Raw genomic sequence first — 288,358 nt, 5'->3', positions numbered from 1 at the left:
CTATTGATAGGGATGGGACCACCACGCTCTATGTGATATGATGGGAGCCTCTCTCTTTTCTGGTGGTAAGGATGGGTCTGGTTTCCTGAGTAATAAGTCCAGAGCAGGGAAGAGACCCATCGGCTAGGTGTACCTGGAGGCTTTGATCTTTAGTCAACAGAGGGATACATAAACTTGCAGCTAGTGAAGCATCCAAGAAGCAACTATATGCTCCGGAATCAACTATGGCCGGCAGGCGAGTTTCCTTTTCCGGTAGCTGTAGGGAGACAAAGAGGGTAACATAAGTCTGTGAAAAAACGAAGACTTTATAGTTTATGGTAGATTGAGGGTAGGACTTACTAGGTCTCACAGGGCAGGAATGGAGGAAGTGTCCTGAACTCCCACAGTAAAGGCACAGGTTGGCCTGACGCCTACGTAGTCTTTCCTCTGGGGTAAGAGGAGCACGAACCAGTCCTAATTGCATAGGCTCGACCTCAGGAGTGGTGGAGACTGGAGAAGCCGAGTAGGATGGATGGATGGGAGTCAGCTTAGGAAGCATCCAGCTGGGACGAGGAACCTGGAAGCGCTCTGAACACCACTCCCGCATGTGCCGATCCAATTTGGTAGTTACTTGGATCAAGTCCTCCAGAGAATCGGGGGTCTCTATCCTGGCCAGCTCATCTTTCAGAGCTTCAGACAGCCCCTGACGAAACTGATACTTGGGGGCAGGTTCATTCCAGTCGGTATCAGCCGACCATTTCCGGAACTCAACAGTATAGTCCTCTACTGGCCTTCGCCCTTGGCACAAGTTGTGTAACGTTGCTTCAGCCATGGCCGTGCGTTGGGGGTCATCATATAATTGTGCCATACTTTCAAAAAAGGTATCCACTGAATTCAGCATGGGGCTCCTCTGTTCCATTAGGCTATGAGCCCTAGCCTGGGGTTCATCGGCCAGGAGAGAGATGATGAAGCCGACTTTTACTACTTCGGAAGAAAAAGTCCTGGGTTGCAGAGCTAAATACAGGGAACAGGCATTTTTAAAGGCTCTGAATTTTTTGCGATCCCCAGAGAATCGCTCTGGTGTGGGAACCCTGGGCTCCAGGGAAGTCATAATCACTGTAAGATTGGATGATATCTGAGGGGAGGAAGCCCCACTGGGAAGTACAGGGGCTGCCGCTGCTGATGGAGGTGCCCCGGAGAGTTGTTGAAGGCGACTGTCAATTTGGGTGTAGCCCTCTCGCAACTTTTGGACTGCATCGGTGAGTGCCGAGACTTGCTGACACAGGATCTCCAGCGGGGAACGCGCTCTGTCGCCCTTTGACATGGCTGGTTCGTACTGTCAGGGAAGTACTTACCGAGGCCGAGATGCCGAGAGCGGTTCACCCTTGCAACTAAGCACAGTCCGCCCCCTGGAGGTGGTACAGGGAGTGAATGGCACAAAGAGGCACAGGCTACCCAATGGACCGTAGGAGACTTGCGTGAAGGTCCTTGTAGAGAAGAGCCGCTGTGCAGAGACTGGTAAGAAGGAGTACTAGCTGGGACAAGTAACAGAAAGTCCAGAACCAGGCTGAGGGTCAAACACCAGGATCAGTAATTAAGCTGCAGGCTGTAGGATGGTGTCTGGAAGACACAGGCAAGTCCAGGTACAGGCAGGCGGTCAAGGCAAGGAGACAGGAGACAATCCGAGTAATAGGCAGAGGGTCAAACACAAGAGAAAGGAGGAAATCCGTTTAAACAAGCCAAGGTCGCCCTCTGACATGGCTGGTTCGTACTGTCAGGGAAGTACTTACCGAGGCCGAGATGCCGAGAGCGGTTCACCCTTGCAACTAAGCACAGTCCGCCCCCTGGAGGTGGTACAGGGAGTGAATGGCACAAAGAGGCACAGGCTACCCAATGGACCGTAGGAGACTTGCGTGAAGGTCCTTGTAGAGAAGAGCCACTGTGCAGAGACTGGTAAGAAGGAGTACTAGCTGGGACAAGTAACAGAAAGTCCAGAACCAGGCTGAGGGTCAAACACCAGGATCAGTAATTAAGCTGCAGGCTGTAGGATGGTGTCTGGAAGACACAGGCAAGTCCAGGTACAGGCAGGCGGTCAAGGCAAGGAGACAGGAGACAATCCGAGTAATAGGCAGACTGTCAAACACAAGAGAAAGGAGGAAATCCGTTTAAACAAGCCAAGGTCAGGTCCAGGAGAAGAGCAGAGAAGTCTGGTAGCAATCCTGGTCACAACGGGTAATCAGGCACAGGTACAGGAGACAGGATCAAGTTTTAAACAGGAAGCTGAGACGAACCAGCAATTTGTCTGATCATTTGAGCGCCTTTTATAGGCCGGCCAAAGGGTCACGTTGGGTGTGCGCTAGTGCGCATGTGTGTGCGCCGTAGCGGCGGACCGTGAATGCCCGTGCACCGGAACGCTGTTCCGCCGCGCATGCACGCAAGGACACGGCTGGAGTGGTAGGAAGGAATATTCCTCTGACAGTATGGGATCGAGAGCGTTTCTTTTTGGATTGCTTTTCCCATCCAGAGGAGAGAGGGAGGCCTGGGGTTGCTGATCTGAGGGGCCGTTCTGGAACCTGGCGTTGTGGAAGTTCAAAAGTTCCCAAGAAGTTAGCCAGGTCCCCGAGTGTACGAAAGATATCCGACTTGCCATTATGGGATGCGGAGAGATGGAAAGGGAACCCCCACCTGTGTTTGATCTGCTTAGCTTGCAAAGCATCGGTTACCGGTTTCAGGGCTTTCCACATAAGCAGGGTCTGCCTTTATAGATTTGTCAGAAGCATGACAGGGGTGTCATTGAACAAAATAGATTTCTGGGAGCGAGCTGCCTGCATAATGTCAGATTTCACATTGAAAAAATGTATGCGGCAAATTACATCTCTAGGGTAAGCCGGGTTGGGGTTGCGGGGTCCCAGGGATCTGTGGATCCTGTCTATTTCAAGTGATGTCTCTTTAGGCTTGTTCAGCAACTGATTAAACATTGTGGTGGCCGCCATTGCTAAATCTTTATTTTTCACTGATTCCACTGATATTGTTGCGACGGCTTCTGTTCTCTTAGTCGTCCAGACCATAAAACAGTTGTTGGATTTGGTAGGTGTGCTCCTGCAAAATGTGCTCATGCTCAGAGATTCTGGTGGCTGATTCCTCTACAGTGGACTTAATATCTTCTATGCGGTGACCTATATCTTTACGGAGGTCACTGATCTCCCTCCTGTATGATCTCTCCAGCCTGCTGATGTCGGATTCAATGTCCTTCTTTGTGGGGAGGGCCTTAATATAGGCCTCCATGTCCCAGCTTCCCCCCTGGCTGTGATGAGGAGGAGAGGGGCTTCTAGAGTGTGAGGGACTCCTTGGCCGATGGGCTTCTGATTCTGGGGACTGGGGTGAGTGAGGGGGATGTGCGGCCTGTACCTTGGAGGCAGTGTGTGCTGCCGTCAAGCGGGTCGCCGCCATCTTGGAGGCCGGCGTGACCTTGTTGTCCGGTCCCCTCATGGGGAAACAGCTGCCGATTTCCCCAGATTTCTGGGTCCCCCAGGTGCAGGGGGTGTTACTGCAGCCTCTCCTGCTCATATGGTAGGCCGATGGGTCGGTGCTGTGTGTCGATCGTAGGACGGGAGCGGGAGCCGAGCTATCAGGCTTCCTTCCTCTCCATGCGCCAAGCCACGCCCGCCGTATGGTCCTTTTAATTAATATTCAATAAATTGTATTTTTATCAAAAACATCAAGCTCCTTGCCTGGCGTGTACAGTCCGATATCCATTTTGCTTCATTCTTCTCTTATAAATATACATTACAGATGATGGCCATAAATGTCCCAACATTGTCTATGTGAATAGAAAATGAGATGGAGTAAGATGCTTGTTATTGGGGGCACTCTGCAGGGGGGAGAAGCCAGGACCACCAACTGAGGACCCAAAAAGAAGAGGATCAGGGTTGCTCTGTGCAAAACCATTGTATAACATGTATGTTATTTTTTTTATTTTTTTTATATATATATATTTTTTATGAATACCATTAGAATATTTCAGATTTGCAATTTCAACTGTCTGATAGGATTGGTTCCAGCACTGCTATGGATTCTAGAGACTCTGGCGGGTCAGTCTTTTCCAGGAGCAGTGAAGCAGCCGTTGCAAAAAACGGTCCCCCCCTTTTTTGAGCTATTACAAATGTCCAAAAAAACCTAAGAAAATACAGACGTGGATGTAGAAGGACATTGCTCATGGAACAATATACCCAGTACACAAAAAGGTACCAAAGAAAAAATGAATTCTAATGTTGTGCATTATAATGCGGTTAACTTGTCGTGTACTAGTCCATCTGATTTTGAATTGCAGGTATTATCACGTGGTTTGTCTTTCTCACCTACCTGTCATTTTGACCTTTTTTTCACACTCCTTGATGTAAACATATTTACTATAAATGTATTGCTTAGAAAATATTTGAATAAAGATGTTTCTGTGGAGTGTGTGCATAAGGAGGAAAATAAATTACAGATTGGTAGTGAATCAGAATGTATGGGAAGACCAGGTGTTACTCAGTTTGAAGATTTGTATGCTAGACTCACTTTGGAACAGCTTTATGTCGAGTCTTTTAAAGGAGGAATATAGTATTTCAAATAGTGCATTAGTCAGTGGAGATAAGTATTTTTATCTGGTACAAGCATGAAGTGCTGCAGGTGAATCCTTTCAGGAGGTAGTGGAAAAAGAGTTGGTAGTGGAAAAGGACCATAATCTAGTGAGAAGAGAAGCTAATAAGGGTGGAGAGGTGGTGGTGCTCGATTCTATATAATACAGAGATGAAGCTCAGAAATTGAGTGATACTGCTACCTACCGTCCATTTAAATTCAATACCACTGCTCCCTTCAAGAAACTGTTGAATGATTTAATTGGCGAGGGTAGTCCTATGAGATTATTGAATCCCAAGACTATGGAGTACCTGACCAAGAGAGACCTGATCACACCTATATTCCATCATCTTCCCAAAATTCATTAATCCGGCAATTTCGTTCAGGGATGCTCGATTGTTGCTTGGATTGGGTCTTTCATAGAATCTCTAGGAGAATAGGTGGATCTTCACCTTCAACCCCTAGTTTAGAAGTAACCAGGATATATCAGAGATACAGGGGCAGTTCTAGCTCAGATAGATGGTGTGAAGTAGAATAATTAATGTTTCTGGCTGACATTTGATGTAACAGCCTTATATTCCTCCACACCACACCATTTTGCTTTAGAGGCGGTTATCATGTGTCCCACTATAGCTCCTATACAGAGGAACTCCAAGTCTTTTTGATTAAATGTATACAAATTCTCCTGACTCACAATTTTTTTTCGAGGAGCATCTAGGAGGCGAGTTTTTGGCCATCCTTAGCAAACCTCTACATCGGATGGTGGGAGGAAAATTTTATTTTCTCCCAGAACATCCCTTTCTCTCCCAGCTTTATTGGTATGGCAGATCCATAGATGATCTGCTGATTATCTGGGTTGATGAGCCTGGCGGTAACAGTATAGGAAAATTTAAACATTATGTGAATTGTAATGGGGCTTAACCTGAATTTTTCCCTGACATCTGACAATAGAAGGGTAAACTTTCTGGACGTCACCATAGAGGGTGATGAAAACACAGGTTTAATCTACACCAGGATGTATAGAAAAAGCTGTGCTGGCAATTCCATTTTATTGGCCAGTAGCTGTTATCCAGGACACACTATAAAATCGATTCCAGTGGGGGAATTTGTTCAGGAGAGGAAGAATTGCTCCACAGACACCATTTTCCATAAGAGATGTGAAATCATCAAATACAGGCTCAGAGAAAGGGGATATCTGGACTGGAGCATTGATCGAGGCTACAGATTAGTGGTAGCCAGGTCTAGAAATTATCCCCTTGTTTGTAAAAACAGGGACTCTCAAAAAGTCCCTGCTTTGCAGGAACACAAAAATCCATCCCTTCCTCCCTGTCAGAATGGAGATCTGCCTATATAAACAAGGTGTGTGTTTTACCAACAAGCCTGCACCTGCAGATGAACTTCTGCTGTGATTAATCACAGCAGAAGCAGCCCCGCGGCAGCGCCAGCGCCCCCTGCAGGCTGAAGTGCAGAATCACATATGTATGCATGATCCAGTCCATCCCACCGAGTCCTTACGTGCACCCACTTTTATTTTAACACTCTTACAACTTAAAGTGGTATTTAAGGCTTAGTTTTTTAAAAGAAAACATAACAAACATGTTATACTTAGCTGCTCTGTGTAATGGTTTTGCACAGGCTCTCATGCAGGCTCTCATGCACATCGCTGGATCGTGATGGGTCTCAGGTAAGTCTAACAACTTGTCTCCAGATCTGTCCACAGTGAGCACTGAGCAGTCCTGCAGGCAGCCCCCCACATCTGTATGCACTCAGCCCCCTCCACACCTGTATGCACTCAGCCCCCCAACACCTGTTTGCACTCAGTCCTTCCCCTCACACCTGTATGCACTCAGCCCTTCACACACCTGTGCACACACAGCCCCCCCACAAACATGTGCGCACACAGCCCCCTCCCCATATACCTGTATGCACTCAGCCCTCCACACACACACCTGTACGCACTCAGCCCCCCCCCACACCTGTATGCACCAAGCCCCCCCCCACAAACATGCCTGTATGCACTTAGCCCCTCCTACTAAATCCAAGAGGTATATCCTGATCTCAAAAGAAAGACACCTTTCCTGACAGACTCCATGGCAGCCTACGTGTGGGTTAACCCCACCTCCTCTCCAATACTATAGGACCCCATTCCCATAAATTTGAGCTCACAGCCAGAGACTGCGTTCCTTTTTTGTCCTCCTCTATGGACCTACAGCATTGCACTTACGTTTCTCATTACGTCCATTTGTCAGGGCTGAGCCCAGCCCTTGTTTCTCTGAGCTGGCCGCTCAGCTGTCAGCTAATTGCCAGCTCCTTGCTCTCCACAGTGACTCAGCTGTTGATGATCTGCTCGTCAGTCCTGGCTACTTAAAGTCGTCCAGCTCACTTCATCTCTGCCTTCGCCTTTGGTCACATCTCAGAGACTTTCTCCTGCGTTCCTGTTGAAGACTTGCTCGGCTGACGTCCCTTCTGGATCCTGATCCTGCTTGTGGTACTACTACATTGATCTCTGGCTCTCTGACATTGACAATGGCTGACTACCCGGTCTGGTTACTGAACTCTGGCTATGTATTGACTACACTTACTCTGTTTACCTTTTTATTATTATTAAACAAGTGTGATTAACTGTACTTCTGTCTTGGTCTGATTCATGGTTTCTGACACCATTACCGGATTGTTGAGACCAAATGGGCCGGTGTCAGGCATACGGTTCAAGCAGTGTCAAAGAGAAGTAGCCCAGGGCTGAGTGGCTTCAGGTGTGTATGTGTCCCAGTGGTGGGGGACAGCCTGCGTATGCCCAGAAGAGACGTCTGCATAGTGTCAGCTGGCAAGGTCTGGAGCCCTCAGGAATTCTCTCCATGGCAGCAGTTTATGTTTTTATATTGTCTGTCTTCATCTTTTCTTCCTTTTCCCCCCTTTTCCTGACTTTGGTGTGCACATGGCGCCTCCTGGAACGCTTCTGCGTTTCAGGACGCCGTCCCTCTCCTCCCTCTCTTCCTGGTTGCGGCCATGACGAGCTTCTGCGCATGCGCGAATCCACGGGTGAAACAGAGGCTTTGTTCACGCAGGCACCTGATGGCGGGTCGCCACGGGGCACAGCAGTGATGACACTACAGCGGTTAGATTTAAACCCTGCCAGCCCCTGTCACCTCAGGATTACCCACGGGCAGTGTGCGGTAGTTTCCCCAGGCACCAGACACCCAGGATCAGGTAAGCACCAGCCCAGGTTCATTGTGCAAGAGAGGAGGGGGAGAGAGGGAGCTCTTAAAGGAGAAGTTCTCTTTTTATTTGTGTGCTGCCACTTTCCTTCCACTTTTCCAGGACGTGTGGTGTTCCTACGAGTTGCAGGATCTTCGCTCATTCGTCCTCCAGGGTGCCATGGACAGGTCACCGCCTCAGTGTGGGCCAGCCCTCACGCTCTAGGTACATGGGGGTGAGAGGAAGGGGGCCAGGTCCACTGATGGATGGACACGTGTCCTAATGACATACCCCTTTTTCCCTACCCTTCTCTTTATGTAGCCCTTCCAGGTCAGATCGCCAGTTCGTGGTACAGGATGACAGAGACCTTGCCAGGCCGCAACGTCAGCCTTCTTCATCTAGGTCCAGACGTGAATTTATTGGAGGCTTCGACTTCGCCCTCTTCTCACCACTAATTAAAGTGGTCAAAGAGGCCCTCAGGTGGGAAGATTCTTCCACTCCCCGGTTAAGCAAAGGAAATTCTTTAAGCAATTTCCCACCCCTTTCAGAGTTGAAAGATATCATTGATGAGGAATGGAGCAGAGTAGACCCACCGTCATGACAGCCGCTCTGATTGCAGAGCCTGCTGGGGATGTGGGACACAAGTCCCGGAGGGCAAATCCTTATGCGACCTATGCTATGCCCAGGCGGTCGAGGAAAAAGAAACTGAAAACCAAAATGTGGAGCCTCTAGTTTAGCATGTGATGCAGCAATCCCTGAAGGAGTGGGGTATGACCCGCACGTGGAGCCAATCCACCACACTGTCAGGCTCCCTGTCTGACAAGGCCCAAGAGGATCTAGGCCTATTTCAGGCTTATGACGCATCTACCTGGTCTTCAGACAGCGAAGTAGAAGGAAATGAATTTATTGGAGGCTTCACCTTCGCCCTAGTCTCACCACTAATTAAAGCGGTCAAAGAGGCCCTCAAGTGGGAAGATTCTTCCACTCCCCCGGCTAAGCAAAGGAAATTCTTTAAAGTGGATGTAAACCTGAATTTGTTTTTTTTTTTTTTATCATACTGTAGAGTATAAGATTTCCTATCATTTGAGCCCAGTCTTGCCACACAGAGTTAATCCATCTCTGAGCAATCCTCTTTTATTGTTCAGTGAGATAAATCTTGACAAACTGAGAAAAACTTTGTCAAGTACTCCCCCTTGCTGTGAGGGACAGGTGATTTACATCTCGTGCACTAGCCTAAGAGACATGCAGTATTTTTTAATTCCCTCCCACTCCTTTCTTCAGCAGCTCTGCAAGTATTGGCTGTATCACACCTCAGCATGATTTGGCATGCTGGAGTCATGTGGTTACTTTCCTGTCTTTTCTCTGGATGTTAGAGATCATAGCAGAAGTTCAGTGTTAGAAATACACAGGAGAAAATGCATATTGACAAGGGGAGTGTAGAGGTGGGCGGGGAGTCTACTGACATCACGACTCCACCCACCGAGCTCCAGACAACAGACCCACCCACAGAATATGCAGTTTTTCAGCTCTCATAACAGACAGGTAAAGATACATGCAGGAGGCATGTATATCCTTATAGATAACCCCTATGGCAGTAGTTTAGAAAGGATGACATTGGGTTTACATCCACTTTAAGCACCTGGGCAAGGAGCACTCCAATTTTCTGCTCCTTTCAGAGTTGAAAGATATTATTGATGAGGAATGGAGAAGAGTAGACAAGAAGACCTCTCTGTCAAGTAAAACCTCCAGATTATACCCCTTCAAGGCAGAGGAAGTGAAACATCTGGAAAATGCTCCCTTGGTAGATGCAGCACTGATGCGACTGGTGAAGCACATCACCCTTCCTCTTGAGGACGCTGTATCCTTCAAGGATGGGCTCGAGAGGAGAATAGATCAGGACCTTAAGAGGATATACAGGCTAGCCGGTATGGCTTGCAAACCCGCCTTGGCCCTCGTGGCCATGTCCAAGGCTATGGAAGCTTTAACAGAAAATGTGTATTCCTTGCTCAAGGGCGTTTCAGAAGAACTGGCCAGGGGATCGGCCATCCAAGAACTGAAGCTGGAAGTGGCCTTCCTGGGGGAAGCTTCTATCAACCTGAATCGCCTTCTGGCCTGGGCTATGCTGTCCTCGGTCATGTCCAAGCGGGTTTTATGGTTACGCCCTTGGCTCGCTGATCCAGCGTCTAAACAAGCCTGGTGTAGGATACCCTTTGAAGGGCCCTCGTTGTTTGGCAACAGGCTGGATAGCACTGGCGACTGGCTAGTCTCAATCGACCTAAAGGATGCCTATTTCCATGTGCCTGTAGTAGAAGACCTTCGCAAATACCTCCGGTTCATGGTCAGGCAAAAATATCTACAGTTCACCTGCCTTCCTTTCGGTCTGACAACCTCATCTTGAGTTTTCTCAAAAGTTCTCCTGGCTGTGGCGGCCCTCATCAGAACAAAAGTGATAAGGTTGTACCACTATCTCGATGACCTCCTGTTACTGTCACAAGACAAGGAGCAGTTGCGTATCCACAGAACTCAGGTTATCACCATGCTGGTCGAGTTTGGTTGGCTCCTAAACTTAGAGAAAAGCCATCTGGATCCAGCACAGCGCCTGGTATACCTAGGGGCCCAGTTCGACACTGTGGAAAGTACCATCTCTCTGCCAGTGCAGAAGATCCCAATCATTTGAGAAAGAGTGTCATGGGCTCTAACCTCCTCACGCCTGAGGGCATCACAGTGTCTAAAAATTATTGGCACGATGGTCTCTGCGATCCCTTTCCAGATAGGGTTTCTCCAGCAATGGAACTCAGGAGACAGCAACCAATCCATTTACATAACAACAGTAATAAGGAACAGCCTCTTCTGGTGGTTTAAATGCATGAATATGCTCACGTGCCACTCCGTCTCATGAGTCATGAGTCATGGTCACGACTGATGCCAGCAGTGCCGGTTGGGGAGCCCTCTGCAGGTCAGGGCTTGCACAAGGCAAGTGGGATGCTCGTCTCCACAATCCAGGCTCGAATGTCCTGGAACTGTGGGCAACCTGGTGTGCCCATCAAGCCTTCAGTCATTTTCTGAAAGGGGAATTAGTGTCATTAAGAATGGACAACACCACAGCAGTCTCCTATGTGAAGAGACAAGGGGGCACTCGAAGCTCCTGCTTGCTCCAAGAAGTCAAACCCATCATGTCATGGGCCCAGAAAAACCTGGCCAATATCTCGGCATTCTTCGTGCCCAGAGCCCAGAACATCGAGGTGGACTTCCTGTCTCGCGTACAGTTAGACAACAATAGTCCCTTCATGTGGAGACGTTCGAGTGGATCCTGTCCTTGGGAGTCGATCCCGAAGTAGACCTATTTGCTTCCCCCTGCAACTTCAAGATCAGGAAGTATTACACTATGGGCCATTGCAGCCAGGCCTTCAGAGTAGATGCTCTGACAGATCAGTGGAGCTTCACCAGGGCATATGCCCTCCCCCCGTTCCCGGTACTCCTCAGGTTTCTGCAGAGGCTCCAAACAGAAGCAGTCAAAATGGTGGTGATAGCTCCTTACTGGCCAAACAGGCCATGGTTTCCCCCTTTTGACCCAGCTCAGCTTTCGGGACCCGGTTCCTCTTCCCCTCGGGCTGAACCTTCTTTCTCAAAGGGCAGTTCTGCACCCTTGCCCGGTGCTGTTGAGACTGATGGTCTGGTTCTTGAGAAGAAGAGGCTAGAAACCCTCGGATGCGCGTCCGGAGTAATTTCTACCATCATGAGCTTGAGAAAGGCAAGCACTAATAAGGTCTATGGGAGAATTTGGGATAAGTTTGTTGAATTCTCATCCTCTAAGGGAAGATTGTTCAGAGATCTGGGTATCCAAGAAATTCTTACAATCTGATCTAGATCTGTCTCTGTACATCAGCTCCCTCAGGGTCCAAGTCTCAGCCCTATCGGCCTTCTCCGGAACATCATGGACCGTTCACCTTTTAATCTGACAGTTCTTACGAGGGGCGGAAGAACTGGCCGAGGGCCAGTGAGTCTTGTTCTCGACTCACTGCCTGGGCTCTGTACCACAGGAATAATTCCAGTCTCTATCAAAGACCTTTCTGCAAAAGTCGCTTTCCTCATGGCCATCACTTCGGCTATGAGGGTCTCTGAGATCGGGAACCATTCTTGACTTTCTTCCCAGACCAGGTGGTCCTCATCCCTATGCTCGGCTCAAACCCGAAAGTTAAGTCAGTGTTCCATGAGAACCAAGAAATTGTCCTACATACTACATTCAAGGCCCCAGGGTCCATGGAGGCGCCCCCACTGGATGTAGGGGAAATACTGAAGGAATACCTATACGTTAGTTCCTCCTATAGACGCTCAGACTACCTGTTTATCCTACACTCCAGGAATAACAAGGGGAAGCGAGCTTCAACCAGAACGATCGCGACCTGGATCATCCAATCCATCCAGCAGGCTTATAGGGCTAAGGGCTTGGCTCCTCCAGAAGAGGTGACAGCACATTCCACCAGGGGTATGGCGGTTTCTTGGGCAGCAGCCCAACATGTGGCTCCAGATGTCATCTGTAAAGCGGCCTTGTGGGCCTCCATTAATACTTTCATGTCTCATTATTGCATAGAAAGTGCTTCTTTATCATCTGTAAACTTTGGTTTAAGTATCCTGTCGGTTGGTAAAAAGTTTATTTTTGATCAGCATACCCGTCCGTGTGGTTTGGTTATTTCCCATACATAAGCTGCCATGGAGTCTGTCAGGAAAACTGAAACTTTCCTATCAAATACTTACCGTAATTTTCCTTTCCTGATAGACTCAATGGCAGACGGAGTTCCCACCCATCGGTCAAGAGTTGGCTAGTTACGGAAAGCAGTCTCTGGCTGTGAGCGCAAATTTATGGGAATGGGGTCCTATAGCATTGGGGGGAGGCGGGGTTAACCCACACGTAAGCTGCCGTGGAGTCCATTAGGAAAGGAGAATTACGGTAAGTATTTGATAGGGAAAATGACGGAAAATGTCCTCTTAATGAAGAAATCAGAGAGCTTGTTTTGGAAGAGTGTAAACGTGCGGATAAGAGACCATTTACACATAATCCCTTTTAAAACTTTATCTGCTATTGGGTTCAGGTGCCCAGGTTTTTGATGCCCCTCCAGTGATAAATGCTTCCATCATACGTCTAGTCAGAGATGCTGCATTGTCATTGAAAGATGTGGTGTCTTTCAGGGACATCCTAGATCGTGGATCATTGTTATTCTTAGGAAAACGTATCAAATAAAAGGAGCCAAAACAGGACAGTATATAATCAGAAGTCTTTTTGACTTCTTGCTACCCAGGTCTTTCCAGTAGGTGCGAGAATAAGGCAGTTCAGTCAGATCTGGGTCAGGCAGTGTTCGGATCAGTGGGTATTTTCGAACCATCTTGAAAGGTCACTTTTGGAAGTTCACAAAAGAAGCCTTTTCTGCAATATCAGTTGGGTTTGTCCCAAAATAGACCTTTCTACCTCCAATCAGTGCCAAACTCCTTGTATTTTACACCAAATATACATGTCAGGAACAAGGCGAGAATTTATGCCCTGACCCAGGTAAAGAATTTTCAATTGGGGAATGTGTATCCCTCCGCTCCCTTCATTCTGAGATTGCCTGGTGGGGGAGACAATCAGCCTTGGCTGTCATTTCATATTTGCCTTGATAACTTTGGTTCACACTTCTAACGCATCTGACAACTTATGATGCACTGTCCCTGCCTCTGCCAACATCCCCAAGACTGCTGTCCCAGGGGGATTTTTTTCTTCCCCATCCAGACACTCTGAATATGAAAGCATGAAGATTGAGTGGAGAAGGCTGGGGGACTTAGGTTGTTCTTCTCAAGTTGTTGGCGACATACCATGAAACAGAGGCAACAGAGACGTGTTCACTAGAACACATCACTCACAATGCTACCCTCTTGGTAGTTATTACATAAGCTTGGAGTGTTTTGGAAATCCAAACCTTGGGATGTTCAAACCCCTATATCAGGGGTCTCCAAACTTTCTGAACAAAGGGCCAGTTTACTGTCCTTCAGACTTTGAGGTGCCTGGACTGTGGCCAGTGTGAGTAGAAAATGCCCTGGTGTCAATGGGAGTAAAGAATTACCCATCTTTGGTGTCAGTGGAGGGAATATCGCCCCATTGTTGGTATCAGGGGAAGGAATGGTGCCCCATCATTGGTGTCAGTGGGAGTAGTAGTGCCGCGTTGTTAGTATTAGGGCAACAAATAGTGCCCCATCATTGGTGTCAGTGGGAAGTAGTGTGTCAGTGGGAAGAATAGTGCCCAATTGTTGGGGTCAGTGGTAGGAATAGTACCCTATTGTTGGTATCATTAACAATAATTATGTCCTATTGCTGGTGTAGAAGGAATAGTGCCTGATATCAGTGGGAGGAATAATGTCCCAAGGGCCTGATATAGGTAAGCAAAGGGCCACATCTGCCCCCCCAGGCCACACTTTAGAGACCACTGCCCTATATTGTGTTTTTTTCCTGATAGAATTGTTTTGCAGCCAATCCATCAGTTCCTCCCTAGGGTGCATCAGTGTTCCAGTGTAGTAAAGACTGGATATTGGCAAATCAAGAGCAGTACCAGGTGCCAGGCCAGAGGTCATACACGGTGGATTAGTCAGGCAGCAGAACTGAAACAAGCCCGGGTCATACACAGTAAGCAGGGAGTAGCAGAGTCAGTGAGCCAAGCCAGGGTCAACACAGTGGAGCAAGCAGGAGCAAAGTCAGAAGTACTGTACAAGCCAGGGGTCAAACCAGGAGTTTAGGAGGCAGCTCAAGGTAAGCCCGGTTGTTAACTGGAGGTCCAAGGATCAGGAGACACAGAAGCACAGGGAACACAGGGAAGCTGACAATAATCCAGCAATCTCGAGGTCTCAGCAGCAGGTTTATATAGGTCAGTGGGGGCCAGCATCTGCCGCACCATGTGCGGGTTCATGCCGTTGCGCATCTAGGTGCGCCGGTTGGTTGCGCATCTGCGTGCACCGGTTAGCTCTGCGTGCACTATTGCGCACGGAAGTCCGCCAGATGCGGCCATGATGAGTGCTGGTAGCATTGCCAGTTCTTCTGCCATTTCCCTGAAAGTGCCCCCCCCCATGGGGCAACCTCCGGATGCCCAAACGAGCCCATTTTTCGGGGTGTCTGTGTAGAAATTTTGAAAAAGCCTGGGGGCATGTACATTGCTTGCCGGCTCCCATGAATTTTTCTCTGTAGAATACCCCCTCCATTTAATAAGCAATTGAATCTGCCTACCTCTTTTCCGGCAGTCCAGGATGGCTTCCACTTCAAATTCCGTTTTGTTTCCCAGTGAGACTGAAGGAGATGGCAACTTTTCTCTCCTAGGGAATGGGCTGAGTATAGCTGGTTTAAGCAAGGAGACGTGGAACACCGGGTGAATTTTATAAGAATTCGGCAGGGCAAGTTCAAACACCACAGTATTAACCTCCCTCTTAATTTCAAATGGACCAATAAACGTTGGCCCCAGTTTCTGGGAAGGACAAGAAAGCTTGAGATTAGTAGATGAGAGCCATACCTTATCTCCAACTTTAAAGATAGGATCATCTCTTCTCCCCTTGTCATATTGCTTCCTAAAGTCCTCTTAAACCTTTTGCATGGCTTCATGGAGACTTTAGTAGTTCATTGGAACAAAGCTTATCCTGTATTGGACTGTCAGTACTGAGGTTTCAGGGATGGTATTGGGCAGAAACAAGGGGTGAAATCCATAATTAGCTCAAAAGGGTGACTGGTTGGTTGCAGCATACACAGAGTTATTACAGTATATGCAAGTTAAGCACACAGAGGTAAAGAGATCTAGTCATCTTGGGAGAAAGAACAGAGGCATCATAGATATTGTTCTAGAGTTTGGTTCATTCTTTCAGTTTAAACCATTACTCTGTGAGTGATAGGCAGAGGATAGGCACACTTCTCCAAAATCTAGACCTAAACTGTACCCCTCTATCGGAAACAATGTTGTCAGGTAGACCATGCAGTCTGACTATTTCTTTAATGAAGATATTTGCTGTGTCCACAGCTAAGGGCCTGCCTTTCATGGGCAGGAAGTGTGCCATTTTGGACAAGTGGCCCACTACCACCAAGATGGTCCTGAACCCTTCTGAGGGGGGCAGGTCCACTATAAAGTCCCTAGATATCTTTTTCTATGGTTGTTCCGGGACTGGTAATGACCTTAACAGATCTCAAGATTTAGTGTTGGACCCTTTGTTACGCTGGCAGATAGTACAGGAATTCACATACCTCCTACAGTCCAGTTTCAAGGTGGGCCACCACAGGGATGGTTGGATGAGTTCAGTTGTCTTCCGAACCCCAAAATGGCCAGCAAGTTGGTGGTCGGGGAATGTTTTCAGGGCCTGCAGTCTGGCTTGTTGTGGGATGAAAATCTTGCCTTGATGCCACAGGAACCCCTCTTGGTTTCTTAAGGAAGATGCTTCCGGTTCTGTGCACTGGATGGAGGCTTGTCCGATTGACGCCCTTAGATCAGGTTGAATTAGCAGAAAGATTTGGGTTGACAGAATTGTGCCAGGTGTCGATTCCTCTGGAGTATCAGGAAACATCTGGGACAGGGCATTGGCCTTCCCATTGTTGGACCCTGGGCAGTAGGTAATATGGAAGTTGAACCTGGAAAAGAACAACGCTCATCGAGCCTGTCAAGGTCTTAAACGTTTGGCAGTTCTAAGGTACTCCAGATTCTTGTGATCCATAAAAAACATTATAGGGCGTGCGGCAACTTCCAGAAGATACCTCCAGTCCTCCAGGGCTGTCTTTATGGCCAATAGCTCCCAGTCTCCAACATCGTAGTTCCTTTCCGGTTGGCGCATTTTTTGTGAGGAAAAGGCTACTTGGTGAAGCAATGCCTTGGGTCACTGGCACTGTGGCCCCTGTGGCCACCTCTCAGGCTTCAACCTCCAAGATGTAGGGCAAAGCAGGATCAGGATGCTAAAGAACTGGAGCTGAAATTAACAAAGACTTTAGTTTGTCAAAGGCTGCCTGGGCCTCAGGAGACCATTGGAATCAGGTATGCTGGCGGGTTACTTGAGTGATGGGTGAGATGATGGCAGAAAATGTTTTTATGAACCTTCTGTAAAAGTTTGCAAAGCCCACAAACCTTTGGACACCCTTTTTATCAGACGAAGCCAGTCACTCCAGGATAGCCTTCACTTTTTGTGGACCCATGGCGATTCCATCTGTAGAGATAAATCCCAAAAACTGAATCGACATCTTTTCAAATTTACATTTCTTGGCTTTAACGTACAGTTCATGCTTCCTCAAGGTAGAAAATACTTTCTTTACATGCGTTCTGTGGAGCTCCAGAGTAGCCGAGAAAATTAGAACGTCATCAAAGTAGACAATGACAAAGTTGTTCAGATATTCCTGAAAGATGTCGTTCACAAAGTGCTGGAACGTGGCTGGAGCATTACAAAGTCCGAATGGCATTACCAAATATTCAAAGTGTTCGAACCATGTTTTGAATGCAGTCTTCCACTCGTCTCCTCCACGAATGCAGACAAGATTGTAGGCACTTCGCAGGTCTAATTTAATGAGGATTCCGGCAGTGCAAAATCTTTGAAAGAGTTCTGTGATAAGAGGGAGTGGGTAGCAGTTCTGAATGGTGATTTTATTAAGCTCCCTGTAGTACACACAAGGTCTTAGCAGGGCCGGTGCTACCACTTGGCAAACTAGGCAGCCGCCTAGGGCGCACTGCTGCCTAGGGCACCCGGCCACTGGTATTCCGACTATCTTACCTCTGCAGCAAGCAACTAAGTCTCAGCATCAGCAGGCAGCCGCTGCTCCGTTCGCACATAGTGTCAGAGGGGCAGCGGCGGTGGAGGACTGTGTCTGTGTCCCGACTCCCGAATGAATGAAAGCAAGCAAACATTCATTGATGGGCACTGGTAGCCACTGGTAGCCGGGGGGGGGCAAAATGAGGTTTCCTAGGTTTGCTAGGGTTTTAAAAATCCTTGCACCAGCCCTGGGTCATAGTGTCTTATCTTTCTCCTCCACAAAGAATATGCCAGCACTAGCAGGAGAGGAGGATGATCGGATGAAACCCTTCTCTAAATTCTCGTCAATGTATTGCTGTAATGTTTCAAACTCCATTTCAGAGAGGGGGAATATGGCCAAAGGGATGCTCAGAACCAGGAAGCAGCTCAATTGTATAGTCATATGGCTGGTGAGAAGGAAGGACATCGGTCTTTCCCTTGTCAAAGACTTCCAGAAACACCTGGTAAGCTGGTGGTACATTCTAGTTGGTGCTGGATACTGGTTGGACAGCCAAGCAACTAGCAGAGTCTCTGGATACGGGAATAATGCAATGCTGCTGGCAGTAAGAATACTTAAAAAGGACTTTTTTTCAAATACTAGTTGATTCGTGGATTATGCGCCTGCAGCCATGGAATTCCTAAAATGACTGGGAACATGGGTGAGCACAGAACGTCAAAGTGTATAAACTCCTGATGGCCAGAGTCAGTCAAGGTGAGGAGAGGTGCAGTCTTTTGTGTGACATGCCCAGAACTGGGCATGGAGCCATCAGCTAGGTGTACTGTCAGTAGCTCCTTTTTTTGATAGAGGGGTATGCCAAGTTTCTTTGCCAGGGTCAAGTCCAGGAAACAGCTGCAAGATCCGGAATCAATTATTGCCAGAAGCCGGACTTCCTTTTCCGCCACCTGCAACGAGACAGAGAGAATAAGGTGAGATGGGGAATATCCCGAGACTTAGAAGTATACTGGAATACATGAAGATGGCTTACTGGGTCTTATGGGGCAGTTACCTACTAAATGTTCAGTTCCCCCACAGTAAAGGCAAAGATTAGCCTGTCAACAATGGAGTCTTTCCTCTGGAGTTAGAGCACGGTGGACCAAGCCAATCTGCATGGGTTCAACTTCAGACGTTGGTGCGATGGGAGGCGTAGCTTCTGGAGAAGAGGAGACTTTAGGCAACATCCAGGTGGTTCTGAAGGACTGGGATCTTTCAGACTGTCGCTCTCATAGACGTCTATCAAGTTGAATGGCTAAGTGAATGAGACTCACTGTCAGGTCACCTTGGACTAGGTGACAGATGCACACCGTAGGGATCAGGAGTGGACCGCAAGGTAGTGGACCCTACGTCTGACTGCTGCGGATGGGAGTCAGGGTGGTAAGGAAGGCAGGGCCGCTGGAACACCAACACGGATCCCACCGGGGTTAGAGCGTAAGATTCCCTGGGGCGCGGAGTCTAAGAGCCAGCAGGTGTTCACCAGAGCTTCTAGTGGTGAGGATGGACTGGGCTGCAACTGGCTCCAGGTCGCGACCCCCAGGGTCCCCCAGCTCACACCCACAGTAGGAAACAGGAGGATAGGGATAGTAAGGGAATAAGCCAAGGTCAGGGGCCACAAGCAGACAAGGACAACAGAGTTCACACCAAGGTTCAGGGTCACAGGCAAACAGGGATCGTCGGGGACACGCCAAAGGTCAGGGTCACGAGCAGACAGGAATAGTCGAGAACAGGCCAAAGTCGGTAACTGGAATCAGACGCGGGAAACACACAAGTACACACAAACGCTAACACACAATGGTTGATCAGCACTGCTGGTTTGCAGTGCACAGGTTAATATAGGGTTCCCTGATAGGGCCTAGGGTGGGGCCATGCTTAGAGGAGATGTTATAAAACCAGTCAGGTGAGAGTCAGCTGGTCTTTAGAGATGAACACATGGAGACAGGTAAGCTGACAGACAAAACTCTATTGCATAACCATGACACTCTCCAGTGTAGCGGGAGTCTCTACTCTGGAAAACTCATCCTTAAGGGATTCAGACAGTCCTAGATGGTACTGGTATCTTAAGGTTGCTTCATTCTATCCTGTGTCAGCGGACCATTTGCAGAAATCCACTGTGTAGTCTTCCATTGGACGCTGTCCCTGCTGTAACATATGCAAGGCAGCTTCAGCGGTGGCCACACGCTGCGGGTCTTCATACAATTTTGCCATGGCTTCAAAGAATGAGTCCACAGAATTGATGATAGGACTCTTCTGTTCCAACAGGCTGTGGGCCCAAACCTGGGGCTCTTCCGATAGTAATGAGATAATGAACCCCACCTTTACAGTTTCTATAGAGAAAGTCCTTGGTTGTAGGGCCTGGTACAGCAGACAGGTGTTCTTAAAGGGTCTGAACTTTTCCTGATTTGGCACCCATGGCTCTGGAGGAGGAACTAGCACAGTATGTGTAGAGGTGGTGCACTCTTGGGCTGAAGCCAAGCTGGCAGAAAATGGCCTGGGGTCCGTGGGAGCAGGTGTCACCGTCAGATTCTGCAGACGACCCACCAGCTGTAAGTAGCTTTCTTGTAGTCTTTGTACAGCTTGAGTCAGGGCTGTGACCTGCTGGCACAGAGCCTTTAGTGCGGAAGCACCTCCGTCAGCCTCTGACATGATGGCTGGATTATACTGTCACGTATCGATTGGAGGCCGGGGTCCTGAGAGGGCTCCCCTTGTGGGTAAGTGCAGAGCACCCCTGGAGGTAGTACAGAGAGTGCAGTGCCCAAAGAAGCACGGTTGCCAGATGCTGTAGTCTGAAGAGCTGAACACCAGAAGATAGCTGTAACAGGCAGGATGTGCTGTAGGGCAGGTGTGCTGATGTACTTGGTAGAAGGGCAAACCAAGAGCAGTACCGGGAGCCAGGCCAGAGATGCATCAGTTTGTACAACAAAGTCCTTAGAAGTCCGGTAAATACAACACTGGCTGGCTACATAAGGCTTTTTTTTAAAGACTGTAATGCTGCTTCAGCCTCCGGGGTCCATTTAACCACGACAGACTCTTTCCCTTTTGTCAGGTTGGTTAGGGGCACAGCCTGAGAAGCAAGATGGGGAATGAATTGTCGATAATAGCCAGTGATTCAGTCCTAGAAAGGTCCGTACCTGCTTCTTGCTGTTGGGACGTGGCCAACTCTGTATGGCCTCAACTTTGTTGACTTGGGGTTTTATCACTCCCCTCCCAACAGTGTACCCAAGAGATCTGGTTTCTTCCTGTCCAATGGTACACTTCTTTGGATTGGCCGTAAACTCAGCTTTCCGCATAGAGTCTAAGACTGCTTGCACTTTTGACAGATGTGAGGCCCAATCTGTACTATGGACAATCACATCGTTCAGGTAAGCTGCAGCATACTTCTGATGGGGCCTCAGAATCTTGTCCATTTCCCGCTGGAATGTTGCCAGCGCATTTTGTAACCCTCTCAATGGCGGAAACCGAAGGAAGCACAATTTCAGCCACGAAAACCTGCTGTTCCAAATGCTTCCACAAAATCTCCTGCCCTGTTGGTGGGCCCTCTGCCTGTAGTGCCTGTTTTGGTGGAAGGAATTTATACAAGAGCCATTCTAGTGCCTGTTTTGGTGGAAGGAATTTATACAAGAGTCATTCTCGATTCAGGTGCTCAGGTTACTTTGCTAACCAGAGACTTTTACAAGCAGTATTTGTCATATATGTCCCTCCAAAAGTTGAAAGATATAGATATCCAGGGTATTCAAGCTGAGGATTATTACCCTTGTGATGGATATCTGTGGGTCAAGTTATTGTGTGATCCATTGAGGGTTGGAAAGCCTCACAATTTTGTGACACTGGCCATTGTGTGTCCTTGGCTGCCAGGATCTACAGGAAGTTAATTGATGGTAGGGACCAACATGGATCTGGTGAAGCGGCTGTTAACCCCATTGTTCCCAGATGTGCTCCCTTACCTTTAGTGTCTGCAGGAGGACCAGAAGTGTCTCCCTCTTCCACAGTGAATGAAGAAGGATACACAGCAGAAACAAAAGGAACTGATCTGCAGGAGGCAGAAACAGTCAAACAGGAAGAAGAGTCTAGTGAGCCTACTGTGCCTGAGCCAGTGAGAGATTGAAAACTGAGAGATAATCATCCTCTCAACAGACTGATCTATGATGTGTTGAGTGACAGCACCAAAGAAGTTATCCTCACTCCTCAAGGAACTCTTGCAAAGTCTGACCTTCTCATCACCGATTTGGTGAAGGGCAACCCTAACTATCCTCCTGGCACATCTGGCTGGGCAAAAACAAAAGGAAAACACCGCGCTGTGAAGGGATATTAGTGAATGATACTTGTGCAAAGACAAATTAAAAATAATGAAACCATAGAACAATCAATGATCAAAAACAATATACAAAAGCAGCTGCTAAAAGTAAGATACACGTTACTTATATAAATGGTTGTAAAGGAGCAGCGCTGTGACAAACCATGTAATACGGAGGCATACAATAAATATTCTCAAAAGTTCATTATTTGTATAATAAACAAAGTGTAAATAGGTATAGAAAGTCCCATTCAAAGGATCCTAGACAGCAGATACGTGGGTAGGTAGATGGCAGTTAATTCTTAGTCCTTCACCGCACCACTGTGATAATAATACAAATGCGCGCTTACCAAACAGCAAGCTTAGGAAGCTTGTGACCTTAACCCGGTCGGGGCCTTTCCAGGAGGGACCATCAAAGGAGAAACAGACCACCTTCGCTTGGGATAAGCACGCTGTTCAGCAGTTATCACTAATAGGAGAAATACCCCTGGCTAGGGATAAGCCTCAGGAGAAGTATGGCAAGAAAAGAAGGAGGGCAACATAGCGTGATCCTGCTTTCAATGTTTAATAAAATCAAATGGAAATACACTTACATTTGGATGATAAAAACAAGCACATAAGCCGGCCGGCTAGAAACGATCGCCCGTCCTACAGACGGTAATGCAGCACGTCAGCACGTCAGCACGCCCGACGTACGTTTCGTCACACTCTGACGTCGTCTGGGGCACGGGCGACGCACTGACGTGTCGCATTAATATAGTAAACAACATACCAAGCCTCGTACCGAGGACGGGACCGGAAATCACCTTGCGTTCCACTAGTTCCGGGCGGATACCAGAGAAACGCCATCTTGAGTATGGGATTAAACTTAACATACTGTGCACACTATTGATAACGAACCACCATACAATGCCGGGCATAAATTAGCACCGTACATAGGCTGGTCACACACTTGCCAAGAATTCTAAAGTTAGTAAAGGTTAGTATAAATAAAATAAAATAAAATAAAAATAAAATAAAATAAGGAGGGGATTAAAATTAGAGATTAATTAAAACTAACATTGAAGGGCATCCTTTGACGGTAAAGCCCTAGAAGGAAAAGGAGATGATAAATGTCCCCTTTCTTTATATGCATAATAAGCTGCATAGGATGGTTCATAGAGGCAAAAAGCAAATGATTAGGTATATGGAGGTATTCTCAAAGCCTTTCATGGCTGAATAAAATTATAAGGGGCACATAAACGGGAAACAACATACCATATTGACCATTAATGGGGTGGTAGGTCCTAGGGGAAAGAAAGGTGATTTATTCCCAAGTGTAAGAACCACTAAAAACACCATAACATAAACCACAAAGCACATACCAAACCAGGACAAATACATTAGACAATTAACTAGTCCCAACCTAGGATATCAAATCAACACAGGGGAAATACCCCATACGTGAACATAAACTACAATAGTACAATGGGGCATATACCCCCTCGGGGTGGTATAAATCTGGTATTAACCGTATAATACATATAAGGGATAATCCTTATGGGTAGGCCAGGACTCTAGGTGGATAATGATATCTCAAACTGGAAATCAAAGGATGGAATTAATCTCATGAATTATCTATGAAAGCGTTAGTGTCAGTATCAATATTACGCCCGTATGGGGCATAGCACTTGATTTTATGTATCCAGAGCATCTCAAGCTTCGAGATGCTCCTAACCAAAGAGCTACCCCTCCAATGGGGCCGATATCTATCAATTCCTAGAAAAAGTGTTTTGGAGGGATCTTTATTATGAGCAGTAAGATAATGCTTTGAGACAGAATGCTTAGGAAAGCCATTCAAGATGTTAGTGATATGTTCGTTTAGACGAACGGAGAGGGGTCGCCTGGTCCTGCCCACATACTGCAGACCGCAAGGGCACTGCAGCAAGTAGACGACCCCCTCCGTTGTGCAGGTAATGAAGGGCCTAATGTCATGTTCCTCATGGGTGCTGTGGGAGGTGAACTTCTGAGTTCGCCTAGATGTCGCGGAATTGAGCTTACAAACACGACACCTACCACATTTGTAGTACCCTTTCAAATTATCAAAAAGGCCCTGGATGCCTCCGATAGGGGGGGGGTCAAGGACATTAGGGGCTAATTTATTCCTAAGTGACGATGCTCCCTTAAAAATCACTTGTGGTTTGTCTGGAATAACCGTTCGCAAGATCGGATCATTCCCCAATAGGTGCCAATGTTTGTTAAGTAGGCTTTTGATATTGCTGTGCTGTATTGAGTAGGTGGTAATGAAGGGGAGAGTGACAGAATTCTCTCTGGGGGGTGCCCCTTGATTAAGTAGCTGTTCTCTATCCATACCCTTAACAACGTCCATGGTCTGAGTAAGGAACTCCCTATTATACCCTTTTTCCACAAACCGGTGCATCAAGACTTCGGCCTGTTGCATGAACTGAGAGTTGTCAGTACAGTTACGTTTAAGTCGTAAGAATTGACTCTTGGGAACAGACCGAAGCCATGATCTGTGGTGACAGCTATTCAGAGGGATATACGAGTTGCGGTCTGTTTTCTTAAAATAGGTGGAAGTTACAAACCGATCCCCTTGTATATCGATATTAAGGTCCAAAAAATGAATATTGGACTGGCTGGCTTCAAAATTCAGTACAATGCCCCTATTATTGGAATTAAGTTCCTCCATAAAGAGGTCAAGGTCACTGCGATCGCCATCCCACAGGAGGATGGGCCATTCCAATAAAAGGTGGCTTATGGGCAGGAAAACCTTCCTTCCTATGTTAATTGGTGGAAGGTTCCTCTGTCGGGTTCTTGTGAAAATGTAAATTGTTGTTTTCTTGTGTACATTAACTTGTTTCCTTCAGCATGTATTTGAAAGCATGTACCAGGTCAAGGACTGTTACTTTACTTTGGGGGACCAAAGGTTCTTTGGTGGGGGGAGGGTGTAGCAGGTGCCCTGCATATCCTGCGACCTGGCCAAGTGCGCCGAGGTTCCTCTGTGGGGGAGAAAAGTGCCTGTCAGCATCTTAGGGGGATTTTTCCCCCCTCCCTTTTTTCTCTTCACTGACATACACAAACAAACAGAGCTGCTCACTCTGCACCCTCCCCTGTGTCCCTATTGCCAGGAGGAGGAGAGCCTATGTCAGGAGCAATTACAGGAGCAAATCAGAAGAACTTTAACAGCAGATACCATCAAGTAAGTATAGGCATAAACTACCATATCTGGCCCCAGTTAACAACAGCAAGACCCCTAACACTATCCATCTTTCCAACTAGGCCTGCTTTAAGTGGTCTGCAGATATGGTTCAACCTTGATGTCCTTTCCTTGCTGTGTGCATACATATATCACAGGCACTTCCTGACCTTGCCTCTCTACAGCTTTTAGATATACATGTAAGTCCGCACCTTTTCCAGAGATATAGATACATTTATACCTATTTATATACATATATTTTCTGTTCTCTTTTTAATACAATGCACATATGCGCAACCCTCTATTCCTGGAATAACTACCACAGTGCATTATGACACATGACTATCTTTACATTCCTTTGCCGGGTCTACTGTATGCCCCCTGCAGGCATAATTTACGGCGCGGTCTGCCTGCTCCCCTGTGGGGATCTCCTTGGGTGGCTGTGTTCCCCCTCTCCCTCTCTTCCCTCCCGTCTTGGGCACTGACGCCCCAGGTATGTCCGCAGTTCCGTTTAGTGGTGTGGAGCTTAGGGTTGCATGAATGTCCAGCCACAGTTGCAATGTGTTATTGTTTTTACTATGCAGTGTTTGGTCAAATTAATATTTCTAACATGTGTTTTTATGTTCACCACACAGAATTTTTTATATATATCCACCCTATGAGCTCCTGTTCCCTGAAGAAGCCAATGTTTTGGCGAAACATGTAGGAAAATGAGCCCCCCCTCCTTCAACGGCCACTTGCCATCTGGCCCACTTGACCATTCTTAGGGTCACTTACAGTACATGTATCCACAAAATTTGTATAATTACTGTATGAATTGTTTATAATGTACATTGTATTTATGATAGACTATTAATAAAATTTGTAATTTTAGTATTTTTTGTTTTATCTTTTCTTCTCTAATCTTCCTGACCCTAGCACCGCTATAATCCCTTGTCCACACACCCATTTAACGTTTGATTATTTAGGGGATGAGGTGCTGTATCCTCTGGTACCATCTAGCCATCTTTACTTTTTTTGAGCAATACAAGCTTTAATGCTTATGTCCTTTTGGCTAGTCTTGGTCCCTGATATGTTGATTTGAATATCCCCATATATATTATATATACTTGTCCAATACAACTATATATCCTTCTATCTTCGTTTATTCCCAACAAATCCACTATCCTTCCTTAGTTATATGCCATCTTGACAAATTATATCTCTTCTTATCTTCATCTTACTGTGACTGTGATAATCATTGGAACACATATTAATCCGTGTATATCTTTTGTGTTATCATAGGACTGGTTTCTTTCTCTTTTCAGGACCCCGGGTGGAGCCATGGCGGATTTCTGTGGAGAAGCCTGGGAGGGTCTCATGACCCGCATCCAGGCATCCCAAAATGCTTCTACCATAACCGATGCTGAGCTGGATAGGGCATTTATCAGACTACAACGTCTCTTGGAAAAAAAAGTCAGAATTTACTGGCATAAAACCTACTTTGAAAAATATGCGGAACACAAAATAATACCTTGGGGATTAAGAATACAACTTTTCCCCAATATCAAAAAAATCAACGACACATTAAAAACCTCTTGGGAAAGCAATCTTATATCATGCTCTCTCAACATGCTCTCCATGTTGTGCCACGAATATACCACCGAGTTGGCACAACTTGATGTTGCAATCAATCGATGGTACACAGATCATGCTCTTGGTCTTTCCTCCCCCAGGTATAGCAAGCGGGATAAAACCCTGCGCGCACACCTGGAGGAATATACACTTACGACTATTAATGACAAAGAAAGCAAATTCTTAAGAGACTTAGCAGCCCATGAAAATGGATATGCCTACAATTGGGACAATGCCAAGGAAACCAAAGCTAGAAACAAACCCTTTTCCACTAATATACCTACTTCGAATAACCATGCCTCTAACAATTTATCTGCTTCTTTTTCATCCAGTACCTCCACTGTTTACCAAGATTTGACACAGGAACAATTAGCAAAAAGAAGAAAAGGCGATCTTTCGGCCATATCCTCGGAGTCACTCCACCGCACACTAGGACCCACTCCTCTACCACATCCACCTACAGGTCATTCAAAGACCGCTCACGTATCCACTCCCTTCACTAAAGCACAACCCAAGTCGTCAGCGATTCCCAAATCATCCTCTACCAAGACACCTGCAGGCATAATGGCACCACCGCACCCTCAAACGCACATCACCTCCCGAAGGGTAAGTGAACCCACTATCACCTCCATGTTTCCAGCCAGCTCTGCTACAGCAGACCCTAAACTTGCACCTATTTTTTTAGGGCAGGGCCAGGAGTCTCTCCCAAGCCCATCCCCCGATTTACACCCACAAATGCCAATGATCCAGCAAGACCAACCACCCCTGATGTAATCAATCTATCTTCTATTCCACTCAATGCGGATCAGATCTATGTACTCCAATTAGGCCTCACATTTTGTCCCTCTAACGACTTTGACAAATTCGCCTTTATTAAAGACGTGCATCTTTTTGCACGTAAACTTCTTTTCAAAGTGATCTATGACAAATCTCAATCTAATACTGCACTTGTTCAGAATGTGCATGTAAATCCTTCCCAACAGGTTCCCACCCTAGCGGAAATACAAGCCCTCGAAGAATTAATGTCACTTTGGGAGGAGGGGTGCACTGATGGTGACGACTCTCTTGATCCTACCAATCTTGAGGCCGCCGCCCTTGGTGCTCCCCCCTTCCCCCCTCCTGTTTCTTTCAAACCCAAATCTGTGAATTTTCCAAATCTTTCTACAAATCCCAATATATGGGCCTTTGTACAACAGGTCACTAACACCATCGAAGGCTTAAATTTCAACTCCGCATATCCCTCCAACCTAACTTTGGCTCAGATTAGGGCCATCAAATCCCTACAAAACCATCCTGAACTCACCATTAAGCCAGCCGACAAGGGTGGCAATGTGGTGGTGATGGATGTGTCCTTCTATGAACAAATGTGCCTGGATATTTTAAACAATCGCGAGTGGTATAGACCAATTTCTAAAACACTCATTGCTAACTATATATCCGAATACCAACAGCTGATATTTGCAGCTTATCAAAAAGGCATTATAGACTCCAACACATGGAAATTTCTTTATGTTAAAGAACCCACTACCCCTACCTTCTATTCCCTCCCGAAATTGCACAAATCTCTCGACCATCCACCTGGTCGCCCAATTGTGTCTGGTCGTCAATGCCTCACAGAATCTGCCAGTGCTCTGGTAGATAAATATCTGGCACCCCATGTTGTAGCTTTGCCTTCATATATAAAGGACACTATCCATCTCCTTCGTATATTAGATGGCCAATCCCTGCCCAGTGGCACATGGTTGGTAGCCCTAGATGTGGAAAGCTTATACAACGTAATCCCCCACAATAGAGGTATCTCAGTTATCAGCAAACTCATTCGTGCCAGAGGCCCCCAATATGATGAATACCGGGACTTTGTCCTCAAATTATTGAGGTTCATACTCACACGCAATTATTTCATGTTCGGCTCCTCCCACTTCCTCCAGGTGCAGGGTGTGGCTATGGGGACTAAGTGTGTCCCTGCCTATGCCAACCTGTACCTGGGGGGGTGGGAGAGGGAACTTTTTGACTCGATTCACTTCAACCCCTACCTGTCCAGGATTATATCCTGGTACAGGTATATCGATGATATACTTCTGTTTTGGGCCGGTACTAAGGAAGAACTTTCCTCATTTGTACAAAGCCTTACTGACAACACATACAATCTAAGATTTACCATGGAGTGCAGCCAGTCTCAGATCCATTTCTTGGACCTCCAGATTGGTGTACAACCCAATGGCCAAGTCTATACTACTCTATATCGCAAACCCTCTTCGGGCAATACAATCCTACATGCCCAGAGTGCCCATCCTGAGCCCCTCCTTCGAAGTATACCATATAGTCAATATGTCAGGATTAAATGTAACTGTACCCGCGATGAAGATTTCTTCAGGGCGGCACACGACCTCTATAATAGACTCTTAGATAGAGGCTACAGCCACTCTCTCTTAAAGAAAGCATTCCATAAGGCAAAAAAACTCAACCGTAAAGACCTGGTTTTCTCCGACAAACCATTGGATTCTAAACAACCCACACGACTCATCACCCAATTCTCCAATCAGCATACCCAAATCAAAGACGTCCTCAAACAATTTTGGCCCTTACTCACATCTGATCCTACCATTGCCAAATATATTAACACTTATCCTGATATTACCTATCGACGCTCTCCCTCTCTCCGTGATCGTCTGATTCATAGTCATCATTCTACTGACACTGCACATAGGCCCACTGCCACCGGTACCTATCAATGTGGCAAATGTGACATATGTACATTCGTTGCCAACTCTCAGGTTGTTAATCTACCCGATGGAAACACACACACCATCAGACACTATGTCACCTGCGCCACTGTTGGGGTTGTATACCTGGCCCAATGCCAATGCGGCGCATTCTATGTTGGCAAAACCAAGCGCCCCTTTCAGACCCGTATCCGGGACCATATCAAACCACTATACAAGAACACCACCACTACGGCCATTAATAGGCATATCGCTGCCCAACATAACTCCGATCCCCATGTTATTTTGTTTTCCGCACTTGAACATATCCCCTCACATGTAAGAGGCGGTAGTACTGATAATTCACTATTACGACTCGAAACCAAATGGATTCATATATTAAATGCTACCATCTTCCCAGGACTCAATGAATATATTAGTTTTAAGCCCTTCCTTTAAGTTTTTCTTTTCCATGCCCCTTCCCCAGACAACGTCGTTTGTGGTTTTTCCTCTCTACCCTATCCTCTTCCATCCCTTCCCCCCCCCCCCCCCCTTCTATTCCCTTCTTAGTTTCTCATTCTCCTGTATTCCCTGTCTTTCTTTCCCTTTGCTGCCATGGCTCCACCCTGTATTTCATCCATATAATGTTTTTTTGACATGGACTAATACCTTGCCTTCTACATTGATTACAAATGCCTTTTTCCTTTTCTGAGACAAGCTGGCAAATTGACTCAATATATCTTATATCCCTGTATATTCTATAAGTGTATATTGCCTGTATTTATTTGCGACTTAAAACTCTTTTTTGTCATTATTGAACAATATTTTTCGACACAACAGTTGCAATACATATACTGTGTGTTTCCTTTCTTATATATTCTTTTCTATATATTGTTTTTGCATTGTATTTTCAATTTTTGGTTGCAGGTTTTACTGTCGTACTGGGACCCAGTGGTTCTCTATGCACACTGCACACATTGTGGCTGGATGTCGTGTGCTGACACACAGTAATTCCCACCTTCCCCAGTGGCCCCTGTGGATCGTTGGGCAACCTTTGGGATATCCTCTCATCCTGTGTCTCGGCGCACTACACTTCGTGCCCCTTTGTTCCCCGCCACTGGACTGCGGTTGTCCCTGGTGCCTTGGCTAGCCCCACGACTGGGGGGATTATCTGTGGCGTGGGTGGTGGGCGGCGGCTCCGCGGGCTCTCCCGGTTTGGGGGTGACATGGCTAGCGCTGTCTTTGCCTGTACGGACGCCAAGGCGCAGACAACTGTCTGCCCCTGGGTGCCCACGTCTGTTCTCAGACCCTCTGGTCCTTTATTCCATCGGCAGATTGGGTGAGATGACACCTTGGTACTTCCCATTCCAGGGGTGTTCGCCTCTCCAATCGCCACACGGTCCGTGAGATCTGAGCATGTGCGCGCGTTGCATGATGGAACTCGTAGTTCCTAGGCACCGTGCAGTGCACAGCCGTGGCTACCCCTCGTTTAGCGTCCGCACACCTGATCATCATCTGATCAGGTGTGGGGGGTATATGAGTAACCGGCCAGTCCCTCAGTTCCCATGGACGAGGGACGTGCCTGCATTCGCTCTGCACACAGCTACAAGGTAAACTTCTGCCTTTCAAAACACCCTGACTTCATGTTGTTTACATGAATTATTTATTATTCCTTTACATACTTTTTAGAACTTACTTTGGACCGGCCTCTTACTCTGGTGGTTAACATTGATTTTCTCAAGCAACACGGTGTGCTTCATGATGAATTAGGTAATAGATTCCTTTTCACTAGCCTCACCTGTGCCCAAGTACATTTTAAAGCTTCCATTTCCCTACCTTTCTGATCCTCCTTTTTTCCTTTATATTTCATATAGGATCCACTGTTATTTTTATCCCTTTTTCATCCCAGCACCGGTACTATATACCTGTGAATGTACCGCTATGAGAATCTTTTCTTACAGCAGATACCATCAAGTAAGTATAGGCATAAACTACCATATCTGGCCCCAGTTAACAACAGCAAGACCCCTAACACTATCCATCTTTCCAACTAGGCCTGCTTTAAGTGGTCTGCAGATATGGTTCAACCTTGATGTCCTTTCCTTGCTGTGTGCATACATATATCACAGGCACTTCCTGACCTTGCCTCTCTACAGCTTTTAGATATACATGTAAGTCCGCACCTTTTCCAGAGATATAGATACATTTATACCTATTTATATACATATATTTTCTGTTCTCTTTTTAATACAATGTACATATGCGCAACCCTCTATTCCTGGAATAACTACCACAGTGCATTATGACACATGACTATCTTTACATTCCTTTGCCAGGTCTACTGTATGCCCCCTGCAGGCATAATTTACGGCGCGGTCTGCCTGCTCCCCTGTGGGGATCTCCTTGGGTGGCTGTGTTCCCCCTCTCCCTCTCTTCCCTCCCGTCTTGGGCACTGACGCCCCAGGTATGTCCGCAGTTCCGTTTAGTGGTGTGGAGCTTAGGGTTGCATGAATGTCCAGCCACAGTTGCAATGTGTTACTGTTTTTACTATGCAGTGTTTGGTCAAATTAATATTTCTAACATGTGTTTTTATGTTCACCACACAGAATTTTTTATATATATCCACCCTATGAGCTCCTGTTCCCTGAAGAAGCCAATGTTTTGGCGAAACATGTAGGAAAATGAGCCCCCCCTCCTTCAACGGCCACTTGCCATCTGGCCCACTTGACCATTCTTAGGGTCACTTACAGTACATGTATCCACAAAATTTGTATAATTACTGTATGAATTGTTTATAATGTACATTGTATTTATGATAGACTATTAATAAAATTTGTAATTTTAGTATTTTTTGTTTTATCTTTTCTTCTCTAATCTTCCTGACCCTAGCACCGCTATAATCCCTTGTCCACACACCCATTTAACGTTTGATTATTTAGGGGATGAGGTGCTGTATCCTCTGGTACCATCTAGCCATCTTTACTTTTTTTGAGCAGTTGCAAAGGATTCTGGGATATGTAGTCCCTATCTAAAATGGCCACATAGCTTTCAATGGAGACAGAACTACAAGAGCCAGCCTGCTCTGGGGGAAAAGGAACTAGAGACTCCATCTTGCTGAACTGAAGAGATTTGGAGACAGCACGAGGCAAGGGAAGAGACTGGACTTAGGGGAGGGAGGTGCTGCCTCCCAGGTCAGTCCACTGCATTGTTTCAGGCATCCACAGCCGGTCGGGGACATCCAGTCTGTGAGAGGCGGATCCCAGGTGCATATCCAGATGCATCTGCATCAACGGTGTGAAGCGTTCCAGTGTGAGGTGACCTGTCGGGTCACTAGAAGAGCCTGCCTGTTCCAGGACGTTCGTTCGTTCAGCTCTATCTGCACACAGATAGAGTTGAATCGACAATGTATACAGACATCATTGCTGTTAGTCACCTTGCTAACACTTGTAGTGCCACAGGAAGCCAGGCCATCCAGATACAGAGGCACTGTATACAGACACCATTGCATTGCCCTTATTCACCTTCCTAAGGAAGATCATGAATAATTTGTTTGGTAATCCATGCCAGTTGTATTGATTTGCTCTGCCATTCAGGAGTTTAAGTGCACCAATGAAAGTGCTAACTGAAGATACAAGGCGTCCTCCTTCTTTAAGACCCCTTTCACACTGATGCAGTTTTCAGGCGTTTTAGCGCTTAAAATAGCCTCTAAAAAGTGCCTGAAAACTGCCTCCCATTCTGTGCAGTGTGTGTTTTCACACTGGGGCGGTGCACTTGCGAGACATTAGGAAAAGTCCTGCAGGCAGCATCTTTGGGGCGGGTTGGGAGTGCTGTATTTAGTGCTCCGAAAACGCCCCTGCCCATTGCACTGAATGGGCAGCGCTTACAAAGTGCCTTAAAAGAGCTTTGAAAGCGCCCCAAAATGGAACTTTTTACCTTTTTTAAAGGTAAAAACTGCCCTGCCCGAAAAGCGCTGCTAAAACACCTCTAAAGCGGCGCAAAAAGATTGGCGATTTAGCGCTAACGGCACAGTGCTGCAGTGTGAAAGGGGTCTAAGGGAATGAAGTTACTGGTGCCTTGCGGGCACACACGCATGTTCAGGGCTCTGTATATGAAGTGGATGTGTGGGATTGTTTTCCTTGAGGGTTAATTCACTGAACGTTAATCTGGGTACAGTGTTTGTAGTTGGACCTGTAGTGTCAGAGAACAGAAGTCTGACATTAAGTCGGACATTCTTCTGCTATCCTCCTGCCTGGACTCATAGAGCCAAATTTGAGTAGAGGTAACCAATCCGATGTAAAGTGTCATGTTGTGATTTATTTGCCATTTAAGTGTGCCTCTGCTCTTGGGGACATTCTCAGGTTTGGAATCCCCTGAAAGCTGCCTGAATATAGTATTGAGCTATATTGCTCTTAATCTCAGTTATTGCTCTCTAGTTGATTACTTGAATATACAGTATATATGTTGCTGTCTGTTACTTTTTCACAGAAATATTGCAGTAAAAACAATTTCTGTGTTTTATCATAACGTGTGTGTTTCTCATTGGTCATTGCACTTACACTATTGCCAGGTGTGCCAAGAGGGGCAGAGACTGTTATTGGGGTTGAGAGGCAGAGTAACAAACATACTTAAGCAGCTTCTATGGGGGTAGCGCTACACAGGGATTAAACAAATCTCCCTACATAAGTTTTAAATGCATATCTGCTGTCTTCAGCTTTATATAGTTCAGATCACGTTAGGAGATTTTCTCTTCCTGGTTAGCACTGCAGTGAAGCCTGGGCATGCAGCCAAGACAGCTGATTGGAGGAAAGGCACACACCCCCTCTCCACATAGGTAGAGACTTTCAGAGCTGTTCGTTGAATAGTTCAGCTTCCTGCTAATCTATTTATAGCACCCTCCCCAACACAAAACTTTGGCTGCTTTTAACTCAGTTGACGGAGAACTTGTCAGAAATTGTTATCATGCTGATAACAGAAGAACGGTTCAGGAGACAGCAACAAGACATAGAGCTTTGAAGAGAGAGAACAAAACACTACAGATATATGTGTCCAGCTCAAATTTCACAAATCGGGTTTACATCCACTTTAAGGTAATTTGCATATTTACATGTTATTGGCCAATTTTAAGTCACATGCCTGATAACGTTTTTTTTTTTTTTTTTAAATGAAGGTTGTTAAATTTATCATTTTAAATACAACAATAGCTGTCAGTCAGTGGCAAAAGGCAGAAGAGGAAGGATCTCTCACCTACCCTCCCACGTCACAGCTTTAATTATGAGGCATTTTCTCCTTTCCCGCAAAAGGGGGCTGTAAACATTATGTTGGATGTTTTTTGGATAACTCAAGCTTTTATGGCTGAGTTATGGTCATATGTATATTTTATGGTAACTTTCTTGGGTAGGTAAAATATAGTATTGGTGTCAGTTAAAATAAATGAAAGTTTTCATGTTATATATTCAAATGTTAATATTGCCTAAAATAAAGGGCCTTGGCTATTACATTCAAAAATGGTTTTGGTGTATATTCATATTTTTAATCACTTGCTGACCGCCCACAGTGTATATACGTCATTATTTGACGTTCAATACCGGGGTCATAGCAGCAGCTAGCTGCCACAACCCTAGTATCATTTTTTTTTGTGGGCAATTTGGCATCTGATAAAAGTGATCCCGGAGGCAGAATTCGCCACAGGATTACTTTTAGAGGCAGAGGGAGAGGTGCTTTCTGGCCGTTTCCACATTTACCGGAACCGTCTGTAATCCTGGAAATGATCCGATCCAATTGCTAGATGGGCAGGAAGTCATGTGAGGGCAAGATGGCCCCCACTCAGCTCTATGCCCTTGGAGGACTGAAGTGACCTCTGGCGTCACTTCTGGTCCTCGGGCAGATGGACAGGATTTTTTTTTTTCTTAAAGTCAAATTGTCGTTATTTATTTATTTATTTATTTTTGCTTTTAAAGGTAAATGAAAGATCTGAGGTCTTTTTGACCCCAGATCTCTCAATAAAGAGGACCTGTCGTGCTTATTTCTATTACAAGAGATGTTTAAATTCCTTGTAATAGGAATAAAAGTGATCAAAAATAAAAAAATAAAATTAAAGGGACAGTGTAAAAATGAAATAAGACATTTTTTTTTAAAGGGCCCCCCTCTCTCCGTGCTCACGTGCAAAAGCGAACGCATATGTAAGTCGTGCTCGCATATGTCAACGGTTTTCAAACCACACATGTGAGGTATCACCTTGATCGTTAGGGCAAGGCTAATTCTAGTCCTAGACCTCCTCTGTAACTCTAAACAGGTAACCTGTAAAAATTTTCAAAGCGTCGCCCATGGAGATTTTTAAGTACCGTAGTTTGTCGCCATTCCACTAGTGTGTGCAATTTAAAAGCGTGACATGTTAGGTATCCATTTCCTTGGCGTAACATCATCTTTTACATTATACAAAAAAATTGGGCTAACTTTAGCGTTTTTTAGTGTATATTTTTCCAAAAAAAATGCGTTTGAAAGACTGCTGTGCAAAAACAGTGTGAGATAAAATATTGCAACGATCACCATTTTATTCTCTAGGGCAGGGGTGCCCAACCTTTTGAGGAGCGGGGGGACACTTTAGCAACTTGGTAACCGGTCCCAGGCCACAATGAGCAGAGCGGACACAGGAAGCATGAGGCTGCAGTAGAGAGCAGAGTCGATGCTTCCTGTATCGCTCCTGTCACAGGCGGAGCACATTTGGTATCACTCCGCCTGTCACAGGAGCTGACGCTATACAGGAAGCATCGGCTCTGCTTCCTCAAGTGCCGAGTCAGTTCTTCACACTAAAGGCCCGTACACACGATAAGAAAATTGGAAGTAAAATTTTGTCCGACTAATGATCTGCCGATTTTCGAATCGTTAGTATGGTGCTATCGACAGCTGATTCTGATTTTTCTTCCGACAAAAGCTGGATGTGCAGACTATAAATTTTTGTTGTACGTGAACTCAACGTCTGATTTTTGTTTAATTAGTACGGTTTTCGTCTGAAAAACATCATAAGAGTAAGACAGATGCTGAGAAACAAAAGAATACATACAAAACAATTAGTCACATTTTGTCACTTCTGAAGTTGAATTCTGTCCTCTCGAGAATTTGGTGAGTAACCTCTTCACTATGAGACTAGCAAAATCTGATCGTGCGTACAAGGCTTTATGGGGGGTCGGAACCCTTGATCTGGGCTTGCCAACCTGTCTTTTCAGAGCAGGAGGTGGCGGGCCACATCAGAGGGTGCTGCGGGCCAGCGGTTGGGCACCCCTGCTCTAGGGTCTCTGCTTAAAAATAAAAATATATAATGTTTGGAGGTTCTAAGTAATTTTCGAGCAAAAAGTAATCATTTAAACTTGTAAACAAAAAGTTCCAGAAAAGGCCTGGTCAGCAAGTAGATAGTTTACATATTTTGTACTGCCTACAGTCCCAAGTCAGTGTTATTTAGTTTCCTGTCATTGGTCATAATGTTATGGCCGTGTGTATGTATACATGTGTATATATTTGGAGTAGTGAATAAATTGTGCTATGTGCTCTTGTATAGCGAATATAGAAATCATTGTATTACTCAACAAAGGATAAAAAAAAAACAGTTATAACAAATATTTTATTTAAAATAAGTATTTTTTAAACTGTGTGTGGGGCTCTAATAAAATGTAATAGTACCAGGCTTCCCATCTACTAGAAGACAATATCAGACATATACAGTGTAATATATTATGAGGACATCCACACTCCATGTTCCCTATCAGCTCCCTGTATTCAGGCCTCCTTCCTGTTTACAGTCCCTCCCTCCCTCCGCACAGCGGCACGTAGGCAAAGCGAGCAGGCGCCATGGCGGCCGCTGAATAAAAACATACGCCATTAGCCTGGAGAGCTGGCGGGCCGAGCACAGCGCCCTCCGAGCGCCATGGCTGCCAGCACTGCCTCTAGTTAGCATGTTCATGGCGCCATGGTTCCGGCCCAGGCGTTTGTTTAATACGGTGTGCGGTGTTTATGAAGCTTTTCCCCTGACACACATCCCGGCCTCCCGGCGAGGACAAGAAGAGTACGGCGCATGTGTGTCAGCGGCTCCCCCCCCCCCCATCAGCTCCACTTCCTCTTAACCCTTGTGTGTGAGGGGAAGGAGGAGGAGGGTGCAAGTGACACGATTATGGAAACAAATAGCAGTGGGGCTGTAATGGCTGATAATCCCCCGGCCACCTTGTTGTAGTATTGTGTGCTGGGAAGTGATTGCTGACACTTGTCTGCTCTTTTCTCTTCCTAGTATGGAGTCATGCTGAGCTCCTCTCAGTGTATCCTGACCTAACAAAAGAACACAACAGAAGGGGCTTCCCTCATATGATAATCCACACGATTCACCCTGATCCCCAGCGTTAAGGGGTCATGTTTTCACACACGATTCACCCTGATCCCCAGTGTAAGGGGTCATGTTTTCACACACGATTCACCCTGATCCCCAGTGCAAGGGGCCATGTTTTCACACACGATTCACCCTGATCCCCAGCGTAAGGGGTCATGTTTTCACACACGATTCACCCTGATCCCCAGTGCAAGGGGCCATGTTTTCACACAGGAGTCACCCTGATCCCCAGCGCAAGGAGCCATGTTTTCACACCAGATTCACCCTGATCCCCAGCATAAGGGGCCATATTTTCACACACGATTCACCCTGATCTCCAGCTCATGGGGGCCATGTTTTCACACAAGATTCACCTTGATCCCCAGCTCATGAGGGCCATGTTTTCACACAGGATTCACCCTGATCTCCAGCCCAAGGGGCTGTTTTCACACAAGATTCACCCTGATCCCCAGTGCAAGGGGCTATGTTTTCACACAAGATTTATCCTGACCCCTAGCTCATGGGGGCCATGTTTTCACACAAGATTCACCCATTCCTCACTAAAAATAATAAATAGGCGCTGCTTCTGATAGGGCAGAGATGAGGTAAAATTAGGGCTCATTTGCACCACATTCATTGATCTACATCAAACAATACAGGTTTAATGTTTAATGTCACGGCAGACAGAAAACTATCCTTTATATGCCCTGTAAACGCCATTAGGGCTCGTTCAGATGCATGAGGAGAGGTAAAAGCAGACGGTTAAGCCCCTCCTCCCAACTGCTCACCTAAACAAGTGCATGCAACCACTGAGAGCTGTACCCATGTGCGGATGGGGATGTTTTGCAGCAAAAATAAAACGTCCTGTTGTGATTGGTGGGCAGTGCCACTGCCAAATGTATGAATGGAGCTATACTGTAACCACAGGCATAAATGCACATATGCCGACCTACGACACGTGGTGTCATGAGTCGGCATTTTCAGGGCTAATAGAGCCAGAGAAAAAGGGGACATATCGCCTCCTCCCCACCTATCAAACGCCCTCTAAAAAAGCTGTCCGCTGCAGAACTCTTTTCAAAGGGCGGCAAGGGCTGCCATACGTAATTATTATAATACAGGATTTATATAGCACCAACAGTTTACGCAGTGCTTTACAATGTAGAGGGGGATCAGTACGATTCTAATATAGTTCAATAAAGAAGGAAAAGGAGGGCCCTGCTCATGGAGCTTACAATCTATAGAGAGGGAGAGGTGGTACAAAAGGTAATAGCTGCAGGGGATGATATGATGGAGGGGACTTGGGTACAGTTCTTAGGTGGAGGTGGGGTGAATAAATTCGTTTTCAGGGATCGCCTAAAGGCAGACAGGGTAGGAGCTGACTGAACATACTAGGGCAAGGAGTTCCAGAGGATGGGAGAGGCTCTGGAGAAGTCCTGGAGGCAAACATGGGAGGGGTAACAAGGGAGCTAGAGAGCAGGAGGTCTTGGGAGGAGTGGAGAGGACAATTTGGTCGATATCTGCAGATGAGGTTTGTGATGTAGCTGGGGGCGATGTTGTGGATGGCCCTGTATGGTGTGGTTAGTATACTGAATTTTATACGGTGGGGTAGGGGAAGCCAGTGAAGGGATTGGCAGAGACAGGCACATTATGAGTAGTAAGAGGCTCTAAAGGTGCAGGTGGTTTGCGGTGCATTATGTAAAAATGCAGACGTGCTCCATTTTTATGTAACACGCCACACTGCAGGGTGTCACACTGGTGAATAGAGTTTTTGTTACAAATAAAAAAAAAGTAAACAGTTGTGTTGTTATAATGCCTATCACTGTCCCTACACAGTGTACACCACACACCCGTATTAGCATGCAGGCTTGTGTGAATGGGCCTACAGAAAGACATTGATAAGATAGAACGAGTCCAGAGACAGGCAACATAAATGGTGAAAGATCTGGCGGAGAAAACATACCAGGAGAGACTGCAGAAACTTCACATGTATAGCCCAGAGGAAGGGACGGAAAGGACAGACATGACTAAATACAGAGAATATGGTTCAGGAGGGCAGGATTCTCAATTTGAGGTTGAGATCAACAATACAATATATACACAGTTGTGCTCATAAGTTTACATACCCTGGCAGAATTAATGATTTCTTGGCCATTTTTCAGAGAATATGAATGATAACACGAAAACATTTCTTTCACTCATGGTTAGTGTTTGGCTAAATGCAATGGTTCTCAAAGCCTGTCCTCGGGACCCACTAACAGGCCAGGTTTGCAAGATAACTGAAGTACATCACAGATGATATCATTTGCTGCTCAGTGATTGCAGTATTCTAGTCTGCATCTCCCCAAGGTAATACTTAAATTCTGGCCTGTTAGTGGGTCCTGAGGACCGGAGTTGAGAACCACTGGGCTAAAGCCATTTAATATCAACCAACTGTGTTTACTTTTTTAAAATCATAATGAAAACAGAAACTACCCAAATGACCCTGATCAAAAGTTTACATACCCTGGTGATTTTGGCCTGATAACATGCACACAAATTGACACAACAGGGTTTGAATGGCTATTAAAGGTAACCATCCTCACCTGTGATCTGTTTGCTTGTAATTAGTGTGTGTGTATAAAAGGTCAATGAGTTTCTCTACTCCCGACAGTCCCTTACATCTTTCATCCAGTGCTGCACTGACGTTTCTGGATTCTGAGTCATGTGGAAAGCAAAAGAATTGTCAAAGGATCTGCGGGAAAAGGTAGTTGAACTGTATAAAACAGGAAAGGGATATAAAAAGATATCCAAGGAATTGAGAATGCCAATCAGCAGTGTTCAAACGCTAATCAAGAAGTGGAAAATGATGGGTTCTGTTTAAACCAAACCATGGTCAGATAGACCAACTAAAATTTCAGCCAGAACTGCCAGGAAAATTGTTGGGGATGCAAAGAATAACCCACAAATAACTTCAGGTGAAATACAGGACTTTCTGAAAACATGTGGTGTGGCTGTTTCAAGATGCACAATAAGGAGGCACTTGGAGAAAGATGAGCTGCATGGTCGAGTCGCCAGAAGAAAGCCATTACTACACAAATGCCACAAAGTGTCCCGCTTACAATATGCCAAACAGCACAGAGACAAGCCTCAAACCTTCTGGCACAAAGTCATTTGGAGTGATGAGACCAACATTAAGCTTTTTGGCCACATCCATAAACACTACATTTGGAGAGGAGTCAATAAGGCCTATGATGAAAGGTACACCATTCCTACTGTGAAACACGGAGGTGGATCGCTGATGTTTTGGGGATGTGTGAGCTACAAAGACATAGGAAACTTGGTCAAAATTGATGGCAAGACAAGATGAATGCAGTATGTTATCAAAAAATACTGGAGGAACATTCGCATTCATCAGCCTGGAAGCTGCGCATGGGACGTACTTGGACATTCCAACATAACAATGATCCAAAACACAAGGCCAAGTCGACCTGTCATTGGCTACAGCAGAATAAAGTGAAGGTTCTGGAGTGGCCACAGTCTCCTGACCTCAATACCATTGAGCCACTCTGGGAAGATCTCAAACGTGCAGTTCATGAAAGACAGCCCAAGAATTTACAGGAACTGGAGGCTTTTTGCCAAGAGGAATGGGCAGCTTTACCATCTGAGAAGATAAAGAGCCTTATTCACAAATACCACAAAAGACTTTAAGCTGTCATTAATGTTAAAGGGGGCAATACAAGGTATTAAGAACTGGGGTATATAAACTTTTGATCAGGGTCATTTGGGTAGTTTCTGTTGTCATTATGATTTAAAAAGAGTAGACACAGTTGGTTGATAATAAATGGCTTCAGCCAAACACTAACCATGAGTGAAAGAAAAGTTTTCGTGTTATCATTCATATTCTCCAAGAAATCATAAATTCTGCCATTCTGCCAGGGTATGTAAACTTATGTGCACAACTGTATATATATATATATATATATATATATATATATATATATATATAGGGGCTGACTCAATGAACCTCTTGGTCTTTATTTCCACCCTCTCTCTTCTATGTTTCTATGCTAAATACAACTTCAGATTTTGGTTAAAATTGGGGGTTTTAAGGGACTTTGAGTGAACCTGTGGCCTGGTAAGGCCAACTGTTCCATCCCTTGGGACTTTACATGAAAATGTGGCCAGGTAGGGTCACATATTTCCATCCCTGTCATCTATCAAGAAAAAAGGGGGGGCAAGAGCAAGGGGGGTGGGACTTTTTTGAAGCATGTGGTGGCAAGAGAATGAAAGGTGGACAATATGGAATCTTGTTATTTAATAGTTTGTATTGGGATCGATTGCCACTGAGTGCAATCAAATAAAACAAGTACAACATGTAACAATGGTACACTGGTAGTCCAAAATGCATAACATCATACAAACAGTATCACATATAGGATTCTTCCAAAGTGCTACCATTGGGCAACACAGTATGGCTAAAATCACATAAATAATATCGCATAAATAGCAAACAAAATTCATTCATAGTGCACCCAAATGTAGTTGAATGAGACAGTAAACCACGGTGGTAATTGCAGGGTCTATGACCTCTGTGGTCCAAGAAGAGGGAAATGCAGTTAAGCTTGGTATGCAGGTAATGTGTGTTGTAATCATGGCATATGGCAGCTCTACGCGTTTCGTGGCTAAAGGGCCACTCATCAGGAGCAAGCACAAGATGTATCTGTGGGTGAGAAGGATTGACCAATTGGTAGGGTGTATGTACAATAAAAGAATAATGGGGTGACAACCCCCTAACCCAGGTTTAGGAACTTACTGAGGTTCGCATGTTGGCTGCGTGATGCCAGGCACCATAGGCCGTCCGAAGGAGTGCTCCCAACAGGGAGCTGCGGTAGACATATCGCCCGAGCTCCCCCAACAGGCGCTGGCCAGAGCAGGCCATGGAACACAAGGCCACCTAGGTGTGAGTGAAGAGGAAAAAATAAACTATGGTGGGACTGTGTACATGGGGCGTGTGGGTGATGGATGATGGACTGACTAAAGTGGGGGAAACCAGGAGAACAGTGAGGGGCGAGGGGGTTAGCATAGAGTGAATAGAAAGTGAGGTGACCTGTCTATAGGACTGTGGCAGTGCAGTGAAAAGTGGGGGAAAAATGGACAGTGACTGTTACCTGTGAAGTAGATCAAGTGAGGAAGAAGCGTGAGGTGGGAATCCTGGTCTGCCGTGGTAGTGAGAAGGAGCCCTGAGTGCCAAAGCCGTCCCGGGAGCCGCCTATAAAGGGGTCGCAGCGATGACGTCACCGACATCACGCCAGCGCAGCGGAAGTGAGAGGGGGAGGAAGGGGGCGGGAAGGAACCGGCAGCCAGTTCCGAACCCTACGCCACCGCTCATCCCTCAATCCGCTCGCGAGCGTAGTAACCGCAGCCAAGGATGCAGCGGCGCCAAGAAGCGCCGGACATCCGACGTGGGGTGCGTGACGTAGACGCGCAGTGGCGGTGCCCCCACCCCAACGAACTTAGAGGGAGGAGGTCCGCCAGGTGCGTCTCAGCTCCCGGATTCGGAGATCAACACGGGCGGCAGGCAGCCCGGCCAACCCACACAGCCCCCAGAGACGGACCAGAGCAAGGCCAAACAGCCCGGGGACTTGTAAAGTAAAATAATAGGTGGAAGGTCAATCAATCACTAATTAATGAAGCAAGCAAAGGGAATAAAAATTGTAAAAATAAAAAAGTATTCTGGTAGTCGGTTATAAAAGAATAGCTATAATTGAAGGGTAAAATTGGATCAAGAGAATTGTCATAGACTAAACAGTTGCAATGAGGGTAGTACATATTATTAAATTAGAGCCAAACCACATGCTTCCATCCCTATGTCTACTATTAAGGTTAAAATTGGGGGTTTTAAGGGACTTTGAGTGAACCTGTGGCCTGGTAAGGCCAACTGTTCCATCCCTTGGGACTTTACATGAAAATGTGGCCAGGTAGGGTCACATATTTCCATCCCTGTCATCTATCAAGAAAAAAGGGGGGGCAAGAGCAAGGGGGGTGGGACTTTATATGAAGCATGTGGTGGCAAGAGAATGAAAGGTGGACAATATGGAATCTTGTTATTTAATAGTTTGTATTGGGATCGATTGCCACTGAGTGCAATCAAATAAAACAAGTACAACATGTAACAATGGTACACTGGTAGTCCAAAATGCATAACATCATACAAACAGTATCACATATAGGATTCTTCCAAAGTGCTACCATTGGGCAACACAGTATGGCTAAAATCACATAAATAATATCGCATAAATAGCAAACAAAATTCATTCATAGTGCACCCAAATGTAGTTGAATGAGACAGTAAACCACGGTGGTAATTGCAGGGTCTATGACCTCTGTGGTCCAAGAAGAGGGAAATGCAGTTAAGCTTGGTATGCAGGTAATGTGTGTTGTAATCATGGCATATGGCAGCTCTACGCGTTTCTCTTGCCACCACATGCTTCATATAAAGTCCCACCCCCCTTGCTCTTGCCCCCCCTTTTTTCTTGATAGAACTTCAGATTTTGGTCACATTTGCTGGTCACTAGAAATATGAAGACATGGACAATTTCTCCACCTGTGGACTAAGTTCTGGTGTTCCAGGAAGACAGGTGTCAGATTTTAATTGGACATACAGAGCATTCATATATTCAGTATGTCCTCATTGAGCAGACTTACTGTTCATTATATATAGAAGATGGTATGCTGTGTACCTATATATGGGGCTCTAAACAATTTGCTGTGGGGTTTGACTTTAATAGGAAGGAATGGAATTATGTTTAAAACATGGAATTTACTAAGACTGGCGCCGACGTGCATGGCAACCAATCCACTTCTAGCTTTCATTTTCATAGCTCAACTGAACAAGCTGATGATAGAAGCTGATTGATTAATATGAACAACTGTTCCAGATTTTGTCTGTTCCAGTTCTTTATCCATTTTCACATAGGGGTTGATTTACTAAAACTGGAGAGTGCAAAATCTGGTGGAGCTGTGCTGCATGGTAGCCAATCAGCCAGTGGCAGCTGATGTTGTTTTTTTTTGGGGGGGGGGGCAAACAATCCACCCGCCATCACCGCTGAGCATAGACATGGCAATAAATCACCGTCTACTTACTACATAGACATAAGCAGCAGATGGTATATATCATTCTACATACATCTTGAGGAGCCTAGGCTACAACTGACATGCTCTGCTTAGTACATAGCACATAAAGTTAGAAAGACGGTACAAAAAGTCAGAGAAATGTTGGTAATAGACACAGCTACTACAATCCCCCTCTACTATAGGCATAGCAGATAATCTCCATCATTCTACACACATCACACTGAGCCTAGGCTACCACTGACACACGCATGTTAGTACATAGCACCAACCAGGGGCGGACTGACAACTCATGGGACCCCCGGACAATAGGAGATTATGGGGCCCCCGGGCAATAGGAGAAGATTATGGGGCCCTCGGGCAATAGATTATGGGGCCACACAGTATACACACACATACAGTATACACACGCAGACACACAATGTACACACACAGTATACACACACAGAATACACATACACACACTGAAAAGGTACTGGAGGGGCGGGGCAGCTATAATCTTGGGATTTTAAAAAAACACAGATTTTTACATACTGTCCCTGGTTTTATGGAGGCTGGCAACCCTGATGGAGCCCTTTAGTGGCATGGGGCCCTCGGGCAGTGCCCGAATGGTCAGTCCGCCCCTGGCACCAACCACCAAGAGCATCTGATAATCATCCGCTTGCTAAAAAGGAGCCGGCGTTCTATGATATAGCGATGATCCATAAGTTTCAGAGCCTCGTTTTGGGCACCTCTCCAGTGACAGCAGAGAAATAACCGGAGGGTGACTTACCGCATAGCACAGCCACTGCTCACAGATCACCGAGTCTACGAACATTGTACAGAGCGCCACCCCCGGTCAGTCGGGTCACTGGCGGCATTCCCCCCGGTCAGTCAGTAGGTCGGGGCCCCACACTTCCCCACATCTTGCGTGTAGTGTGGCGGGGCCAGCTTCTGCTGTGTATCCTAACTCCTCCTCCTGGCAGCAAATAGGATCAGATCTCCTTTTAGCCTTTCGGGTAATGGGTCTAAGGACCCCGCTTCCAGATTGGCTGGGAGGAGGGGAATTAGTGTGACAATAGCGAATGTACTTGTAAGTATATTTGGACTCTAAAGTGACTGTCTCTTGCAAAAAAACTCCTGGAAAAAGAAGACTGAGGGCACACTTTCTTCATTGTAATGTTATATTGCATGTTAATGTGCTTTGTGTTAAGGCAGCCGATAGAGATGAATGGACAGCCAGCACACCCCAACGTTCTGAAAATTGGACATGACTCTTTTCTAACCCAATACACTACCATGTGTTGCCTTGCACTGCAGCGTGCTACAACAGAGGTGCGTCGCCTTAATACTTTGGAGTTCCAGTACAAATAAATGGCATTTGCAATGCATGTAATGTCCAGTGTGCTAGTGTAAATGGGGCCTCAATTCTTACCTCTCCAGAGAGTAGTGAATTTCTAACTGCACTGCAGAATATCCAGGTGTGCTGGAAGACTCTCTTCTGCTGACCACTATGGTTCCATTGTCCAGGCCACACATCATTACAGGCCACACTCATGGCATAGGAGCTGGTGGGAGAAACCACAGGGCACAGCTGAGGGTCAGATGCTGAAGATTCTTTTAAAGAAAGTGAAGTTAGGACTTGCTGGAGACCTAAAGCTGGCTACACGTTATACAATTTTCCTTTAAATTTACCAAAACCATATAATATCCCTTTAAAACCGAACATATTCTTGTGGAAAAAAAAAATATGAACATATATTAATTACACGTGGCTGATTAAGGTGGTAAGTAAACTCACTTGGTGCCTTATTGGCACTAAATTAGCCTCAGAACCTGTGTAATTCATATGTGTCCGGGTTTAAAGGGATGAGGTGGCAACCCTAGGTCAAACCTAAACACTTTCAAATTGTATGCAATCAGATAGGCCCTTGTACTACATAGCTGAAAGTAAATCTAAGACCCCATACACGCTATTAGATTTTCTGCAGATTTTTGTCTTCAGATTTACCAAAACCATAGAATATGAGGTCAAACTTTAAGCCCGGGTTCACACTATAATGCGCTGCGGACCGCACAGGAGCGCTGTGCGTCCCTGTTCACCGTTTCAGGGACGAATCAGGGCCGATTCTATGCCTGAATTCGGCCCTGAAACGCAGCCAAAGACGCACAGCGTTTTTGTGCAGTGCGCACCGCAGCCGCCCCGGAGATATGTGAACCGGCTCCATAGGGAGCCAGTCACATTCTCCTGCTATGCGAAATAGAGGTGCGGAAACGCACCTCTAATTCGCATAGGTGTGAACCCGGGCTAAGAGTTTCAATTTGTATGCAATCATGCAGGCCCTTGCACTACATGTTTTTGGTAATTCTGAAGACAAAAATCTGCAGAAAATCTAATAGTGTGTATGAGGCCTAAAGAAAATGGAACAAATACAATTGTATAATATGTAGCCAGCTTAAGGCTCCATTCACACTTGTATGACTCCAAAGTTGCTCAGACTTTGAAGTGCAACTTTGGATGGGTGTGACTTGTTGTCCATCTGCAAAGTTGGACCTACTGATATATGATAAACATTCAAGTACGACTTTCATGCAACTTTTGAGGATTAACATTGAAGTCTATGGCCCTTAAAGGGGTTGTAAAGATTTTTTTTTAAATAGCAAACATGTAATACTTACCTCCTTTGTGCAAGGGTTTTGCACAGAGCACCCCCGATCCTCCTTCTTTGGGGTCCCTCCGCTGCGTTCCTGGCTCCTTCTTATCAAGTGCCCCCATGGAGAGCCGCTTTTCATGCGGGCGCACTCCCGAGTCCTGCTGCTGCGTCCATTGACACAGACAGCAGGACTCGTCCCCACCCCCGTGTCACTGAATTTGATTGGCAATCTACCCAATGGGGACCCGAGACAGTGGCTGGATCTGGTGTGCTCATCCCCGTTGATGGAACGATCTGGTACAGGTAAGTAAAAGGGGGGCTCTGGGGGGCTGCTGCACTACAAAAGGATTTTCACCTTGATGCATAGATTGCATTAAGGTGAAAAATCTTGAGGGTTTACAACCCCTTTAAGTTGTATGAAAGTGCATGAACTACTTTGAAGTTGCTGCAACCTTAATAAATGGTTATCATTGGAAAACATGGGGTACAACTTGATGTCCAAAGTTACATGACAAGACGCATAAGTTTGAATTGGGCGTTAGTAATGAGTTCTATTTTGAGGGATTTTTTTTTCAAGTGGCATAGTCACCCCCTTGTTTTGTGATCACAAAGGTCTCATTTACACTTGTGTTTGGGAAAGAGATGGAGGGGGGGTTGTAAAAAAAAAAAAAAAAAAAAAAGCAAGTGAAGTGAGGCACGTTTTTACCAGCCCACTGCTTTAAGTCCCTAAGTTGCAAAGGGAGCTGTATGGGGGGTATACATATGCGGAGGCACTTTACATCGCAACATGCCAAAATTGATTCCCTTTGTTGTGTTTGGTGGGCAGTATGGCCTGCTGAATGTAACACGTGTAAGTAAATGGGTGCGTGCTGCAACTGCATGCAAGGTACACGGTTGTGGCACATTGGTGCCAGTTAAAACAGGTGTTGAAGAGGAAACATAACACTCTCTGAAAAGCAATCTACTGCAGATCTTGCTTCAGAAGGCTACAGCAAGTGCAAGTGAGTGCTAACAGGCAAGTATTCAATGCAGGATTCATAAGGGTGTACATACTTATTACAGTGAGAAGAGTGGGGGTTCTTCACAAAAACTTCAAGAAGGCTTTTTTTTATTAGACTTTGTTTTAAATTCTTTAAGAAAAGGAAACAGGACACTTCATTGGTGACTTGCTTCTGTTTTTCCCAGCATTGTATGTAATCACCCAGAGCCCAGCATTGTATGTGATCGCCCAGAGCCCAGCATTGTATGTGATCGCCCAGAGCCCAGCATTGTATGTGATCGCCCAGAGCCCAGCATTGTATGTGATAGCCCAGAGCCCAGCATTGTATGTGATTGCCCAGCATTGTATGTGATTGCCCAGAGCCCAGCATTGTATGTGATCGCCCAGAGCCCAGCATTGTATGTGATCGCCCAGAGCCCAGCATTGTATGTGATCGCCCAGAGCCCAGCATTGTATGTGATCGCCCAGAGCCCAGCATTGTATGTGATCGCCCAGAGCCCAGCATTGTATGTGATCGCCCAGCATTGTATGTGATTGCCCAGAGCCCAGCATTGTATGTGATCGCCCAGCATTGTATGTGATTGCCCAAAGCCCAGCATTGTATGTGATTGCCCAGAGCCCAGCATTGTATGTGATCGCCCAGAGCCCAGCATTGTATGTGATCGCCCAGAGCCCAGCATTGTATGTGATCGCCCAGCATTGTATGTGATCGCTCAGCATTGTATGTGATCGCCCAGAGCCCAGCATTGTATGTGATCGCCCAGAGCCCAGCATTGTATGTGATCGCCCAGAGCCCAGCATTGTATGTGATTGCCCAGAGCCCAGCATTGTATGTGATCGCCCAGAGCCCAGCATTGTATGTGATTGCCCAGAGCCCAGCATTGTATGTGATCGCCCAGAGCCCAGCATTGTATGTGATCGCCCAGAGCCCAGCATTGTATGTGATTGCCCAGAGCCCAGCATTGTATGTGATCGCCCAGAGCCCAGCATTGTATGTGATCGCCCAGAGCCCAGCATTGTATGTGATCGCCCAGAGCCCAGCATTGTATGTGATCGCCCAGAGCCCAGCATTGTATGTGATTGCTCAGCATTGTATGTGATCCCTCAGCATTGTATGTGATCGCCCAGAGCCCAGCATTGTATGTGATTGCCCAGAGCCCAGCTTTGTATGTGATTGCTCAGCATTGTATGTGATTGCCCCACAGCCCAGCATTGTATGTGATCGCCCAGAGCCCAGCATTGTATGTGATCGCCCAGAGCCCAGCATTGTATGTGATCGCCCAGAGCCCAGCATTGTATGTGATCGCCCAGCATTGTATGTGATTGCCCAGAGCCCAGCATTGTATGTGATGGCCCAGCATTATATGTGATTGCCCAGAGCCCAGCATTGTATGTGATCGCCCAGAGCCCAGCATTGTATGTGATCGCTCAGCATTGTATGTGATCGCCCAGAGCCCAGCATTGTATGTGATTGCCCAGAGCCCAGCATTGTATGTGATTGCCCAGAGCCCAGCATTGTATGTGATCGCCCAGAGCCCAGCATTGTATGTGATCGCCCAGAGCCCAGCATTGTATGTGATCGCTCAGCATTGTATGTGATCGCCCAGAGCCCAGCATTGTATGTGATCGCCCAGAGCCCAGCATTGTATGTGATCGCCCAGAGCCCAGCATTGTATGTGATCGCCCAGAGCCCAGCATTGTATGTGATCGCCCAGAGCCCAGCATTGTATGTGATTGCTCAGCATTGTATGTGATCGCTCAGCATTGTATGTGATCGCCCAGAGCCCAGCATTGTATGTGATCGCTCAGTATTGTATGTGATCGCCCAGAGCCCAGCATTGTATGTGATTGCCCAGAGCCCAGCTTTGTATGTGATTGCTCAGCATTGTATGTAATTGCTCAGCATTGTATGTGATTGCCCCACAGCCCAGCATTGTATGTGATCGCCCAGAGCCCAGCATTGTATGTGATCGCCCAGCATTGTATGTGATCGCCCAGAGCCCAGCATTGTATGTGATCGCCCAGAGCCCAGCATTGTATGTGATCGCCCAGCATTGTATGTGATTGCCCAGAGCCCAGCATTGTATGTGATCGCCCAGCATTGTATGTGATTGCCCAGAGCCCAGCATTGTATGTGATCGCCCAGAGCCCAGCATTGTATGTGATTGCTCAGCATTGTATGTGATCGCCCAGAGCCCAGCATTGTATGTGATCGCCCAGAGCCCAGCATTGTATGTGATCGCCCAGAGCCCAGCATTGTATGTGATCGCCCAGAGCCCAGCATTGTATGTGATCGCCCAGAGCCCAGCATTGTATGTGATTGCCCAGAGCCCAGCATTGTATGTGATTGCCCAGAGCTCAGCATTGTATGTGATCGCCCAGAGCCCAGCATTGTATGTGATTGCCCAGAGCCCAGCTTTGTATGTGATTGCTCAGCATTGTATGTAATTGCTCAGCATTGTATGTGATTGCCCCACAGCCCAGCATTGTATGTGATCGCCCAGAGCCCAGCATTGTATGTGATCGCCCAGCATTGTATGTGATCGCCCAGAGCCCAGCATTGTATGTGATCGCCCAGAGCCCAGCGTTGTATGTGATCGCCCAGAGCCCAGCATTGTATGTGATCGCCCAGCATTGTATGTGATTGCCCAGAGCCCAGCATTGTATGTGATCGCCCAGCATTGTATGTGATTGCCCAGAGCCCAGCATTGTATGTGATCGCCCAGAGCCCAGCATTGTATGTGATTGCTCAGCATTGTATGTGATCGCCCAGAGCCCAGCATTGTATGTGATCCCCAGAGCCCAGCATTGTATGTGATCGCCCAGAGCCCAGCATTGTATGTGATTGCCCAGAGCCCAGCATTGTATGTGATTGCCCAGAGCCCAGCATTGTATGTGATTGCCCAGAGCTCAGCATTGTATGTGATCGCCCAGAGCCCAGCATTGTATGTGATTGCCCAGAGCCCAGCATTGCATGTGATTGCTCAGCATTGTATGTGATCGCTCAGCATTGTATGTGATCGCCCAGAGCCCAGCATTGTATGTGATCGCCCAGAGCCCAGCATTGTATGTGATCGCCCAGAGCCCAGCATTGTATGTGATCGCCCAGAGCCCAGCATTGTATGTGATTGCCCAGAGCCCAGCATTGTATGTGATTGCCCAGAGCTCAGCATTGTATGTGATCGCCCAGAGCCCAGCATTGTATGTGATTGCCCAGAGCCCAGCTTTGTATGTGATTGCTCAGCATTGTATGTAATTGCTCAGCATTGTATGTGATTGCCCCACAGCCCAGCATTGTATGTGATCGCCCAGAGCCCAGCATTGTATGTGATCGCCCAGCATTGTATGTGATCGCCCAGAGCCCAGCATTGTATGTGATCGCCCAGAGCCCAGCGTTGTATGTGATCGCCCAGAGCCCAGCATTGTATGTGATCGCCCAGCATTGTATGTGATTGCCCAGAGCCCAGCATTGTATGTGATCGCCCAGCATTGTATGTGATTGCCCAGAGCCCAGCATTGTATGTGATCGCCCAGAGCCCAGCATTGTATGTGATTGCTCAGCATTGTATGTGATCGCCCAGAGCCCAGCATTGTATGTGATCCCCAGAGCCCAGCATTGTATGTGATCGCCCAGAGCCCAGCATTGTATGTGATTGCCCAGAGCCCAGCATTGTATGTGATTGCCCAGAGCCCAGCATTGTATGTGATTGCCCAGAGCTCAGCATTGTATGTGATCGCCCAGAGCCCAGCATTGTATGTGATTGCCCAGAGCCCAGCATTGCATGTGATTGCTCAGCATTGTATGTGATCGCTCAGCATTGTATGTGATCGCCCAGAGCCCAGCATTGTATGTGATTGCCCAGAGCCCAGCTTTGTATGTGATTGCTCAGCATTGTATGTGATTGCCCCACAGCCCAGCATTGTATGTGATTGCTCAGCATTGTATGTGATTGCCCCACAGCCCAGCATTGTATGTGATTGCCCAGCGCCCAGCACTGTATGTGATCACTCAGTCTACAGATGGACACGTGGTACAATCAGCATGGCCAATGTGTGTCCAATGTCTTTTACCAACAATCATGGAGTAGAAGGGCCTAACTCAGCACTGCAGGCCATGTATGGTCAGGCAGGCCCTCCTACTACATGGCTGATGGTAAATCCCATAGAGACTGTTGTAGGATGACCGGCCCGCTTTATACCATTCATATAACATCCATTCATTGCTGAGATCTTGCTCTTTGCACAGATATATTGTAAAATCCTTAAAGTAATCAGCACATTTCATGCAATGGCCAGATTATATACACCGCTGTGAGCAGAGCGCCGCTACACGTTTATTAGAAAAACACGGGAAGGTGAATGTAGACAAGCGATCCCATTAAGGAAAAGTCAGTGCCTGGCAGGGAAGGGGTTACAGGAGGTGTGAGTGTCCGGCCTGGCAGCGCCGGGGTTAATGAAATAACCAAAACAAGGGCTCTGCCCATTAGGTGGCGCTGCGCCCCAGCGAGAGCCGGACACCGCCTTGTGGCCGCCAGGTGGCGCCTGCGCGCCTCATTCGACTTCGAGCTGCCGAGGAGCGAACAACTCAAGCCGACCCCGAGCCGCCGCCGCCAAAGCGTTTGGTATTTGTCATCCGGGGCCCGGAGAAGGATTAGGCCTTGCCGCCGTCGGACTGTTCGCTGTGGGCTCGCCGTGTGTGTGGGGCCGTTGTCGGGATTAGTAGCGGCCGGCGGGACGAGGCCCTCCCCCGGGAGGCGCGCTGTGCTGGAGCTGAGGTAAGTTATAAAATGGCGGACACGTTGGTGGAAGTTTCCTCGGTGCGGCCTTGTTGGGGGGAAGGGATTCCCCGCTCAGTTGTCGGAGGTAGGTCGGAGTCTGGGGCCTGGCTGAGGGAAGCGGGTGACCAGGAGGGAGGAGGAGAGAGGTGGGGGGAGGAGGAGGGAGGACGAGGCCTTTTCTTCTTCCTGTTCTCCCGCTGCCCGCCCGGGTCCCCCCTTTATTGTCTCCCCTCATAGTGTGCTGACCCCGGCCGGGCCTGTGTGCACCGAGCCAACCAAGTCCGCGGTAACCCATAGCAACCAGCAGAGGTCACGTGTGTGTGTGTGGGGTCAGGCTGGATGTGGCCCCTTGTTTTGGCGCCAGTGTGTGTGCGAGTAACCTGGCCTGAACCCCTCGGGCTCTGATTGGTACATGCGGTCACCGACTCCTAAATAAGTCATGGCTGATCGTGTAATCCTCAGAGGTCAGAGATCACACACCCAGCCACATGGGGCCAAAATACACCTATGGATTCCTCCTGGGATCTACCTGACTTTTTACTTTGGGGGGAAATAATTATTTCTGGTGGTCTGTGATCCAGTTGTTGTTGGAGTTAAAAGAGGGGGAGGGGATGTTCCAGGCACCCAAAATAAGCACGGCTACTTCTTCAGATGTCCTGAAAAGGTGGTGGATGGGGTGTCCGCTCTGTAGTGTAGTCAGCAGGCAGATGACAGGCTGAGGAAATAAGGCAAAGCTGAAGTTTTGTAGGTGGTGTGATCCAGGATGTGCTGCTTTTGGGTGGGATTATTATTTCATGTTCCAATCACAGGGCTGCCAGTGTGAGCTAAATGATCATTTCGATTCATGCCAGGTCCTCTCACTTCACACATGTGGGTAAACAGATGTACACGTTTGTCAGCGTGGTACATAGCAGTCAAAGCTCCAGAATGAAAAGTAACATATGCTTCGTAATGTAGGTGCTTGTCAGTGTGTGGAAAACCACAGAGCGTCTGATTTTATTACACCTTTTTTAGAAAAATTTCTATTTCATGTTAGAGACAACGTTTATTCTGCTGACTTGGCACAGAATCATGTATTCCATAAAGTTAGCGCTCCCTGTGTTTAACCTGATCAGTACAGCACCAGATGTTGGTAAACACTCACATTTGTTTTGGTTTGTTGTTTAGTTATGGAATATATTTGAGCTTCTTTTGTATCTGTATAGTGTTTTGACATGTATAGTTGATTGGCTTTTCTACATTCTCAGACGCCCTCTCCTTTGGTGTCATGAGATTCACCCCCCTGGTAACTCCCTCCCTTATATGCCACACCTCTGTTTTTACTGTCTATAGTGGGTTACCTCCCAATCCCACCCTCTTGTTATGAGATTAATCAAAAGCCTAGTAAACTGAGGTTACGCCACTACAAAAACACTTCACTTTTAAATATGCATATTCTCATTTTTGTGTTTTGTTTTATGCAATTTGATTTATTTCCACATCTAATGCAAATTATCACTTGGGCTTGCTGGTGTATTTTTTTGTTTTTGTTTTTTTTGGAATGACCCTGCTCAAAATATTGGTCTTAACACGCAATTGCTATTCAGAATGCAAATAATCCTAAGTGATTGTATTGCTCTCATATTAAGATCTAGTTTAGGAGGAAAGAAAGTTGGTATACCGCCTCACAGCTATGTTGTCTTCCTTGCAAAAGAACAATGTTGTCAGAGGGAGGGGAAGATCAGGTAGCCTAACTGCGTCATAGCATGGTGGGGCCTTCATGGCTCGTATGCTGCCACCCTCCCATTCTGTTGCTTCTCATTTGTTGGTGGTATGAGGTGGGTGTGGTAACAAGTTCTCTCGCTCTCTGAATACAACGCTCTGCTGATTCCAGTTTGTGACTTGCTTTGGTTTGCTGTAGCTTAGCATGTTTGCTTGCTGAGTTAACACATTTAACCTGTTGTACTGCATTCTATACATAGCCAGTAGAACATGACTAAGGGGCATTTTGCAGCTGTACTGTGATTTTATTGATTAATTGTTTGGTAGAGAATCTAAATAACCTAATAAAGAAGAAAAATAGGACATGCAAAATGTTGACTTTGAAAGTGACTCAAGCTTTGTTTTCCAATTCTACTACTGATTTTCTGTGCTCTGTTCGTTTAAACTTGTACACAAACAAATGTCATGCTTATCACTTTACATCAAAAGATATTTTGTTTTGCTAAATGTGTGTTATTTTATGCAACATGTAAAATGTATATGTGGCTAATAATATGCATGAGAATTTGTCTCTCTAGCTGTATTACTCTTAAATGCAAACCATTTTCTTTGCTATGTGTGGTTATTTGAAAATCTACATCCTTTCACCTATTGCAGTGTTGAAGTTGTAGAGGGTTTTATTTTGCTTTTTGCACACACTTGTGCTAAAGATTAGCTAAGTGTAAATAGTTTGGATGATTTTAGCTTGTATCTGCAGGGATTTTGTCATTTTAATTTTAAAATGTATTTTTCAATCATCTACTGGGAGGGGTGTCAATTTATAAATATGTTTACCCAAGAATCACAACTTTCACTCCGGAATAATACATTTTTTCCAATTCAATTTGGACAAATGAGTGAATCTTATTTGAAAACATTTTTATTAATAGAACTTTTAAAGTTGATTTGCCAATTTTTTTGTTAACCTATGATCTTTCAGATGAGGCCAACAAAAACAATTCCAATGCAATGGTTTACTGCCCGTGATCTGTTCTAAACACATGTATATTGTGTGAATAAGTTATGGTCAAATGGTAGGGCACTTTGTAAACTGGTTGCAGCACAGCCCTTTTTTGGTTATTTAATTGCTTTCACACTTGAGTTAAAGTACAAATGATAAAGTGTATGGACCTACTTTCCCTTTAAGCATATCTAACCCAGGAGTTATCCCCACTGCCAATATACAGTAGCTCAGCGGGGAACATTCCTCCATCTGCATCAGTCATCCAGTTCATGGTTTTAATGGGAAAAGGGGGAAAAAAATGAATTCCTGTATGGGCTGCTTTATTGTGCTGTTATCACTCTGCAGGGTGCTCTGTGATCCAGAGGATAGCTGGGAAGGTTGATAATATTATTTGAGTTTTCAGCTCTTAGTAGAGAACCTAGAGAATAAAATGGTGGTTGTTGCAATATTTTATGTCACACTGTATTTGCGCAGCGGTCTTTCAAATGCATTAAAAAAAACAAACTAACCAGTAAAGTTAGCCCATTTTTTTTTTTTTTATAACGTGAAAGATTTTACGTCGTGAAAATTGTGATCTTTTTATTCTAAGCAAAAAAAAAAAAGTGATTCTCATTTTGGCCAGAATCGTGATATATATATTAATCTAGCAAGATGGGGGGGAGGGAATGGCTATAGAGGGATAGAACTATGGTCCCCCCTTCCTTCTTCCCTTTTTTTTTTTTTTTTTATTTTTTTTTTTTTTTTATTTATTTTTTAAAACTCATTGGCATTATTGGTGACACATTTTGTGGTAGACTACAGGAGGTCATAAACAAGTTTTGGTGATTGATTGTAAATCCCACTCATATACTTTCCTTCTCTGTGCAATGGTTTTGCACAATGAAGGCCTGCTCCTCTTCTGGTGTGTCGTTCCCCCAACCCCTCTGCTGAGTCCATAGTTTTAAGTGGTTTTTATTAGTGGCAGAAGTGTAAATTTTTCATTTTCCCTCTGTTTGTGGTTAAAGTGTAAGTTAACTTTTACAGAAAATCTGTAATGCCGCGTACAGACGACCGGTTTTGCCATCGGAATAAACTCCGAAGGTATTCCATTCAAGCGGTCTTGCCTACACACGGTCAACCCAAAGTCCGACCGCCAAGAACGCAGTGACGTACAACACTTACGCCGGGACTAGAAAAAGGAAGTTCAATAGTCAGTAGCCAATAGCTTCTGTCTAGTACTTCCTTCAGAGCATGCGTTGTATTTGGTCAGTCGGAACAGCATACAGACAATCGGTTTTCCCGATTAGGAATTGGTTCCATCGGAAATATTTGAAACATGTTCCCTTTCTAGGTCCGTCAGAATTTTCGAAAAAAAAAACGTCCGATAAGGCTAGGGCTGCAACTAACGATTATTTTCATAATCGATTAGTTGGCCGATTGTTGTTTCGATTAATCGATTATTCGGTTAATAACCTTAAAAAAAAGTGTGGTGTATAATTTAGTTAATGTGTACAGTTTTAAAAAAAAGGTAATTTATTCTTAAATATCTCTATGCAGTGGTAAATATAAAACAACCAACTATATGGTTAGGGAGCAAAATATCGAATCCACTCTGAGCATAACAGACAGAAGACATATACTGTATATACTATTAGAGCAGATATACTGCATATACTATTAGAGTAGAGATATACTGTATCTACTATTAGAGGAGATATACTGTATCTACTATTAGAGGAGAGATATACTGTATCTACTATTAGAGGAGAGATATACTGTATCTACTATTAGAGGAGAGATATACTGTATCTACTATTAGAGGAGAGATATACTGTATCTACTATTAGAGGAGAGATATACTGTATCTACTATTAGAGGAGAGATATACTGTATCTACTATTAGAGGAGAGATATACTGTATCTACTATTAGAGGAGAGATATACTGTATCTACTATTAAAGGGTGAATATGGTAAATATCATCAGACTCAGTGATCAAATTTTTTTATTAAAAACAATGTCTTCCTTCAAAAAAAATGTCATTTTTTTTAAGAACGTTCGTTCTTTCATTCAGCAAATGTACAAAGATTTTTCGTCTGAATATTCTCATCTGAAAATTGATCCGTGTGGCCAGCATAAGGCTCAGTACACACCTATGCAGTTTGCTTTTGATCTGTTTCTGCAGTGCTTTTTTCTGTGCATTTTGATTTTTGTGCACGTGATTTTGCTGCGATTTGCGTTTTTGCATTGTTTTGGCCAATTTGTTGTTGGGCAGATTAAAAAACACATATTGCTGCAAAAACGCATTACATGCTTTTCTGCAGCTTCTCTATTGAAGTATATTGAACCAAAAAATCACCGTTTTGCGTGAACGTGTCCCATAGGAAACCGTGTGAATGAACTGTAGTGCGTTTCTGCAAAAAGCACCAAAAAACACATAGATGTGAACCAGGTCTAAGACATTTAGTAACATAATGGGGTGAAAAAAACTAAAATTAGCCCTTTATAGTACAAAAAAAAGCAGATAATCACTACTGTAAGGGGTTAATTTTTTTAGTGTAGAACTGTGAAAGTAATATTTGCAGTAGCGATTATTTGCTCTTTTTGTACTATAAAGGGCTCATTTTAGTTTTTTTTTCAACCCCATTATGTTACTGGCCGATTAATCGATTATGAAAATAGTAATCGATTAATTTCATAATCGATTAGTTGTCGATTAATCGATTAGTTGTTTCAGCCCTAGATAAGGCCTACACACGATCGGAATAGACGATGAAAAGCTTCTGTCGGACATTCCGCTCGTGTGTACGCGGCTAAAGGTGAACTTACACTGGACCCTGTCCCCATCACACCCAGTCCCGCTAACCTGGAGAGTGTATATCGTTTGTTCTGACACCTTGTATTACTGCTTTACCAGTCAGGGGATTTGACATCCCCGGGGCTTTCTCTCCTCTTCACCGGCAGTGACAGGACAGGCTACGGGGCTTCTGATTGGTCGGCGCCGACCAACTAGAATGCTCCTAAATGTTCCTGACTAGGTAGATTTTGGAGATTAAGCCGAGGGGATTTTTAAGCCCCAGATTGGTGAGGCGGCTGGCTATACGAGGTGTCAGAACGGGTGATCGTCGCGTTTCAGGTCAGTGGGACCGGGGGGGGGGGGTGTCCTGTATAAGTTCACCATACAGATTTTTCTGTAAAGGTGAACTTTCCCTTTAACCACTTCAGCCCTGGAAGATTTGGCTGCTCAATGACCAGGGCACTTTGTACTACAATTTGGCACTGCGCTGCTTTAACTGGTAATTGCGTGGTCATGCAATGCTGTACACAAATGGAATTTATGTCCCCCCCCCCCACAAATAGAGCTTTATTTTGATGGTATTTGATCGCCCCTGCAATCTTCTTCTTTTTTTTTTTTTTTTTTTTTTTTTGTGATTATAAACGGAAAAAGACTGGCAATTTAGAAAAAAATTCTACTTTTTGTTGTTATATGATAAAAAAAAAAAAAAAAAATCCAATAAACTCCAATTTTAGTCAAACATTTAGACCAAAATGTATTCGGCCACATGTCTTTGGTTTAAAAAAAAAAAAAAAAAGTCAAGCGTATATTTATTGGTTTGCGCAAAAAGGAAATTGCTGGGGCATGTTGAGCCCAATGAAATGTCTTGCTTTTTTTATTTTTTTTTTGTCACAAGTGATTGAAAAATGACAAAAAAACTACACAAAGTTCAGGCCTTCAGTCAAGTCCACTACCTATCGCAGTTTCGGGGGCAATGAAATGTCAAGTTAGCACAACCCCCAGAAATGACCCCATTTTGGAAAGAAGACACTTCAGGCTATTTGCTGAGAGGTGTGTTGAGTATTTTGCAGATCTCGCTTTTTGTCACAAAGTTTTGAAAATTGAAAAAAAAAAAAAAAAATTATTATTTTTTTTTTTTTTCTTCATTTTCAAAAACAAATGAGAACTGCAAAATGCTCACCATGTCTCTTAGCAAATACCTTGGGATGTCTACTTTTCCAAAATGGGGTAATTTGGGGGGGGGGGGTGTTTGTGCTATCTGGACATTTCAGGGCCTCCGTAACGGTTATAGGTAGTGAGTAGTAAAATCACAATTTTGCGCCCCCTTTTTTTTTTTTTTTTTTTTTTTTTTTTTTTTTTTTTTTTTTTTTTTTTTTTTTAGAAAGCCCGAAGGCGGTGATTGTTTTTTGGGGTCCTTTACGCGGCTTAAAAAAAAAAAAAAGTTTGTCGTTTTTCCTGAAGCTTGTGACAAAATATAAAATATTCCATGGACTCAACATGCCTCTCAGCAAATGGCTTGGGGTGTCTACTTTCCAAAAAAGGGTGCATTTGGGGGGGGGGGGTTGAACTGTCCTGGCATTCTATGCACAACATTAGAAGCTCGTGTCACACATCACCCACTCTTCTAACCACTTGAAGACAAAGCCCTTTCTGACACTTTTTATTTACATGAAAACATTTTTTCTTTGCTAGAAAATTACTTTGATTCCCCAAACATAATATAAATAAATAAATATATATTTTAAAGCAAAGACCCTACAGATTAAAATGGTGGGTGTTGCAACTTTTTTTTTTTTTTTTGGAAAAACACTATATTGCCCAAATTTTTGATGAAATAAAAGATATTATGCCGGGTACATGGATACCAAACACAACATGCTTTAAAATTGCGCACAAACGTGCAGTGGTGACAAACTGCATACATTTTTAAAAGCCTTTAAACTCCTTTACAGGTTACCACTTTAGATTTACAGAGGAGGTCTGCTAAAATTTCTGCCCTCGATCTGACCTTTGCGGTGATACCTCACATGCATGGTGCAATTGCTGTTTTATGACACCAGACCGACGCTTGCGTTCGCCTTTGTGCGTGGGCACTGAGGGACAGGTGTGCTTTTTTTAAAATATATTTTTAAACTGTTCCTGTTATCATTTTTATTGATATTTCAGGGAATGTAAATATCCCCTCTGATAGCAATAGGTAGTGACAGGTACTCCCTCCTTCTTCTTCCTTTTTTTTTTTTTTTTTTTTTTTTTTTTTTTTAGACCCTAGTTCTCTCCTCTGCCCTCAAAGCATCTGACCACACCAAGATCGGTGTGTTTTCCCAATTTCCCAATGGCGCTGTTTATATCCGGCAAAAATGCTCGTAGCTTCCGGTTTCTTAGGCCATAGAGCTGATCGGAGTCCAGAACGACTCCAATCAGCTCTATGGTCAGCTGGCAGAACCACCTGCTGCATTCTCGGGTTCCCTGTTGGGACAGGAGAGCCTGAGAAAACCATGAAAGACGGTGGGTGGGGGGGCGCGTTCCCTGCCACTGTCTAGAGGCTAATTGTCACTGTCTAGAGGCTAATTAGCCGCTGGGATTGCTTTTACATAAAGGCTGATTGCTGGCTGAAAAGGATACCTAAATCTGCAGGCATCATTCTGGTATAGCCACTCAGTCTCAGAGGCTTCATGCACACTGACTTAAAGAACGCTGCTTCTACAGGATTTTTGTGTTGTGCCTGTAGAAGTAGCTCAGTTTTATCCCATCTCTCCATGCACATTAGGATGTTTAGAGGCATATTTTAAAGTGGTTGTAAAAGCAGGTGTGTGTGTGGTGTGTTTTTTTTTTTTTTTTTTTAATATCATACTGTAGAGTATAAGATTTCCTATCATTTGAGCCCAGTTTTGCCACACAGAGTTAATCCATCTCTGAGCAATCCTCTTTTATTGTTCAGTGAGATAAATCTTGACAAACTGAGAAACTTTTTCAAATACTCCCCCTTGCTGTGAGTGACAGGTGATTTACATATCTCGTGCACTAGCCTAAGAGACATGCAGTATTTAATTCCCTCCCCCACTCCTTTCTTCAGCAGCTCTGCAAGGATTGGCTGTTCCAACCTCAGAATGATTTGGCACGCTGAAGTCATGTGGTTACTTTCCTGTCTTTTCACTGGATGTTAGAGATCATAGCAGAAGTTCAGTGTAAGAAATATACACAGGAGAAAATGCATATTGACAAGGGGAGTGTAGAGGTGGGCGGGCAGTCTACTGACATCATGACTCCACCCACTGAGCTCCAGACAACCGACCCACCCACAGAATATGCAGTTTTTCGGGTCTAATAACAGACAGAGAGGAGACATTTGACAGGTAAAGATACATGCAGGAGGCATGTATATCCTTATAGATAACCCCTATGGCAGGAGTTTAGAAAGGATGACATTGGGTTTACATCCACTTTAATGCATTAAGATAAAAAAAAAAAAAAAAACCTGTGTGTAGCAGCCCCCCCAATACTTACCTGAGCCCAATCTCTATCCAGCAATGTGCACGTATGCTTTGGCCTCCGGGACTCTCCCTCCTGATTGGCTCCTGCTGCTGTTAATCAAAATCAGCCAATCATGAGAGGGGGCATGGCCAAACTGTGTAAATATAGCAGTGTATACCCAGCTTAACTGGCCTCCAGCATTATGTAAACATTCACTTTTCCATATGTCAGATCTGCATTTTTGGAAATTTTGACTGAGAATTAACACATCATATCAGTGCTATGTGGCCTTCATTTAAACAGTGGCTACAGATGAGCATGATTTGCTTTAATAAAGGTCCGTTTGCCTGTTCAAATAAGGTCAACAATTTTTTTTTTTTTTCATAAGGGTATTTTTTTTTTTTCCCTTAGTTTCACATGACAGTCTACCTGTCACCTTCCGTTACCCTGCCCAGCAATGTTGGAAAGTACAATTGTCTGGAGACAGCCACATGAGTACAGCATGAACAAATTAGGCAACAATTAGTTTAAAAAAAAAAAAAAAAAAAAAAATTAAAGCATCAGTTTGGTTCTTTTTACGTGATCACTGTGACTGGCTACAACATGAATATATAAGATGAAATCGCACTTGGCTTGTTCTTGATGGTTGGCTTGTTCTTTTATTCTGTTTACAATAGGGTAACTGCATACATATAGGGGTTGACTTACTAAAACAGGAGAGTACATAAACTGGTGCAGGTGTGCATGGTAGCCAATACGCTTCTTACTTCAGCTTTTTCAATTTTAACCACTTACCGCCCGCCATATAGCAAAATGATGGCAGCAAAGTGGTTTCAATATCCTGACCGGGCGTCCTATGACGTGATCAGGATATTAAGGTGCTGCGCGCCCCCGGGGGCGTGCATCGTGGCGATCGTTGTTGCGGTGTGTCAGTTTGACACACCGCAACTCCGATCTAGGTAAAGAGTCTCTGACGGAGACTCTTTACCATGTGATCAGCCGTGTCCAATCACGGCTGACCACGATGTAAATAGGAAAAGCTGGTGATTAGCTTTTCCTCACTCGCGTCTGACAGACACAAGTAGAGGAGAGCCGATCGGCTGCTCTTCTGACAGGGGGGGTCTGTGCTGATTGTTTATCAGCACAGTCCCCCCTCGGATCCCACCCAGGACCACCAGGGAAGCCGCCCAAGACCACCAGGATGGCCACCACACTGGACCACCAGGTATGCCCCCTAAACCCCCAGGGAAATACCAATCTGTGCCCAGGCAGCTGCCAATCAGTGCCCACTCCAATGCCTACCACTGCCAGTACCACCAGGGATGCCTATCAGTGCCCAGCAGTGCTGGCTATCAGTGCTGCATATCAGTGCCCGCTCATTGGTGCCGCCATATCAGTGCCTGTCAGTGTCGCCTTATCAGTGCCCGTCAGTGAAAGAGAAAACTTACTTATTTACAAATTTTTTTTTTTTAACAGAAACAAAAGCAAACCTTTGATTTTTTTTCAAAATTTTCGGTATTTTTTATTTAACAAAAAATAAAAACTGCAAAGGTGATCAAATGCCACCAAAAGAAAGCTCTATTTGTGGGAACAAAATGATAAAAATTTAGTTTGGGTACAGTGTTGTATGACCACGCAATTGTCATTCAAACTGCGACAGCTGAAAATTGATCTGGGCAGGAAGGTGTATAAGTGCCCTGTATTGAAGTGGTTAAGATTTGACAAAAAAAAACCCTGCAGCTGATGGTCTCTATGCAGAACTGCACCAACTTTTGCACCAGTTTTAGTAAATAAGCCCTATAGCATCCACCTTAACCACACTCCCTAAATGCCTTTCACTCTGATAGTCATGCTCACAAGGATAGAGTAGGTTTATGTATTCTCTCTTTTTAGGAAACCCCATATTGTTTTACTGTTTGTTTAGCTGCTTCCTTGGCTATACCGGCGGCACTGAAAACTGGAAGTGACAAAATCTCGTCACTTTTTTATAGTGTCATTCATCTGTGGGCAGCCGACCTGACCGCTTACAACTGTCCCCAGCTCCCTTGTGGAACGGGAGAGCCCAGGAATGGCAGCAGGAGGGGTGTGGCCAGGAAGCGGTTAGTGTATTTCCACTTTCCCAGTTTAATTGGGTTAACTTCCAATTTACCTTTCTTATATGTCCCATTCACATTGCATTAAAGGCTAACTCCACTTTCATGGGGGAAAAAAAATAGCAAATAAATAATATAGCGTATACAATTGCGACACAAGTCATATAGTAATTGAATGTTGTTAAAAATTACCTTTCCTTTTCAATCTGCAGCGCTGTAATTTTCTGTGAAGTGCAATATGGTTACTTGGAGTTCTGTACACTGAATGTGTACACAAACGCCCCCCAGAAACATAATTTCCTACTTGTGTGATTGGCTCACTGATTTGCCCAGAAGTGTACATTAAGGTACAAGTCAGATATTTGGCATCCCCTGCAACAAAAATGTAGTTTTTGGTAAGCTACTCCCAATAGGAAATAACATCTAAAGGGATGCAGACCCTGTCACTTTCCTCATTAGAGCTCTAATTCTGCAGCAGCTGGCTGATCATTTTGAAACCACTCCAATAAGACTCAGCACATGAGGAACTGTGATTTCTTCAGAATAACAAAAGGCAGAAATCTGCAACAGTTTGTTAAAAACCTTGCAATGTACATAGATCACCCAGAGGGGAGTTAAAGTGTACGTTCACTTTACCAAAAAATCTGTAAGGTGAACTTACACAGGATGCCCTCACCTCTTACAGATTTTTCTGTAAAGGTGAACTTGCCCCTTTTTAAGCTTTAAAAATTGCTGCAAATTATCTCCCCCCCCCCTTTTTTTTTTTTTTTTTTTTTTTTTAATGCTCTTTCCGGGTAACGCCAGCAAGTAAATATGTTCCTTGCTTATGAGGGAACTGGGGAGCCGTGTTTGCCATAATTAACATTGCCTGTAGTATCCTGGCAGATCTCAAATCATCAATTGCAAACTAGATTTGACCACTACAGGGGGTCCCCTAGTTACAAACATCCGACTTACAAATGACTCCTACTTACAAACGGAGGCAGACAACAGGAAGTGAGAGGAAATCTACCCCTAGGAAGGGAAATTCTCTCCTGTAAGAGCTATTTTGGGGAAAAGGTACCTCCACTGATGCTTTATCACCAATGCTTGTTTCCACAACAACCCAAAATTTTCAAAATCCAATTGTCATTGGGACAGAAAGTGAGGTGAAATCTTCTGAACAGGGGCACACACAGCAAAACAAATGTTACAGGGGTGTTAACCCTTCCCTATGCTATCCAAAAAGCTTAAAAATAGTTTTTTTGGCTGGAGCTACACTTAAAAAATGTACCTGTTCCGACTTACAAACAGATTCGACTTAAGAACAAACCTATAGTCCCTAACTTGTTTGTAACCCGGGGACCCCCTGTATCTATCCTAACAAAGAGTTAAAGGTTTGGAAGCTGGGCTTCTTCATTGTATATTAAAGTGTTTTGTTAACCCAAAAAGAAAAAAATCCAGAACCTGTTTCCTTAAAGCAGATTACACAGCACAAGCACTGTGCTGTTTAATCTACCCCCCTCTAAACTGTAAAAAACCTGGCTGATCCTGCCACTTCCTGTATCCCCCCCCCCCCCCCCTTTCTGCGCTGACCACGATAATTAGGGTTACTGAGCCTTGACCACCGTGGTCAGCGTACGTCCCTCCATCATCCGCAGCTGTCCTCTACGCTCTCCCCCCTTCACCCCCTCCTCCCTGCCTTTCAGCTCTGTGTTCTGTGTCTGCCCCCTTATCCTGCTGCTATTAGTACAAATAAAAAAACTTACAATGGTCACTGCCAGTCCCTCTATTATAGACAGGCATACCGCACTGTGTAAGTCTTTTCTAAAACGGGGATTGTAAATACATTTTTAGAGCAATCTGCGACCGCTTTACATCTCCGAGACAGGGCTTCTGCAGGAGGGGCTGAGCGACCACATGACTTCCCCGGCTGACGTCAGAGGGAGATCTTGGCCCCTCCTACAGTAGCCATATATTGAAGCTGTAAATTGGCTGCGAGTCACGTGACTGGCCTTAAGATCACCCTAAAAAGGTATTTACAATCCTCATTTTTAGAAAAGACTTGGTGTGGTATGCCAACCTATAATAGAGGGGCTGGCAGCAATTTTATCATTTTGAGTTGGCAAACACTTCTAAGGGAGCTCATACTGTTCTAATGCATGGTACACTCAGCAATTTCTTTTACACTCAACCCAGCAGACTCCCCAAGGCCTGGTGGGATGCCAATCCACTGCTGTTATTCCAGCGTGCCTGTTAGACAGAAGCTGGTTCTGTTGAACTGGCCGAAATGTCTACCAGTCTTAAAGCTGACTATGAATTTCAGCCCGTACCTGAGGAACTTTAGGAACTGCCCCAAATTTGTTCAGTGGTTGGTCCTGTTGGTTGCCTCCTGTCCAACATCTCGTGATTTTAAAATCAAAGGAGCATGGTGGAAGATGGTTGGCTGAAAAGTAGCTCCATTCAGTCAAATGCTGACACTGTTATGTTATTTTGACAGCTGGTGGAGCAGACTGTCAAAATAAAATGGCCACAGCAAAAGTAATTTTTGTAGCTCTTAGGCAATGCACATAGTTACGGCATGGTGGTGCATGCTTTTCAGGGTTAAAACAGGTGATGATGAGGTGATATTTTGCTTACAAACTCTGTCAACCACCCCTTGAAAAATGATTCATTGCAGATCACTTTTTGGAGTGGCAGTGCAAGGGCTATCACTAGTGTAAACAAGCCCTAAATTAGTGACAGATTACTGTATACCTGTCACATATTATATCTTTTTATACATAGATTTTACTGGCACCTATTATATGTATTTATTTTTTTATTTATTTAAATGGACCAGTCATTGCAACCTACTTATGTGCAAGATGACCAATCATCTCACTGCTTCTTTGTTGTTCAGCTCAGTCAGCCTGGATGTCCCCATTCTAGAACTACCTACCCTAAGGCTGCAATAAGCATTAAGTGCTGGTGGGGTTTACTTAGCCTTTCCCTGTTCAACACCGAATGTCATTACTCTGCCACTCTTCTCTATCCACCCTTTGCTGTCTTGCTGCTCAGCTGGATTTTACTGCCTCCTGTACTTGGCTGTTGCCTAGCAACCCAGGATGTTGACAACAGCTTTCAGCTATCAACACCAGGACAAAGTTATCAATAATGTTCCTGACAGCTTCTACATTTTTTTTGCCAGCTAAAACCATGATGTTGCAGCAGTGACAGGGGAGTTCTCAGCTCCCTTGTGACTGCACATGCAGCCACCCAAAATAGCACTATCAACTTCCAACTTTCCAAAAGCCAATCCATACCATAAGGGAGATGTATAATGCAAATTAAGGACCACATGAGTTGCAAATCAGGCTGCCAGTCAGTTGGCAAACTCTGTTACCTTTTTGTATGTGTACTTGTGACTCTAGTTCTGTGTCAGCAGTTAGGGGCAGGAAACTAAGACATGACCACTGAAGATGAGACAGATTTTTCACTCAAAACAGAATGCCATTGTCAACCTTCACCTGTGTAGCACCAGGTCTGCCTGCAGACGCACCAGCAGCTGAACTTTAGATATGGAGCCAAGGTTATAGGATGCAGTCATTTCCTCCTTGACTTGGATTATTCTTCCAACAGTGGGATCATTTGCTTCTCTTCCTGCTTCAGTCTAATCATCTCCTTAGACATTTATCTGTAGGAGACTTTCTCTGAGTCGCATTCCTGCTCTTGGGTGAGAACCTGCCACACCTATAAAAACCCACCTGATCTGGGATGGATTAGGACTGCACTTGTGAATTCTTTTGTTGGAGAAAGCACCAAACGCATGCATGGATGGGACTGTGAATAGAAAAGTTTTATGTGCATTTGATGCCTAGTTAATTATTTTGGTTTTGTTAGTTTTGAATGATTTGTTTATATTTCTTTTACAAAAGGTTGAGACAGCACTGTGTACAAAGAATTAACATATGTTATGCAGATAACCATACATGGGTTACTGATGAGCAGCAGCAGTTAGAAAATGCACATAGGTTATCGCAAGAACACTTGTGTATACATAAACGTTGAGTTATAACTGTTTTTTAGATAGCACATTCCAAATAACATGCATAGCGCGGGTGTATATTATTACGAACTCATATCTATCTATCTATCTATCAAATTCTGCTCGCATTTTGCAAGTGTATTTTGAGGGCTGGCGAGAAGGGCTGCCTGGGAGCAGGGAGGGGGATGGGGGGCGAGCACAGAGGGGAGAGTTGGATGATCAGAGCAGGGAACACAGCTTTCATTTCAATAGCTGTGTGTTCTCCTGCCGTGCACCGTCACATACAGCCCCTCTTTTTCTGGGACTTTGGTAGACAGATTACCCGTCCAATCCTAGGACGGGTGATGTGTATCAAAGTTCCCCGGACAAGGGGAGGGGCTTATGTGACGACGCATGGCAGGGGAACACAGCTATTGAAATGACCGCTGTGATCCCTGCTCTGATCATCCGGCTGGCGGCTCCCCTCTCTTCCCCTCCACAGGTATGCTGCATGGTGGGCACGGGCTGCATTGGCAGGCACAGATAAAGTTGTTAAGTTTTATGCAGAATTAAGTTATAAAAATATTAAGTGTCATTTCATGAGATAATTTATGAGGGCAGGTTTAGGTGCGGGGCAGGATAGTGATTGGGCGGGGCAACTGGTGGCGAGTAACCCTTGAAGCCTGGCTAGTAGCTCAGGACTTGAAATTTTGAGCCCTAATAGATATATCTATATCTATTAGGGGTGCACCAAATGGAAGTTTTAGTGCCGAAAACCAATCCCGAAAATGACTGTTATTAAAAAAAAAATTATAATTTTATATATAATTGTATTTTTTATTTTTTTTTTTTTTTTTTTTTTTTTTTTTTTTATATCATCAATTTTAAATTAATCAGAATTTATTGTTGGCCATTATTAGCAACTTTAGTGCAAAAAAGGTCAAGAAAAATACAGTCTGCAGTCTCTTATCTCTTGTATCATGTCTGCAGTCTCTTAATTAAACTTAAACACATTGCTAATATTATTTGCAAAATTTCCATTTGGTGCACCTCTAGCAGACATGATACAGGAGATGGTCAGAGACTGCAGACATGATACAAGAAATCAATGCAGCTTGCCTGTGCCCAGCAGCCTCACCACCAGTGCCTTTCATTTGCAGCCTGCCAGTGCCCGTCACATGCAGCCTGCCTATGCCCGGATCAGAGCGGATTTGAATTGCCCGGGCCGCAGTAACAATGTCCCACCATTGGATCAGTGTGCCGTCTATCACAGGGGTCGGGACATTGTTACTGCAGCGCGGGCAATTGAGCTCCGGCGAGGGGAGGAGAAGGAAGTGGAGGACTGGGCGCGCCAGGATGACACTCCCGCAATGGACTGCACCCGGGGCAGACCCCGCCCCCTTTCGGTATCTGCTGTTTTTTTTTTTTATTTCGCCTGAAAGAAAAAACAGTTTTCGGCTGATATTTTTCGGCGGCCGAAATTTCGGTGCACCTCTAGTGTGTGTGTGTGTGTGTGTGTGTGTGTGTGTGTGTGTGTATCTATGTTCTGTTTCCAAAAGTATTTGCTGTCTTTCCAGTTTTCTATTGTTGGCCATTGGGCGTTCAAGGAAACCATTATATAAAGAACCATGTTGTCTGCCCTTGCTGGGCTCTTTATTCCACATTCACACGGATGTCTAAGTTTAGCTGCGTTTCGAAGGCTTTCCTAAAAGCAGCTGGACTCTCACAATAAAGAGTAATCATGTTCACACAATTATTAGCAACGTTTAACTGCGTTTAGGAAAAGGAACTGTGTTCAGCATTGACTATCTGAAGTTAAAGGTGCGTTGCAACCAGCTGCAGTTTGTTTAGCAGCAGAAAATTACACACTTCCCATTTTCTTCCTGAAATGTTGGTATTCCTTTTCATGTTGGTTCTCATACATTCTCATGTTGGTATTCATTCTTTGCAGACGTAATCTAATAATGGGTAATAAGCTGTCAAAGGTGGACACTTGACACTGACAAGCTGTAAAATTTACCAGGACAGAGAAAAATTCCTGAAAACACAGACATAATTAAGCACAGCTATCTGTGGCTTCTTGCAGCTAAACTCCTTTCTGAACCACAACTATCTGCAGGAAATATTTCTACTTTTTCAAGTGCAGATTACTAACATTCAGCTGCTGTCAGATACAAACATCCGTGTAAATCTAGCCTTAAAGTGTTTGTAAAGGCAAATTTTTTTGTTTTTTTTTTTGTTTAAAAAAACATGGTATACTTAGCTGCAATGATTTTGTGCAGTGAATCCCTGATCCTCCTCTTTGATTTCTAGCTGGTGCCCACTACCATCCCATCGCTGTGTGTGTCCCTTGCGTGCTTCAGCCCTGCCCCCCTCTCCCTCCTCACTGGCTGTGATTGAGTGTCTGAGCCAATGAGGAAAGAGAGCCGAGAGAGCCTACTCTTGTCTACATTGCTGGATCGAGGTCTGGTTCAGGTAAGTATGGGGGGAGGGGCTGCACTCAAGTTTACCTTTTTTATGCAGAGAATGCCTTAAGGTAAAAAAAACTTCTGCTTTTAGAACCACTTTAACACCTTAGGGACCGCTATATAGCACATATACTGCTCCAGGGCAGCCCTCCTCTGAAGAATCGTGTGTATATATACACACACACACACACCTCACATTTTTGTAAATATTTTATTCTATCCTTTCATGTGACAACACTGAAGAAATGACACTTTGATACAATGTAAAGTAGTGAGTGTACAGATTGTATAACAGTGTAAATTTGCTGTCCCCTCAAAATAACTCAACATACAGCCAATAATGTCTAAACCGCTGGCAACAAAAGTGATTACACCCCTAAGTGAAAATGTCCAAATTGGGCCCAAAGTGTCAATATTTTGTGTGGCGACCATTATTTTCCAGCAATGACAACCAGGGCTTGACAAACCCCTGGTGCCTAGGCTGCCATCAGCCCACACTCACTGCAACTCCCGATGCCCCAGACATGCAGTGCTATATTTAACATTGACCGCCGTTCCTCCTTCCTTCTCCACACTCAGCGCGGCGCTTGATGCATGCCAGAGCCGCTGAGTGTGTGAAACTGACACGTAACTGAGAGGAGAGAGGATCTGTCAGAATTGAGCTTGATGTCTGGGGTGGGCGGGAACTGGATGGGGTGGGCGGGACCCAGCAGCTATCAAACACCAGCCAATGGGATGGGATCTGGGCGGGTTGCTACGTGTATGTGGCCCTGCCCCTTTTCTTAAGCAGCCCAATCATTAGCTGGTGTTTGACAGCAGCCGGGTCCCGCCCACCCCGGCCGGGTCCCGCCCACCCTGACATGAAGCTAAATTCTGAAATTCGCTCCTCTCTCCTCTGTTACTTGTCGGTTTCACACACAGCTACACTCGGCTCAGTATGAAACCTGCCAGCGTCACCTGCCACCGCCAACCAGCGTCACCTGCCACCGCCAACCAGTTCCAAACCAGTGTCACCTGCCGCCGCCTGCCAGTTCCAAACCAGTGCCGCCGCCTGCCAGTTCCAAACCAGTGCCGCCGCCTGCCAGTTCCAAACCAGTGCCGCCGCCTGCCAACCAGTTCCAAACCAGTGCCACGTGCCAACCAGTTCCAAACCAGTGCCACGTGCCAACCAGTTCCAAACCAGTGCCACGTGCCAACCAGTTCCATCTGTCAGTTCCAAACCAGTGCCACCTGCCAGAGCCAACCAGTGCCAACTGTTGCTAGCCTTACTTTCTGGCCAGCCCATAACCCTGCTGTAACAGCGTTATGTTGGAGGTATTGACAGGGTGCTCCGTTGTGAGTTAGGGGCCGAAAATTACTGGCCTTACCCTGGGAGCTGACAATCCATACCACTCTAAAAAAAACTGGCTCCTAGATTCAAAGCAAATTTGTCAAGCCCTGACCTTAACCCTCTTGGCATGGAGTTCACCAGAGCTTCACATGTTGCCACTGGAGTCCTCTTCCACTCCTTATGACGACATCACAGAGCTGGTGGATTTTAGAAACCTTGCACTTCTCCACCTTCCATTTGAGGATGCCCCACAGGATTTAGGTCTGGAGACATACTTGGCCAGTCCATCACCTTTACCCTCAGCTTCTTTAGCAAAGCATTGGTCGTCTCGGAGGTGTGTTTGGGGTCGTTATCATGTTGGAATACTGCCCTGCGACCCAGTCTCTGAAGGGAGGGGATCATGCTCTGCTTCATTATGTCACAGTAAATGTTGGTATTCATGGTTCACTCAAAGAACTGTAACTCCCCAGTGCTGGCAGCACTCATGCAGCCCCAGACCATGACACTCCCACCACCATGTTTGACTGTAGGCAAGACACACTTGTCTTGGTACTCCTCACCTGGTTGCTGCCACACACGCTTGACACCATCTGAACCAAATAAGTTTATCTTGGTCTCATCAGACCACAGGACATTGTTCCAGTAATCCATGTCCTTAGTCTGCTTGTCTTCAGCAAACTGTTTGCGGGCTTTCTTGTGTATTAACTTTAGAAGAGGCTTCCTTCTGGGATGACAGCCATGCAGACCAATTTGATGCAGTGTGTAGAGTATGGTCTGAGCACTGACAGGCTGAACCCACCCCCCCAACCCCTTCAACCTCGTCGGAGTGTGTTTTTTTTTTTTTTTTTGTAAAAGCAATCCTAATGGCTAACTAGCCACTGGATTGCTGTTACAAGCAGCTGAGGGGATGTTTCCACCACCCCCTCCCGCTGCAATCTTCTGCTTTACCGGAATCTCCCATCCCACTGGGAGTCCCGATCGACCAGCCGGTGCTTCCGCTGGCTGATCGAAGAGCCAAACAAAGACCAAATCCGTTGTGTTTGGCTATGGTAAACTAGAACCGATGAGCTGACAATACTTATGGTTTACCTGGATGTCAATTGCACTATTTTCTAAAATCAAAAGCATTCAAATCAATTGCTTTTAAGGGCAGAGGAGGAATTTGGGCTGTCTAAAGAGTACCTGCCACATGCCTATTGCTGTCAAAAGGAACGTTTAATTTTTTTCCGTCACATTTTTTTGCTGTCGCAAGAAATGTAGTGTAAACAAAAAAAAAAATTGGTGTCCTGCCCCCCCTGTGCTCACGCGCAAATGCGTGCATCAGTCCTGCGCACACACAAAAAACGATCGTCCCACACATTTGAGATATCAGTGAATGTCAGATCATTGGCAGTAATTCTAGCACCAGGCTTCCTGTGTAAATCTAAAGTGGTAACTTGTAAAGGCTTTTAAAGCGTTGCCAATAGATAATACAGTTTACGTTTGTCGCTGTTGCATGATTGTGCACAATTTTTGAGTATGACATGTTTGGTCTCTATTTTACTCGGCGTAATATCTTTTTTATATTTTACCAAAAAATTGGTTTATGTATTTTCAAGCCATGACCCCTCAGCAAAAAAATCCACAAGTGTGGATAAAATCAATATCTATCAAAACACAATGCTAAAAACAATATTAAAAAGCACTATACATAGTCTTGGCTAAATCTAGATAAACTGTCTGCTGGACTTCCACCATACAATTTCTTACTTCCTCATAGAACTCTGGTGTCCTTTTTATGAAACTGAGATCAGCGGCGATCCTGAGTCTCACCGCTGATCTCAGGTCATTATAGAGCTGCACAATTAATTGTTAAAAGATCGTGATCTCGATTCACCCACTCTGACGATCAGTATGCCGATTCTTTCATATAAACATGTGGAGAGACTATGTGCTGACTAAGCTGTCAAAAGAAAGCACCCAGGCATTCTGCCAAGTCTTTAACTTGATATATTTTAACTAAGCTTCCTTCTTAGATCAAAGGGAGAAAACTTCTGTGTAAATAAATAATCCAGGCAGCCTGCCAAGTTTTCAACAAGGTGTAAATGCAGGAAGTTAAACCACTTAAAGTCTAAATCTTTTTCTGACACTTCTTAAAGAGGAAGTCCACCTAAATCCACCAAAAAAAAAAAAAAAAAATTAAAAGCCAGCAGCTACAAATACTGCAGCTCCTGACTTTTTTAATAAATGGCCACTTACCTGTCCCAGGGTCCAGCGTTGTCGGCAGCCGACGCCGATAACCTGCTCGATTCTTGGCGGCTGCCGCCGCCATCCTAGGTGAGGGAATCAGGAAGTGAAGCGTTGCGGCTTTACTTCCCGGTTCCCTACTGCGCATGCGCGAGTCGCGCTGCGCATCGTAACTGGTCCCCGCTATCTCCTGGGACCTGTGTGTTTCCCAGGAGACAGCGCGGGGGGACAGGAAGAGGCATAGACTCCCGTGGGAGTCTATGCCAGAAGTGGATGCAAATACCTGTCTTAGACAGGTATCTGCACCCCCCTCCCCCCAGAAAGGTGCCAAATGTGACACCGGGGGGGGGGAGGGTTCTGAAAAGCGGAAGTTCCATTTTTGTGTGGAACTCCGCTTTAAGTTAAAATCAATATTTTTTGCTAGAAAATTACTTGGAACCCCCAAACATTATATATATTTTAGCAGAGACCCTAGGGAATAAAATGGCAATTGCTGCAATATTTTATGTCACACTGTATTTGCCCAGCGGTCTTTCAAATGCAATTTTTTGGGAAAAAATACACTTCAATGAATAAAAAAGAAACAGTAAAAGTTAGCCAAATTTTTTTTTGTTTTAATGTGAAAGATAATGTTACGCCACGAGAATCATGAGAGAATCGTGATCTATCTTCTAAGGAAAAAAATCGTGATTCTCATTTTAGCCAGAATCGTGCAGCTCTAGGTCATTACCAGTTTATGAAAGTGAGGTAATCAGTGGAGAACATGTTCTCCGCAGATTATCTCAGCATGGTGAGAATCTTAACTGACTATCACAGAAATGGACAGTTTATGAAGGTGCGATCTCGGCATCTCACTGGCAATCTGTGACAGAATTCTCACTTTCTGATTCACCAATTCAGAGGTGGAGAGTCAGAGTGAGAAGCGTGAAGATGGATGAGTATTCTGGAGAAAGCAAGAAGTCTTTTGACTTCTTTCTTTAACTGAACAGTCAGAGCACATCTTCCCCACCATTACACACCCCAAAACCAGCAGGTTAGGAATTTATAGTGTGTGTTTATTTCAATGTGGATAGATGGATAGATAGATATCTATATCTATTATTTTTTAGATGTTCACGTCTCTGGCTGGGTTCCCACTTGTGCGATGCGTGATTCCTGTGTGGGTTTCCACATCGCACCTACATTGACATTTGCGCACTACTGCGGGTGTCAATGTAAAGTTAATGACGCCCCCTGATCATTTCACAGATCGCAGTGCAAACTATGTAATGGTGCAGGAATCGGATCGCATGGGTGTTCACACCCATGCGATCCGATTCCAGTGCGGTCCAAATAAAGGGTCCTGTACCATTTTGGTGCAAATGCAATATGATTTAGGGCCGGTTCCCACTGCTGCGGTGTCTGAGATCGGATGTGATTCGCACCGCACTGCAGTGCAAATCACATCCAATTTTTGTGCGATGTGATTTCAGCCATACAGATAGTATGGCTGAATTTGCATTGCATTCGGACCAAACTCATACAGGACCCTTTTTTTGGTCCGCAGCAGAATCGGATCGCATGGGTGTTCACACTCATGCGATCCGATTCCTGTCAGTTTGCAGATCGCACTGCGATCTGCAAACTGATTTGGGGGTGTCATTAACTTTTAGGCCCGGTTCACACTTGTGCGATGCCAGACATTGCACAGGCATCACATGTAATTTGCAGCACACTACCGTTCACATTACATGCGATGTCTGTGCGGTGCGATATCAGCCGTACAGATAGTATGGCTGATATCGCACTGCATTCGGTGCAAACACGCACAGGACCCTTTTTTCTGTTCGGACCAGAATCGGATCTCATGTGTGTTCACACCTATGCGATCCGATTCATGTCCGAACTGTCAGTTCGCAGTGCGATATGCAAGCTGAACTGGGGGTGTCGTTAACAATGGTTTGACACTCCCCAGCGATTCGCATAAGGCAGTGTGAACTGACATGCGAGTCTGTGCGATGTGGGAACCCGCAGTGGATTTGCAGTGTTCTCGCATCACACCAGTTTATCAATTTTTATGTTTATCAATTATGAAATATATTTTATTTGAATTTATTAATAAATATTTATACTTCTATACTTTATTAAAACATTTTTTTTAATGATTTATAAATGTATTTTGCATTTATATGAATGGTGTATAGCTGCATTACATATGTGGATTACATTCATTTACTATACACCATTCACATTTAAATAGGCACATGTATGATCTTTAAATATTGATAAATGTTTTTTTAATAATTAGGTTAATGTATATTGTGTAGGGGGGATTTAACTTTATTATTTTATTAATATGTTGGGGAATAATGTGTGCTGATTCATGTTACACTTATGTATTTTACGCTTCCTCATACTGTAATCCGCTACATCACGCGAGATTATAGTGAGAGGAGCCGTTCTCAGGAGTACCCGGCGTTTGTAGATCGCTTCTCAACTCTGAGAAGTGATCTACACACTTTCATAAACAGGCACTCAGAGGAGAGCGATCTCCTCTGAGAATGCCTGAGAACTGAAAAGTAGTTTCATAAAAGGACACCTATAACAGGTTGGTCTGACAAGTACGGTCTTTCATAAATCTATGCTCGTTGTCACTTATGATACCTTTCATACTATTGATGTTGGATTGACTGGTCTATAGTTTCCTGGTATAAATCTTGATCTGTTTTTTGTAAATTGGTAGCACATTTACTCAGTTGGTACCATTCCAGCCAGTAAAATGTCTTTAGAAACTAGAAATAGCGGTTTGGCTGTACCTTTTGGGCTAAGTTGCCTTTGGACTTGAGTGTAAGCCTTCTAGATCTGGACCAATGATTTTTTTAAAATAAAATTTTCTTTGTTAATCTGATAACAGCTATGCATTTATAAAGCAGTTGGACAATTCAAATTTCTGTTTATCGTAACCAGGACAATTTTGGAGTTTTGTAGATGGGTTTTCCAGAATTTCCTGCTCCTGGTCTTTTAAGCTAAGTTGACCAATGACAAAGCTGTGGTAAAAACATTTGTTCTGTGTTTTTACTGACTGCCTAAGTAAAAATGTACATGCTGAATGCTCATGTCCAGTCATGTTGCTGCAGGTGAGGTGTTTCACGCTGTGGCATTTTTAACTCTGCATGTAGTGTTTGGCAGACATTCCGTTTGCCAAATGCACCAGTTGAAGTTTAGTGGACCACTACGCAGCAGTGTGCCAACAATTTGGCATGTGACTTCAGTACAGAAGTTCATTATAGATTGTTTTTCAGAGGGCAGGAACGTCCACCACCAATGTGGAAGAGGCCTAAATTTGTTCAGTCCACTACCCAGAAGACTGCACAGAGCTTCAGGTTTGACTACAGGAATACCCAGCAAATATGCTTCATGTTTGAAAAAAAAAAAACACTGTTGAAGAATGTTGTACTTGTACAGAAAAGAATGTACGGAGGTTTACCGTAGAGTTTACCAAAATTTCCAATGTGTACACTGGAGGGTACTAAAAAGATGTAAATTTAACTTTAAGGAGGTTTAATCTGCTTTATAAATTGCCCTCCCTGGTTCCTCATCAAAATACGAGTGACCTCCCCCCCCCTTTAGTGAAAAAAAAAAAACCTTTGGTTTTTGTTACATTGGTTTCTAGACCTGGTGATATCACCCAGTGTTTCTCAGCCTTTCTTCAGTTGTGACACCCTTTAGAAGTATCCAAAAATCTGTAGGCACACAAGTCCTATAAATGTAACTGTAAATGTATGCAACTGCCTTGATGAAATGAAGTTTGTCAGAGGTCCACCTAGAGATGATGAGAGCCTATTGTATCATCAGAATTGCCCCTATTCATGAAAGCTCCCCTATGTATAAGTCTGTCCCCCCCCCGTCAGTGAGATGTGGGCAGTTGCTTGAGAAAATTCCAGTCTGGAGGAGTGGGCGTTTTTAGAAGATTGATTTTGTGTGCACACCACTCTAGGTATTGCCCACATTTTCTGAAAACTGACTTACCAAAGCAAGAAATTCTAGATTCATTCTCGACTTTGTCAGCTGCTGTGGCCTTTTATTTCAGATGCTTCAGCAGAGTCCATTAGAATGACAGCAAGATCTGCAGCCCTAACTAACTCGGCCAGGAGGGCATTGTGGCTAAAGACCTGGCCGGGGGATGCGGCATCCAAAAATAAGCTTTGTGGGTTACCGTTCTTGAGAGATTTACTTTTTGGACCTGGCTTGGATTCAGTCCTAGATAGGACAGCAGATAAAAAGAAGTAATTTGCCGTTAAAAAGAAAAAAACGCCAGTTAAAAAAATTACAAATACTGTAGCTGCTGACTTTTAATTGGACACTTACCTGTCCCAGGGTACAGCGATGCGGGGGATCGCTCCGCTCGCCTCCCCCTCCGTTTGGCGGCGCCGGCATTGCAACTGTGGGCGCCGGGCTGTGGCTTCACAGCCGGGCACCCACTGTGCATGCGCGAGCGGCGCCGTGATTGGCCGCTCAGTCACTTGGGACCTGTAATGGGTCCCAGGTGATTGACAAGAGGGAGGGAGCAGGGCCGAGTCCTTCCTGTGCCGAGGGTGAAGTGATGTCACCAGCCCAGGCACTGAAAGAGGCAGACTACGAGGAACCCCCTAGCATCAGGCATTTAGAGGTGAGTTAAAAAAAAAATAATTCTAAATTTTTTTTTTTTTAAGGAATTTTCATGTATTTTTTGGGTGGAACACCACTTTAAGTTTAAGTAAGAGATTGCAGACATGATACAAGAGATGGTCAGAGGCTGCAGACTGCATTTTTCTTGAACTTTCTTAAAGGTGTCAATAATGGTCAACAATAAATTCATACTAGTTTAAATCGGTGATAGTAAAATGTTGTATACTATAATACAATTCTATATATAAAAAAAAAAATAAATATATATATATTTTTTTTTAAAAACCGTCATTTTCCGTTTCGGTTTTCGGCCTAGTGTATTTATTTTTCATTTTCGATATCTGTTTCGGCACCAAAAAACCCATTCGGTGCACCCCTATTAAGAATGCATATAAATTGATCAACACAGCATCAAACTGGTTGATATTTAAAAACTATGTATGCAAAAAGATTACCACACAAAGCAAAGAATGTTAACATGATCTTTTATTGTAGTTTATCCCATCCAAGGTACATGTTACATATAAATTGCATCTAAATTCTGAGGATATGTTACAAATATCACCAGTCGAGTGTTTACCAGGCCCTCTAATTGTGTAGCACATAAAATATTGTAATTATAGACTGTGGAGGAGCTGAAATCTTGATATGTTTTGCAGATATGCTTCCTCAGAAGAGGGTTTCTATATGGTGCAGAAATAGAAAAGAAAAACCATAACCAAAATGTAACATAACCCCAAATATAAATGCATGACACAAAGCAGGTTGCATATGTGAGACAGTGGTATTTGGCAAGCCAGGGCATCCAATCCAAGTATGCGCAGTACATGCACATATATTTAAAAATGTAAGATTGATATCTCCCAAATGTAGAAGGGCCAATTATCTGTATATAGGGCAGCACAGTGGCTAAGTGGTTAGCAATTCTGCCCAGCAGCACTAGGGTCATTTGGATTCAAATACCAACCACGACACTACCTGCACAAGTTTGCATGCCTGCGTGGGTTTCCTCCGGGTACTCCAGTTTCCTCACACATTTCAAAGACACACCTAGGTTAATTGGCTCCTGTCTAAATGATCCCTGGTATGTATGAATGTGAGTTAGGGACCTTTAGATTGTAGGCTACTTGAGGATGGGGACTGATGTGTACTATATGTAAAGCGCTGAGTAAATTAATGGTGCTATTTAAGTACCTGAAGTAAATATCAAACATTACTGCACACAGTGTAATTAAATGTACCACAATAGATGCTGAAAAAATTCTGCTGCGATGATTTCCTTATAGAATGCAAATGACAGGCGCTGCCAGGGAGCAGTGAGTTAATACTCCAAGACAAAAGAATGCCAGATCCTTGAGAGAAGAAAACCGGAAACAAATGGTGATCTCGTGTATAGCCCAGCCTAGATGCACATCCATCCCATCATGTATGTGCAGCTAATAGGACCTTAAAACTCAATCCATCTGCTATATATTACAACCAAATTCTAAGCTGGATCAAAATGTATATTTATAATATACATTCCCTTGACTATTCCTGACAAATGTGAACACAAAACTGCACCTCATATACACCTATACTTCACAGCCCAAAAGGGAGAGAGTTGCTTTACCAGATCTTCTTCAAGGTTTCCCTATAATGCACAAGCAGGCCCACTATATGTATAATATATCAATCATATGTTCTCCTTCAGTAGAAGCAACTTCCCTGTATATAATGCACATACCTGACACATAAGGCCAAAGCACACTTTAACCACAACATGCATCACTAGGGAGATACCACAAGACAACTGTTGACTAAAGAGCTGTTTAAATATGGAGCCCAAGCCATAGGGATACTGCTCTCCCCCAAAGAAAAGAACGGAGAGGGGAGGACATGGTATGGGGCAAATAATCTGGTGGTGCTGTACACAGTCTGTGTCCGCCCACTAATCTCAAGATGGCGAGAGCTGGGACACTGTGTGTATGTGACCACTCCATCCCACCCAGTGGGGCTAGGCTGTGCATGTCCAATGTGGCAGATAACCAGGGATATTTCCAGAGGGAGTAAGCCACGCCGCAAGCCCCCGGACATCGAAAAAGAATCGGGATACAGGGCCGCATAGCCGCAATTAACCAACCCGCCCCTAGGTCATTTGTGTGCTTGTTTTTTTCTGTTTGTTGTGTTTTTTGTGTGTGTGTGTGTGTGTGTGTGTGTGTGTGTGTGTGTGTGTGTGTGTGTGTTATGCTCCTCTATCGCTTTCGGGCCTCGGCAGGACCTAGAGGCAAATGTGTCGCTTCCCTCCCTTTGGGACTCTTTGTTGTGGGGGGAGGAAACACAGCTGGCGGGAGGAGTATTGAGAATAGCGTAGAATTATCCTTGGGTTTTTTAGGGACCATTTTATTAGTGGATCTAAATAAGAGGGGATTCCTAGGTTTCTTTAAACCCCTTGGTGCTGGCCATACTTAAATATGTGGCCTCTTGGTGCCCTGTCCATAGCGCCAAGGGGCTGCAGATTTGCTTTAATTGCCCCAATACACCTGCGCTGAGAGTGCACAAGCTGCACTTTCCCTGCAGTTTTCGGCGCTTTACCGAAAGCTCCGGATCACTCCTTACGATTGGGAGTTTTCAGACCGATGTGACAGCCAATGACAACGTTCACGTGATCTAAAGCAGCCTCCTGGTGTCGTAAACCTCCTAAAGGGCCAGGAGGCGCTGGCGCCAAGAGGTTAAGCCCTCTGGTAAGACTTTCTCAATACAGTCTTGCTATATCCTCTTTTTAATAGGCAGTTCTGCAATAATTGGTGCCTGTATGACAAAATTCTTTTTGCGTGTACAATTTAGTTTCAAGCGCAAGTCTTGTCCATAAGGTATGTTTCTAATGAGCGATTGTTCAGTGGACGCTTTGTGCATGCAGCAAAGTATTAGCTGCAGTAGGCTTTCTATGTAAATTTGACATTGGAGAACAGTCTGCCTGGACACACATCTAAGAATGTTACTTGTTTTTCATTGCAGTCCATAGTGGACCTCAAATTATATTCATTTTGCTGTAGTGCAGACATTAGTCGAGTTATGTTCCTGTGCAGATGAGAAAAAATGTATCAATGCATCTGCACTACATTAGAATGTAGCACAGGTACCGTGGCAGAACCAAGTCAACCAGGAACATTTGAGGAGGGGGCGGGTTCAGTCGGATCTGAACTGCCTGTATTGTGCCAAAGACAAAGGCAGCCAAGGGGGTGAGATGCTGAGTCACTGCTCCAACAGGATTCAAGGTTCTGGTTAATAAAGGGAGTATGGGATTTGCCACCACCCCCCTCACCCCCCGCCTTCCTGGCGCCCTCCCCCAATTGGCTTTAAAATAAATAAATAAATTGGCATATAACACGCACACATTATTTGCACTCTATGTTTAAGGGGGGAAAAGTGTGTTAAACGCAGAAAATTACGATATATTCCTACTTAAAATATAGGTGAGTAATTCCAGAATAGAAGATATTGATGATGTCAACCCCTTTTCCATGTGGAATGGAGCCATATAAGCCCCTCCAGGTCCACTGTGACTAAATGGGCACCTTTTGATATACTTATCCCTTCAATTGTTTTGTGCACATTTCAAGTGTCCTAAATAAAAGATCAGAGGGCCCTCACATGTGGACGTAGATGATGGCACACTATGTGAATGGCTCTCTCAGTGAGGATACTTATTCCGGACACTGTGGGCGACCTGGGAGATTGATGATGTTTTTGTGGGTTTTAGGTAATGTGTAGAAAGTTGTAATTTGTGGACCTTTTTAACTTTAATGAACTCTAATGTGTCCTTGTTTATAAACCTCGCTCTCAGTTGAGTAATGATTGTATAAAATTCCTCCTGAAAACGGATCGATTGGTTGGTACCATTCAGCAATAGATTAAATAAATAAAAAAAAATAAATTTTGAGACACATCTCCTTATAGCCTGTATTGTTCATGACCACCACATTGCCCCCATTATCTGAAAGTTTCACCACAATTTTAGTATTGTTACACTGTATGTCACACTGTATTTGCGCAGCGGTCTTTCAAATGGAATTTTTTTGGAAAAAAATACTTTAATGAATTAAAAAAAAAAAAAACCCTAACCAGTAAAGTTAGCCCTTTTTTTTATTTTTATATAATGTGAAAGATTTTATGTCGTGAGAATTGTGATCTTTTTATTCTAAGCAAAAAAAATTGTGATTCTCTCTTTTTGGTCAGAATCGTGCAGCTCTATATATTTTAGTTTTTTTTTTTTTTTTTAACCGCATTATTTTACTAAACGTCTTAGGCCTGGTTCACACCTATGTGTTGTTTTTTTTTTTTTTTTGGTGCTTTTTGCAGAAACACACTACAGTTCATTTAACATGGTTTCATCCATGGGTTTTTTTTTTTTTTTTTGGTGCTTTTTGCAGAAACACACTACAGTTCATTTAACATGGTTTCATCCATGGTTTTTTTTTTTTTTTTTTCAGCCACTGCGTATTTGGAAAGGGTCGAGGACTTTTTTCAACGCAAAACTGTGCTTTTTTTTTTTTTTCTTTTTGGTTCAATATACTTAACCCTTCCTATTTTTGAAATTTGGTGTTTACAAGTAAAAATCCGTATCTCCATAGGCGACGCTTTAAAATTTGTTTATAGTTACCAGGTTAGAGTTACAGAGGAGGTGCTAGAATTATTGCTCTCGCTCTGACGATCGCGACGATACCTCACTTGTGTGATTTGTTCACCGTTTACATATGCAGGTGCGACTTTCGTATGCGTTTTCTTTGCTGCTCGAGCTCGTGGGGTCATGGACGCTTTAAAAATAAATTTAAAAATTTTTTTTTCTTATTTATTTTATTTATTTTTAGATTAAACTGTGTTTAAAAAAAAAAAAAAAAAAAATTGATCACTTTTATTGCTGTCATAAGGAATGTAAACATCCCTTGTGACAGTAATAGGTGGTGACAGGTACTCTTTATGGAGGGATCGGGGGTCTAAAAGACTCCTGATCCCTCCTTTGCACTTCAAAGTATTCAGATCGCCGTTTTCGGCAATTCTGAATACTGTATATTTTTTTAAAACCGGCGCCATTGGCAGCCGTGTAAGCGGGAAGTGACATCATGACATCCTTTCCGGCTTCGTTCCAGTCCGTCCCCCCTCCCGGTAAGAGTGGCGGGAGGGGAGACGTCCCCTCACGCTCCTCCGGTCTAACACTTGAACGGCTTTCAGCCGCATCTGTTATACCCGGATAGCCGATCGCTCTAAAAAAACAGTACCGGGATGATGCCTGCAGCTGCGGGCGTCATCCCGGTATAACCCCCGGAAGCCGAGTACGCACATCTGCGTACGCTCGGTGGGAAGGGGTTAATGAAGCTGCAGAAAAGCATGAGTGTTTTTGCAGCAATTTTTTTTTTCTTTTTATCTGCCCAACAACAAATTGGCCAAAAACAAAAAATAATGCAAAAACGCAAATCGCAGCAAAATCACATTTGCAAAAAGCACTACAGAAACAGAACAAAAGCAAACTGCATAGTTGTGATCCGAGTCTTATGCTGGCCACACGGATCAATTTTCAGATGAGAATATTCATACGAAAAATCTTTGTACATTCGCTGAATGAAAGAATGTTGTTTGAAAATTTCACTTGGTTTTGAAAATTCTGTTTTTAAAATTAATGTACTTAATACACTGTCTGAAAATTCCTTTGACCAAGAAGTTTTCTATTTCTAAATTTTCTCATCACTGTGGTTGAAAACAAACGTCAATTTGACCCCACTAACGATTAGAAAATCGAAGGAACGTTCTTAAAATGACTTATTTATTTATTTATTTATTGAAGGAAGATCTTGTTTTTGTACGGCCAGCATATAATATAGTTATATTACAGTTCTGTTTGAAAATCTGCAAAATGGTCTTTAACCTTCTTCTTTTTTTTTTTTTTTTTTTTTCTTTAAATAAAAAAATTTGCTGAGTCTGATGATATTTACCAGATTCAACCTCTAATATTATATACAGTATATCTCTTCTGTCTGTTATCAGAGTGGATTATAGATTTTGCTCCTTAACCATATACCGTATTTATTGGCGTATAACATGCACCCAAAGTTTAAGGAAAAATACTTACATTTTAAATGCCCATCTATGCAGCCTTATCGGTGTCCATCTGCAGCCTTGCCCAAAATTGCAGCATGATCAATAATGGGTTTTAAATTGGTACTCAATTTTTCACTTTGCATCATGAAGTGTTTAGTTGACTAGGCAGATAAATCCAGCTGTTGTGAACAACACGTAAACCTTCCTTCTGCCTGCCGAGGAGGGAACGAGCGCCGCTGAGATAGACAGAGCCGGATGTCCTGTGTACTTGTCTCCTCTCGGCTCGTCTCGCAGTCCCGCCCCTTGGCCCGGCTCCTATGATGAACACAACACCGGTCCAATGGCGGGACGTAAATGCTAGGAGGTGGGACTGGGTGTGACGGTGAGCGAAGCTGAGCCTAGCTGAGTACACAGTACACTCGGCTCTGTCTATTTGGGCGGCGCTCGTTCCCTCCTTCCCCATTCGAGACAGCGGTTCGGCGTATAACACGCACCCATTTTACCCTGATTTTAAGGGGAATAAAGTGCATGTTATACGTCGATAAAAATGGTAGTTGGTTATTTATATTTACTACTGCATAGAGATATTTAAGAATAAACTGCTTTTTTTTTTTTTTAACTTTACACATTAACAAAATTATACACCACACTTTTTTTAAGGTGATCGAAACAATAATCGGCCAACTAATCTATTTATGAAAATAATAGTTAGTTGCAGCCCTAATTGTATTGCAACAATGGGAATTTTTTGCAATTTTTAAATTTTTTTATACATAGGTGAGCAGTGTGGTAGTCACAGACCACTAAGGACTTGGCCTCCACTTTCCACAAAAATGTGCCCCCTAATTATCTTCTCCTGGATTGCTCTCTTCCAATATGAATATTAGATCTTTTAGGCCTCTGAAATCGTTGGGATGTTTGACATCATTTGCCTAGACAAGAAACCAGGAAGTAACCGAAGAAATGAGAAACAAAAAGCAGCAGCATAAGAATTAAAAATAATCAGTTTTGATTGGGACAGTGAAGTTCCACCTTAACTAGGTATTAGTGTATTTTTTTCTCTGTTATGCGTTTGCCTTTGTAAAGATGGGCGAACATGTTGCAGCTGCAGTTTGTAGTTTCATGGTTTATCGATCCTACTATGTACATGTTTTCATTCACCCAGCTTATCCCTGGTCGCTAAAGGGACAGGTAGCTTCTTGTTCCAGGCCAGAATCCATTCCTTACCTTTTTTCTTCTGTGTTGCATCACAAATGTGGGAGTGCTAATGTGATAAATGACTGGAATTGTGCCTTCTCCATTCATTGCTCTGCCTGCTTGGTCTGTTTCAGATACAATTACTCATTAGCTCTCACCTGAAGAGCAGTAGACTGAGAGACCCAATGGTTTTGGGATATGCATTTTTTTTTTTTTTTTTTTTTTTTTCGAAGAAAGTTTTTTCACAGGATTTCAGACATGTCATGTATTAACCACTTGCCGACTGGCTCATGCCGATATACGTCGGCAGAATGGCGCGTACAGGCATATTAACGTACCTGTATGTCACCTTTTAAGACGCAGCATTGTGGGCGCGCCTGCAGCAAGCTCTGTTAGTGTTTTTGCTTAGTCCGCGGGGATACCTGTGATCGTCTCACGGAGAGGAAGAACAGGGAAATGCTGATGTTAACAAGCAGTTCCCCATTCTTCCTAGCGACAGAACACTGATCACCGCTCCCTGTGATCGGCAGCGGTGATCAGTGTCGTGACACACGTAGCCCATCCCCCCCTACAGTTAGAACATATCCCTAGGACACACTTAACCCCTTCAGCACCCCCTTCACTACCAGTCACATTTACACAGTAATCAATGCATTTTTATAGCACTGATCGTTGTATAAATGTGAATGGTCCCAAAAGTGTCCAATGTGTCCGCCATAATGTCGCAGGCACGATATTTTTATAAAAATGCCTATTTTGTAGACGCTATAACTTTTGTGCAAACCAACCAAACGCTTAGTGTGTTTTTTTTTTTTTTTTTACCAAAAATCTGTAGAATACGTATTGGCCTAAACTGAGGGAAAAAAAAAAAAATTATATCTATTTTGGGGATATTTATTATAGCAAAAAGTCAAATATTGTGTTTTCCCCCCCTGTTTATAGCGCAAAAAATAAAAACCGCAGAGGTGATCAAATACCACCAAAAGAAAGCTCTATTTGTAGGGGAAAAAGGACGTCAGCACAATTGTCAGTTAAAGCGGCGCAGTGCTGAATCGCAAAAAGTGCTCTGGTCTTTGGCCAGCCAAATGGTCTGGGGCTGAAGTGGTTAACCTGTGCAGAGCCACGACTCATGCTTAAAGAGGAGGTCCATCCAAAAAAAAAAAAAAAAAAAAAAAAATGTAAAAGTTAACTGCTACAAATACAGTAGCTGCTGACTTTTTTAATATTAGGGCACTTACCTTTCCAGGGAGCCCGCAATGTCAGCACCCCAGGCGCTCTTCGGATCGACTCACGGGTGCTGCCGCGGCCATTCCTGGTAAGGGAACCAGGCAGTGAGGCCTTTCTAATTGGCCCACTTTTGGGTGGTACTCCGCTTTAACCCTTTCATGACTAAGCCTATTTTTGAAAGTTGGTGTTTACAAGTTAAAATCCATATTTTTTGCTAGAAAATTACTTAGAACCCCCAAACATTATATATATATTTTTTTTTTTTGCAGAGAATCTAGAGAATAAAATGGAGATTGTTGCAATATTTTATATCACACGGTATTTGTGCAGCAGTGTTTTAAACGCAAATTTTTGGAAAAGGGACACAGTAAAGTTACCCCAATTTTTTTGTATAATGTGAAAGATGATACGCCGAGTAAATAGATACCAAACATGTCACGCTTTATAATTGCACGCACTCATGGAATGGCGACAAACTATGGTAGCTATAAATTTCCATAGGCGACGCTTTAAATTTTTTTTACGGTTACCAGGTTAGAGTTACAGAGGAGGTCTAGGGCTAGAATTATTGCTCTCGCTCTGACGTTCACGGCGATACCTCACATGTGTGATTTGAACACAGTTTACATATGCGGGCGCGACTTCTTTATGCGTTTTCTTCGCTGCGCGAGCTCGCGGGGACGGGGGCGCTTTAAAAAAAAATTTTTTTTTTTCATTTATTTTATTTATTGTTAGACTTATAAATTGTGTTTTTAAAAAAAAAATGTTTTTTTACTTTTATTGCTGTCACAAGGAATGTAAACATCCCTTGTGACAGTAATAGGTGGTGACAGGTACTCTTTATGGAGGGATCGGGGGTCTAAAAGACCCCCGGTCCCTCCTCTGCACTTCAAAGTATTCAGATCGCCAAAAACGGCGGTTCTGAATACTGTGTATTTTTTTAAATTCGGCGCCATTGGCAGCCGAGTAAACGGGAAGTGACGTCATGACACAGCCGCCGGAGGCAGCCGATTGAACACCGGGCCTCCCGATCGCACGGGAGGCCCGGTAAGAGCGGCGGGAGGGGGGGGATGTCCCCTCCCGCTCCTCCGGTATAACAGCCGAGCGGCTTTTAGCCACATCGGTTGTTATATACGGGTAGCCGATCGCGTGCTCAAAACAACGGTATCGGGATGATGCCTGCAGCTGCGGGCATCATCCCGGTATAACCCCGGAAAGCCGAGTACGCATATCTGCGTACGGTCGGCGGGAAGGGGTTAAATACAAACTGAAATTTGCTGATACCGGAATGTGAAGATATATTCTACTATATAGGCTGTGCATACAGAGCAACAAATCTCCCCCATGAAACTAGAGCATCAATGCACATCTTTATGCAGGATCAAAAACGCAAGGTGCAGGTAAGAAGGTTTTATAACCACCATAAATGCATAAACCCTAACTGCTTGCATCCTTGGCAAGAGCCTTTTCAGACTGATACTGCTTTTATAACTAAAGGCGACCTCTGTTTCCACTCAAGTTGCTAACCTGTACAAAATTTTGTGACTTATTTGTTCTTTAACCACTTGCTTACTAGGCACTTAAACCCCCCACCTATCCAGACCAATTTTCAGCTTTCAGTGCTCTCACACTTTGACAATTTCTCAGTCATGCAACATTGTACCCAAATGATTTTTTTGTCCTTTTTTTCATACAAATAGAGCTTTATTTTGGTGGTATTTGATCACCTCTGGGTTTTTTATTTTTTGCGCTATAAATGAAAAAAGACCGAAAATTTTGAAAAAAAAATGAATTTTTCTTAATTTCTGTGATTAAAATTTTGCAAATTAGTAATTTTTCTTCATAAATTTTGGCCACAATTTATACTGCTACATTTCTTTGGTAAAAATAACCAAAAATTTATGGAAATTATTTGGTCTGTGTGAAAGTTTTAGAGTCTACAAGCTATGGTGCAAATCATAAAAAAATTATCACATCTGATGTACTGGTGGACTCATTCCTGAGACCCTAACAAGCCAGGAAAGTACAAATGCCCCCCAAATAACCACTTTTTGGAAAGTAGACATTTCAATGTATTTAGTTAGAGGCATGGTGAGTTATTTGAAGTTGTATTTTTTTTCCCACAATTCTTTGCAAAATTGAGATTTTTTTTCCCCCCACAAAATTGTCATTGTGATAGCTTATTTCTCTTACATGGCATGTGTATACCACAAATGACACCCCAAAATACATTCTGCTACTCCTGAGTATTACGATACCACATGTGTGTGACTTTTTAACTGCCTGGCCACATACAGAGGCCCAACATGCATGGAGCACCATCAGGTGTTCTAGGAGCATAAATTACACATTACATTTCTCAACCACCTATTACACTTTTGAAGGCCCTGGAGCACCGGGACAATGGAAACATTAGTCTTTTGAATGGTTTATTTTTTTCCAGAAGTTTTTGGAAAATGTGGAAAAAAATGAAAACTAATTTTTTTTTTTTTACACAAAGTTGTCCGTTTATAAGAGATTTCCAACACATAGCATTTAGATAGCAAAAATGACACCCCAAAATACATTCAGCTACTCCTCCTGAGTATTACGATACCACGTGTGTGGGACTTTTTCATTGCCTAGCCATATACAGAGGCCCAACATGCAAGGAACACCGTCAGGTGTTCCAGGGACACATAGCATGCACATACCAAGAATTACACCCCAAAATACATTATGCTGAGCAAAGCGTAAACAAAAGATTACCTGTGGTTGTAGTAGCAGTTGTACACAGGAGGATAGCACTGGTCCAGGCAGCAGGCAGGGACTTGGTCAGCAGCGGCGAACACAATTGTCCAGGCAGCAGGCAGGGTTACTGTCCATATAAAGTCCAGGGTCAGTGCAGGCAGAGATATTGTCCGCAGTGCCAAAAATATTGGTCCTGGTAGACGGCAGGTCCATGTGGTGTGGTCAGTGCGACAGGCAGAGGCATGACGGCAGTAAGTCCTACAGGCAGAAGTAGGGCCTCATTCAGGACAGAATGTGGACAGGGGTAGAGACTTCTCCCACCCAAATTTCTTTGAAGCCTCCGAGTCTCCAGACCCTAATCTAGGATTGAGAAAACAAAAAAAATTGTTTTCTTCATCCAGAAAAACAATTCTGGAGCCCCTCACATATGCGAGACCCCTGTGTTGAATCCCACTAGTCCAGTATGGGGGTACAAGATCAGTCCAAGAGGCAGGCAAATATCATGGTCAAACAGTCCAGGGTCAGTTCCAGATCAGGCAGAGGTATGTACAGAATCGTTAGGCAGAAGCATGGTCAAATAACAAGCCAGGGTCAGTTACAGAGGAGGCAGTGGCATAAGGGGTGTGAGGGTAAATTGCAGGAACGGAGGCTTACGTTTACCATACTTCACTAATAATTTAGTGAAGTATGGTAATGGCGAAAACATTCACCTACGCAGAGGCCTGGTTCAGAAGGACATTGTGCACAATAAAAAGATGTGTCTCTTCTGAATCCTGCTCTGGTACACACCTTACATTTTTTTTTTTTTTCCGTCGTTGGCCTGTTGGTTTGGGAGGGATCTTATCGGGAAAGTGGCGTTCGGCGAGTCGACTTAGAACATCTGATCGGATATTTTCTGGGGGGCCGTTCGGGAATATAAGGGCAGTGAAAACTTCCTCCTGGTAGCCAAGGAAGCGTTTGGGGTTTTGGGTGGAGTTAAGATAAATGACATATGAATTGTAGATGGCCAAATGAAAAAAATTAATTGCGATTTTCTTATACCAATGGTATGTCCGTCTTGTAGCAAGGTACGGTTCCAGCATCTGGTCATTCAAGTCGACTCCCCCCATAAACAAATTATAATCATAGATCCATTTAGGTTTCTGTATGGGGCCATTTCTTCTGGGAATTTCCATGAAGGTATTATCGTGGATTGAAGACAACATGTACACATCTCTTTTGTCTCTCCACTTCACTGCCAAAATCTCATTGTTTTGTAGACTTGCGTTTCTCCTTTTCTCAATTTCTTATTGACCAGACTTTGAGGAAAGCCCTTCCGGTTCTTTTTTACGGTACCACATGCAGGCGTCTTCTTCCGATGAAGGTTGTGGAACAGGGGCAGAGATGTGTAGAAGTTGTCTACATACAGGTGGTAGCTTTTCTCCAGTAGGGGGTATGTGAGGTCCCAAACAATTTTCCCGCTTGATCCCAAGTAGTCTGGGCAATTAGGGAGTTGCAGCTGGGTGTACTTCCCTGCGTACACTTTGAAGGCATACATGTAATCTGTGACTCGGTCACATAATTTGTATACCTTCACCCCTTAGCGGGCCCTTTTACTGGGAATATATTGTTTTATTTTAAGCCTGCCACTAAACTTAACAAGGGACTCATCCACACATATGTTTTGGTCCGGGGTAAACAGCAGGGGGAATAGTGCAGAAAAATAATTTAAAAGTGGCCGAATTTTGAAAAGTCTGTCATAGTTTGGGTCATTATGGGGAGGGCACTGGGTATTGTCATTGAAATGAAGAAACCTCAATATCATGAGGTATCTGTTTCTGGGCATTACCTTGGAGAATACTGGCATGTGTTGGAGGGGGTGGGTTGACCAATAGGACATCAAAGTGTTTTTTTTGTGAGTCCCATATTAAATGTGAGCCCTAAAAAAACCTTCAACTCCTCCACCGTTAGGTCTCTCCACTCATAGGGACGGGGACGTTGGATTATTCAAAATAAATTGCTGTGCATAAAGGTTGCACTGGGCCACAATATTTGACAGCATGTCCTCGGTAAAAATTAAATAAAAAAAATCTATTGAGGAAAAATTCTCCGTGTTCACCTGGACTCCTGGCTGGGCAGTGAAAGGGGGAATGTTGGCTTCTCCTGAATTAGGAGGAAGCCACAAGGGGTTCTGCAGGGCATAGGGAAGGCTGGCATGAGTCCTTGGCCTTTCTTGCCAAGGCACCGCGGTGCTGGTGGATGGCACTGCGGTGCTGGTGGATGGCACTGCGGTGCTGGTGGATGCCACTGCCTCTTCACCAGAATGCCTTCGTTTGGCGGGCCGAATATCTTCCTCCTCTGAGTCACTCAGTGTTCCACTACTGAGGACTGTCTCATAATTTATGTCCGACTCAGAATCTGAGTCAGAAAGGGAATCCGAAAAAGAGAGCTCCCCGTTGCTCTCGTCGGCCTGGGACAGTATTTGGTACGCCTTCTTGCCGGAAAAGCTTCTTTTGGACATGGTTGCTAAGCCTGCACTGATGAGGCGGCACTGATGAGGCGGCACAGGTGGGCACTGATGAGGCGGCACAGGTGGGCACTGATGAGGCAGATGTGCAGCTGGACACTGATCACCGCTGGGCAGACAGGTGGGCACCGTACTGACGGGCACTGTAGGCACTGTATAGTAGTTTTTGAAACTCTCAGATCGCTGACAGAAACTCTCTCCTCACACGCTGTCTCTGTGTGAGGAGAGAGAGAACCGGCAATGAGAGATGATCTCAAATGTTGACATTTGAGATCATCGCTCATTGGCCATGGCGATCGCGCTGTAAATGGCCGCTGTGATTGGCCATTTACAGAGATCTGTGATTGACTGTGTCCAGGGGAGCGAGGAAAGGGGAGGCCGTCATATAACAGCCTCCCGGGAATTGACATCCGCACTGTAGCTGTCATTCGGCTACGGCCGGATGTCAGGTGGTTAAAGGGTAACTCCACTTTGGGGGGAAAAAAATGGCAAATAATATAGTGTGTACAATTGCGATACAAGTCATATTGTAATTAAATGTTATTAAAAATTACCTTTCCTTTGCAATCTGCAGCCGCTGTAATTTTTTATAAATGCAATATGGCTACATGGAGTTGTCCCATTAGACCCACTTAGCACAGAGGCACAGACAAACGCACACATGGATTTCTTCAGAATAACAAAAGGTAGGAATCTGCAACAAAGGTTGTTATCATCCTTACAGTGTACATAGATCACCCAGGGGGAATGTTTTTTGTTGAGGAAAAAAAAAAAAAAAAGTGGAGTTACGCTTTAAATACAATTCTATGAATACTCTTAATTCTTATTACCAACATGCCTTAAACCAGGGTGGATTTGATTTAAATCATGGTTTAAATCACTAGTAAAAAGGCTTGTTTTTAAATCCAATTTTTAACCACTTAAGGACCGGGCCTACTTTTCAGACTCTGTGTTTACAAGTTAAAATATTTTTTTTGGTTAGAAAATTACTTAGAACCCCCAAACATTATATATATTTTTTTCTAACACCCTAGAGAATTAAATTGTGGCCGTGGCAATACTTTATCACACCGTATTTGCGCAGCGCTCTTACAAGCACACTTCTTTTTTTTTTTTTTTTTTTTTTTTTTTTTTTTTTTTTTTTTGGAAAAAATACACTTTTTTTTTTTAAAGTTTTTAGCTCCTTTTTTTAAATTTTTTTTTAATCTTGTGAAAGATTATAATGATACCTAACATGTCACACTTTAACATTTTGCCCGCTCGTGGAATGGTGACAAACTTTACCCTTAAATCTCCATAGGCGATGTTTAAAAATTTCTGTTACAGAGGTCTAGTGCTAGAATTATTGTTCTCACTCTAATGATTGCGGCAATATCTCACGTGTGGTTTGAACACCGTTTTCATATGCGGGCCTGACTTGAGTATGTGCTCGCTTCTGTGCACAAGCTCGGTGGGATGGGGCGCTTTTAAATGTATTTATTTGACTTTTTACACTTAACTTTTTTTTTTTTTAATAAAATTGTTTGAGTCTATTTTATTCTTATTACAAGGAATGTAAACATCCCTTGTAATAGAAAAAAATTCATGACAGGACCTCTTAAATATGAGATCTGGGATCAAAAAGACCTCAGATCTCATATTTACACTAAAGTGCAATTAAAAAAAATCCCCTTTTAAGAGCTTTGGGTGGAAGTGACGTTGAATGCTATGGAGCCGAGCGGGGGCCATCTTTCCCTTGCTTAGCAGCCAGGCAGTGAGGGCAAAGGGACCCTATCATCTCCACAGCTACCGATGGCTCCGGTAAACGTAGCAAAGACAACCGGAGCGCGGTGGGAGGGGGCCCTCTCTCCCCCCATTAAAAGTGATCTTGCAGCGAATCCACCGCTGAGACCACTTTAATCTGAAAGAGGACCGCTGGCGGTTTTTAAAAATACCAGGGTTATGGCAGCTAGCTGCTGCCATAACCCCGGTATTTAACATCAAAGTAGCGACTTAAAACAATGGTGGGCAGTCCATAAGTGGTCGAAGAGCAACTCATTTCTGTCCCACAGCGGCTCCTCCTCTGAACGCTGTTGACTCAACGGCAGTCCCATTCACTTTAGTGAGACGGCTTTTGAGGCGCAGTAACACAACAAGGTGAGGGACGTGGCAGCAGCAAATAAATGGATGCCCGCTAACAGGTGCTACCATGATGGATCTGAAATGACAGGTGCTCTTTAACTCCTTCATGCTGGTAGTTAAAATCGGTTCATTTTGTTTGCAAATATTAAAGATTCTAAGTTAAGTGCACATAGTTGAATTACTCAAATTATTTTATTTAATTAAAAAAATAACATTGCCAGTGCATATTATCTCAGCTGAAATTCATCAAATGAGTTTACCAAAGATGTAAATATTGCAGAATATATACAGCCTCATGCAACAGAATTAAGCTCAGTTTCATGCTGAATAAACAAAATTATTAATTTATCTTACAAAGAAAACAATCTTTAGATAGATTTTTACTCCAAAAGCATTTTATTTAAAATAATTTTGATTTATATAAAAAAAAAAAAAAGAATATTTTTTTTTTTATCCACCCTGCCTTAAAACATAAAAGGTTCTAGCTGCTGGAATATATTTCACATTAGTTAACCTAATAAGCCAATATACCGTAGAAGATAGTGTAGCATGAGAAACTGTATTATTTAGGGGAAGAAAAAAAAAACTTGGCACATGTAGAGATGTAAAATTTCCGAAAATTTTGAAGCTTGGGAAAAAAAAACCTGTGTTTTTTTTTTTTTTTTTTTTTTTTTTTTTTTTTTTGGGGGGTGGGGGGGGCGGTGTTTTTCGGAAAAATTGCAAAAAAAAAAAGCTACATTAGCACTTTTTTGGCTTTTTAAGGTTGAAAGTCATTCTGTTATTTTAGGAACATAAAATGTCATAAAATATGACTATGGACAATTTGACTTGGCATAAAACTATCACAACTGGCATATTAAAAATATAGTGTAGCCAAACAATTATCACAAACAGAATTTACCATTTTTATAATATATATTTGTGACAAAGGGCGCAACAATCGCCTGAACTAGTTTATGTGGAACAGCCAAAAAGCCTCCACAAAACAATTTTCAAAACCAAAAGTAACAATTTTTCATATTTCCTGTCCACAGTATTAAATAAAAACAAAAACCCCATTCTCATAAAAAGAATTGAAGATGGGGCAAGCGTTAAGAAGAGAGTGGGACTAAGTTTCAATGGACATTTAATCAGAATCATTTTCTGAGCTGAAATTGTCAGTATCCGTCTCTGCTTCTGCACCTACTCTTTTTTGTCCGTCATCACAATTAGGAACTTCTAAAAATTTAAGGTGAACACCCTGTCTTAAAATATTTTATTCATCATGTTAAAATAAAATATTCCACAATTTTTATTTATTTTTTTCAATTTTTCAATTTTTTTGGAAATAAACAAAAAATCCTTCAGGAAAAAAACAGAAAAAAAAACATTTTTCCCCAAATTTTTCTTTTTTTTTTTTTTTTTTTTCTGGGCCTTCACATCTCTAGGCACATGGCAAAAGACAGAATAATTTAACCACCTCAATACAGGCCATTTTTCAACTTTCAGCGCTGTCAAAATTTGAATGAAATTTGATTAACCAATGCACGGTCATGCCTTTCTTTTGGTAGTAATTAAGAACTCTTGGGTTTTTTAATTTTTTTTTCTTAAAAAAAAAAAATAACAAAAAAACCACACATATATATTTATGTCACACGGTATTTGCGTAGCGTGGTTTTTGTTTTTTTTACAAATATTTGAAAAGTGTTGTTTATTTGTATTCACCCCCCTGAGTCAATACTTTAAGTCATTGAGGAAAAGGGTTTGTAGTTAGGGACTTTAATTGAAATCATGACCTGGTGAGGTCAAGTATTTCCATCCCAGTCTGAATTAAAGGAAAAGGGCTAAGCCAGAAAAAGGTGAGACTTTATATGAAGCACGTGACTGCAAAAGGGTACTGGGGTGAACTTAATTTATTGGAAGAAAGAAGGTATTAACAAAAGTACATGGTAGCATACATATAATACATGATGAATAGTGCAGCTGGAGCATACAAATAATGCTGGTAACAAAGATAATAGATAAACAAGGTAATGACAATAAGCATGACAGTAACATCTGATTGTATGACCACAAGTTTCCTGGTTAACCACAAAGGAATTTTTATAAAACTTGATACAAATTATTGCCTGGAGGGGTAGATATTCCATGAACTTAAAAGGTATAGGTAAAATGGGTAGATAAACAGCATCCGGTATCTCTACGCGTTTCGTGTCTTAAGTGCCACTCATCAGGAACAAGCTGTGAGATAACTGGAATGAAACTGGTATGAGTAAGAGCGTAAGTTATGTAAAGGTGGTTAGGTGTAATAGGAAACACCCAAAGTCAGTAGCGATTTACTAAGGGTGTATATGTCGATGGTGTGGAGGCGAGGCCCCCTAAGGCATCCAAGGGTATTCCCAACCGGGAGCCGCGGTGAACCGACCCGCGGGGACAAGAGGGGCAACCACATGGGCATAAAAACTGGAAAATAGTGCTGCGCAAATATAGAAGTCCTTAAAAGTCATAAATCAGATGTGAGGAATAAATAATATGAAAGACAGAAACCACCAGTGGACACTCCGGGTAACAGAAAACAACTACTGGGTGACTGTGATCCCTCCACCGGACATAGATGGCTCCTCACCTTACTTATTCGACCTGAAACAGGTCTCATAGCATGGACAGCATACACTGGGTGGATACTTCCGGGTGATGATAGTAGAGCCTCCACAATTCAACTTTCAGCAAGTGGGAACGAATGATGCATATGTAACACAAAAAGCAAAGACCATAGTGCTCTCCGTAGCAATTTTATTAAATAAAGAAAGTAAAAGATTGCACTTACAGAAACCGACACTCAGCTCCGAGTGCCGGCTAAGAAACTTGCGATCGTAACAACCAATGGCCGTGGGTGACGTCATGCGCTCCAAACCCCCGTACGCGTTATGTCCTGTGGGCGGGACTTCATCAGCGTGGGGCGGGATGCGCAGTGACGGCCCGCGTTGTGTATATATACTAAACCATGGTAACGGCAGCACCAATCAGAAGCGCGGAAAACAGGAATCAAAAGGGGACAAAAATCCAGCACGTCCCAGCCGCTGCATCTAGAATAATGGTTAGCGTAATACTCAGCCTCCATAGGAGTGAAGAGAAGTACACACTGCCGACCGATTATGTAAATAATTCCACGAATGGAAATTGGAAATACATCTAGTAGTAAACAGCTACATACAACCCCCAGATATATACATCTTCAAACAGAGTTGACTAGCTTAGTGTTCATTCCAAAATGTGGGAAAAATAATAATTTTTAAAATCGCATACAATCATGCTAAAAAATCGCATAAAATAAAATATAGTAAAACTGGTATGAGTAAGAGCGTAAGTTATGTACAGGTGGTTGGGTGTAATAGGAAACCCCCAAAGTCAGCAGCGATTTACTAAGGGTGTATATGTCGATGGTGTGGAGGCGAGGCCCCCTAAGGCATCCAAGGGTATTCCCAACCGGGAGCCGCGGTGAACCGACCCGCGGGGACAAGAGGGGCAACCACCTGGGCAGGCAAGGCAACACGAGGCAGAACTGACGGGAAAGTGAAAAACAGTCAATACTTTGTAGAACCACCTTTTGCTGCAATTACAGCTGCAAGTTTTGGGTGTCTCTACCAGCTTTGCACATCTAGAGCTTAAATTTAGCCCTTTCTTTTTTGCAAAATAGCTCAAGCTCTGTCAGATTGGATGGAGAGTGTCTGTCTGTGAACAGCAATTTTCAAGTTTTGCCACGGATTCTCAATTGGAGTTAGAATGGCCCAGTGAAAGTCTAGACCTAACACATGAATATGCTTTGACCTAAAACATTCCGTACATAGCGTTTGTAGGCCAAAAAGTTCAATTTTGGTCTCATCTGACCACCAGAACACCTTCATCCACATATTTGCTGTGTCCCCAGATGGCTTCTTGCAAACAAAACTTCTCATGACTCTCTTTCAACAATGGCTTTCTTCTTGCCACTCTTCCACAAAGGTGAGATTTGTGGAGTGCTTGACTAATAATTGTCCTGTAGACAGATTCTCCCACCTGCTCTGTGGATCTCTGTAGCTCTTCCCAGAGTTATCATGGACCTCTTGGATGCTTCTCTGATTAATACGCTCCTTGCCCGGTTTGTCAGTTTAGGTGGACGGCCATGTCTTGGTAGGTTTGCAGTTGTGCTATACTCTTTCCATTTTCGGATGATTGATTAAACAGTGCTCCATGATATGTTCAAAGCTTGGAATATTTTTTTATAACCTAACCCTGCTTTAAACTTTTCCACAACTTTATCCCTGACCTGTCTGTTCCTTAGCCTTCATGATGCTGTTTGTTAAATGAGGTTCTCTCACAAACCTCTGAGGGCTTCACAGAACAGCTGTATTTATACTAAGATTAAATTACACACAGGTGGACTTTATTATTTTTTTTTTTACAAATTAAGGCTTAATGTACACAGGACGTTTTTACAACCTCTGCTGAACGATTTAACTTGACAGATAGTAACCCACGTTTAAAATGTCAGTTTTGCTGTGTTTCCATTTAGAAGCGTTTGAAAAAAATGTGTTTTTTTTTTTTTTTTATTTCAAAATAGCCAAAAATGAAAAATGCCTGTAAACGAAATGCGCGCTTAAAATGCCTCTAAACATAGCGTTTGAACTCATTTTTTTTACCTTCCAAAACAGGCATCTAAACTCAACTGCCTAAAAATGACATTAAACAAACCTGTGTACATGTACACATAAGATAACTGGATGAGTTCAGGGGCAGCTGAAAAAAGCATCCAACTGCCTCTGATCATAAGTTTACCAGCAGCAATGTACATGAGGCCTTAGTGTCTTCTGAAGTCAATTGGTTTCACTAGACTTTAGTTAGAGGTATCAGAGTAAAGGGGGCTGAAAACAAATGCACGCCACACTTTTTAAAATATTTATTCGTAAAACATTTTGAAAACCATTTATCATTTTCTGTTCACTTGACAATTATGTGCCACTTGGTGTTGGTCTATCACATAAAATCCCAATAAAATACATTTATGTTTTGGGTTGTAACATGACAAAATGTGGAAAATTTCAAGGAGTATGAATAATTTTTCAAGGCACTATATAACCCAATTTTTAGCAAAATATGAAAGATTGAGTAAATGGTTACCCAACATGTCAAGCTTTAAAATTGCACACGAATGGCTCCAAACTACAGTACTTAAAAAATCTCCATAGGTGACAGGTTACCAGTTTAGAACTCAGTCCAAAATGAATCAGCGCTGCACTATTTTTCTATACACACATAGATAATATATATTAGAGCTGCACGATTAATCCTTAAGAATCGTTTTTGGGAATTTTTTATTTATTTTTCTTCCCCCTTGCGATCTTGACAAAGTATTTCCCGATTATTTCTATGCTGAGAATTCTCTCTGCTCTGCTGAATCCCACAGCCGTCAAAAGATAGGGAAAAAAATAAAAATAAAAAAGGGCAGTCTGCCAAGAATCGCAACATTCTTTAGCAGTGGAACTTAAGTATAAACATTGTAATGATTTGTCCTTTAGATCAACTGAATACACTTTGGTGTGTAAATGAGGGAAGTTTAACCACTTAAACACTAAACCTTTTTCTGACATTTGTTGGTTTCAAGTTAAAGTGGTGTTCCAGCTGAAATTATACTTTTTAAATAAAAACACCCCTATAATACACACGTTTAATGTATTCTAGTAAAGTTAGTCTGTAAACTAAGGTCTGTTTTGTTAGTTTATAGCAGTAGTTTGTTATTTTATAAACTTACAGCAGGCTGTGGCCATCTTAAATGTGGGCATCTGAAGCCAGACTGTATTTCTTCCTGGATCTCACCCTTGCAAATCTCGCACATGCTCAGTGCAGCACAAGCAGTGTAATAGGTTTCATGTCAGGTTTCCATAGCAACGGCAGTGTCAGAGGAAGTTGCGGCCCCATCCCAGAAGGCCAGGGAGGAGGAAGTGAAAAATGAATACAGCAGATATACAGTAGGTGCTGAGGAAAAAAAAAAAAAAAAATATCCAATTTGTTTACAGTGCACAGTTTAATGAGGGACGCTGAAGAGTTGTAAAAGTGGGTGGAACTCCACTTAAAAATTAATTTTTTTTGTTAGAAAATTACTTAGTCCCCCCCCCCCCAAAAAAAAAAAAAAAATATATATATATATATATATATATATATATATATATATATATATATATATACTTTTTTTTTTTTTTTTTTTTCAGCGGGAGGTGGATTTGTTGTGGGTGGTTCACTGTTGCTGCAGGGAATCTGTTGTTGGGGTGGAGTCCATTGTTGCTGGGGGAGAGTCTATTGTTGTGTGGGGATCTATTCCCGGAATTTTATTGTTTCTGGCTGCAGGGGATCTATTTTACTGCTTTTCTTTTTATCATTAACATGTTCCATACAAATAATTTAGCACCACAAAATGATACTTGGGGTTCTGTATTCTCTAAAAGGGGGCAGTACTGGTAGGTTGGTAGGGGGTGGAATCAAGGGACGGTGGTCACAGGTGGGTAGGGGCAGAGACAAGGGGTGACTCAGAAGGGGGGGGAGTTCCTGCACCTATTCTCAGAGGGGATATATATATATAGATAGATAGATAGACACCGCGCCAGTCCTGAGGAGGAGCTGCGGGCAGGAGTTTTTAGGCTAGGCCGAAGCCGCGGTGTCAGCGCCGGGCCTGGGGAGCAGCTGCAGGCAGAAGTTTTTAGGCGAGGCCGCGACTTCGGCCTAGTCCGCGGTGTCCGGCCTCGCGGACTAGGCTGTAGCCGCGGCCTCACCTGCCCGCAGCTCCTCAGGACCGGCGCGGTGAAAAAAAAAAAAAACTAAAACAATCGATTTGCTGAAATTTTCAATCAATTTGATCTCTCAACGCAAGATTCAAATCAATTCCATCCCCCCCCCCCCCCAGCCCTAGTAGAGAGCCTAGAGAATAAAATGGTGGTTGTTGCAATATTATATGTCACACTGTATTTGCGCAGCAGGAGTTATTTTCATTTTTCCCTAAATGTCTTTCAGGACAGCCACCTTTGATTGACCTTGGCTCCTTCCTTCACAGGAAACACTGCCTTAACTTCAGGATTTAATCCATTCCTGCCCCACTGGGCCCTCAGTTTTGGGGTTTCCTCCGATGGGGAGACATCGCTGGGAACCAGGGCTCATCAACTGGAGAGGTGGAAGCCATTTTTTACTGTGGAGAGAAGCTCTCCCTATCTTTATTTTTCAATTTTTTTTTTTTGTTGGCGGGAACCTTGGGCCTTAGGGAAGGTACTGTTCGGTCCGCCGCTTAGCCACCCCAGCTTCTCCTGAGGGTGGGGAAGAAGCTTCGGGGGCCCTGCTCTCGTTCTGTCCAGGGGGCATAGTCGGAAGTGCATTGTTCCTCCCCGCCTTCGGTGTGGCCAGTGAGGGAGCTTGAAGCTAGACCAGAGGACGTAGTGACGTCACGTCTGGTGGAGGCATGCACTTCTGCTGGGACCGCGGCTTTCGGTTCCAGCCACAGTGTATGAGAGCGGGCCAGGCTCTGGATGGTGTGAGCCTGCAAACGCTGTAGATGTCAGTAAGGGGCTCAGGAAGACGGGACCACCACGATCCTCAGCGGGAGGTGTCTGGGGCAGAGGTGGCCCAGACTACTCCTGGTAATGCCAGCACCAGCCACTAAGGTGAGAGGAACCCTGGGGGTGGGTATTCCCTTTCACCTGATAGCTCCACGGGTGTTGACCCCTCTGGTGATCGAGGGGTTGGTAGGTGGTACTGGGAGCTTGGTGGTGTTTGGTTCTAGGGACACTCCTGGCGAGACTCTGCTTAGGAGTATGGCCTTGCATTTGGTTTTAAAAGTGAGCTGGAGGACTGTATTGCCCAGCATGCACTTTGTGCAATAATCCTGAGAAACTGCAGTGCCCAGCATGCCCTTTATGCAGTAAGCCTGAGGAATTGCATTGCCCAGCATGCCCTTTGTGCAGTCAGCCTGAGGAACTGCATTGCCCAGCATGCCCTTTGTGCAGTCAGCCTGTGGAACTGCATTGCCCAGCATGCCCTTTGTGCAGTCAGCCTGTGGAACTGCATTGCCCAGCATGCCCTTTGTGCAGTTAGCCTGTGGAACTGCATTGCCCAGCAGACCCTTTTGTGCAGTAGGACTGACGAACTGCAATGCTCAGCATGTCCTCTGTGTGGTGAGCCTGAGGAACTGCAATGCCCAGCATTCCCTCTGTGCAGTGAGCCTGAGGAACTGCAATCCCCGGCATGCCCCTTTTTTTTCAGTCGGGTTCAGCCCCAGGCTGGCCCCCCCGCCAGCTCAGCAGAGTATTGCACCTGCCCGCCGGTCTTATCCTCTGCTAATGGAGGGGCATTGGGGGGGCACTAGTGACAGACTGAGGAGCCAGTTAGCGCTTCTTCAGGCTCCCTGGTGGAGTCATAGGGAGAGGGGCTGGGTGGTGAGCCCTCTAGACCCTCTCGCTACAAGCTTTCCCTTGAAGGGGTGAAGGATCTCTTGGGAGACCTCTGTACCATCCTGGGAATCCAGGTGAAGAAGCTGCTATCACTCCATGACCAGACACATCAAGGCTTGGGGAATTAGAAGTTATTCCCTGCCCAGGAAGGTCTGGTGGAAGCCATCAACGATTTGCTAGATCTGGGGAGGAAACTTCCTTTCAAGGGCCCTGAAGCCTAGGTTTTCTTTTCAGGGAGGACGTCAGTTGGTAGGGTACCCAGACTGGACGCAGCCTTCCATCAGGTTTCCGGGATTTTTCCAGTGCTTTTTCAGGCTTCCAGGTGGAGAGGTTGGACAGTGAGTCCTTTTAGACCCTCTCATTATAAGCCTTCCCTGGAAGAGGTGGAGGATCGCTTGGGAGCCATCCATGTCACCCTGCGAATCCAGGAGTAGAAGCTGTTATCACTCCATGACCAGAGGGATTAAAGTGCACAGTGGCTAATGGATTAGTATTTTTGCCTACCAGCACTGAGTTTCTGGGTTTCCACCCCAAACATGCCACTTCATATAGAGAAGGTCAGTTCTTCCTCTGTTAAACATAACTCCTGACTCAGGGACTTCGCTAAATTCAGGGCCTGGGGGAACAGAATAACTTGCAGAAGGCTTCGTATAAGACTCAGTCCCCCCCCCCCCCCCAACTGCTTAATGGCAATCAGACCTGAGGAACACTTATCTGCACATTCCCAGGGGGGAGTGCTGTCAAAAGTTTCCCACGCTGACGGTAGAACCTGGGAAGGGGTGTGACTCAGGGGCATTTCAATAATCGCCTATCTGGATGTCCTGCTCCTATTTATCTTCAAACCGAGGTTATGTCTTCTATTCTCACTGCACCGCATTGACCCAGGAGGCTGTGGTTCCCAAGCCAGTACGTTCTGGCGTGGAACTTTCCCGGTGTCTTGCCAAAAAAGTTCCCCTGGCAGATAAGGACCCCCCTGTACTGCGCAGGCACAGCACTTGCGCAGTACTAACGACTAAGGAGCCGCCGAAAATAGCAGAAGCTGAAAACCTTCAGTCAACTGTACACGGCGCCTGCACCCTGAGTCCATGTTCAAGCCCCACCATCCAAGTGGACCTAGAGGTAGAATAAAAAAGTGCCAAGCAAAGCGAGCACGCGAGGGGCCCTCTTACAGGCGCAGTGTACAGCTGACTTACAACTATTAGGCTTCGGCTATTTCCGCCGGCTCGTACTGCGCAAGCGCAGTACAGGGGGGTCCTTATCCGCCGAGGGGTACTTTCTCGGCAGAACACCGGATGCTGCCAATCTGGGAGGACCTTCATCTCAGGGCCATTCTGCTGTCCCCAGGTGGAGCGGTGGATTCTCCCTGCATGACCTACGAGGAGGAATTGCTGAAGGCAAGAGCTTCTCGGATGGGTTGGTGGCCCTGCTTGCTAGCTAGCAGGAAAAGGGAAACCCGCTACATCTACCGGAGACTTTTTCAACAGCTGGTACGCAGAGGGCGTTCCTGATCAGGGGCCCCCTTTTTCTACAAATATTTCCATACCAGGTGTTTTTTTTTTTTTTTTTTTTTAAGAGGGTAGCCTCGAAGCTTCACAGAGGCCAAGAAATTATTTTGCCAACTTTCGGTTCAGATCCCGTGGGTGAACGTAAGTCGGATGTTAAAAGGTCGTAGCACCTTTGCCAAACTCTACAGGTTAAACCTGTGGATCGCTAAGGATCGGACCTTCGGGGGAAAAAAAGGGGTCCTACAAGCGGTGGTCCCACCCTAGGGTTAAGTGCTCGTTTATCCTCTCAAAGTTGGCTGTCCTGAAAGACGTTAAGGGAAAATCAGATTTGCGTACAGGTAACGTCTTTTTCCCGGAGTCTTTCAGGACAGCACCGATACCCACCTGAAAAATGTGTCTGCAATAAGGAGACTGCCCACTGGCTAAGTGGGTAGCAGTTCCGTCTAGCAGCACTAGGGTTGCTGGTTCAATTCCCCAACATGCTAATGGAGTCCCTGACAGGGGAACAGTCAGGAGGATTTAAAGTTATATGTATGGCATGTACTTGTGTCTCCTCAGCTTGCCAGCAGGGGTACTCTTAGAAGACTGAGGGCCCAGTGGGGCAGAAGGGGCTTAAATCTTCAAGTTAAGGCAGTGTTTCCTGTGAAGGGAGGAGCCGAGGTCTCTCAAAGGTGGCTGTCCTGAAAGACTCCTGGGAAAAGACGTTACCGGTACATAACTCTGATTTTTATTTTTTTTCTCTTAGAATAAAGATCTCGATTCTCAGCGTAATATCTTTCACACAAAATAATTGGACTAACTTTACTGTTTATCCCCTTCCCACCGAGCGTATGCAGATGTGTGGCCTCGGCTTTCGGGGGTTATATCGGGATGATGCCCGCAGCTGCAAGCGATCGGCTTTCCAGGGATAACAACCGATGCGGCTAAAATGCGGCTCGGCTGTTATACCGGAGGAGCGGGAGGGGACTATCCCTCCCGCCGCTCTCAATGGGCCTCCCGATCCACCGGGAGACCCGATCAACAATCCGCCGCCAGCTAGCCACAGACTGGAACAAAGCTGGAAACGGCTTCACTCCAGTCTCCTGAATGTAAACACGGAAGCGACGTCATGACGTTACTTCCCGTTTACTCGGCTGCCAATGGCCCCGGTTTTAAAAAAAATATACCGTATTCAGAATCGCCGAAAATGGAGATCTCAATACTTTGAAGTGCAAAGGAGGGATCGGGGGTCTTTTAGACCTCCGATCCCTCCATAAAGAGTACCTGTCGCCACCTATTACTGTCACAAGGGATGTTTACATCCCTTGTGACAGCAATAAAAGTGATCATCTTTTTTTTTTTTTTTTTTTTTAAACACAATTTATTAATATAAAAATAAATAAAATAAGAAAAAAAAAATATTTTTTTAAAGCGTCCCCGTCCCCACGAGCTTGCGCAGCAAAGAAAACACATATGGAAGTCACGCCCGCATATGTAAACGGTGTTCAGATCACACGTATGAGGTATTGCCGCGATCGTCAGAGCGAGAGCGCTAATTCTAGCACTAGACCTCCTCTGTAACTTTAACCTGGTAACCGTAAAACAAATTTAAAGCGTCGCCTATGGAGATTTTTAGGTACCGTAGTTTGCCGCCATTCCACGAGTGCGTGCAGTTATAAAGCGTGACATGTTTGGTATCTGTTTACTCAGCGTAACATCATGTTTCACATTATACAAAAAATTGGGCTAACTTTACTGTTTCGTTTTTTTTAAATTCGTGAAAGTGTCCCTTTTCCCAAAAAGTTGCGTTTAAAACACCACTGCATAAATACCGTGTGACATAAAATATTGCAACAATGGCCATTTTATTCTCTAGATTCTCTGCTAAAAAAATATACATAATGTTTGGGGGTTCTAAGTAATTTTCTAGCAAAAAATACGGCTTTTAACCTCTAAACACCAAATGTCAAAAATAGGCTTAGTCATGCAAGGGTTATTTTTTTTTTAATTCATTGAAGTATATTTTTTTCCTCCAAAAAAATTGCTTTTTAAGGATTGTTGCGCAAATGCAGTGTGACATATTGCAACAATCTCCATTTTATTCTCAAGGGTCTCTGCTAAAAAAAAAAAATAGTGTTTGGGGGTGCTAAGTTGCATATTTACATAGTAGGTGAGGTTGAAAAAAGTCATAAGTCCATCAAGTCCAACCTATGTGTCTGATTATAAGTCAGTATTACATTGTATAACCCTGTATGTTTTGGTCGTTCAGGTGCTTACCCAATAGTTTTTTTTTAAACTATCGATGCCCCCAGCTGAGACCACCGCCTGTGTAAGGGAACTCCACATCCTGACTGCTCTTACAGTAAAGAACCCTCTACTTAGTCTATGGTTAAACCTCTTTTCTTCTAATTTGAATGAGTGGCCACGTGTCTTTTTAAAAACTCCCTTCCGCTAAAAAGGTTTATCCCTGTTGTGGAGGCACCAGTGCAGTATTTGTAAATTTGAAATTGTATCCCCTCTCAAGCATCTCTTCAGAGAGAACAAGTTCAGGGCTTGCAACCTTTCCTCATAACTAATATCCTCCAGACCCTTTATTAGCTTTTTTGCCCTTCTTTGTACTCTCTTCATTTCCAGTACATCCTTCCTGAGGACTGGTGCCCAGAACTGGACAGCCTACTCCAGGTGAGCCCGGACCAAAGTCTTGTAGAGTGGGAGACTTATCCCTTTATCCTTGGAGTTAATCCCTTTTTTTAATTCATGCCAATATTCTGTTTGCTTTGCTAGCAGCAGCTTGGCATTGCATGCCATTGCTGAGCCTGTCATTTACTAGGACCCCCAGGTCCTTTTCCATCCTAGATTCACCCAGGGGTTCTCCCCCTAGTGTATAGATTGCCTTCATATTTTTGCCACCCAAATGCATTATTTTACATTTTTCTTCATTAAACCTCATTTGCCATGTAGTTGCCCATCTCATTAATTATTACCCTGTTATTGCTCTGCTTAGCTTAGTATCATCCGCAAATACAGAGATTGAACTGTTTACCCCATCCTCCAGGTCGTTTATGAATAAATTAAACGGGATTGGTCCCAGCACAGAACCCTGACTATTCCAAATATTCCCCATTTATCACCACCCTCTGATCTCACCCTTGTAGCGAGTTTTCTATCCATGTACTTGCCCTATGGTCCATGCCAACGGACCTTATTTTGTACAGTAAACGTTTACGGGGAACTGTGTCAAAGGCTTTTGCAAAGTCTAGATACACCACATCTACGGGCCTTCCTTTATCTAGATGGCAACTCCCTTCCTAATAGAAGGTTAATAGATTGGTTTGGCAAGAACGATTCTTCATGATTCCATGCTGATTACTGCTAATAATACCATTTTCATTACTAAAATCTTGTATATAGTCCCTTATCTTGATCTTCCCCTCCAAGAGCTTGCATACTATTGATGTTAGGCTAACTGGTCTGTAACTCCCAGGGATGTATTTTGGGCCCTTTTTAAATATTGTTGCTACATTGGCTTTTCTCCAATCCGCTGGTACCATTCCAGTCAGACTGTCAGTAAAATTAGGAACAATGGTCTGGCAATTGCTTGCCTGAGTTCCCCAAGTACCCTTGGGTGTCAGCCATCCGGTCCCGGTAATTTATTAAGGTTAAATTTCCCAAGTCTAATTCTAATTCTGTCCTCTGTTAGCCATGAGGGTGCTTCCTGTGCTGTGTCATGAGTTTCAGCACTGCAGTTTTGGTTACTAAAGCCCCCCGATTCCCCCGTGAAGACTGAGGAGAAGAATAAGTTAAATACCTTCGCCATCTCCCCGTTCTTTGTAACCAAATGTCCTTCCTCATTCTTTTTGGGGCCAATATGGTCTATCCTCCCTTTTTTTTTAATGTTTACATACTTAAAGAATTTCTTGGATTTTTTTTGTTTGCTCTCCTCCGCTATGTGTCTTTCGTGTTCTATCTTAGCCACCCTAATTGTTCCCTTGCATTTCTTGTTGCATTCTTTCTTTATAAAGTCTGAATGCTGATGATGATCCCTCAACCTCTTATTTTCTGAAGGCCTTTTCCTTTTGCTTTTATATGCATTTTTACATTGGAGTTAATTCAGGTTAATCCAGGACTTTTGTTCGCTCTTGTAAATTTATTACCCAATGGGATGCACTGGTTAATGCCCTTATTTAATATGCGCTTAAAGAGAACCCATCTCTCCTCCGTATTCTTTGTTCCCAAGATTTTATCCCAATTTATATCTTCTAGCAAGGTTTGTAGTTTAGGGAAGTTGGCTCTTTTGAAATTCAGACACAGAATACAGCAGGGACCTGTGAGGACGCGCAGCGCGGCTCGCGCATGCGCAGTAGGGAACCAGGAAATGCGGCCGCACGGCTTCACTTCCCTATTCCCTTACCGAGGATGGCGGCAGCAGCAGCCGAGAGCCGAAGGACTGATCGGCTTCGGCTGCCGACACTGCGGGCTCCATGGACAGGTAAGTGTCCATATATTAAAAGTCAGCAGCTGCAGTATTTGTAGCTGCTGGCTTTTAATATTTTTTTTTTCAGCAAACCTCCGCTTTAATATTCCCCTTATGTTTCCTATTTGTGTGATTTTATACTGAAGCCAATTGACCTGTGATTGCTGTTTCTTAAATTGCCCTGTATTTCCACATCCGTGATTAGGTCTGTATTGTTGGTAATCTTGTCCTGCAAGACATTTAGGAACCGGCGACCCTTAGGCGATTACGTTGTTCCCTCCACCCAGTCTGTCTGGATAATTAAAATCCCTCATTATGATGACACTTCCCATCTTGCTGCTAATCCAGATTGTGATAGGAGGTCCACCTCTGCCTCCTCCCTTAGGTTATTGGGCCTATAGCATACTCCCAGTATTTTCCCCTTAGCTTCATCCCTTTGGAGCTCTACCCATAAGGATTCCACCTCCTCCCTAGCTCCCTCAGCGATGTCATCTTTCACATTCACTTGTACATTATTCTTGATATATAGACATACCCCTCCCCCTTTTTTTACCCTCTCTATCCCTGCGATAAAGGGAATACCTTAGGTTGCCAGCCAGGTCTCTGAAATTCCCACAAAATCCAAAACCTCCTCGTACAACAGTATCTCTTGTTCACCCATCTTCTCTGCCAGGCTCCTGGCATTGGTGAACATGCCATGTAGTTTAGACTGGTAGCATACTATCCTCTTATTGGGTGTTCCGAGATTGCAACTAGGACTTGTTAGTATACTTACTTGGGTTTATGTGCTTTAGTCAACCTACCACTAATGCCCCCAATACTACCCTCTGGAATATGTTCTGCACTGACTGACTTTCTCTACCTCTGAACCCTCCTCCCCCTGTCGCCTAGTTTAAAAACCCCTCTAACTTTTTGGCTGTCTTTATTCCCAGCAGATCTGCACCCTCTTCATTTAGGTGCAGTCCGTCCCAAATATAGTACTGGTGAACGACTGAGAAGTCGGCTCAGTCCTCCAGGAACCCAAACCCCTCCTTGCTGCACCATATCCTCAGCCACTTGTTTACTTCCGTAATTTCCCTCTGCCTTTCTGATGTGGCTCGAGGCACTGGTAGTAGTCCTGAGGATACTTCCTTGGAGGTCCTTTTTCCTCAATTTAGCTCCCAAGTCCCTAAAATCGTTCTTTGGGACACTCCATCTGCCTCTAACTTTGTCATTGGTGCCAATGTGCACCACAACAGCCGGGTCTTCCCCAGCCCCTCCCAGTAATCTGTCCACCAGATCCGTGATGTGCCGAACCCGAGCGCCCGGTAGACAACATACAGTTCGGTGCTTCAGGTCTTTGTCACAGATTGCCCTCTCTGTCCTTCTTAGAAATTAGTCCCCTACCACTAGAATCTGTCTACCCTTTCCCTTTTCTTCCCTCCACTCTCACTGGAGAAGTTCTTCCCCTGGCAGCTAGGAGAGTCCCTCGGCTCCAGCAGTGCTGGTCCCTCACTGGTTTCACCAATGTCACTCAATGGAGCGTACTTATTGGGATGCTCCAACCCTGGATCGGCCCCCCTGGCTCTTCCTCCTCTATCCTTCCTGACTGTCACCCATCTACTCTTTTCTGGTACCTGCACCTCTTTCTCTCCACCCGCCTCTGTGCTGGCTCCTGCCGGGTACGTTCCCGGCTCTCCTTTAGTATGAAGGGTCTTCTCAGTGCTGACAGTTGCTTCCCCAGATTTGGAACCTACTCAACAAGACAATACACGTGCACTGGTGGGCCACGTGCACTCGCACTACCCACCCAACACTCGGGTACTCCCATACACTGTCAGTCAGGTTTTGTAGTTTGTGTCTGTGTCACTCTGCACAGCCTCCCCTTGTAATCTGATAGCAGTCAGTCGGTCACCTTCAGTGCTGCTGCTCACTGATCAGTCTAACACTCTCTCCCTTCTCCGGTTAGCACTTCACTTACCTGCTGCCTCTCCCTGTCAGCCTTCCACCTTCCGGTCCAGCTGGATGTCATCCTGTGTCTGTGGGGTGATACTATCCTCAGTACACCCACTCCCGCATCACGATGATTCGCTGCCGCTCACAGTCAAGGGGGAGGGGGGGTTCCGGTCCTGTCCTCTGCACGCTGTCCTCAGCACTGGTTTCCGTGCCAAAGCAAAACTCTGCAACAGCGCCACCTGCCGTTTCCTTCTCAACAGGCTTCCTCCTCCTCCCCTAGGAGGAAAAAATCTAGGAAAAAATACAATTTTTAGCTTGTAAGCAACAAGTGTCAAACGTTTAGTCTTTAACCACTTCCCAACCGCCCACCGCAGACATCCTGCGGCAGGGCGGCCCGGCTGCACGAAATGACATACCGGTCCCGCAGAGGCTGCAAGCCAGGGGAACGCACGTGGGTCCGCGGACTCAATGCACGCCGGCAACCGCGATCGCTCCACAGGTAAACAAGGCGGATCCCCGTTCTGACAGGGGACAACACTGAGATGGCTATAATCAGGAACAGCAATCTCAGTGTTATCCCAGTGAGCCCATCCCCCCCCCCCCCACACACACACACAGTTAGAGCACACCCAGGAAGCATATTTAACCCTTTGATCGCCCCCTAGTGTTAATCCCTTCCCTGCCATGTCATTTTATACATTGATCAGTGCATTTTTATTATTTTTTGCATTGACCACTGTATTGGTGTCGCTGGTCCTCCAGAAAGTGTCACTTAGGGTCAGATTTGTCCGCCACAATATCTCAGTCCTGCTAAAAACCGCAGATTCCCCCCCCCATTACCAGTAAAAACCAATAAAAAACATGTAGAGTCCCTTAATCTATTCCCTATTTTGTAGACGCTATAACATTTAGGCAAACCAATCAATATACGCTTATTGGGAATTTTTTTTAACAAAAATATGTAACAGAATATATTTTGACCTAAACTGTTTTTTACATTCTTTTTTGTTTTTTTGGGGTATGTATTTTTTCCCCAAATTGTTGCTTGTTTTTTTGTTTTATAGTGCAAAAAATATGATCAAATGCCACCAAAAGAAAGCTCTATTTGTGGGAAAAAAGGACATTAACTTTGTTTGGGTACAAAGTCGCATGACCGCGCAATTGTCAGGTAAAGCGACGCAGTGCCCTGTCGCAAAAAATGGCCTGGTCGTTAAGAGGGTATATCCTTCCAGGGCTGAAGTGGTTTAGGGCATTTTCACATGGGCAATCCACTTTGCTCAGTGAGCAGGTGGATGACGGGTCCGTCTCCACTCACTGTGCAGATGGACCTGTCAGAGCCCCGCTCTCCTCTATGGGGAAATTGGATGAAAACGGACCGCCTGTCCGTTTTTTCATACAATCAGATCCGCTAGATGGAAAATAGGGTTTCCATCTGTCTGGATTTCTTGGACAGGATTGGATCGGATAGCAGCGGGTGTCAGCGGACATGTTGCTGCTGACATCCGCTGCCCCATAGAGGTGAATGGAGTGTCCATTTGGGTCCACCTGAAAACCGACAGGCGGACCAGATCGGAAAGCCTGTGTGAAAGGTGCCTAAGTGGTTAAAGTGACCACATTTATAGACAGAAGTTCATTCCTTTGATCTGAACCAAGAAATACATTGGTATCTCCTCCCCCCTCCTCCCTCCTCCTCCCTCGAGACACACAAGTTCCAGACAGCAGGACCATTCAGAAAGCGCAGCATGACTCTCGCATGCGCAGTAGAAAACAGGCTTCCTGTTTCCCTTCAGTGATGATGCCAGCGCGTGCATCCAGAGCTGATTGATCCGCTTGTGGTGCTGACATCGCAGGATCCCTGGACAGGTAAGTTTCCTTATATTAAAAGTCAGCAGCTACAGTATTTGTAGCTGTTGACTTCCATTTTCACACAAGGTCTGTAAAAAAATTTAAAGTCCTGCAATTTAGTAGCGGATTCTTTGGCTCCAGTTCTGTTGTGGTCACCGACCTTGGAGCAAGCTTAGCGATGTGAAATTTTTGCCAACCAATTTAACGTCTTCCCTCAAAATTATTTTTTAAAGCAATTCCATTGTTTTTTTGTTTTTTTTCTGTGGAATCACTGACTTAATTTTTTCAGCAGTTTGTTACTCAGCTTTTCATTTGTGCAGCATTCCATGTTGGAAACAAGTTCTGTGGTTTACTTACAGATCGCTAAAGGAGAGTGATTTTGTAGCGGTGATTGGCAACATAATGATGTAGCACTAGTTTGACCTGTAGCAGGGAGAGTTCTCCTCTTAGTAACTATAGCAGGGTGGATTTGATTTAAATCAAGTCTTTTTTTTAAAATCATGATTTAAATTGCCACTAGTAAAAAGGCTTGATTTTAAATTATAATTTTTAAAGAGCAACTGTCATATCTGTCCTGCAATGGCTCCTCCTCTGACCCGCTGTTGACTCACCGACAGTCCCGTTCACTTTAATGGGACGGCTAGTGATGCAGCAGTGACGCAACAAGGTGAGTGGATGCTCGTTAATAGGCGCTGCCATGATGGATCTGAAATGACAGGTGCTCTTTTAACTGTAGGCACTTATTCCTGCTGGTAGTAAGAATCTTTAATATTTGCAAACAAAATGAAGGTTTCGTATTTAGACTAATAAGCTGTTAGGTTAGTAAAACAGCGGTATCAGTCCAATTCAATCATACAGTTTGTGCTGTACGTAGATTTGCAAAACCATGGGATAAGGGAATATTCCTGAACTTTGTTTTATCTCGTGGTTACTGTGAAGTTTGTGTGAAATGCATCAATGCAGTGCATGTTATTTTAGCTTGCAGAGCTTGGATTCATTGAATGAGTTTACCAAAAATGTAAATATTGCAGAATATACAGCCTCATGCTATATAACGAAGCTGTATTTCATGCTGAATAAACTAAATTATTAATCTACCTTAAATAGAAATCTTTTTACTCCAGAAGCATTTTATTAAAATAAATTTGATAAAAATCTGATAATAAAAAATCATTTATTTTTATCCACCCTAGACTATAGTGAATAAATTGTTAGCTACGTATCACTGTTAATGTGTTAACGAAAGCAAATTTTTACAAAAATGTAAAATAAACGTTTTATATTCGCCTTCTCTGTGCACTCGTTTTGCACAGAGCAGCCCCAAACCTCCTCCTTTTCTGGGGTCCCTCACCAGTGATTTTGGCTCCTCCTCCTTTTCTCTGTGTGCCCCCATATCAAGCTGCTTGCTGAAGGGGCACACAGTGTGCTCTCTCCTGAGCTGCATGTGTCTATGGAGCAGATCTCCATAGACACACACAGTGTGACTTGGCTTCTTCCCCACTTCCTCCTCACATCATTTGATTGACCCGAGTCCCTGTGTGAAGATGTGGGGTGGGTGGATGTGTGGGGGAGGAGGAGAGAGATCCAGTTGTGCGCAGGGCTGGATAGATTGAGGACTCGGGTAAGTATTTAGAGATGTGGTTACCTGCATTAAGGTGAAAAGTTTTAAAGTGGATGTAAACCTGATTAATGAAATTTGACCTAGGCACATATATCTGTAGTGTTTTCTAATCTCTCTCCAAAGCCCTGAGTCCCATGTGTTTCTGCTTTTCTGTTTCTCTGTTATCCACATGATAACTTCTGACAAGTTCTCCAACACAGGAGATATAACCAGCCTGAATTTTGTGTGTGTGTATGTTGGGGGTGGGTGCTATAAATAGATTAGCAGAGAGCTGGTTTCTTCACAGCACAGCTCTGCAAGTCTTTACCTATGTGGAGTGGGGGTGTGTGCCTTTCCTCCATTCAGCTGTCTTGGCTATATGCCCAGACTTCACTTCCAGTGCTGAACAGGAGGAAAAAATCTCTAACAGGATGTGCACTTTCTAAAGAATCTACAGTGGATATAAAAAGTCTACACACCCCTGTTAAAATGTCACGTTTCTGTGATGTAAAAAAAGAGACCAAGATAAATATATTCAGAACTTTTTCCACCTTTTTAATGTGCCCTATAAACTGTACAACTCGGTTGAACAACCAACTGAAATCTTTTTAGGTGGAGGGAGGTAAAAATAAAATATATGTGCACACCCTTAAAAGTATACTTTGTTGAAGCACCTTTTTTTATTTTATTACAGCACTGTCTTTTTGGGTACGAGTCTATCAGCATGACACATCTTGACTTTGCAATATTTTCCCACTCTTTGCAAAAACATTCTAAAATCTGTCGGATTGCGAGGGCATCTCCTGTGCACAGCCCTCTTCCGACCACCCCACGCCGTATTTTCAATCCGATTTAGGTCTTTGGCTCTGGCTGGGCCATTACAAACCTTTAAACTTCTGGTGACGCCATTCCTTGATTTGGATGTATGCTTTAGGTCCTTGTCATGCTAAAAGATGAAGTTTCTCTTCATGTTCAGCTTTCTAGCAGAAGCCTGAAGGTTTTGTGCCAATACTGGTATTTGGAACTGGTATTTGGAACTGTTCATAAATCCCTCTAGCTTGACTAAGGCCCCTGTTCCAGCTGAAGAAAAACAGTCCCAAAACATGATGCTGCCATCACGATGCTTCACGGTGGGTATGGTGTTCTTTTGGTGATGTACATGTTTTTGCGCCAAACATATCTTTTGGAATTTATGGCCAAAAAGTTCAACCTTGGTTTAATCCGATCACATTTTCCCACATGCTTTTGGGACACTTCGGATGTGTTTTTGCAAAATTTAGTTGGGATTGGATGTCTCTTTGTGAGAAAAGGCTTCTGTCTTGTCACTCTACCCCATAGCCCAGACATTCTGAAGAATACAGGAGATTGTTTTCACATGTACCACACAGCTGGTACTTGCCAGATATTACTGCAGCTCCTTTAATGTTGCTGTAGGCCTCTTGGCAGCCTACATGACCAGATTTCTTCTTGTCTTTTTATCAATTTTGCTGGGACATCCAGTTCTTGGAAATGTCACTGTTGTGCCATATTTTCTCCACTTGATGATTACTGTTTTCACCGTGTTCCATGGTATATCTAATGCCTTGGAAATTCTTTTGTATCCTTCTTCTGACTGATACCGCTTAACAATGAGCTCCTTGTTAAGAAGCTCCTCCCCCACTTCCTCCTTACAACATTTGATTGACCTGAGTCCCTGTGTGAAGAAGATGTGAGGTGGATGGGGGAGGAGAGAGAAGAGAGATCCAGTTGTGCACAGGGCTGGATACATTGAGATCCCTCTAATGCTTTGGAAGCTCTCTGCGGACCATGGCTTTTGCTGCAGGATGCGACTAAGAAAATGTCAGGAAAGACCTATTAGAACAGATTAACTTTATTTGGGGTTAATCAGAGGCACTTTAAATGATGGCAGGTGTGTACTGACTCCTATTAAAAAGGAGTTTAAATGTGATTGCTTAATTCTGAACACGGCTACATCCCCAGTTATAAGAGGGTGTGCACACGCTTATGCAACCACATTATTTTTATTTTTTTGGCGTTAGTAACGTGAACCAGGGATTAATCGCTGCTACAGAATTTCCAGTGTGATTTGGCCCTAATGCTGCTGATAGGTAATGGAAAATACCTTGCAAGATGGCTTAAGAAGAAGGTAACACAGGTTTGCAAGTGCGTATGCATGCGGAAATTTTAATTTACTAAAAAAAAAAATACCGATCAAGTGGGATCTCTTGGGGGAGGGTGTCACATAATTCAATAAATCAGAGTTGTGGGCAGGACACCTTAAACTACAGCTAAAGGCAAAACTTTATATTTTAGTGTTTGATAGCAGGGAAAAGGATTAGAACACCGTCAGGTTTTTATTGCTGTATATATCCCCATTGGGAAGATTCACAGTCTCAATTTATCCTATTTTACCAGTATCATCTAAAGTGAAAGTAGAAGAAAATCCCAAATTTTCAGTTGTAACTAGAACAGTAATAGAAGGGAAATCTTCTATTGGGCACACTAGTTTTTAAGACCCTCGTGACAACCAGGGAGTTTTCATTCTGGAATTTTTTTTTTTTTTTGCTTCTTGCTTTGGCTATGGGACAGGAAATGAAGGGAAGTCAAAGTATTGAGATTCCCATGGCTAAAAAAAAAAAGGGGGGGGGGGGGAGTCTAACTGGGTTAATAACCCTCCTTTACCCTGTCTAAGAGCTGATTAAAGGTTAGCACATAGGAACAGAGCTGAGGCTGTCAATTACAGTCTCTGTGCTGTTGCTCCCTCCCCTCTCACCTATTTTTTTTCTGGTGTCGGGAAAACTTGTCAGAAGTGACTTGTGCAGATAGCAGAGGAATGAGACAGCAGACAGACATGACAGTGCTCTGGATTGAGACAAGTACATATTATAAAAGGACATGCTTGCCACATATTTCACGTCAGGGGCTTAAAACCACTTTAAAGGTTAAGTTCACCCTTGGCAACATGTTTCACCCACATTTAGAGTTTAACATGTTGTTCAATCACCTGCTGACACCCCAACCCAATCCCTTGTTGTGACAGCAGGCAGGGAATTATCTCCCTGCACCTGCTGTCACAACTCAAACCGCATAGCCGTGCGTGGCTTTGCCCATGCGGCTGAATTATTAATTTGCAGGGTTGTGTTTATAAATGAACCTACAACTACCATTTTGTAGTTCTCAATAAACTATGAGTTTTCTGGTGAGCGCTCCAGTAGTTCATTGATCTTCCGACAACTCAGAGTTACAGGCAGATAGTTAAACTGGCGTTGCACCTGCTGGAATAGCAAGAATAGATGCAATTTGCACTGTCCTGCACCCTCAACAGTGTGAACCTAGTCTAAATGTGGACTGTGATGTAAAAGGTTTTTTTTTTTATGTGATTTAGAGTCTAGGAAGGATGTGAAGGGGGACTGAGGACACTGATATTAGGGCTCATTCACACTTGTAATCTGTTTTGATATAAAAAAAAATAAATAAATAAAAAAAAACTGTTACCCCAAGGGATGAACACCATCCCTTGTGATAGCATGGGCAATGACAGGTACTCTTTACTGAGAGATCTGGGGTCGGATGAGAGAGTCTGGAAAGGTGGCAGGGTGGGACCCCCTTCCTCTGCCTGTAAAAGCGATTCAGCGGCTAATTAGCTTAAGCAAATTTCTAATGTCATTTTGACTTGTTTTGAATGTGAAAATTGTCACTTACCGAACAGTCAGCAGTAGTGTTAGCCCTGGTTCACATTGGTGCAATTTGGCATGTGACTTGACATGTCAAATCGCATGCCAAATCGGTGGCAATTGCTGCCAATGGCACCGTCCTGATCAGTGCGACACCGCACTGATTTTCAAAAGTAGTTTCTGTACTACTGTTGGTGATTTTGGGGTGCTATTTCCATTGACATCTGTGCAGAAACCCGCACAGATGTCTCTGAAATCGTCTCTGAAATCGGGACTGACATGCAGGAATGAAGTTGTGCGAGTTCAACTGAATTTGCACAATTAGATTCCCGTACTCGGTGTGAACCTAGGCTTAATAAGCGATATGATGTAGCAATGTTGTGTTTTGCTATATTGTATTAATTCTGATTCCTTTCTAGCAGTTTAAATGGATGCCATTTATTCTTCATTTGCTCTCAGTTAAAGTAGCCTTGCAAGTTGAAAATAAAAATTTTAAAATAAACGGTGTATTGGAAATGAGTGTCAAAATTACTTGTCTTTATACTCAACCATTGATCTTCATGGTCAACCATTTAGACAGCATTGAAGTCAATGATTTAGGATGAGAGCCCGGGAACTAGCATTCTGAAAGGGGAGTTTAATAATGGCAGCCCCTGTTTATTTTTATTATGACGGTGTTCCATTTAGGCAATCACATGAATACCTAAACTGCTCTATATTCCCCTTTTGTGGAATAGGTCTGAGAGCTGAGTGTAGGCTGACTCAGTAAAGTCCTCAGACTCGCATATGGGTTATGTTTGACATTCTTTTAGCAGGTTAGCAATTTTCAGTGAATCTATGAATAGTGACCTGCCCTATCTCTCCCTGATTCAAGTATGGCTTTTTGAGTAATGAGCCAAGTGATTCTTGCCGCAGGCAAGCGCCACATCAAACTGTATGGTACTGCACGAACTTGCGGTTTGGTGGCCGCAAACGTACTGTTTGTGCTAGATGCGTTTGGGGTGCCATTATCAAGTATTGATATACACATGTGACTTGTAAGGGCAGCACGTTCTTGTGCGGTGTGGGAAACGTGCACACAACATGCTTTTCCCACACTGCTTTCCAGTGTGAATAGGCCCTAATATTTTATTTCCTGCTGTATTAACATCTTGACCTCTGGAAGGTTTTACCTTCATGATCAGGGAGTTTTTTGCTATTCAGCACTGTGCTACTTTAACTGGCAATTGCACAGTCATGTAACACTGTATGCGAATAAAATCAGTGTCCATTTTTTTCACCTATAGCATAGGATGCATTAAGGTGAAAAAACATGAGGGTTTACAACCCTTTTAAGGCCAAAATGTATTCTGCTTCTGTCTTTGGTAAGAAAAATCTTAATAAGTGTATGTTAAACGGTTTGGGTCAAAGTTTTATAGTGTCCACAAACTATTGTGTATATCCTGTTATTTTATGCAGCTATAGATGCTATACTCTAATGGCTGTGATCAGCAACTTAGTGTGACTGTGATAGGGTGGCGGAAAATCTGGCACTAACTGACACTGACTGACACTGACTTCGCTAGTGACACTAATAAAGTTTTCAGTAATAATACTGTGCACTGACACTGTACTAATGGCACTGGCTGGAAAAGGGTTAACATCTAGGGGCAATCAAGGGGTTAACGGTATGCCTAACAAGTGTATTGTGTAAAGCAGTCTGATTTTTTTCTTGCATATTCTGGCAGTTTTTTTTCCCTCCCTGCTTTTCAGGGAGAAGAAGGGCAGTTGATTGCTGTCCTAACATCGCATAGGTGGTACAGCGAGCTCCTCCCGAGTCCCTGAATATTTGTGTGTGTTTTTTTTTTTTTTTTTTTTGTTTGTTGTTCAACCTGGTGGGTTGAATGAAAAAAGAGTGGACACCAGGTTTAAGTGTCATTTCTGTCTGCTGCTTCATTCATCTATTTACTTCCCTATTCTCAGGATGCTCTAGTCCAGTCATGTGATTGGCCCCCAGTGGTGGCTTCAGGGCAGATGCGGTACAGCCCGACAACGGTTGCCCCGTAGTAAACCTGTGGGTGATGTTACTATTCCATCTATTGTTGGCGCTTTGTCCTCTTCCCTGAATAAGGCTGCTGGGGAGATCATGTGACCATAGGTGACGCTTTAAGTACAATAGTTTGTCGCTATTCCACTAGTGTGAACATTTTTAAAGCATAAAATGGGGGGGAGGAATGTAATGTAAAGAGATCCAGATTATTATCTTCATTTATTTGCAGGTGAGTGCGCGGCCCCCCATGCATTCACATACATTGAATCCGGCCCTTAAGTGGAAAAAGGTTGCTAACCCCTGTTTTACAGTGTAATAAATATAAGATTTAGAAGAGGGGATTGGAGCAGATTTAAGCTTAGTCCTGTAACCCTGCCCTCCACTATCAAGAAGAAAAGATGTAATGTCACACGATAGACGTTTTTAGCCTTGTAAAAAAGACAACAAAGCTAATTTCTTAAAAGAGAAGTAAAGGATTTTTTTTTTTTCTTCATACTTACCTAGGTTGATGCAGCATTGGTCCGATGCTGCATCTGTCCACCAGCGCCTCTGCACTGAAAACCGAGCGATTGAACATCGTCGATCACTCGGTTTTCACAGCTCCGTGAGCAGAGAGCTGCAGATTGTCAGTCACAGCTCTCCATCCTCGCTCATGGAGCGCTGGGCTGTGGAGGGGGCGAAGCGGCTGTCTCAGGCTCTCAGTGGCTCACTGAGCTGGGTGTCAGTCCAGGCACCTGGCGGATCCAGACTCCGTGGTCGGGATGATGCAGTGCCTGGACTGACATTGGTGATGTCAGCAGGAAACGGACTTCAGTCAGCAAAACGAATTGCACTCCTGTGTTCCAAAGAAGTACAGCCGAACGAGGTTGGCTATACTTCTCCTTTTAAACTATGCAAAAAAACAGTTATGGTGCCTACATACTTTAGAATTGTATTAGAACGTATCTCTAACATTGTGTGTTCACAAATTAACTGTTCCAACTAGGGATGCACCGATACCATTTTTTTTTTACAATGAGTACAAGTGCCGATACTTTACTTTTACCATTTACGATACCAATACCAATTACCGATACCTACCGCAACAGTTCTGTTTTGTTTTAACTTCAGCTGTCAGCAATGGTACAAAGCTTTGAAAAGTTATTTACAAATTAAATATATATTTTTTTAAAGTTTAGCACTTTTTCAATGTGAAATGTGTAAATTAATGTTAATATATATGTGTAAAAATATTCTCTAACAAAGCAAACAAAAAAAAAAGTTTTAACTGTTTATCGTTTATAAAATAGATGTGAACAAAAGAAAAAAAGCAGGAAAATAATTAAATGAAGGAGAATAGGATGTGAATTAAGGCTGATTAGAGTAAATTAAGGGTTATTAAGGGGTTAAACAGAGGAACATTTGTTCATCCCTTTGATCTGCAGCTGAAGAAACAGAAATATACAAAAAGAAACCATGTTTATTTTAGTGTTTCAGGGCTGAGCAAGGATGTTAGTGCCAGTGCCGGCTGCTTTTTATTTTTTTTGACACCTCCAATTACTGGACTTCTTTATCACTGGGGAGACCCACTGACAGCTATAAGAACCGAGATTGAAAGTATCGGTTTAAGGTATCTGCATTTGCACAAGTACCGATACTTGGTATCGGCACCAATACTAGTATCCGTGCAACCCTAGTTCCAACACTCCATCGGTGTTATTGATTGTCCCAGCTGCCATTTAAATGTGAAGAAAAGTTTTATAAATACATGTAAATAAAAGAAATAAAGAAATGAATGTACTGTCACTTTTGAATTCTAATAATTTATATTTACTTGGCATTCAGTGAGATGGTTATTTAAAGAAACTGTAGACCTAAAACTAGTCACTGGTTAAAGCAAAGCTCCAGGCAAAAATACAACCTACTCTTGTACAATAGACTAACCTTCCTTCCCTTGTTTTTGGATATAGGTTTTTCTTTTTTTTTTCCTATTTGTTAAGTACCTTTTTCTGGTGTTTTTAAGGTCCACTTCCGTTCTGCCCCGCTATGGCGAGATACATCATTTCCAGGTCTGCATCGGCTCCTGGGATTGCAGTGTCAAAAATCCCAGGAGTAATTTGGCATTTCCCACTGCTAGCATCGAGTTATTTCAAAACCTGAAATGACGGGATGCTAGGCAGAGATCGGTGCCATTTTTGATTAGGCAATGTACTGTGGCAGGCTTTTTGTATTGTTGCTAGGGGCATGCTTCCTTCACACTTTTATATTCATTACCATTTCACTTGTACACCTCCCCTTGACCACTGTAACCTAGCAATGCTCCACCATTTCTTCGCAGCTACCTTACAATCATCTGCTTGTCCACAGTTTTTCCAGATTGGGAGAACCATTGATATCATCCCATAGCTTCCACTTTTGTGGTTTGACTTCATTCATCCTACGTTTTTAAATATCAGTTCAACCTTGATTTAACACTTAGGTCACTCTTCATAGGTCTTTTAGACCTGGGGATATCATCCCAGTTGTACTACAGCATTTTTACAACTTCTCCACCTGTCCATGTATGATGTTTTTTAATGTCTTTTTTTTTTTTCTTATTTTTGACACCAATTAATCTTTTTTGCTAATCATGTTTAGAGGTCGACCGATATATCGGCATCGATATCAGCGGACTTGCAAATGACTTCTGTAATAGAAGTCAATACAAGTTGCCTGAAAACTTCTGTGAAGAGACTTCTCCCCTCCTCTGGGCAGCCTGCCAAATCTGATAAAAAGAACCTGAAGGATACAATGTTTACACTTATGAATGAACTGAGCTCAGTGTGTAGAAGTTCTCAGTTTAACCATTTAAAGACTAAATCTTTTCTGACACTTGTTGCTTACAAGTAAAAATCCTGTATTTTCTGCTAGAAAATCACTTAGAACCCCCAAACATTATATATTTTTTTAGCAGAGACCCTAGGGAATAAAATAGCAGTTGTTGCAATATTTTTTGAAAAAAATACACTAATTAAAAAAAAAAACTAAGCAGTAAAGTTAGCCCATTTTTTTTTCATCCAAAAGTTTTGATTACCTGTTTTTGGGTATTTAATATTTAAGATATAGTTTTTTTTAGTTTTTTTTTTTTAATCTAAATTTTACATACAAGTGAACTGATTGGAGGTTTGTTTTGTTTAATGTTTAAATGTAAAAAAATTTTCTGTATCATTTAAGGTTGCCTTCACACTGGAGCAGACATGCGTTGACGGTAAAACGCTGCTAGTTTTAGCGGCGCTTTACCGTCATTTTAGCGGCGCTATTCGGCTGCTAGCAGGGTGCTTATAACCCAGCTAGCAGCCGAGGAAGGGGTTAAATGCGCCCCTGAAGCAACGCTTTGCAGGCGCTTCGGCAGCTGTGCACATTCATTTCAATGGGCAGGAGTGGTGGAGGAGCGGTGTATGATGCCGCTTGCAGGACTTTTTTTTTAACATCCTGCCAGCGCATCGCCTCAGTGTGAAAGCACTCGGGCTTTTACACTGAGACTGCAGGGGAGCCGTTTTACAGGCACTATTTTTAGCCCAAAAGCGCCTGAAAAACGCCCCATTTTATGAGATGAAGGGAAAAAAAAAAAATCGGCCTAATATATCGGCCCAAAAAAATCGGCATCACATATCGGCCATTGGCCACCGCGATTTCTAAATATCGGCACCGGCCAGAGAAAAACCCATATCGGTCGACCTCTAATCATGTTTGTATGGTGAGTAAAGTTTCATAGATATGTGCTACCACAGGGTTGGTTGAGTGATTACAGGTTTTTATTTCAAGTTTGTCATTCCTTCATACTGCACATACGCGAGTTTGGGAGGGGCATGATGGGTAGCCAGCATGCACCTAATGCCAGAAGAGAGACCCAGTGAGTGAGTAATCAATGCTGCACATCTACAAAAATGGGGACACTTGACGATTGGCAATTGTGAAAGAACAAACCGTGACATTCACAGGGGTAATTTTACAAAAATAAATAAATAAAATAACGACCGGATCTCTGCTTTAAGTTGCAGTAAGATCCCAGAAAACATCATTGGCATTGTGGTTGTAAACTTTGTTATTGCTGCGTTCTAGTTGAAATGTTGTAGGTAGAGGCAACTATTCAGTACCCTTTTATAAATGTATGTAGTGTCGCGCCGCTCAGTATGTGTGGAAAATCAAAAAAATATTTTAATGCTAGTATATACAAAATAATTTTTACAAATCTGATATATACGTGATGTGTATCGTGTATATCACAGGTTTGTAAAATAATTTTGTATATGCTATTTTATGATTTTCCACACATACTGAGCAGTGAGGCACTATATACTTTTATGTTATTTGTGTTTGATGTGGAAACACATGTAAGGTGTTCACAGCAGCTTGGTTTGCATTTCATTGATAAACATTGGAACATTGATGGAAATTCACCTCTTAGTGGCAGCACGGAAGTAATTATTTATATGTGTATGTATAGTAAATATGTCAAGCACTGCATAAATTGACGACGCTATGTAAGTACCTGTGATTAATACATACTATTCAGTACCTTTGCCTGAACATCCAGTCTGTGCCTCTGCATAAATAGGAGATTTGGAAATGTTCAATAGGCTTCTTTTGACTTTTGTAGCATTAGGGGCATGATAGCCAAGTTATTTTTAGAGGGTTTGCATTCTTCCATGCTTATTATTAAAGCCATGATAACTCGATTAGTACTGTTTTCCCTTAGGAAGGTTTTTCTGTTATTGCATTATGGTTAGGTTATTTGAAGTCAGTTTAGAAGCAAATACTGCTTGCTGGAGTTCTTGAAGCTTCAAGAAAGACTTTAACCAATGGCACAACACCCTCTATGGTCAAAACGTGTATTGCAATTTAAAATATCTTCAGAGTGAATCTGAGGTAAATTAAAAATGCGATTTTGGTCTATGTTCGTGTGCATTTTAGCTTGAGTTGAGTTTTTAACATATGAATAATTTGGTCTTTCTTGCTTTTTTTTTTTTTTTATACTCTCTCTAAATCCCCCCCCCCCCCCGTTATCCTTGTTAGAATAGTACTGACTTGCTTGCTGATGTTAAAATGTTTATAAACTCGGAATTGGACCTAATGTATTTTAGCTTATTGACCAAATATTTTAATTTTGTACACTGTTTTTGCAGTGTAGTTTGCAATACAAAGAATGTTGGAAGATAAATAACTGGGTCAACCTCTGGTTGACCTGTCTGCAGTTTGCTTGATTTTTGCCTTGGGCTAGAGCTCCACCTTGTGATCTTGAAGTATGGTTGTATAATACTATCAAGGGCATGACTGGTGCACAGCTGTATCATATGTTTATGGATAGTCATTTTTATTTAGGATGAATAGTAGAATTTTTTTTTTTCTATTTTTTTTTTTTTTTTTTTTTTTTTTTTTTTAAATCCACCACTTTACTTTGGCACATCCACAAACTGTAAAATTAGCCCATGGAGATGAATTGTAGTGTATTACTTTACAGCATTTTTCACACATGGCTAAAAAATTTTGCAAAGTAAGAACACTATTTTAATACTTTTTAGTAATTTACAAAATGCACAGTGGGTGAACAAAAGAAAAAAAATTCTAAATCCAATCAATATTTGGTGTGACTAACCTTTTTTTTTGGCTTCAAACAAGCATCAATACGCTGGCCATACATTTTACAATTTTCTTGTACAGCTTTCCTTTACTTTAGATTTACCAAAACTATATAATATGAGGTCAAACATGAACATACAAAGGAAATTGAATCAGAAAATTGTATATTGTATGGCCAGCCTTACCCTTGCACAACAAAGTCAGGGAGTATATGAGTAACCCAGGGCTTGACAAATTTGCTTTGAATCTAGGAGCCAGCTAAAAGTTGGGAGCCATTTTTTTTTTTTTTTTTTTTTTTTTAAATGTGTGTAACATGTTCCCGAAGGATAACTTCTCCTTTAACCCTTTCACAGCCAGGGCAGTTTTTTGCACAACATAATATTACCGCAAAGATCTAGGAAACACAACATTTCTGTAAAAAATACAATAAAAGTTAATTTTAAGGGGCACAAAAGTGCAATATATTACCCAATTTTTTGGTAAAATATAAAAGCCCAGGATGCACCAATTGAATAGATACCCAACATGCCAAACCCCAAATTTGAGTGCGTCTGTGAAATGGCAACAAATTTCAGTACCCTATATTTTCCATAGGTGACCCTTTAAAAGCCCCCTATAGATAATCAGTTTACAAAGGAAGTCTGGTGCTAGAACTATTGCTCTCGTTGTGCGGCGATATGTAACATGTATCGCAGTCCATGTTTAACCACTTCAGCCCCGGAAGGACCTGCCCCCTTCCTGACCAGAGCACTTTTTGCGATTCGGCACTGCGTCGCTTTAACTGACAATTGCGCGGTTGTGCGACGTGGCTCCGAAACAAAATTGACGTCCTTTTTTCCCCACAAATAGAGCTTTCTTTTGGTGGTATTTGATCATCTCTGCGATTTTTTTTTTTTTTTGCGCTATAAACAAAATAAGAGCGACAATTTTGAAAAAAACGCATTATTTTTTACATTTTGCTATAATTTAACCACTTCAATACCACGGACGTCATATGACGTCCTGGGCTTTGAGCAGGTATATCTGAATGATGCCTGTAGTTACAGACATCATTCAGATATCGCCGGTTTCAGCCAGCGAATCTCTACATCATAGGAACGATCATAGTGGCCGTTCCGCCGCTTGATCGTTCCTATGGGAGGCGATAGGGGACGCCCCCCCCTCCCGTCGCCCTCCGGTGCTTGCTCCGACTCACCGTTACGATCGGTGAGGCGGAGAATAGATCCGCCGGCGCCGGATGTAGATCGGTGAGATTTCCGGCGGACCAGGTGGTCCCCGGAGTCTCTATGATCGTCGGAGGCCGGGCGCGATGTTATGACGTCACGCCCGGCCTCTCCATTCAAAAAAACGGCGCCGCTTCGGCTGGGAAGCGGCGATCGTTTTATTTTTTTTTTTTATTTCAGGCTTCCCAGCCTAGTGGTGAGATATGGGGTCTTATTGACCCCATATCTCACTATTAAGAGCACCTGACATGTCATATTGCTATTACAAGGGATGCTTACATTCCTTGTAATAGGAATAAAAGTGATCAATTTTTTTTTTTTCAAAAAAGTGTCAAAATAAAAAAAAATAAAATATAATTAACAATAAAAAAAAAAAAAAATTTTTTTTAAAGCGCCACTGTCCCCGTGTGCTCGCACGCAGAAGCGAACACATACGTAAGTCCCGCCCACATATGAAAATGGTGTTCAAACCATACATGTGAGGTATCGCCGCGAACGTTGGAGCGAGAGCAATAATTTTGGCCCTAGACCTCCTCTGTAACTCAAAACATGTAACCAGTAAAACAATTTCAAGCGTCGCCTATGGGGATTTTTAAGTACCGAACATTGGCGCCATTCCACGAGCGTGTGCAATTTTGAAGCGTGACATGTTAGGTATCTATTTACTCGGCGTAACTTCATCTTTCACAAAATGCAAAAACTTTGGGCTAACTTTACTGTTTTGTTTTTTCTTTAAACACAAAACAGTTTTTTCCCCCAAAAAAACGCGTTCGAAAAATTCCTGCGCAAATACTGTGTGAGATAAAAAGTTGCAACAACCGCCATTGTATTCTCTAGGGTCTTTGCTAAAAAAACATATATAATGTTTGGGGGTTCTGTGTAATTTTCTAGCAAAAAAATGATTTTTACATGTAGGAGCAAAGTGTCAGAATTGGCCCGGTATTGAAGCGGTTAATATATAACCCCAAAAAAATAAATAAATATATATATATATATAATATAATATAATATATAAATTTTTCCCTCAGTTTAGGCCGATAGGTATTCTTCTACATATTTTTGGTAAAAAAAAAATTGCAAAAAGCGTTTATTGATTTGTTTGCGCAAAAGTTATAGCGTTTACAAATAGGGGATAGTTTTATGGCATTTTTATTTATTTTTTTAAACTAGTAATGGCGGCGATCAGCGTGGTTTTTTTTTTTTTTTTTTTATTTTTTTTATTGTGACTGCGACGTTATGGCGGACATGTCGGACATTTTTGACACATTTTTGGGACCATTGTCATTTATACAGCAATCAGTGCTATAAAAATGCATTGATTCCTGTATAAATGACACTGGCAGTGAAGGGGTTAACCACTAGGGGGCGGGCAGGGGTTAAATCAGTACTAGGGAGTGTTTTCTAACTATAGGGAGGAGGGGCTGTGTGTGTCACTACACTAATCTCTGCTCTGATGACCGGGAGCAGAGATCCAGTGACACTGTCACTAGGCAGAACGAATGGAGAGATGCTGTTTACATCAGCATCTCCCCGTTCATCCTCTCCGTGAGGCGATCGCGGGTATCCCTGCGGTGATCGAGACCACGGGACCCGCGACCCTACTCACGGAGCTCGCGGCAGGTGCGAGCGTGCACACGCCGGCAAATTCAAAGTAACGTACGGGTACGTTACTTTGAGCAGCCGTGCCATTCTGCCGACGTAAATGTACAGGAGCCAGTCGGGAACTGGTTAAAGGCAGCCCACCACGTGTGTTTATGTAGTGGGGGTGGGTTTATGTGCTTGAGTCCAAAACTGAATTGTTTTAAAACCCCTATGTGATGTTGTGTTTTTTTTCTTTTTTTTTTTTTTTTTTATAAGACATGCAGGGTCTAAAAGATTCTGCATGTCTCCTATGTGCTCCACTGAATATAATGCAATGCACATTGCACTGTATTACGTTGTTTCCTGGCCTTGATGACCGGGAGAAACTGTCAACGGGGACCCAGAAGTGACGTCACTTCCAGGCAGGGTGGATTTGATTTTAAATTAAGTTGATTTAAATCACTAGTAAAAAAAAGGCTTGCTTTAAATTAACTCGATTTTGAAATCCTAATTTTTAAAGAGCAACTGTCATCTCTGTCCCGCAGCTGCTCCTCCTCTGACCCGCTGTTGACTCACCGACAGTCCCATTGACTTTAATGGGACGGCTGGTGATGCGGCAGTGACACAAGAAGGTGGGGGACGTGGCTGCAGCAGGTGAGTGGATGGCCTCTAACAGGCTCTGCCATGACGGATCTGAAATGACAGGTGCTCTTTCTGATTTAGAATAATAATCTGTCAGGTTAGTAAAGCAGCGATATATCAGGGGATAAAGGAATGTTCCTAAACTTTGTTTTATCTCATGGTTACTGTGAAATTGTGTGAATGCATCAATGCAGAGCTTGGATTCATTGAATGAGTTTACCAAAAATTTAAATATTGCAGAATATACAGCCTCATGCCACATAACTAAGCTCAATTTCATGCTGAATAAACTAGATTATTACTGTATCTTAAATAGAAAAAATATTTTTTTTAGATAGATTTTTACTCCAAAAGCATTTTATAAAAATAAATTTGATAAAAAATAAAAAAAAATCAGATTTAAATAAAAATCATTTAAAAAAAAAAAAAATGTAAAACTTATTTTTATCCATCTTGCTTCCGGGCCAGCAACAAGAAGGTGGAGGTAAGCAGACGTGTGTGGCATTCAGGCGGCAGCACAACATTTTTTGTCACCATGGCAATCTGGTGCCTGGGGTTTGTCGAGCCCTGGATTAAACAGTTAAACAGTTATACCAAGCAGCTGCCAATGATCATCAATTTCATATGTAGGTTGAAACACAACAACTGAAACAGATGTGCAGGAGGCTTAAAGGAACAGCCTAATTCTGTTCCTAAGGTGAGGTTGTGGAAGACCATTTATGTCTCAGGTCATACACCAAGCCAAGACTAAGCACAGTAACAAGACTAGGGCCGAGGCAACTAATCGTTTGACAACTAATCGATTATGAAAATGGTTGTCAACTATTTTCATAATCGAATAGTTAATTATTTTCATGCCCGTTATCGAGCATTTGAGAAGTATTGATACTTGTACTCTGTCTTAAAATTGGTATCGGGACAACCCTATTTATAATCGATCAATTGTTCAGCCAATTAGTTGGCCTGCGTACAGAATGTATGATTTGTTTACATATCCGGAAATACAGTGCAGCACACAAATACAGCCTCATGCTACAAAACTAAGCTCCATTTTATGCGTTTTATGATGCTTTTTGCAGAAACACACCACAGTTCATTTAACACGGTTTCCTATGGGACAGGTTCACATATATGCTTTTTTTTCAGCCGCTGCATATTTGGAAAGGGTCAGTGACTTTTTTCAAGGCAAAATTTAGCTTTTTTTGATTGTTTGATTCAATAGACTTTAATGGAGAAGCTGCAGGAAAGCATGTAGTGCGTTTTTTGCCTCAATTTGCGTATTTTTTTAAATCTGCGCAACAACAATTTGGCCAAAAAAAGCATAAGAAATGCAAAACACATACCGCATCAAAAAGCACTGTAGAAACGGATCAAAAGCAAACTGCATATCTGTGAAGCGAGCCTTATGATGGCCATACGCATATCGATTTTTTGGATGAGAATATTCATACGAAAAATCTTTATACATTTGCTGAATGATAGAATATCATTCAGTTTTAAAATTAATTTAATTTCTCAACGAACACCACATACACTGTCTGAAAATCCCTTTCACCAAGAAGTTTTCTATTCTGCTCCTTTAAATTTTCCTGTCACTGTAGTCGAAAACTAATGTCGATTTGATACCACTAACGATAAGAAAATCGAACAAACGTTCTTAGAATACATTTTCTTTTTTCTTTTTTTTTTTTGGAGGAAGACATTGTTTTTGTATGACCAGCATAAGTGACCACAGGCGCAGGGAATTTTTTTAAAAGCCACTTGCCTATATATGACAAGGGAGTCTGTCCTGCATAATATATTACAGATCTGTCTGAAAATCAGCAAAACAATCTTAAATTGTATTTTTTTTTTTTTTCTTTAAATAAAAAAATGTAATTTCCGAGTCTAATATTTACCAGATTCACCTCTAATGGTAAATACAGTATATCTCTTCTGTCTGTTATTCTCAGAGTGGATTAGATATTTTGCTTCCTAACACTATAGTTATTTATATTTAGCACTGCATATACAGTACATATTTAAGAATAAATTGCTTTTTTTTTTTTTTTTTTCTTTACATATTAACTAAATTATACACCACACTTTTTTTAAGGTGGTTATCCGATTATCAAAACAATAATCGGCCAACTAATCGATTATGAAAATAATCGTTAGTTGCATCCCTAAACGAAACACAAGGTGGTTTCGAGCCTGTCTGGAATTACATGAAGAGACAGAAGGATTTGAGGCAGCCTACATCCACAGATCTGTCTTTAGTTCTCCAAGACGTTTGGAACAATCCACCTGTTGTGTTCCTTCAAAAACTGAAGTGTACCTAGAAGAGTTGATACTTATTTGAAGGCAAATGGTGGTCGTACCAAATATTGATTTCCTTTCCATTTTGGCATTTGATAAAAATAAATTAACACTTCTATTTCTATTGGTATTCGCGTGTGTGTGTGTGTGTGTGTGTGTGTGTATGTAATATATAAATATATATATATATATATATATATATATATATATATATATATATATATATATATATATATATATAATACTCCTTTCCTTAGGACACTTTTACCCCCTCCCTGCCCAAACCAGCTTTCAGTGTTCTCACTCTTGGAATTTTACTCAGTCATGCTACACTGTGCCTAAACAAAATGTATGTCCTTTTTTTCCCCACACACATCAAGCTCTCATTTGGTGGTATTTATTCAGCACTGTGTTTGTTTGTTTTGTTTTGTTTTTGTTTTTTGCAATATAAGCGAAAAAAAAAAAAAGCAAAACATTTTGGGGCCCTTTTTATTATTTTTTTTTTTTTTTTTCATTCATTTAGGCCAAAATGTATACATATCTTTGGTTATTGTTATTTAGTCTATGTGAAAGTTAGTCTACAAGCAATGCTACATGTCATTGAACATTGATCGATCCTGATGTATTGAGACTATCGTTTCTTCAGGCCCTGAAATGCCAGGACAGTACAAATGCCCCTTTTTTGTAAAGTAGACCGTTCAAGGTATTTAGTAAGAGGCATGGCGAGTTTTTTGAAGTTGTAATTTTTTTTATTTTGGGAGGATGCATGTTATTGGTACAGGGCCAATCTTCACTGGCCAGACAGAGGGTCAGGAGTCATGCAGCCTTATAGGACAGTCAGAGGAGAATCGCTGGACATCGCCTAGTTTGCCTGCAAAGTGCGCCGATCTATGCCCGCAAGCGGGAGCAGATACCTGGATTTGACAGGTATCTGCTCCTCCCTCCCCCTGAAAGGTGCCAAATGTGGAGGAGGAGGGGAGGAATCCGATCACTGGAAGTTCCATTTCTGGGTGGAACTCTGCTTTAGGATGATTACTGAAGCTCTCATTTAAAGAGGTTCTATAAAAGAAAAAACTTTTATAAAAAAATAAAAACCTGGGAAGCAAAGGCATAATGAGCTAGTATGCATCGCATACTAGCTCATTATAAAATATTTGCCTTTAGAATGAAGCCCCTGAGATGGCTGACACATTCCCCTGAGTTTCTTCCAGATTCGCGGGCTCTGGCGTTGAGTGGCCGGAGCCATTAAGACGTCATTCCCGCGCATGGGAGCCGCGGTTCGCGGCACAGGGCTTGAAAGGAACAACACCCGTGACCATTCCTTCAGAGCTCATGCACCAGCGATATCAATGGCTTCATGCAATGTAAATATCTCCTAAACTGTACGTTTAGGAGATATTTACACTACCCCTAGGTACGCCTTATTGTAGGCTTACCTATAGGTAAATGTCTGCAGAGGAAGTTTAATTCCTCTTTAAGCATTTCTTGTGAACCATAATGGAGTATTTATAGTTTGTGGTGTTGGTAGCATTGCTTTTTACTTATAGCGGAAATCTGGTTTGTGCATAGTACCTTACAATTGTGACATTTTTAGATATCTGTGTAGCACAAATCCAGCCAATATCATTTATAAAATATTTTTTTAAATTTTTATTTCCATCTTTCCTTGTTGGTGGAGTCGAGCCCCAAAAAGAAACTTGACTTGGCTTGCGAAAAATTAGCTTCTAAATTTTGGTTTCAGCATAAACATTGGCCCTACCATATCACATTTTTCATCTAAATTGTCTGACATCTGAAAAAAAAAATGCATATTCTAAATTTGTGATGTAATCTACCAAAAACAGGACAGATGTTTTGTTTTTTATAACCATCGTCTTAAGCATAATGGAAGTGATTTATATTCTGAAAAATTGGATTTGTAGTTCTCTTTATTTTATATATATTTTTTTTTGTGCATGTTCGTGAAAATTGGTTTATTTTGACTATATAGGGTTTCGCTCATAACTAAAATGTTATCGGTTTGTCTGTAGATTTTACAGTTACGGCTGGTTATCACAATTCAGAAGAGGTCTATGAACCAAATATTCCAAGGGTGTTGGTTTTCCAGAAGATGATAAAGAAATGATAGCTGCACCAGAAATCCAAACAGACTTCAGTCTCCTCCAGTAAGTCTTTATATATCTACTTGTGACTAAAGTCAGAAGCTGCTCCTACAAGAGCGCCGTCTGCCTATTCATGATTATTTTATTTTTTTTGGGATAGGTAGAACACTTAAGATCAGAAATGTGTGGGAAGATTCAAATTTTAACTGGAAATACTCTTTAAACTTTTTGTACTGTTGTGTATGCTGTATTCACCTTCTAACTAATTTACTGAGAAATTTGATCAGATCAAATTAACACATTGTAATGCTTCTTTAAAAGGCCTCTGGATCCTTCCATTCATGACATGGGCCCACTTTCCTGCAATGCACCACCCAGGTTTGTTCTCTTATATACTATAACAAAAAAATTAAAAAAAAAAAAAAAAATGCATTATGGGTCTACCATGGAAGTCGACCTTAAAAGAGAATAAATTGCGCAGGAGTGAAATCTCCCTTTTATGTTGTGCGCATGCCTTCCAAAACTGAACCTCCAAAGACACATTTTACCACACAGTGTGTGGGTAGACTTTTGGTAGTCAAGGCAGCTGTATTGTTTTGCTGGTAAAGAATTAATTATATGCATATACTGTGACTGCTAAATATTCAAACGAGAAACTGAGCATTGGTGAGCTGTGGAGAGTGATTTAGATGGCTTTTAGGTGCAGCTGGGCAGTGAGAGGCATATCTAATATGCAGCAAACAGACTAGAGTCCTATGCATAATGTGCAGGCTATGTCAGGTGGTATTTGGTTTACATGCTAGTGTGAAAATAACTTGGTCTTGCCTAGAAAAGATGCTACTGTTCATCCTTTTTGGGGGCCACATTACAGCATGCAATAACTGGAGATGGGGAGAATCAGCAGGTAGCTTATGTGGTATGGAGAGGAGCAAATGCTAACCATATAAACAAGAAGGGGACTGAGTATCTTTCGTATGTTTAAGTGATGTCTTTTATATTTTAATTATCAAGTTGCCTTTTCATCATCATACAGGGACCCAGAAACCCATTTCTCATCTGACACAGACTTTGATGACACTGAAAGTAAAATCCCAAAACAAGGCAAAGGAAAGGTATGTTCTGCTTTGTCATTTTGATTAGCTAAAATATTTTAAAAGACATAAGACACATCATGAATTATTCTATTTACTTCCGCTTATAGAAAGGAAAAAAAAATGCCACAGAGAAGGGAAAAGGTTCTTTGAGACCTGGTGGCCCCAATTGGATGAATGGTCATCACCAACAAAATGGAGTAGAGAACATGATGCTCTTTGAAGTGGTGAAGATGGGCAAAAGTGCAATGCAGGTAATACAGTTTAGCAGACGTTTGAATTTTAAATGTGTTGTGCAAAAAAAAGTCTGGGACAGTCAAAGCTGGTTGGCTGTACTTCTGTGGATCACAGGTGTGCAGTTCTGCTCTTCCGTGACCCGTTTTAGGCCAACAGCGGACTGAAGCCAGCTGTCGGCTGACGTCCGAGTCTGTCCAGGCTGGTTAAAGATCATGACCATATGGTCGGGATCCACCCTGAACTGGCACCTGGCTCAGCCTCTCAGTGAGCCATTGAGAGCCAGAACCAACCGCTCCTGCCACTTCCACAGCCCAGTGCTCCATTGAGAAGGGGTGCAGAGCAGAGAGGCGGTGACTGACAGTCACTAGCTCACTGAGAACTGAGCGACCAGTGTTCTTTGTTCCCTCCGTTCTCAGCCGGTGGGACTATATGGAGCCACCTAGGTATGTATGATTTGTAACCCTTTCGTGCCTAAGCTTATTTCTGACATTTGTTGCTTACAAGTTAAAGTCTGTATTTTGTGCGAGTAAATTACTTAGAACCCCAAACATATTTTATATATATATATATATATATATATATATATATATATATATATATATATATATATATATATATATATATATATATATATATATTTTTAGCAGAGACCGTAGAACATGGATATGCACTTAGCGGACGTCCAGATGTTGCAAAACTACAAGTCCCATCATGCCTATGCCTGTGGCTGTCAGTTTTGCTATGCCTCATGGAACTTGTAGTTCTGCAACAGCTGAAGGCCTGCTAATTGCATATCCCTGCCCTAGAGTATAACATGGTGATCGTTGCAATATTTTATGTCACACGGTATTTGCACAGCGGTCTTTCAAACACACTTTTTTGAGAAAAAATAAGTTTTCATGAATTAAAAGAAAAACTAAACAGTAAAGTTACCCAATTTTTTTGTATAATGTGACACATGATGTTACATTGAGTAAATAGATACCCAACATGTCACGCTTTGAAATTGCCCACACTGAATTGCATGGCGTCAAACTACGGTACCTACAGTAAATAATCTCCATAGTCGATGCTTTAAAAAAAATTTAACGGTTACCAGGTTAGCGTAACAGAAGAGGTCTTTTGCTAGAATCATTATTAGAATTATTGCTCTCACTTTAATGATCGCGGCGATGCCTCACATGTGAGATTTGAACACAGTTTACATATACGGATGCAACTTGCGCATTCTTTTTGTTTGTTTTTTTACGTTGTCACTCAAAAAAAAAAAAAAGAAAAAATTTCTGATCCCTTTTATTGCTGTCACAAGGAATGTAAACATACCTTGTGACAGTAATAGGTGGTGACAGGCATTTCAAAGTATTCAGATCGCCAAAAATTGCAATTCTGAATACTTTTTTTTTTTTTTTTTTTAAATCACTGCCATTGGCAACCGAGTAAAGCGGAAGTGACGCTGTGATGTCGCTTCCAAGTTTTTACATAGGAGACGTGAACAAAGCCCTCCCCCCCACTCCTACTCCTTAAGGATAACAGCCGTGTGACTCGGTGAGAGAAACATGGTAGCATAGTAACCAAGCCTCGCCGTGTACACAGAGGGACCAGTCACATGCCATCCCGAGCCAATCAGCAGAGAGTAAATCACATTAACAGAAAACATGTCCACCCGCCCCACAGAATGAAGAAAGTGCACATAATTAAGTTATTGATACTAAAGCCAACTTGGAGGATCAAGGTGTTCTATTGGATGTAAGTCCAACAGCGGCTGCAGCAAGGTCTGAGGTCACAAATCAAATACCGATAACTAAATATAAACCAAATGTAGACAAGACACTACTCCAAGAGTTAAATGAGAAACTTAAAACTAACATTGTTGACAACAATAGAGTGGGTTAGAAAATAGCCCATATACACAAATAAAATAATAAAATAGATTTATATGTAGAAAAATTCATAAAAAAGGGGATCTCAGAGCAAAAGTAGGCAATTAAGCTCTATTTAAAAAAGAGTTAATGTCCCACTCTACACTCTTTCCCTGTGGATGGTGGGTCTGTAATTCATAGATCCAGAAGGTCTGGATACCCCTCTTGTCCTAGCTCCACCCCTCCATGGGGCACTATATCTGTCAATAATAATAAATTGAGTCCCTGTAGGGTCACGTGCATGGTGTTGTCGGTAGTGGCGAGGAACTGTATGTTTAGTACTACCAAGTTTTATTAGATTGATATGTTCAGTAACTAGCCGTAAATGTTCGTATAGTTCTGCCGACATATTGCTTCCTGTAAGGGCAAGTCAGTAAATATACCACATGGGTTGTGGCACAAGTAAAAAAATGCTTGATGATATAAGATTGACCAGTTACCTTAGAGCTAAATTCCTTGGTTGCTTACGACCACAGGAGTTGTGATGGCAGACCAAACACTTTTTGCAGGGGTAATAACCTGTCCAGTTGTGGAAAAATGTGGGCCTAACTGGGGGATTGATGATGGATGGTGCAATCTTGCTTTTAAGTGAGGGCGCACCCTGGTAACTGACCTTGGGTCTCTCAGGTAGAATAATACCAAGTATTTTGTCATTCCTTAAAATTCCCCAGTGCCATTCATAAATGTCTTTAATCTGTTTGTATTGTGTTGAGAACCCAGTAAGGAATGACCATTTAAAGTTGTCAAACTAGTTGTCAAAACAGCGCTTTAGCGTTGTTTAAGCTGCGCTTTTTGGTTGCGGGGGGGGGGGGGGGGGGGGGGGCGCTTTTAACCCCAAAGAATGGCTTAAAAGCGCCAGTGTTGCAGCGCTTTCATATAGCTTTTCAGGCGTTTTGGAAGCGCTGCCCATTCATTTCAATGGACAGGGCGCTTTTGGGAGTGATAAATGCAGGGCTCCCAAAGATGCTGCTTGCAGGACTTTTCCCAATGTCCTGCAAGCGCACCACCCCAGTGTGAAAAGTCACACTGAAATGAATGGGAGGTGGGTTTCAGGCTCTATTTCTAGCACTAAAACGTCTGAAAACTGCCTCAATGTGAAAAGGGTCTTAGGAAGAAAAGTCTTATGTCTTGCCACCCTACCCCCACAGCCCAGACATATGAAGAATACCTGAGATTATTGTTGCATGTAGTGCACAACCAGTACTTGATAGAAATTCCTGCAGCTCCTTTAATGATGCTATTGGCCTCTTGGCAGCCCCCCTGGATCAGTTTTCATCAGTTTTGGGGGAACATCCATTTCTTGGTAATGTCACTTTTGTGCTATATTTTCTCCACTTGTTGCGGAAAAAAATGAGACAATTAAAGCGTAACTCCGCTTTTGTTGAGAAAAAAACATCCCCCGCGGTTATCTATGTACATTGCAACGGATTATAACAAACTTTGTTGCAGATTCCTTCTTTTTGTTATTCTGAAGAAATCCATGTGTCTTTCTGTGCCTCTGTGCTGAGTGAGTCTAATGGAAGTGGTTTCATAAGTATCAGTCAGCTGTGGCAGCTGCAGAGCACTACTAATGAAAGCTGCTGGGCCTGCATCCCTTTAGACGTGTTCCTATTGGAAGTATCTCACCAAAAATGACATTTTTGTTGCAGGGGATGCCTGAAATCTGACTTGTATCTTAGGCAGACTTCTGAAAAAATTGGTGCGCCAATCGCACAAGCAGGAAATTATATTTCTGGGGAGTGGTCAGTACACATTCTGTGTACAGAACTCCATGTAGCCATATTGCATTGCATTTATAGAAAATTGCAGCGGCTGCAGATTGAAAAGGAAAGGTCATTTTTTTATAATATGACTTGTGTCACCATATTATTTATTTTTTTTTTGCTCTTTGTTTTCCCCATGAAAGTGGAGTTGCCTTTTTAAATGATCAATCAATGTATGAAAAACTAGGGTGAAATCCCTTTCCTACCCTTGTTGAGGAAATAAACTTCAAATTATACCTGGCACATGAATTATCTCAAAGAAAGAACTTTAATATTTAAGAGGAGTGGATTATAATACACCTACCATCTATATCATCCCCAAAGTTCATAGGTCTCTCCAAAACCCACCCAGTAGACAGAATATTTCGGTGGTAAAAGGACCTTTAGAACTACCTGGATGCCCTCCTTTAAAGAAATGGTCTTTAAACTACCCTCCTATGTGCAGGGTACCAGACATCTTCTTGTTAAATAGACAATGTGATCGTCCCGCCAGATGTCATCCTGGCCATTATTGATGTAGAATTTTTGTGTACATCTTTACCCATACCCCATACATGGGGCCTAACCTCGACTGCACACTTTTTGGATTGGAGCTTTCCAACAGTGGGGGGCTGATTTGAGTTTTTATTGGAACTACTGCAATTTGTCCTCAAAAATAACTGCTTTCTGTTCATGTGCACCAGCTACAGGCAGATCCGGGGCACATCAATGGTTTTCCCTTGGACGCCTGCTTATGCATGCCTAAACCTGGGTTGGTTGGAGGAGGAAGAGGTATACTGCTTTGAAATGTACCTCAGCTATGCTCTCCCATGGCTGAGATACATAGATGATGTTATATTACTCTGGGGGGGGGGGTTGACTTCATTGGGGAATTAACTCCAATAACCGGACTATACGCCTTAACTTTACCCACAACTTACATCAAATCTTCTTTGTCGACCTCTTGATCAGGCCTGAAAACGAAAAGCTCATTACCAAGACATATAGGGAAAAAACCGCTGCCAATACCCTTCTGGAGGCTAACAGCCATAGCCCGAAATTGCCAAAGGCATACCCACTGGACAGTTCCTCTGGATGCGCCGGAACTGTACTTTGGAGTCGGACTACAAGTTAAAGGTGGCACAGCTATATGCAAGATTCGGGGAAGAAGGTCCAGAAGGAAGGCATCCCAAAGACCAAGACTGGAATTGCTCAGCTTGAACAAGACCAGAAATCGGGCTCATGATAAATGGCCGGACCCTGTGAGAATCCTCACCCCATGTGGCCTACAGTGGGACGGAGTTGGGGCCATGTTTACGACGCGCTGGCACATGCTGACTCGTTTGCCCCAATTGGCAGAAATTGTAGGGCCCAGACCATTGCTGTTAGCTAAGAGGGCCAAATATCTGGAGGATGAGCTGGTGCGATCGGAGTTAATTAAATCTACACCCGGCAACTGGCTTCAGATCTTCCCTAACTTAAAGGCATGATCCCATGCAGAAGGTGCCATTTCTGCAAATTGGTGGACAGAAAAGATGTTTTGACTGATGTGGATGAACAAAGATCTTACCTTTTTATAAAGCAATTCATTAACTGCAATACAACACGGGTTCTCTATATATCCTAGAATGCCTATGTTACAAATATGTGGGCAAAACAAAACGCCCTTTTAAAAGTTCCACAATGGTCAAACCAAGGGACTAAAGATTAAGGGTTTTTATGCCGTAAAGCTATCAAGCAGAAGCAAAGACTTAAACTCCATCCTCTTGCAAAGCGAAAAGGAATGGATCTATTGTCTAGGGACAATGGCGCCCAAAGGGTTAAATACTGAATTAAATCTCCAGGTGTTTTTAATGCCATAGGAACTGATACCACGACAATCTAAAAAAACTTTCACATCTGACTATTACATCTCCACCTATGCACATGTAATCATCTTGCTAAATAATCTAGTACAGCTATATATGTTTCTGTTATCAATTTTAACAGTATGTTGAATGTCCACAAGATGGTGGTGATCTATCATCCATCAAACCCCTCACTGTATCCACAAACGTGAGTACCACCCTGCAGGTTTACTGACCCTATTGGGACAAGTTCCATGAGTGTTTGTTTTTTCTTCTTTTTTTTTTTTTTTTTCACGCTGGATACCACGGAGCTATGTTTTGGGGAAGGACCAGCGGGTCAGCTGAGTGACTGAGTGGCTTTTACTGCCCACTGGCTCTGTACAAACACGGAAGATATCCCCATATGTGCATAAAACTGCTCATATATTGGTAAATCTCGTCTGCCTATGCACACCGTACATGGTGCTATCGGCAGACCCTGTACAGCCACAGCCACCCATAACCCACCTCCGCCTAGGGTATATGCTGTTGATGTTTTCTCAACATTGAGACTCCAGATACATATGTACCATGCTGTACACTAAATGGTGGAAACTTGGTAAAATAGCGAGTGCAGATGTTGACTGATTATCGGCTAACAGCCGTGTTTCCTGGCTCACTGTAATCTGACTCCCAGCATCATCCTTGCACTACATTGTTATTTATGATGTAGACTGATGATGCATATTTGGTTTGTCTGTGAACCCGGGGGTGTGCTTTTAGTGACAACATTGTCGTATTTGTGTGTAGCCTGCTTTATGTGGTTCAGTTTATTTCGTTTTTGATACTCCAATTAAAGTTTACCAAATCGAGGAGAGACTGCTACTTGCCCCAATTCTTTCCTCTTCTATAGAACTCCTGCAGTTCCCTTCCCATTTGTTTTCTCTTTGTGTTTGGGAATTGAAGAAAGGGGCTCCACCTTAAATCTTTGGTGAGACGATAACCCCCCGCAAGTGCTGGCCGTACACTTATTTAACCAGCACCTTGATCCTGTTGTACTTTTTTTTTTTTTTTATTTGTAATTTGTGAAGACAGGAGATTGGGAACTAGGTGCATTGAACAAATGTAAATTGCATACAAAAAACATGAAAGATGAATTTAATGCTGCATCTAAAACTGTCATGCACCTTAGAAAATCATAGTTTGTTACACAAAAGGATGGTTATGTGGTATTTGGAATGATTAAGAATTACAAAAAATAACTATGAGCAGTGCATTTATTGGCTGCTAACCAACAGGCACAGCCATACAAAAATTTAGGCAATGAACCGTGCACTTGGGCAAAGAATTTCAAAAGCGGTATGGAGATTTTTTTTAAGGCCAAGGGTAATGTTGGAGCATCTTTTTATTTCCAAGATCTTGACAATTTTTGTCTTGAAGCTTTTAGGTTGTGTGCAATAAAGTGCCTCGTATGTGAAAGGCCTGCTATTTACTTCTAGTAAAACCACATCTTTAATTTTACCAAAAAAATTGAGTAATATTGCGATTTTTGTGTGCGCTAAAGTTAATGTGACTTTATGTTTACTAAAAATAATGTTTGAACAGTTGCGCTAATAATGTGACATAAACATTATACATTTTCTGAAAGCATAATGGCAAGTTTTCAAAGGGTTTTAACTAATCTCCAGGCCTAAAATGTGCCTTTTCAAAAAAAAAAAAAAAAAAAATATATATATATATATTTCATTGAGAGAAGCGCCCCTTGTGTTGCTGGCTACTGTTTTTTAGTTAGTATCCAAAGTCTTCTGATCGCTCACACGCTCTCTCTCTCCGCAGCTGTGGTACTATGGGGGAAGAGGCTGGATTTCAATTAAAACCGCAGCTAGTAGCACAAGGGACATTTCTCATTGAATGTAAATACTGTTCCATGTGCTTTTTGTGTTTTTTTTTTTTTTTTTTTTTTGTTTTGTTTTTTTTTGTTTTTATTTTTGAAATTTAGCTAAACTTGGGCTTTTAACATGGGCAAAAAAATAAAATGGCCCTGGTAGTGAAATGGTTAAAGGTGCATTTAATGTATCTGATATGTTTGTCCCTTTGCTGTAACTTCTTTTTTTTTTTTTTTTTATAGTCTGTAGTGGATGACTGGATAGAAGCATATAAACACAACAGAGATGTTGCACTTCTTGATCTCATAAACTTTTTCATTCAGTGTTCTGGATGCAAAGGTATGATGTATATACTGATAAATCAATGTGCTGTTTAAGTCAACTGCAACATGTACTTCATTCTTAATTTTCCTTTTATAGCTACCTTTTTTTCTTTTTTTTTTTTTTTTTTTATTATTGCTCAGTACCACAACCTGCTTTTTGCAGCTTTTCCCTGAAATGCATGCTGTTTTATCAAGCTTTCAGTAGTTTGCAAAGTTGTCTCTACCTAATGCAATAATGGGAGCTCTGAGATCAGAGCAGGGCCAGTCATGTGACTGACAGGCCACGTGACTGGGCTAGTTTTTCTGCCTTTATTTCTTATCCTTTGCAACCCCATTTTATTTTTATTTCTCCTAACCAGTTATGTACTTCTGAAGCCATTGAAGTGCACGTCACTTTTGTAAAGCATATTATTCTGCTTTATAATTGGTGTGTTAAGGAAAGTGTAAACATGGTGCTGAATCCATAAGGTTTTCTTAATAGTGTTGATGTAAGTGATCAGTTTTTGGGCAGGCAGCATCTACACCCCAGAGGATCTCCTCAGTCATCTTGGCTTGTAATGCAATGTAACAAGACCCGTGCTTGTAATCGCACTTGGGGAATTGCCATTGAAAGTCTAGTTAACTTCTAGCCCATTTAGGGCTCATTTACACTTGTTTTTTGTTTTTAAAACACATTAAAGTGCCTACCGCTTCAACATGTGTTTTTGATGCTTCTTTAAAGCTTGGTAAATGCCCCGTGGGTTTATTTTCTGTTTGTTTTTAAAGGGGCCTTGTAAATCCCCCTGCTCGGGAGATGCCCAGCTCATTTAGTACCCTTGTACAGCAGATCTCTGGCTCAGTAGTACCCCCAGCTTTTCTGATGCCCCACTCAGTAGTATTATTTAGGTCTGCTGATCCCCCACTCATTAGTAACCCCAAGCTCTGCTGATCCTCTGCTGCCATGTCCTATCTCTCCGGTCCCCCTCACCTTCTGCTATTGCGCTCCCATGTTGCGCACCATTTGTGCCGTCTGCTAGTTGCTCCTCTCTGGTCTGGACTCCACTTACTTTTCTACTGCTCCACACTGCACACCAGATGTGATGTCTGCACACGAGCTGAAAGTGACTACTGATGTCTTTCTGGTTCGCTCGTTGGTTTCCTAGTGCATCCTGGGATATCTCAAACCTCCAATAACTCCAAAGCAAAGTTAACTCTGAATTAATGCACCTCAAATGCTGCAGGTGTGGTTAGCGAGTGCTGTCGTAGACTTCTATGGATGCTTTGGAGATGCTTTGATTGGCTTTTAGAGCGCTTAAAAAAAAAAAGTGTCAAATGCCAAATTTTGAAGCAAATGTTAACAAGCCCTTAAAGTATTATCTCAAGCTGTAATGAATGGGGTGGTTTTGGATCCCTCTAACAACATTAGTTATTCCTCCCCTCATAAGCCATTCAGTTACCTCAACGCACCACGCATTTATTTCACATGTGCCTGGCTAAAAAGAAATTGGGGGGGGGGGGGGAACGACTCCTAACAGAGTAAAGAATATATATGGAAATGCTAGTTAAAGTGCATGTAAACCTCACATATACTCAGTAAAGTGAACAGCCTCAGTTGGTATACAGAGATTAAACAAACCTCCTTACATAAGTTTTGCATGTATATCTGCTGTCTTCAGCTTTATATACTGTTTAGAAAGTGCACATCCTGTTAGTTTTCTCTTCCTGATTTGCCTGTGGGTGTGGATTCTTGCCATACATTGTGAGACAGCTGATTGGAGGAAAGACGCACACCCCCTCTCCACATAGACAGAAAAAGGAAGAAACAATGCAGAGCTGTGCTGTGAATAGGCAAGCTCTCTGCTAATCTATTTCTATGCACCCACCCTGACACAAAATTCAGCCTGGTTTTATCTCCGTTGACGGAGAACCTGTCAGAAGTTATGCTGATAACAGAGGAACTGAGCAGGAGAAAGCCTTGGGACTTAGGGTTTTTGAAGAGAGATAAGTAAACAATACAGGTAAGTGCCCAGGCCAAATTTCATGAATCGGGTTTACATCCACTTTAATTTAAATACAGCTGGAATCCCTGTATTATGGTCAACATTAACAAAACTACAGACATTTGCAAAACTTTTTAAATATTAAGTAGCCTTTTGTTTGTTAAATTGTCTTGGCATCTTTAATCAACAGGTGTTGTCTCTGGAGACATGTTTCGTCACATGCAAAATTCGGAAATAATCAGAAGAATGACCGAAGAATTTGATGAGGTATTGTTTTTCTCAAAAACTCCTTTGCACTGGACATCATAATGCTGTGGTGTAATTGTTGACGCAACGTTTGTCTTTATAGGATAGTGGAGATTACCCTTTGACAATGGCTGGTCCACAATGGAAGAAATTTAAATACAGTTTTTGTGAGTTCATTGGTGTTTTAGTGCGCCAGTGTCAATACAGTATCATATATGATGAGTACATGATGGACACTGTAATCTCTCTCTTAACTGGACTTTCGGATTCCCAAGTTCGAGCATTTCGACATACGAGTACATTAGCAGGTTTGTATTTACTACTTTATCTTTAGTTGGCTGCTGCTGATTGTGGAAAAATTATTTATGTTAATGTTGGCTATGTTTGCATGGTATACGCAGTACCACTGTATCTCTTCATTCCTATTTTTAAATATTTCCTAGATTATTTGATTTTTAGGCTCATCTAATTATTCAAATTCCTTCTTGTAGCAATGAAGCTAATGACAGCCTTGGTTAATGTCGCCCTGAACTTGAGTATCAACATGGACAATACACAAAGGCAGTATGAGTCAGAGAGAAACAAGATGATTGGGAAAAGAGCCAATGACAGACTGGAACTTTTACTACAGAAGAGAAAGGAGGTTAGAATTATTAGTAGACCTTTGCTCTTATAGTCTTTGTTTAAATTATATTTTTTCTTTTCCATTGAGGGGCACAGGAATTGTTAAACAGTTGAGTTATACTGCTGCCAAACAGGTGAAATCGACAGCATGGGGAAGCAAACAGAAAAATGGTCAACACAGTTTTACCCCATCCACAATCATCATACCACAGTTTTTTGCTAGTGACCTCAGGGTAGTGGATATGTATTTTTTCAGTGCTGCTGTTCTCTCCCTGTTTGGAATATTTTTCTGCACAACAACTGCAAGTAGATTTCTTTTTTCAAATTCTTTATTTAGAGTACAAAGGCAACCAACAAATCGCATCAAAATCTGAACAGCGAAATTGTAGTCAAACAGAATAAATGCATGAGTAACATAATACCTCAGATCACAAAATGTACAGAAATGAATAGAATGGCTTTATTCGCTAATGTAAGACTACTGAATAGAAACAAGGTTTAATACCCAGGTTTTTGTTATATTGGAGGATAGGAAGAAAGAAGAGAAGGAGAGAAGGGAAAAGTCTGGTTGGGGGGGAGGAAAAAAAAACAAAAAACGCGCTGGCCAGGGTTGGGATATTTCAGACGGTTGAGAGGTGCCGTCTAGCTGAGATCTACCTTCATCCGAGCATATAAACATATTCCATGCAAGCCATGTTTTCTTATAACCCTCGTGCTTGTTTTGTGTTAAGAGCACTAGGTCCTCAATTTTGTTGATGTCCTCAACCTTTCTGAGCCATATTTTGTTAGACGGAGGGTCAGATTCTTTCCATCGCAAAGCGATGCAGTTTTTGGTGGCGTTAAGTAAATGGTGCAGCGCCGACTTTCTATAGGTTGTAATAGGAATGTCAGAACAATGAAGCAAAAAAAAGGCAGAGTCCCCTGGAACCGGATAGTCCTTAAACTATTGCACAAGTCTGCATACTTCCCTCCAGAAAGTCTCCAAGCCTGGGCACGCCCAAAATATGTGTGGGAGTGTCCCCCGTTCTCCCCGGCATCGGTCTGAGGTCTCTGGAAAGAAGCAGCTTAAGACTGACAGATTGTGATACCATCTGGTAAGCAACTTACAGTTGCATTCCTGAATGTGTGTGCATACGGAAGATTTAAGGGCAAACTGAATGATTTGTCTAGCTTGATCATGGGCAAATGTCTGCCCTAAGTTGGTTTCCCATTTAGTGAGGTAAGGTAACCTAAAGTCTTCAGGCGGAGAGATCAGTAGGGCGTACATCGTGGAGTGGGTGCGAGGGAGTGTGCCGCTGTCCATGCAATGAGACTCAAATGGGGTTGGTGAATTTCTGTACGCTACCGGGGGGGCCCAGTGAACGGAGTGGTGGAGTTGAAGTGCTCTCCAAAAATCTAAGGCAAATCCCCCACCCGGTTGCGTCAGTCGAGATAGAGGGCCAACTGTCTGAGTTGAGGAAATGTGAAACTTGGAAGTAACCTGCATCAAGCAGATTTTGGAATGGGCCTCCTCTAAGTCCTATGGGGAAGTTGGGATTGCCCAAGACAGGGTATTAAAGGCGAATTGGTATGGGAAATAGCCGGGTTTTTGCATGCAGGATTACAGACTCTAAGGGTAGGGCAATGGTAGGGTGCATTTTAAGCAACGTAGGCAATGCCACAAAGCACCAGGAAGCTCTACTGGAGGGAAAGTGCTTCTGGAGGAAGGGAAAACCGCCTTAAAGCGGGGGGTCCACTTATTTATCGTTTTCTTTTTTTTTTGAGTTCATTCACAAACTTTTCTTCTCAGCATTACATACTCGCATATTGTGTGTAGTATGTCCGCCTGTGTCAGATTTCGTTGGAAAGAATAACTTATTATTCACTGCAGGCGGTTTCCATCTTCATTGTGGGCATTTGAAGCCCACAAGCATTTATTTCCTGGATGTGGTGAATGCTGTGCTCCCAGCATTCACCGCTCGTTCCCGCACATGCTCAGTGGCATCCTGGGAAGCCTGAGACTAGCTCCCAGGAGTCTGGGAGAGGCTAGAAACACGCCTACTCCCACGGGAGGAGAACCAGGAAGTGCAAAGAAGAATAGAAAAATAAAAGGTAATTACGGCGATTTAAATTTTTTTTAAACGGCATGTCAGCATCTAGGCAAGGAAGAGAATACATACAGATATTGTTCAAAATTTGGGTGGAACTCCGCTTTAAAATTAGTTTCTTGTGTAAACGCCACAACCAAGAAAAGGGGAGGGGGAGAGGAAAGGGAGGAAGCAAGTTTAGTTGTAGGCTAAGTAGTGGCTCAGGGATCAAGGTCCAGGAGCATAACTCTCAAGAACTAATTATTCACAAATGCACTCACTACGACACTCAGTCACGCTAGTGAGCACAGGCCTAATGGGGGGGGGGGGGGGGGTAGTAGTAAACAGTAGGTAAGTAGCATCCTGCGCTTTCCAGCAGCTATAACGAAGATCACTTTTAAGCAGCAAAAAATCTGACCGCCCCGCCGCGAGGTACACCCTCACACAGTAGGCCATACCCCACTGCAGGAAAGCCAAAGGCAAGGCCGGGGCACCAGGCTAAGCCTAGTCTGCTCAACACAAATTATATAATATGCCCTGGCACTAAATAATTGAAAATGACACAGTAAACATTAATAAAGAACTATCAGTATATCTGAAAACTGCTACTGTCCAATAAAGGGGCAAGTATTAATTGTCCCAGAAGGCACCCCAATGACCATCTGCACAAACCAGTTTAACAAGGAACATAAGGGAAGGGCTGCAGTCTGACTTTTCAAATAGGAGCCCTGGAAACAGTTTAATTGCGCTGCTTAAAGGGAGGTAAAAAAAAATTTTGAGGCGCACAGCCCACTAACTTGGAGGTAAGTTCCCTGCAGTGGCAACAGATGGCAAGCCTGCTGGGGAAACTATGAAGGGGGCAAGGAGATTGGGTTTTAACCCAGAAAAAAAATTAAGGAGCGAAACCCTTGGCATCCACATGCTCCAAGTGGATCAGCAGTACAGTAGGCCAGATAACAGAAGCTGTGCCTCCGCCATACCTCAGCAGCGTAATGTCCTGGATAATTCAGGCAATAATGTAGAAAGCATTCCAGGGATCAAGGCTCAGGATCTGAGGAGTGTGGGAGGAAGACCAATGGACCCTGGAGCAGTATCGGCTCTCCTGGTAGGTCGCGGATGTGGCTGTAACCAGTTTGGGATGGCAATGGCGGTCTTGTCCAAGAAGGTCAACAGGGCTGGCAGATCATCCGGGTGATGGAGCATGAAAGATTAGGAGCCTTTCCAGATGGTAAGAGATGGGGGAATCCCCATCTATATGTGCGTCCTAGCTGTCGCAGCTTATCTGGGAGTGGACGGAGTAGCACTTAGTGCTGGAGGGTCGCCCGGGAGAGGTTCGGGATGATCTTTACTGATGCCCATCAAAGTCTACCTCGCCTCTCTCCCAGGCCTTCCGGAGGATTTGTTCCTTGTGTGTATAACGATGGAGGCGGCAGATCACATCCCGCGGTCGGTCATGGATTTGAGGAGTGGGGACCGAGAGCCGTATGAACTCTGTCCATCTCCAGGTTCACTGGAAGGGCCGAGTCTAGGAGTCTATTGAAGATCGCCAAGACTGTGTCCTGTAAGTGCTCAGGCCCGGTAGCCTCAGGAACGCCTTTTCAACAACAATTTGCGGCTCCGGTCCTCCAGGTCTTCCAGGTGGAGCTGCAGAGCCAACACATGGGTTGCTTGAGAGGCTTGAGCAGCTTCCAGTAGTGAGACGTGGTTCTTTAGGGCAGCAATAGAAGTCGTGCCTCCCCCCCCTAGTGGAAACCCAATCAGCTATTTGGTGCACCTCAGTGCAGACTGCCTACAGGTCATTCCTGTGCGAGTCTGAGGCACTCTTCCACCATGTCTGCCTTGGTCGGCAGTGCTTGAATGATGGCTCGCAGATCCGAGTTGTCCAGGCTCGGCAGTGACAGTTTACCCAGAGTGAGTGCCCATTGGGTGGGAGCAGAAAGCATCTGCTAAGTCAGAGAAGGTGTCCGATGCTGATGAGGCTGGGTAAGCCGCCATCAGGGAGGCCTCTGATGATCTGCCACGTGTGTCTGGGAGATGGATGAATGCAGCCCCGGGAAGAAGTGTTGTATCTCCAACCGGGGAGAAGCTTTGTGGAGGTTTTTCACCCTTCTCCGTTAAGCGGAGCTCATTCCGGGATGGTATACCTCCAGAATTTGATGTTTTGCTGAAAAGCAAACAGGAGCTCAGGCACTTTACTTTTCTATTCTGCCATGTCCAGGCCACGCCCCCCTGCAGGTAGATTTCTTGTCAGATATGCCATTTCTCCAGTCAGCAAAAAGGCACAGGTTTCCCTAATTGTATACTGATGATCTCCTTGCAACAGCTGTGAATTTCTGGAATCCTACAACTACTGGTGAATTGAGGCTAAATATGGATATCTTACAGGACAGCCCTGCAGTTAGCCTAGCAGCTGAGATTCAGTTCTTTATCCACACTGGTGTTCTCTCTGTGTCGGCCCTGCAGTTGGCAGGGTCTTGCCTATTTATGTTCTAGTTTAGACAAGACTGTTATTCAGGTCAGATAGTATATCTGGGCTTTCTTTATAGTTATCGGTCTAGAGTTGAGGTGGTTTTCCTGTCCTTGTCTCTGCAACTCACTTTTGTGATGGCCTAGCATGCTTAAGCTGAGTTGAGGTTTACTCTGTTCAGTAATGAGGAAACTTTATCCTTGTGTGCTTTTTTTAATGGTCCTTTTCTGTTAGTTTAAATTTTCTCCCCTTGCTCCTCATGACGCAGCTCAAAACTGACATCAAAGCGCGTAAAGTAATGTGCACCCATGTAAAAGTGAAAATTTAACAGATCTGCAATCCCTGCATCTCCTCTAGCTTTTTGGTAATGGGTGGCCGCAGGGAGTTGGCACAAAAAGCCTCAACTTTCAGGTGATCAGTGAAGTGTAAATAGGGGTAAGGTCATGCTGAATCTTTCTGCCATTTCATGGGTTTCTGGAACAGCAGTAACCCAAAGCTCACAGCGTTTGTGCAACAAATGCACAAGCTGTGCTTCCCTGCAACAGCAGAGATGTAACCTGCTATCTCTTTTTGCCCCTCCACCGGGATTGCAACCCCCAGGTTAATTGCTGTGATGGTCGCTTAGTCTTCTGCCTCTGTTGTCTTTAAAGTATTAAAAGCTTGTTTCTCTACTTGTCACCTAGTGGGCTATGCATTTGGTGTGCAGCATGTCTAAGAGACAATGGTGTTGCTGGTGCATCTGCAGGTCAGCTTGCTTTAAACTTCTAGGGCAACAACTACCTGCTGGATAACCTAAACTTATTCGAAGAACTGACACTCTCCATACAGAAGAGCGGAGTTGCCCTCTCTGGACCTTTTTACAGGAGGATAACCCTCAACTAGGCTACCTTACTGGGTTCTGCGTAGATTTATATAGATCCTGGATGCCGAGTTCTTCCTTTTTTTGTTTTAAGACAAGACCCTGCAAGTTGAGTTGCTGTCTTCCGTAGGTTTTTTTCCAAACCGATAAGGCGGTGCATTCTACATGGTGTCTGGCCTCTGCTTCCATAAACGAAAATGCTTTACTGAATGCTGGAGTATTCACAACTGTGGCAGTGAAACCTATAAAGTCTACCTGGCCGATGTTCAGGCCTCTGATGCCGGCTTCGGGAGTTAAAACTTCAGGTGGCTTGTTGAACTACTAGCAGTCCCCAGTTTTCTGGGTCTGTTGGCCTTTAATGCTGTTGGCCACCTCTCTGTTGGACTGCATTTAGATGTCCCAACAGTCTAAGAATTCCTGTATACCTCAATGGATGAGACCGTAAACAGGATTTTTGTACTCCCACTAAAACTCTTTTCTTATAGACACAGGCCCTTCCCGTTATTATTCAGGATTTATATAGCATCAACAGTTTGCTCAGTACTTTACAACATGAGGGCAGACAGTGCAGTTAAAATACAATTCAGTGCAGTAGGAATCGGGGGGCACTACTTGTTAACCCTTACATTCAAAAAGGGAAGGTCAAGTGATACAAAAGGTAAAAACTGTGGGCGATGAGCTGATGGAGAAAATAAAAGTACAGTTGGGTGGAGGCGGAATGCACTTCTCGGAAGTGAATGACTGCTCTTTTGTTGTCAGGGATAGTCTAAAATTGGACAGCGTGGGAGATGGTCGTACAGATTGGGCTAGGGAGTTCCCAAGGATGGTAATGGCTCAGGAGAAGTCCTGGCTTTGAGCATGGGAGCAGGTGACAAGGAGGCTAGAGAGCAGGAGGTATTGGTGGAGGGAATGAAGAGAATGATGCTTTGGTTGGTGTTTTGAGACTAGGTTAGTGATGTAGCTGTGGCGAATGGCTTTGTAAGGTGGTGTTAGTATTTTTTGATTTTTAATTGGTTGGGTGAGCAAAAGCTAGTGGAGGAATTGGCAGCAAGGGGTGGCAGACACTGAACAGTTATTAAGGCGGATGAGTCTGGCAGCAGCATTCATGATGGACTGAAGGCCTATGTAGAGGTGGTAATCAAGTGAAGAAGTTGCAGTAGTCGAGACAAGAGATTACCAGGTAGTGGATTAGCTTTGTGGTTTCACTGGTTAAGAAGGGGCATTTTTTGAAGATGTTGCGTTGGTTGAGGAGTAAGATTTGGGCAGTGATTAGATGTGGGGCCGAAAAGAGTTTAGGATTACACCTAGTACCCTGGCATGCAGGGAAGGGGTTGATAGTTGCGCCATCAATTATGACAGGGAAGTCAGGGGAAGGGGCACTTTGGGGAGCATCGGTATTGGATAGATTGAGTTTGAAGAAGTGGTGTGACATCCAGACTGATATGTCTGTTAGAAAAATTAGTGATGCGTGAGGGGCAGTGAGCTGAGGGGTAGAGAGAGAGAGAGAGAGAGAGCGCGAGAGATTTGGGTGTCATCGGCATAGATATGATCTTGAAAGCCATGGGAGGCTATTAGCTGACCCAGAGAGGAGGTGTTGATTGAGAATAGGAGAAGCCCAAGAACAGAATTGTAGGGGACCCTGACAGAAAAAGGAAAAAAAGAAGGAGGTAGAATTAAAAATCGCACTTAAAGCGGGGTTCCACTCAAATTTTTAACTTAATCTTACCCCCTTCAGTTAATTGCATAGATGTTCAAATGCCGCACAAAAATTTTTTTTTTATCGCTGTAATTACCTTTATATTGTACTTTATTGTGGCACTTCCTGTCTCTCTTTCCATGGGAGTAGGCGTGTTTATTGCCTTTCCCTGGCGCCGCACTGTCTACTGGGAACTTAGTGTCAGGCTTCCCAAGATTCAGTGCGGAAACAATGATCATGCGCATGAACAAGCTGTGAATGAACAGCATTCACTTCATCCAGGAAATCAATGCTTGTGGGCTTCACATGCCCACAAGCAAGATGGAAACAGCCAGCATCACATTTTTTAAGTTATTCTTCAGTACGAAAACAGACAGAGGTGGAAATATTACACCCAAACTGTGAGTATTATTTTGGGATTAGCAAAGTGTCTCAATGACCAAAAAAAAAAAGATTGGTCGCCGGACTCCCACTTCAAGTCGCCCTGGGTAGGATTGGAACCAGCAAAGAGTTCAGCCATGGAGACCAAAAGAGTGGAGTTTTGAGAAAGTGGTGGTCCCCCGTGTCAAAGGCAACAGAGCTGTCCAGGAGTAAGAGTACAGAATAACGTCCATTCTTTTTAGCCGTTAGTAAATCGCTTGTGAGTTTTAGGAGAGCAGTTTGTGGAGTGTTGAGTGTGAAATCCAGACTGAAGGGATCAAGAACTTTATTCTCAGTGAGGTGGTAGCTCAGTTAGTTGTAGTCCCGGCGTTCAAGGAGCTTGGAGGTAAAGAGGAGCAAGGGGATGGTGTGTAGATTTTAAAGATTTGAGGGATTCAACTAGGGCATTTTAAGAATGGGGTTCACTAGTGCATGTATTAGAATGTTAGGGAAGCTGCCAGAAGAGGCAGAGATTGAAGCTGTGATTTGGAGTGTGCAGGATAGAGAGGGATACTGACCATAGCATTGATGGGGGAACAAGACCCAGGGGGCAGGTGGTTAGGTGGGCAATAGAGAAAAGTTTGGGGCCTAGTCCGTGAAATGAGAATCACAATTTTTTTGCTTAGAATAAAAAGATTGCGATTCTCGCGACGTAAAATCTTTAACATTATACAAAAAAATTGGGCTGACTTTACTGGTTAGTTTTTTTTTTTTTTTTAATTAAAGTAATTTTTTCCAAAAAAATTGCATTTGAAAGACCGCTGCGTGTGACATTAAATATTGTCACAACCACCATTTTATTCTCTAGGGTCTCTACTAAGAAAATATATATAATATTTTTTCGGGGGTTCTAAGTAATTTTCTAGCAAAAAAAAAAAAAAATGATTTTAACTTGAAACTAACAAATGTTAGAAAAAGGTTTAGTGTTTAAGTGGTTCAACTTTCTTCATTTACACAGTCCATTCCATTGACAAATTGTTACAATGTTTAGACTTAGTTCAACTGCTAAAGAATTTTGTGATTCTTGGCAGACTGCCCGGCTTTTTTTCTTCTTTTCTTTTGACAGCTATGGCTTCAGAAGAGCAGAGAGAATTCTTTGCATAGCAAGAATCGTGAAACACTTTTATCAAGATCGCAGCGGGGAAAAATCGCAATAATGATTCTTGACGATTAATCGTGCAGCTCTAGTCTGTAGTAGCAGGGTTGAAAAAAGGAAGTTTTGAGTGTACCTGTGGGCATGGTTCATTCTCGTGCTTTTTGCACTGAGCCATAATTGTAGGCAAGGTTATCTTGTGCTGGCCTACATGTTTTTTGCTGCCAGTGTCCCTTTTGCCTGTAGGCAGCATTGTAACTTGACAGCCTCAGAATTCATGTGCCCCTCAATGGACTTCAAGAAAATAATAATTTTACAGTGAATAGAAGAATCCTATTTCTAGCCTATACTGTAAATGTGCTAGAAAACAAACTTGTTCTGAAATTTTGTTCATTTGCATTATATGTAAGTGTGGATGCAGGGTTCAAGTTGTGTGGTGACTTCAGAAAACATCACTTAAAACCAGCTTGGCATGAGAGACATGGTAGCTGTCAGTGCTGGACCTGCATTTTATAAATGTTGGCTGACTACCCTGCTTTCACTCTTTATGTTAATAGTTTGAATCACCAAATTGGAACAGGAATGCAAATATCTGACTTAATCTGCATAATTGTTCTGGGTATTTGGCTTAGAAAAACTTTGTAACCAGTGGGACAATATAACAGTTGAGGCAACTACATTTTAGGACAGCATCCTTATTTACTTGAGGACATGTTTACGTTAAACTGTGTCTGTTATGTCCATGGGAGTTTTTTAGCCACTTCTCTTTGCTTGCACACAGTTTTATTTTCAAAATCATCCACGGTCTTGAAAATATGATGTGCAGTGTTATGTAAACGGGGGTGCAAGAAGAGAAGGCTAGTAACATGAACATGAGTAGTTTGATCGCTACTTCCATAAGGCTCGGTTCACACCTAATGCCAATGCGGCTCACAGCAGGGGGTCCTGTGCATCCTGGTTCACCGTTTCAGGTCCGATTTCAGCCTGAATTTTGGGCTGAATTTGGACCTGAAACCGACCAAAAGGCGCACAGGGCTCCTGTGCAAATTCGCACCAGAGCCGCATCGGAGATATGTGAACCGGCTCCATTGAGAGCCGATCACAGTCTCCTGCTATTGCAAATTGGATGCAGGGATCTCGCATCCAATTTGCAATAGTGTGATCCTGGCCTAACGGCTCACACTAGATTTTCATAAGTGCTGTAATCTTACAAAAAATGTGGTTGGACTTTTAAAGTGGTGGTAAACGTCTGACATGAAATATTAACAAAGCAGATCCCTCTATAGTACGTACTCGTCTAAATTCAGAGCACAAAGCATCTTTTCTGTCTGCTGCCTCATTCCTCTGTTATCTGTATGAGTCACTTACAGGTTTTCCTGACACCAAGAGCTAAAAAGGTGACGGGAGTTTCAGCACACAGCCTGTGATTGACAGCCTCAGCTCTGTTCCTGTGTGATGGGGGTGTGTCCCGTCGCTCCAGTCATCCCTCAGATCTCACTAAGATCTGCAAAGTGCATCTTCAGCTCCCTGCCCCGTTTTCTGAAAGCTCAGACAAGCTGTATACATTTTTCACTTTGGCTGTAGAAAAGAGGGCTGCAGATAAACAGGTACAACTTTTATGTAGGAGGATTTGTTTAATCTCTTAAAAGCCTAGTCACTTCAGTGGGTATATGTAAGGGTTTACAACAACTTTTAAATATAGAGTAGAACAATACGCATTCTAATAAAAAAAAAATCACTTTTATTATTATCCATATAATAGCTCTTGCTATAATCATTGTAAATTTATAAAAAACAAAAAACAAAAACGTAAGTTGTAATTTTGTTGCTCGCGATGTAATGCCATACACCATTCTACTTTTTTGCCTTTTAAAATGTCAGTTAACCTACATCAACAACTTAATTAACTCTTTCTTATGTCGCATGATATTATGGTCTAGGAAACCCCAAATTTCAGAACCCCCCCCTCAAAAGATCATTTTAGGGCGTGCAAACTCCATAAACTAACCAATTTTTAAAGTAAAATATAAAGGACGTGGTTGCACCGATTTTAATGGATACCTAACATGTCAAACCTTTAAATTTATGCGCGCTTGTGAAATGCGTCAAACTTTGGTACTCTATATTTTTCATAGGCATCGCTTTAAAAGCCCCCTATAGGTAATTAGTTTAGCGTTAAAGAGGGGGGTCTGGTGCTAGAAATATTGCTCTCTATCTGGTTTGCATGGCGATATGTAACATGTGTATTGCAATCGGCCTTTTCGTGCGTAGGCGCCTCGACACACATTGTGAAAAGAAAAAAAAATTTGCTGATTTATGAACAAACTGATGGGTTATTGTAAATGTATGATTGCAATTTCTTTTATGTGAAGTATAATAAGTTTTTTTTTTTTTTTTTTTTTTTCTTTGCAATGCATTGTCTTCTATGGCAGCCCTCAAAATTTCCATTTGCCTGCTCGCATTTGGCGAGTAAAATTAACTTGAGGGCGAGTGTGGGGCTGCCTCAGAGGTGGGGTTGAATGGGAGCCATTCTCCCAGCAATCGACCAGGAGACTGGGGAAGAGAGGTGAGGAAGAGGAGAGCCAGCCGGATCACACAGAGTGGGGATCTCCTGCTGTGACACAGCTTGAATTTGAATTGCCCGGCTGCTGTCAAAGTCCCACCTCCTGGACTGGCTCCTATTGTAGACGGCACACTGGTCCAATGCCAGGAAATTAAAGTAGGGCGACGTTTATCATCGGAGCCGGTCCAGGAGGCAGGACTTTGGCAGCGGCCCCCGGGGCATTTCAAATCCAACCTGTGTCTGAGATTCCTGCTGTGTGATCCGGCTGGCTCTCATCCCTGTGATCCCCATTCATTATACAAATCCCTATGATCCCCATTTCAATATACAAATACCATACTGGTTACCCCACAATAGGGATAAAAGTTTTTCGCAGAAGGGACTTTAACAAGACTCGTGGCCACTCATTAACATTAGAAGAAAAGAGGTTTAACCTTAAACTATGTAGAGGGTTCTTTACTGTAAGAGCGGCAAGGATGTGGAATTCCCTTCCACAGGCGGTGTTCTCAGTGGGGGGCATCAATAGTTTCAAGAAACTATTAGATAAGCACCTGAACGACCACAACATACAGGGATATACAATGTAATACTGACATATAATCACACACACACACACACACACGTTGGTCTTGATGGACTTGTGTCTTTTTTCAACCTCCCCTACTATATAACTATATAATATTTATCTTTTTAATTTTATTCTACAGAAAACATTTAACAGTGTAATTTCATGAGATAATTTACGAGGGCTGAATTAGGAGCAGACATGGTAAGGGGTTGGGTCAGGCCACTGGTGGCGAGTAACTCTTAAGGCCTGGCTAGTAGCTCAGGACTTGAAATGTTGAACCCTGTTCTATGATCAACTGCTGTAATTCATCAATGTAAGAAATGGCTGCACCTCACGTGGGCTCCAAATAAAGTTTGTTGGAACACCCAAGTATCCAAAGTAACACCAACAGACACCAGTAGTGGTCAGAGTAGACGCGTTTCACACAACAAAAATGTGCTTAATCATTAGTGATACTTGGATGTTCCAATAAACTTTATTTGGGGCCCACGTGAGGTGCAGCCGTTTCTTAAATTGACTATATACCACAGAGACGAGCCGGGGCTAGCACTCAGGTGTGAGTTCCAGTGGGCGTATTGGTTACACCTGGAGCGGTGAGTTCTCTTCACTTGGATTTTGCTGCAATTCATCAGTTGAATTACTTTTGTGTGCTACCTGAAGGCCCTAGGAAGGGTCCCGCTGCTTTTAAGTCTATCATTTCTTGTTGGATGAGTATGCTTGTTTTTCAGGCTTACAGTCTAAAAGAGCAAAGTTCCACTGTTTTCTGTGAAAGCTCTTTGTGCCAGAAGTGTAGGTACTCCTTGGGCTACTGAAGCTTGATGTTGAATAAACTAAGTTTGTAAGTTGCTTTCAGTTCATACTTTTGTGACGTTTTACTAAGTGAACGTTGGAGCCACGGAGGATGCTACTTTTGGTGGGTCTGTTTTTGATGATTGCTGCATGACGGTCAAACCTTTTTGGTTTAGTTGTTTGAAGCCTTTGGGTCATGCTTTGTCCCATCATGTATAGTAAAGAAAACTGGATTTGTGGCATACCTGTAAAGCTGGTCATATATTGATTTGAATTTCTGCTGGTTCTTGTATGGATAGTGGTGGTTGTACAGAAGTCTATCTACTAAAATTCTGTACAACTGCCCTGTCTGATTTTTGCTGCTCAACCAGCGTCTGTGGCGCTGATCAGTGTTTCAATGCCAGGGAAGTTTATCCACTGTCCGCATACAAAGGCATAGCCCCCACCCACCTCAAAAATGTGGTTAGGGAAATCGAGCCCATACCCCCCCCCCCCCCCCCCCCCCACCTGAACAAAAGAAAGTGAATCTACAGGCTGTTTAACTACTCAAAGACCGCCCACCGCAGATACACTGCGGCAGGACGGCTCTATTGCGCAATTCGTACGTATGTAATTTTGTACAATAGATAGTGGGGGCGTGGGCTGATTGGCCAGAGGGGGAGCCAATCAGCAGGTCCGGCGGGGGCGATTTCTGCATTGACCAGCCGATCGTTCCCCAGATAGGCGGAGCGGTGATCTGCCTATGTAAACAAGGCAGATCGCTGTTCTGACAGGGAAGAACACTATGATCTTGTGTACCTGCTAAGCAGTAACACAGATCTGTGTTCTCCCTGTCAGTCCATCCCCCACACAGAAAGCATCCCCTAGGGACCCACTTAACCCTTTAATCGCCTTGGTGTTAACCCCTTCCCTTCCAGTGTCAGTACAGTGACAACACATATTTTTAGCACTGATCACTGTATTAGTGTCACTGGTTCCCAAAAAAAGTGTAAAAGAAAAATGTCAGGAAGGTGTCCGATTTTTTTTCCGCCACAATGTCGCAGTCCCGCTAAAAATCGCTGATTGCCACCATTACTAGTAAAAATAGAAAATAAAAATGCCATAAAAATATCCCATAGTTTTTAGACGCGATAACTTTTGAGCAAGCCAATATACGCTTATTGGGATTTTTTTTTACCAAAAATATGTTTTGTTTTGTTTTTTCCCCCTCCAAAATTGTCACACTTTTTTGTTTAAAACGCACAAAATGAAAACCCCAGAGGTGATCAAATGCCACCAAAAGAAAGTCCTATTTGTGGGAATAATAAAGACATTTTTTTTTTTTTTTTTCGGTACAGCGTCACACGACTGCGCAATTGTCAGTTAAAATAACGCTGTGCCATTTCGCAAAAAAAAGGCCTGGTCATGAAGGGGGTCAAACCTTCTGGGTCTGAGGTGGTTTAAATCACTTTCTTGGAGTTCATGGCTTGTTACAAAGACTGAAGCCTTGCCTAATACGGAGGGGTTTTGCATGAGATTTTCTATCTTGCTTTTTTGCCAGCGTCTAATTACCTGAAGTATAATCCTATCGTAATAAATATGAAGATGCTCTGTATCCTGTTTTGTACTCCAAGAAAAAGCTTTTACAGGTGTGCCTGACCTAAGGAGTCTCGCTGAAGTCTCCACTACATGTGTGCTCCCATTTCGAACTACAACCTTACGTGCAGCTATTCTCGAAGGGACAAAGCCAGTGCCACACTAACTCAGGATCTGCTGATCTATTGATCTTCACTGTAGAGGAGAGGCCTGGCTTTGGTTCAGTGTCCCTGTCATTCTGCCTGGGTGTGGCAAATGAGAACAGCTTTACATAAGATTTTAGCATGTATGTCGTGGAGACGCCATAGGTCATGACATGGCACAGGGGCGGCGCACCCACATACTGGAGTTAGACATTTCAACCAGGGGGGCTGTATGAGGAAGAAGTGTAGAGTAGAATAATTATAAAAACGGATCATGTAAGTTCTGCTATTACCAGCTCATTGGCAAAGAAAAAAAATATATTTTCCTTAAAGTGATATTAAAGTCAAATTGTCTGTGGTGGTGTTTGGTTCCTTTGCTTCCTGTCAGGTAAAATATTTTTTTTTGCAGGACAGAAAGTTAGGCTAAATCTCTAATTGAGCCCCCATAGTGGTACAAACTTGACAGGTGTTCAAACCTTTCCTACCACTACCCCCTGGGCTGGACAAAATACTTTGAGATTTGTGTATAAAACTTTTGCTTTGTGAATGTAGTATTTCTAATTTGAGAAAAAGAAAAATAAGCTTGCGCTGCTATGTATGTTATGTGAATAAATTAAATCAATGATATTAAGGGTATAAGCCAAGACACCTAATTTTACTACAAAAACTGGGAAAACTTATTGACTCGAGTATAAGCCTAGGGTGAGAAATGCGCAGCTACTGTAAGTGGAAAAGAGGGTCAACAATGGCGATTTGCAGCCTCACTGTGCCCATTTGCATGCCTCACTGTGCCCATTTGCAGCCATAGGTCCCCCGAACTTCAAACTTAGATTGTTCCTAGTTGCTCCCTAGCTGCAGCCTAAATTTGGGGACTCTGGACCCAAAGGGTCCCAAAATGACATTGCTGCAGATGGACACAGTTGACTGACTTTGGGGCCCTGTATCTCAGGGCCATTTGGTGCTAGGAACCCCACATTTGGTATGCAAACCCAGTGGAACTAGCACTACAACATATCCAATGCTGGGGTTCCTAGAACTAAGTGGCCCCGAGATACGGGGCTCCAAATTTGGTTAGGAAAATGTCAAGCACTTTTCTGCAGCAGAGAATGACATTTTCCAAACCGACTTTGGGGCCCCGTATCTGCTAGGAACCCCAGCTTTGGATATGTTGTAGTGGTAGGTCCACTGGGTTTGCACATCAAATTTGGGGTTGTAAGCACTAAGCTGAGGGGGGCACTTTCAGCACAAAAAATGGGCTGAAAAACTCGGCTTATACTCGAGTATATATGGTATGTATCGAACTGCTGAAACCTCCAAACAAGTGCACTCATCATTTGAAAGTGTACAAATAAAATTAAACAGTGATGTGCTGTTCAGATCATCTAATCAATCAATAAGTGTATCATGTGCAAAAAATAATTGTCAGAATCTTTAGTGATCAAAAAATACCTTATAAAATTATGCAGTCAACAAGTAAACAATTCAAAATGCGCCACCCAAATAGTGTGTATGTACAGTCAGGTCCATTAATATTGGGACATCGACACTACAATTCTAATCTTTTGGGCTCTATACACCACCACAATGGATTTGAAATGAAACAAACAAGATGTGCTTTAACTGCAGACTTTCAGTTTTAATTTGAGGGTATTGACATCCAAATCAGGTGAACGGTGTAGGAATTACAACAGTTTGTATATGTGCCTCCCACTTTTTAAGGGACCAAAAGTAATGGGACAGATTAACAATCATCCATCAGACTTTCACTTTTTAATACTTGGTTGCAAATCCCTTGCAGTAAATTACAGCCTGAAGTCTGGAAAGCATAGACATTACCAGACGCTGGGTTTCATCCCTGGTGATGCTCTGCCAGGCCTCTACTGCAACTGTCTTCAGTTCCTGCTTGTTCTTGGGGCATTTTCCCTTCAGTTTTGTCTTCAGCAAGTGAAATGCATGCTCAATCAGATTCAGGTCAGGTGATTGATTTGGCCATTGCATAACATTCCACTTCTTTCCCTTAAACTCTTTAGTTGCTTTCTCTGTATGCTTCGGGTCATTGTCCATCTGTACTGTGAAGCGCCGTCCAATGAGTTCTGAAGCATTTTGCTGAATATGAGCAGATAATATTGGCCGAGACACTTCAGAATTCATCCTGCTGCTTTTGTCAGCAGTCACATCATCAATAAATACAAGAGAACCAGTTCCATTGGCAGCCATACATGCCCACGCCATGACACTACCACCACCATGCTTCACTGATGAGGTGGTATGCTTTGGATCATGAGCAGTTCCTTTCCTTTGCCATACTCTTCTCTTCCCATCACTCTGGTACAAGTTGATCTTGGTCTCATCTGTCCATAGAATGTTGTGCCAGAACTGTGAAGGCTTTTTTAGATGTTTATATACATGTGACCTCGTGGTATGGATGTGTCATTGCCATCATCCCATATCAATTTGTAAAAAATTATTATATGACCTCTAAAGGGATTTTTAAGGCAATGAAAATTTAGATTTTGAATAAAAATCAATTTTTTTAATATCAATCAGAGTTAGAAAATACGAAAATTACAAAAGACATGATCAAACAAACAAGTGTTCAAGGTTCAAAATTCAAAAAAGAATTGTATATACATCAAATAATAAATATATCACATTACAAATATTGGATAAAAGGAGAGTATATGGAAGGAAGTGATGTATCGTACTACCTGATACAGTCACCACAGATGACAACCGTGGCGTGGAGTAGTGGGATTCCAACGCGTTTTAACATATATATATTTCAAAGAAAAGTCTTCTTTAGGGAAATACATCAGTCTAAAAAACCAAAAATCATAATATTACAATTTGTGAATATGTATATATACATTTCCTGTATTGTGAGACTATCACATAACTTACATCCTCCCAAAGCATCTCGCGGGTAAGTGTAATCTCCCATGTCAGGGTAAGGAGTCCCAAACCTCCAGGAGTTTAAGTTGTCCTATATCTCTACAAGACGGCTGGATAGAGAAATTGATCCCGATATTTGGCGGTTTCAGCATCAAATAACTGATGGCTTTCTGTAAAAATAGGGCATAATGAATAAAGGGTACTGGTGGAGTATTAGTGGGGGGGTGGGGCGCGCCACAGCAAGCGCCGGCTTTTTTAGATGTTGTTTGGCAAATTCTAATCTGGCCTTCCTGTTTTTGCGGCTCACCAATGGTTTACATCTTGTGCTGAACTCTCTGTATTCACTCTGGTGAAGTTTTCTCTTGTTTGTTGACTTTGACACACATACACCTACCTCCTGGAGCGTGTTCTTGATCTGGCCAACTGTTGTGAAGGGTGTTTTCTTCACTAGGGAAAGAATTCTTCGGTCATCCACCACAGTTCTTTTCTGTGGTCTTCCGGGTCTTTTGGTGTTGCTGAGCTCACTGGTGCGTTCTTTCTTTTTAAGGATGTTCCAAACAGTTGATTTGGCCACACCTAATGTTTTTGCTATCTCTCTGATGGGTTTGTTTTGTTTTTTCAGCCTAATGATGGCTTGCTAAACTGATAGTGATAGCACACTTGAAATGAACTCTGGACCTTTTATCTGCTCCTTGTAAATGGGATAATGAGGGAATAACACACACCTGGCAATGAAACAGCTGAGCAGCCAATTGTCCCATTACTTTTGGTCCCTTTAAAAAATGGGAGGCACATATACAAACTGTTGTCATTCCTACACCGTTCACCTGATTTGGATGTAAATACCCTTAACCACTTCAGCCCCGGAAGGATTTACCCCCTTCCTGACCAGAGCACTTTTTACAATTTGGCACTGCGACGCTTTAACTGCTAATTGCGCGGTCATGCAATGCTGTACCCAAACGAATTTTGCGTCCTTTTCTTCCCACAAATAGAGCTTTCTTTTGATGGTATTTGATCACCTCTGCCGTTTTTATCTCTTGCGCTATAAACGGAAAAAGATCGAAATTTTTGAAAAAAAAATGATATTTTCTACTTTTTGTTATAAAAAAAAATCCAATAAACTCAATTTTAGTCATACATTTAGGCCAAAATGTATTCGGCCACATGTCTTTGGTAAAAAAAATGTCAATAAGCGTATATTTATTGGTTTGCGCAAAAGTTATAGCGTCTACAAACTAGGGTACATTTTCTGGAATTTACACAGCTTTTAGTTTGACTGCCTATGTCATTTCTTGAGGTACTAAAATGGCAGGGCAGTACAACCCCCCCCCCCCCCCCCCCCAAATGACCCTATTTTGGAAAGTAGACACCCCAAGGAAATTGCTGAGAGGCATGTTGAGCCCATTGAATATCTATTTTTTTTGTCCCAAGTGATTGAATAATGACAAAAAAAAAAAAAAAATGTACAAAAAGTTGTCACTAAATGATAAATTGCTCACACAGGCCATGGGCATATGTGGAATTGCACCCCAAAATACATTCAGTTGCTTCTCCTGAGTACGGGGATACCACATGTGTGGGACTTTTTGGGAGCCTAGCGGTGTACGGGGCCCTGAAAACCAATCACTGCCTTCAGGATTTCTAAGGGCGTAAATTTTAAATTTCACTCCTCACTACCTATTACAGTTTTGAAGGCCATAAAATGCCCAGATGGCAAAAAACCCCCCCAAATGACCCCATTTTGGAAAGTAGACACCCCAAGCTATTTGCCGAGAGGCATGTTGAGTCCATTGAATATTTTATTTTTTGACACAAGTTGCGGGAAAGTGACAATTTTTTTTTTTTTTTTAGCACAAAGTGGTCACTAAATGATATATTGCTCAAACATGCCATGGGCATATGTGGAATTACACCCCAAAATACATTCTGCTGCTTCTCCTGAGTACGGGGATACCACATGTGTGGCACTTTTTGGGAGCCTAGCTTCATACGGGGCCCCAAAATCCAATCACCGCCTTCAGGATTTCTAAGGGCGTAAATTTTTGATTTCACTCCTCACTACCTATCAGTTTCGAAGGCCATAAAATGCCAAGATAGCACAAAACCCCCCAAAATGACCCCATTTTGGAAAGTAGACACCCCAAGCTATTAGCTGAGAGGCATGGTGAGTATTTTGCAGCTCTCATTTTGTTTTTGAAAATGAAGAAAGACAAGAAAAATGCATTTTTTTTTTCTTTTTTTTTTTCTTTTTTCAATTTTCAAAAGTTTGTGACAAAAAGTGAGGTCTGCAAAATACTCACTATACCTCTCAGCAAATAGCTTTGGGTGTCTATTTTCCAAAATGGGGTCATTTGGGGGGGGGGGGGGGGGGTTGGGGGGGTTGTGCCATCTGGGCATTCCATGGCCTCCGAAACTGTGATAGGCAGTGAAGAGTGAAATCAAAAATTTACGCCCTTAGAAAGCCTGAAGGCGGTGCTTGGATTTTGGGGTCCCGTACGCGGCTAGGCTCCCAAAAAGTCTCACACATGTGGTATCCCCGTACTCAGGAGAAGCAACAGAATTTATTTTGGGGTGTAATTTCACATATTCCCATGGCATGTTTGAGCGATATATCATTTAGTCACAACTTTGTGCAAAAAAAAAAAAAAAAAAACAATTTGTCTTTTTGCCGCAACTTGTGTCACAATATAAAATATTCCATGGACTCGACATGCCTCTCAGCAAATAGCTTGGGGTGTCTACTTTCCAAAATGGGGTCATTTGGGGGGGGGGGGGGGGGGGTTTGAACTGTCCTGGCATTTTATGCACAACATTTAGAAGCTTATGTCACACATCACCCACTCTTCTAACCACTTGAAGATAAAGCCCTTTCTGACACTTTTTGTTTACATGAAAAAAATAATTTTTTTTTGCAATAAAATTATTTTGAACCCCCAAACATTATATATTTTTTTAAAGCAAATGCCCTACAGATTAAAATGGTGGGTGTTTCATTTTTTTTTTTTCACACAGTATTTGCGCAGCGATTTTTCAAACGCATTTTTTGGGGAAAAAACACACTTTTTTAAATTTTAATGCACTAAAACACACTATATTGCCCAAATGTTTGATGAAATAAAAAAGATGATCTTAGGCCGAGTACGTGGATACCAAACATGACATGCTTTAAAATTGCGCACAAACATGCAGTGGCGACAAACTAAATACATTTTTAAAAGCCTTTACAGGTGACCACTTTAGATTTACAGAGGAAGTCTACTGCTAAAATTACTGCCCTCGATCTGACCTTCACGGTGATACCTCACATGCATGGTGCAATTGCTGTTTACATTTGACGCCGGAACGACGCTTGCGTTCACCTTTGCGCGAGGGCAGGGGGACAGGGGTGCTTTTTTATTTATTTTTTTTTTTTTTTTTGCTTTTTTTTTTTTCTTTTTTTTTTATCTTATTTTTAAACTGTTCCTTTCATTTTTATTTTTTTTAAATCATTTTTATTGTTATCTCAGGGAATGTAAATATCCCCTATGATAGCAATAGGTAGTGACAGGTACTCTTTTTTTGAAAAAATTGGGGTCTATTAGACCCTAGATCTCTTCTCGGCCCTCAAAGCATCTGACCACACCAAGATCGGTGTGATAAAATGCTCTCCCAATTTCCCAATGGCCCTGTTTACATCTGGCGAAATCTAAGTCATGAAATAGCTTCCGGTTTCTTAGGCCATAGAGATGTTTGGAGCCATTCTGGTCTCTGATCAGCTCTATGGTCAGCTGGCCGAATCACCGGCTGCATTCTCAAGTTCCCTGTTGGGACAGGAGAGCCAGAGAAAAACATGGAAGACGGGGGGGGGGGGGGGGCATTCCTTCCCACTGCTTGTAAAAGCAGTCTAAAGGCTAATTAGCCGCTAGGATTGCTTTTACATGAAAGCTGACCGCTGGCTGAAAAGAATGATACCAAGATGAGACCTAAACCTGCAGGCATCATTCTGGTATAACCACTCAAAGTCCAGCAACATACCAGTACGTTGCTGGTCCTTGTTGGGCATATATTGTAAACTTTTTTTTCATGCAGCCTGTGGGCTGAACGAAAAAAGAATTTGATTGGTGGGTATGCCCACCATTAGAATACCTCCCTTCATCCACCCACTTCTAATGATGGGCATACATGCGCCGTATATATATGCCGAAGCATGGGGGCATCCTCCCGCAAAAGTTAGCAAATTGCTCCTCCGCCCACTGCTGCCCCCACGCTTCGGCATATATGCTGAAGTATGTAACTGTGGTGGTGAAATCACCTCCGACAGCGCTGGAGTCACGGCTTTATATATCGTGGGAGCAAACACTGTTGCTGTCAAGATAAATAAATCCGCGCTGCAACTGAATGGCGTGCCTGCTAAGCAAATGATGGTTAACAAAAAAACAAAGTAACTTTACAGTATAACAGTAATACTTACCATACCTGCAAAGCAAATACAAAAAAAACATAGTAAAAAATAAAACATTTAACGCAACCTGTGCCTACCTAAAATATATATATGCCGAAGCGTGGGGGCATCCTCCCGCAAAAGGCAGGAGCAAATTGCTCCTCCACCCACTGCTGCCCCCACGCTTCGGCATATATGCTGAAGTATGTAACTGTGGTGGTGAAATCACCTCCGACAGCGCTGGAGTCACGGCTTTATGTATCGTGGGAGCAAACGCTGTTGCTGTCAAGATAAATAAATCCGCTCTGCAGCTGAATGGCGTACCTGAAAACAAAAAAGTGGTTAACAATAAAAAAACAAAGTATAAAAAAATTGCATACCTATAAAGCAAACATGATAAAAATAAAACATTGCAGTATAGATTGCAGAACAATAGAGAGAACAATAAAACAACTATTTTTTTTTTTTTTTTTGTTTTTTTATTTTATATTTTTTTTTGTATTTTTATTTTTTTATTTTTATTTTTTTTTTTTTTTTTTTTTTTTTTTTTTTTTACACTTTTTTTTTTAGTAACTTTAACTTTTTCAACTGGTACCAGGTTTGGGTCTCTCAAAATGCGATGGCATCTTGGGAGACCCTGTGAAAGTGTGTCCAAGTCTGTGCAGTGCTATACCCTACGCTAATACTCAACTAGTGTATGGCAGCGTTCAAAACATTCACCAATGCATAGACCAGGATTGTCAGGACAGGAGGGACAACAATACCGGGTGTCACGCCTAAATCCGCGCTTGCTGCAGACACGACGTCTTTTTTGGGGGGCTCGTTGGGTAGGGGTACTCTGGAGGACATAAGGAAAATGCCTCTCATGCAGCCGGCTTACTGCATTTGGTTGGGGAAGGTGAGGTGGAGCACGGTCTGGAAACAGAAGGGCTCTGATGATCTCTTCCTGGAATTTAAGGAAGGATCCAGTCCATCCTGAAGCTCTGTATAGCACATGAGCATTCAGCAAAGCCAATTGAAATAAATAGACACTTTTTTGTACCAGCTTCTGGCCTTACGGTTAGGTACGGCGCCAACAACTGGTCGTTGAGGTCCACCCCTCCCATATTTTGGTTATATTCGTGGACACAGAGGGGTTTCTCTCCTCAACACCAGTCGCCGTAGTAATTTGGGTCGTCGTGTCTGCATGAAGGGAGGTAAGAACGAAAAAAATTCTTACCGTCCCTCCACTTCATAGCGAGCAAATTATTACACTGCAAGCAGGCTCTCTCCCCCAGCCTAAGACGGGAATCTACAAGCCGCTGGGGAAAGGCCCGGCGATTAGGTCGCATGGTGCCACATGCTCCAATCTGTTGATCAAAAAGGTGACTAAAAAGTGGCACGCTTGTGTAATAATTGTCCACGTACAAGTGGTACCCCTTTCCGAATAAGGGTGACACCAAGTCCCACACTATTTTGCCAGCGCTTCCTATGTAGTCAGGGCAGTTTGTCGGCTCTACATGACTATCTTTGCCCTCGTAAACCATAAATCTACATGTATAGCCTGTGGCCCTGTCACAGAGCTTATACATCTTGACCCCGTATCTGGCACGCTTGCTGGGAAGGTACTGTTTGAATGACAAGCGGCCAGAAATTTAATCAGGGACTCATCAACACAGACAACTTGATGAGGAGTAAACAAGTCTGCAAAACGCTGGTTGAAGTGGTTTACGAGGGGCCGAATTTTGTAGAGCCGATTGTATCCAGGGTCTCCACGAGGACGACAGAGTTCATTGTCGTTGAAGTGCATGAACCGCAAAATCTGCTCGTATCGTGCCCTGGTCATGGAGGCAGAGAACACGGGCATATGGTGAATTGGGTCAGTGGACCAATATGACCGCAACTCACTCTTTTTAGTTATGCCCATGAGGAGGGAAAGGCCCAGAAAGGTCTTAAATTCGGAAACCGTAATTGGTCTCCAATCTCTGGCAAGGGAGGACTGGGGAATAGTGGCGATGTGTTGACCAGCGTACAAATTGCTTTGGTCCACAATAGCTCTATAGAGATCTTCGGTGAAAAACCGCAAATAAAAATCCAGTGGCGTAAAGTCATCTATTTCCACCTGAATTCCGGGTTGGCCAGTGAAAGGGGGAAGTACGGGTGCTGCAGAAGTGGTGGGTTCCCAATTCGGATTGGCGAATGCAGTAGGAAGGGCACTATGGGCACGACGGGCCTGTGTTTGTCTTCTTGGTGGCAGCGGGACACTACTTGTGCTTGCCACCTCGCCAGCTTGAACTGCACTTATGGGACTCGTCACGTCACCAAGTGTTACTGCAGTGCTGGATGTACGACCAGGGTGTACTAGGCCACTGGTGCTTGCCAGTTCACCAGAAGGAATAGCGGCACTAGTACTTCTCTGCTCCATACGAGAGCCCTGCGGTTCTTGCACTTCAAGGACAGAAGAAGTTTGGGGTCTGGTACGCCTGACCTTAGCAGGGACCACAACTCCGTCGTCAGAGCTATCTGTCATGGAGCCGCTGTCCTCTACAGGATCGTATTCTGAGCCTGAATCTGACAGATGAGTGACTTCCTCTTCACTATCTGTCATGCTCAGAAACGTGTATGCCTCTTCACTAGTGTACCTTCGATTTGCCGTTTTGGGCTCTAAATTTAGGGGTACACTAGTGAGACTCACAGGCAAAAAAGCTCCTGGCTGTTAGCGACTGATTCAAAACGCTACCAAAAAACTGCTAACGCTCGCAGGGATCAGGCCTGACTCTGCGAACGCTGCAGTTATGTGTGCTTAGTGTTTTGTAAGTGTCAGTGATTGATCGATACTGCACTAAGGTGGGCTGGGCTGGGCCGAGGAGCAAAACGCAGGTGCTAGCAGGTATCTGGTATCCCGCTAATGGGAACCCTAAACTGCTGGGGAGTATAGATCTGATCGGATCAGATATCGATCTGTTCAGATACTATAGCACTAAGGGAGGTGTATGCTGCGTGCGTGGGTTTTAGCGGTACTGGCGCTAACCTGACGCGACGCAGACCTTATCTGATCCTAAAAACGTAACATATCACCGCCGGGCAATTAGGGGGTTAAATCTTTATAAGGTAATAAACGGCGGGTGCCCTAAAACTATAATAAACTATAAAAAACAAACTAACTAACCTGCGTCACCCGTAACACTTATACGGTGATCGCTGGTGAAAGGGTTAACTAGGGGGCAATCAGGGGGTTAAAACCTTTAGTAGGTAGTATAATGGGGGGTCCCTGTCGCTATAAAACACTGACAGCGAACCTATATACTTACCTCCCTAACTAGCGTCACCTGTGTCACTAATACAGCGATCAGAAAAACGATCGCTTAGCGACACTGGCAACGGGGGGTTTATGAAGGGGTTAACTTTTATTGGGGGGGGGGGGGGGGGTTAGATGGGTACCCTGGACCTAAAGGGGAGTAACCTAACTGCCCTAACACTTATAACTGTCACAAACGCAAAAAAAAAAAAAACTGCTATTGGTGTCAGTGTGACAGGGGGCACAGGGGGGTGAAGGGGGGTGAAAAGTGTGCCTGGCGTGTTCTACTGGAAGTGTAGTGTTGGTGCACTTACTTGGATGGCTTCTCTCCTCGGCGCCGGAACGAAAAGACCGGCTCGAGGAGGGATGACATCACTTCCTCTCCCTCTGTTTACATTACAGAGGGAGAGGAAGCATTTTTCATTCGCCGGGAGCGATCGGGAGGGGGTGGCCAACAATGGATGGCCTCCCCCTCACCTCTCATCGCCCGCAAACTCGAGCCGACCGCCTCTGGCACCGGGGGGGATCCGATCAGAACCCCCACCCGCGGGAGGCAGATCACGTATGGGTACGTGATTCTGCCTGCCCGTGCCATTCTGCTGACGTATATCAGCGTGAGACGGTCGGCAAGTGGTTAAATTAAAGCTGAAAGTCTGCATTTAAAGCACATCTTATTTTACTTCAAATCCATTGTGGTGGTGTATAGAGCCAAAAAGATTAGAATTGCAGTGTAGATGTCCAAATATTTATGGACCTGACTGTGTGTGTATATGTATGTGTGTGTAATTCTTTATTAGGGCTGAAACGATTAATCGATAATTAAAACCGTTGACAATTATTTTCATTATCGATTAGTTGGTCCACACCTTCCTCCCTGTCTGTCCATTAAATCCTCCTGTGTACAAGGCGCCGCCATCTGTGACCAGGCACGTCCGTGCCTCTCCTCCTCCTCACTGACGTCTGCTGCCTAGAGGGGACAGAGGCAAGAAGCAGCCGCGAGGAGAGCCGAGCTGCACGTTGTTAAAGTTAGCAGTAATATAAAACACAGTAAAAACATACACAGTACATTCATTTTTATGACCAGTGCCCCATCCTAACTCCTAAGTGCCCCTGGAGTGCCCCATCATTGGTGTTCCGGGAGGTGGCTGGAATAGTAGTGCCCCATCATTGGTTTTCCTGGGAGGGAGGGTGGAATAGTCATAGTGCCCCATTGGTGTTCCTGGGAGGGGGGGGGGATAGTGCCCCATTGGTGTCCCTTGGGGGGGGGGAATAGTGCCCCATTGGTGTCCCTTGGGGGGGGGGGATAGTGCCCCATTGGTGTCCCTGGGGGGGGGTTAATAGTGCCCCATTGGTGTCCCCGGGGGGGGGGAATTAGTGCCCCATTGGTGTCCCTGGGGGGGGGGGAAATTAGTGCCCCATTGGTGTCCCTGGGGGGGGGGGGAAATAGTGCCCCATTGATGTCCCTGGGAGGAGGGTGATTAGTGCCCTATTGGTGTCCCTGGGGGGGGGGGGGGGGATTAGTGCCCCATTGGTGTTCCTGGGGGGGGGGGGGTGGATAGTGCCCCATTGGTGTTCACGGGAGGGGGAGGCAGGGGAATAGTGCCCCGTCATTGGTGTTCCCAGGAGGAATAGTACATTGGTGTTTTATTCTGCAGTTTGAGTGTAATACTTAGTTTTTTCATTATTACTTCTAAATAAATGGAAAAATACATGCATAATACCTTTTTTAATGATTTTTAGCTGGTTAATCGAAAAAATGATTTATATATATATATAAATTTTTTTTTTATTCAATTATAATATGCGTGACAAATAAAAGTCTATAATGTCCATGCTCCAAAAACTGGTGCTGAAAAAAAAAACAGTCCAACAAATGCGTGAAAAGAACTAGAAGTGCACGCTCACCTTAATGGTATGACCAAAGGGTCAATATTTTGCGGCTTGGATAATAAGTAAAGTTGCTTCACTCTCAGTTCCTTTGGCCCTCCTCCACTTATGCTTATCCCTTTAGGGGGATGTCTCCTTTCTCCGATTTTGGCTCAAAATAAAAAAAAATCCCCCCATTGTGCAATATATCAATGTAAGTATGCTTTATTTAAAATCTATATTAAATGTTAATTGTGCTATACTCACAATGTAAATACTTGTACATGGCATGAAGTATACTTTGTACCGAGTACAGCAAAAGATCCTCAATAAGAATCGCACACCAGTTTCCGGTTCTCAGACACTGGAAATGACCTCGCAGGCTCCTCCCGACATATTGTCACTAGTCAAGTGACTTTCTCAGGGTAGGGAGTCCAGTGACAAGCACTGACTGCTAGAAGTTGCGCTTCCTCAGCGATTCTTGCTGAGGATCTTTTTCTGTACTCGGTACATAGTATACGTCGTGCTATTTACAAGTTTTTACATTGTGAGTGTATCTAATATAGATTTTAATTAAAGCATACTTGCATTGATATATTGCACGATGAGCGGATTTTTATTTTGAGCCAAATCAAGGAAAGGGATAAGTATAAGTGGAGGAGGACCAAAGGAACGGTGAGTGATGCAACTTTACTTCTTATCCAAACCGAAAATATTAACCTTTTGGTCATTACATTAAGGTGAGCGTGCACTTCACCTAGAGGTGTTAAGGTGGTTACAGGCAAGCTTTGGGAAATGCACACAGTTCTTTTTCACGCATTTGGAAGCGTTGGCCTGGTTTTTTTTTTGGTTTTTTTTCAGCACCAGTTTTTTGGGTATGGACATTATGCAGTTCTATTTGTAGCATTCTTTACAACTATATATGTGTTGTGGGGTTGGGGTGGCTGACCCAGGTCTAATTTTTCACCATGCCACCCAGCCTGTATTCTGGGATTTCCAAAGTTTGAGGTGATAGAGGTTAGACAGTCGGAACGCGCATCGTACTTGATCTCGAAAGTTTGAGGTTTCATTTGAGATGTTAGAAGCTAATATTATGGTAAAAGAAAATAAGTTTCCTAACTTGAGAATGAAAAAGTCTACCTCTCTAGTCTTTGTAGAGTAGTTGAGTACCATAGGCGTACACACAGGGTGTGCCTGGGCACACCCTAATCACCCCATGCACATTAGCATTATCACTCTGTGTGCCAGCAGGAAGATGGGAAAGATCTCCATATTACTGCATCTGCCATAAGTGTTTACATACTTCCCTTTCACTATGCCGGTAGGGAGATTTAGCTCCCTGCCCGCGCCATATATTTGTAGACATGTGTGCTTGAGCTTTAGGGTGCATGCCTTAATGCAATAGGCTGCGCACACCTATGTCAAGTACATTGTGGGTAGTCAGCAACCAAAGAATGTAATTTCTCCCAACAACCTAACCTTAGTGCCAGTAATTATGATTTTTGTTTTTGGTTCACGTTTCACAACCTAACCTGCTCAGCACATATACCTACTGGCAAAATAACCCCATTCACACCACATTCCTTCCTCTGGAGATCACCTAACTCTCTGCTCACATTGCATCCGTTACTGGCCACATCAGCCCTGATCAAAACCTCCCTGCATCCTGCATTAACAATGTACTGTGCCAACATCCAAGCATTAATTCCCAACTCACAATCCCTCCTCTGATGTCAGAACAACCACCTCCATTATTGAAAATAGCTCTTCCACTCTTTAAGTATCCTTGCTTCTGTACCATACCATCTGCACAGTGTACTGGTTGCTTTTGTTTGAAACATGCACTTTTGCAATTTCAATGCCTTTTTAAAACCAGTTCTTTTTTTGTATTTCCCTTACAGTTGCAAGAAAACCAGGACGAGATAGAGAACATGATGAATGCAATTTTCAAAGGAGTGTTTGTTCATAGATATCGGTATGTTAAAGTATCACTAAAAATAAACATGCTGCCTTTGTTTTGCTTCTGCAATTTCTTAATGGTTTATCTTCATTTTTTTTAGAGATGCAATAGCTGAAATTAGAGCTATATGCATAGAAGAGATTGGCGTTTGGATGAAAATGTATAGTGATGCTTTCTTAAATGACAGCTATTTAAAGTATGTTGGATGGACAATGCATGATAAGGTAAGCAATGGTTTCTGTAGATGAGGAACATGCTACTCTTTTATGCCCACCACACACCTTCACTTCAGCTCTGATAGCTAGGATTGAACTTTAGACCAGAGAGGCAGGAAGAACAAGGTCTGGTGGACATGACATGCATCAATATTTAACTCTTAATTTTGCAGAAAATCATACACTGATACAGTATATATAGCCTGTTGTGATTAAATGCTGATGTGGGGCCTAGAGCAGGTTTTTCTGCATGATAGACATTTTATTTTATCACAATGCAATGATAATTGATCAGGATAGGGGACAGGGTATTTATTTTGGTAAGCCTTATGCAGGGTTGTAGGACTCATTGTGCTTGTATATAACATACATAATTGGAAGATGGGTCCGTTTTTAAATATAATTTATATTTTGCTTGATGTCATATACCCGATTTTGGTCCTGTTGTTGCAAGTGATGTTGTGTGTGTGTGTTTTTTTTTTTTTTTTTTTTCCTTGTATATGATGTTGTTAACAGGGGACTATGGTTTGTCCATTCTACTTGTTTTTAGCAAGGAGAAGTTCGGCTGAAATGTCTGACAGCACTGCAAGGCCTTTATTATAATAGAGAGTTAAACTCCAAACTAGAGCTGTTCACTAGTCGCTTCAAGGTACTTTTATTTCACTTTACTCTATATTTAAAAAAAAAAAAAAAAAAATCATTTTTTTTTTTAATTAACTTCTTAACTGAATGTCTGATTATGGAATCCTTCTCTCTTTTGCAGGATAGAATTGTATCAATGACTCTTGATAAGGAATATGATGTAGCAGTGCAGGCAATAAAGCTCTTAACGCTGGTTTTACAGTGAGTTGTTTTTTTTAAGCTGATTTTTCCTGTATTAAATTATTTTACTTGCATGTTCTTTATATAAATGTTTTCTTCTTAAAACTAAAACGGCCATTTTCAAGGCGAACTGGTAAATGGGGGGGGAGGGAATGTATATATGTTATGTTGCAGCCATTTACTAAAATCATTTAAGTTCATTTTTTTCCTCATTAATGTATACACAGCATGCCATATTGACAGAAAAACACAGAATTGTTGAAATTTTTGCAGATTTATTAAAAAAGAACAACTGAAATATCACATGGTCCTAAGTATTCAGACCCTTTGCTGTGACACTCATATATTTAACTCAGGTGCTGTTCATTTCTTCTGATCATCCTTGAGATGGTTCTACACCTTCATTTGAGTCCAGCTGTGTTTGATTATACTGATGGGACTTGATTAGAAAAGCCACACACCTGTCTATATAAGACCTTACAGCTCACAGTGCATGTCAGAGCAAATGAGAATCATGAGGTCAAAGGAACTGCCTGAAGAGCTCAGAGACAGAATTGTGGCAAGGCACAGATCTGGCCAAGGTTACAAAAAAAATTCTGCTGCACTTAAGGTTCCTAAGAGCACAGTGGCCTCCATAATCCCTAAATGGAAGACAATTGGGACGACCAGAACCTTTCCTAGAGCTAGCCATCTGGCCAAACTGAGCTATCGGAGGAGAAGAGCCTTGGTGAGAGAGGTAAAGAAGAACCCAAAGATCACTGTGGCTGAACTCCAGAGATGCAGTCGGGAGATGGGAGAAAGTTGTAGAAAGTCAACCATCACTGCAGCCCTCCACCAGTCGGGGCTTTATGGCAGAGTGGCCTGACGGAAGCCTCTCCTCAGTGCAAGACACATGAAAGCCCGCATGGAGTTTGCTAAAAAAAAACACCTGAAGGACTCCAAGATGGTGAGAAATAAGATTCTCTAGTCTGATGAGACCAAGATAGAACTTTTTGGCCTTAATTCTAAGCGGTATGTGTGGCGAAAACCAGGCACTGCTCATCACCTGTCCAAAACAATCCCAACAGTGCAGCATGGTGGTGGCAGCATCATGCTGTGGTGGTGTTTTTCAGCTGCAGGGACAGGACGACTGGTTGCAATCGAGGGAAAGATGAATGCAACCAAGTACAGGATATCCTGGACGAAAACCTTCTCCAGAGTGTTCAGGACCTCAGACTGGGCCGAAGGTTTACCTTCCAACAAGACAATGACCCTAAGCACACAGCTAAAATAATGGAGTGGCTTCACAACAACTCAGTGACTGCTCTTGAATGGCCCAGCCAGAGCCCTGACTTAAACCCAATTGAACATCTCTGGAGAGACCTAAAAATGGCTGTCCACCAACGTTTACCATCCAATCTGACAGAACTGGAGAGGATCTGCAAGGAGGAATGGCAGAGGATCCTCGAATCCAGGTGTGAAAAACTTGTTGCATCTTTCCCAAAAAGACTCATGGCTGTATTAGATCAAAAGGGTGCTTCTACTAAATACTGAGCAAAGGGTCTGAATACTTAGGACCATGTGATATTTCATTTTTTCTTTTTTAATAAATCTGCAAAAATGTACACAATTCTGTTTTTTTTCTGTCAATATGGGGTGCTGTGTGTACATTAATTTGGAAAAAAAATGACCGTAAATGCTTTTAGCAAATGGCTGCAATATAACAGAATGAAAAATTTAAGGGGGTCTGAATACTATGTGTATGTATGTGTGTGTGTGTGTGTGTGTGTGTGTATATATATATGTAGAGGAGACCGCACACAGCTTTCAATCTATTGCCAGCAAACAGGTCCTCCCACCGACCCTGTGTATATATAAGAAAAAAGTTCCAAAGGTTGCTGCACTTAAAAATTTGTTGCTTTATTCCATCAAATCTTTGAAAAAAGATTACAAAGCAAGTAGAGTCATTCCAGACAACAGACGTTTTGGGCTGAGCTGATTTGTTCGCGCCCTTCCTTAGATCAGTCAGAACACACACACACACACACACACACACACACACACACACACACACACACACACACACACACACACACACACACACACACACACACACACACACACACACACACACACACACACACACACACACACACACACACACACATATATATATATATATATATATATATATATATATAGAGATATAGAACCTATTGAGCATACCCAGGCTTAATTGCATAGCGAAAAAAACACAAAAACATACTAGCTAAAATCAGGGCACTCTAAACTATCAAAGTTGGTACGCTCTAACTGCCCACGCAGACTGAAATATTAGGATTCTTGTTGGCCACTCTCCCTCTCAAACAATCTACAGAGCTAACTCTGGAATTTTTGAAAATATACACTCTCCCATATCTTATGTGTCAGTAAAGACTCCCTCTAATGAATCATAATTGTAGAGCTGTACAACAATATATACAGTTAATAACCCATCCAAGTGTTAACTAGTCATTAGAAGAATCCGCATTAGTATAAGCGGATTCACCCTAATGTTCCACACTTTATGAAATTTTTTGACACAACCTCTAGACGGGTGATTTTGTATAATGGCAGGGCTGAATTGACCAGATGTTTTCATAAGTTAATTGATGGTGTGGAGGAGGATTTGCATCCCATGACAATGGCCTTGCATGCATAATAGTGTCCCTAAAAGAGTTCTAACTGCTTGGCTAGGAGCTAGTGGATCTACAAGCCCCAGCAAACATATTTCTATCCTCAATGGAATCTGAAATGTAGTGACTGTCCGAATGAATGTGGTAACCTCATTCTAAAAGGTCTTGACCAGGGTACAGCTTCATACACCATGTATGAAGTCCGCCGCAGGAAAGGCACACCTCCAGCAGGAATCTGAACTAGATGGGTATATTTTGTGTAGGCGCATTGGTATAAAATACACTATGCGTAATTTTCAACTGGACCAGTCTGTCCCTGGCCGAGACCAGTTGTAAGAAGGAGCACTCCCATAGGTCTTCCCACTCTTCCTTGTCCATTTCAGTGAAGTCCTCTACCCATTTAGCTTTTAGAGCTTCTATTCTCATGTGCACGTTGGGCAGTAACGTTTTATAAATGCTGGACAAAGGCTTGGACATATTTCGCCCCTTAGAAAATCTTCCAGAGTCGATGTATATAGGGCTACTTAGGCATGCCTTCTATACTCAATTTGAGCATACCCAAGTTGCAGAAACCAAAACAGATGTGAGTTAGGGAGGTTGTATTTTTGTTTTAGTTCATCAAAGGTTTGTAGTTTGCCACCAGAACATATTTGGTCCAAATATTTAATACCTTTGAGTACCCACAGACTGGGATCAGTTATTAACATAAACTCTGACAGCTTCGGATTAAACCAAAGAGGATTATGTAGTGAAATATGTCCAGGGCGCAGAGATTTGGCTACTAGCCATGCTTTCACAACAGCCTTCATAGCCATCGTCAGGGGAAAAAGTGCACAGGGCCCACGATAGGTCAGGTTCCGCAACGCCTCATAAGAACCCAGGCATTCTGCCTCCAGCACCACAGCTGAATTGGACTCATCAGAAATTAACCAATTATGTGTGTGCGACGACATAGCAGCCAGGAAATATTTATGGAGGTCAGGACAAGCCAGTGCACATGCGCCGTTGACGTATATGGTAAATATCTTCTAAACCGTACAGGTTTAGGAGATGTTTCCGGTACCTAAAGGTAAGTATTAATATAGGCATACTTGTAGGTAAAAGTGGTTTTACAGGGTTTACAACCACTTCAATCTGTGCTGTTGGATATTTATATGAAATTTCCATCCACCCATGGAACCCAACCCCAAAACCGATGGCTTCTAAAACCAAGGCCATGTAAGGCCAGGCCAACGAGTCGCATGCCTTTTTAAATGGAAATATTTAACATGAACTCCCAGAAATCCGCAATGTTTCTTAGGGCAAGTTCACACTTGTGCGTTGAGCTGGGTTTTTATGCACAAGTTAAAAAAAAAACTGCTCTCCGCAAGGGTACACAATGTTTCCTGTGTGCTCCATTGACACTTCCACACAGCTGCAGTGCAGATTGATGCGAAAAACTGCAACATGACTGCATTTTTTTGCTCTGCAGCTCTCTATTGCACCCTGCTTTTTTATGCACCTCATCTCAACATAGCAATGAATGGAATGTCACTTTGTGACATTTTAAAAGAGTTGAAAAAACTGGCCGGTAGTCTTTAGTAACCTGTTAGATGTCACACTCTAAATACAGATGTAACATGTTACTAAAGGTGGCCACTAAAGGGGCCAACAACTGAACTAATATAGAGAATAGAAACAGCATAGTTGTAAAGCATAGTTGTGTTCAGGCAGGAGATGACGAGATTGCCAATGTACTGCCTATTGCATTTACTTAATTGAGCTTAAGATGGCTGGGTGACCGTTTAGACTCATTTTGAATAATACGTTTCAACATGGCACAGGGGTTGCTACCTGTTTCTGAGGGTAAAAAATAAGGGCTGCAGTTTTAAAACTAAAGTGGTTGTAAAGTCAACATTTTTTATTATTTTTAACTTTAATACATTCTGTTTATTGAGGTAAAAAACCTTCCACGAGCTGTTCCTCAACATTCGGCTGACCAAGCCTTCAATTTCACCTCATGTTGCTACAGAAAAGATTTTTCGTGGCCGGGAATCTTTTCTCTCCGTAAATTTTCTTATTACATTTCTCGCACGATTCTCCCATCATTGATTAGAAAATCGTTCGTTTTTCTAAAATTTTCCAACATGTCCGATTCCTCAAATTTGATTGCTGCACGAAAATCGTTGCTGCAGCCCACTAATGGTGCGAAATTCATACGAAAATTCTTGAATACGATTTTCAGAAGAAAATTCTTTCGAAATTCGAACCGTGTATGGCCGGCATAACAGATTTTCATAGTGTAATGTTTTTATGACTTTTTCTCACTGTAGTTTAAAAGTACTGGTAAAAGTTCTGTCATTGTACATTACCTTTCTGCTCTTTCTGTAGAAGTAGTGATGAAGTTCTTACTGCTGAGGACTGTGAGAATGTTTACCACCTGGTGTATTCTGCACACCGACCAGTAGCTGTTGCAGCTGGAGAATTTCTGTACAAAAAGTAAGTTAATAAACACACTTTACATTGAGATTACAGGCAAGACCCAGCTCCTGAGCCTGTTTATTTGGAAATATGCTACTGTTTTTTTGCCTTTTTTTATTTTTTTACTGACAGTTTGCGTATTAGAAACTTTGTGTATTTAAGTTTAATTTCAATTTTTAAATATTAATAACCTTTAAAAACTTAACTGGGCTGACAATTTCAGCATGTTTTTCCATATTGGTCTTAGAAGTATGTTGCATATAGAATCTTTGTGCATTGAAATAGGAGCTGAAAACAGTCATGTAAATGTGATTTGTAAATGTGCATCAAAAATATTTAAGGAATGGCTGGTTATTTATTTTTTTTTCTAGATTGTTCAGCTGTCGGGAGCCTGAAGATGATGGGATTTTAAAACGAAGGGGAAGGCTTAGCCCAAATGCCAATCTTGTCAAGACATTGGTCTTTTTCTTTTTAGAGAGTGAGGTAAAGTATTAATCACTCTCTTATAGTCTTATTTGTTGGCTGTTAAATAAGTCATTCTAATTTATAAACTCTGCATATTCCTTTTTTGAAAACAAAACACTTACCCTGGAATCACTTGGTTCGGCAGGAACTTAATGTTGCCTGCAATCCTGCAAGTTTTTCTTGCTTGTTCACTTGAATTGATTTTGAGGCCTAATCTCAAATTTACAGGTGTCTGAAAATGTACTACTTTAACAATTGAACAGAGTAATTTAAACATCTTTTAACTTCAGGCAGAGATTGAAACTACACAGGTAAAATTATCTGCATGTATGTTAACCTTGACCATGGGTTCTGTGTGCGGTTGAATTGCTGGTAGTCTGATCCAGTAGAGTTGGTCAATCAATGCCTCTGCCTCTCACAGATCTGATTGAACCACATTTTTGTTGTGCTGACAGGTCTGACTCTTATTTTTAACTAGTTTCAAACTTTGGGGGTGATACACACCCAAAAATAGTCATCATTGTACACAGTATGCGTGTAGCATGTCGCATGTCTAGTCTCTCTGCCTTGCTGCTGAGACCCACCTCCCAATATACATCATTTGTCAGCTTTGATCAATCAAAGCAGGGTTTGCTGGGTACTTAGACAGTGTCGGCAGTTGCAGCTCTCAAAAAAGCAGTCTGAATCAGTGTTTAAAAAACACTGCTCAGACAGGTATATAGGGAGATATAAAGTAACATAATGTTACTTTTGTATCATTCTGTTCTTCTGCAAATAAAACGGATGAACTGCAGAGACCCCTTTCACACTGAGACGCTTTCGCACTAAAAATAGCGCCTAAAAAGCTCCAGAAAACTGCTTCCCATTCATTTCAATGGATGCTTTCACACTGGGGCGGTGCATTGGCGGGGAGGTGAAAAAAGTCCTGCAACCAGCATGCTTGGAGCGCTTTAAAAAAACAAAAAAAAAACGCTCCTCTCCATTTTTTTCGAGACACTTGACCTTAAATAAGCGCCGCGAACTCCCAACATTTAATGGGCAGTTTTCGAGCACGGTGGGCTTTAACACTGAGAGGCTGCATATATGCGCCCTAAATGTTAACATGTCTGTGCTGACCCTGCATGCTCCCAGCAAGTTTCCGGCGGGTACTTGAAAGCTCCTGATGCGTAGACGCGATCTGGAGCTATACAATCATGTGACAGACAGTCACAGCAGTCACATGATCAGAATGCCCACCTCCGCCTCCCAGTATTTAGAACATCTTAAAGGGATGGAAGGCGAGTACCTAACAAGTTTTTTAAAAAAAAAAAGATAAAAATAAAATGTTCTTCTGTTTAACCCCTTATTAAAAGACAAGTATGGACTTGTGGGAAACAAAACATTTATACTGACCTAAATGGATTCAGCATTGATCTGATGTTGCACCTGTCCCCTGCCGACTCTGAGACTGAGAACCTAGCGATCAGACTGCCAATCGCTCGGTTCTCAGCTTTCAGTGAGACTTTGACTGTTAGCTTTTCTCTCCCGTGCTCACTGGAGCTGCTTGCTGAGAGACCGAGCTGGCTGTGAATTCAGGTGAATACCGACTGTAAAGTTGATCTTTCCCCAGCCTGGCTTGGCTGTGTGACATCAGCCAACAGCTGACTTTTTAGCCCGCAGTCGGCTGAAAACGGGTCACAGGAGTGCCAGGAGAAGTATAGCCAGAATAGCTTTGGCTATACTTCACCTTTTTAACCCTTTGTTTACCCTAATCAGCCCTAATTAAGGCCATATTCTCCCCCCTTCAACTATTTTCCTGCTGCTTTTACTTTTATTTAAACTTTTTTTTTTTTTTTTTCCTCCCAGTTTACCTTACCTGCTCTGTGTAGTGCTTTTGCACACAGCAGCCCAGATCCTCCTCTTCTCAGGTCCCCTGCCGACACCCCTGGCTCTTTCTTCCTGCTGGGTGCCCCCACAGCATGCAATGTGCAATGGGGGCACCCAAGCAGGCACACTCCCGAGCCACAGGGTGTGTCCATTCACACAAAGCCACAGAGTGGCCCCCTCAGTCTCCCGATTGGCTCACTCGCTGTGAATAACAGCAGCAGGAGCCAATAGCTTCCACTGCTGCCAAAAGCCAATCGAGAGTGCGAGTCCCCAGAAAGGCATTGCTCTCGTGGACATCCCTGGGTCAAGAGGGTGCTCAGGTAAGTATTGGGGGGGGGGGGGGCTGCTGCATGAAGGTAAAAAACCCCGTGCCTTTACTATCACTTTATCATATATTTGAACATTTCCCAATTTCTCATTTAAAAAAGGGCAAAATTGTAAATGAACACGATTTCTTTTATAACGTTGTAATTATTTGTACCAGAATCATAATTGTATTGTGTCATTCTAAACAGAAAAAAATTACAGAATAAAATGTACACATTTTATCTGCAGTAACACTATTTATTTTTAAACTAAAACTGCAAAAAAAGTGTGTTTTTGTTGCTCTGTATTGTCTAAGGATTGTGAGAAAAAAAATCATTGTTGCAAGACAATATCATGAAAAGAAAGCCTTGTTTGTCCTTATACAATATATGCATTACCATGTTAACCTAAACAAATTACTGTTATTGCTGAAATATCAGCTCTAAAGCAGAAATATAAAAATGTCTCTTGTCCATGGGGAGTGAACAGGTGTGCGAGGCGAAGTGGTTAAATTGAATTTTTTCTTTTTGCTTAAGCTCCCTTTCTGTACTGTACATATTTAGATGTGTGTTTCTTCTGTGCCAAGACGTAAACTCATTTGCATCTTTGCAATTTAGCATTTTTTTAAAATCATTGAAACTGTATTTATCTCATTTTATAGTTGCATGAACATGCTGCATACCTTGTAGACAGCATGTGGGACTGTGCCACAGAATTGCTAAAGGATTGGGAGTGTATGAATAGCTTGCTGTTGGATGACCCTTTAAATGGCGAGGAGCGTAAGTATTTTTTGGTTGATGCTGGAGAAGGATTTTAAAAAGAATTTTTGATTGATCTATTGTAAAACGGCTAGCTACTCAAGCTTCCATAATTGTGTAAGGATACAGTCAAAACAAATCTGCTGCTACTTCTAGCACATAGGAAGAATGGAAAAAGCTTGTATATCTTAATTGTACAGCACGCAGGCAGTGTTATTCATATCCCATGGATTTTAGGCATGTATCTTCAAAAAGTTCTAGAAGACGCACCACTCCTGTAATCCAGCATGAGTCCTCAGTTTTGTGTTAGTGCTTTCTATGTTCCAGACATCCCAGACCTGTCAGTTCAATTGGTGGTTTCAAAAGGGTACAAAATAGTTGAAGACTCTACTCCATCACTGCTTTCTTCGTTCAAATCAACCAAATTGCCCAAGGACAGTTACATTTGCAGAATGCCCTGAACTATCTCTTGTCCCAGGGAGGTGTTGTGCCAGTACCACAACACGACACGTTCAAAAGATTCCACCCAAAGAAGCTATTCATTCTATTCTGGATTTAAGATCGCTTAACACGTGTCTCGAAATCCAAATTTTCGCATGGAGTCTGCAAGGTCAGTATCTGCCTCTAAGACAATGGGAGTACATGGCACCCGTAGATATCTAAGATGTGTATTTGCATGCTCCCATATACTTACCTCATTAGTGCTGTCTGCTTTCGCAGTGACAGGCAACCACTTACAATTTGTCACACTGCCTGTTGGCCTATCCTCTCCTCCCAGTGTTCACAAAGGTCTCGGCACCTCTGCTTGCCCTCTTCGGGATTTAGGTCATCCAGGTGACAGGCTGGTAACAGTGGGAAAGTCTTTACCTCCCCATCAATATCTTGAAGCTCAGAGCACTCAGACTGTTCCCAATTAATGTGCAGTCAGACAGGGTGCAGTCAGACAATGCCATGACAGTGACCTACGTCAGCCACACTATCTCTACCATCATTGCCTAAATCAAGGGGAATGTGCTCTTTCTCTAAATGCTTTAAATCTAATATGCCAAAAATTGGAAATTCTGGATGTGGACATCCTAGCCTGCAGATTAAAAATCAAACTACCTCCATTTGTTGCCAGAGCCAGGGTTTCTTTAGCTCTAGTCTCAGATGCCTTAAAGTGGAGTTCCGCCTAATTTAAAGTCAGCAGCTGCAAATACTGTAGGAACTACAAGAAACGTCTGACCTCTGTGATTGCCAACAAGGGTTTTGCCACCAAGTACTAACTTATGTTTTGTGAAGGGGTCAAATACTTATTTCACTCATTAAAATGCAAATCAATTGATAACTTTTTTGGAATGCGTTTTTCTGGATTTTTTTAGTTCCATCTCTCACTATTAAAATAAACCTACAATTAAAATTTTAGACTGATCATTTCTTTTCAGTGGGCAAACTTACAAAATCAGCAGGGGATCAAATACATTTTTCCCTCACTGTACATAAGGGGCTTAAAGAGGTGGGGGTGTAGACTGCAGGGGGTGTGTCAGCAAGCGGCAGAGAGAGAGAGAAATGCACTGATCTCCCCAGTGATTAACTGTGCGGGGGCGTGGGCGTGTAAGTCTTGGCCATTGGCAGACTGTGCTCCCAGCATAAAACTGACCACTGGGATGGATGTGTTTCCATGCCTAGTATAATCAGTTTACAATAGGAGAGCAGGGGAATTCCCAGAATCACCAGGTATTTCACACAAAGGAAGCACTGCAAAGAAAACTGGTTACATTTTAACACAAGTTCATGGCACAACTGACTCATCAGGAATATGAAATGTTGGGGTAACAAACACTTTAAGCACTCCCAAAGGTCAAGTTGCTGCCTTTTTATCTATTTTTTTTTTTTTCAAGCCCTCTGGCTTCACTTTGCCTTGCAAGAACCTTTCTTCAAGGGGTATCTTGTACTGTGCTCCCCTTGCAGCACAGCACCCTGTGGTTCCTTGAGATCTCAGTTTGGTTCTCTCTGCTTTGTAGAAACTAACCTTTAACCTATCAAGGATATTCCCCTAGAGCGGTGATGGTGAACTATTTTGAGCCTGAGTGCCCAAACAGTGACACAAAACCAACTTAATTATTTCAAAGTGCCACCTTGGAATTAAACCTACCAGCGGCTCTGTACAGAGGATGGGACTGATCATCCCTCTGAATGAGCCCTAAGGGACCAAAAAATCTGCCCAGAAAAAACCTTTGTGCTATTTCAAAGGAGTGGGTTGCGTTCAGAATACAGGGATCAGGAATGTGTTGTGCTCAGAATGCAGGGATCAGGAGAGGTGATGTGAAGGCCAGTAGAGGACACTGCTATGGGGGTGGCCCTTTCCAAAACAGTGTCCTCTGCCCGCTTCACATCACCTCCCCCACACACACAGTAGTGTCCTCCCCCTTCCCCCATAGCACTGTCCTACAGGGCTGCAACTAACGATTATTTTCATAAGAGTTTAAAAAAAAAAAGGCAATTTATTCTTAAATATGTCTATGCAGTGGTAAATATAAATAACCAACTATATGGTTAGGGAGCAAAATATCTAATCCACTCTGAGAATGTCAGACAGAAGAGATATACTGTATATACTATTAGAGGAGATATACTGTATATACTATTAAAGGGTGAATCTGATAAATATCATCAGACTTGGATCAAATTTTTTTATTAAAAAAAAAAAAAGTCTTCCTTGGAAAAAAAAATGTCATTTTATCTAATCGTTAGTGGGGTCAAATCGACGTTCATTTTCAAACACAGTGATGGGAAAATTTGGAAATAATAGAAAACTTCTCGGTCAAAGGAATTTTCAGACAGTATATGTGGTTTTCGTTCAGAAATTAAATTCATTTTAAAAACAGAATGTTAAAAACAAGTGAAAATTTCAAACACCATTCTTTCATAAAGTGAATAATGTACAACGATTTTTCGTCTTTATATTCTTGTCTTAAAATTGATCCGTGTGGCCAGCATAAGGCTCAGTACACACCTATGCAGTTTGCTTTTGATGTGTTTCTGCAGTGCTTTTTGCTGTGCGTTTGATTTTTGTGCACGTGATTTTGCTGTAATTTGCGTTTTTTGCATTTTTTTTGGCCAGTTTGTTGGGCAGTTTAAAAAACACAAATTGCTGCAAAAACGCATTACGTGCGTTTCTGCAGCCTTTACATTGAAGTATATTGAACCTAAAAAAGCACTGTTTTGCAGTAAAAAAAAAAAAAAAAAAAAAAAAAAGCCCCGGACTCTTTCCAAATACGCAGCGGCTGAAAAAAAGCATAGATGCAAACGTGTCCCATAGGAAACCATGTAAATGAAACGTAGTGCGTTTCTGCAAAAAGCGCCAAAAAACACATAGATGTGAACCAGGTCTAAGACGTTTAGTAACATAATGGGGTTAAAAAAACTAAAATTAGCCCTTTTTATAGTACAAAAAAAGCAGATAATCACTACTGTAAGGGGTTCATTTTTTTTACTGTAGAACTGTTAGAGTAATATTTACAGTAGCAATTATTTGCTCTTTTTTTTGTACTATAAAGGTCTCATTTTCGTTTTTCTTTAACCCCATTATGTTACTGGCCGATTAATCGATTATGAAAATAGTAATCGATTAATTTCATAATCGATTAGTTGTTTCAGCCCTACTGTCATACCTGTGTATGTACAGCCACAGTCCTCCACATGGTCATGCTTCAGTGCCTTAGCCACTGCACAGGCAGCCACTCTCAAAGTCCAAGAAGGGAGGAGTAACTCTTCTCTTCGTCTGTATCCAGAAGCATCGCGGCGCTGCTTACAGCAGTAGACACTCCATGTCCTTCCCACTGGGATGCCCTCGGTGCATCCAAGGAGGGTTTTACTTACATCTGCTGCTCCGCTGCCCGGTCACACTGATGTGAGCAAGGGAGCCGGCTCCTCCACGCCTGCATAGCCAGTGCAAGTGACTGCCTGGCAGGGGGTCCCCCCCCTATTCTGGCGGCGTGCTGCATGCTCACAGAGAGGGCTCAGTGTGGCACGTGTGCCAAAGATTCGCCATCACTGCCCTAGAGGTTCCTTAATGCAAAGTAAGAAAGGGTTTTTTGGGACTTTGAGTGAAGCACAAGACACGTGGTGGGAGAAATTGTAAAATTGTTTAATTGGCATATAAACAAAGCATTGAACATGAGTATTTTTATCTATATACACAAGGTGATGGCGGACAAAAAAGAATTCATGTATGTACATGCACGCATCTGAAATCGCATAGTATCCCATGGAAGTAATTGGTAAAAAAAGCCAACGCTTTCTGAGTAATGGATACAAATGGGTTATAGAAAGCAAATGAATCACAGTTGAGGTCAAACTATGTGTTGGGAACATGATGACATTGATAGGCTCAACGCGTTTTGTGGCCAGTTGCCACTCATCAAGAGAAAACGCATAGCGTATCTGAAAATAATGAAAAAAAAGGTACCAAATAGGATCTAATGTTTTGCCCAGATAGTGAGAAAGAAGGTAGGGGCAAGGGAAACAAGATTAGTATCTCCTTGGAATACTTGTGTATAAATAGTTCTAAATAGTTGTTGAAAGTCAGGATCTGCAAGGCAAGTCTATACCAGGAGCTGAGGGAATTAACCCAATGAGGAAGCGAGAGCACAAACGCCCCCCCAGGAGCACCATTCAAACGTAATAGGCAAAGGTGAAAAAATTCAGATATGTCTGTAGAGTAAATGATATTGGACCAATATGTGTGAATAGTACCAGTATATACATGCAGTATTCGTGAGCTATAAACCAACACCCATTATTGCCTGAAAAAGTGAAAAGCGTAGTAGATACAAGGGAATCGTATATCACAAAGAAAAGAAAAAGTGAAAAATCGCTTGAAAATCATGTAATACCCCAAAGGGAAAAGGGTGAAGAAAAACAAAGGTGTGCAGTCTGGGTGATAGAGTGGAAACCACAGGGATAGTTACCTGGTGACATCGCACAGACATGCTCTGAGACATGATGTGTAAGGAGAAAAGCCAAGTGTGGGGGTATGAGTAACACCTGGCACTTCCTGAGCTCCTCCCATACATAATCATGGATAAGAAGCCAACACCCATTGTTGCCTGGAAAAGTGTAGTGGCTACAAAGTGAAAGAAACCATATACCACAAAAGAGAAAATAATAAAAAGTGAAAAATCGCATGCAGATCATGCCGTTTCCCAAAGAGGGGAAGGGTGAAGGAAATCACAGGGATAGTTACCTATTGACATGCACAGAGATGTGCTCATAAAGTCCCACAACCCCCTTGCTTTAATACAAAGTAGCCTTTTTGTTCACGGTCAGGCCAAACAGAACTGGCAGGCACTTTCCTTTAACCACTTGCCGACCGTCCCATAGCAGATTTACGGCTACAGTGCAGCTGTTCTGTGCAGAATCAGATATATATATGTGATTTTGCACTTCTGGGTAGGGGGCGTGCCGCTCCTGCTGTGATTGGTCACAGCAGAAGCTGATCAGCGGGTGCCGGCTAATGGATATCCACTGGCACCTGCTGATTATTAAGGAGTAAGGAGGAGCTTAGGTGTGTTTGCAACTAGCACGTGCAGAACCCGCCAGGAAGTCGGCACTGCACAGCGCTAATCATAGGCAGTGAGACATTTTTCCGATGCGCGGCTGCAGAAATCGAGGAATGTCTCACTGCCTGTGATTAGCACTGTGCAGTGCCGACTTCCTGGCGGACTCTGCACATGCTAGTTGCGAACACGCCTGAGCTCATCCTTATTAAGGAGAAAGGCTGGATGTCTATGTAAATAAGGCAGAGCTCCATCCTGTCAGTGGTGATTTCATGGATTTTCTCAGGGAAAGAAAATCCATCACATCCCTTAGTAAAAGCACCACACGCAGTACACAAAAACACTGACTAGGCACAGTTAACCCTATGATCGCCCTAGATGTTTAACCCCTTCCCAGCCAGTGTCTTTATTACAGTGACAGTGCATATTTTTAGCACTGATCAGTGTGTATTAGTTTCACTGGTTTCCACAAAGTGTCAATATCAGACTGTCCGCTGCAATATCGCAGTCCCGCTATAATTCACCGCCATTGCTAGTATATAAAAAAAAAAAAAAAAAAAAATCCTGTATATATCCCATAGTTTGTAGACGCTATAAATTTTGCTAAAACCAATAAATATATGCTTATTGGGATATTTTTTTAACCAAAAATATTTAGCAGAATTCATATTGGCCTAAATTTATGAAGAAATTAAATTTTTTTTTTTATAGCGCAAAAAACATTTGGGGGAACAGCATTGCATGACCGCGCAATTGTCAGTTTAATGTAACGCAGTGCTGTATCGCAAAAAATTGCCTGGTCATGAAGGGGGGTAAATCTTCTGGAGGTCAAATGGTTAAAGAGCCTTTTCTTTTACTTCACAATGGCAAGGTTGTCTTTTGCATAAGGCTATCCTTTCTCTCCCGAACGTGGTCTCGGCATTCCATGTCAGTGAGAACATTGTCCTCCTATCCCTGCTCTTGAGCATCCAAAGGAAATTTCTGTACATTGCTTGGGTGTAGTTCAGAGCCATTAGGATATACCTCAAGGCTTCTGCTTCAATCAGATGGACAGATTCCTTGTTTGTCTGGTTCTCTAAACCTTGCAAGGTAAATCCCTGCTTCAAAGTCCACCATTGCACAGTGGTTATGAAGTCTGAGAATTTACATTCTGAAATAGAAACCTCCTCCTGCGCTTTTTTACATGTCCACTCCACTAGAGCAGTGGGAGTTTCCTGTGCATTTTGTCACCAAGCCTCTGTAGCTCAGTTGTGTAAGGTCACCACCTGGTCTTCAGTTCATATGTTTTCAACGTTTTACCAGGTGGGCATCCAGTTTTCTGCTGATGCAGCTGTCTGAGGTTGGGTTTTATGACCCTTGTTGTCGGGCCTGTTGGCACAGTTTACTTGGCCTCATTATTGCACATCCTCGCAGTTTGTTGCTTGTGGGTTTCCTATGGTGTATGAATACTCTGCCTGTGTCCTGCACTGTACATTTAAGATAAGAGGAATTTTGACTTGGCTGTAAATTCTATATCTTGCAATTTACTACAGGGCACCATCCCTTCCTTTCTTTGTAGCATTGCTTGGACTGGTGGTGTGGTGCAGGGTTATAGGAGAGGTGTCCAGGGGGTGTATCCCCTAAAGCTTTGCAAGTGTCCAGTCACCAGAAGGTACATGCCTATAACTTATGGTGTATAAGTTCTCTGCCTTTGTCCTATATTTGTACTCTTAGATAATAATTTACAGGTAAGTTGTCTGTACTTTTTATTTTTTTTTTCGTTTTATTCATTTTTCCTCTCTGACTAGGAGAAAAAAATTGCAATTTTAACCCTTTTCTCCATTCAGAGTTGGAAGAATGTGGGTTTTACTGAGGGACCAGTATGATAGCTATTCGCCGTGATCATGGCTTCTATTTGTTAGTGCAGGAGCTGTTGATGACAGCTTGATCTTTGTGCTGACCATACAGTATGGAGTATGCTTCCAGCAGAAATGCAAAACCTATTACCTGTTCAGTGCCTTAGAAGAAGGCCTACCTCCGTGATGCCGTTTGAACTCAGCATGGATGGATTAATTTTCTTCCTCAATGACAACACTGAAAGTTAAAGGAAATCTAAACTGGGACAGGCAGAAAAATAACTTGATAGATGTCTAAACCCATTCTGACTCTTTCCAAAGCGCACACAAAAAAAGGTTTGATTGGAGCTTAAGATTAACATCAAATAGTGACATAGTAAGTAAAATAACTTTAGGTCTCACATTCACTGTAATGTTAGTAATTTACAGTATGATATCAGTAGTATTACTGTATCTTAGATATTTATATGGGCTTTGTGATTTTAGAATATTTGAGTGTAGTTTAACCACTTGGTGCCTGCGCTATAGCCGAAAGATGGCTACAGCGCGGGCTTCCTTTGACAGGAGGGCGTACGTGGATGTCCTCCTGTTTTCGCGCTGCCTGCATGCCGCACTCTGTTTTTGCGAAGTCCTTGGGACTCAGCAGATTACAGATCGGGGTAAAGGGCCGATCACAGCGGGCCCTTTATTTACCACGTGATCAGCTGTCAGCCAATCACAGCTGACCACGGAAGTAAATAGAAGCCAGTAATTGGCTTTTTTTTCCCTCATGCTGTCAGTGTGAAGAAAATAAGAAAGCCGTTAACCAGTTTCTGTTAGAGGGACATCAGTCCCTTAGTGCCCTCTAGTGCGATCAATCAATGTCGCTTATCAGTGAGGGAGGAAAACGACCTGTTTGCAAAACTTTTATAATAAAATATGAAATAGTTTGTTTTTTTGTTTTAGCAAAAAATAAAAAACCCAGTGGTGATTAACCACTTAAGGACCGAGCCTGTTTCTGAGATTTGTTTAAAAACTGTTTTTTTTTTTTTTTTTTTGCTAGAAAATTACTTAGAACCCCCAAATATTATACTTATTTTTTTTTTTTTTAACACCCTAGAGAATAAAATGGCGGTTATTGCAATACTTTCTGTCACACCGTATTTGCACAGTGGTCTTAAAAGGGCATTTTTTTTTTTTTTTTGGGAAAAAATACACTTTTTTGAATTAAAAAATAAGACAACAGTAAAGTTAGCCCTATTTTTTTTTTTTTTTTTATGTTGTGAAAGATAATGTTACGCAGAGTAAATTGATACCCAACATGTCACGCTTCAAAATTGCACCCGCTCGTGGAATGGCGACAAACTTTTACCCTTAAAAATCTCCATAGGCGACTTTTTTTTTTTTTTGTACATTTGTGTGTATTTTTACACTGTTTAAAAAAAATAAATAAATAAATAAATGCATCAACATCCCTTGTAATAGAAAAAAGCATGACATGACCTCTTAAATATGAGATCTGGGGTCAAAAAGACCTCAGATCTCATATTTACATTAAAATGCACTAAAAAAAAAAAGTTGTCATTTAAAAAAAAATGAAGGAAAAAAAACCGGCTCTTTAAGAGCTATGGGCGGAAGTGACGTTTTGACGTTGCTTCAGCCCTGCAGTGATATGGAGACAGGTGGGTGCCATCTTCTCCTCACTCGTCTCCATACCCAGGCAGGGGACAGACGCGATCGCTTCCGCCGCTGCTGACAGCTCCGGTAAGCGGTGGAGGGCACCGGATCGCGGCAGGAGACCCCTCTCACGCTGCCGAAAAAAGTGATGTCGCAGCGAATCCGCTGAAGAGACCACTCTTATCGGAAACTGGACCGCTCACTGAAGATGAGGATACCAGGGTTATGGCAGCTAGCTGCTGCCATAAAAACGATATCCTCCTCCAAAGTACCGACGTATATCGGGGTGAGCCAGTCTGGAAGTGGTTAAATACCACTAAAAGAAAGCTATTTTTGTGTGAAAAAAAATGATAAAAATACCATATGAATACAGCATTGCATGACCGCGCAATTGTCATTCAAAGTGTGAGAGCACTAAAAGCTGAAATTTGGCCTGGGCAGGAATGGGGTATAATAGCCCATTAAGCAAGTGGCTGATGAAACCTTAAGGTCAGCAGTGGATCTCTGTGCTGATCTCTGCTAAGCAGGCGGCTGACAGGTCCAGGTCCGCTTTGCTATGCAGAGCGGACACGGATGCAGCCCGCTGTCCTCTATTGGGTTGTCAGATAGAAATGGACTGCATGTCTGTTTCCATCCGATTGTCATCCTATCCGATCCGCTGATCAGATGCCAGGCAGGTGTCAGCACACATGTCCGCTGACCTCCACCGCCCCATAGAGAACAATGGTTGGTCAGATCAGGCCTGCCTGAAAAACATACAGGCAGGTGGACCTGATCGGTCCGCTGGTGTGAAAGGGGCCTGCGCATCTGAAAAATGAAAAAATTGGCTCGGGCCATCTGAGATAAACTGATGGGTGCTCATCCATCCATCCATCCATCACTGTAGAGTTCATTTTCAGTCTACCACTACAGATTTGCACCTACTCAATCTATCACCTAACATGAATCCGTGTCTACTGCTACTATCCCTAATTACACTGCTACAGATAGGTTTCCATTTCAAAATGTCTTTAATTATCTAGGAGGTAGACTGTATTACAAACTGTACCCATCACAGATTACAGGATCTTGTGTAAAAAGAGTTGGAGGACTGGCAAGTCCTGCTGAAGTTTATAAATTGTGTTTACTGTCTTTTCATGAAATTGTCTATTATCTAATACACCAAGTTTCTTGGTTTTAGGACGTTCAATGACTTTTTTTTTAAATCTTACATCCCAGAACACAAGAGATCTTTGTATCCATTACGATAGTTATGCTGTCACCTGAAGATAACTGGACCTGCCTGTATTGTTGCTGGTTGCCACTGGACCCTGCATAACGGGTATATTGCCTTGTAAACTGGTAACCGGTAGGGTGCTATATGGGTACAGAAGAGTTGCTCTTTTAAGGCCTTTTGTGGCAAAGCCTGCTGCGATGGGTAAAGATTGGACCTCTTGGTTGGGGGGCATGTTTGCAGGCCTTTGCGGAGATTTGGGAGGTGGGTATTGCGGAGTGGGTCAGTAATATAGTGGCTCAAGGCTACGAGCTGGAATTTCAGAGCTTCCCCATCCACACTTTAAGGCTTTCAAATTTTTCTTTGAGTCCTCAAAGATTTACTGTTCATATCTTCTATGTCAAGAAGTGATTGTTCCTATTCCAGAGGGCGAAAGGTTTTGCGTTTCTACTCAAACCTTTTTACAGTTCTAAAACCAAACGGTTATGTTCATCCCATTTTGTTTTGTTAATAGCGACTTCTCTTCAGCAGAGAGATTCCTGGCATCAGTAGATATCAGAGATGCTTACATACGCGTTCAGATTTTTTTTTTTTTTTTTTTACTTCACCAAAGGTTTCTATGGTTTAGGGTGGAGGACTGCCATATCAGTTTGTGGCCCTGCTTTTTGACCTGTCCACAACTTCCAGAGTGTTCACCAAGGTTCTTCCTCCGGTTCTATGCTTTCTGATAACCCTGGTTAACCCTGTTATAGGATATCTGGGTGACTTACTTCTGAGGAAGCGCTCCACTTTTCTGCTAGAGACCAATATTACATAGTTACATAGGTGAGGTTAAAAAAAAGACACAAGTCAATCAAGTCCATCCTATGTGTGTGATTATATGTCGGTATTACCTTGTATATCCCTGTATGTTGTGGTTATTCAGGTGCTTGAAACTATCAATGCCCCCCACTGAGACCACCGCCTGTGGAAGGGAATTCCACATCCTTGCCGCTCTTACAGTAAGAACCCTCTACATAGTTTAAGGTTAAACCTCTTTTCTTTTAACCACTTCAGCCCCGGAAGGATTTACCCCCATCCTGACCAGAGCACTTTTTGCGATTCTGCACTGCGTCACTTTAACTGACAATTGCGCGGTCGTACGACGTGGCTTAAACAAAATTGACGTCCTTTTTTTCCCACAAATAGAGCTTTCTTTTGGTGGTATTTGATCATCTCTGCGATTGTTTTTATTTTTTGCGTTATAAAATAGGAGCGACAATTTTGAAAAAAAGTGAATTTTTTTTTACAAAAAAAAATGCGTATTAGGCCGATCCGTATTCTTCTACATATTTTTGGTTAAAAAAAATCGCAATAAGTATTTATTGATTTGTTTGCGCAAAAGTTATAGCGTTTACAAAATAGGGGATAGTTTTATGGCATTTTTATTAATAATTTTTTTTTTTACTAGTAATGGCGATCAGCGATTTTTTATTGTGACTGCGACGTTATGGCGGACATGTCGGACATTTTTGACACTTTTTTGGTACCATTGTCATTTATACAACAATTAGTGCTATAAAAATGCATTGATTCCTGTATAAATGACACTGGCAGTGAACGGGGTTAACCACTAGGGGGCGTGGAGGGGTTAAGTGTGTCCTAGGGGTGTGATTTCTAACTGTCAGGGGGATGGGCTGGTGTGTGACGTCACTGATCTCTGCTCCGATGACAGGGAGCAGAGATCCAGTAACACTTGTCACTAGGCAGAACGGGGAGATGCTGTTTACAACGGCATCTCCCTGTTCGTCCTCTCCATGAGGTGATCGTGGGTATGCCCGCGGCGATCGAGTCCGTGGGACCCACGACCCGACTCACGGAGATCGCGGCAGGCGCGGTCAAAGTAAGGTACGGGTACGTTACTTTGCGCAGCTGTGCCATTCTGCCGACGTATATCTACAGGAGGCGGTCGGGAACCAGTTAATGAGTGGCCACGTGTCTTGTTAAACCCCCTTCTGCAAAAAAGTTTTATCCCTATTGTGGGGTCACCAGTATGGTATTTGTATATTGAAATCATATCCCCTCCCAAGCGTCTCTTCTCCAGAGAGAATAAGGTCAGTGCTCGCAACCTTTCCTCATAACTAAGATCCTCCAGACCCTTTATTAGCTTTGTTGCCCTTCTTTGTACTCGCTCCATTTCCAGTACAGACTTCCTGAGGACTGGTGCCCAGAACTGGACAGCATACTCTAGGTGCGGCCGGACCAGAGTCTTGTAGAGCTGCAGAATTATGGTTTTATCTCTGGAGTTGATCCCCTTTTTAATGCATGCCAATATTCTGTTTGTTTTGTTAGCAGCAGCTTGGCATTGCTGAGCCTATCATCTACTAGGACTCCCAGGTCCTTTTCCATCCTAGATTCCCCCAGAGGTTCTTCCCCCAGTGTATAGATTGCATTCATTTTTTTGCCACCCAAATGCATTATTTTAAATTTTTCTACATTGAACCTTATTTGCCATGTAGTTGCCCACCCCATTAATTTGTTCAGATCTTTTTGCAAGGTTTCCACATCCTGCGGTGAAGTTATTGCCCTGCATAGCTTAGTATCGTCCGCAGATACAGAGATTAAACTGTTTACCCCATCCTCCAGGTCGTTTATGAACAAATTAAATAGGATTGACCCCACTACCCACCCCTGACCATTCTGAGTACTCCCCATTTATCACCACCCTCTGAACTCGCCCTTGTAGCCAGTTTTCAATCCATGTACTCACCCTATGGTCCATTCCAATGGACCTTATTTTGTACAGTAAGCGTATGTCTCTCGCACAGTGCACACTCTGGGGAGGCTTAGATGGTTTCTGAATTTGCATTAGTCAGCCTTAGCCTCTAACCCAGAGGTTGGAATATTTTGGCCTGACCCTTGATACCATCCAAGTGACACTGTTCTTTCTTCTGGACAAATATCATCTTGCTCTGAGGGCTCAAGTGGATTTGCTCTAATCTGACAAATTCCTTGGTTCACTTTGCATGAGGGTTCTGGGAAAGATTGTAGCCTCCCTCATGGCCACCCCCTTTGCCCAGTTTCATTTTAGGCCCCTAAACAATGTCTTGGGGGTATTAAAGGTTAGATTTCAGCATCAATGGTCCTCTTTCAGAGACCCATTGCTTCTCATTCCTTGGTGTATATCTTTGTACATGGACTTCATTGTGGTCTGTTAACTTTATTATCGTGTTGCCCTCCCCTCATTCAGTGCTTTGGGACATCCCTATCATAATGGATATGAAGATGCCCTATGTCATGGGATGGATACAGGGATTCCTCCCCTTTTCCTTAATTATTCTATGGCTTATTACAAAACCTGAAGCTATACTTAGATCGGAGGGGTTATGCCTGGGAGATTTCCTCTTTTTCTGTCAGTGTCCAATTTCAGTCGCCTTAAAGTGGCAGCATAACCCTGTTGTAATGGATATGAAAATGTTCTTTGATGCATTCCAAGAAAGATTTTACAGATAAACCAAAAATTCATTTTTTTTTTTTCATCAAAAAGAAAAAAGTACGGGCAGCATTGTTTCTCTTGTTGAATCTGGTATAGTGAAAATTTTTATTACATATGTGTTTCACCGTAATATTTTAATATATGGAATGTACTTTACTATTTTTTGTAGCACTCACGGATCGGCAAGAAAGCGCGCTAATTGAAATAATGCTCTGTACAATTCGACAAGCTGCTGAATGCCATCCTCCAGTTGGTAGAGGAACTGGGAAAAGGGTAATTCTGAAGACTAAATACTACTTGTTATGCTTTATTTTTTTTTATATAAAGAAGCTGTGATTTAAAATGTACCTAAACCCAAGAACAGAAATGTAATATATTGCAGCTCTTGGGAAAGGGTGACAACCTGTACTCACGGTACTCTTTTTGTGGAAGAACAGAGTTTTCACATTGGGCTGCTTACTCTGATTTGGATTACAGAACACCTTCCCATTCCTCGTTTCTGAAACATCTGTGAGATGTTCTGTAGTCTACAGAAGAGAGCTGGGCACTGAAATCTGTGCAATATACATAAAGGTTATAAGAGTTTAGGCATTCACTGGATTTCTAGCAGGGTGTAAAAAAAAATCATTTGTTTCTCATTCTTTGAGGGATACAGGATTCAGATAGTCGAATTATGCTGCTGCCTACAGGGGAAACTGAACACTAAAAAATAAAAAAAGCAGTTGAAGAGTCCTTATAACACCTCCCACTCCCAGTATCCCTCAGTTCCCTTTTTTTTTGTAATATTTTCCTGGGAGGGTTAACATCTATTTTGTGAGGAAAATTTTAGCCATTTTTCTTTTCAAGATTGAAATTTTTTTTTCTCTTTAACCACTTCCAGCCCAAGGACGTCATATGACTGATGTCTTTGACTTTTAGTGGGAATATCTGATGCCTGCAGCTACAGGCATCATTCAGACATCCTCATTTTCAGCCAGCGATTCTGTGCACCATAAGAACGATCATAGTGGCAGTTCCGCTGCTTGATCGTTCTTACAAGCGATGGGAGGGGATATGTGCCCCCTCCCGCCGCCATCCGTTGCTTTTCCTGGCTCTCCTGTGCCATCGGGGACCCGGAGAAAGAATCGTCCGCCGCAGACTGACAGCCATAGAGATTTCTGGCGACCAGATGGTCACCAGTCATCTCTGACTGTCTGAGGCCCCGGCGCAGCGTGCCGGGGTTGTAAACAAAGCCACGATCGCGGCTGGTAAGCCTGAGATCGTGGATTTTTTTTTTTTTATTTTCAACCTAATGCTTTCCAGCCTGGAGTAGAGATTTTGGATCTTATTGACCCCGCATCTCTCCATAAAGAAGACCTGTCGCAGACCATTCCTATTACAAGGCATGTTTACATTGCGAGTCTTCAAACTGTGCATGCTCTTGAAATCGCAGACCTTCACATCTCCATTAAAGTGATAGGGAGGCTCTAGAGCCACCCGGACCACTTCTATCTGAATGCCCTTTGCTAGCTGTAGTTATCGATATGGAGATTGCTTTAACCCCTTGTAAAAAAAAATATATATATTAAATCAAAGTACATATTAATATATGTATTGTAGTCGACATGTGGTTATTCTTGTGTGTGTGTGTGTGTGTGTGTTTTTTTTTTTTTTCTTTTTTTCTTTTAATTTTGCAGTCTCCTGGAAATTATGATAAATTGAAAGCTTGTCTAGTCCAGAAAAGTGATTTAAATAACCAATATTTTTTTTTTTTTTTTTTTTAGGTGTTGACTGCAAAAGAAAAGAAAGCCCAGTTAGATGACAAAACACGGCTTACAGAGCTTTTTGCAGTGTCCCTCCCTCAGCTGTTAGCAAAAGTATGTATTCCTGTCATGTGTTTTATTAAAACGTATGAAATCTTATCTTGTTAGACCTGAATTTTTTTGATAGTAGTTTTGTAGTTTTTAAATGGTTATTCTCAATATTATGTGCAGTGGTTCAGGCACACTGTAATCGGAGACCAGTAATGCTTTGTTTTATTTATGTTCTCCGGTGTTTCTTCCAGGGATTCATACTTCATACAGTTTTCCTATTCCACAAGGTTTTTAATTTTCACCCAGGAACCATCAGTGGGTTCAGTCACTGTTTTGATTTATCTGGTGTCTTTTTTTTTTTTTTTTTTTAAGCAAATGAGATTGGTAATATTTCCTTTCCAGAACTCACATCTTCGCCTACTGTGGCTAGTAAAAGGAGACTTGTTTTATCCCATCAAAGTCAAATATGTAAACAGAAAATTGTATGGTGATTAAACGTGGTTTTATAAACCCACCACTTGCTAACCCAGTGCAATCTCATAGACAAAGATCATGAACATGGAGGAAAGCATAGTTTGTGTACCCTGTGTTTCACCAGTGCTGTTTATGATGACATGGGTAGTATACATTTGCTTGGTTTTCCTAACAGTAGGTCTATCATCTCTGCCAGAGTAGATGCTTTCCATGATTCTAACTAAATTATGTAAAAAAAAAAAAAAAAAAAAAAGGTAAAACCACTAATTTTATAAATGTGTTTTCTTTTAATAGTATTCAGTAGATGCAGAAAAAGTGACGAATCTTCTGCAGCTGCCGCAGTATTTTGACTTGGAAATTTATACAACGGGACGTTTGGAAAAGGTAACTATGATATGAGCAGACATAATTTGCATGCTGCGCAATTCATTCTCTTTGACATGGATTGTATAAATAAAACCAAGTTTGCAATCGGAAGACAAATTTTGTAGATGTATGTGTGTGTGCGTATATTTTATATATATATATATATATATATATATATATATATATATATATATATATATATATATATATATATATATATATATATTTAACACTTTTTTTTTTTTTTTTTTTTTTTTAAAGCATTTAGAGGCATTATTACGACAAATACGGAATATTGTAGAAAAGCACACAGATACAGATGTTTTGGAAGCCTGTTCTAAAACCTACCATGCACTTTGCAATGAAGAATTTACAATATATAACAGAGTGGACATTGCGAAGAGCCAGTTGATTGATGAACTGGCAGATAAATTTAATCGCCTTCTTGAGGACTTTTTGCAAGAGGTTAGTGGGGATTTATTTCAAATGTGTCATCTTTCCATATTAAGTTTTTTTTTTAATTAAATGCATATGAACTCTTAAGCCTAGTTCACACCATGTGCAGAGGTGTCAGTTTTTCTGCATGCGTTCTGCAAGGGCACAAAAAAAAAAATTGTTCTGTATGTGACCTGTTCACACAACACTGGTATCACGTGCATATTTTTTATGCGCAGGAATTTGCAACGTGTATGCAGTTTTCTCCACAAAAAAAAAAAAAAAAAATGACATGGCATCAACATTATGGTGTGAACAGGGCACATAACTGACACTGTACACTGTAAACTGATATGATGCTGTTGCAGTTTTCCCATCAGTTTTCATGCACATATTGTATGTACGAGTTCTTAAAGTCCAAATCTCGTAGGAACGTAACCCCCCATATGATCACTGGGTTGACAAAAAAACCCTTGTCTAAAGATGCATTCAAATGATCATCCAACTGCAGGTTCTTCTCATTGTTTACTTCCCGGAGGGAAGAATATTTAACAACCTTAATGCCTACAGCCAGTTAACCACTTCAGCCCCCAGAAGGATTAACCCCCTTCCTGACCAGAGCACTTTTTACAATTTGGCACTGCGTCACTTTAATTGCGCGGTCATCCTGTACCCAAACGAAATTTGCATCCTTTTGTTCCCACAAATAGAGCTTTCTTTTGATGGTATTTGATCACCTCTGCAGTTTTTATTTTTTTGCGCTATAAACGGAAAAAGACCGAAAATTTTGAAAAAAAAACGATATTTTCTACTTTTTGTTATAAAAAAAAATCCAATAAACTCAAGTTTAGTCATACATTTAGTCCAAAATGTATTCAGCCACATGTCTTTGGTAAAAAAAAAATGTCAATAAGCGTAAATTTATTGGTTTGCGCAAAAGTTATAGCGCCTAAAAACTAGGGTACATTTTCTGGAATTTACACAGCTTTTAGTTTATGACTTTCTTGAGGTGCTAAAATGGCAGGGCAGTAACCCCCCCCCCCCCCCCCCCCCAAATGACCCCATTTTGGAAAGTAGACACCCCAAGGAAATTGCTGAGAGGAATGTTCCCAATTCGGATTGGCGAATGCAGTAGGAAGGGCACTATGGGCACGACGGGCCTGTGTTTGTCTTCTTCTTGGTGGCAGCGGGACACTACTTGTGCTTGCCACCTCACCAGTTTGAACTGCACTTATGGGACTCACCACGTCACCAAGTGTTACTGCAGTGCTGGTTTGACTACGACCGGGGTGTACTAGGCCACTGGTGCTTGCCAGTTCACCAAAACGCTACCAAAAAACTGTTAGCGATCGCAGGGATCAAGCCTGACTCTGCGAACGCTGCAGTTATGCGCTTAGTGTTTTGTAAGTGACAGTGATCGATCGATACTGCACTTGGGTGGGGTGGGCTGGGCCGGGCGAAGGGGAAAAACGCAGGTGCTAGCAGGTATCTGGGCTGATCCCGCTAACACTGCGTTTTTGGGAACCCTAACCTGCTGGGGACGCTAGTATAGATCTGATCAGATATTGATCCGTTCAGATACTGTACCACTAAGGGAGGTGTATGGTGCGTGCGCGTGGGTGTTAGCGGTACTGGCGCTAACCTGACGCTGCCTGGGGCGACGCATATCACCGCCGGGCGATCAGGGTACTAAACCATTATTTGGTAATAAAGGGCGGGTGCCCTGACACTATAAAAAATAAAATGACTAACCAGCATCACCCATAACAGTTATACGGTGATCATTGGTGAAAGGGTTAACTAGGGGGCAATCAAGGGGTTAAAACCTTTATTAGGTAGTATATGGGGGTCCCTGACGCTATAAAAAGCTGAAGGCGAACCTAAATATTTACCTCCCTAACTAGCGTCACCAGTGACACTAATACATCGATCAGAAAAATGATCGCTTAGTGACACTGGCGACGGGGGGTGATCAAGGGGTATCCTAGACCTAAAGGGGGCTAACACTAACTGCCCTACCACACTAACTGTCACAAACTGACACCAATGCAGTAATCAGAAAAAAAAACACTGCTTGGTGTCAGTGTGACGGGGGGGAGGGGGGCGGGTGATTAGGGGGTGATCGGAGGGTGATGGGGGGTGTAATGTGTGCCTGGCGTGTTCTGTGTGTGTTGTGCACTCACATTGATGTCTTCTCTCCTCGTCGCCGGAACGGAAAATACTGAGCCGAGGAGAGATGACATCATTTCCTCTGCTGCTGTTTACTATACAGCAGCAGAGGAATGATTTCATTGGCCGGGAGCGATCGCGAGGGGGTGGCCACGAATGGATGGCCTCCCCCTCACCTCCGATCGCCGGGGGAGAAATGCCAACCGATTGGACCCCTGCCTGCGGGAGGCAAGTAACGTACCTGTACATTACTTTGCCTGCCCGTGCCATTCTGCCAACGTATATCGTCGTGAGGCGGTCGGCAAGTGGTTAAAAAAAAATGGGTAGTCCAGTTGTGCACCTTAATTGTGGTGGTGTTAAAAAGCTTAGATATGTCTTGGTGGTGTTATTGGTCTGCTAAGAATAGTAGTCATGGAGTATGAATGGGTAATGGAACCTCTAGTAAGAATGATAAATTAATGCAGTTATTTTTTTTATAAATATCCTTATTAAATTTATATTCTATCTGAATTCTCTTTGGAATGTAGAAGATTTGTGATTATAGTGTTATTCTGATAATCCCTCTGCAGGAGGAGGAGCCAGATGAAGATGACGCATACCAAGTGCTGTCCACACTAAAGCGAATAACTGCTTTCCACAAGTAAGATGTTTTTCTTATTAAAAAAAAAAAAAAAAAAAAAAAAATTATAGATCTGTTGTTGCATAGATTCTCTTGAGAATAGTTTCTCTTGACTTGGTTCACACTGCTGCCATACCATTTTGACGCAATTTTCAGTGCAATTTTGTAGTGCAACTCACTTTGCATATTCTGTAGGGCTAAATCGCACCAGAACCTTTTCAAACGTTGCATCATGCTGGTTTGCATTGATTATAAGGGGCATCATTGAATAGAATGCAGTTTCCCTTGTCACGCAACTTTGCTACTCAAGTTGCACTAGTAATATGATGCAGTAAAGTTGCTTGACTGGTGGTGGACTGGGTTTGGGATTTTTGACCTTTTACCTTCTGGACACAGATAAAACAGGATGCATTTTGTTGATGTTTGAAATTCATGTATGTGCTTCATTGTGAACTACGTTTGCAGATGACTATAAATTTTTTTATGCAACTTCCCCATCTCAAACAAGTAGCAATTTACCACTTTCTCCTGCCCAGTAATATGTAGCAACCAACATACCATGTTTTGTTACACAGCAAACCTGACAAAAAACAGTGGCTCTGTCTTATTATATAGCAGATTACCAATTCTTACATGTGGTGGCTGCATTCATTTTCTTTTTAAGGCTTTCTTTCCTTTTTATTTTTAGCTGGTGATCTAGCCAGTAAGTCTTTTTTTTTTTTTTTTTTTTTTTCAACAGCGCAAGCTATCCGTCAGATGTAACAGTTAGAGGTTTGGGCCAAAGTTTTACCACTGACACGGGTGTTTACAGTAGCTTTTATTTATGAACAAACGTTTTTCCCAAAAGGAGCAAAACTATTGCTGTAACGGATTATAAATTAAAAGCTAGAGTTTGGCTTCAAATTGTTAGTGTATTTAAATCTGATTGGGCCTCTAACACTACCCTCCTCCCATAATGACATTGCTGTTGTCTAAAGGTGTCTCTGTGGCTCCTTCATTCTGTGTATAGGCACTCTAATACAGGTGGTGTGTTTCTCACCAGATTACCAGGCAAAAACAGAGAGGAAAAGTAAAACGAATGCAGCCAAATTACTTTCTTTGGTTTTTGGTTTAATACCACTTGCCTACTGGGCACTTTTACCCCCTTTCTGCCCAGGCTAATTTTCAGCTTTTTGGTGGGGGGACTTTTTCATAGTTTGTTATAAAATTTTGCAAACAGGTAATTTTTCTCCTTCATTGATGTGCGCTGATGAGGCTGCACTGATGGACACTGGTAGGTGGCACAGATTGGCGGCACTGGTGGGACTGCACTTAAAATCAGTGCCCTGATTTTGAGTTTACATGTCTCTTATACACAAGCCGGTTATCAGCGCTCTCCTCCTCTCCTCATGCTGTCAGCATGGGGAAAGGAGTGCCGATAACTGGCTTCTATTTGCTTCTGTGATCAGCTGTGATTGGACACAGCTGATCACGTGGTAAAGAGCCGTTGATTGGCTTTTTACCGCAGTTTGTGATCAGCAGTGTCCAAAGGACACTGCTATCACAGAGCGTGCCTGCTGCGCTGTACCCGTCGTTCTGCTTTAGTGCGGTCAGCCAGTGGTTAAGGTCTGAAACGTTTGTGTGTGTGTGTAAAGCCAAAAGTTTAGTGTTTCCTTTTTTTTTGGTTTGCTTGCAAACTCAAAACAAGTGTGTATGTGTGTGTATATGTATAAAAAAAAATTATATATATTTACAAGGGGTTAAATCAATCACCATATTGATATCTGCAAAGGGCATTCAAATAGAAGTGGTCCGGGTGGCTATGACAGAATTTTTTAATGAAAATTTATGCTTGATAATATTTAGTTTCTTCCTGGAGAATAAGATGGTGGTAGTTGAATTGACATTTGTGCAGCTATTTATCAAGTGTAATTTTTCATGAAAAAATTTGACTAGTATTTGTATTTTAGTGCAAAATAACACAATTGTATACCCAACTTTTTGATTAAATGTAAAAGATAAGGTTGTGTTGAGCACCAAACATGTCAAGCCTTCAAACTGTGCATGCTCTTGAAATCGCAGACCTTCACATCTCCATTAAAGTGGCTGTGCACTGCTCACACCAAATAGATCTGAGTGGGAAAAATAGAGCTTTAGGAGCTCACAGTGATTATTATAAGGAGGATAAGAAATGATTTAATGAAAAAAGATTACAGGGTCATTAAAGCGGGGTTCCACCCATTTAAAAGTCAGCAGCTACAAAAAGTTTAGCTGCTGACTTCTAATAATCAGACTAGGGCTGAAACAACTAATCGATTGACAACTAATCGATTATGAAATAGATTACTATTTTCATAATCGATTAATCGGCCAGTAACATAATGTGGTTAAAAAAAAAAAAAAACCTGAAATGAGCCCTTTATAGTATAAAAAGAGCAAATAATCGCTACTGTAACTATTTCTTTCACAGTTCTATAGTAAAAAAATGAACCCCTTACAGTAGTGATTATTTGCTTTTTTTGTACTATAAAGGGCTAATATTTGTTTTTTTTAACCCAATTATGTTACTAAACGTCTTACACCTGGTTACCATCTATGTGTTTTTTGGTGCTTTTTGCAGAAATGGACTACAGTTCATTTACATGGTTTCCTATGGGACACGTTCACATCTATGCTTTTTCAGCCGCTGCGTATTTGGAAAGCGTCAGTGACTTTTTTTTTAATGCAAAACAGTGCTTTTTTGGTTCAACATACTTCAATGGAGAAGCTGCAGAAAAGCATGAAATGTGTTTTTGCAGCAATTTGTGTTTTTTAATCTGCCCAACAACAAATTGGCCAAAAAAAATGCACAAACGCAAATCGCAGCAAAATCATGTGCGCAAAAATCAAAACGCACAGCAAAGAGCACTGCAGAAACAGATCAAAAGCAAACTGCATAGATGTGAACCGAGCTTTTATGCTGACCACACCGATCAATTTTCAGATGAGATTATTCAGATGAAAAATCTTTGTACATTCGATGAATGAAAGAATGTTTGAAATTTTCACTTGTTTTTAACATTCTGTTTTTAAAATAATTGTAATTTCTGAACGAAAACCACATACACTGTCTGATAATTACTTTCACCAAGAAGTTTTTTATTTCCAAAGTTTCCCATTACTGTGGTTGAAAATGAACGTCGATTTGACCCCGCTAATGATTAGAAAATTGAACGGATGTTCTTATCTCTCCTCTAATATACTGTATATACTATCTCCTCTTATAGTATATACAGTATATCTCCTCTTATAGTATATACAGTATATCTCTTCTGTCTGTTATTCTCAGAGTGGATTAGATATTTTGCTCCCTAACCATATAGTTGGCTATTTTTATTTACCACTGCATAGAGATATTTAAAAATAAATTGCCTTTTTTTAAAACTTTACATATTAACTAAATTGGACACCACGCTTTTTTTTTTTTTAAAGGTTATTAACCGATTAATCGAAACAATAATCGGCCAACTAATCGATTATGAAAATAATCATTAGTTGCAGCCCTAAATCAGACACTCACCTGTCTCACGGTCCAGAGATGCGGGTGCACAAAGCCCCGCTCCTCTCCCCCTCGCCGGCATTCTAACTTGGCGCCCACGACTTCACAGCCGGGTGCGCACTGCGCATGCCCAAGCCGTGCTGTGAATGACCGAGCAATCTTCTGTGACATGTCCCAGAAGAATGCAGGGAGAGGTGAAAATGGGGTACCTGCTCCCACTCCCCCCCCCACCCACACATACACTGACATGCCAAATGTGGCATGTCAGGGGGTCACCAACACCAACAACCATTTTTGGGTGGAACTCTGTTTTAAGTAGTGCATGCATTAGAATTATTTGTGGAGAATAAATATATTATTTTGTTTCACTTGAAGACTAAGTACCGTATGTGTTTTTGTTTTGTTTGTTTTTTTGTTTGTTTTTTTGTTTTTTTAATGGCATTCTGTGTCCTGCCATGAAAAATTCCTTTTACTTCCTCACTCTCTGTGAGGATAATTTAACGGCAGAGATTACAACAGGCTTCTGCTGTTCTTTGCAACATGGCTTCCTTTGATAAATCTAAGGCGTTCTCTTTTATTTAAGTTTTGGTTTTGCTGTTACTGTTGATTCTTGGATGGCAAAGGCAGAATTGAGCAGCATTTGATTTAATGTGTATGCCAAAAAATATAGCTAGCAGTAGTTTTATTGAGTCTGTTTGTTTTTTAGTGCACATGACCTCTCTAGATGGGATCTATTCAGCAGCAATTACAAGCTATTGAAAACTGGTATAGAAAATGGAGATATGCCTGAGCAGGTCTGTTTGTAATTCATTAAATTGTATGTAGGTTAAATTCCTGGTAACAGCAGAGTTTTAAATTATACCTTATTAATTTTTTATTTTATTTCTTCAGATTGTCATTCATGCTTTACAGTGCACTCATTATGTGATTCTTTGGCAACTGGCAAAGGTATCAGAGTCAGGTTTAACTAAGGTATTTGTGTTTTTTTTTTTTTTTTTCCTTTATGTATATAGTCTTTGTGCCAAGTTAATGTGTACATTTGATCTTATGGATTTGTTTTCTTTGTAGGAAGAGTTGATCAATTTGAAGAGGCAAATGAGAGTATTTTGTCAGATATGTCAACATTACCTTACCAATGTGCACACTGCTGTTAAAGAACAGGTTAGTAACTACAATTTTGTCAAATTGTGCATTACTTTTTATTTTCATTTTTTTTTTTTTTTTTTTGTACAACACAAATGTTCTATTCAATTTTACTTCCATTCCATTTATTTATAGTCCAGTAAAAGTGAGTTGATCTCTTTGTACATCTTGTAATCTGATCCTAGAGGAGCTCAAACTCTCTAGCACAGTGGTTCTCAACCTTACTAGTGCCGTGACCCCTTTATAAAATTTCCCTAGTTGTGGGGACCCCTAACAGTAAAATTATTTTCGTAGCGTGGGTTGTCAGCACCCAAAGCAAGACAAGTAATTTGCGCCCCTAACCCACAGATATTTAGTGCTCCCTGAGTCCCTTCCACTCTTACAGTATTAAAACACCTTCTGGTACATTACATCTTTTTCTTTGTTTTCCTTTCTTTCCCCTTTATCTCTCTTTATGCTAATTTCTTGTCCCCCATCCCTCTCTAGCCATCTTTCTTGTTCTCTTATTCTTTCTCTCCCTTTTTCTTTTGTTCCTTCCCCTTTTTTCCTCTCTCCTTTTTTTCTTCCTTTTCCTCTCCCTTCCATGTATTCTCTATTTTTATTCCTTCTCTTACTCCTTGGTGGGGGGGGAATGGGATGAGTGGCAGTGCTGGGGGGAGTTCTGATGAGCCAACTTAGGTGCTCTTGAGTAAAGTCATCTGCTGGTCTGAGAACTGTAGTGGGGATTTTTAATGGCAACTATAATCACAGGTTGTGTTACTCACTGTGACTCTGGCTTCACTTTGTCTCTGACTTTGTGGTGTCTCGCAGCAGTGACAACGATGCTGAAATCAGGAGATAGGGTCTCCTCCAGCCCCACCCACTTCATTCCTCACCAGTCAGCTGACCTCTAGTCTCTGCCCCCAGCCATGCTGTGAACTGAATGGGCGGCTGCGAAGAGGCTGAGTGGGTGGCCGTGGGCTCCAGGAACAGCTCAGCTGGGCGGCCGCGAGTAAAGGTCTGGAAGAGCAGTGTGCGCTTCAGGAACAGCCCAGGATTCGGTGACCCCTGGCAAATCGTGATTTGACCCCCAGGTTGAGAACCACTGCTCTAGCAGCTTTGGGCACTTAAATTTCTGTTTACGATGCATTACCTCATATTGGTGTTACATTAGGCGGTCCGTTCGTATAAAATAGGCTGCCAGCGCATAACAGATTTAAAAAATATGCATTGCATGTGTGTCATCGTGCACTGGTGCATTTCCACTTCTCATAGTTGTGAGTTGGGTTGCCATTCCAAAACAGGTGCCGTCCAAAGTACAGGCGGTCCCCGGGTTACAAACAGAGGGAGACAACAGGAAGTGAGAGGTAATCTACCTCTAAGAAGGAAAATTCACTCCTGTAGGAGTTATGGCAAAAGGGTGTCTCCACTGCAGCTTTATCTCCAATCCTTGTTTCCACAACAACCCAAAGCTTTCAAAATCCAATTGTCATAGGGACAGAAAGTGAGGTGAAATTTTCTGAACAGGGACATAGACAGCAAAACGAATGCTACAGGAGTGTTAACCCTTCCCTATGCTATCCAAAAACCTTAACATTTATTTTTTTTTTGGCTGGAGCTACACTTAAAATATGTGCCCATTTCGACTTGCATACAAATTCAATTTAAGAGAAGTATAGTTTTTTTTGTTTTGTTTTTTTTTTTCTAGATTCATACTTACCTAGGGGGATGCAGCATCAGACTGATGCTGCATCTGTCCCCCGTCTCTGCACTGAGAACCGCCAATGGCTCAGTTCTCTCACCTCCCTGAGCGGAGAGCTGCTGCCTATCAGTCAGCATCTCTCCTGCTCTAGAAAAGAAAATAATGAGTTAATTACAAACCGCGCTCCCTTTAGAGTGCAAGTGCAAATAAGAAAATAGTGATCACAAAAATGTAAGGAATACTGTGTCATTGGTGACAACCATAAGTGACTTTCGGCTAGAGTCCAATCAAAAAGCATCAAAGTGTTGAAACAGCAAGCAATAAAAAACAAAAATCAAAAACAGTGTTCAAAAATTGAGATAAATTCCCAAAAAACTTCTGGATGAATCCTCCTGGTATTCGACAAACATCAAGGGAACAGTAATCCACCACCATCACCAGGCACACAGTCTACTCACCAGATTGTGGTGAATCCCATTACAGGAGTCAGAAGCGCTTCATAGACATGCCAGAAAGATTCTCACAATCACAGCTTAGTCCAGGTGCTGAAAATCAGGAACACTAGGACTGTATGGACACTGGATTTGGTTGAACCCTCGGACGGAGAATGGTCGTTAAAGACCATTAATGCCATGAATGGGAAAGAAATAAATGGAAGGCTCCCATCGTGAAAAATGCCAAAAAAAAATTAAGAACAGGGTAAAAAAACTGCCTGAGCCACATATGGGTCTGTGCGGACAATCAAACAACCAATGCAGCTACGAGGCTGCGTCGCAAGTGGAAGTTTTCTTTTAATTCGCCCTTATAACGTGCTGCTCCTATATATGATTTTAAAAATGTTTTTAAAAATTTTAAAATCCATTCTCTACTTTTTATTTTTATTTAAATTCAAAAGTCTCCACCTGCGCCGGTTGGTGGTTTTTACCATTTATAATACATCTCTCCCAATGTTTCGCAGGCATTCACTATTCTCTGTGATGTGCTAATGATCTTCAGCCATCAGATTGTGGTTGGAGGTCGAGAAACGCTGGAACCTCTAGTGTATTCACCAGATTCTTCGCTGCAGTCAGAGCTGCTCAGCTTTATTTTGGATCATGTCTTCATTGACCAGGATGATGATAACAGCAGTTCAGGTACTTCACACATATATGTTGCGTAAGACGTAGACTTAGACATATACAAGTGTCTCCTCCATATTGGTGCACTTTTGAATGTTTTGCTACATCTTTACTCTTGGAGGCATGTTTATAAAGCAACTGTATGGCCTTACTGGGATTATACCTGTACTTTTTAACCACTTTCATACCGGGCCTATTCTGGCACTCCTCTCCTACATGTAAAAATCATAATTTTTTTGCTAGAAAATTACTCGGAACCCCAAACATATAATATATATATATATATATATATATATATATATATATATATATATATATATATATATATATATATATATATATAAATTTTTTTTTTTTTTTTTTTTTTAGCAGACACCCTAGAGAATAAAATGGCGGACGTTGCAACTTTTTATGTTACACGGTATTTGCACAACAATTTTTCAAACAATTTTTGGGGGGGAAGAAGTTTCCTGAATTTAAAAAAAAACAGTAAAGTTAGGTACCCAACATGTCACACTTTTAAATTGCGCACACTCGTGGAATGGCGCCAAACTTTTGGTACTTAAAAATTTCCATAGGTGACGCTTTAATTTTTTTTTACAGCTTACATATTTAGAGTTACAGAGGAGGTCTAGTGCTAGAATTGTTACTCTCACTCTAACGCATGCGGCGATACCTCACATGTGTGATTTGAACGGTGTTTACATATGTTGGCGGGACTTGCGTGTGCGTTCGCTTCTGTGTGCGAGGGGACAGGGGCGCTTAAATTTTTTTTTACTCAAATTTTTTTATTTTTACGCTTTCTCTTAAAAAAAAATTTTTTGATCACTTTTATTCCTATTACAAGGAATGTAAACATCCCTTGTAATAGGAATGGTGTGTGAAAGGTCCTCTTTATGGAGAGATATGGGGTCTATAAGACCCCACATCTCTCCTCCAGGCTGGAAAGCATCAGATGAAAGAAAAAAAATTACAGATCTGATGCTTTCCGGCCAAGATTGCCGCTTTGTTGACATCTGCGGCCCGGACGTGACGTGACGTTATAACGATATGGTCACCAGACATCTCTATGCTCTTCATCCGGCTGTGGATTCTTTCTGCGGGTCCCCGATGGCACGGGAGAGCCCAGAGAAGCCCGTAAGAACGATCAAGCGGCTAAACTACCGATATGATCGTTCTTACGGTGCCCAGAATCACCAGCAGAAAAAGAAGATATCAGAATTCAGATAACACCACTGAAAGTCAGACGTCATATGACGTCCTTGGGCTGGAAATGGTCTTAAAGCACAGTGGTCCCTTTACGATTATGCCTTCCATTAGGTATAGTTTTCCTTTTCTTATTTTGTCAGTTGAGGTACAGAGTAATTGTAGAAATTCTGAAACAGTCATGTGTTATACTGCTACTATCAGGAGATTGGAACAGTGGCAAACTATTTTGTTAAATGAGCCCCTATATAGCCCTGCCTCCAACTGTTATTCGCCAGATTTTGCTAGTGTCCTAGGAGGTTGGTTATCTTTTGCTCAGCTTTGCTCTAACTAATACAGTGAGGGAAAAAAGTATTTGATTCCCTGATGATTTTGTAAGTTTGCCCACTGACAAAGAAATGATCAGTCTATAATTTTAATGGTAGGTTTATTTTAACAGTGAAAAACAGAATAACAACAAAAAATATCCAGTAAAATGCCTTTTAAAAAAGTTATAAGTTGATTTGCAATTTAATGAGTGAAATAAATATTTGACCCCTTTGCAAAACATGACTTTATATTTAGTGGCTAAACCCTTGTTGGCAATCACAGAGGTCAGACTTTTCTTGTAGTTTGCCACCAGGTTTGCACACACCTCATGAGGGATTTTGTCCCGCTGCTCTTTGCAGATCCTCTCCAAGTGATTAAGGTTTCAAGGCTGATGTTTGATAACTCGAACCTTCATCTCCCTTCACATATTTTCTATGGGATTAAGGCTCTCCTTTGTTGCATTGGCCATATGTTTTGGATCATGCTGGAATACCCATCCACGACCTCTTGTGTAAAAAGCATTGGATTCGCATGGCTTTCAAGGGACTGGTTATCTTTCATCCAGCTCTTAACATCAAGGATGCTACTGGTGGCCGTAACACCGATGTTACGCATCAGAAGAGCCCTAAAGAATAGACTTCGATGTCTTCTCCCTCTTTAAAGCGGGGTTCCACTCAAATTTTTAACTTAATCTTACCCCCTTCAGTTAATTGCATAGATGTTCAAATGCTGCACGCAAAAAATTTTATCGCTGTAATTACCTTTATATTGTACTTTATTGTGGCACTTCCTGTCTCTCCTCCCATGGGAGTAGGCGTGTTTTATTGCCTTTCCAATGCTTGTGGGCTTCACATGCCCACAAGCAAGATGGAAACAGCCAGCATCACATTTTTTAAGTTATTCTTCAGTACGAAAACAGAGGCGGAAATATTACACCCAAACTGTGAGTATTATTTTGGGGTTATCAAAGTGTCTCAATGACCTAAAAAAAAAAAAAGATTGTTCGCCGGACTCCTGCTTTAAGTGATTAGAAATGTCCCTTTTTAGTTTTTCCACTCTTTCAAATTAACCTCCATGTTGAGACTCCCCCAAACTTGTCCACGCACACATCCTGGCATCCAGTCTTTCAAACCCCCCCAACAAACTTTCCATATTCGTTAAGTGATATTCACTTTCCAGAGTGGAGGGTTGTTTGTTTTCACTTAGCATCTCAGATGCTTGGGTTCAGGAGGTGGTATCCAAAGGCTACAAATTGAAGATTTTCTTCCTTTCATGTCTTTTGGGTTCTCGCCTACAGCATTCCTTGTCATAAAACAGATTAGCAGATTGTCCCATTTCCAGTGCCAGAATGATTTCAGAGCTTTTTTTTCCAGTCTGTTTACTGTTTCCAAATGGGGGTTTGCCTATTCTGCATCTCTAAGCTCTTAATGTCATTGTATGCGTTCAAAAATTCTGCATGGGGTTTGCCAAATCTGTCATCACCTTCCTTTTATCAGGGAGACTTTCTTACTTCTGTAGACCTCAAAAATGCTTACCTATATGTCCATATCTTTCCAGTGCATCATTTCCTAGATGCCTACATTGATTGCTAATACAGGGTAATAGGCCTCACAGTAAACAGTGGAATTAAATTCATGCTAATTATCTCCATTTCTGTGCAGGTATGGTAACTTTTCTTATGCTATTTTGCAGATATTTTTCCTTAACACGTCTAACTGAATTAGATTTGGTGCATTACCATTGTCTGCTTATACAGTAGAACACTAAGGAGTTGGCTTATAAATGATTTCACACAAGATTCCCACAACTTTGACCTAGGATTCATAGATTTATTTATTTTTTTCAGTAGAATTAGAAAAATGCTTGAATCTTGTATGGAAACCTTTTTAAAAAGGGTTTACTTTGTTCAAACCACAAAAAAATGAAAATAAAAAAAATCCTAACAGTATAAACATGGTTTTATATATCTGACATTAGAGCCCAAAACAGAGCTGCTTTGTAACTGAAATTGTAATTTTTTTTTTTTTTTTAATAACTTTAAAGTGGTCGTAAACCACAAAAACAAATTCTCCCTCAAATGTCATAATGTGCTAATGATGCGCTGGCAGGGCTTCTATCCTCACCTGGTCTTCCTTACGGGTTTGCGGGCCAATTGACTGGCCGAGCCGCAATGACGTCATGGCTGCGGCACAGCTCTCCATTTGGATGGCACGCCGTCCATTGAGAGTGCAGTGCACATGTACCGGTGACAATTTCTTTGACAGCTGCCGCTTTAAGTGTGAATCACACTATTACATAAAACCAAAATTATAAAGAAGGCGCTATTAGATACCTCCTTAACCTTATATGTGAGAAATAATTAACTTAAACACACTACAGTGTTAATAATGTGCTATGAATTGAATCATTCCAAAAAAACAGAAACCTGTGGATGTAAAATCATACAGTTCATATATCAATGTGTCAGTCGTTTGTGCACATAGAATTGTGCTAAAAAATACAAATATAAAGTCCTTATTGAATTGTGTCTATAGCCTGCACTTTAATTAAATGCTTCCTATCCACCGTGTCTCTTTTGGACAAATCCAAAAATAAACGTGCTTCAACACCAATGATACAAATGCTCGCTCACTCACCAGACCCCAAAGGCCCGCTGGACCACAACGTATGTATAGTAATAGCAATATCTGCCAACATGGGACTCCCGCTTGATTCATCTCCAATTCACAGATGTTCCTTCCCCTAGTGGGATATGTAACAATTACCCAGAAAGAAAATAACACTGTAATCGTGCAACACAGTTTTATTTTTAACATTTCCTCTTAAAACCAATTCCCAATTATGTGCGCACCAGTTCGACCAGCATCAACTTGTATATCTACATATACTATCCACCGCACTGCTGCTAAATGGTACAGACAAGAGTGTCTTCTGCCTCACCAAATTCCAGCGTGCGTCTCACTGCTTGAAAGGATGTGACGTCACCTGCGGTCCATGGGAATGCCAACAGCGATTCGACCTCGATGCATTTCGCTGTATAGCGTCATCATGGAGTTGATCACCACCATTTTCCCGGAGACCTTATACCCGCTGCTGTGATGTTATTGGTGCATGGAATCCCTTCCATGCATCAAGCCCCCAAGGGGGAAGGTTTTTAAAAAAAAAAACATATCAAAGCATAACAATTTGTGCAAAGGATTAGTAATCATAAGACCCGCCCAGGAATCGCTTCCCTCATAAATTTGATCAAAACTGATCGAGCTGGTCTCGCCCTTTATAAATACATTTTGATATACAACTATAATACTATAGCCTTCTTATACCATACAATTGATTAAATACAGCTAACACCTCAACTAAAATACAACATCCTTAAAAGGATATATCTTATCCTAATATTGCACAGCCGCAAAATTAATCTTAAAATGATCCCTGTTGTGTGGCCACCGAGTAGTCAAACAGTTTGAACTTCCCCAATTCAACTAAATCCATTTACCCATACTCCACATATCTGCTTTGAATGTCAAAAATATCTCAATTGTTTCTGGTCTAAAAATTGTTAATAAAACAATTTAGGTCTATGTCCTTGTTTAAACCCAGGGGGGCAAAAGTTAAAAAATTATTAGTCCTTTGCACACATTTTTATTCTTTTTTTGATTTGGTGTTTTGATACCTTCCCCTTTGGGGGCTTGATGCATGGAAGGGATTCCATGCACCAATAACATCACAACAGCGGATATAAGGTCTCTGGGAAAATAGTGGCGATCAACGTCCTGATGATGCTAAACAGTGAAATGCATCGACGTCGAATCGCTGTTGGCATTCCCATGGACTGCAGGTGACATCACATCCGCTCGAGCAGTGAGATGCACACCGGAAATTGGAGAAACAGGCGGCTCGTTTGTCTGTACCATTCAGCTGCAGTGTGGTGGATAGTATACGTAGATATGCACGTTTATGCTGGTCGAGCTGGTGGCGGTCTGGACACCCTGACATGTAAGCACACATGATTGGGGGTTGGTTTTAAGTGGAAAGTTTAAAATAAAACTGTGTTGCACGATTACCGTGTTATTTTCTTTCTGGGTGATTGATGCATATCCCACTGAGGGGAAGGAACATCTGTGAATTAGAGAGGAATCAATCGGGAGTCCCATGTTGGCAGATTTTGATATTGCTATACATGCTTTGTGGTCCAGCGGGCCTTTGAGCTCTGGTGAGTGAGCATTTGTATTATTGGTGGTGGAGCACGTTTTTATTTTTGGATTTGTCAAAAGACACACGGTAGATGGGAAGCATTTAATTAAAGTGCAAGATATAGAATCAGATGTGGACACAATTCACTAAGGACTTTATATTTGTATTTTTTAGCACTATTCTATGTGCACAAACTTATTACGAATGACACATTGATATATATGAACTGAATGATTTTACATCCACAGGTTTGTTTGTTTTTTTTTGAATGATTCAATTCATTGCACAATACTAACACTGTGTAGTGTGTTTAAGTCCAAATTATTTATCGCAAATATAGGGTTAAGGAGAAATTTAGTCTAATAGCGCCGCCTTTATCATTTTTGGTTTTATTTATTATATTATAGGCTTACCTGTAGATATAAATAAGATTTTAAAAAAAGCCTTTACTACCACTTTAATTAGAATTGCACCAAATGGACAACATGTTCATTTAGGCAGGATATGCCATCTGCCTGATCAGATATTTCTGCATGATTCCTTGCATTAGATACTATAGCTTTAAATCTACTGATTTTGGAATTTTGTATAGGTTATTATTTGCATAATACCATTTATTGGCTGTATAAAAAAATTGCACTGCAAGCTTTCGAGGCCAGTGTGCCTCGAAAGCTTTCACTACCATTTTTTTAGCTAACCATCAAATAGTTTCGCCCTAAATCCAAACTTCTACTTTTGACAGTGGCTAACATGGTACAACACTACTGCTGCTGGAACTTGATATAAAATTTAGATTTGATCTGCATGTAAACAAATCCCTAGACATAAGCCACCCAGGCTATAGAGTCATTTGCCACCATTTTCCATCTGTGTTAGTAAGGTATCTTATTGTCGGTTTTTTTTTTCTTCTGTTTTTAAGATGGCCAGCAGGACGATGAAGCCAGTAAAATCGAAGCATTGCACAAAAGAAGAAATTTGCTCGCAGCTTTCTGTAAACTCATAGTATATAATGTAGTTGAGATGAACACTGCTGCGGACATCTTCAAACAGTACATGAGGGTATGTACATGATTGCCTTTTATTTTGCTCAACCAATGCATTTTCCTGCAACTTTTACCCTTGTTTAAAAAAAAAAAAAAAAAAAAAAAAAAAAAAGCCTGTTGCTCATTGCTATTATTCCTATTCCCAACGCTCATCCTACCTTATCCATCTAAAAAATTAGGAGTATTTTAACTGGGTTCTGGAAGGAACATTTCCACAGTCTGCTACTATGCTAATGCTGGCCATACACTATACAGAAAATCGGCCGAACCCATTTTCGAAAAAAGAACGTTCGACCGTGACCGCAAACGATCGTGCCATCATATAATGACCGATAAATTGTTCAGTGGACATGAATAAATCATTTTTTGTTCGTTTTTTTACATATACCTAGTGCAGACAGTTCGGACGGGAAACACATTAACCTTGCAATTTATCGTACGTTCGGCAGAAATTTTCCAAACTTCCCGTTCGTTTTTTCCCCACAAAAACGTCACAAACGATTATCGATTTGTGCCCATTAACTTGCCGAAAAACGAACGAAGTGTCTATACGAACGATTTTTCGGCCGATTTTTCGTATAGTGTATGGCCAGCATAAGTCAAGCTAGATTTTCACAGAAAAGTAGTAAAATCTGTGGAAGACAGAGGTGATCAATTAGTCAAAGTGGCTGCAGACTTGGCCCCTCCCTCATTAACAATAATGGGAACCCTTTTGTTTTCACCAAGTGTTAGCTTTGTAAGTACCGGTTTTCAAACCAGATCCTTTGTCCCTGTACACTGTCCTGGCATCTACACCCCGGCTGTTTACAGGGCCTCTACTTCTATGCATAAAGGAGATAAAGCCTCAAACACACTAGACTAATACACTCCCTCCAACTGGACTATCAAATACTAACAGGTGGACATAGCAAGTTTTTTTTGTCTTGGTACCTATTTACTTTTTTTTTCTCTTGTTTTAGTATTACAATGATTATGGGGACATCATCAAAGAAACAATGAGTAAAACACGGCAGATCGACAAGATTCAGTGTGCAAAAACACTTATACTTAGTTTACAACAGGTGAGTAGACTTTGCGTTTAATAGCTGTTCTCTGTTTAGCCTTGTTTTTTTTTTTTTTTTTTTTTTTTTTTTTTTTTTAAGGAAAGCTCAACTTGGGAATTGTGATTGTGAAAACCAGCTGCCAGCAGAAAGACTAAAATACAAGTCCCAATAATATGATATGCAAGCCTTCAGTCAAAAATGCAACAGTAGTAGTGAGACTCCAAAAAAAAAAATAATAATTAAAAAACCTTATGGCTATATATATATATATATATATATATATATATATATATGTGTGTATGTATATATGCGTATGTATATATGCATATATATATATATATATGTGTATATATATATATATATATATATATATATATAATGTGTGGTTAATGTAACACATTACATTAACCACCAGAAGATTTTGCCCCCTTCCTGACCAGAGCACTTTTTGCGATTGGGCACTGTGTCGCTTTAACTGAGACGTTGTACCCAAACAAAATTAATGTCGTTTCCCCCCCCCATCCCCCCCCCCCAGAAATAGAGCTTTCTCTTGGTGGTATTTGATCGCCTCTGTGGTTTATATTTTTTGCGCTATAAACAAAAAAAGCGATAATTTTGAAAAAACACAATAGTTTGTACTTTTTGCTATAATAAATATCCCCATTGTTGTGTTTTTTTTTTTTTTTTTTTTTTTTTTAAAAAGCGAATTTTTTCTCAGTTTAGGCCGATCTGTATTCTTCTACATGTTTTTGGTAATAAAAATCGCAATAAGCCTATATTGATTGGTTTGCGCAAAAGTTATAGCGTTCACAAAATAGGAGCTAAATTTATAGCATTTTTATTATTATTATTGGTTTTTTTTTACTAGTAATGGCATTAATACAGCGATCAGTGCTATAAAAATGCAGTGAATGGTTTAACACTGGGGGCGATCAAGGCGTTAACTGTGTTCCCTCAAGTGTGTTCTAACTGAAGATGGGATTGGACTGACTAGGGGAGATAACAGATCGCTGTTCATACTTTGTATGAACAGACGATCTGTCACTTCTCCCCTCAGAGAACCAGTATCTCTGTGTTTACACACAGAGATCCCGGTTCTCGCCACGTCACGAGCGATCGCAGGAGCCTGACGCACTCACATCGGCTCCTGGGGCGCGCCCCTAGTGGCCACCCAAGGAAGCGACGTAAAATAACGTTGATTTGCCTGCCCGTGCCATTCTGCCGCAATAAAACTGCGGCGGCTGGTCGGGAAAAACAGGTTAATGACTACACAAAACTCATACACCTCATGCAGTCAGTATATATGCAATTGTGCAGCAAGAATGATGATGATCTCCAACAATGAAGTCCTAGTAAATACTAATCCTGGTGAAAACTACTTCTCCAAATTAATATAAAGTCATCCACCACAATATTCAAAAACTCCCAAGGTACAACTGTGTTTCAATAAAATTTCCACAGCATGATTGAGACTTCTGTGACTATCAAAATGAGACACTGCCACCACAACTGAATCCCATGGGTTTACCAGAAGGTAGGCCCTCAAAGACTAGGGGTCAATCTAAGCGTAGATATCATTTGGTCCCCCCATACAGTATTACCAAATACATCAGATCGCCTCATCCGCCAGTGGCACATTTAGCAATTATCAGAATTCAAAAAGCCCTACTTCGTCTGAAAAGGATGTCCTCGGGAGCTTTTTCAACGTTTTTGTGATTTCCCATGCTGCTGGTCAATTTTTGCATATATGCTGGTTTTGTATGTTTTATACATGATTTTATAATAAAAGCAAGTCTTGGATAACTTGCTTTATTGGAGTTTTTCCCTCCTCCTGTGGAGTTTGATTGCCAAATGTGCCATTGGAATCGGATGAGGCGGTGGGGTTCATGCCGTAATTTTGTATGGGGTTTGTACGATACATATGCTTTAATTTTCCTCTAGTCTTCAAGTTCCTTTCTTCTGCTAAGCCTAGGATCCAGTTGTGGTTGTGTTGCCTCACTTTAATGGTCATAGAAGTCCCATTAATGCTTCAGACATTTCATGGCAACACATTTGCGCTTTGGGGTTTTCTTTGAATAGGGTGGTGGAGAGCTTTATTTTATTTTTGAGGAGCAGATTTCATTATGTTTAGTTGTTGTTTGGACTTTATTGTTGACGATTGTTATCATTCTTACTGCACTATTGCATATGTACTGTTTGTTTGCGTTTTTATAGTCACTATAGTAATGTGTTGCATATATAACCATGAGTATTTTTTTTTAGAAGTCCCACTACTACTGCTGCATATTTCACATATACACTAGCGCTGCAGTCTTTCATATTTTTTTTCAGGGATTGCTGGCCCATGGGGTTTTTTGTCTCCCTAACTGTTTTTCAGTTCCATCATAAAGGAGGCATTTAACGTGAAGCAGTTGTAAAGGCGTAATTTTTTCCCTAAAACAAGCATGTTATTCTTACCTGCTCTGTGCAGTGGTAGGTAACAGTCTCTTTAGGGGTCCCATGCCGGCGTTTCCTCTTCGCAAGATTTGTTTGACAGCAGCAGGAACCAACAGCTCTCACTGCCACCTCTATCCTGTGAGGAGAGGAACAGAAACCAGCGCTACTGCAAAGGGACATAGCAATAGATCGAGAGAGGACTCGGGTAAGTATGCAAGGAGGTGGAGGCTACAACTACTGGGACAATTTTTTTTTACCTTCATGCAGAGAATGCATTAGAGTGAAAACATTTTTTCCTTTAGAACCACTCTAAGGGCTCTCAACCCCTTTGTAAGACCTCAAAGTTTCGTTCATCAGCAATTTTTTTTACTTTGCTGTGGACAACATTATAAGTTTGTAGCTCTTTTCTTCAACCTTGCCTTGGTTCTGAGAATATTCCCTAAGGCCTCACACTATTTCCGAGTCTTCTTTATCTCAGTCATTGAATACCTGAACAATCTTCTGCGACGGCAACAGATCACTCTGACCTTGGCTTCTAAGGTTTGAATTGTGCTCTAAAATTTCAGATCGATTCTAATCGCTGAGAAGTCGTTGCTGATTCAGTCTTGTCATTTGTAGTATTTGTGCTCCTTCTCTTGGATACCCTTCAGAAAAAGGGCTTCCTGTCCCAGAAGAAGTTGATAAAGCTTGAAATGTTTGAAATGCTCCTTAAGGCTCTCTAATCTTTTGGACCTAGCCCTTCAATTAGTTCTTGCTCCAGTTTCAGTACATAAAACTGGAGCTAACTGTATACTAGGGCAATGAAATGACCAACCTGACCTTTTATTTAATATGCTTTTTCACAGCAATTTTATCAGTAGTTACCTTGTGCTCTGCTTTTTCGTAGATGTCCTAGAACATGCCATGAGATACATTTTCAGAATGGCTCTAATCCCTATTCACATGCACAAAATCCTATGGCTAAGGTTTGAGCAGCTGAAGCTGCATATGTGCTTCACACATGTGCCTTTCCAAGGAAGATGTCTGTCTGGTGAGGCTCATCAAAAACTCTTCAAAGGTGGGAAAGTTTTACTTCCACAGTGGAAGGTCCTAAAACCACCCTCCTCAGGAGCCCCTAGCACCTGACTGCTCTAACCAAGCTTCATTTGTAAAACCTAAGATCTGCCCTTCCTTTCAGCGCAAGGCCTGACCCACCAAGGCCACTAATCCTTCTGCAAAGCCCTTTTCACACTGAAGGGGCGCCCTCACTTCTAAGAGCCAGGGTTCAATCAGTGATTTCAAAGGGGTACAAAGTAGAGTTTAAAGCTCTACCACCCCACTGCTTTCTTTCCTTTTCTTTTCTAAAACTGCCCAAGGACAGTCAGATTTGCAGAATGCCCCAAATTACCACTTGTTCCAGGGAGTTGCTGTGCCAGTACTGCCACAAAACAGGTTCAAAAGATTATACTCAAACCTGTTCACAGAATCAAAACCCAAGGTGCATTCGTCTTACTTTGGATTTAAAATCCCAAATTCAATCAAATTCCAAAAATTTCATGGAATCTGCAAGGTCAGTAATTGCCTCTCTGAGACAAGGGGGAATAATATGGCATTTGTGGACATCCAAGATGCCCATCTCCATGTTCCCACATACCCACCTCATCGGCACTTTCTGAGTGTCAGATTGGGAGACAACCACTTTCAATTTATTGCACTGCACTTCTGCCTATCCTCTTCTCCCAGAGTGTTGACAAAGCTCATCACACCTCTGCTTGCCCTTAGAACTCAGGGCATCCAAATCGCAGGCTATCTAGATGACCCTTTTCTAAAGCACTGCTCTCCCCTCCGATTATCAGATTATGTCCACAGGACAATTGAGATGCTTCTGGCCTTTTGTTGGGTGATCAATATTAACATCTGCCCTCCAGCCTTTGCTTTCTCTTGGATTAGGTCCTGGACACTTCTAAAGCAGAGATCTTTCTCCCAGAAAAGAAAGCTCTTTCTCGAAGTGCACATGTTCAAGAATTGATCCTAGAGACCTCCCATATTGAGATTCTGCATGAGTCTTAGAAGCCCAATGGTAGCTTCTTTTTTGAAGCAGTACAATTCGCCCAGTTCCATTCAATAACACTCCAAAAAACCTCTGGTCAACCTGGAAAAAGAAGGCTCCTTATCGGTTCCCCAGTGTTTCTGTCTAGCCAAGCAAGGATTTCCTGTCCTGGTGGATCACCACCCCATACCTAACAGTGGGTAAGTCCTTCCTTTCCTATCACTAAAAAAGGTATCCCAGCAGATGCAAGTCTCTCGGGCTGGTGAGGAGTGTTCTAATCTCTTAACAGTCCAAGGAACATAGTCACTGAGGGAAACAAAGCTCCCAATCAACGTATTGGTGTTCATATCAGTCAGGTTGGCCTTGTACCACTGAACCTCTCTTCTGAAGTGCACCCAGTCATGTTACGGTCAGACAGTGCCACTGCATTGGCTTACATCAACCATCAAGGGGGCACCAGGAGTCTGGCTGCCTTGAAGGAAGCAAACCAGATCTCTTGGACAAACTCTCTGTCCAGCAATCTCTGTGGACCACATCTCTGTAGTGGACAACTGGAAAGTGAATTATCTCTGCCGCCATGACCTGGATCAAGGGTAATGGGCAATTCATCCAGAGCTCTTCAACCTAAAATTCCAGAATCGGGAGATTCCACATGTAGACATCCTAGCCTCCAGATTCGACATCAAACTACCTCTGTCTGTCACCAAAACCAGGTATCCTGTGGCTCTAGCCCAAGATGCCTTAATCTCCTGATCTCAGGCTAATCTATGCTTTCCCTCCAGTGTGAATCCTACCTGTTTGTTCAAGGAAATAGAGCAAGAGGGGAAAAGGTGATTCTAATTGGGCCAGAAGAACCTGGGGGAGTTTAACGATCCTTACACAATGTATTTCGTAGGTTTCAAATATACCACTTCAGGCTCTAAGAAACACTTTGAGGGACTTCAAAGAGTATCCACTTAACATAAAAGCAATTTGCACCGATCTGATAACGCTCATATGTTGGCCCTCGGCAGGCTGAATTTAATCCCTGAAAGGGCGAAAGCTATTGAGTTCTTAACAGCCACTTTCAATCAATGGATCAGCCTGTAGTGCACAGTTCTCTCCAGTTAGGGCAAAAGCTACCTGCAATCAAGAAAAGAGGAAGAGGGAAAAATCGTGATTTTAATTGCAATAAACCGGCCCAGAACAACCTGGCACACAGACCTACTCAGATGTCAACAGACGACCCCTGGCCTCTTCCCAACAGGCCAGATCTGCTGTTTCAAGGCCGCCTTTTTTATCCTTCACAGTTGCCGGCATGGCTGTTGAAACCTAGGGTTTCTAAGTTTTGTGGTTCTTGCCTTACTACAAGCAAGAAAAGGCTCTTCCAGGAAGATAAATTCTCACATCTGAAAAATGTTTTGTCTGGCATTTCAGTCACAGAGATAACTCTATACCTCGCATTCTGACTTTCTTACAATCTGGTCTTGACCTGAAATTGGCCCTAAGTACTCTAAAGCCCAGTACACACTATAAGAAAAATCGGATGAACGATCGTCCAGTTTTCCAAGATGTTTCACAGCAGGTCATATCCTATTTTTCTCATACGAAAACTGCACACAAACAAAAATCGTTCTGTTTATGTACGAGATAAGTTTTGCCGTTTGTGCCTTCGGAAGTTTTTTGTTTGTAAGTCAGAATTGGATGCCAAAAGTTGTGAATTCACTATACCAAATTTGAAGTAATTGTTCCTCGTACATAATTTTTTTTTCTGATTCTCTCATAGTGTGTACCCTACTTGAAAGGTCAGATTTTGGCCTTAACCTTTTTTTTTTTTTTTCAAAGGCCTTTGGCTTTACTATCCTGTGTGTGTGTGTGTGTGTGTGTGTGTGTGTGTGTGTGTGTGTGTGTGTGTGTGTGTGTGTGTGTATATATTATTTATTAAAAAAATAACGAGTTCAGGGAGTATCCCGTATGAACCCTCCCTTGGGAGCAACATGTTGTTTTTTTTTTTTTTTCTCTGGCATCTCATCTTGGCTTTTCTCTGCCATTCAAACCTATCGGGGATATTCTATTAGAGGATCTCCCATGCAAAGTAGCCTTTTTGGTCAACAGTCTCTTAACTGTCTGCCCTTTCCTATAAAGAGCCTCTCCTCATACTTCAGAATGACAAGGCTGTCTTTTGCCCAGGGCCATCCTTTCAAACATGGTCCAATCTATCCACCTCAACAAAGACATTGCCTTCCCATCCTTATGCCCTGCTCCCGAGCATCCAGAGTAAATCTATCTACATTGCTTTTTTTGTAGTCATTAGAGTGTTTTCTGAGGCTACTGCTCCCATCATAGTTTGGTTGAAAAACTTGTTTTTCCCTGCTAAGCTTTTGATACTTTCCTTTTTATTTTGTGTCTCTGTAAATAAGCGTATTATACTGAATTGTCAGTGTATTTGCTCATTTTATTTAATGTACTTTTTTTTTTTTTTTTTTTTTTTTGAATCTGTACTCACTAATCTGTTCTATACAAGCTTAAGAAAAGTATCGTAATATGGAAATACGGACACTTATTTTGAGCACAGTTCCTGCATCCTCTTGCCTCTGGTGCCTTTCTGTTGAGGGGCCATTAAAGTGGTTGTAAACTTGAATCTTTGACTTTTTTACGTATAGGTAAGCCTATGATGAGGCTTACCTATAGGTACTGTAAATATCTCCTAAACGTGCATCGTTTAGGAGATATTTACTATATATGCAGCCGATGACATTGGCGCATGCCCTTTGAAGGACCGGCCACCTGGGCTGTTCCTTCAGAATCCTGTGCTGTAAACAGCGGCTCCTCTGCGCATGCGCGGGAGTGACGTCATCCGACGGCTAGTTGTGTGACTGGCTGGAATCTGTGGACCCGGAAGGAAGACGGCAGCGCTTCACTGGAATGCTTAGTTTTCAGGTAGATTTCATGTAATTTGCTAGTATGTTATACATACTAGCACATAATGCTTTACCTTGACGGTCAGAAAAAAAAAGGCACCCAGCGGTTTACTAATGCATCTCAAGAGCCCAAAAAGTTGTAGCAATCTAAGCCTGCCATACATGGATCGAAATTTGACCAGTTCAGCAAAGACCGGCTGAAATTCAATCCACCTATGGGCAGGCTGATTTTAACCAAGTTGATCAATGTAATAAAAATAGCCTTTTGGGGGTTTTTACATGCGATTATTGCCGGTGGCTATGGCTGTTAGCATTAATCATTGTGTTCCTGCATTCCCCACCTGCTTTGGGAGGCTTTCTAATCCATGGTGAAAGGAAAGAAGATGTAATTATCTATGGGCTGCTCTAGTGTGCAAATCCCTGTGGTATACGTGAAGAGACGTACTTGTAATAACATTATGTTGCCTGTTTGCAAGCAAGTACAGGTATAATCTCATTTGAGGGAAAATGGACTTTGTTTTTGCATTTGTATCGTACTACATGCATTATTAGTAAAATTGAAATGTGTTAACAGACAAGGTTCTTTATTATATTTTTTATTTTTTTTTTATTGTCTAGCTTTTCAATGAGATGATCCAGGAGCATAGTTATAACTTTGATCGATCATCGCCAACGTTCAGTGGTATAAAAGAGCTTGCAAGACGTTTTGCTTTAACCTTTGGACTCGATCAGCTTAAAACAAGAGAAGCCATTGCAATGTTGCACAAGTAATTACACTTTTTGGTTTTAGTGCTATTGATTGATGAACGGTAATGTTATTCTTGCAACAATATAAAGGAATTTATTGCAGCCATGGACAGATTTGTTTGTACCTTTACAGCTCTTTGAAAAAATGCTTCATCCCCTCCTGAAAAGCAATTATCTTATGCATACCTGCATGTCTTTGGTATATCCTGGATTAAGCAGAGTGTTAAAAGCTGTAGATTTACTAAAAAAAATTAGATACACCTGTGCTGTTATCAATAAGCTATAAAGTCACAGTATTACACTTTTACATTAGGAGCGCCTGAAACATCCCTGTGAAATTACTAAAACACAGAAATAATCAATTGATAACTGTGTAGCGCTTCCTATAACAATTCATCAATTAAAATATCCCTTACCCCGCACTCCTGTGCTCTCCTCCCCCTTCTTCCCTTTTCTCCTCCTTCCTCTCCCAATTTCTCTTGCTTTTCCTTTTCTTCCATTCCTCTGCCCCTTTGTTTTGTTTTTAATGTGGTGATTAGGCTTTTTCTTTTGTTTGTCTTTTAAATTGTTAGTCTTCATTATTGCTATACCACATGTGAAGTTCCTGACTGTGGTTGCTTTTCAGAGGCTTGGATTCATATGCTACATGGTGCAATTTTCATTCACCTGTCCCTTTAAATCTTTTGAGTGGTTTACTTAAACCAACATTGAGACTGCTGATGATGGTACATATTCCCCTGCCAGCTGCAGACCCCCACCTCCATGATTAAGCCAGAGGGTGGGGCAAAACACTTTGTGGGTGTGGCTTCAATGAATAGAGCTGAGGCTGCTATTGCTTCCTGTTTCTACAATCTGCTTTGGGTCTGGATGAACCTCTCCCCAGCCTACATCCTCACTAGTTAGCGGCATCCAATTCATTGGACCTGGTCAGCCTGAGCAGGGCCTCCCCATAGCATTTATTGTGGATCACAGTGTTGGTTGCTTAGTTATGTTAGAGGAAGTACATCAACCATTTTAGAGTTTTTAAATATTGACACCTTTTAAAATAAAAAGGTAACAAATAAAATAGGCAAGCATAGAAACTGGGGGGGGGGGGGGGATTGTCTGGTACTGTAAAAAAGAACTTAGGAGGCTGAAAAGGTGTGTGTGTGTTTTTTTTTTTTTTGTTTTTGTTTTTTTTATATAGCAGTGATTCACTTACTACCACATGCTTTTTAATGACCTTGTATTGATGCTAAAATGTCAGGCTAGTAAAACTGTCAAGAATCAATTGCGTTTCAGATTGCATCGTCTGCTATTAATAATGTGAAAATTTTTTTCAGGGATGGTATTGAATTTGCCTTTAAAGAGCCAAGCCCACAAGGAGAAGTTCATCCACCACTAAACATGGCCTTCCTTGATATTTTGAGTGAGTTCTCTTCGAAACTGTTAAGACAGGACAAGAAAACAGTGTAAGTATTTATTAGAACCTCTGCATTCTAAACAGAGGCTTCCCCTGACTTGTGTAATAATTACCTTTTTAAGTAGTAATAAATTATTTAGGGAGCAGTTTTATGAATGCTTTGCCAGTGTAACTTAAATTTATCACCTGTTATATATATGATGTGTAGCATGTCTGTTCTCTAGACCTGTATCATACAGGTGATGACTATGAACACAAGTAGAGGAGTGGAGCGAACCAAAGCAATTGCATAATTGTGTTGCTAAGCCTGTAGAATGTTCAAGAGAACTTTTTTGATACAATTTGCCTGTGTCACTTTCCCATTTAGGCTTATATACGTCATTTGTTTGTTTTTAAATTGGCATTGAGGATTTTCTTTTCGTTTTTAGATATGCATACCTGGAAAAGTTCATGACATTTCAAATGTCCCTTCGACGAGAAGATGTCTGGTTACCACTGATGTCTTACCGAAACTCCTTATTAGCTGGAGGTGACGATGACACTTTATCTGTTATGAGTGGAATGAGTGGTCGTGGTGGTTCTCTGAGGAGTAAAAAAGCAAAACCAGCAACCGGCAAACGGAAATTACCAGAAGGTATTCCTTTTGTTAATTTGTCAAATATGTAGTTTGTCTGCCATACGTTTTGTGTTCTTAAAGGTTATCTTTACTTTTGTTAAAGCTGAAGAGAGTAGTAGCAGTGATAGCATGTGGCTAAGTCGGGAGCAGACAATGAATACTCCAGTCATGATGCAAGCACCACAGCTCACATCCACGATTATGAGAGATCCCAAGAGATTGAGGCCGGAAGAGAGTTATATGCCAGTTTATCCAATGCAGCATGAGCACCACCAACACCCTATTGATTACAAGTAGGAGTTTATGTTTTTTACTTTGATCGAATTTCAGGGCATGCAGAATGTAATAAAAACCAAGGATAATAACATTCTTAAACTTTTAATGTGTTCAGTACGCAGGTAACGTGGATGCTTGCTCAGCGACAGCAGGAAGAAGCTGCAAGGCAACAGCAAGAGAGAGCAGCTATGAACTTTGTGAAGTTGAGGACTAATCTACAGCAAGCCATGTAAGAAAATATGTATACATTGCCTTATCATGCTAGGTTTTTAATCCGTTGACTAAAATTCGGTCTATTGAATAAAATTTCTAGCAAAAGCCTGCATATTACAGAAAGTAATGTTATAGTTTAGAATAAAATATTTCTTTCAATAGATTTTTATTAAATGTATCAAAGACAACATTTCGACACAGTTACAGAAAAACTTGTGGAGACATAAAAGAATGTTAATAAAAAATGACAGCTGCCAAATACTCTGTATTATATATCAAAATCCCACATGTTCCTAGTAGAGTGTCTATCTCATCCTCATAAAAGGGAGGAAGATATGACCCCCCCCCCCCCCAAGCACCCCTCAAGGGATCTAGCTGTGCCGGGAGAGGGGGTCAGCACCCCCTAAAGATGGTAGATTAAGAGATAGGATTGATATAGGTTTTAATATAAGACAGTTTCAAAATAGACCAGTATCAATTGCAGAGTGTATGTGGGGTGGTCGTCCTAGAGTCAGGTCAGGAAACCTAACCAGCTTAAAATAATTCGTAACAATTGTGACGTAAACCACAGGTGTGATGAAGACTGTGTCCATATTAAAAGGACGCAGGTACACTCCGTGTGATGGCAATAGATTAAAATATTTGTGTTAAATGCTTTTATGGTTTTAAAAATCTTTTCAGGAGATGACCGCATTAACCTACCTAACTTCACTTACTAAGTACATTTACTTGGTACTAAATGGTAAACAAAATCTTTAGTCCCCATGCACACAGGGCATTTTTACAGCTGCTTTTACCAGCGTCAGACATTTTTTCCTTTTTTTTTGCAGCTTAAAAACTCCTATCCATGTATAGCTTTGTACTCATGCACACACAGGCTTTTAGGAGCTATAATTGGCATGGGCATTTTTAAGCTGCAAAAAAAACCCCAGGGCCATCGCGTTCTGAGGACCGGTGTTACAGCTGTCAAAACATCTGACCCTGTTAAACGCTGCTTAACGCTGGATTTTTTGACATGTCAAAATCAATGGTTCCCTATGAGAGCCAACTTAACTAATCCGACTTTTAGCCCATTGGTTTGAATAGAAGTCGCATCCAAGTCAGTTCATTATTATATGACGATCCGACTTGTGGTGCGGCTTGAAGGGGCTCCTCAGGACAACAAAAAAAAAAAGACGTGGGGTCCCCCCAAGATCCTTCCAGAAAAGCGCATTTCAAAAAAGTTATAAATTGATTTGCATTTTAATGAGTGAAATAAGTATTTGATCCCTTCGCAAAACATAACACTTAGTACTTGGTCGCTAAACCTTTGTTGACAATCAGAGGTCAGACATTTCTTGTAGTTGTCCACCAGGTTTGCACACATCTCAGGAGGGAATTTGTCCCACTCGTCTTTGCAGATCCTCTCCAAGTGTTTAAGGTTTTGGGGCTGACGTTTGGTAACTCGAACCTTTAGCTCCCTCCACATATTTTCTATGGATTAAGGTCTGGAGACTGGGTAGGCCACTCCAGGACCATAATGTGCTTCTTCTTGAGCCACTCCACTCCTTTATTGCCTTGGCTGTGTGTTTTGGGTCATTGTCATGCTGTAATACGAATCCACAGCCCTTTTCAATGCCCCGACTGAGGGAATGAGGTTCTCGCCCATGATTTGACGGTACATGGCCCCATCCATCGTCCCTTTAATGCAGTGAAGTTGTCCTGTCCCCTTATCAGAAAAACACCCCCAAAGCATAATGTTTTCACCTCCATGTTTGAGGGTGAGGATGGTGGTGTTGGGGTCATAGGCAGCACTCCTCCCAAACATGGCAAGTTGAGTTGATGCCAAAGAACTTGGTTTTGGCCTCATCTGACCACAACACTTTCTCCCAGTTCTCCTTTAAATCATGCAGATGTTCATTAGCAAACTTCAGACGGGCCTGTACATGTGCTTTCTTGAGCAGAGGGACCTTGCGGGCGCCTGCAGGATTTCTGTTCTTCACGGCGTAGTATGTTACCAATTGTTTTCTTGGTGACTATGGTCCAGCTGCCTTGAGATTATTGAAAAGATTCTCCCATGTAGTTCTGGACTGATTCCTAACGGTTCTCATGATCATTGAGACTCCATGAAGTGAGATCTTGCATGGAGCCCCAGACCAAGGAAGATTGTCAGTTATTTTGTGTTTCTTCTATTTGCGAATAATCACACCAACTGTTGTTACCCTCTAACCAAGCTGCTTGGCGATTGGTCTTGTAGCCCATTCCAGCCTTGTTAGGGCTACAATCTTGTCCCTGACATCCTTGGGCAGCTCTTTGGCCTTGGCCATAGTGGAGAGATTGGAATCTGATTGCTTCTGTGGACATGTGTCTTTTATACAGGTAACAAGCTGAGATTAGGAGCACTCTCTTTAAGACAGGCTGCGTGTGTGTGTTATTTGATACAAAAGAAGCTGTCGTTGATCGGCCAGTTTGTGAAAGGGTTCTTCTTTTACTATGGGCTTGCCTTCTACTTTTATTTAATTTGCAAGCTGGCCTCTAGGGTGACCCTCCTCTTTATTTTACATATTGTGCTGTATTTTAGCAAATGTTTCAGGAGCTGGGCACTGTTTGTGTCAAGGCTGCCATTTTAAATTCCTTTCTTCATTCCTCTTCTTTCAGGCTTGATGATGCAGCATTGTGAAAAGGAAGAGCACTTTCACTAATCAGCATCTTCCTGTGTTTGTTTATTTTTTTTTTTTTTTCCCTATGTTGGATCTCTGGTGAAGCCGTTTTCTCACAGAGAGCACTTCATGCAGTCTTGTCTCTGCAGTGACAGTGGTCATTTTCCTTTGCCTGATATTTTTCCTAGTACTTCCTAAGCTCAACGGGTCCGGGGTTACCACATTTTTCTAAATTTTCCAGCACGTCTGTTGCCAAGGCTTTGCAATCAGGGCTAAATTTGGCGAATATGCAAGGTCAGGGCAGGGAAGGATTGTGCCTTCTGCGTTACCACAGATCCCAATTGGTTTCACCTGTGCGATCGATCATTTCTAAGGACTGGTTAACACTTGTGCGAATAAAAAAAATTCAGGTTAAAAACTCATATGGAAGCATCTGCTTAGTGAATGGTGTCAGTAGTTTTTTTTTTGTTTTTTTTTTTTTTGTTTTTTTTTTTTTGTTTTTATTACAATTTTTTTAAACGGCCCTGTTGGGAGGCTTTGGTGAAATATCAGGGGCCTAAACAGACCCCTGAAGTCTCACTTTTGAGACAAAGGGCCTGAGGAAGCACTCAGCTGCACTGCAGATGAATGAACAGGGGACAGAGGCCCTCAATACCTTCAGGTCATCAATGATTTGTTTGTTTTGCTGTCAGCAATAACTATTATCAATTTGTGACTCTTACCCTTGGCCTTGTTTAGCTATTATTGAGAGTATTGAAGAAGATCTTTGAACCAGTTGTGGGCATTTATCGGTTCCAAAGATTTCCAGTGATCAGATAATTGGGCAATCTGTTACTGCGAGAACATGCCTCTCTGTTCTTTTGGACTTCGATATGTCAATCACATTGTAGACCTTGGAGGACCTCAGATTGATCCTGAACATTGGAAAGGCATCTCTGATTTGTTTTGCCTTTTTTATAAGTTTTTAGGTTTCTTCTGCATACTCTTCAGGGCAAAGTTTTTCTGCCCCAGGTGAAGTTGTCAAAACTGCACAGTCAAATTCAAGAAATTCACTCCCAGTGTTGATTTTCTCTGTTGTGTAGCAAGAACTGATGGTATTCACCTTCAGCCTGGGTTCACACTGCTGCACTGCGATGTGGTGTGAATTTCATTCGGGTTTTTGTCCAGGGTGAAGTGCGAATTTAAGTTGTGATTTGCGTTGTGGAGGTGTGAACAAATTTGCATCACACCCTAGATCTGTCTTCCAATTCTCTAAATGAAAATGTAGATTTTCGCTACACGTGTTGCATATCACGGCACACAGAGTAGAAGCTTCTCCCCGTTAACGGTGTCTGCTTTCAGAAGCTGTAATGTTTTTGGGGTTTTAAGTCCTCTTTAGATGTAAAATGATTATTTTAAATATGTGCGCAAAAATTATTTTAAAAAATATGTGCACTGCTTCTAAGAACTCGGCAATCAAAGACCACTGATTGCTCAGTTTTCGGTCTTCAATGAGCAGAGAGCCAGTGACTGTCAGGTCAGGCATTTGGATGGTTCCCGACTTTAAAGTCTGTTTTCTCCATAGTCTGGACTGGCTCAGTGACGTCAGCCGACAACAGACTTTAGCATGCTGTTGGCTAAATATGGGTCAGAGGAGTGCATAACTAAGTGCACTCCTGTGTGTTGTAAATTGCTTCCAGCATTGTTCGGATTTCTTCTTGCTGGAGGCTGCCATTTTGCTGAAGCCCAGAGCTCTTCAACAGCAATAAGTCTTTAGGCTGTAAGCCTCCTACAAATTTGGCACAGCCTAAAAAAAAAAAAAATAGAGAGCAACTGAGCATGTGCAGAGCAGGGTGAAACTGTGTATTACTGGATTTTTAACAGTATATGCACTTTTTTGCAATGTTTTACATAGCTTTACCTGCAAAAGGGGCCAGCATAAAGTAAACTAGCAGGAGTTTATTTTCTGAATAAAGTTCCACTTTAAGGTCTTAATGATCGTGATCCTATATTTACACGGTTGAATTTTTTTTTTTCTCCCCTTAATCAGACGGCGCAATCCAGGTTTAATGGAAGATGATGAAGAGCCTATTGTTGAGGATGTCATGATGTCTTCAGAGGGACGAATTGAAGATCTTAATGAGGGCATGGACTTTGACACAATGGATATAGACTTGGTAAGTAGAGAGCGTTCACTGTTTGTATATGTAAAAGTATGTATAAGGTCAAGTGTTTATCTTTTAGTGACAAAATCCCCAATTGTAGTTTCCATAATGTTTTTTTTTTTTTTCTCTTATAAGTTGACCAATTTTTCATGCTGTTGTATTACATTGTGCACTGTGGGGAGGAGCAGAAGCAATAGAAGACAGTGGGATTAGTTTAAAAGGCAGCAGTATGCCCTTACTGTCGCCATACCACGGTTTTAAAAAATGAAGACACCTTGGCACATTTATAAAGCATGTGAATTTATGAAGCAAAGTGCTTCTCAAATGTGCTTGAGGGCTGATTCACTAGCAGCAGAGTGGGGAACAAAAAAAAAAAAACTGTCAAGAGAACGCATTAAAGCGTTAACCCCCCCCCCCCCCCCCCTTAAAAAAAAATCCTGCTCCTTTAACCGCTTCAGCCACGGAAGATTTGGCTGCTGAATGAGCAGGCCATTTTTTGCGATTCGGCACTGCGTCGCTTTAACTGACAAGTGCGCAGACGTGCGGCGCTGCACCCAAACAAAATTGATGTTCCTTTTTTTCCCACAAATAGTTTTCTTCTGCAGTTTTTTATTTTTTGCGTTCTAAACAAAAAAGAGCGACAATTTTGGGGAAAAAAACAAAACACAATATTTTGTACTTTTTGCTATAATAAATATCCCCATTTTTTTTTTAAAAAAGAAGCAAATTTTTTCTCAGTTTAGGCTGATATGTATTCTACATGTTTTTGGTAATAAAAATCACAGTAAGTGTATATTGATTGGTTTGCGCAAAAGTTATAGCGTCTACAAAATAGGGGATAAATTTATAGCATTTTTATTATTATTATTTATTACTAGTAATGGCGGCGATCTACGATTTTTATCGGGACTGCGACTTTATGGCGGACACATCGGACACTTTTGACACATTTTTGGGACCATTGGCATTTATTCAGCGATCAGTGCTATAAAAATGCACTGATTACTGTAAAAATGTCACTGGCAGGGAAGGGGTTAACACTAGGGGGCGATCAAGGGGTTAACTGTGTTCCCTCTCTGTGTTCTAACTGAAGGGGGGAATGGGACTGTCTAGGGGAGATGACAGATCGCTGTTCATACTTTTGTATGAACACACGATCAGTCTCTTCTCCCCTCAGAGAACCGGGATCTGTGTGTTTACACACACAGATCCCGGTTCTCGGTGTGCCGCGATCGCAGGAGCCCGTTGGTGATCGCGCCCACCGGGCACTCGCATCGGCTCCAGGGGCGAGCACCCATAGTGGCCACAGGGCAAAGCGATATAACATAACGTCGCTTCGCCCAGCTGTGCCATTCTGCCGCAGTGAAACTGCGGCGGCTGGTCGGCAGGTGGTTAAAGTATGTTATATGACACAGTGCTTGTCCTGTGTCATTTGGCCACCTGTAACACCTAAAAAAAAAAAAAAAAAACGTGGCTGATCCTGCCAGTTTCTCCCCACCCCTCTGTAAACTGACCATGGTGTATCATGGCTGCTGAGCCCTAAAACTGTGGTCAGTTTGTGTGCCTCTGTCATCAGCAGCCTGCTATCTGCTCTCCTCTCTGCACCTGTGTCCTCCTCCCTCCCCTCTGTCTGTGTGTGAGCCGCCCCTCCCCCATCCTGCTGCTCTCATAACACTAACCTGTATACAGCATCAGCACTGCCTCCTATTGCAGTGCCCCCTCTGTGAATGATTTATAAATATAAATGCTGTAAATACCTCATTTCACAGCCGAGGTTGCGATCACATGACCAGCCAGCTCTCCTCCAGACTGACATCAGCAGGGGAATCTCAGCCCCTCCCGCTGCATTTCTTAGAGCAGGAAAGGAGAAAGCTGGCCAATCATGTGATCGCAATCTCGGCAGTGAAATTAGGTATGAGCATTTATTTTTATAAATTACACACAGAGGGGGATACTACAATAGGAGGCAATGCTGATGGTGTATACAGGCTAGAGTGGCTTAACAACCACTTTAACTTTATCTGTTTTTCATGTGACCTGCCTCTTCAATCAGTGAGTTCTCTCTGCTGCTTTAGGCAGAGAGAACTCCCCAACAGATCGCAAGCTCCTTAACGTGGCTTACATATTATGAATAGGCTTTAAAAGGCAGGTTGTGGTGTATAGCAAATAGCTGTATCACCTCTCTGTTATCTGGATATGTAGGAACCAGTGATGTATGCTTTTAATTTTTTTTTTTCCTCAGGGTTTAGATTAATATTTTAACAGGACTCCAGGCAGATTTAAACGATTAACATACAGTGGGGACGGAAAGTATTCAGACCCCCTTACATTTTTCACTCTTTGTTATATTGCAGCCATTTGCTAAAATCATTTAAGTTCATTTTTTCCTCATTAATGTACACACAGCACCCCATATTGACATAAAAACACAGAATTGTTGACATTTTTGCAGATTTATTAAAAAAGAAAAACTGAAATATCACATGGTCCTAAGTATTCTCAGACCCTTTGCTGTGACACTCATATATTTAACTCAGGTTCTGTCCATTTCTTCTGATCATCCTTGAGATGGTTCTACACCTTCATTTGAGTCCAGCTTTGTTTGATTATACTTATTGGACTTGATTAGGAAAGCCACACACCTGTCTATATAAGACATTACAGCTCACAGTGCATGTCAGAGCAAATGAGAATCACGAGGTCAAAGGAACTGCCTGATGAGCTCAGAGACAGAATTGTGGCAAGGCACAGATCTGGCCAAGGTTACAAAAAAAATTCAGCTGCACTTAAGGTTCCTAAGAGCACAGTGGCCTCCATAATCCTTAAATTGAAGACGTTTTGGATGACCAGAACCCTTCCTAGAGCTGGCCGTCCGGCCAAACTGAGCTATCGGGGGAGAAGAGCTTTGGTGAGAGAGGTAAAGAAGAACCCAAAGATCACTGAGGCTGGACTCCAGAGATGCAGTCGGGAGATGGGAGAAAGTTGTAGAAAGTCAACCATCACTGCAGCCCTCCACCAGTCGGGGCTTTATGGCAGAGTGGCCCAACGGAAGCCTCTCCTCAGTGCAAGACACATGAAAGCCCGCATGGAGTTTGCTAAAAAAAAAAACACCTGAAGGACTCCAAGATGGTGAGAAATAAGACTCTCTGATCTGATGAGACCAAGATAGAACTTTTTGGCCTTAATTCTTAGCGGTATGTGTGGAGAAAACCAGGTACTGCTCATCACCTGTCCAATACAGTCCCTACAGTGAAGCATGGTGGTGGCAGCATCATGCTGTGGGGGGTGTTTTTCAGCTGCAGGGACAGGATGACTGGTTACAATCGAGGGAAAGATGAATGTGGCCAAGTACAGGGATATCCTGGACGAAAACCTTCTCCAGAGTGCTCAGGACCTCAGACTGGGCTGAAGGTTTACCTTCCAACAAGACAATCACCCTAAAGCACACAGCTAAAATAACGAAGGAGTGGCTTCACAACAACTCCATGACTGTTCTTGAATGGCCCAGCCAGAGCCCTGACTTAAACCCAATTGAGCATCTCTGGAGAGACCTAAAAATGGCTGTCCACCAACGTTTACCATCCAACCTGACAGAACTGGAGAGGATCTGCAAGGAGAAATGGCTGAGGATCCCCACATCCAGGTGTGAAAAACCTTGTTGCATCTTTACCAAAAAGACTCATGGCTGTATTAGATCAAAAGGGTGCTTCTACTAAATACTGAGCAAAGGGTCTGAATACTTAGGACCATGTGATATTTCAATTTTTCTTTTTTAATTAATCTACAAAAATGTCAACAATCTGTGTTTTTCTGTCAATATGGGGTGCTGTGTGTACATTAATGAGGAAAAAAATGAACTCAAATGATTTTAGCAAATGGCTGCAATATAACAGAGTGAAAAATGTAAGGGGGTCTGAGTACTTTCTGTCCCCACTGTATATGCCTTTTTAATTCTGTCAGTGGAAAATACCTGGCATTTGTCTTTATTTCCTTCTTGTAGTCCTTTTTTATAGCAGAACTCAAACTAGGTGAGAACATTTAAGAATTCTGAGTCATTCTGGTTTGCTATATGTGCATTTGCAATTAGGAGAAAAGAGGACACCCTCAGTCTGCTCTTTTTATTAAGTTGCAAACTAAGATCAGCAAAAGTGTAACTTCAACAGGGATCACAAACGAACAAAAATTTCCCAGCACACTTACCAGCTTGCCCGCAAAAACAAATTGTTCCTGTGTAACAGTTCACGTTAAAAACAGGGTTTCATTTGCAAATATATGTGTAAGACACAGTGCCTACGTCAAGGCACCTCTGTATACTGCAGTTCTAACTACAGTTTTGGGAGTCTCGAAGTTGGAGTACATATAGTAGTGGATAGAAGGGCACGTTTGCCTGGAGGAGCTCACCCTTCCTTAAAGGCACAGGGATGCATGGTACTCCCAGCAAGAGCACAATAGCAGCTGAAGGTATCCAGTGTGTTCCCGCATTAAATTCAACCAATTGCACAAACAAGTGGCAACCACCCCAACCTATAACGAGTCTGGACGTTGGCACTGTGGCTTACACATATTTGCAAACTAAACCCTCTGTTTTGTTAGGAACAATTTTTTTTTTTTTTGCATGCTAGCTGGTTAGTGTGCTGGGAAATTTGTTTAATGTGCGTTGCCCTTCCATGTTCACTTTCCTGCAAGGGCTAGTTATAGATTGGGGTGGATGCCACTTGTTTGTACCTTCAATAGAGCAAGTGATGTGTCTAGCCCAGGGATGGGCAACCTCGGCACTCCAAACTACGAATACCATCAAGCCTGTGCCTCTAGGAGTCATGCCTGTGATTGTCGGGGTCTTGCAATGTCTCGTGGGACTTGTAATTTTACCACAGCTGGAGGGCCAAGGTTGCCTACGCATGGTCTACCCTGTGCTGGGCTGTGTAAATCTCAAGACTTGCTGGACAAAATAAACAATCCTTTGGCAGATAACTGCTTCCATATGTGTCTTTCAGCTGAACACATTACAACAGTACATTTTAATACAGGAAAGAACATTTAACTACATTAATCAAATGTAGCTTTGTGAAGAAAGTTTTGTACTTTTTATTTTTATTTTTTTTTTATATTTTATCCTGTGGACTGCACAGCCCTCCTTCACTGCCCTCTCCCTCAGAGAATGTGTACTACTGTTAAGCGGATGGGCAGTGCCTGATGTCACACACAGGAGGGACGTATATTCCCAATCTGTATTCCTGCCTAACATAGCCTGCACCTCTCCCCCATCTATAATCCATGCTGTCTGGGTCCTCTCTCCTGTCTTGTAGCTGCTCTCCATCTTGATTAGCGATCCAACGTGTGCTTGATTCTGACAGTCTGCAGCCCTTTCCCACCTCAATCACCTGCAATTCAGCTGTCATGTCCCTACAATCCACTCTGTTGGGTAACAATATGTGCCCCACTGTTTGTTCTTTATTTAAAAAAATTTGAGCGGGAGGTGCCCTGAAATAAGGTAACATAGGTAAACAAGGCATTTCCCTGTTCTGCCTAGCAAAATAACAGAGATCCACTGCTCCCTGTCATCAGGAGCAGTGATCTCTGTCATGTTGTAGTGGGCCCACCCCCCCTACAGTTAGAACACACCTAGGGAACACATTAAACCCTTTGATTGCCCCCTAGTGTTTAACCCCTTCCCTGCCAGTGTCATTTATACAGTAAATCAGTGCATTTTTATAGCACAGATCACTGTATAAATGTCAATAGTCCAAAAATAGTGTTAGGTGTCCGATCTGTCCGCCGCAATCGCTGCCATTACTAATAAAAAAAAAAAAAAAAAATTAATAAAAATGCCATAAATCTATCCCCTTTTTTGTAGACACTAAAGCTTTTGTGCAAACCGATCAATATACGCTTATTGCAATATTTTTGAAAAAAAAAATGTAGAATACATATCGGCCTAAACTGAGGAAGAAATTAGTTTTTTTATATATTTTTTGGGGATATTTATTATAACAAAAAGTAAAAAATATTGCTTTTTTTTTTTCAAAATTGACCCTTTTTTTTGTTTATAGCGGAAAAAATTAACACCGCAAAGGTGATCAATTACCATCAAAAGAAAGCTCTATTTGTGGGGAAAAAAAGATATCAATTTTGTTTTGGGTGCAATTGTCAGTTAAAGCGACGCAGTGCCGCAGGAATGTCAGTAAGGGGCTAAATCCTTCCGGGGCTGAAGTGGTTAAATAAAGAACATGCAGTGGGGCACATATTGTTACCGAACAGAGTGGATTGTAGGGACATTACACCATTAGAAAAGCGGGCGAGAGGATGGTGGAGAGGACAGAGGAGAGCTGCGGATGACAAAGGTACGTAAGCTGACCACGGTGTCGGGGCTCAGCAGCCATGATAAACTGTGGTCTGTTTACTGGGAGGGAAGGCAGGATCAGCCAGATATTTCAGGTGATCAAAAGGGCCAAATTACACAGCACAAGCAATGCTTTAAAAGGAACAGGATCAATTTTTATTTTTTTTAGAGTTACAAACACTTTAAAGTCCTGCAGCGGCTCCCCTCCTCACACAGTGTTCTAACTACACTCCAGCTGACAGTCTGGGCATTCTGCAGCCTTCCCTAACCTTCTTTTGATATGGCTGTTATAACTCTTCCTGCAGCCGTTTTCGCTCACATTAGCACAAACTTTCTACAGCTTACAGCTGCTACTCCACTGATCCTCATCCATCTGGTAGGTGTCTTATTATGGCAGCTCAACCCCTTCCCGCCGAGCGTAAGCAGATGTGCGTACTCAGCTTTCGGGGGTTATACCGGGATGATGCCCGCAGCTGCAGGCATCATCCCGGTACTGTTTTTTAGAGCCGGCTATCCAGGTATAACAACCGAGGCGGCTAAAAGCCGCTTAGCTGTTATACCGGAGGAGCGGGAGGGGACGTCCTCCCCTCCCACCGCTCTTACCGGGCCTCCCGTTCCATTGGGAGGCCCGATCACCAATCCGCTGCCTCCGGCGGCTAGTAACAGTCTGGAACGAAGCCGTGAGAGGCTTCGTTCAAGCCTCCTAATTGCAAACACGGAAGTGACGTCATGATAGCGATCTGAATACTTTGAAGTGCAAAGGAGGGATCAGGGGTCTTTTAGACCCCCCAATCCCTCCATAAAGAGTACCTGTCACCACCTATTACTGTCACAAGGGATGTTTACATTCCTTGTGACAGCAATAAAAGTGATCAAAATTTTTTTTTTAAAACACAATTTATTAATATAAAAATAAATAGGGTAAAAAAAAAATGTTGAAAGCGAGCTTGCGCAGCAAAGAAAACGCATACAGAAGTCGCACCCGCATATGTAAACGGTGTTCAAATCACACATGTGAGGTATCGCCACGATCATCAGAGCAAGAGCAGTAATTCTAGCACTAGATTTCCTCTGTAACTCTAACCTGGTAACAGTAAATAAAATTTAAAGCGTCACCTATGGAGATTTTTAGGTGCCGTAGTTTGTCGCCATTCCACGAGTGCGTGCAATTATAAAGCGTGACATGTTTGGTATCTATTTACTCGGCGTAACATCATCTTTCACATTATACAAAAAAATTGGGCTAACTTTACTGTTTGGTTTTTTTAAATTCATGAAAGTGTCCCTTTTCACAACAAGTTGCGTTTAAAACACCGCTGCACAAATACCGTGTGATATAAAACGTTGCAACAATCGCCATTTTATTCTCTAGATTCTCTGCTAAAAAATATATATCATGTTTGGGGGTTCTAAGTAATTTTCTAGCAAAAAATACGGATTTTAATTTGTAAACACCAAATGTCACAAATAGGCTTAGTCATGAAAGAGTTAAACACTATGGGGAAGAACATTCCCCATCTTTGTGCGCTGTAATTTTGATAGTGAGGCTCTGCTCTCAACCAACAGAATAGGGGCTGGGAGAGGGCATGTCATCCAACTGACTACAGTAGGTATGTCACCTTGTATCTCCTAGCAGCTGATCAAGGGACATAAACTGACCACACAAGGATGTATCTACCTCTGTGCCATGCATGGTCAGTTTGAAACTGGAATTCACAAAATCACCAGGTGTTTTGTAGCAACCTGCTTAAAAAAAAAAAAAAAGTTACAAGGCAATACTCATTAAGCAGTATGTATATTTCAGTGCATATTAGTGTTTTTAATTTTAGAAGTAACAAACCATTTAAGTAGAGTTAAAATGGAATCTCCCCTATTCATTTAGTCTGTGTTATACTTGCCTGGTTTATATAATACTAATCATGACAATTGTTTCTCTTTCTTTAGCCTCCATCTAAAAACAGGAGAGAGAGAACAGAACTTAAACCTGATTACTTTGATCCTGCATCAATCATGGATGAATCTGTAAGCCTAAAATACATAATACCTGCCATATTAAAGATAATGAAATAACATAGCAAAGGCTTTGATTGCTCATTTGTCTGCGATCATAACTGGAAATTGACTTATCTTAACCTGTCATAGAACTTTAATATACTGTTGCTATCTTCCCAATGGATTTGCCACACTGCATAGTGCATTTTCTAGTAGTAATTATTAGACAGACAGATGTTGTGTAGCATAGATTTATTTTTTTAGTTTGTGGTCAATAGATGAGGTCAATTATCTGGCAGTGAATTTGACAACAATTATAAACTTGTGGAGTGTATTGAAGCTGTAAACTCTGGGTATGTTTTTGAGGCCTTAACATTACTGTCTATTCTCTTGGGGAATACAAATGAAAAGATCTCTGTCCTCCCAGAGATATTTGCTTAGGTTACCAGGTTAGACTGTCATGGTTTTTCAAACCTTGGTTTCATCGTTCTTGGCTTTTTAGAGGCATGTAGCCTTCCTTATGCTAGAAGCTTACCAGTAGAACCATATATGCATATAATAGCAATAAATGTGTTTATTGCATTAACTATTTTTTCGTTTTCAAAATAGGTTGACTTTTCTGTACTTTCTTATTTTCGTACAATTACTGTATCAAATTGTTTGAATGTACTTTCTCAATTTTACTTCAAAAAACTAAAACCGACACAAAATTAAATGTAAACACAAGAAAAGTTTGTTAGAACACCATTCACTTAGAAAAAACATTTTCCACGTTCATCGACTACATAGTTCTATATAACAAACACTTGATGGAAGCATATCACATCTTCATAGATTCAGATCGTTCTTCAATAACATATTCCATTGTTTTGTTTAAGTGGTTTGCTACCTTACAAACACTCTTCTTCCTTTTTTTTTTTTTTTTTTTTTTCCCCCTCTCTTTTTAATAATTTGAATTCATCATATCTGTCCACATCTCTTTCATACTCCTAACGCTCATTTTTTTTTCTCTCTAGGTTCTTGGGGTATCAATGTTTTAATACCAGTTCATCTATCAACTCTGTGGTGAAGTGTTTTTTTTAAATGGAAGAGGAAGTTTTTAATGACAAATTTGTGGTAGATACATTAAAATTCTGTACAGAATTTTCTCTAAGGAGAATTTGACATGCTTACCAAGATTAAGTGCATTGACGGGCAGTTTTGAATGCCTGAAAAATTATAAAGGACAAGTAAACAGTTTGAAAATAAGCTACATTGTACCATTTTGGAGAAAATAATTTTTTTATTTATGTATTTTAGTTTGTCCAGTTATAATGCATAGTTTTTCTTTTTTTTTTTAAATAATCAAACTCCCATTAACGAATAATGTTTGTTCTCTTAACTCCACACAAGAGCTGAAATCATAGCATTTATATTTATAATTCAGTATGGTTATGTATTAGTATCCTGTATTTTGCAAAATGTATAAACTCACAAATTAGACTGATCTCATTTAAAAAAACAAAACACTTTTTTTTTTTTTTTTTTTTTTTTTTTTTAAGATGTCAGTAGCCAAGACATTTTAATGTTATTTTAATAAAGGAGCCTTACACTTTACCTCCCCCCCCCCCAAAAAAAACCCTGTCAGTGGGTAATTTGCTCTAAGGATATCCAGACGTAACCATGCTTGCTCATTAATACCTTTTAAAGTTTGCTTGTCCTTTACCAAACTTGTAATGTTGTGAAATTCCTTCCAGTAGTGCCACTGTATTTTGTCTCCAAATAAAGAGAAGCTTATTGTAGTATGTTTGCATAAAAAAAAAAGAAAAAAAAAAAACTTTAAACAGAAATTATACAGCTTATTAGAGTGTGGGAATAGGGTTCTAAATTTTAAATAAAATGATATATAAATATATATATATAAATTGGTGCTGATTTTATAATTGCGCAGTTTGTTTAGTTTTTTCTTACTTTTAAATTCCAACTTAAATTGAGGTTTCAGAAATATATTGAAAGTTTTAACAATGTTTAAAAAATAGTTGAAGCGGTAATAATCGCTTTGAAATGATTTTTAAATTTGTATTTTATATTGTTTTATCTATTTGTCTTTGCAAGCAGTCTTCAGGTTAAGTATACTTCCAGCAGGTTACAGTACATTTCCTGTATTTTTAAATTAGTTGAGAAACTAAGCAACACATGGCTTTATTCTATAAAAGCTTTGATCTACTCTTCATCCTTCCTCCACAGCCAGTTGTCAATATTTGCCATCCACCCCAACTCATTTTGCCCAGCTTAGGCAGCTAGACATAAAAGTAAAATTTTAAGTTATATTTCATGTGTATATTTTTTTGTCAGTTGTCTTCATTTTTTTCCTCTGAGGTTTAAGTCATTCCATGCCTTATGCTTGCAATACACAAACTTCTCTTGTGTAAAAAAAAAAAAAAAAACAAAAAAAATACTGCTGTCAAATTGTGTAATGATCACCTTTAGGCTGAGGTAGCCAAAAACCATAAATTAACTAGAGACTTCTAAAATATAAGTTTTTTTAAACCTCACAGTCTAACACAGAACCTGGTCCGTCTTGATTCATGTTGCATTAATAATCATGTCTGAAATGACTGCCTATTCTTCCTTCACACCACTGCATTTAGTAGAACTGCTGAGAGGACTGTGTATATATGATTTTAAACTTAAGTCAGTTTCTTTCTTACTCTAGGCAGAGTATATCTTTGTGAAAGCAGTTCTTACAGCTTTGTTTTCAACCAGCTAAAATGTTTTATATATTTACCTAACCTGTTGTCCTCCACATTCTATTGTCCTCTGTACTGTTTTCTGATTTGTATTTATGTCTTGAGACAGTAACTTTTTGAATAAAAATAAACTACAGTATATGATTATGTTTTAATTCTATTTACTTTTCCTTTTTCAGCAATTCTATTTTTGCTTAAAAATAACTATTTGCTCCCTTCCTCTCTTACCCTTATTTGTGTGCCATAATTTTCTTTAAAGTAGTTACCCTTACATGTACCCACTGAATTGACTAGCCTTAGGTGATACACAGATGAAACCAATCCTCCCAGATATCTTCTACCTGTTTATCTTCAGCCCTCTCCCCTCTACAGCCTCCTAAAGCACACATTTAAGACAACATTTGTAAACTGAAGGAGGTGGGGGCATCTGATGTTTCACACTGCACATCATAGAGCACAGAGAGTGTAATCTGACGTGAGTGGAGGTAAATAACCCCCTAGGTTGCTGCCATCCCCCTGGGATTCTGAACTAAGACTAAAAATATGAAAACACACTCACTAGATTGCTGTGGGTTGGTTAGTATTAAAGTCTGAAGCGAGCTTTGATGCAAATTGTTTTCACTACTTATCCAGCACCTCATATATCACAGGACTTGCTACTTTTCCTATTTATGTGGCTTGGTTGCTGGTGCCAGGCGGGCTGGTCTGAACATTTCAAGAACTGATCTACTGGGATTTTCACACACAACTATCTCGAGGATTTACAATGAATGGTCCAAAAAAGAGAAAAGCTGCAGTTGTGTGGAGGAAAATGCCTTGTTTAGGTCAGAGAAGAATGGGCAGACTGGTTGGAGATGATAGGCAACAGTAACTCAACCCCTAGTTACAACAAAGGTATGCAGAATACCACCTCTTAACGCACAACACATTGAACCTTGATGCAGATGGGCTACAGCAGCAGAAGACCACAGCGGGTGCCACACCTGTTAGATAAGAACAGGAAACTGAGGCGACTATTCGCACAGACTCACCAAAATTGGACAATAAAAGATTGGAAAAACATTGCTTGGTCTGAGTCCCCATTTCAGCTGTGACATTCGGAGGGTAGGGTCAGAATTTGTCGTAAACATGAAAGCATGGATTAATCCTGCCTTGTATCAATAGTTCAGACTGGGGGTGTAATGGTGTGGGGTATATTTTCTTGGCACACTTTTTGGGCCCCTTAGTACCATTTGAGCATTGTTATATGCCATGGCCTACCTAAGTATTGTTGCTTACCGTGTCCATCCCTTTATGACTACAGTGCACCCATCTTGTGATGGCTACTTCCAGCAAGCTAATGCACCATGTAACAAAGCTCAAATCATGTCAAACTGGTTTCTTGAACATGCCAATGAGGCAATGAGGTCACTTTACTGCAATGGCCTCCACAGTCACCAGATCTCAATCCATAGAACACCTTTGGGATGTGGTGGAATGGGACATTCACATCATGGATGAGCAGCTGACAAATTTGCAGCAACTGCATGATGCTATCATGTCAATATGGACCAAAATCTGAGGAAGGTTTCCAACACCCTGGTGAATCTGACACGAAGAAATAAGACAGTTCTGAAGGCAAAAATGGGTCCAACCCGGTACTAGCAAGGTGTACCTAATAATAAAGTGGTGTGTGTGTGTATATACACACAGCTTTATTAGGTACACCTTGCTAGTACCGGGTTGGACCCATTTTTGCGTTCAGAACAGCCTTAGTTCTTTGTGGCATAGATTCAACAAGGTGTTGGAAACCTTCCTCAGATTTTGGTCCATATTGACATGATGGCATCATGCAGTTGCTGCAGATTTGTCAGTTGCACATCCATGATGTGAATCTCATGTTCCACCACATCCCAAAGGTGTGCTCTATTGGATTGATATCTGGTGGCCATTGGATACAGTGAACTCATTGTCATGTTCAAGAAGCTAGTGGTGAAATGATTTGAGCTTTGTGACATGGTGCATTATCCTGCTGGAAGTAGTCATCAGAAGATGCGTACACTGTAGTCCTAAAGAGATGGGCATGGTCAGCAACAGTACTTAGGTAGGCCATGGCATTTAACCACTTGCTGACCGCTTTCTGCATGTATACTGTGGCAAGGCGGCTTGGCTGCGCAAACCGACGTACCTGTACCCGAGTTTGCCACCTGTGATCGTCGTGAAGAGAGGCAGAATGGGGATCTGCCTTTGTAAACAAGGCGAATCCCCGTTCTGACGGGAGGAGAGAAAGATCAGCTGTTCCTAGTGATCGAGAACAGCGATTTATTAACAATTAGAAACATATCCCTAGGAAACACTTAACCCCTTGATCGCCCCCTAGTGTTAACCCCTTCCTTGCCAGTGCCATTTATACAGTGATCAGTGCATTTTTATAGCATTGATCACTATATTGATGTCACTGGTCACTTAGGGTCAGATTTGTCTGCCGCAATGTTGCAGTCCTGCTAAAAATCGCTGATCCCCCCCCACTATTACCAGTAAAAACAATTAAAAAAATAAAGTCCCTAAATCTTTCCCCTATGTTTTGTAGACGCTATAACTTTTGTACAAATCAGTTGAGATACGCTTAGACCCCTTTCACACTGGGGCGTTTTTCAGGCGCTTTAGCGTTAAAAAAAAAAAGCACCTGAAAGAAGCCTCATCTGCAATCCCAATGTGAAAGCCCGAGTGCTTTCACACTGGGGCGCTGTCCTAGCAGGACATCAAAAAAAGTCCTGCAAGCAGCTTCTTTGCAGCGCTTTTGGGTTTTTGCCACCAGCTGGGTGCGCTGATGGCCCGAGCCCTTTCACACTGCCAGCGCCCAAAAAACTCCCCAGTGTGAAAGGGGTCTTACTGAGGGTGTTTTTTTTTTTTTACCAAAAATATGTAGCAGAATACATATTGGCCTAAAATGATTGTCAGGTTTTTCTTTGTTTATAGCGCAAAAAATAAAAACCGCAGAGGTGATCAAATACCACCAAAAGAAAGCTATATTTGTGGGGGAAAAAAGGACATCAATTTTATTTGGCTACAACCTCGCACGACTACGCAATTGTCAGTTAAAACGACGCAATGCCGCATCCAAAAATGGCCTGGCCATTAAGGGGGTAAATTCTTCCGGGGCTGAAGTGGTTAAACAATTCTCAATTGGTACTAAGGGTCCCAAAGTGTGCCAAGAAAACATCCCCCACACCATTACACCACCAGCCTGAACCGTTGATACAAGGCAGGATGGATCCATGCTTTCATGTTGTTTACCCCAAATTCTGACCCTACCATCTGAATGTCGCAGCTGAAATTGAGACTCATCAGACCAGGCAGCGTTTTTCCACTCTTCTATTGTCCAATTTTAGCGAGCCTGTGCAAATTGTAACCTCAGTTTCCTGTTCTTAGCTGACAGGAGTTACACCTGGTATTGTTGTCTGCTGCTGCTGAAGCCCATCTGCTTCAAGTTTCGATGTGTTGTGCATTCAGAGATGGTATACTGCATGCCTTGGTTGTAACGAGTGATTATTTGAGTTACTGTTGCCTTTCTAAGATCTCCAACCAGTCTGCCCATTCTCCTCTGCAATCAACAAGGCATTTCTGTCCACACAACTGCCGCTTACTGGAGATGCTCTTTTTCGGACCATTCTTTGTAAAGCCTAGAGCGATAGTTGTGTGAGAAAATCCCAGTAGATCAGCAGTTTGTTAAATACTCAGACCAGCTGTCTGGCACCAACAACCATGCCATGTTCAAAGTCACTTAAATCCCCTTTCTGCCCCATTCTGATTTTCGGTTTGAACTTCAAGTCATGCTCACAACATCTAGATGCCTAAGTGCATTGCTGCCATGTGATTGGCTGATTAGCAATTTGTGTTACCAAGTAATTAGGTACCTTACCTAATAAAGTGGTCGGTGAGTGTGTGTATATACAGTGGGAGCGGAAAGTATTCAGACCCCCTTAAATTTTTCACTCTTTGTTATATTGCAGCCATTTGCTAAAATCATTTAAGTTCATTTCTTTTCCTCATTAATGTACACACAGCACCCCATATTGACAGAAAAACACTGAATTGTTGACATTTTTGCAGATTTATTAAAAAAGAAAAACTGAAATATCACATGGTCCTAAGTATTTAGACCCTTTGCTCAGTATTTAGTAGAAGCACCCTTTTGATCTAATACAGCCATGAGTCTTTTTGGGAAAGATGCAACAAGTTTTTCACACCTGGATTTGGGGATCCTCTGCCATTCCTCCTTGCAGATCCTCTCCAGTTCTGTCAGGTTGGATGGTAAACGTTTGTGGACAGCCATTTTTCGGTCTCTCCAGAGATGCTCAATTGGGTTTAAGTCAGGGCTCTGGCTGGGCCATTCAAGAACAGTCACGGAGTTGTTGTGAAGCCACTCCTTCGTTATTTTAGCTGTGTGCTTTAGGGTGATTGTCTTGTTGGAAGGTAAACCTTCGGCCCAGTCTGAGGTCCTGAGCACTCTGGAGAAGGTTTTTGTCCAGGATATCACTGTACTTGGCCGCATTCATTGTTCCCTCGATTGCAACCAGTCGTCCTGTCCCTGCAGCTGAAAAACACCCCCACAACATGATGCTGCCGCCACCATGCTTCACTGTAGGGACTGTATTGGAGAGGTGATGAGCAGTGCCTGGTTTTCTCCACACATACCGCTTAGAATTAAGGCCAAAAAGTTCTATCTTGGTCTCATCAGACCAGAGAATCTTATTTCTCACCATCTTGGAGTCCTTCAGGTGTTTTTTCTGCATCTCTGGAGCTCAGCCACAGTGATCTTTGGGTTCTTCTTTACCTCTCTCACCAAGACTTTTCTCCCCGGATAGCCCAGTTTGGCCGGACGGCCAGCTCTAGGAAGGGTTCTGGTTGTCCCAAACATCTTCCATTTAAGAATTATGGAGGCCACTGTGCTTTCAGGAACCTTAAGTGCAACTGAATTTTTTTGTAACCTTGGCCAGACCTGTGCCTTGCCACAATTCTGTCTCTGAGCTCTTCAGGCAGTTCCTTTGACCTCATGATTCTCATTTGCTCTGACATGCACTGTGAGCTGTAAGGTCTTATATAGACAGGTGTGTGGCTTTCCTAATCAAGTCCAATCAGTATAATCAAACACAGTTGGACTCGAAGGTGTAGAACCATCTCAAGGATGATCAGAAGAACTGGACAGCACCTGAGTTAAATATATGAGTGTCACAGCAAAGGGTCTGAATACTTAGGACCATGTGATATTTCAGTTTTTCTTTTTTAATAAATCTGCAAAAATGTCAACAATTCAGTGTTTTTCTGTCAATATGGGGTGCTGTGTGTACATTTAATGAGGAAAAAATGAACTGAAATGATTTTAGCAAATGGCTGCAATATAACAAAGAATGAAAAATTTAAGGCGGTCTGAATACTTTCCGTCCCCACTGTGTGTGTGTGTGTGTGTGTATATATAATTACACACACACACTCTCAAACTGTAGAACAATTTAAGAACACTTGATTTTTTCAGACATAATGTAATCTTCATTGCTCAACATTCGATGGATATTTTTGTTGTGGCTATACCATGCTAATAGAACAGTGTTTTTCAAAATGAACTAAGGCACTTCAACAAACAAACCTTTATTTTGTAGAAAACACAATGATCAAAATTAGAGAACAGCAATGACTGTAGCACGGAGAAAGATTACAAGTAAAATTTCTGAAGTTTACAACAATTAGTAGGAAGTGTACAGGCCCTTGCTTTGAATGACTTCAGCACATCTGTAGCCACAGGACGTCACTAGTCTCTCACACTGCTCTGGTGTGATTTTGTTCTATTCTTTTTCCGGTCTCTTCCACAGTTCGGTGACTGTAGCAGGTTGGCCAAAACTTTGTTGCCAAGGATTTTCCAGAGGATTTCTTTTGGATTTAGATCAGTACTCTGGGCTGATCATTTCATTGTTTTCACCTTCAAGGAACTGCTTTACCTGTTTTATTGTGTGACGGGGACATTGTCGTGCATGAAAATTGCTGGCTGATTGGGTGATGAACGCAGGGAAGGAACCGCGTGTTGTCGAAGAAGGTTTTGATTATTATTTTTATCATTATACAGGATTTATATAGCGCCGACAGTTTACGCAGCGCTTTACAACATTAGGGCAGACAATACAAGTACAATACAATTCAATACAGGAGGAATCAGAGGGCCCTGCTCGTTAGAGCTTACAATCTAGGAGGGTGGGTCAAGTTATACAAAAGGGTAATAGCTGTGGGGGATGAGCTAATGGAGAAAATAGTGCAGTTGTTAGATGGAGGCAGGATAGGCTTCTCTGAAGAGGAAAGTTTTCAGGGATCGCCTAAAGGTGGATAAATTTGGAGACAGTCTGACAGATTGGGGTAGCGAATTCCAGAGGATGGGCGAGGCTCAGAAGAAGTCCTGGAGGCGGATATGGGAGGAGGTGATGAGGGAGCTAGAGAGCAGAAGGTTTTGGGCGGAACGGAGGTGGCGATTAGGTTGGTATTTTTAGACTAGGCTAGTGATGTAGCTGGGGGCAGAGTTGTGGATGGCTTTGTAACTTATTGTTAGTATTTTGAATTAAATTTGTTGGGTGAGTGGTAGCCAGTGGAGGGATTGGCAGAGAGGGGTAGCAGACACTGAGCGGTTTGTAAGGTGGATGAGTCTGGCAGCAGCATTCATGATAGACTGAAGGGGGGATAGTCTATTTAAAGGTAAGCCAATGAGGAGAGAGTTGCAGTAGTCGAGGCGAGAGATAACCAAGGAGTGAATCAGGAGCTTTGTGGTTTCATTGGTTAGAAAGGGACGTAGTTTAGAGATGTTGCGGAGGTTGAGGCGGCAAGCTTTGGAAAGTGATTGGATGTGGTGCCGAAAGGAGAGTTCAGAGTCCAGGATAACACCTAGCACCCTGACATGTGGGGACGGGTGGATGATTTTGCCATTGCTCTTGACAGAGAAGTCAGGGGAAGAGGCACGTGGGGGAGGAAATATTATAAGCTCGGTTTTGGACAAGTTGAGTTTGGGGAAGTGGTGCGACATCCATACAGATATGTCGGTTAGTAAGTTAGTGATGGAGATGAGGAGACTGATGGAGTGAGTTGAGGGGTGGAGAGATAGATTTGTGTGTCGTCAGCATAGATAAACATTTGCATTCACTCTGTCATGTAGACCCAAATAAATTAAAGTTGCTTTCATCACTAAAGTGAACTTTGGACCAGTTCTCCTCTGTCCACACAACATGCTTCTCAACAAAGGTTAGTCTAGCCTTTTGTGATTCTGCTAATGAGAGGCTTGGTCACTGCAAAGTGGGCTTTCAGTCCAAATTCTCTTAAATGGCGAGACACTGTATGACGAGGCAGATCCTTACTCTGTTCAGCACTTAACTGGCGAGCAATTGCAGCTGCAGTGTTGAACCGATTGCCCATTGAGTGTCTGCATTATTCTGTCCTCTCTTGCATTTCTCATTCATAGACATCTAGCCTTCTTGGGGGACTTGAATGAGTTTGTTACGATGTAAAAATGCAATATTCTAGAAATTGCAGAATTGGAACAAAACGTCTCTTGCTATGGCTGAAAGGGTCATCCCTTTGGCCTTCATCTGGACAACCTGCTGCCGGCTGGTTTCAGCCCCTTTAGAACAGCTCTCCATCTTACAAAGTCGGTGAACACTGGAACATTAGGCTGCCAGTTAACCGCTTCAGCCCCAGAAGGATTTGCCCCCTTATAACCAGGCCATTTTTTTGCAATACGCCACTGCGTTGCTTTAACTGACAATTGCGTGGTCATGCGAAGCTGTACCCAAACAAAATTGATGTCCTTTTTTACCCACAAATAGAGCTTTCTTTTGGTGGTATTTGAACACCTCTGTGGTTTATTTTTTGCGCTATAAACAAAAAAGACCAACAATTTGTTTACTTTCTGCTATAATACATATCCAAAAAAAAAAAATTAAAAAAAAGAATGTATTCATCATTTTAGGCCGATGTACATTCTTCTACATATTTTTGGTAAAAAAAACTTGCAGTCGGCATATATTGATTGGTTTGCGCAAAAGTTATTGCGTCTACAAACTATGGAATAGATTTAAGGACTTTTTTTTTTTGCTGGTAATGATGGCGATATCCAATTTTTAGTGGGACTGCGACATTGCGGCGGACAAATTCTTGCCTCAAATTACACTCTGTGGTGACCAGTGACCTTATTTCATTGATCAGTGCTATAAAAATGCACTGATCAATGTAAAAATGACACTGGCAGGGAAGGGGTTGTGTTCCCTGGGTGTGTTCTAACTGTAGGGGGGATGGGCTGCCAATACCATGACAGAGATCACCGTTCCCGATCACCTGCTGCAGTATATCTGTACTTCAAAATATATGTAACTCATGAAATATGCTTAACAAAACTGATCTGCTCCTATTTAGTGTGTTTCAAATAGGACTAAGCAGTGACTTTGCAATTTAGGAAATTGTAGGGTATTCTCTAATTTTGATCTACTGTGTGTGTGTGTGTATATATATATATATAAATTTTTTTTTTTTCCTGTGAAAAAATGCTGTAAATTCAGAATGCTTTCAGAAATAGAAGTGTTAATTGTTCTTATCAATTACCAAAAAGGGATGTAAATTAACAGAAAATAAATTTAAATGAAATCAATATTTGGTGTGACCGCCCTTTGCCTTAAAAACCGCATCAAATCTTGAATTCTCTTAGGTACACTTGCACACAGTTTTTGAAGGAACTTGGCAGGTAGGTTGTTCCAAACATCTTGGAGAACTAACCACAAGTCTTTAGTGGATGTAGGCTTCCTTGTCGAGGAAGTTGTCCTACTGCAGAGTAAATTTGGGGTCAAGCACATGCCTCCTTGATGTTATGGCATGATTGATACGTATCTGCCTGTATTTCTCAGCATTGAGGGCACTATTCATCCTGACCAAATTCCATGGAACCTCCACCATGCTTCACTGTTGCCTGCAGACATTCATTATTGTACTCTCTCCAGCCCTTCAGCAAACAAACTGCTTCCTGCTACAAGCAACTATTACAATTTTGACTCATCAGTCCAGAGCATCTGCTGCCATTTTTCTGCACCCCAGTTCCCATGTGTACTTGAGTGGTTTAGCCTTATTTCCACGTCGAAGGTATGGATTTTTGCCTGCAATTACTCCATGAATATCACTTCTGGGCGGACCTCTCCGGATAGTAGATGGGTGTATCTGGGTCTCATCTTGAACAGCACATCTTGATACTCCAGTCTGCTTTGAAATCTTTGCCTGTGAGAGACCTTGCTGGTGCAGTATAACTGCCTTGTTTCTGTGCTCAGTCTTGCCATAGTTTACTATATTTATATTATGTTTGTTCCAGGCCTATGACACCCTCCCCATTTAGTGAAAGAATGACAAATAAGAAAGCCGCAGAGCCAGGAGGAGTGGTTCCCAAGAGTCTGTACTAACAGATTCCTTAGTTGTGTAAAATAGAACAGAACATACCACTGAAACCAGTATTAAACTAAAAGGAAAACTTGAAGCATCTATTTTTTTTTTTTTTTTTGTTCAGCATATCCATTGTTGCATATTTTATAATCAGGTATATACCTGGCCTTATATTGCCTCATGTAGCTATTCAATTGCTCGCTGTGGTAGGGATAAAGTATTAGGCAATTTGTTCATGTGTCTATCACTTCAAAGATTTTTTTTATTATTAAACATACTGTAATTTCTGCCAGAACAGTCATAAGCGATATGAGGTTAATTTAAAAAAATGCATATTTGCCTACATGCTGCTGCAGCTGTCCCCCACCAGCTTGAAGCCCAAAAACTGAGCATCCATATGACCACTCAGCTCTAGGTCTTTGAGTGCAGAGAGCTGTGACTGTCAGTCACCATTCTGCTCTCTGCCCCTCCAGGGCTTACTGAAATGCTGGGCTGAAGAGGGGGTGGGCGCAGCTGGCTTTGGCTTTCTGCCAACAGTCCTAGCCAGCTATCAATCAGGCATTTGGGTGCATCCCAACAATATGGTTGGATCCCTCCAGAATCTGGAGCTGCGGCTGTATGGCATCTTGACAGCGTAGGTTAGATCATTGTTGGCTGACTCTGCCTCACAGGAGAGCAAAGGTAAGTTTAACAGGAATGTTTGACAGCTTGGTTGCTATGAATAAAAACAATCATTTCCAGGTCTCTGGATTATCTTTCCTATGAAGATGGTTCCATAAGCAGTAACACAATTTGTGTTTCAGCAAATGCACTTCACTTAAACTGGCTGTATTAATTTTCTTTTTTTGAGACTTTGTTTTATTTTCATCTGGTGATCTGGCCAGTAAGTCTGTTGTTTTTTTTAAAAAAAAAAAAAAAAAAAAAAAAAAAAAAAAAAAAAAGCTCCCCTGCAAATGTGTCTGTTGAGACAAACCATTTAACGCTGACCAGGGTGCTTACAATGATTAGCTTTTTGTTACTGTAAAACCTTTATCCCAAAAGGAAAAAAACACTGGCTTTTATTTGTTAGTGTATTTAAACCTGCTTGTACATCTAAACACCCCCTCCCCCAGATAAACAATGCTACTGTCTGCTATTCCCACTGTTCTCATTTGTTCGGGGGGGGGGGGGGGGGGGGGGCTGCATGCTAAAACAGGAGGGGTGTTACTGGTCAGATCATCAGGTGAAAACAGAGGGAAGAAATACTAAAGACATTCACTAATGCAGCTACCACAGTTAAGGATTGGTAAGCTGCAACATTTAATTTTTGGGTTTAATACTGCTTTATGTCCTGTGATTGGTGAGCAACTGTTCATCAAAAACAATATATTTTAATGTTACAGTACAGTACAGGACACAGGCAGAGTATTCATACACGCCAATAATCTCCTGTGCATTAGTAAGATGGCCCAATGGGAAGAATCTCTTAAAGCCTTGCTGCCCTCTAGGACTGGGGTTGTCCTCAAACCACTAGATAAATAAGAGAAAAGAGGGTGCACTGGCCTAGTGCATTAACGCACAAGATTTTATTAAGAATGGCATAAAAAGTACTGCTCACAAGCATAGGCAATGACCACTCTACGTGCCTATACATTTCTATTCTGGCGGATCACCCAAGCATAGGGGGACCTCACTGGGGTCACAAGTTTGATCTGATGAAGAAGGACATTCCTTTATGCATTAGCCTGCAGGACCCCCGAGGAGTTTTTCCTTATGCTTGGGGCATCCGCCAATCTGGAAATGTATAGCCAGGGAGAGTGGCCAGGTGAGCGCTGTTATTACCTATGCTTTTGAATAGCACTTTTTATCACATGTTTAAAGACATTATGTGGATTAATGCATTAGGCCAGTGCACCTTCTTTTTCAGTTCCTACACCATGGGTTATAAGCATATGCCTTCAGGTGATTGTACGCAAAGCTTTAGTGCACGCCCCCTGGGCACCTCCCATTTAATCCTACCTCACTTTGTGAGTCTTTGGCTTTGTGCTAGTGTCATGGACCTCTTCTCCTTCATGGAGAAAATCACCCTTAGCTTATAGCAGAACTCTGGTATTTTCAAAAAGTCCCCCATTAGTACACCCCCCCCCCCCACACACACACACACACACACACACACACACACACACACGCACGCCACTAAACAGTTATTACATTTGTGAAATGTCTTACCGTTTAAGAGATATGTCTGATTTAATTTTCAGGAAGTCAGCTCTGATTAAAAAAAAAGGGCATCATCTTTTCTGGCAGGGAGGATCTCTTAGAACAGTGATTGCATCATATCGTCCTCTCTCTCTAACTGTAATCAGCCTACATTTCCCATGAATCCTTGGGATGGGGGTGAATGTTGGAGGTACACTAGGCTTGTACATGTAAATGTGAACTCACCCACTTCAACATAAATTACACCCCTCATTCTGCAGCCAGCAAGCCATACATAACACACGGTATGATAGGTTACAGCCTTATAAATACAAACCAGTGCAAAGTGTCAGTGTCCACCAGTGCAGAGCGGGGATTATTATCAGAAATCACTTGTATGACACAGCAGGGATGTCCTGCTGTGTGAGGTATAGTATATGAGAACATCGCTTGCTGATGTCCCGCCTCCCACCGTTATTATGATCGACAGTGAATTGTGCCGGGACATCAGCGAGCGGTGTTCTCATATACTATACCTGACACATCGGGACATCCCCGCTGTGTCATACAAGTGATTTTTGATAATTATCCCCGCTCTGCACGGAGATAGCAAGCATGGGTGGGTGGATTGCTGGCAGGGAGCAGAGAAGGAGGGAGGAGATGGGCGGCACAGACCGGGGGGTCTGTGAGACCCCTTCCGCTCACTACAGGAAATAGAACTCTCTGCTCGCTTTCAGAGGATTACAGCTGGGCGTGTCAGACCGCTGGCTGAGCTTACGGGAGGGATAGCAGCCAGTGGTCTTACAAACAGGATGTCACCAGGCAATAACATTTTTTTTTAGCAGCCTATTACAGAGGAACTACAAAGCTCAGAAGAACATGGATGGCAAAGTTGGTGAAGGTAGGAGATTAGCAACAAGGACATGGAAAAAAAAAATTTGGCCAGAGTTCTGCTTTAACTAGTTATTATTATTCTTTATTTTATCTTTGGATTCTTTAATAAACTGCTCACTGTCTTCTAATGCCAACGTAGCAGCAGTCTATCAAGATCAGCACAATCTGTTAAACCACTTGACCCCTGGAAGATTTACCCCCCTTCATGACCAGGCTATTTTTTGGGATACGGCACTGCTTTACTTTAACTGACAATTGTGCGGTCACTGTACCCAAATAAAATTTGTCCCTTTTCCCCACAAATGGAGCTTTCTTTTGGTATTTGATCACTGCAGTTTTTATTTTTTGTGCTATAAACAAAAAAAGACCGACAATTTCGAAAAAAAAAAAAAAAGTTGTTTTTCTAGAAAACACATCCAATAAAAAAATGGAAAAAAAATCGAATTTCTTCAGAAATTTAAACCAATATGTCTTCTGTTACATATTTTTGGTAAAAAAAAATCCCAATAAGGGTATATTGTTTGGTTTGCTCAAAGTTATAGCATTTACAAACTATGGGATATTTTTATTTATTTTTTACTAGTAATGGCAGGGATCAGCGACTTATAGCGGGACTGTAATATTGCGATGGACAAATCGGATGCTGACACTTTTTGGGGATCAGTGACACTAATACAGTGATCAGTGCTAAAAAAAAACATGCACTGTCACTGGCTGGAAATGGTTAAATGTATGCCTAGCCTGTTTCTCACTGGGGGGGGGGGGGGGGTGCTTTTACTATGGAAAGGCATTGATCATGTTCCTGCTTTGTAGGAACACAGGATCAATACCTTCCCTACTGACAGAACGGCAGTCTGCCTTGTTTACATAGGTAGATCGTTGTTCTACCTGTGTACTGTATAATCAGTGGGTGCCGACGGCCATCAAGGCCACTGGGCTCCCACTGTGTGTGATCACAACGGAAGCGGGTCACCGACGGAGTGTGCCCCAGTGTCAGAATATGTACTAGGTATGTAATCTGGCACGGAGCAGCCGCATTATATCTTCAGTGGGAGGTCGGGAACTGGTTAAACCTTGGTAGCTGTACCCAGACCCTACAGTGGGGGCATTTAATGTTCCTTTGGGCGATGGATCCTGCATAAGCGCTCACTTTGGTGCTTTGAGCAGCGTGTGCAGTTAGCTGCATGTTTAGGATCGTGGTCCAACCCTATGGAACCTGGTCCCTCAGAACCCCTTCAAGGGTATGCCCACCCAGATGGGAGAAGCCTAGACATTATATACAGCTCAGCTTCGTGGATGGGTAAGATGGGGATCATCCTGTATCTCTGTAAAAACATGGCTAAGTTTCCAATGTATTTACTTAGTAGTGTAAAGTTTTCAAACTTGTGGCTAAAACTCAATCCCCCAGAGATAGTCTAAAGTGGATTACCAGGTGTTACATCACACCACTGGTCTCACACACTATACTGTAATTTCCGCCTAGATCCCTTATACGGTATTGGGACGCTTCCTCCTGCCCTTCCCCATGAGGGTTCATTACAGGACCGGTGGAATTATCCTCACTTATATGGTAGTTATGGCAGAGACCTGGTGAAAGGGGGCCAGTGCAAAATTGCATTTGAACATTCATTCTAGCGAAGGTCTGGACAACCCTCAACCTCAGAGTGACAATGCGCCCCTTGCACCAGAGCAAGAACCGACTCTAAGCTGGATACACACTATACAATTATCTGTGGATTTTTTTCCTTTAGATTTACCAAGACCATATAATATGAGGTCAAACCTTAGTTTCAATTTGTTTACTATCGGGCAGGCCTTTGCACTACATGGTTTTGGTAAATCTAAAGGAAATCAGACAACAAAAGTTGTATAGTGTGTATGGAGTCTTACACCTGTCTCTGCATCCGATTCTAGCTCTATGTCAGGCACGTAACAAGTGTCCTTTTTGACTAAAGCTGAATTTTTTTCCATGAAGAATCGTTCTTGCCAAACCAATCTATTAACCGTCTATGAGGAGGTGAGTTGCCATCTAGATAAAAGAAGGCCCGTAGATGTGGTGTATCTGGATTTTGCAAAAGCATTTGACACAGTTCCCCCATAAACGTTTACTGTACAAAATAAGGTCCATTGGCATGGACCATAGGGTGAGTACATGGATTGAAAACTGTCTACAAGGGCGAGTTCAGAGGGTGGTGATAAATGGGGAGTACTCAGAATGGTCAGGGGTGGGTAGTGGGGTTCCCCAGGGTTCTGTGCTGGGACCAATCCTATTTAATTTGTTCATAAACGATCTGGAGGATGGGATAAACAGTTCAATCTTTGTATTTGCAGACGATACTAAGCTAAGCAGGGCAATAACTTCTCCGCAGGATGTGGAAACCTTGCAAAAAGACCTGAACAAATGAATGGGGTAGGGCGACTACATGGCAAATGAGGTTCAATGTAGAAAAATGTAAAATAATGCATTTGGGTGGCAAATATATGAATGCAATCTATACACTGGGGGGAGAACCTCTGGGGGAATCTAGGATGGAAAAGGACCTGGGGGTCCTAGTAGATGATAGGCTCAGCAATGGCATGCAATGCCAAGCTGCTGCTAACAAAGCAAACAGAATATTGGCATGTATTAAAAAGGGGATCAACTCCAGAGATAAAACGATAATTCTCCCACTCTACAAGGCTCTGGTCCGGCCGCACCTGGAGTATGCTGTCCAGTTCTGGGCACCAGTCCTCAGGAAGGATGTACTGGAAATGGAGTGAGTACAAAGAAGGGCTACAAAGCTAATAAAGGGTCTGGAGGATCTTAGTTATGAGGAAAGGTTGCGAGCACTGAACTTATTCTCTCTGGAGAAGAGACGCTTGAGAGGGGATATGATTTCAATATACAAATACTGTACTGGTGACCCCACAATAGAGATAAAACTTTTTCGCAGAAGAGCGTTTAACAAGACTCATGGCCACTCATTAAAATTAGAAGAAAAGAGGTTTAACCTTAAACTACGTAGAGGGTTCTTTACTGTAAGAGCAGCAAGGATGTGGAATTCCCTTCCACAGGCAGTGGTCTCAGCGGGGAGCATTGATAGCTTCAAGAAACTATTAGATAAGCACCTGAATGACCACAACATACAGGGATATATAATGTAATACTGACACATAATCACACACATAGGTTGGACTTGTGTCTTTTTTCAACCTCACCTACTATGTAACTATGTAACTTCTGCACCTGTGTCATTTCTTTGGACAGATTATAGCCTTAAAGGAGAAGTACAGCCAAAGCTTGTTGGGCTGTATTTCTCCTGTGGATCACAGGACTGCAGTTCATTCTGCACTGCTGTGACCCGGGTCCTAAAAAGAGTTTAAAACCCTCTCCCCTTTATTCTTTCAAATTAACCAAAAACTGCCAAAAATGGACGGTTAGATTTACAGAATGCCCTGAACCACCTCTTGTCCCAAGGAGTCTTCATGCCCGTACTGCCGCAAGACAGGTTCAAAGTCTAACCTATTTACAGTACAAGTCCAACAGAGAGTATTCATCTTATTCTAGATTTCAAATCCCTGCCATGCAAACATTTTGTTTGCAATCTGCAAGGTCTGTAATTTCTTCTCTGAGAAAAAGGGAATACTTGGTCCTGTGCAGCTGAGCAAGGAATTCCCTATCTTGGATCACAACTCCAGCAGTGCTGAAGCCCTTCCTCCCCTATAACTGGAAGTGTCTCAGGCTGGGGAGGAGTGTTCCAATCCCTAACAGTTCAAGGAACATGATACTGGGATAAACCAAGCTCCCCCTCAACATCTTGGCGCTCTGAGCAGTCCACTTGATCCTGCAGCACTGGACCTATCCTCTGAAGGGCACCTAGTCAGCAACACATTGCCCTTGCTTGTGCTTTACATCAACCATCAAGGGGGCACCAGGAGTCTGGCTGCCTTGATGGAGGCAAACCAGATAATTTCATGGACGCTGATCTCTGCAGTTCAAATCCTAGGAGCGCAAAACTTGAAAATGGGCTACCTCGGCTGCAACTTCCTGGATCAAGGAGAATGGGCCCTTCATCCAGATATCTTCAATTTCATATGCCTAAAAAGGGGGATTCCAGATGTGGCCATCTTAGCCTCCAGATTCAACAACAAACTGTTACCAGAACCAGGGCTACTCTAGTCTTAACCACTTGCTTACTGGACACTTAAACCCCCCTCCTGTCCAGACCAATTTTCAGCTTTTAGCACTGTCGCACTTTGAATGACAATTGTGCGGTCATACAAGACTGTAAATGAAATTTGTATCATTTTTTTCCCCACAAATAGAGCTTTCATTTGGTGGTATTTGATCACCTCTGCGGTTTTTATTTTTTGTTAAAAAAATTGAGAGACCGATTTTTTTTTTTTTTTTTAACTTTATAATTTTTTTTATATTTTGTTATAACATTTTGCAAACAGGTAATTTTTCTCCTTCATTGATGTACGCTGGTGAGGCGGCACTGATGGGCGCCGATAGGTGGCAGTGATGGGCACTGATTGCTTACACTGATGGCAGCACTGGTGGGCATTGATAGGTGGCACAGATGAGGCATATGTGCCTCCTTCCTCTTCGGGACGATGTCCCTTTAACATAAGCCGGTGATCCGCTTTTTTTTCTCCTCACGCTGTCAGCGTGAGGAGAAAAAAAACAATTACCGAGCTTTTGTTTACATCATGTGATTAGCTGTCATTGGCTGACAGCTGATCACATGGTAAGGGGCCGCGATCGGCCCCTTACTCGGATCTGTGATCATCCGTGACTCAGTGATCACAGCGCGCTCACTGCGCGCCCTGCAGGGTGCACGTGGGGCGCGTGCACAGGGGGAGGACGTCCTATGAAATTGAGGTCCATGCTGTGGCCGTCATTCGGCTATGGCCCGGACCTCAAGTGGTTAAATACCTTAAAATTACACTACATGCTAACTTGTTTTGCTTTAAAAACAAAAAGTTATACTTACGTGCTTTGTGCAAGAGTATTGCACAGGGCTGTCTCATACCTCTGCCTGTTCTCCGCCTCTCCTTCCTGCAGGTGCCCCCACAGCATGCCTGTGTTAAAGGGGTAAAGTGCAGGCATGCTCCTGAGCTGGGCTTTCTGCATTGTTTTTTTTTTTTTTACGCCTTAATACATAGAATGCATTAAGGTAAGAAAACATTTTAAAGTTAGAACCACTTTACCAATCCCCTGGTCTCAGTTCAGGGCAAATTTACGCCTTCCCTCCAGTGGGAATTGTGCCTCTTCTGCTCCAGAAAGTAGGAGCGGAAAACGATGATCCTAATTGCACTAAATTGGACCAGAGGAACTTAGTATATTCAGGACTGACTAAGGGCTGGTGGAGTAGGATTAAAGGGGAGGCTCCTGGGGGGTGTGATCTTTAAAGGTGCCAGTGTCCAATCACACGATGGTAAACACTCCTACAACGGGGGGCATGTCCAAGATGGAGACCGGAGCAGACGTGCAGTGAAGGAGCTCCGCTCAGTCTCCGGCTTCAAGTCCTGCTTCCCTGCAGACTGGCAATCCTACACAGCCTGGAACGGCTGCATTAACGGCAGGGAACGGTATGACCAAGGGGAAGGGGTCCCCGTCCACCCGAAAGTCCCACAAAGCTGCCCCAAGTACCGCAGCACGGAGCTCCCGTCCCGCCACTGGCTCCAATATGGCGTCTCAGACCGAGGACACTGAGACTGACCCTGCAGCGAAGGAGCAATCTAACTTTGAGGCTCTCAGGCAAGCAATCACTACTTGCCACGCTGCAAGACCACACAGTCTCACTCCGCAGGCTGCAAACTAAAATCAAAACCCTGGAAAACCTCACAGAGGATGCAGAAAACAGAAATAGGAGGAACAACCTCCGTGTGGTGGGGCTCCCTGAGGGGGCTGAGGGAGCAGACCCCACGGCCTTCACGGAGCATTTCCTGCGCACCCTTCTACCCCAGGCGCCATTCTCTAACTTCTTTGTGGTGGAGAGGGCACATAGAGTGCCTGCTGCCCGGGGGCCCCCGGGAGCTCCTCCACGCACATTCATCCTGAAGTTACTAAATTTCAGGGACCGAGACTTGGTTTTGCGTGAATCGAGGAAAATCGATCAACTGAGGTATGAGGGAGCAAAATTAATGATCTTCCCGGACTTTTCGGTGGACACCCAAAAGCAACGCCGCTCATTTGATCAGGTGAAGCTCAACCTGCGTAACAAGAAGATAAAGTATAGCATGCTGTTCTCAGCCAGGTTGCGAGTCCAAGATGTTGAGACAGTGCGCTTTTTTACCTCCTCTGAAGATGCATCGCACTGGCTGGAGACCCTGCCCAGGAATTGACGAATGCCAAGAGTTACATGGTATGATTGAATTATCTTGTTTATTACTGCATTGCTTGCAGGTACTTCCTGGCCATTGCCGCTAACAATGTTTGGGATGTTGTCCTATTTCCCCATCACCCCCTTCTTTGTAGGCGGGGGTGGAGGGTGGACAGACATGGCCTTACAGACCTCCCGAGTTCCAGTTGAAGGACTCCATGTCTTGCGTGCCTGACCATATGTATACTACATACAGCTTTTACACACAACTGACATGCACTCAAAGGAGGAAGGGAGAGAGATGTATCTGAATTTTACAAAAAGGTTGGTAACTGTTCAAGTTTTGTACCCCCGGAGGGGTTTGTTTGTTTCTCCGGGAGATCCATATTCTATAACCTGCAGGGAATGTTGATCCTTTCAATTTTGGTGGAGGACATATTGCACGTACTGTGACACTTGGGTGTCCTTTTGTTCATTTCCCCCTTTGGCAGCTGCCATGATGGTTCTTGGGAAAGAAGCACACCAAAGTTTGGGGGGTGATGCGGGATGGGGGGATAGGAGACGGGGCTGGAGCACATGTTTTTGCTCCTTGTTGGGACTTTTCTGTTGCTGCATATATGTTAGATTTTGTACTTGTTTTCTACATCAGGGGTCAGTGCGGCTCTTATCTCTCTCCACTAGAAGGCATGGGAGATCCCCCGGATGATAGTCTAAAATTGGTGAATAAGGTTCTGCTATTCTTGTGTATGCTCTACTACTGATAATGGTAATTTGCTGCCCTCATTTATTCCCTATAAGACTTCAATATCATATATCTGATAGATAATATATATCCGATCCTCCACCAACTTACCGCCAGATGTCAGGCTTGGAGATCTCTTCCCCTCTCACGTGTAGGAAGGATTAATCTTCTTAAGATGACCTTTCTTCCCAAGTTCCTCTGTCTTTCGCAATACTCCTGTACCCATTCCCAACTCCTTTGCCAAGCTAGATCAAATAGTTAACACGTTTGTATCGGGGGGACTAGCCCCTAGAGTCGCCCGGACCACCTTACAGCTCCCCTTGTCACTGGGGGGTTTGGCACTTACCTGTTTTAAAAAATAGTACTGGGCGGCAGTTGTAACTGTACACTGGTGGTTCTCCCAGCCAAAGTTTAATCCAGCAGTCAACCTGGAGGCCGCTATATTGGGATCCTACTCAGCATTGAGTAATTTGGTGTTCAGGGGTCCCAGGGCACACCCAGACATGATCATTTCAATGCGGACGACGGTTGGAGTCTGGAAACAAATGTAGAGGAAACTTACTGGACCGAATACTATTTCCCCGTACACACCATTATGGGGCAATCCCAAACTAAAACATCTTCAAACAGTCCCAGATCCGGCCTTGTGGGCAGGACACGGGGTTAAGATAATACATCAAATAATGTCAGGGGGTAGAATCCTCCCTTACGATACTTTAAAAAATAACTTTCAACTGCCCTCACAAATTCTCTTTCGATACCTACAACTGCGTCATGCAGTACAGGCCCAATACCCGGCAGGAGTTACTTTACAGTCACACGGGGTAGAGACCTTCCTGATCTCCAGAAACGTAGATCGCATTTTATCCTCCCTATATCTTTGGATATTAAGTGAGGAGCCGACTGGGGGGACCAAGCTCTACAACAAGTGGAAAGCGGATTTGCCTGCCCTTACTGTTGTTGATTGGGAGGAAGGAGTACAACAGTACATTCCCCTTATGGTTTCAGCAAGGGATAGATATATTCAGCTCAAATTCCTCCATAGAGCATACTATATGCCGCAGAGATTATCTAGAATATAACCGACACAAACAGACAGATACCCGAAGTGCAATGGGGAACTGGGTACCTTTTATAAATGTTGTCTGGTCGTGCCCCATTATACAGCAGTTTTGGTCAGAAGTGGTAGACGTTATCAACTTGGTGGGCAACCTGCATATACAAGTGAACACGATTATTTTACTTCTGGGAGTATGTGACAACCTCATATCTAATACACACAAGAGACTGTTTGTATTTTACACCTCATTTTATGCTAGGAAAACTATCCTGATTAAATGGAAGCAACCCGACCCTCCCACGGTCTCCCAATGGAAAGCTTTGGTAAACTCCACATTGCCACTTTACAAACTCGCCTATATTAACCGCAAGTGCCCTAGGAAATTCTCAAAGATCTGGGGAGCATGGTCCAAGCAGTAAGATTGGCATGGCCTGCAGGACGCGTGGTGAGCCCACATCTGATGTGTCCTCTCCCTTCCCTCAGTTCCCTCTTCCCCCCCCCCCCCCCCCCCTCCTCAACTCCTTGATCCTTCGTTATCCCATATTCAGGTACCCTGACAAATAGACAATATTACATCCTGACTCACCAGCTGAAGGTATTGTCAGCTAGAAGTTAGTACCCGACCTTATATAGGTAACTGGGTTTTATATTTCCCGATGTAATCATTTATATGTACTATGAATCATACACAACTTTGCATTATGATGACTGAAATCTTCTGATTTGAAACTATTCACTATGACTGTATCCATCTATTATGTAGCCGCACCTTGTTCTATGTCCCTATGTTTGTATGTTTAAATTTTCTCCTGGAGACAAATAAACTTTTCTGTTAAAAAAAAAAAACACGCCTACAACACTTGGTGTATGAATATTCCAAGATATGCAGTTTATAGTTAATTCAAACCTGTTTTTTTTTTTTTTTTTACTAAAAATACACTTAAATTATTTGCAGGCACATCATGACGTACAAATATTCTCCTATATCTACAGGATAAAACTATGTTCCGTTAACAAATATTTAAACTTTTTTTTTTTTTTTTTCAAAACAGTGAAAACCAATGGTACACTTAGCTTGTAGGCAACTTGTGCTAAAAATCTGGAAGTTGACTTTACCCTATGCATTGTTATAACAACACCCAATCTCCAATCTATAGTGCCATGTGTTAGTATGTGTTGCAATAAAATGACGCAGGCATACATTTTATCATATTGTGAAGCATTACAATGTGCAGCAATTTGCCGCCGTGCACAGGTGAAGGTTTTCTAATTTGAAAGAAGTTTTTAAAAAAAGGCATCATGCTGTGTGCACTGTAGAGCATTTGCACAACACACCGGCTTGTGCATGCTGATGTGAATGGTTCTTAAGTGTGTCGGTGCACCAACGCATGTAACTACTACAATGTGTGTGGTTATGGAGAAAACGGTGGTGATAAGTCCCATGCATAGGAAGAGAGCAAAGAGCAGGTATAGGGGACATGAGTAAAAAGCTTTAGTTTTTGCAGGGCAAAGGCAAGTACCTTTATGATAAGCTTTTGATTCTGGCTGGAGTTTTGGGTTTTAAATCTAAACAGCAGGCAAAGAGCTTAAAGCAGTATTAAATGTAGAACAAAGAAAAAAAAAAAAAAAGCTGTGGCTTCACACCTGGGTGAGCCGCGGCGCTGTAAGGAAGTTCACCTCTCTCCCCTCCCTCCCTGAAATCTTCTGGGACATGTCACAGGTCCCAGAAGATTGCCTGTCCATTCACAACGCACAGTGCGGCTCGCCCAGGTGTGAAGCCACAGCTGGGCGCCCACAGTTACAATGCGGACGCCGCAGAGAGGAGCGAGGCTTCGTGCGCCCGCATCGCTGGACCGTGGAATAGGCGAGTGTCTGTTTATTAAAAGTTGGCAGCTACACTTTTTGTAGCTTCTGACTTTTAGATGGGTGGAACTCCACTTTAAGTGCTTAAGATTGTTTGTTTCTTTCTCACTAACAATAAAAATGAAAAGAAAACAGTAGATGGCGCTGTAATGCAAGAATGTTACTGTATTTTATCCAGGGTTATTTTTGTTTGAGAAAAATATAACGCAGTAAGTGTAGGTCTATTTTTAATGATATATATTTTAGCAGTAAGTCTTGTCATTGATTGTAACAGGCAGGTTTTGTATATCAAGTATACATAATGGCAGTAGTTAAAAAAAAAAATCAAGTTAGACCCTTTTGATTAAAGCGGTATTGTATCCAAAAACTAAAATGTGATTAATTGCAATCTATCAATTCTTAGATGTGATGGCTGCATTTGTTTATTTTTTGTCCTCCCCCCCCCCCCCCCCTTTATTTTTACCTGGTGAACTGGCCAGTGAGTCTGTTAATAGTGGCAATTAGACCTTGTTTGTACACGTTGCCCTCTAAAGATTGGTCCACATTCGGATTGCTTCTAAGGGGGCATTTGGCAGGCAGTAAGGAGGTGTTATATTGCCTCCTCAATGCCTGTTTTAACCTTGTAAACCCTGCACCAGCACACTGCAACCACTTGCATTGCATTCATTTGAATAGGTGGTGTATGGCAGGCGGTACTGCCTGTCAAACAGAACAGTGGGGAATATATCTGCCTTTCCCCAGCATACATGGTTAGGGGTAGCTCAATCACATTTGACACTGACATTGGTGCTTTCGGTAATCGTCTTATTCATAAGACTCTAACCTTTATCCCAAAAGGAACAAAAAGTTGCTGTAACAGCTTAAAGTGACTGTAAAAGCCTTTTTTTTTTTAAATAACAAACATGTCATACTTACCTCCACTATGCAGCTCGTTTTGCACAGAGTGGCCCCAAACCTGCTCTTCGCGGCTTCTCCCCACATCTGATAACCCAATCGGAGAAGCGCTTCCCCGAGGGGGTTACCTTGCTGGCGTGCGCTTGGATTTGATTAACAGCAGCGGGAGCCAATGGCTGCACTGCTATCAATCTATCAAATCAAGAGAAAGAAGCCCGTGGAGAGAAAGACAGCGCGTCCCCGCCGACTGAATGAAGGGGTTCAGGTAATTAAAACGGGGGGGTGGGGGCGGGGGGCTGCCAGGTGTTTTTTCAACTTAATGCATAAAACACGAACCTTTATAACTCCTTTAAGATTGTTAGCTTGTTAGTCAAGTCAATTTAAATTTGCTAGTACCCTTACGATCTCCCCAGAGTGACAGTGCTGCTTTCCAAAGGTCTCTTTTGCTCCTCTATGCAGAGCAGAGATACCCTAAGAGAGGAAGTTACTAGCTGCATCACCAGATGAAAGTAAAAGGGGGGGAAAAAAGCCTAAAAAGGAAACTCATGCAGCCACAACATTTAGGGATTGGTAAATAGCAATGTATTATTTTTTTTGTTTTTCGATGTAATACTCTTTTATTATACATTAGAAATAACCCCAAGCAAGTGGGGGGGGCTTTACAGGGTAACATGTATCAAAACCTATTTTGCTACGTCCACAGACATACTTTTGGCTAGCTGAAAATTTGGAGGCCAGTACCAGCTAAATCCTGCCAGACAATAAGGCAAGGGGCTGCAGAACCAGCTTCTTGGTGTTTTCCTCATAACTGTCATCAGAGCACCAGCATGAACCACCTGGAGTGGTGATCCCCCAACGTTTTCTTTTGTTGCCACCACCATCACAACATGTGCAATGCCTACAAACAAAGTATCAGAAAAATAGTCACCTTTTTAAAATGTTCAAGTCTTCCAGTACCCCTGCTTTCCCCAAGGTAACCAATGTAGTAGGGTCCACTTTTTGGGGAAACTGAGGGAAACTGATGGGGTTTTTTTAGGGAAACATGTTTGTAAATGTCCACCCCTGAAAGAAGTAGATACTGTACTCTGGGCTGGCAAAGTATGGTTTCCTAATAAGGGAGTCTGAGCAATACCTTGACCAAGGGCAAATTACAATATAGCCAGAATGAGTCTTGACTTAGGCTAGCAAGTTTGGCACATGCCATAATGCTAACAGCAACACATTCCTGTGTACAAAAAAGGCTCTAACTGCTGGCCTGTCTGAACAGTTTGTGCATCTTTGTTGGTGAAATGGTGTACTGGATCTGTACACCCAGAACTGAACTTCAGACAGAATACAGTGACAGCTTACAGGTGCAAATCTTGGTGGTAACAAATATTCAATCAACAATTTTCAAGGCCGAAGTTGAGAAGGTTTTCATATTAATGACAGTTGAACATAGTGTGGGTTATGTCCTAAGAAGTCTTTAACCATTTAAGGACCGCCCCACGTACATATACTGCGGCAGGGCAGCCCTTAAGTGCAAAATCACGTACCTGTACGTGATTTCTTCCTTCAGGTCTAGGGTGCGCATGCTGCCACTGGTGACCAGCTCCCGCTGTTATTGGATACAGCGGGACTCAATCAGCAGGTCCGGCAGACCCAATGTCCACCGGGACCTGCCAATCGTTCCTGAGGCAGGCAGAACAACGGTCTGCCTATGTAAACAAGGCAGATCGCCATTCTGTCAGAGGGAAAGATAGAGATCTCGTGTTCCTGTTAAGCAGGAACACGGATTTCTGTCTTCCCCTGTTAAAGCTTCCCCCACACAGTTAGCAAGCACTCCCAGGGAACACATTGAATCCTTTGATCTCCCCTGATGTTAACCTCTTCCTTGCCAGTGTCATTAGTACAGTGACAGTGCATTTTTTTTTAGCACTGATCACTGTATTGGTGTCACTGGTCCCCAAAAAGTGTCACTTTGTGTCAGATGTGTCTGCCGCAATGTCGCAGTCCCGTTAAAAATCGCTGATCCCCATTACTAGTGAAATGGAAATTTGTACGTTCTGTATATAATTGTATTCTATTTTGTATGTATTGCACACTGTCCTCACTGTGCACACAGCACTAATAATGTTTTCAGTACATGTTTACATTCTTTCCAGTCCTGATTAGAATTAGCCTTCCTATGTAACGCCCCTTGTTACCATAAACGTACAATTGTAATATTAATGTGATACCTACGTAATCATGTGCATAAAAACCTTTAATTGCGTCATAATAAAGTAGAACAGTTATTTGGAAAGATGCTGAGCGTATCTTTTGTGTCTGTTCCCTACTGCAGTAGTTATTATTAATTTGGAACCACTAATCAATATGAGGATAGGAGTTGCCTATCATCAATTTAACCGAGTCAGCATGGCGAGCCAGCCAAGAGGGGATACCAGGTGACCCTGAGTATCCGAAACGAGGAGCTTGAGACGATCCGGGAATTTCTGATAATCAGCTGGCTGAGGTAAGCCTTTTGCTTACATTTGAGTTATCAGACTTCCTTGATCGGTAAGGCATTTTCGGGACAAAGGGTACCTATTTTACTCCCCTTAATCGAACTGTATTGATTGGTGGTTATATGTTATGTTGTCCCTGTCTATTGTCCATTGGAGTGTTATAGATAAGAAAGGGAAGAATAGTGCTGTTCACAGGTATATGTAGTAAATCTGCTAGATAAAGTAGTTTAGAGGCAAGAGGGTATAGGCACACGTAGAGAAGAGAGAAGACTGGCCAGTCATTATGGGCATTGAATTAAGTAAGGGAATGAAGGGTAAGAGACCCTCAAAAATGCCCAGCGCAAGAGGAGCGCTATATATGAACCGAAGGTGCGGTTCTGCCTATACTGAGTCCCTAGATTAATGGTTAAAGTGGACAGGGATCCACAATGGGTAACTGGGTTACCAAGGTCCACAGGGACTAAGAATCATGCAGAGTAAACAGCTAGAGAAACAGCTATCTATGTGAGCAGGATGGATCAAGGGTGACATTAACACTATACAGAAAGGGACATTTTCATGTTAAGTTGTGGGATGAATTTGGGGTCAGGCACTACAACTATTAAAAGTCAGAAACAGAGAAATGAGAATAAAAACAGAATACTTTATATGTTGTCAGAAAGGGAAGATGGGATGAGCACTCTGGCTGCCCATCTGATCATAGAAGCTAGATATAAAAGATATCTGAACAAAATAAGGAATGCAGAATTTATGCAGGGAAATATTAAAGAGTTAAAAGAAAGTGAGAGAATGATATGCATGTGTTGTGCACAAATGGGAAAAATGTAAGCGATTTTAGAGAGATATTGGTGTATGCGTGTGCGAATGCTGGGAGCTTTAGTTCTATCCCTTGTGTGTGTCATGTACGCAGATGTGACCCCCTCCTTTGTGCTCTCATGAACGAATGTGGCAGAGATGAGAGGTCAGAGAGGGAAATGGGCGGAGCCTAGCGGAGCAGACATGCATTGTTAGAGCTCCGCACCGCTGAGGAGAGAAGAGAAGGACAAAGCGGAGCCTGCAGGCTCAAAAGGTATCCATTTGAACCTTTTTGCCCCAGGGAACAAACTGTGAAAGTTTGGGCAGGAAATATGGTACTGGGAGGAAACCGTGGCAGAAATAAAAATCACCTCACAAAGAGCTCAGAGGCACTCACTGCAACTAAAGCAGCTCCAGTCACCTCACAATATACAGCATCAGGGCGCTCTCACAGACAGAAAATGTCACAGCAAGACTCTCCATTTGAGTCAGATACAGAACAAATCCTCTCACAAACTTCTCCACAAGCCTCCTCAGCATCCCCAGTAATATTATTACAAATTGAAAAGATGCTTCATAAGGCTTTAAAACAAACCTCAGACCAAATAACAAAAAGCCTAACCAAAGAAATAAGAGAGCTGGGAAACCGCACCGCAGCCTTAGAAATAAAAATGGATGAAATTGAAATTACAACCCAAGTAAATATAACAGAATTGGAACAATTAAAAGAAGAGAATTTAATACCTCAAACTAAGCTTGAAGATTACGAAAATAGAGCCAGACGTTCAAACTTGCGCATAAGGGGAATACCTGAAACTGTGACAGACCTGCAATCTACTATTACTGCTCTATTACAAGAACTAAAGCCAGATATCCCTATTGAACGTTTAGAACTGGACAGAGTACACAGAGCCCTCACAGCCAAAAAGAAAGATGGACCCCCACGTGATATAATCACAAAATTTCAATTATTACAGAACGAAAGAACAAATACTAATTGCTGCAAGAGAAAAAAAGGAACTTAATTTTCAAGGACACAATTATCAAATTTTTGCTGACCTATCCCAACTTACTATTACTAAAAGACGATCCATGAAACCCCAACTAATGGAACTGCAACGCCACAACATTATGTATCAATGGGGCTTCCTCTTTTCAGTCAGATTTAACTACCAAGGTACAATTTACAGAAGCAGATCAGCAGATGAACTACAACAAACCCTTTTAAAATTAAATCTGACAGAACCCACAAGCAGCAACTCTCCCACACGCAGAAGAATGGCATCATCTTCACCTTCAGGCAGCACTCAGAAAATTTCAGAACAAAATGGGAATCATCATTCTCACAAAAGAGGCCGTTATGCCACATCATCCATGGACCAAGAAGATTCAATGGACTGACATCCTAATTCCTGATATCTCTTCATTTATTATACTAAGAGATGGTTCTCTATAAAAAACCTGTATTTATAGCTGAATGTAACTGCATTCTGATAGTCACACACTGTGTGGGATCATGTTACATTCCAGTTATATTTCTTATTACTTCTGATTCATATAGCCTTAGAATATATAAGTGAAATAAGGAAATTCTTGTTCAGTTATATATTATCAGGTAATAACAATAGATTTATTACTTTTTAGGTCAAATATGTTCAATAATCCAGAAGTAATGGAAGCTTTTTCTTTCTTTCTTTTCTTAAAACAAATATATTATTACCTAACTAGTTCCTAGAATTATGTTTTTGTTTATTCTAATCTGAAGCAATACAACCTCAATTTTATGAGTTAACATATCTAAACAGTTACATATGAATAAAATATGTAATTGTTTACTCTAAAAGGGTTAAAATCCCAAAATAATTCAAACTATCTTCATCAATACCAAAGTTATTAACAGTACCTTTCTAACTGAATTATTTAGCCTAGGGCAAGACTAACCATATACAACCACCCTGGAATAAATAATTTCAACAAAAACTATATTCTGCACTTCAATTAATGAAACATCATTTTGATGTCTTTTGACTTGGCACTTCTCTCCTGTAAGCGGAAGATCCGTGTACCCCCATTAGCCCTCCTCATTCTCCCAACCATATTATGTGGGAGTGTGACGAAGGCACTTATTCCCCTGAGAGAGATATTTACTCTCTTTCACGGGTAAATTGTGATTACTTGCAAAAAATAATTTATACAATGTATCATCTAATCTCATATGTTTTTTGCTTACTCTTTACTCCAGAATTCACTGGTTTCTTTTCTATCTATTCATCTCTTCAGTCCACACAGGTTGATCTGCGCAGTCAGCTCTGCATAACAAAAAGTAAGTCAAAACTATTTGATCTGTTGCCATGGCACCACTGAATATACTTTCCCTGAATGTTCAGGGAATAAATGTCCCTCAAAAAAGGACCAAAGCCTTCCGTACTTTTCATAACAAGAAGGCTCACATAGTATGCCTCCAAGAAACACACTTCACCAAAGATTCTACTCCAAAATATATTTCTCCTTTTTATCAACAAATTTACACGGCTTCTGCCTGTACCAAGCAAAGGGGAACTCTAATTGCATTTCACCGATCCACACCATTCACCTTATCATCAGAAATTAAAGACCCAGAAGGTAGATACCTGATACTCATGGGTTATATAATGGATACAGCAATCACGGTGATTTCCTACTACGCTCCTAACAAACAACCTACACCATTCCTCTCACATATATTACAAGTGATTAATACACACAAAATAGGAACAGTGATAATGTGTGGGGATTCGAACCAGGTCCTCCTCCCATTTCTAGATAAATCACCTTTTACACCATCCAAAATAACCTCTAGATTACCTTTTTCTCAACTTCTTTCCAAATACAATCTGGTAGATTCGTGGAGAGAAAGTAACCCAATGAAAAAGAAATTCACTTATTTCTCGCACCCTCATCAAACCTTCACCAGAATAGATCATATTTTTCTAACAATAGGAATGATACCAGAAATTATTGCATCAGATATAATTCCGATTCCGTGGTCTGACCATAATGCAGTATACACTACTATAGCCTCAGCCATACCAAAAGCGCATGACCCAACGTGGTACTTACCGGACATAATGCTCAAACACCCACTACATCAGATGGCCATTGAACAAGCTTTAAAGGAATACATATCAATTAATAATACAACAGACATCTCCCCAATAACACTGTGGGAAGCTCATAAGCCTGTCTTGCGTAGTACAATACAAAGATAAATGGCACTATTTAAACGGGAACGCCAAAATCTAGCAAAAAAACTAGAACTCAATTTTAATGCAGCCTACATATCATTTCAAGATAATCCATCTCAGAGTACAAAATCTCATCTGGAAAAATCTAGATTGAAATACGATCTATTTCTCACTGAGTCAGTTGATAAATCCCTCAAACGCCCCAAACACAATTTCTACATGAATACAAACAAACCAGGTACATATTTGGCTCGGGCATTAAATTCAACTAACAAATCTTTCAAACCAATACGTTTGAAATTATCAAAAAATGTTTACACTTGTAATCCAGTTAAAATAGTCTATAAATTTCACTCACATCTCGCAACTTTATACAAGACAAACAATGAATTTAATCCTACAGAGGCTGAATCCTTCTTCTCAAAAATAACCTTACCTGCGTTATCTCAGAATCAAAAAAGCAGTTTGGATGAGCCTATAACTATAGATGAAGTTGCTAACGCCATAAAAGACCTAAAACTTAACAAAAGACCAGGCCCAGACGGCTACTCGGCTTTATACTATAAAACATTCTCAGAAATACTCTCTCCCATTCTCACATAAACTTTTAACAAACTTCTAGATGGACATTCTTTTCGGCAATAAACACTAATGGCAATTGTTTGTATGATCCCAAAATCCCTTTCTGATGATACTTCCTGTGTGAATTATCGGCCTATCTCTCTGTTAAACCTCGATATTAAATTATTAGCAAAAATAATAGCAAAACGCCTCAATAGCATTATAGGAAAATTAATACATAGAGATCAAGTAGGCTTCATGCCAAATAGACAGGCAGGCGATAATATACGCAGGGCAGTGTTATTGGCACATATTGCTAAAAAACGGAAAATCCCTTTATGTTTTCTATCTCTCGATATTAAGATGGCATTTGACACAGTATCCTGGCAATATATGCAATATTCATTACAAAAATGGGATTTTGGACCCCACTTTTTAACATGGATCAAAGCATTATATAATAAACCCAAAGCCTATATAAAATATGCTGGATACAAATCTGAAGCCTTTAATATCGAAAGAGGTACCCGACAGGGTTGCCCATTATCTCCCTTATTATTTGCCCTTATACTCGAACCCATGGCCCAATACATCAGAACAAACCAAACTATAACTGGCATTGAAGTAGGAGGTATTACACACAAATTATGTATATTTGCAGACGATTTATCACTTTTTCTATCATCACCACAGGTCTCTGGTCCTAACTTAATACCAGCTCTTGATGGATTTGCAGTCCTATCCGGCCTTATGATTAATCCTAAGAAATGCCTAGTGCTTAATATTTCACTCACAAACATGGAATTGATCCCGGCTAGGGCTGCACTCCCATTCACATGGGCAGAAAAATCAATCCCATATCTTGGAATTCATATAACAGCATCTCATTCTGACTTATTCTCAACCAATTATCCTCCTGTATTAAGACAGATCACAAATCTAATAAAACAATGGTCGCAACTTCCTTTATCCTGGATAGGGAAGATTAATGCAATCAAAATGACTATTCTACCCAAATTGCTTTATCTATTCAGAGTCCTCCCTATTCCAATTCCTTCCTATTTTTTGAGAATAGTACAAAAAAGTTTATATGGGGCTCTTCTAAACCACGTATACCTATACACCCACTACATCTTCCCAAAAATAAAGGAGGCCTGGGATACCCTAATTTTACTAACTACTACAGAGCGGCACATTTGGCCAGTCTGTCCAAATACCATGCAAAACAGGAAATCCCATTATGGGTATTTATAGAGGCTTCAGAAAATGACCCTCTATTAATATCAAATTTATTATGGCTTGATCCTAAAGACCGCTTTAAAATTCATAATCCCATAACTAAACACTTCTTATCTCTCTGGGATAAACTAAAAACCAAATATCAGTTACAATCTCCACACAATCCTCTCCTTTCTTTTATCAGAAATCCGGCCTTTTATCCGGCATGGATCTACCCAAATTCTTTTAAAGCTTGGACAACATCAGGCATTCAGACACTAAATGACTTCATAGCATCTAAATCATTCCTTTCATTCCCATCGCTTAGAGAAAAATATGATCTACCAAACTCTGAGATATTTAGATATCTCCAAATCAAAAATTTCTATACACCATTCCTAAAGGGGGATACACCATTATCCCAATTATCCATTTTTGAATCAATCTGTACAAAAGATCCATTTGCTAAAGGTACAATTTCATCATTTTATAATCAATTATATGGAGTAGCAAATCTTAATAGATCCTCTTACGTTCAGAGGTGGGAGGAGGACCTGGGATGAACTTTAGAAGACACGGACTGGTCTAACATATGGCTCACATCTAAGTCATCTTCACCCAACATCTTAGCACAGTATCTTAGCACTGGAGACAAATTATAAAGTCCTAACTCGCTGGTACCTTGTACCCGCTAGAGTGGCAAAATATTCACCTAATACCTCAGCTCTTTGTTTTCGAGGATGCCCAGAAATAGGCACATATTTACACATATGGTGGACGTGCCCAGTAATCCAAACCTTCTGGAAGGAAGTCTTCGTGATTGCATCTAAAATATTTAAAAAAATAATACAACCAGATCCATATTTAACTTTACTTAATCTAAAACCGGAATGGTTAACACTCTCTCAATTCAAACTTATGATCCAACTAATAACGGCTGCAAAACAAACAGTGGCCAAGGCATGGAAATCTCCTACATTGGTATTAGCAGAAACAATTCACAGAATGAATAATACAATGTCCCATGCTAAGATGGTAGCCATCGATCAAAATCAAATTCCAAAATTTGAAAAACTTTGGCATCCTTGGATAAAACAACAGTTCCTGTCAAACTTCAATTACTCTGTCCTGTTGCCATGGTAACAGATTAAATGACTTACAGAGACACCCATTCTAAGGCTTCAAAGAGAACTAAAAAGAATAATAAACTGATGAGCGGGACAACCTTGTGGACCATACCTCTACCTTTCAACCCTTTTTCTTCTTTCTCTTTCCTTTTCTCCACCTAACGATTAAAGCTCATTATCAGAATTTATTTGACCTATATACACTCTACTTGTAAACAATATGTATAGTAGGTATAAATCATTTAAATACCTACAAAAGTAACTAAGGAAATGAAATATATCTTTAATTTAGGTTTACATGAACCCAATGTTTAATATTTGAAATTTCATGATATTTACCTATATAAACCCTACTGTAAAACAATGAGCTTACTTTATAGATCCTTGTAAACTTACTTTATGTATCTTTATAACATTGTATACTCAATAAACTTCTTTTGACAAGGAGATGAGAGGTCAGTGATAAGCTGGAAGGACACCATGCCAATTCCAGTTTTTTAGACAAAACATTTATAACAAAATGTGCCGGGTTAACGAATCTAATGGTAAACAATGTGATCACAATTATTTTGAGTCTGTTTTCCAAACATGGTAAAATGAAGGTTACATTTAACCATGTATTACACAAATTGAATATCCTTTGATAGTGGAAACAGTGCATTTAAAAAAGGCAAATTAAGTAAAATTAAGTAATAATGAGTATTCATTTCTAATATGAGTTTAATCATTTTATTAATAATATAGATATATTGAAACTGGTTTAGACAACCTTTGGTTGGAAATGAAATCCAGGTTATTGGGGAAATTTGTAAAAATTGGATTCGTTTAGATTACGATAACAATTTTGTAATTTTACATTTATTCAAAAGAAAGGAAAAGACACATGTGTTAAATTGATGGTGTAGGAATCAGCTGCTGTGAGCCCAGTGCAGGACACACTCCCTGAAGACCCAGATATTACATTTTTTGTAGATTTGAGTATGCAGTTTATCACCCAGAAGGATACTCTGTATTCAAAGTCATTGGATCCTTTTTCCCCAGCTCAAGAAGCAGAGCTCCATGTTTTAGCAAAGCCTGTGAGCTATAAAAAGAGTGTATGTTTATATAGATAGTCAAGATATAGCGAGCTTTTGGTTCCATTTAAAGGGCCAGAAGTTTGTTTTTACTTCAGCAGGTAAACCAATAAAGCATGCCAAGTTAATTTGATTGGCTGTTTTCAGCCTTCCAGGTTCTTGCTGAGGTAGCCATATTAACTTTCACACATGGAAGCAGACCAGGATGCACTAAGGATGCTGCATTTACAGCCCCAGACACTTGATGGGTCTGTGCAACTCACAGATTCCACCCTAGTTCTGGCCCAGTATAGCTGGGATTAATAATTCAACTTTAAGGACCCCAGAATGAGAAGAACAAGTGGTCCACAGGGGGCAACTTCTTATGAAACAGGACTTTGGAAAAGGTGATCATTTATGTCTGCCAGTCACTCTTTTCCCTCCAGCTTGACACATGGACCGTGTCACCAGTCACAAGCATTTATGGCTGCCTTAGTAAATGAGCATGGGATAGAGCCAGGGTTCTCCACAGTTGTTTTTATAACATACCACTTCTTGTTTTACCTGTTACCAAAGGTGTTACCAAAAGCTGAACACCCCTTCCAGTGATCACAAAAAAGATATATCCAGATGCCCAAGTCAGGATCTTACAAGTATGCATTTTGTCTGTATGGACATGTTTTTTGGATGTCCAGTGGCAAATGCTACTGCAAAGGCCACAGTAAAAAGTGTTATCAGAAGTAGTTTGTAAGTACAGAGTGCCAGAAAGTACAGAGAGTAACAGAGGAAATCATTTTTTATAGGAGAGTCCTTACTAGAGGTTTTGAGGTTTTATTTTTATACCCCCTGCTGTCTACAATGTAGTGGGCAAAGTAGAGTAAGAAACTAGAAAACTTTTGCCTGAATGTTTTCTTATATTTTATGAAGCCCCTAAGGGGGATGTTGGACTCTCTCCCTATGGGATTTGGTTTGGGAGTGTGTTACTCACTTGCTTATATTTTGTCTCAGCAGCTGAAGCTCTCCATTCGGATCTCATGGAGAATGTTGATGATCTTTTAAGGTTTTTTACAAACTCATTTATGTGTTTTCTCCCCAATTCCAGATCCTAAAAGTTTGGAAGGATCTAAAACTAAAGCCAGGTGACTTTTGGATTGTTAAGAGACATTTATATATAAGGAAATGTTTGGAGACTCAATACAGCATCTAGTTCATGTACAGTTTTTGCAATACTTGAAGGAAAAGTCACCTGGATCCACACCAGACACTGCAAAAATGACTTAAAGAAATCTCTGTGTTTGATTTGTTTCCCTCTTGTCATCACAGTCTAGGATACTTTTTGATTCAATTACTTTAATTGTAAGGGATATATATATATTTGAAAAATAGTTTAGCCATGTTGAAGTCATATTTGTCTTTTGTATGTCTTCCATTTTATGTAGAATTGTCTGTGTTTACATATGCTGATAAGTCAGCATGTCCACAATTCAGCTAGAAGGCCATTCTGGCCACAGGAGTGTACAGCCAGTACTCTGTAAATATGTCTTATCAATCATTTGTTTTTCACAATGAAAAGTCATTTTGTAATGAAAAAGTTGCTCAGCTATTATTTTCTCCACAATGGAGTTTTTTGCCTCTTTGGCCAGGACTACCTCCACCTAAGCGTGTGGAGGTTCCAGGTTAAAGGTGATAGCAGGTATGGTTAGTGATCAAAATATTGATCAAAAGAGGGGAGACGGAAATGGAAATTTGTACGTTCTGTATATAAGGGGGGTGAACCTTCCAGAGCTGTTGTACTACCACAGTTGCACTGCGGCAACATGGCTCGGCTGCACGAATCGCCGTCATGTTACTCTTTTATCTTTGGCCACTAGGGGCGCGTGTGACCCCTGCTCGCCCACGGAGCCGATGTGAGTGCCCGGTGGTCGCGATCGCTCGGGGCACATGGAGAACCGGGATGTGTGTGTAAACACACACATCCTGGTTCTCTGAGGGGAGAACAGACAGATCATCTGTTCATACAGCGTATGAACAGCGATCTGTCATTTCCCCTACACAGTCCTCTCCCCCCTTCAGTTAGAACACACAATATGGAACACATTAACCCCTTGATCGCCCCCTAGTGGTTAACCCCTTCACTGCCAGTGACATTTTTACAGTAATCAATTTTTTAGCACTAATCGCTGTAAAAATGCCAGTGGTTCCAAAAAGATGTCAAAATTGTCTGACGTGTCCGCCATAATGTCGCAGTCCCGAAAAAAATCGCAGATCGACACCATTACTAGTAAAAACAAAAATTAATAATAAAAATACCATAAAACTATCCCCTATTTTGTAGATGCTATAACTTTTGCACAAACCAATCAATATACGCTTATTGCAATTTTTTTTTTTTACCAAACTTCTTACTTGAGCTCTCATTCAATCCAGCGATCTGCACGTCTGCAGCTCTTCTCTCCCCTCACTTCTGTGCCTTTACTGGGTCACCAGGAAGCCATTGGCTCCAAGTTCTGTCAACCAAAGCTAGTGATGGGGAGCCGAGTCCGGCTATCTAGGTCAATAGACACAGCAAACCCCATTTACTCTTCTCAGCACAGACATCCCAGAGCCCCTCAACCTGCATAAGTGGATGACAACTAACCTTTCTGACTTACATTGCTGGATCCTGTCATGGTGTTGAAAGAAGTTCTCACCCAGGCAGGTTGAAGGGCTCCAGGATGTTGGTCTCATTCAGATGAAACTGGTTTTCCAGTTTCCTCAGTGGTAAATAAACTCCGGTTTGGAACCTGGAGTCTGGAGACTTCATAGTAACTTGGGAGGCATGAAGTCTCCAATCTTGAGACTAGGTTTTGCAAACAGTCAAAACACTGATTCTGCAGGTGCATGCAGAGCTCTTATTAAAAACATGACTATAGTTCAGGACCCCACCCTGTCACCCTGGTGGACAAAAGAGGTCTCTGTGCAGGAGTCCAATAGGCACCACCTAGGAGATGGGTGGGAGCCAGTGCAGCAAGAAAATTCCAGGTGAATATACTGAGTTGGTGTGAAAAGACTGGAGGAAACAGACACGGGCCTGAAGTGTGAGGCTAGAGTAGCAACGCTCCAAGTGTAAGCCAGAAGGCTGAATCTGTCGTTTTTTGGTGGAGGGGAAATGCTGAAAGACCCCTGCTAGGGAAACCCATATATTCTTGAAGTTTGTTTTCATAAAAAGTGACCAAGTAAAGTCCTTAAAAAGAAGAAATAAGTGAGTGACCATTTGAAACAGGTATCACATACCTTTATGTGTACAGGCCCTAAATCTATACTTGTTCTGGGTAAAATAATTGGTTTAGAGGTATGAAAGCATGCAAGGGTTTTATCACACTAAATCTTTCACTGTAAGGAAAGCCACACTTTTGAACCCTCAATAGCAAAATTACTCTTATGTACTGTATGTTTAGATGAACTGTCCAGTTAGAAAAGCCAATTCAAGACTTTCAGAGCAGTTAATATATGTTCATACTCTGATGTGCTAGTTGAAACATTCCCACTGAAAGAACTACCAGATATTTTCACAAATGGAGATTTTTAAAAACTTGCATACGACACTAAATATGTATCAGATCAAAGTCCTCTTTCCATAAACATTCTGGTACAACGCTACATAGTATTCATTATAATATAGAAACTGACAGCAATAGACAGGTATCCACTGTGTGCATTGAAAAGTGAACATTCGACAAAACATCCAATGTGAAATTGTTCTTTGCTGGTGCTTTATTTTCAACTCAGTATGTGTAAGCACGTGAATGGGACTTTCTCTTTACCATGTGTAGTGAGGGTTTCTTAATCGGAATTAAACTGTAAAAAAGTACTAGAAGGTAGGGACATGCAAAGTCAAAAAAGTAGTACTGCCAAAAAAAATCTTCAGCTTTCCCCTAGCAAGTGTGCGTACAGTTTACGTTCTTGGCTCATTCCCAGTGTCAGACTTACCCGTATCAGACTGACGAACCCGATATAGCAGAGGATGGCCTCCCGTACGTATCTGGTTCCCGGCCCCTGATAGAGCACACAGAAGACACGGGAGCACAAAATGGTATGAGAGCCTGGCGGGTGGTTAGCAGGGATGAGGCCCAGAGTCCTGATGCAAGCTGGCAGGAGATGATAGGTAGGCTGCAGGTCAGCTACAGGTGCAGAGCAGGAGCGGGCAGATACAAAGTCCGGGTCACAAGCAGGTTTGGCAGCAGGTGGTCGGCAAGGTACAGAGGGGTCAAGCAGGTTCAAAGTCGGAGGCAGGCCGGGGTCAGATGCAGGCGGATAGCAGAGCAGAGTCCAGTAAACAAGCCGGGTCACAGAGAGACCAAACAGTACACAGGAAACAGGAAGCACGGGAACAGGAAGCTGATGATCGGACAGCACCGAGCACAGCATGCCAGCAACCTAAATAGGGCAACCGGCGCCAAACACCGCGACCGCACACGCGCCCGTGCGCCCAGAGTGCCCAGCAAGTGTCCTGAACTGAGATCCTCTCTGACAGTGCCCCCTCCTTAAGGGCAGCCTCTGGATGCCCAGCCGGGCTACCGGGTACTCCGAAAATCCCTTAAGAGTTCTTCAGCGTGCAAGTTGGCCTCCGGTTCCCAAGAATTGTCTTCTGGTCCATACCACCTCCACTTGATCAAGTACTGGATTTGGTTGCGTCTCTTCCTACAATCCAAAATTGCCTCCACCTCAAACTCCTCCTCGTTGTCGATAATTACGGGTTCAGGCGGGCCAGTATTGCGACCCGAAAAAGAGTTGGGGATAACGGGTTTAAGTAGGGAAACGTGAAAAACCGGATGGATTTTCAATGAATTAGGTAAGTCCAGCTCATAGGCCACATCATTGATTTTTCTCTTGACTGAAAAGGGCCCCATGAACCTGGGACCTAATTTTCTTGAAGGACAAGTCATCCTTAAGTTACTGGTAGACAGCCAGACCTGATTGCCAGGTTCTAGCAACAGTTGTCCTCGCTTCTTCCTGTCATACATTTTTTTGTTGTATTCCTGGGTCTTAGCCATTGTTTCTTGCAATAGTTTGTTGTTGTTGATGAAGAAGTTCATAGTTTCAGAAACCGCGGGAATCGCACATTCAGGTAAGGAACTGGTTAAAAAGGATGGGTGAAACCCAAAGTTCGCAAAAAACGGTGTCAGTTTGATGGCCGAATGCACAGAGTTGTTGTAGGCAAACTCGGCAATAGGCAGGCGAGAGACCCAGTTATCTTGTGAGAGGGCCGAAAAGTAACGAAGGTACTGTTCCAGCGACTGATTAGTTCTCTCCGTCTGCCCATTCGTCTGGGGATGGTAGGCCGAAGAGAATGCCAATTCTATCTCTAGAGACCTACAGAGAGCTTTCCAGAATCTGGAGGTAAACTGAACCCCACGATCGGATACTATACTTGAGGGAACTCCGTGGAGGCGTACAATTTCCTTAATGAATATTTTTGCGGTTTCCAAGGCTGATGGGGTACCCTTCATGGGTAGAAAGTGGGCCATCTTGGACAGTCTGTCTACAATGACGAAGATGCTGGAGTAGCCTTCTGCCAACAGGAGCTCAACGATGAAGTCCATCGCAATCATTTTCCATGGCCTTTCTGGCACGGGTAAGGGCCTTAATAGCCCCCAGGCCTTCGTTCGGCTGCTCTTCGAGCGCAGGTAATACAGCACTCCACAAAGCTCTTGCAGTCGCTTACCAGCTGGGGCCACCAAAAAGTACGCTGTACCAGTTCTGTTGTTTTCAACACACCAAAATGCCCAGCCAATTTGTGGTCGTGGCAGAGTTCCAGTACAGCAATCCTCAGATCCTCTGGGACCAAGATTTTATCCTTGTATCGGAATAAGCCATCTTGCAAGCTTACCTCGCCTTCCACAGAAGGGGACCAATTTCTTGAGGCCTGTTTGATCCGGGATATAAGATCTCCCTGAAGAAGCAGAAAACTTCCAGCAGGGAGAATGGTGTCTGGAGGCAGAGATTCCCTGGAGTCATGAAACATACGGGATAATGCATCTGGTTTGGTGTTCTTGGTACCTGGCCTATACGTAATGTGGAATTGAAATCTTGAGAAGAACAGAGCCCATCTTGCCTGTCGTGGTCTCAATCTCTTGGCCGTTCTCAAATACTCAAGTTTTTTATGGTCCGTGTAAATTAGAATGGGATGAGCGGCCCCCTCCAATAGGTAGCGCCACTCTTCAAGGGCGGCTTTAATGGCCAGCAACTCACGATCTCCTACATCGTAATTTTTTTCTGCATCAGAAAGTTTTCGTGAGAAGAAGGCTACGGGATGAAGGAGAGCCTTGGCACCTTGCCGCTGAGACAGTACTGCCCCTACCGCGACCTCCGATGCGTCCACTTCCAGGACAAATGGTAAGGCAGGGTCTGGGTGCTTCAGGATAGAAGCGGAAGTAAAAAGTTCTTTGAGTAGGACACAGCATGGAGTAGGACGTGTGGACACAGAGCTCCGTCCATTACTCCTGTTTTATAATTAATCCTGGACTCTTTGCACTGGGTAGCCGGCTGGATTGTCTCCCTGAGACACCTGGGACAGAAGTATCTGGTTCCTGAAGAGGAGGAACGCGCGGCGGCCCGAACGGAGCGGCGATCTCCCGCCCGACGGCAAAATAAATCTAGACCGCGGCTTCGGCCTACCACCGGAGGCCGCGGCCATCTTGGTCCTCCTCACCTGCGGCCCTGCCTGAAACCTGCTGCATTACACAGGTACCCAGCTACTAGATGACCTCCTGGGAGGGCTGGACTGCACTCATCCCCCTGATTGCTGGCCTATTTACCCATCAGAGACCCAGGGAGACTGACGCCCATAACCGGCCTAGATTGCGGCCTGGGCCTACATGTAGCGATCGGCGGCCATTTTGGCACACCTACCTCCTCTGCCTGTGCTGCGAACACAGACTGTGGCTCTGCTATTCCCCTCTAAACAGTGCCTACTCGGTCCCCTCTATCTTACAGGGTACGGCTCCAGACTGCCAGTACCTCTGAGAAGGGAGGGGTGGCACCTCACACATTAATTTAGCAAGATCAGCTCCTGTCCCCGAGCACCTGGGTGACTATTAAAACTAGGACTGCATCCTTTCTGATTACCAAGCACGTCAGTCTGCTATCTTGAGTTCTTCACAGTATGTCACCAACTAAAGCACAAAAAGCAGCGGCAGCAAAACTTGACCAATACCGCCGACAGGAAAAGGAGGACATGGAGGAAGACGGAGCTGCTGAGAGGGCCGGGGAGGGAGAGCGCACTGCGAGTGACACCGACAAATTCCTTGAAGCAATCACCTTTTGTAGAACTAGAGGAAGTCAAAATGGATATTTCCCTTATTAGACAGGACTTTCAGAAACTCAGAGAAAGAGTGAAAGAAACCGAGACCAGATTGAGCGAGGTGGAGGATGCTATTCCACCCTTACAAACATCCTCAGACCGTGTGCAAAGACAAGTACAACAACTCCTTATAAAGCAAGACGATATGGAGAATAGCTTGCGAAGATGTAATATATGCCTGATAGGCTTGCCGGAGGGGTCTGAGGGTAAGGACACTACCACATTTTTGGAACAACTCCTGATTGCTACTTATGGGAGAGAAGTCTTCTCCCCTATGTTCGCGGTGGAGCGGGCACATCGCATGCCAGCAAGACCCCCCCCCACAGGGCGCTCTTTCTCGCACGTTTATAGCTAAACTCCTTAACTATAAAGATCGGGACACTGCTTTACAAATGGCAAGGGAGAAAGGCAATATCCCAGTGGGGAACGTGAAAGTGGCCATCTTCCCGGATTTCTCCGCAGAGGTGCAACGTCGTCGCCAGAGCTTTACAGAAGCCAAGCGTAAGCTAAGAAACCTGCAATACAAGTATTCAATGCTCTTCCCAGCTTGTCTCAGGGTGGAGCATGACGGTCGCGCGGTCTTCTTTGAAGATCCAGAGGAGGTGATCTCTTGGTTGGAAAGATGAGCTAATCCTCAACAAGCTGATTGATTAAGCCTCACTTTTAATATAGTCGTGACCAGGAACTGTTTCTAGCCGTCACAAGTTTACAGCATAAATCCCGGATACCCACAGTTCAAGAGTCAAAGTACCTTCCGGGGCTCCGGGGAAGACAAAGTCCTACAGTTAACTTGCACCGTGCAGCGAGACTTTACCCCACATAGTTCTGGGAAGCAGCACCATGAGCATTGGAACACTCTTCGGAACATAGTTGTTGCAGCCAAACGGAAGCAAGAAGATCGAGAAATCATACTATACCTACTGCGAGTGAGATGGCTGATATTACTCATGCTATTTAGCTCCCGAAGACTCAACCAACTGTTCTACATTCTATTGATTAATAAGAAGTTAGAATGTTTCCCAGTTCACAACCAGTTAAGGGATTATGCCCACACAAGTTTGGGTCAGTGTAGGGCAGGGAGGGGGGTGGGGGTTCGAAGGTTTAGGGTTTGGTTACACTCTGTTGTGCATATTTGTGATAGAAAACAGGTAACATTACATGTGTTAGATCTATGGAAACGTACTTATGTGATATATGCTATACGACTAAGGCAGATGAGTTTGAAAACTAGAAACCTATGTGCCTTATGTATGGAGAGCAAACTGCTTTATATAAATACTTTATTAATGATTAAAAAGTTTTGCCAATGGCATCTTTGAAATTTCTTACATGGAATGTGAGGGGCCTCCGTGAGAAATTTAAGCGCGCGGCGGTCTTCACATTCCTAAAGAAGCAACGTGCTGATATAGTGGCACTGGTGGAAACCCATATAGAGGGTAGTGTTCAGATGGCGCTCCATAGGCCATGGGTCGGGTGGGCGTATCATTCTACCCACACGTCCCATTCCAGAGGAGTCTCTGTATTAATAGCCAAATCGGTACATTTTGAACTGTACGAGTTAACCACTGACCCATAAGGCCGTTATGTCTTTATCCATGCTAAAGTATATGGTGAACCTTTGCTCATAATGGCCTTTTATATACCACCTCCATTTAATGTCTCCACAGTCCAGGAAGGTATATCATTTATGACCCGCCATTCGAATGTAGCAGCGATATGGTTAGGAGACTTTAATGTCACTTTAAACCCGACTTTAGACAAATTACAACCGGCTTCAACTGTCCATAATGTTCCCACTGAAACTAGATTCTCTAAATATGTCTCCACCTTCCATTTAATAGATACTTGGCGGCACAGGTTCCCACAAGTTAGGTCATACTCATGCTTCTCTTCCTCTCATGGGTCCATGTCCCGTATAGATTTTATACTTATCTCACGCAGATTGGCCCCAAGGCTATCGAAGTTAATGTTTTGCCCTAGAGTACTATCGGACCATAGCCCTTATTGGATTACGTTAAGTATTGGCGTCTAAACCCATTCTGGCTCTCTCTTCTACCAGAAGATAATGAGCTTATGGATAAATGGAAAATGTATTT

The 288,358-nt window shown here is 42.5% G+C and overlaps 1 protein-coding gene across 3 annotated transcripts; it reads left to right on the top strand.

Moving 5' to 3' along the window:
- The first annotated feature begins 52,984 nt into the window (after positions 1-52,984).
- On the top strand, positions 52,985-245,225 carry STAG2 (STAG2 cohesin complex component). 3 transcript variants are annotated; one of them, XM_073599421.1, is made up of 35 exons: positions 52,985-53,228; positions 133,647-133,781; positions 134,040-134,096; positions 134,752-134,830; positions 134,920-135,063; positions 142,662-142,758; positions 144,912-144,988; positions 145,071-145,275; positions 145,459-145,610; positions 174,190-174,263; positions 174,349-174,472; positions 175,014-175,112; positions 175,227-175,306; positions 180,310-180,417; positions 180,771-180,882; positions 183,698-183,815; positions 197,683-197,786; positions 199,277-199,369; positions 200,075-200,164; positions 200,408-200,611; positions 203,320-203,390; positions 207,593-207,680; positions 207,778-207,858; positions 207,955-208,047; positions 210,669-210,843; positions 217,457-217,596; positions 218,540-218,641; positions 226,607-226,755; positions 228,058-228,186; positions 228,566-228,771; positions 228,857-229,046; positions 229,145-229,258; positions 233,911-234,037; positions 242,310-242,387; positions 243,374-245,225. In XM_073599421.1, exons 2-35 carry the CDS (start codon positions 133,738-133,740, stop codon positions 243,395-243,397), a joined length of 3,828 nt encoding a protein of 1,275 aa, XP_073455522.1. In that variant the 5' UTR covers positions 52,985-53,228; positions 133,647-133,737; the 3' UTR covers positions 243,398-245,225. The 3 variants fall into 3 exon arrangements, with proteins under 3 accessions (XP_073455522.1, XP_073455523.1, XP_073455525.1); XM_073599422.1 differs by having other exon boundaries at positions 52,985-53,316; XM_073599424.1 differs by lacking the exon at positions 134,040-134,096.
- Positions 245,226-288,358: the final 43,133 nt, after the last annotated feature.

This window comes from Aquarana catesbeiana, linkage group LG09, assembly GCF_042186555.1.
Source record: "Aquarana catesbeiana isolate 2022-GZ linkage group LG09, ASM4218655v1, whole genome shotgun sequence".
NCBI lineage: Eukaryota > Metazoa > Chordata > Amphibia > Anura > Ranidae > Aquarana > Aquarana catesbeiana.
Note: the sequence above shows the minus strand (reverse complement) of the source record. Positions and strands in the feature narration are given on the sequence as shown.

What these genes read in the sequence shown, in the direction of transcription:
- STAG2 (XM_073599421.1), top strand. Translation starts at nt 133,738, where the DNA reads ATGATAGCTGCACCAGAAATCCAAACAGACTTCAGTCTCCTCCA. An exon ending in ACACTGCTGTTAAAGAACAG is followed by an intron (nt 208,048 to 210,668) that starts GTTAGTAACTAC and finishes AATGTTTCGCAG; the next exon opens with GCATTCACTATTCTCTGTGA. An exon ending in CAAACGGAAATTACCAGAAG is followed by an intron (nt 228,772 to 228,856) that starts GTATTCCTTTTG and finishes CTTTTGTTAAAG; the next exon opens with CTGAAGAGAGTAGTAGCAGT.